Source organism: Dasypus novemcinctus, chromosome 12, assembly GCF_030445035.2.
Source record: "Dasypus novemcinctus isolate mDasNov1 chromosome 12, mDasNov1.1.hap2, whole genome shotgun sequence".
Lineage (NCBI taxonomy): Eukaryota > Metazoa > Chordata > Mammalia > Cingulata > Dasypodidae > Dasypus > Dasypus novemcinctus.
Window position 1 is genome coordinate 103,848,210 of NC_080684.1, and position 283,369 is coordinate 104,131,578.

The following is a 283,369-nucleotide window of genomic DNA, read 5'->3' on the forward strand; positions in this document are numbered from 1 at the left end:
TCATTTTGTTTAGAAGAAGAAAGAATAAAGATATGTAAGGTTTAGTTTATTCCTCCATTATTGTCAGAACAAAAATCAAACTTCTTTTATAGCATTATAATGCTTATGTTCAGACTTTACTTCTCAAGGAATCAAAAAAAAAAATTTTTTTTTTGAGGTACCACTGCCAGAGATTGAACCCCAGACCATGTATGTTGGAAGTCACTGCTCAACTACTGAGCCATGTGGGCTCCCCCTGAGGTGGTTTTCTCATTTGTTTGCTTTTTGTTTGTTTTTTTTTTGTTTTAAGGAAGTACCAGGGACTGAACCTGGGGCCTCCCATGTGGGAAGCAGGTGCTCAACCACCTGAGCCACATCTGCTCCCCCAAATTTTGAAATTATTTCTTTATAAGGTTAATAACTGTCTTTGAAATTGTTCACTGAGCAATTAAATATTTTTGTCAATACACATTCACATTTAATTGCTGCTGTAAATAAGATATTAATAATTTTTCTAGTTTCAGTCTGAACATTTAACTTGTAGTGACAAGATGTGGGTTCTAGTACCAGAACTTCTAATTAGTTGTATAGCCCTAAACAAAGTGGCAATTTTAGATTCCCACCTTCACCAAGATCAGACAGAGATAATCACAGCTTTTTAATCTACTTTACAGGTAAGCAGACATAAGATTTATATGAAAACATTTTGCTAATATCATTAAACAAATATAAGATAAAATATGTTAGGTTTTATCGTACTGTTTTCTAATATTTGGTTGACATTTTTATAATTTAACCAAAATAAAGATTGCATACTTTCAGAACTACAAAATTCAGTAGTTACACAAGGTAAATTAAGATAGTATAGCTACTTATAACAATAAATCCATTTATCCATGATTTCATTTAATTACATTAAGAAATAATCATTATAAAAATAGGTAAAATTTCATGAAAATATTCCTATATATTCCAGTTTAGTCATTCTTGCCCATATCAATGGACTGTCTGGCATCAGCCACCGCATCAGGTACTCGAACAGTCGTATTGTCCATAGACTTTGTCAAACAGACTTGGCAGCCCAACCGTGATTTGTCTGTTAGTCCATAGGCCAGATCAAGCATGTCATTCTCCTCATCAGTGATTGCTTCTAATTTCTCAAATATGTGCTCTTCAAAGATGAGGTGACAGGTAGAGCAGGCTAAGGTTCCTTCACATGCACCAAAACCATCAATATCTAGATTATTTTCAATCACAACATCTAGCAAAGAGACACCAATTTTTCCTTTGGTTGTTAATGTTTTACCATCACGGTTTATAAAGTGGACTGTTATTTTATCTTCTGAACTGCTCTGCGCCGCCGCTGACACGCTTAGTGGCCGGCTGGCCTGCACGTTCCTGCCCAGCCTCGGGGGCTCCGGCGAGGGGCAGCCACCGGCGAGTGGTGCCGCCGAGAGCTGTAGCTAAAGCCTTAAATCCAGTCAGATTGACTCTTTCTTCCTGTTATATTATTATTATTTAAAAAAAAAATTTTTTTTTTTTCTCTCCCCTTCTCCCAGTTGTCTGCTCTCTGTGTCCATTCGCTGTGTGTTCTTCTGTGACCGCTTCTATCCTTATCAGCAGTACCGGGAATCTGTGTTTCTTTTTGTTGCGTTATCTTGCTGAGTCAGTTCTCTGTGTGTGCAGCATTGTTCTTGGGCAGGCTGCACTTTCTTTCGTGCTGGGCAGCTCTCCTTATGGGGCGTACTCCCTGCACATGGGGCTCCCCTATGCGGGGGACACCCCTGCGTGGCACGGCACTCCTTGCATGCATCAGCACTGCGCATGGGCCAGCTCCACATGGGTCAAGGAGGCCCAGGGTTTGAACCGCGGACCTCCCATGTGGTAGGCAGATGCCCTAACCACTGGGCCGAGTCTGCTTCCCCCTTCCTGTTATATTATATATTACATGGATGATATATTGTGCGCTGCTCCCTCTTCCCAGACTTTAGTTTTAGCATATCAGGCCTTAGAAAAAAGCTTAACTGCAGCAGGGTTAAAACTTGCCCCTGAGAAAATTCTTATCTTGGGACTATAGTTGACAAGTTACAATTAAGCCTCAGAAGGTTCAGATTTGTAGGGAGTCTATTAGAACTTTGAACGATTTGCAAAAATTATTAGGAGATGTAAATTGGCTGAGGCCCAAAGTGGGCATTTACACATATGAGTTGTCTAATCTTTTTTCCCTATTATGAGGAGATCCTCAATTAAACAGCCCCTGGGTTTTAACAAAAGAAGCAGAATGAGAATTAAAACTCATAGAAAAGAAAATTCAGAGTGCCCAAGTTGAATGCATTAATCCAGAACAGCCACTGCAATTACTCATTTTGCCCTCCTTACACTCTCCCACTGGGGTTCTTATACAAGATCATATTGTAGAATGGATATTTTTACCTAATAGTGTTGTCAAGACATTATCTCCTTCTGTGGACCTTATGGCCCAGATTATACTTAAAGGTCGTGAATGCACTTGTGCCCTTCATGGACAAGACCCTTCTCATATCATTCTTCCACTTTTATGCAAGAAGTTGAGGCTTGCCTACAAAATCATTTACAATGGCAAATAGCTTTTGCTGGCTATATTGGACAAATAATCACTACCCTAAAAATCATATACTGCAATTCATTAAATGCACTCAATGGATTTTACCTAACGTAACTAAGTCTCAACCAATACTTCATGCCTCTACAGTTTTTTCTGATGGGTCTGGATATGGTGCAGCTGGGTATACTGGGTACAAAACTAAGAAAATTTCTACTCCTGTATTTTTAGCTCAGCAGCCTGAATTAATAGCAGCACTTATTGCTTTGCAGGACATACCAGAGTCCATAAACATCCTTTCAGATTCAGTGTATGTCGTCCAGGTTACTCAATTGATTGAAACAGCTCTTATCAAATCCAATTTAAACCAGTTTCTTTGTAAGCTTTTTCACAGGCTTCAACAGGTAATTAGGAATAGAAAAAGTCTATTTTTTTATCAGCCACATTCGCTCACATTCAAATTTACCTGGATCATTGGTGCAAGGCAATGATGCTGCTGATAAATTAGTCACTCCTGTTTTACAAGAAGCTATTCACTTTCATAACTTAACTCATTTGAATGCAGCTGGCCTCAGAGCTCATTGTCCTTTAACATGGACACAAGGTAACATGGACACATGGACATTGTTCGAACTTGTCCATCTGTCAAATTCTTAATACTTGAAAGCAATCGGAATCTGGAGTAAATCCCTATGGTTTAACTGCTGATTCACTGTGGCAAATGGATGTAACTCATATCTCCTCCTTTGGAAAGTTATGTTATATTCATGTCTCTGTAGATACTTGTTCAGGATTCATTTGGGCTACAGCTCAGACTGGAGAAGCTGCTTGACAGGTAAGACAGCATTTGTTAGCTTGCTTTGCTATAATGGGACTGCTCAGTCTCTAAAAACAGATAATGCTCCTGTTTATACCAGTGTCTCCCTTAAACAATTTCTATATACTTGGGGTATTTCTCATATTACAGGACTTCCTTATAACCCCCAAGGGCAAGCTGTAGTCGAGCGAGCAAAACAAACCCTTAAATTCATGATACAAAGACAAAAAGGGGGAGACAAGTGTAGGTGCAGTTACATAAAGAATTATTCACTCTCAATTTTCTTAACTGTGGAAATCACCCTGGAAAGGACAGCAGCTGAAAAGCATTTCCAAAATAATTCTAAAACTCAAACCCAAACTCTTTCTGAAAAACTTTTAATTTGGTGGGGTGATTCACTGACCAATGAATGGTCAACAGGGAAGCTGTTAACTTGGGGAAGAAGGTTTGCTTGTATTTCCCCAGGAGACAAAGAAAGTCCTGTGTGGATGCCAACTCATTGAATAAAACTGTATCATGAATGCCAAAAGACGACGAAAGTTCCTGTGGGACCCAGAACCTCTGGTCATGCAGATGGAGAGACTGATGCTGGAAACTACACGGCTGGGTCCCACTCCAAAGACTAGAGCATCTTCACCTCCCACCTGGGAGAAAAGAAGCCGAACAATGGTTGGAAAAGGAGGAATTGCCAGTTACTGTTCCTAACTTGCTGGTAGCTATGTTAGCCATAATAACAGCAACCATAAGCTTTGCCTGTAGCGACTGCTGAAACTAATTATACTTATTGGGCATATGTTCCCAACCCCCTTTTACTTTGTCCTGTATCTTGGTTGGAAACCCCTCCTCAGATTTATGTTAGCAATTCTTCCTGGATCCCTCGGCCAGAAGACTCCTGCTTGCCATTACATCCACAAGAGGAGGGCGCTAATTTTAATGGGACCCTAGGATTCATTGAGCTGTCCTTATGTGTTGGCCCTGCTGATAGGCGTTTAACATACCAAGCATGGTTATTGGTCACCTCTAAACATAGGAATTTTTCAAGAGCTCAATGACATCTTATATCAGGATTGAGTTTTAAATATGAACATTATAATAAAACAGACCTTAATTCTTCACACAAACCTATGTGTAGACATTATTCTTTAGGGGACCCACAAAGCAAGCACCTTCATTGGGAAAATTGTCAAGGGTCTAGTAGTGTACTGCTAATTAATGGTTCCTGTGGAATTGTAACTGACTAGTCCCCTAAGAAGTACCCAGTTCAGAATTGCAGTATGGATGAGACCTGTTCCATTCATGAAGCACTGAGATGGAGGGTGAATAAACGTAATCTTAATACTGTTATTACAACTTATGCAAGGCACCCCATTATCTGGTGTGGGATGAGGATGGGCCCACCTTTTCCAATATTATGTAATGGGCCAGCTCAAGTAACACTATGGAAAACTCTTTTCAGTTTAGGGTCCATTCGCATATGGGAAGGCTGCTATCAATATTTCTGTATTATTCTTTATCATTTTACACTTCTAACAATTTCTCTTTCCATAGTCAGTCCTGTGTTCGTAATCCATGTTTTCATGACCGGAAGCCTATACCTAAGTCAGACCAGTTGGGAAGTCCAGTGTGAAGATAATTCACTCCTCAGATGCACGCAAGCAGCCCTCTGGGGTTTGAAGCAGCAAAAAATCGCCAAATCTGCCTTCACTGCTTTGCAAAAACAAAAAGGGGGAAATGTGGGAAAATAGCTTCAATTTGAACGTGGGAACATGGCTTGAAGTTGAAACATTTCCATAATGCAGATAAAAAGTGTGAGCTTAGGAACACTGGGCCTTGACTAGACAGAACACTGGTCAGCACGAAAGTTGTCTGCATGAGGAGGCATTTGAACTCTGTATGACCTATTCCCTATTATTGTAGATGTTGCACTTGTTCCCTATTATTGTAGATATTGCAGTTCTGATAATGAACAGCTGCTTGGTAGTTTCCAATAAATACAATGTGGAAACTAGGGTCAGGGCTCTCAGTTCCAGAAGCTGTGAGTCCCCTAGTCCCAGCTTTATTTCCTTTCTTGTATCTTTCTCTCTGTCCTTTATTTCTTAAGCTCTGCATCACCTTCCCCTCGAGCCAACCTAGTGCTGAGCTGGTCTCAACATTAAGTATCCACTCTAATTTGTTCTTTGACTTATGGACTATTTACAAGTATATTTGAAAAATTTTCACATGCATGGGAATTATTTTTTATTTTTGTATCTATTTCTATATGTGGTTAGAGAATGTGACCCAGTGATACCAATTATTTGAATCTTGTTGAGGCTTACTTTATGGTATAGCACATATAAGCTGTTTTGAAAATATTCCATTTGAGTTTGTGAAGCCTGTGTATTCTCCATTAAGTGATGAATGAAGATTTCAATGTGTGTCTATTAGATGGAGGGTGATAATCATGTTTCCATTATGATGATAGATTTGTGATTTGCTCTCGGGAGCCCTCTCAATTTGTGCTTTATATACTTTGAAACTAACTCATTACAAGTTTAGAATTTTATTTCCCTGGTGAATTAAACCTTTTGTCATTATGTAATGATCCTTCCTGTCCCTTGTCATGCCTTTTGTCTTAAATTTTATTTTATATATTAATATAGTTGCTTTTTCTTTTAGCTACTGTTTTATTGGCAAATCTTTTTTTTCCATCCTTTTACTTTCACACTTTCTGGTTTTTATCATTTCAGTGTATCTCTGGAATACAGCATGCAGGATGACTTTCTTTTTGTAAGATTCTTCCATTTAGTTTAGTTTCATATGTTTTTCATACTCATTTATATATTAGATTTATTTATGTCTTGATTTTTAAATTCTCTATTTTTGTTTCCTTTTTAGTTTTTCTTTTGCATGGGGATTGCATTAATTGTGATAATTCCAATCTTTCTTGCTCTTTGAGGATCTTGTGATTCTCTATCAAAAGGGTGAGCCTATTTACCCTCCCTTGAGAATGGGTGGGCTTGGGCTCTGACTAATAGAGTATGACAGAAGTGATGCTGTGACTTCTGAGGCTGGAACATGGAAAGCGTAGTTTCTGTCTGACCTTCCTATTTCTGGAACTCCCCCTTGCAACCCAGCTGCCATGTTTTAAGGGAGCCCAGACCACATAAAGAGGCCATGTGTGAGCTTTTCGCTCCAGCTAAGTTCTCATCCAGCAGCCAGCATCAACTAACAGTGAAACAAGTGGGTGGGAAAGTCTTCAGATGATTCCAGGCCCTGGCCTTTGAGTTTTTCAGCTGAGGACCCAGACCTCAAGGAGCAGAAACAATCTATCCCACCTGTGGCCTCTCTGAATTCCTTACACAAAGAACCCATGATCATGAGTGGTGTTTTATGTCATTATATTTTGGGTTAATTTAAAAAATGTTCATAGCCATTTTATCCAGCTACCCAAAATTGGAAACAACTTATGTGCTCTTTAACTGGTGAATGAAATAGAAAATTACGGTACATCCATACAATGGAAAACTACTCAGCAATCAAAAGGAATGAACTTCTGAGGTGGATGAATTTCAAATGCATTACACTAAGTGAAAGCAGCCAGACTCCAAAGGCTACGTACTGCATACTATCATTTATGTGCCATTCTGAAAAAATCAAAACTATACTGCCAGAGAACAGCTCCTTGCTTGCTGGGGTAAAGAGGGATTGGACACAAAGGGATGGTACAAGGGGATTTTTATGGGGTAGTAAACTATTCTGTACCTTGATTGTGGTGGCAGTTACTTGACTCTATGCATTTGTAAAAACTCATATAAGTATATACTAAGAAGGTTTTATCATAAGTAAATTGAAAATGTGATAAAAACATAATTTTGAAAAGACTGTACAAGTCATGCACACTCACTATTTAAAAGCTATAAATAAGAAATCACTCATAACCTCACCTGCTGGGAAGATGCCCTGTCAGTGTTCCAGGAGGCACTGTCTCTACAGGAGGCTCTGTTCACTTTTATAAAAGGTCAAACATTTATTTTAAATGTTTCACAAAGCTGGCATCATCATATGCGTACTCTTTATCTGCTGTAGTCATTCATTTTACCATGTTTAGTTGCTGGAACAACATGGGGTCTGGGAGGGAAGAGTGCAGAGGGTGGCCTGGAGTACAGAACTTCGGGTGCTGCTGGCATCGTGCACATGCTTGTATTACCTGCTCTTTCCATTGAATGTTTTCCTATGACTGCCATCCCTCTTGACCAAGTATTACTACGAAATCATTTTTAGTGGTTGCACATCAATCTGTTGTGTGGTTACATGGTGTAGCAGTTTGATATGGTTATGAATTCCAAAAGTAGATATTGGATTATGTTTGTGATCTGATCTGTACCTGGGCATGATCGAGTTATGATTGGGGCTTTGATTGGGCCATGTCATTAGGGTGTTGAGATAAAAGTCATGGCAAAGAACAGAGTTGAGGGTTTCTGATGTTGGAGTTTTGATGCTGGAGTTTGATGCTAAAGTCTTAAGCTGGAGCCCCAGGAAGTCAGCACACAGAGGAAAGAGAAGGCAGCCCTGGGAAGAGAGGACCTGAACCAGGAGAACACAGAGGAGTAGAGACAACTCCTTGGATATGGCAAAAACTCCAGGGAGAAAGAGCCCTTTGCCTGATAGTCTACAGCTGACCTTGTGCAGAGAGGCAAAACCTAGAGAGCCTCGTAGTCTACAGCTGACCTTGTGGAGAAAAGAGAGGTGCTGAGCCCAGAGGAACCCAGGAAGCCTGAACCCTGGCAGACACTGGCAGCCATCTTGCTCCAATAGAAATAGACTTTGGTGAGGGAAGTAACTTATGCTTTATGGCCTGGTACCTGTAAGCTCCTACCCCAAATAAATACCCTTTATAAAAACCAACCAATTTCTGGTATTTTGCATCAGCACCCCTTTGGCTGACTAATACACATGGTCACTTTTTTAAAGCAGTGTTAGATAATGGAAACATTAACCTCTGAAATTTTAGCATGCCTATTTATTAGAAGAAAGTTTAAAGTTAAATATTTTCATCCTCTCAAATCATTCAAGGATCTTAGGAACACTTTAGCTCAGATTACCCTCTCTCAATTTATATGCTAATTTAGGCCAGTATTTCAGTCCTGTTATTTTATTCCTCCTGTAACTTAGACCATATTATTATTTAAATAATGTTTCTTTAGATTTATATATATGTGTATGATTTAGTTTTCCTTACCATTCCTGCTTGTATCTCAGATCATCCATCTGTGATGTATATGCTTTAAAAGTCCCTTTTGTGGAGGTGTAAAATCCTATTTTAACCACTGAATATCTTTATTTCTTCCCACCCACCCTTGAAATGGATTTTATTGACTAAATAATTACAGGTTCACTGCTATGGTCTTTTAACATGTTGAAGATACATCATTTCACTTGCTTCTGGCTTTTATGCTAAACTGTAATTCCTTAATAGATGATGTGTTCTTTCTAGCTGCCTCTTAAGTTCTTCTCTTGGACTCTCATGTTCTGTGGCTTCACCATCATTTGTCTGGGAATTAATTTTTCTTCATATTTGTTCTGTTTGGGATATACTAGCTTTTTCTATCTATGGAGTAATTCTTTGAACATTTTTGGGAAATTCTCAGTCATGATCTCTTCAAATCTTGCCTCCCATCCATTAAGCTTATTCTCCAATTCTGGGACTCCAGTTAAGGCTGTTTATCAGACTTTCTAATTTTCTCCTCCATTTCTCTTAATTGGTTTTCCTCATGACCATTTTCTCATTTCTGAGAAATTTCTCCAGATCTATCTTGTAATTCATTAATGTCCTCTCAACTGTGACTAGTTTAATCCATCTACTTTTAATAAGTTCACCTGTAGTTGCAAAAACAGCACAGAGAGGGCCTGTGTACCCTTCCCTCATACCCCCATTGACTACATCTTACATAACTATAGAAAAATGCAAAACCAGGAAACAGACATTGGTAGAATCTACTGACCATTTTCAGATTTCTCCTGTTTCCCTGCACTCGTGTGTGTGTGTGTGTGTGCAGAGTTCTAGGCAGTTTCTTCACATGGACAGATTCAATCAAGATACAGATGGGCCCAGAATGACAAAGATCCCTGAGCCATCCTGATAGTTCCCCCACCCCCCACCCCTGGCCCTTAGCAACCACCAGTCTGTTCATTTCTATAATTTTATAATTTTGAGAATGTTCTCTAAATGGGATCATACGACTATGAACCTTTTGGAGATTGTCTTTTTTCACTCAGTAGAGTTCCCTTGGGATCCATCAAGCCTGTTCTGCGTATCAAGAGAGTGCTCCTTTTTATTGCTGAGCAGTGTTCTGTGGTCTGGATGGCTTGCAGTTTAATCTTTCAACCACTGAAGGATATATTGGTTGTTTCCAATTTTGACGATACAAATGAAGTTGTTTTGAACATTTTTGTGTGGACGTAAGTCTCCATTTCTCTGGGATAAGTGCTCAGTCCCATGAATTTTTCATTTCAACAATTATATTTTTCAATTCTAGAAGTTCATTTTCATGTTTGCCTCTCCATTTTTGAATGCTCCATACTCCTTGTTCCTTTAAAAATTTATTCATTTACAGCTCATATATTGTTATTTCATAGTCATGTTACTAACTTTGTTACTTGCCATTTCTGCTCTTACAACTTGTTTGTGTTTTTTTTTTTTTTTCCTTCGAAGTACTGGGGCCAGGGGTTGAACCCAGGACCTGGTATGTAGGAAGCCAGTTCTCAACCACTGAGCTACACTGCTTTTCCAAGTTGGATTTTTTGTTTGTTGTTTTGTTTTTAGGAGGTACCAGGGATTGAACCTGGGACCTCGTAAGTGGAAAACAGGCGCTCAACCACTTGAGCCACATCTGATCCCTGCTTTTTAAAAAAGATTGATTTACTTATTTCCCTCCCCATTTGTTTGTGCTCGCTGCCTGCTTTCTGTGCCTGTTTGTTGTGTGCTGTCTGCTTGTGTACTTTTAGGAGACCCCAGGAACCAAACCTAGGACCTCCCACGTGGGAGGGAGATGCCCAATTACTTGAGTCACATCTGCTCCCTGCTTGTTGTGTCTCCTGTTGCGTCTCGTTGCATCGTTTCCTTGGGACATCACTGCGCTAGCCCTTCGTGTTAGCTGTTTTGCTCGTCTTGTTCAGGAGGCACTGGCAACTGAACCTGGGACCTCTCCTGTGGGAGGCTGGTGTTCAACTGCTGGAGCCACATCTGCTCTCCTGGCCCCTCGTGTCTTTATTAACTCATTAGGGGTGAGTTCAGGTTGCATTTAATCTGTGGCAATACAGAGGGTCTAAGTTGGGGTGGCTTTCCTCTGCAGAGAGTTTGGGTTTGCTTTTTCTACATTCTAGGTGCCTCCGTGGGAGCTTCATATGGGAAATTCAGGTTCTGCTCACCCACAGAGGGGGGTCGGTTGTTTCTCTAAGGGTCTGTGAATCAGATGGTTATTGCTCATGCCTGTTTAAAAACTGTTTTAAAATGTGAATTTACTTGTGTGGCTATATTACGTATTTAATCTCTCAATCCTAAAATGGAGAGAAAAAACAAAAGATGGCATCCACTCTTTATATGCTAAAATGCCCGAGTTTGATTCCTGAGCTCTCTTAGAGATCAGAGAGATAAAATTCCAGAAATACTGTAACGTAGACCAGGCCAGCCCAGATGCCTGGTGAAGTTTCCTCAATCTCTGTGGCACACAGAGCAAGGTCAGAACGAGCTGGAATATGGGCCTTTGGCCTCTATGTCTTCACCACTTGGATTTGGATACCCACATTCACCCCAACACTTCTCTCCTATTTTTGAGGTAGCCCAGGCTGCTTTCCAGTTCACTGTCCAGCCCAAAAAGGCCTAATCTTTTGATCTTATCTTCATGGGAGCTTTGGGTAGAAATGTCCAGTGTGTTCTGTGCTCAGGCGTCATCGCTGTTTTCTCTTTACAGGCTTAAACTGTTAGGTGATCTGGTGTCCACCCCATCACGTATCTGGAATATTAATCAATAACAGTTTATAAAACTGCGGCTCTTTTCATTGAGGGCATGAGGCCAAAGGGGCTGCCACATTGCTGAGGCGCGTCGTGGCCTTCTTTGGGTTCTAGATTTTCTGGACCATCTGATGGCAGCCACGGGGCATATTCCGAGCAGTGCAGACCTGGGCACGTGCGCACACACACGGAGGATTCGGCTTCTGATTTGAGAGGTCCCAGGTTCCCCGGAGCTTGCTGTCACCAGGAGCCCGGAACAAGCCCGGCATACAGGAGAAGGTGAGCGGGGAGGAGAGGGGGATTTGAAGGGATTCCAAACACGGGACTGTTACTTTCTGGCAGCTCATTTAAAAGCATCTGTTCCCTAAGTTTGGGGGCTCTTCTCTTTCTCCACAAGCAAATCTCAAACTCACTGCTTTGCTTTTCAGAAATTGACTGCAGCTCCTTTACTTTCAGCTCTCTACACAGTCATGGATTTTTTTTTTCTGGATTCGTTATCCCTTCCCCCCCCCCCCCCCCCGCGTGGTCTCTGATGAATAAGAGATAGGAGCAGTATTTTGGTTCATTTCTTATTTATTATTAAAGTGATTTCCAAAAATGTTTAATTACATGCATATGTGGAAACATGATGGCGCAAATAAAGCTTTGAATACTGGAGGCAGCAAAGAGAAAAGCATGCTTCTGTTGGTATTTGTCACTCTCGTGGGCAGTTACGGCCCAAGTACCTGGACAGTACACCTCTGGGCGCCTCCACCCCTGGTGCCACCTCCGCCCCACCCCGACGGCGCGCGGACAGCCGTTTCCAGAACAGCTGGGCTCTGCTCACATGAAGGTTCGGCTCTCAGTGGCGTGAGGGACCCGGGGACAGAACCCCAGGATGCCAGCCGCCGGTCAGCGTTCTCTCTCCCTTCTCCTGCTCTCAGCCCCGTCTGCCGAGGGACACTGGGCCTGCTGTGTGACACGTGGCCACGAGGCAGTCGCCATCCGTCCAGGTGTGAGGACAGGGCCTGCCTGGACGCAGCGGCCCTGCTACTCACCAGCCTGGGAGCGTCTGGCCCGGGCAGCGCAGTGAGGCCTCGGTTCCCAGGGGAGAGGCGGAGCCTGTGCTGCCTCTGAAGGCGCTTCTCGTGCTTGCTGAGGAGGGAGGGGGCATCGTGAAGTCACCCCCCGCCCCCAACCGCACATCCCTGTTCCCAGACTTCGCTGCCAGAGCTGACCTGGCTGAGTCTTGGAGTCGGTAAAACTCAGATTAATCAACATTTCACAAGAAATATTTCCTTCCTTGGAATGAGATGGGTTCGGGTCTGGCTCCCAACTCCGCGGATGCCTGGCTCTTCGCTTTGGGCTGTCACCTGGCCTCTCAGAGTCTCAGCTTCCATACCTGAGAAACGGGAGAAGCCCGTCCCTGACAGGGTGGGGGATTTTCCGTGTGCCTGGGAAGGGGTGAGCCCAGGGCCTGGCACGCCGCAGGCACTGAATGAGCGCGGGCTTCTGCTGCCTTTCATTTCTTCCTGTTGAGACAATTTCTGAGGGACCCTCCAGGGGTCAGTGTGGTCTGGGGTGGCCTCAAGGAGACCAGGCTCCTGCCCCTCTCCAAGAAGCAAGGCAGGACGGGAAAGCAAACCAGGCTGGGGCTTGGCATGCAGTAGCTCAGGTGCACTCTGGATGGATGGGCGATTTGGGGTGCTGCTGTGGCATAGACAGTCACGGAGAAGTGTGTTGGTGGGCGCCGTGACTCCATCAAGCCTCTCTGCCTTTGGCCGTGATGGTCGTTAGGCCACGCTGCCACACATGCATCTTTGGTAACCTAAGAAACGGGGCCTCCATGTAAGACGGTTTACCAGGCTGACCAGATTTCCCAAGCCTGGAGCTGGGGAGACAAAAGAGCAGGGGCCCTTGGTGGAAAGGCAGACGCTGCCCTCCTGAGCGCTGGGTCATCCAGTGGGCAATGGCGCGGGTGAGCCTCCACCCTGGGCGCGGGCTCCTAGCCGGCGGTCCTGGCTGGCGCCTCCTGCCTGCACCAGCGCCTCTCTTTGCCCACGGGGATGGCATGACCACCTGTGAGGCCTGGTGTCTGCAGCTTTTCAGGGGCATTCTTCTTGAAATGTGGATCGGAGACTCTGGCTGTGCTCTGCCCCTTTGCTGGCTGCCCCATGGGCTCTGGGGTGCCCTTGGCCTCCAGATAGGGCCCAGGACCTCTGTCTGTGGAAAAGGCCCAGGGAGAGCATAGCCGCCCTCCAGAGAAGCTGCACAGCACAGAAGGAGCGTCCAGGCAGGAAGGACGCACACCTGGGGTGGAAGGGTGGGCTTCTGGGGGCTTTCAGGTGTGGCCCGTGGCCAGTCTGGAGACTTCTGGACGATGTTCTGGCTACTTTAGTTGGGTGTCACAGGTTAACACTGGTAGTGGGGAAGGGCCTGTCATCACAAGGGGAGGAATTGGGAATGACTGTCTCACTGGGGGCCAGACTGGGAAAAAAGTGGTGACCCCACCGGCAAACCCCCTGCCTTGGGGTGAGGGGCAGAGGCTGCAGGCACGAGTTGAGCCGGGAGCTTTGGCGAAGAGAACCTGAAGCAGGAGGAGAGAGGCCAGGCCAGCGCCCGAGGCACGCTGGGAACGGGAAAAAGCAGCCAGCCCAGGGCAGAATGGACTGGCAGGAGGCAGCAGCGCGCCAGGCGGTGACGGGAACGTGGAGAGGGGCTCCCTGCCCCGGCAGACGTGCTGAGGAACCTGGGTCTCCAGGCCTCCCCGCAGAGGCCTCCCGCTTCCCCCAGCACCGCGCTCCACCCCTCGTTCAGTCCTGGCCACCTGGCGAGGCTTTGGCTTCCAGAAACTTGCGCCTTGACTCCTCTCTCAGGAGGTATGGCGTGGCTGCGAGGGAGGCGCTCCACGGGTCCGGCTCCTGGGGATCAGAGCCAGGAAGAGGGTGGCCCCGGCTGGAGTGGGGTCTGCGGCTGCCCAAGGCCAGAGCCAGGAGTGGGATGTGCCAGTTTCCAGCTCAGCTCCTCAGACGTTCTCACCCCCCGCCTCAGCTTCCTTCCTTCCTTCCTTCCTCAGACCCCGACTCTTCCAAAGGCAGCTTTGAGATGCGTCTTGTGGCAAAGCCGTGTCTTTACTCCGCCACCCTTTTCTCTTCCTGAGCCAGGTGGTCAGGCTGCGGTTGGCTCCAGCCACGTGGAAACTCGGAGAAATGTGCGTGTGGTCCCAGGAGATCTTCCCAGGGCCACCAGGCCCCAGAGGATCAGGAACTGCTTTGTGTCTCGCAGGCGTGATGTCCCCAAGGCCCTCAGCTGGGCTGATGAGATTCTGAAGGATGGACCCCACCCCGGAGGGCCGAGGGCCCGGGGCGTTTTACCGGGGAGGGCCGATGGCGCTGCTCGGGGAGCTGGCGGAGCGGGGCTGCTGGCTGGCACTCCTGAGGGTGAGCGCTGCAGGGGCTAGGAAGGGCTCGTCTCGAGCAGGTGGCAGGCCACTCATCTGCTCTGCCCTGGGGACTCCCATGGAAAGGGCTGGGCTGTAGGTTAGTGGGAAGAGGCTGCGATGGCCAGAAGCCCCCTGAGGGGATAGCAGGAAGAGCGGCAGGGAGGTGAAGAGCTCTTTCTGCTCCTCTTTCATTTTTTGAGAGGACTGAAGAAGCGAACAACAATGAACGTTAGGAAGCCGTGGGTAGTGGCCGCAGGGGCCACTGGGGAGGACGCGCCTGATTCTCGATGGCTGGGCACAGAGAAGGCGGGCCTCTCTCTGGAAGCTCAGGCTGGCCTGCCGGGCCTGGCCAGTGGAGGGACAGCTCGCCTGTGGGCAGGCGTCGACGGCTGGCACTGACCGGCCACCAAGGGCAGAGGCTCCCCCAGCTCGAGCTGGACTTTAGCAAAGGCAGCAACTGGTGCAGCGTCAGCCACGCTGGGCGCTCGGCCGTTGCTGACGGACCTAATGGCCGTGAGCCATCCTCAACTCCAAGGTTGGCTTGGGATTGTAAAATGCGCCATTGCCTGCCTTTTCACCAAGCCCTGAATCTCCAGGACCCTCTCTTGCCCACCCGCAATCTTCACCATCCTCAAGTGCCAAGGACGTTTCTCCAACTGTGGTCATCTCCCATTGGCCGGCCCGGGTCTGGGGTGAGGAGCGCGAACAACCAGAGGCAACTTGGAGCGGTGATGTGTGCTCATTTTAACTTTTCTGTGCTCCTTGGAATTTTCAGCAAGGCCGCAAAAACTGGAGACCCCCGGCTTCTGCTCATGGGGGAGGCGGACGGGGTTTCAGTGACTCCATCCGAGACACTGGGTTCCTGGCTGAGCAGGACACGAGGAAATGTGGTCAGATCCCTAGACTTCTCTTATTTGAAGGAGGAAAAGTGGCTCTGCCAGGGAGCTGGCGTCGTGCAGTAGAGAACCCCTGTCTGGGAGCCCAGCCTCCTAACGACTGGCCGTGGCTCTGCCCTGGAGACCTGCTGTGTGACCCTGGGCCAGCTGCCTGCCCTCTCTGGGCTGCCATCCTCGCCTGTACAACAAAGGGGGCCAGCTGCTCTGTAAGGCCCTGTCTTACAGCGTCGGCCCCTGTTTTGGAGGCCTGGCTTCTCAGGCCCCGGCAGGCTTGATGTGGTCCCCGAGGCGGAACACAAGCCCGTCAAGAGTTCCTCCTAGGCCCGGGCCCCTGGAAGGGCCCAAGGAGAAATGGCCGCCAGCCTGTCCCATCCGGGGATGGGGACCCGGCCACACTCCAACAGAGCACCGGTGCTCAATTCCAAAGGATCCGTACTCCAAGAGTGCCTGAGGGAAGCCGTGGGCCCACGTGCAGAGGGTGCGGGCACTTGGAGAAGCCGTTAGTCCCTCGCGGGCGCCGGCCACAGGCGTGCCTCTGCGTGGCTCGCACGAGACAGGCGGGACTGCGGTTCACACGCACAGTTACTAAAGATGGTTTCCTAAATACCCACAGATAGATGTGCATTTATATTTATATATATATAATACTTAATTAGATGCTCTATCAGGGAAAGCAAAAACCTACTTTTCCTCCCTAGCGGCTTCTCTCCGTCCATCACAGAATCCTTTAGAGCCAAACAGCGTGGCGGCGTGCCCAGTGCCTGTGGCCCGCGGGATCGATGAGGCGCCCCCAGGCAGACCCCCTTCGGCGGCCCTGGCCCCGGCCCCGTCGGTTTGGCCACGTGGACCCGGGCCTCCCAGAAGTGCCACGGGAGGGGCCCCAGCTGCGCTCCCAGGCCAGCGGCGCCCGGCGGGGACGCTGCGTGCGGTGGCTGGAGGAGCGCGTGCACGCGGCGGGCGTTGGGCAGAACACCTTCGGAAGCAGGGGTTGTCCTTAGAGGCGGTGGGCGGGGCGTGGGCCCGGGCTGGGGCCTCTGCGGGCCGGTCCCAGCCCTCCCGGAGGTCAGCCTTTCTTGAAGGGCAGAGGCCACGGCCACTGCCCCAGGCAGCGTGGAGGCCTCTGGGCCGTGGAGCCGCCGTTCAGCTTCTGCAGCGGACAGACGGACAGAAGGGAATCTCGGGTGAGGAGCCCCTCCCCGGCCCCCGGGTGCAGCCGGGGAGTTACTTGTAGGGCCGCAGGAATCGGGACACTTTGGAGCGCAGCAGCTTGATGAAGGAGCGGGGGAACATCTCCTTGGACTCCTGGGCCGTGTACTTGAAGTAGTTCTGGGGGTGCGCCAGCACGTCGAACAGGGCCTGGATCAGCTTCTTGTCCTGCGGGAGGTGCGAGGCGGGCGTGAGCCTGGGCGCCGGTCACGGGCCTTTCCAAAGCCCAGGGCGCTGCCGGCGCCTACGGGGCTGCGAGGCCTGGGGGTAGGGGGCTGCAGGGGGTTCGGAAGCCCGCGGACCCTCTGTGCCACGGAGGGTCCTATTTCACTGGCTTTCGCTGTTGGAGTTATATTTTGTTAAAAAAGGTTTCTGTGAGAACCAGGGAGGCAGCGAGCGCAGGCCGGTTTGCCAGGCTCCTGCCCGTGGGAGGGTGCTCTGCTGTTCCAGTTGTCACCAGGGCAGCGGGGGGACCAACCCTCCTCTGGGGCTCGGCTGAAGCGGAGGAGAGCCAAGAGCCTGGCACTCAGGTCTGGGGGAGGCTGGCAGGGGCTGGAGGGCGCTTGCTCCTCAGCCTGGCCGTGGTACTGGTGCACGGGTGCCCTCTCTAAGGCCCTGTGTCCCCCCCTCTAAAGTGGGGCGGCACGGGCCACTTAGAAGAGAACCCCGAGGAGCAGACGGGAGCTGGCGCGGGGGCCTCCCACACAGCCCTGCGTAGCTGGCTCCTGGGGAGCGCCCAGACCCTGGTCGGGGGTGGGGGCACTCCAAAAGGCCTGCCAGGCCTGGAAGACGAGGCTGTAAGCAGGCACCGCCCCGTAAAGTCACCCCTACTTCACAAGGAGGAAAGCAAGCTTGGGAACAGCTGAGGAACCTGCTCAAGGACAGGTCAGCAGGCCCAGGGCTGCCCCCCCCATGCTGGACACGTGTCCCACCCGGGGGCTACGCTAGATGCACTTCCTGCCCGGGGCCTACGCAGGGATGCCCCTGGCTCACCGCAGGCACCACCCCAGGGTACACGGATTCCCCTTCCATTAAAGAAACTCACTTTCAAAATTTCCTGGTGGTTCTCCGAGGCGTAGAGCCGCCCGTCGCGGACGATGTCTTCTATTAACTGCTGGTAGTCCTCTGGGAAGCCACCAGCAGGGAGGAGAGCAGGGCAAGGGCTTGAGAGCCCGCCCCCTGCCCCCTCACCTGCAGCCTCTGCCCCCCGCCCCCTGTGCAGTCCCGCCTCTGTGCCTTTGGGCCTGGGGTCCCCTCCACCCACACGCTTGCCCTGGCACCTCCTTTGGCTACAGATAAAATCCCTATTTAACCTTCAGAATCCTAAAGCCTGCGGACATCTTCGTCTGGACCACCCAGTGTCCACCCCCAAGCCTTGGCCTGCATCCACTGCCGGGGTGGCCCTTCCAGCCCCTCCCCCCGGCCCCAGGCTGGTGCTCTCTGGGGCGGGCGGCCCCCGGGTGGCTGTGAGGACAGCCCCTTACCGTCGTAGGTGACATAGGGCACTTGGAAGCCTTTGCCACTGTTGCCTTCGTTGGATCTGAACTGGATCCAGAGCTTGCGGGAGCGGGAGGTGAAGGCGATGGGGCGCTCGTAGGTCTGGCAGGTCTCGTAGGTGGTGATGGATGTGGGGGAGGCTGTGGGCAATGCCCCCGAGGGCTGAGCTACCTGCAGATATCAGCTGCTCCCTGACCCCTGGCCGCCTGCCCTCCCCCCAGGCTGCCATCCGGCCACCTGTGATGCTCAGTGTCCCCAAATGCTCCAAGCGCTCGTCTGAGCTTATTCCCTCTGCCCACAACGCCTTTTCCCACCTCAAGCCCTGGCCAGCTCCGGCTCATCCTTCTGAGACCTGTTTCTGTGCCCCCTCCTCCTCCAGAAAGCCTCCCGACTGCTTCACCTGTGCCCTACCAGGTCCCCGCTCTGCTCCGGTGAACCCCTTATCCCAGCTCCTACCAGCCCATCACCATCCCCCTCCAGCCAATTGCTCCTCAAGGACGGGGCTTGCAGGTGTCCCCAGCACAAGGGCGCAGAGCCAAGGCCAGCGCCAGGCTCAGGGCTGGGGTGAGAGATGAGCCAACAGAGCTGGGGCTGGAGGGTGGAGTTTGGGATGACCTCAGCGGCCAGTCTGCTCTCACCGTGGTGGACGGCCAGGGGGAGCCTCACTGCGGAGCTTTCCCAAGGCACGCCGCCGTTGGTGGAGTGCAGGCTTGTGGGTGGTCAGCGGAGGGGAGGGTGCTGGGGGCTGGTGGTGGGAGGTGGTCCCAGCTGGGCCGTGGCCCTGGGCAGGCCCCTGGCCCTTCCTGCCTCAGTCCTCCTGCAGGCGCCCACCCACCAGCTCCATGCGTGGGTCAGACGCACGCGGCAGCTGAGACCAAGTGCCGGAGTGGGAGCGTGGGGAAGGCTCCCTCCTCCCCGGCCCTGAGGAAACACCCATGGTCGGGGGTCCTGGGGTGTGATGAGGGGTGTGTGGTGGCCCACGCTTCCTCTCCAGCATTCTGATGGCAGCAGGGGACCAGGGGTGCCCCCCGCCGGCTTTCTCGCTGCTATGGCCACCTGGCTGCACCTCCAAGGGCTCAAGTCCCCTACACCCTGTCATCCCCTGGGCCTCACAGTGCCCTGAGGGGGGCTGACGAGCCTGAGATGGGGCTCCAGGAGGGGAAGGGACTTGCCCGTGTCCCCAAGCCTGGCAGTGGGTTGTGAGCCCTGTGGACTGGGGGCTGCTCCCGGGATCTCATTCTGGATGGTGGGACAGGAAGTGGTGGGAAGGGGGCTCTGCAGCTGTCAGGGCACACCCCTGGCCTTTAGCTTTCCACGGAGCTCTACAAGGCGCAGCTCCTGGGGAGGGCAGGGCTGGGTTTGAGCCCCGCCTCCTGGGGGCCCCTGGGCTCTGAGCAGCTGCCCTGCCTGGCAGTGCTGAGGGTGGTTGGGTGGTAGGCCTGGGGGTGACGCCATCTCTGCCCCCTGCCCGGCACGTACCGCTCTTTCTCATGACCAGGACGTCCCCGCACTCGTCCTCAATGGGCAGGAAGATCTCGGGGACCACGATGAGGATTCTGCGCTTGGGGGGCGGTGCGATGTGCCAGACGCACTCGGCGTTGGCTGGGTAGTCGCCAGGGTAGTTGGGGGACTCAATGTAGCCCGTGTAGTCGCCGAGCTCGCCACCACAGTGCTGGTCTGTGGGCACGGCAGCCCTGGCTAGGTCAGCTGGGCTGGACAGCCAGGGGCCCTGGGTGCCTGGGCCCCAGCAGCCCCCCTCGTCCTCCCACGCAGGCCTGCCGGGCTCGGGGCCCTTCTGCCCCCTGGGCCCTGCTGGGTGGCCCCTTAGGGGCTGTGTGACCCTGGACGGGCAGCCTGTCCTTTCCACAGGCCCAGCCCTGGTGGCTCCTCTGTACTTGGCACCTATGGCGTCTGTGACGCAGGCCCACCCATTTCTCTGCGGTGGGACTGTGCCCGGGCCTCCTGCGCCCCAGCCCTTTTGGCAGGCCCCCTCTGGGCTGTCAGTGCCCCAGGCCTGCCCTGCTTCACCTCCTTGAACTCGTGTCTCCAGCCTTAACTCTGAACACCCCCATCAACCCCCCTTTCCATTTCTCTCTATCCCTTCAGCTGTCGGTTCATTTACCCGACATTTACCGAGTATCTGATCTGCCAAGTGCCAGCAGGGCTCCTCCCCCCAGGAGAGGCAGGAGGGATCCGGGATGGACGGGGCAAAGACGGACAAGCACCACAGGGGACAGCAGTAAACGTTTTCATTTCTTTTTTCATAACTAAGCCTGCAGCATTGAAGAGGCCAAATGCGATGTTTTTAGGGGCTCGAAGTTCCCTGTCTGAAACTTATCAACAAAATTATTTTTGTTCTTCCAAGGGAACTGAAATGAATATGTAATTTCCCCATACACTTTCATTTTAAGATCTTTTTCCTTCTTCAAAATTTCTGGAAAATATTTCATTTCTACCTTTAGCACTCCAGAAGCTTTCCACCCTTCCGGCTTCCCTGCTTTAACTCCTCCGGTTATTTAAAAACCCTGTCTCTGCCAGGCTCTGCCATCCGCCTGCTCTTCTGTCCCAGGAACATGTGAAGGGGCAGCCCTGGGCGAAGGGCACTGCTGCCGGCTCTTGAGCCTAACCCCTTTTCATGGACCTTTAGGCTGTTCTAAACATGACTGGCAGCCCAGGAAAGGGATAATGGGCTGAAAATTAATTAGGAGAAAAGTGAAAAGCAAGAAACAAAAAACAAAAAAATACACCCCGAAGAACTCCGAAAAATCAACTAAAAATTTAAAATACGCACTAAAAACAGCATCCTCCTTGGTATGCCCAAACGACTCGCTAAGCAGGGACAGGGGATGTTATTGTCTATTTCCTAAATTGTCTAACGTTGCCCGGCTTTCCTTCGGCTAATCGAAGCCTCTTGCACACCTAAGAAGTTGATCCTACTTCCTCCCTCCCCTTGCACACGTGCACCACTTTCCGCTGCCTGGCTCCTCTGTCGGGGGGCCTGGTCTTGATGACCTCTGGATCCCCCTCAGCAGATGCACCCACAAGCCTCCTGCGCACCCCGCTGGACGGGACCCTGGCTTTCCTCTCCTGCAGACCAGATCCCCGAGCAGCCGGGCCTGGCATGAGGCCTGGGCAGGGTTGGCGAATTAACGGAAGCAGTGACCGGACAAGTGGGACCCCGTGGCTCTGCAGGGCAGGCCGGGAGGGCCCCGGGGGCACTGTGGCATCAGGCTTGGGATGGATGTGGCTTCCCCAGGGCACTAAGTGGGTGTGATAGCAGGGAGGAGCCAACAGTCCCTGGGCAGACCTGGCGTGAGGTCAGAGGGCACCCAGCCCGCAACCTGCCCCCAGGAAAGAGCGGCACCCACTTTTGCAGTGCATGACGTTGGTGGAGCCGTCGAAGTCGGTGCTGGTGTTGCCTGGACAGGCAATGCAGTGGTTCTGGCCGAACTCGGGCTGGTAGGTGCCGACGGGGCAGCGGACGCAGCGGTGGGTGCTGCTGTCGTAGTGGTGGCCAGGGGAGCAGTGCACTGCGGGGCAAGCGTGGGGTGTGGGGGGCTGGGCGGGGCCTCCAGGCCTGCCTCCTGCCCTGCCCCCTGCCCTGCCCCCTCCCCAGTCCCTGACGCAGCACCTCGTCCCCTTATCCCCCAGAACCACGAGTTTGCAACGAGCAAGGTGCTGGATGGTGCCCAGGACCCAGCGGGGAAAGGGACTGTGTCCTGTCCTTGCTGCGCTCAGCACGTGTTCAGTACATGGTGTGTTAGATGGTGATGGGTGGGAGGCCAGGCAGGGCTGGGGAGACCTGAGGGATGTGCAGCCTGGCTGGGAGGGGGTGCACTGCACCAGCCGGGGGGGTGGGTGCTGGCTGGCGTGAGGAGCACCGAGGGGGCCTGCAGGGCCGGAAGGGAGGCCTGAGGCCGCAAGGGAGATGGCAGAGGGCCACGCTGGGCCAGGACTGCTTTACCCGCTCTGAGCAAGAAACGGATCTGCCTCGGGAGTTCTCAGGACCCGTGGGCTGCGGCACTGAGTAGACTCCAGTGGGGGTGGGGGCCGGGAGTGGCCCTGGAGCTGACAGGAGGGAGAGGAGCCGGGGACTGTGGTGGGCTGGAGCTGCTGTGAAGTGGAGGGGGCAGGCTGCGGGCAGGGGGGCTTGGGGTGCCTGGAGAGGCTGCATGGCTGTCAAGTGGGCAGCGGGGTGAGTGTGGGGCTCAGGGGGCTGCACGGAGACAGTGATGGGGGCACCAGCAGAGCCGGGCGAGCTTGTCCAGACCCCAGGGAGTAAGGGGACAAGGAGGAGTCCACCAAGGAGACTGAGCAGCAGCAGCCAGGGGGGCTGCAGAACCAAGCGGAAGGGCGGTGTTCTGGAAGCCGAGGGAAGGGAATGTTCCAGTAAGATGTGGACTGAACAGTGACTTTGCCTTTAGCAACTAGGGCTCCCGAAGCGCCTTCCTGGGACCCATGTCCAGGGAGCAGTGGGGGGCCCAGGAGAGGAGGAGAAGAGGGAGTAGAGACAGGAAGAGGCTGGAGGGGAAGGGGAGGAAGGTGGGTGTGCTGCCAGCGGTGGGCAGGGTGGGTGACTGCCGTTGGGCGGCCGGGCTAGGCCTGGGGGAACTGGAAGGGCCTCTCTGGTGGCTTCTGATTTCCCAGCCAAAGGGGAAGCAGGATCCTAAGCTGAGCGTGAGCAGGGGAGGGTGGGGCTTGTGAATGAGGAGGGGGAAGGAGCAAGCGGGCAGGGGAGGGTGGCAGGGAAGCTGGAAGGGGACAGCACCTCCCTGCCCTTCTCGCCGTCCTGAGCAGTTGAAGTGTCTCCTGCCCGACAGGCAGGCCCTCCCCCAGTGCCATTCTGGCCTCTCCTGCTCAGTGCTCCCCTTCATTCCTCTCCCCTGCTGGTGCTCCCCCCAGCTCCGGCAGTGCTCAGATGCCGGTGCTGGGCCCTTCGGGGCAGTGCCCTGTGTCCTGGCCTGGGGCTCACGGCTGGTCTCTGATGTCCACCTTGGAGGCCACCACGCCGAGGGAGGAGGGGGGTCAGGGAGGCGCACGAGTGGCCAGCCCCGCCTGGCCGGGGCCAGGGCGTGCTCACCTCTGGTCTCACAGTCCTGGAAGGCAGCGGCACCCTCGTGCTTGGTGAGCAGCCCCCCTCCGCAGGGGAAGCAGCCAGTGCGCCCTGGCTCTGGCTGGTAAGTGCCCACGGGGCAGGCCTGGCAGGGCTTGAAGCCGTCGGCCGAGGAGAAGCCTGGTGGGCACTGGCCTGGAAGTCAAAGGTCCTGGCTCAGGCTGGCAGGAGGGGCAGGGCCGTGGCTGAGGCTGTGGGTGGCCCCAGGCCCGGCTCATGGCCCTGGCCTACCCCTGCAAAAGGCCCAGGAGCTGCAAGGGCCAGGGGGACTGAGGCTGGGGTGGTGGCAGGGCGTCCCCTAGTCCGATGCTGCCAGGGGCTCACTGTGGCTTGGCCCAGCAGAGCTGCCGGCTGGAGAGGGAATGGGGGAGGCCTGCTGCTGAGCTGGGGACTGCGGCCCCCGCCCGGCCTGGCAGAGGTCACAGACCTCAGGGGGGCCTTCCTCACGGCCAGGCCGCTGTGGAACCCTGGTGAACACCTGGGGCAGGGGGCTGGGCCCGAGGAGGTCTTGGGCTGACTGCTGCCTCCTCCATCCCCAGGGCAGGGAGAAGCGGCTCCGAGGCCAAGGGCACAGCTGGGACAAGGGAGGCGGCATGGGCAAGGCTGGGTGGAGAGTAAGCGGGAAAGCTCTTCATACACCGAACTGTGCTTGGTGAATGGAGAAGGGCCTTGCAAACCACGGACAGGCGAACTATCAAGTTCTTTGACTGCGGGAACTTCGGAGAGCTGGCAGGTGAACGGGCCAACTGCAGAGCACCAACACGCTCAACTCTACATGGGCGTGTAAATGCTTGTGCTTATAGACTGGAACTGTCTACAGACGGTAGTAAGCTGCGCAGTGCTCGTTTTAAAAGCACTCTGAATGCACTACAGGGCTTGCTGACTCTAGTGTCCTCGGAAAGGTGGAGGAATCTATACTGCATTGTGCAAACAGCAATGCACCGACACTGTGAACGCTTTGGAAAAGGCAAAGAGCTTTACAGAACAGCACGTCTTGCAGTCACTCGAGGCATCTGGTCCTTCACTTTGGGAACCTCGGTGGAGCTAGGGGAGGCCCTGCCCTGCGCCCCTGGGCCTCTCCCCCCAGGGTGCACCCACACTTGCCTCCACACTCGGACACGTTGCGGGCACCAGGCAGGCCAAGCCCATCACTGCTGGGACACGGTGTGCAGCTGAGCTGGCCTTCCATGTCCTGGTAGGTCCCTGGTGCGCACAGCACACACTGGCTGAGCTCGCCGCCGAAGTAGGTGCCGGGCCCACAGGTCACTGCAGAGGCAGAGGGGGGAGGTGGCCCGGGCACCCTGGCTCCTGCGTGCGAGCCTGAGGCCCAGGCTGTCCTGCCAGAGGGGCAGAGGCCTCATCCCTGAGCGCAGAGGGCCCACGTGGGCCCAGACATGTCCCAGAAGAGCCTGGTCAGGGACTGGCGGCAGCCACCCGGGAGGGTCCGGGAGCCTGGCTGGTCTCCCCGCCTTCCAGGCTGCTCCTTCTCGGGGCTCTCTGCAGACCCCTCTGCCTCAGCCCCCTTCTAAATGCCCGAGGCCTCCGGCTCTGCCTGGACCTGGACAGTTCCCCTGTCCTGGCCCCGAGCTGGCCTCTCTGGCCTGTTTACCAGACCGCCTCCTGGGTGCCTCCACCTGGACACTCACAGTCATTTCATCCAAACCGGGCCCCTCCACCCCCTCCTCTCCCTGTGTGGTGGAGTGAGCACCCGAGGATACGGGTGGTATGGAGGCACGGGCAGGGGCCCCTGGCGGTTGAGGATGTGGGCCCATAAAGGAGGGTGAAGGGGTGGGGGCTGCAGAGAGAGCCGGGTGGCTAGAGATGGGTTACAATGAGCAAATAAGTAAACTGAGTAAATAAGTAAGCCAATGTGTAGGTAAACTGACTGAGCAACAACAAGTATACTGAGGAGTGAGTATATTAAGAAAAAAGGGAACCAAGTTTCCCCTTGGCACAAACATGGAAAAGGCAATGGTTCAAGTGAACACTAAAGTATAGAGGTGGAATGGGAAATATCAGTGTGAACTCATGGTTTCATATCACATAACACACACACACAGTTATAGAAACAGTACAGATGCATGTGTAGGTGTGTATGTGTGTACATCTACACATACATTGTTTTCTTAGCTCTGTCCCCTGAGAAGGCTGAGAAGCAGAGATGTCCAGTAGCAATGAGCACCCCAAGCACCAGATTTTGGTTTCTTTTTGTCATCCTCCTCTAAGAGAAAATAGGGGTCCTTTGAGATCTGGCTGATTCCGGGGCTGGGACAGGGAAAGTGCAACTTGAACCTGAAACATCTTGTGCCAGACAGTAAAAGAATGCTCAGTGGATGACGGGGTGTGTCGGAAGGACACAGAAGCCAGCTTGATGGGGCGCCACTGTCCAGGTTGGGGACTGAAGGAATGACAGGAATGGAGAGTCACCATTTGACAGGTGGGCTTATCAGTGAGTGCTATGGCTGGTGGGTGACAGCTGGGACAAGGTGGAGAATAAGGGTATAAACTCAGAATACCTCCCCAGAAGATACTAGTCAATTAATTGCAGAGGAAAATTGTGGCATGAGATGGAGAAATGGTGGTGGGATGTGCTGACATGCCACGCCTCCTGGGGAGACACCCTGAAGGGCACAGGTCATTTCTGGGGTTTCCTGACAAGAACACGCGGCCTGCGTTGGTCACCAGGAAACATTAAATGGGCCTGGTAGAGGGTCATTCTATAGAATGTCAGGTCATGCCAAGGACATGGCAGCCAGGGAAAGACCGAGGAACCATTCAGACTGAAGGAATTGGAAGAGACCTGACAACTAAACATGACTTTTATTTTCAGATAGATGCCTGGGCCTCGAAGAGGAAAGGGGCACTGTTGGAAGAGCTGGTGAATTTACTGGAGTGTGTGGATTGGACAGCAGGATCAACATCACACGCACACACACGCAAACACGCGCAGGATGGAGCAAATGCTGTAAAGATGGTCACAAGTGGGGTATCTGGATGAAGAAAATAAGAAGTTCTTTGTTCTGCCTGGCCATGTTTCTTTTTCTTTACTTTTTTGTTTTTCAGGAGGTACCAGAGATTGAACCCAGGATCTTATACATGGGAAGCACTGAGCTACATCTGCTCCCTGGCAATGTTTCTGAAAGTTTGAAATGATTTCAAAAATGTTATTAAAAATAAAAACAGGGAGGTGGAGATGGTCAAACACACCAGGGAACCAAGAGTGCCAACAACTGCAAGCAGAGGAACTGCATCCATCATCCATGTGGAATCTGAGCCCCTCTTGATCTAGAGGCGGAGTGGACATCACCATCCCAGGGCCCACAGGATGAGGAATAAAATACGGATTAGACTGGACTTACTGATATTCTACTTTAAAACTATTGTGACTAGTAATAAAATTGTAGCATTGAGGTTGAGAAAGTAGCCACAGAAATTGCTAAGGGCAGGGAGAGGGAAGAAGAGATGTGATGTGGGGGCATTTTTGGGACTTGGAGTTGTCCTAAATGATATTGCAGCGTCAGATGCTGGACTTTATGTATCCTGCCTTAACCCACTGAATGTATTGGGGGAGAGTGTGAACTACAGGATAAACTATTATCTATGGGATGCAGCAGTGCTCCAAAATGTGTTTGCCGAGTGTGATGAGTGTGCCACAATGATGGAGGAGGTTGTTGGTGTGGGAGGAGTGGGGTGGGGGGATGGGGGGTATACGGGAACCTCTTGTATTTTTTAATATAACTTTTTTTGTGTGATGTATATATCTTCAAAAAAATACAATTTACAAAAATAATGGGGTGGAGGGTGAGGTATATGGAAACCTCTTATGTTTTTTTTTTTTGTCTTTTAATGTAACGTTCTTTGTGATCTATTAATTTTAATTTAAAAAGTATGAAAGAAAAAATAGAAAAAGAGAAAGAAAAGAATGACACCCCCAAGTCCCTCATGCCTCCCCTATGGCAGTGAACAGCAGACCCACCCACCCCATTGGCTGAGGGGGCGTGGGTTTCACCCCTGACCTTAGCCCCTCTCTGCCCCAGTGGCTTCTGAATTGATTCACCTGGCCCAGCCTACTCTTTTGGGCTCCCCCTGCCCGCCCTGGCTGGCCTCACCTTGCCTGGAGGGATGTTTCCCTCTCACCGTTGTCTTCCCTGTGTGAACGCAGACTCCCGAGAACCAGGACTCTCTCTGGTCTGTCCCCACCTCACACCTGGTGCAGTCCTCCTACCTTTACAAACCCCTAAGTCGGCCCCTGTCCACGTGGGCTGGGAAAGCCACCAGCCTCCTGGCGCGCCCTCCACCCACCGAGGACCCCAGGTCGGAGCTCCTGCTATCGGCCTGGCCTGGCCTGCTTCGAGGCAGCGCTGCGTGTCCCTCCTGGGTGGCCCACAGGCCTTCTGCACTGGGATCTGCCCCTCCTGCTCCTCCTCTGCCCTGACTCCAGCCTCTCCAGAGCCTGTCGCCCCTCGTCTCACCTCCTGGGAGCTTCTCTAAGTGACGCCTCCTCCCGGGCTGGGGGGATGCCTGCTCCGTCCTGTGACCCTCCCGCCCGGCCCTCTCCCTGTCTCCATCCACCCTCAAGCCTGGGGAGCCATGAGACGACATGCAGAGAGGCTGCTCCTTCATGAAGCCTCCGGCCCTGTGTGCCCGCGCCCCCTGCGGCCTTGCTCTCGGGTCCCTTCCATCTTCCTGACCCCACTCCCTCCCTCCCCCAGCACAGGCAGAACCTGTGGAGGAGAGGGCAGTGGGGGCCCGCGAGCCCACACGTCTGCCACGGGCAGGGACTCACCACACTTGCCGTCCTGGGGTACCTGGCCTGCACCACATGCCCCCGGCCCCTCCGAGGCCTTGGCTGGCCGCTGGGCCACCTCGTACTCAGTGCCCGAGACCTGCACGAAGAACTGCTGCCGGCTGATGGATCTGCGCAGGGTCCTGATGGCAGCCTGCAAGCTCTGCTCCGCTCGCTTCCGCACGCAGTCCGCTTCACAGCTGTCTGCAGGGAGGGAGAGGCGGGCGAGAACGACTCCCCAGCGGCGACCCCCCCCTGCTGAGCCGCCACCTGGGGCAGGCTTCCTCTGTGCCAGGCGCCACCCAGGTTCCTCACCCACTGAGCCAGGCGTCCCTGACGTGCCCATCCAACAGGCTGAGGCTGGGAGAGGCAGGGCAGGCCCGAGGCCCCGTGGCCAGGCCTCTGCTCACAGCATCACAGCCCCTACCTGGGCACAAGCCACCGAGGCTTTTCCCAGCCCCTCAAACACTCCACCCGATCAAACTGCCCCCCGCACGCTGCCCTGTGCCCTGGCCTTGAATCCAAGGCCCTTGAGATCCTGCCCCACCTGCCTTCCTAGCCTTACCCCAGCACCCCAACGCTCGCTGGGAACTCCACTTTTTAGCCCCCCACCCAAATCAGTTTCCCAGACACACCCTTCTGCCTGACCTCTGTGCCTCTGCCCATGCTATTCCCTCTGCCCAAATGCCATTCCCTGCCACCTCTGCGCCTAGTGAGCTCACCCACCTGACACGTCTTCCGTTTTCACCTCAACCTCGAACTCTGCCGTGAGGTGGGACACCTCCTTGGATGGGGACTTGCGACCTCGGCGCCTCTTCTTGGAGGAGTCACACTTGAGGGTCACCAAAGTCATGTGGCTGTTGTCTGGAGAAAGGAAGGGACAGATGGTGTCGCAAAGGCGGCACAGGGCAGGGAGCAGGGCCTACCTAGCCTAATGGTCTGTGGTGCTGATGAGGAAACCGAGGCTGGAGAAGGCCTGGCCCCAGCCCTTCTGAGCCCACCCTCCCCTGCACGGTGAGCCACAGGGCTGCCCGCAGAGGGCTTGGCCCTAGCAGACTCTGCCCCAGGTCAGGACTGCGAGTTTTGTCAGGGGTGAGGGGCAATCTCAGGGTCGTTGGGGATCCTGGTGGACAGGCCTGGGCTGCGTCCTCCTGGGCCCTTCTCACCAGCAGGCTCCCCCAGTGCTGTTCCCCCAGCTGGAACGCCCTTCGTGGGTCCCCCTCATCCAGCACGGAGCCACTGGGGGAGCCCTGTCCTTCCTCTGGGGTACAACCTGGCGACTGAGAGAGCCCCTGCTCTGGCTGGGACAGGGGCCTGTCTCCTTCCTCCAATGCTGGCCTCTTCTCGAGGCTCAGGGACCACCTACCTCCCAGGTGGCGGGACACCCCTGCGTGGGTTGGTACCAAGCAGCCCACTCACCCAGCAGCGGCTGCCGTGGGGTCTCCTTGGCTCGCTCCTGGCTGCGCGGCCGCAGGTGGCACTTGGCATCTCTGATCTTGAAGCGGGCCTTCTGCTTGAGGAGGCTGGCAAGGGCATCTGGGAAAAGCCAAAATTCCCCAGCTGGTGGCCTCTCCTGTGGGCAAGGAGGTGGTGGGGGACAGGGGCTGCCGTGGGAAGTGCCTGAGTGTGGGGGTGGGTTTGGGTCCCTCCTCTCCTCCCCTGCCTCATTTCTCTCCCAGCACGGCCTAGAAAAAGGGACAGCTTGGACAGCGGGTGGAGCCCAGGGCCAGACGCCTTCTGCGGAGGAGAGGAACACCTTCCACCTGTCAGCCGTCCCCAGGGCCAGTAACCGTGGCTTGTGCTTTTAGGAAAGGGGGCAGAATGGGAGAGAGAGCGAAGCGAGGAAAGGGAGAGGATTTGAAACAACACCGATGCCCATTCCACCGATTCCTTCAATGAGCAAATCACAGACCCTTGCGCTAAAGACTCCTACAATCACAGGTGCTCAGAATCATATCATGTATGATGAAACATCCACAGATTTGACCTATTATCCAGCCAGCACCCAGAGAAGGACAAGCTGCTGGAGACACGGCCCTGCTCCCAAGTGGTAGGAGCCTGGGCTGCGCTGAGATGTGGCAGTTGGTCAAGAGGGCCACTTGAGTGTGGCCGGGACTACGGACATTCTAGAATGAACGGGCACATCAGGTGTGACTCACTGCACTGAACGACACCTTGGCACCACTGACGGGCTGGGACTGTGGACTACCCCAGGGTCAGGCGGGCCCTTCCCTGGCTCCCTGCGCCGGGCGGGGACTCGGCCTGCAGCCTGCTCGCCTCAGGCCCTGCCCTGCTCTTGGCTCCCCAGGACCCTGGCCTGAGCTGGGCAGGGCCCAGGCCAGGAAACGACCCCCTGGGCTCTGCCTCCTCTCCCACCCCCCAGCAGGTGGCTGGAGGTGAAGTTCAGGGGTCCCCTGGGCACACACCACATGCATGAACGGGCCAAGGGTGTACCTGAGCAGCTGGGCCCGGAGCTCGCGCCGGTGCCGTTGCGTTTCTGGAGCGTCTTGCCCTGGAGCCCAGGAACGCCGCAGCTCAGGATGTAGCTGTTTTCTGAGTCTGAGGAGGGACCAGTGGGTGAGGCGGGCCTGGGGGCCTCAGAGGGGTCGCCGAGTGCCGGGTGAAGGTCCGGACTGGCCCTGACGTCAGTGCATTCCTGCTACTGACTACAAGGCAAGTGGCCAGCAGGAATGACTTTGTTGAGAACGCGGAGGCCCCAGAGGGCCCGAGAGCAACCCAGGGCCACTCAGGGAGGCGGGGGCCAGCTGGACCCCAGGGAAGGCACCCCAGCCACCACCCCACCCCAGCCAGCCTCAGCTACCTGGCACGAAGAACGTGTGGGCCGGGCAGGACAGGAAGCAGCTCTCCACGCTGCCCACCTTGCTGCAGGAGAGCTGGGCCCGGGGGGAAGCTGCGGCCCGCGTGAGGCACTTGCCGGGCTCTGAGGAGGAGACATGGGGCGGCCTTCAGGGAGGCCGGGGCAGAGGCTCTCTGGCCCCGGGGCCCCTGGGCGTGGACCACATCTCCCTCCCCTGCCGGCCCGTCTGGGTGGGAAGGGGCTTGGAGGCGGCAGGCTGGGACACTGGGCCCAGGGAGCAGGCGGGTCCCACCACCCTGCTCAGACGCCAGGCCAGGAGCTCCCAGGGCAGGTGTCCACTGTCCACGCCCATTTGGGCTTGGGATGGGCCCCTGGAACTGATACTTGAAATTGTCCAAAACCAAATTGTTCCTACTCTCCTGTGTAAAAGCTGCTCCTGTGAGAATCAAAAGAATTCTCCATGCTTCTAGGAAAAAACTGACAGTTCTATAGCCATGGTAAAAAGTAAACCCCAGAACTGATTTTGTTGACTTCGCTTATAAGTTCTAGTAGGTTCCTTGTGGATTCTTTGGGATTTTCTATATACAAGATCATGTCACCTGAGAAAACAGGGATAATTTGATTTCTTCCTTTCCAATTCGGATGTGTTCTCTCTCTCTCTCTTGCCTGATTGTTTGGCTAGCACCTCCAGCACATGCTGAGTAACAGTTCCAACTGTGGGCATCCTTATCTTGTTCCTGATTTTAAGGGGAAACTTTTCAGTCTTTTGCCATTGAGTATATTTACTGTGGATTTTCCAGAGATGCCCTTTACCATATTGAGAAAGTTCCCTTCTAGTCCTAGTTTTCTATTTTTATCATGAAAGGATGTTTAATTTTGTCAGATGCTTTCTCTATCCACTGAGATGATCATGTTTTTTCCCCCTTCATTCTATTTAGTGTAGTCTGCTACACTGACTGATCTTACGTTGAACATCCTTGGATTCCTGAAACAAACCCCCACTGGCCATGGTGTATAATCCTTTCACTACAGTTAGATTCGGTTTGCTAGCACTCTGTTGAGGATTTTGCATCTATATTCATAAGGCAGAATGGTCTGTAGTTTTCTTTTCTTGTGTTATCTTTATCAGGGTAATGCCAGCCTTACAGAACGAGTTAGGAAGTAAACTTTTCTATTTTTTGGACAAGTTTGAGAAGAATTGGTGTTAAATTGTCTTTAAATGTTTGGTAATATTCTGGAGTGAAACCATCCTGTCCTGTACTTTTCTTTGTTGGGAGGTTTTTAATTATCTTTATTGTTGAGATTGTCTATTTCTTCTTGTGTCAGATTAGGTAATTTGTATGTTTCAAGGAATTTGTCTATGTCATCCAGGTTTTTGAATCTGTAGGCATATAATTGATCACAGTACTCTCTTATAATCCTTTCCATGTCTGTAAGGTTGGTAGTAATTTTTCATTCCTGATTTTAGTTAGTTTTTGTTGATCTTCCTAAAGATTTGCCAATTTTATTGATCATTTAAAAAAAACTTTTGCTTTTGCTGATTCTTTTTTTCTATTCTCTATTTCATTTATCTCTGCTCTAATTTTTACTATTTCCTTCCTCCTCCTAACTGGGTTTAGCTTGCTTTTCTTGTTGTAGTTTCTTTAGTTGTAAAGTTAGGTTATTTATTTGTTATCTTTTTTAAAAATGTAGGCATTTAGAGCTATAAATGCCCCTCTGAGCACAACCGTTGCTGTATCCCATAATTTTGGTATGTTTTCATTTGTTCCAAGTTATTTCCTAATTTCCCTTGTGATTTCTTCTTTGACCCACTGGTTGTTTCACAGTGTGTTGCTTAATTTCCACGTTTTGTAAAATTCCCAGTTTTCCTTCTGTTATTGATTTTTAGCTTCATTCTAATATGGTCCAAGAAGATACTTTCTATGATTGCAATATTTTTATTTTTCCTAAGATTTGATTTTTGGCTTAACATATGGTCTATCCTAGAAAATGTTCCATGTGCACTTGGAGAAGAATGCATATTCTTCTATTGCTGAGTGGGTGTTCTACATATGGCCACTAGGTCTAACTGGCTAAAAGTGTTGTTCAAATCCTCTTATTTCCTTATTGATCTTCTGCTTAGATATTCTATCAATTGTTGAAAGTGATGTGCTGAAATCGCCAAGTATTATTGTAGAACTGTATTTCTCCCTTAAATTCTGTCAATTTTTCCTTTATATAATCTTAGGGCTCTGTTGTAAGATGCATAGCAATATACAATTATATCTTTTTCCTGGAATGAACCTTGTATCAATATCAAATATAGGGAAGTGGCTGTGGCTCAAGTAACTGAGTTCCCATTTACCATATGGAGGACCCGGATTCAACCCCTGGGACCTCCTGGTAAAAAAAAAGGCGTCCCAGACCTGTGCAGTGAGGCCCAGGCCCCAGCGCGGTGAAGCGACACACCAAAAAGATGACACAACCAGATAGAGAAAAAAAAACCAAATATCCTTCTTGGTCTCTTGTAATCTACTTGGTCTGACAATAACAGACAAACAAAAAAACCCATAATCAAAAGACAAACTCTCCCTCTCTATTCTAACCCCCAAGATGACTCCGTTATCTGTTTTCTCGTTGTTGGTGTTCTTTTCTGCTCATTATCTGCTCCTGGCTCTCTTTTGACTAATGTTTGCATGGAATATCTTTTTATACTTTTATTTTCAGTCTTTTTGTGTCTTTTTAGTTAAAGTGAATCTCTCACAGATAGCATACAGATGGATCACACTTTTTCATCCAGTTTGCCAACCTCCACTAACTAACAAAAGAGTTTAATCCACTGATATTTAAGGTAATAACTGAGAAGGATTTGCTTCTGGTATTTAGTTATTTGTTTTCTGCATGTCAATGTTTTTTGTTCCTCAATTACTCCATTACTGTCTTTTTTAGTATTTAGTTACTTTTTTGTAGGGTACCATTTTGATTTCCTTTTTTCCTAGGTCCTAATTTCTTTTAGTTAACTTAGTGGTTACTTTGTAATTACAATGAACATTTTAACTAAAAACAATCTAGTTCAACTAGTACTAATCTAAGGTCAGAAGTATATAAACTTTATACTCCTATATATTTTCTTTCCTCTTCCTTTGTTATTGTGTCAGATTATATCTTTATACACTGAAAGCCCATTAACAGATTTAAAATGTTATTTTACACATTTGCTTGTTAAGTCATATAGAGAGGAAAAAGGAGTTAAAAAATCAATAATAAAATAATACAGGATTTTTATATTTACCTATGTAGTTACCTTTACCAAATGTTCTTTATTTCTTATCATGGCTCTGAGTTACTCTCTTGTGTCCTTTTATTTCAGCTTAAGGACTCCCTTCAGCCAAATGCAATGAATGTCTCATGATGATGGAGGAGACTGTTGCTATGGGGGGAGGAGCAGGGGGAGAGGGATGAGGGGTATATGGGGACCTCATATTTTTTTAATGTAATATTAAAAAAATAAAGACAAAAAAATTTAATGGGGGTGAAACACACAAATTCTAAGTATGCTATTTAATGAGCTTTGACAAATGCTTGCTCTTGTGTAATGCAACCTCCTTAAAAGGTGTATGACAATACCATATCCAGAAAGTTCCCCCATTCCTCTAATCCCCTTGAGACACCATTGTTCCAATTTTCAAAACGGTAATTAGTTTTACCTACTCTAGAACATGGAATTATATGGTATCTTTTGTGTAAGTCTTCTCTCACTCAGCATAATGTTTTTCAAATTCATCCAAGTTTTTCCATGAATAAATTCATTCCTTTTTCAAAAAAAAAAAAAAAAAAAGGACTCCCTTTAGCATTTCTTTAGGGAAGGTTTTCTGGTAACGAACTCTTTCAGCTTTTGTCTATCTGTAAATGTCTTAATTTCTCCTTTTTTTTTTTTTCGTAAGAAATAGACTTTATTTAGCACAGAGGGTGACTGGTGTGCAGACGACACATAACACAGCAATGGGCTTCCTTCCAAACTGGTAGTTAGCACCCTAGGAGAAGGTGCTGCAGAGGAGAATGTCTGCTCCGTGCCCTCTCCTTTCAGGGCTGCATGTGGATGGCCCCATCAAGCCGAATGACCTCTTCATTGAGGAATGGGTCCTCAGTGATGGCCTGTACCAGATGAGCATACTCAGCAGAGTTACCCAGTCGGCTAGGGAAGGGCACCTGGATGGCCAAGAAGTTATGCACTTTGGGAGGCTGGTCAGCAGAGGGATGTCAATCAGGCCTGGAGCAATGGTCATTACCCAGATGCCTATGGGAGTCAGATCTTGAGACATGTGCAGTGTCATGCCCACTATGCCCCCGTGGGAACAGAGTATGAAGCTTGTCCAACCTGGCCCTCAAAGGCAGCCACACTGGCAGTACTGATGATGACCCCACGTTGGCCTCCCTGGTCTGGTTCATTCTGGCCCATCTTGCCAGCCACCAGGCAGATGACATTGAAGGTACTGATAAGATTCACATTGAGAACTTGCTGGGAAGTCCTCCAAGCAATGGGCCTTGCTCTTCTTTAGGTTGCATGTCCTGCGGGCCCCTGCAGTGGCTACACAGTTGACTGCCACATCCACCTGACCAAACTTTTCTTTTGTTAGAGTCAGGGCTGCTTGCATGTCCTTCTTTGAGGGTCATGTCGGTGGGGGTGAAGGTGCAGCTGTTCCCTAACTTCTTGGCCTGTGTCTCCCCATCTGAGCTGGGCAGGTCCAGAAGCACAGCAGTTGCCCCCTGGCTCACCAGTTGTTCTGCCATGGCCAGGCCTAGGCCCAAGGCTCCTCTCATCATCACCACGACCAAGACCTTCATACTCCAAAACACAGCAGCCATCTTGTGCCAAATTTCTTCACAGCTACTCATTTTTTTTAAGATTTTTTATTTTTTATCTATTTCTCCCCCCACCCCCATTTGTCTGCTCTTGTCCATTTGCTGTGTGTTCTTCTGTGTCACTTTGTATTGTCAGTGGCACCAGGAATGTGTCTCTTTTTGTTGCGTCATCTTGCTGCGTCAGCTCTCCGTGTGTGCGGTGGTACTCCTGGGCAGGCTACACTTTTTTCACACAGGGCAGCTCTCCTTGAGGGGCACATTCCTTGCATGTGGGGCTCCCCTACATGGGGGACACCCTTTTGTGGCACAGCACTCCTTCCGTGCATCAGCACTGTGCATGGGCCAGCTCACCACACATGGGTCAAGGAAGTCCTGGGTTTGAACCGAGGACCTCCCATGTGGTAGGTGGACGCTCTATCAGTTGAGCCAAATCTGCTTCCCTCCTTCATTTTTGAAAGATAATTTTGCTGGATATAGAATTCCTGGTTGACAGTCTTTTTCTTTAAGGACTTTAAATATGTCATCTGTTTTCTGGCCTCCTTGGTTTCCAAATGAGAAATCTGCTATTAATCTTATAGGGGATCCTTTGTATGTTAAAAGTTGCTTCTCTCTTGCTGCTTACAAATCCTCTATCTTTGGATTTTGACAATTTTATTCTAATATGTCTCGGTGTAGATCTCTTAAAGAGTCTCCTGCTTGGATTTTGATGTTTCCTGGATCTGTAGGTTCATGTCTTCCATCACATTTGAGAAGTTTTCTGACAATATTTCTTTAAATACTCTTCTGCCCCTTTCTCTCTCTTGCCCCTCTGGGACTCCAATGATGTACATGTGGGTATGCTTGATGGTGTCCCAAAAATTCCTCAGGCTCTATTTGTTTTTCTCCATTACTTTTTGTTTCTGCTCCTCACACTGAATAATTTCAATAGTCTCGTGTTCAAGTTCAATGATCCTTTCTTCTGCCTGTTCAATTTAGCTATTGAATCTAACAGATTTTTCTTTCAATTAATGTACTTTGCAACATCACAATTTTTTGGCTCCTTTTTATAATTTCTATTTATTTTGTTTAGACATTTTCCTAATTTCCTTAAGTTCTTTGTATATGGATTCCTTTAGCTCATTAAACACATTTAAGATGGTTGATTAAATTGACTAATAGCTCCAGTGCTGTACTTCCTCAGGGATTATTTCTGGCAAATTCTTTTTTCCTTTGAATAGGCCATATTTTCCTGTTTCTCTTTGTATTTTGTAATTTTTGTTGATAACCAGACATTGTGAGTATTGTTATTACTCTGGAAATCTAATTCTTTTTTTTTTTTTTAAAGATTTATTTATTTATTTAATTTCCCCCCCTCCCCTGGTTGTCTGTTCTTGGTGTCTATTTGCTGCGTCTTGTTTCTTTGTCCGCTTCTGTTGTCGTCAGCGGCACGGGAAGTGTGGGCGGCACCATTCCTGGGCAGGCTGCTCTTTCTTTTCACGCTGGGCGGCTTTCCTCACGGGCGCACTCCTTGCGTGTGTGGCTCCCTCACGCGGGGACACCCTTGCACGTGGCACGGCACTCCTTGCGCGCATCAGCACTGCGCACGGCCAGCTCCACACGGGTCAAGGAGGCCCGGGGTTTGAACTGCGGACCTCCCATATGGTAGACGGACGCCCTAACCACTGGGCCAAAGTCCGTTTCCCATGGAAATCTAATTCTTCCACTTCTCTTAGATTGGTGGGTTTGCTTGTTTGTTTTAGGGCTGGAACTGTAAATTTAGGATTTTCCAAACTAATTTGTTCCCAAATGGGGAATGGAGGGAGAAAAGTGGAAAACAAAAAAGGTACTGCCTTTTTAAGATTCCTCTGCCACTTTTGCCTCAGGGTGATTTCTCTTACCCTTTCTTGAAGGTGAAACACATCTTTGTGCTTGTGTACTTCCAAAGTGTTCATATCCATCAGAGATATTCATGAGATTCTAGGACCAAATCCTCACTTAATATTATTTGTAGGAAAACGAGTCTTATTTAAATGTGAAGAGATCCTAAAATTCATATGGAAATCTCAGGGACCTAGAAGAGCTAAAACAATCTTGAAAAAGAACAAACTGGAGGACTCTAACTTTCTGATTTCAAAACTTACTACAAAGACAGTAATCAAGACTGTGGTACTGGCATACAGATAGATCAATGGAATAGAAGTGAAAGTCTAGAAATGAGCACATTTGTGGTGAACTGATTTCAACAGGGTGTCAAGACAATACATTGGGGGAAATTGTCTTTCAACAAATGATGCTGGGATGACTAGATATCCACATGCAATATCATCACATCATCTGCAAAAATTAACTCAAAACTGATCAACAACCTAAATGTGACATTTAAAACTATAAAACTCTTAGAAGAAAACATAGCTGTAAATTGTCATCACCTTGAATTAGGCAATGGTTTCTCAGCTATGACATCAAAAACAAAATAAGCAACCAAAGAAAGATGAATTGGACTTCATTAGAATGAAAAAGTTTTGCATTTCAAAGGACACTACCAAAAAGGGAAAAGACAATCCATAGAATGGTGTTAAATATTTGAAAATTATATATCTGATAGGTCTTAGGTCTAGAATATATAAAGAACTCTTCTAATGCAATAATAAAGACAACCCAATTGAAAAATGGGCAAAGGATCTGTATGGATGCTTCTCCAAAGATATACAAATGGTCAATAAGCACAAGAAAATATGTTCAACTTCATTAGCCATTAAGGAAATACAAATCAAAACCACAATGAGAACATTTCATACTACTAGGATGGCTATAATAAAACAAAACAAAACAAAACCTAACAATAGCATGTTTTTGTGAGGATGTGGAGAAACTGGAAACCTCATTCACTGCTGTTGCAAATGTAAAATGGTTCTAGTCACTTTGGTAAATAGTCTGGCAGTTCCTCAAAAGGTTAAATATAGAATTATCATACAACCCAGCAATTTTACTCTTAGGTATATACACAAGGAAACTGAAAACATATTCATACACACAGGTGTGCAGCAATGCTCATAGCAGCATTTTTCATAAGAATGAAAAAGTAGAAAGAACCCTAATACCCACCAACTGAAGAAAGGATAAATGGAATGTGGTATATCTATATAATGGGATATTATTCAGCCATAAAAAGGATGAAGTTCTGATCCATGCTACAACATGGATGAACCTTGAAAACATCATGTTGAGTGAAATAAGTCATACACAAAGGACAAATATTGTAAGATCTCACTTACATGAAAGAATTAGAGTATGTAAATTTATAGAACCAGAAATTAGAATGCAGATTACCAGGGGCCAGGACAGAGTTAGGAAATGGGGACTTAATGCTTAATTGGTAGAGTTTCTATTTGGGGTGATGGAAAAGTTTTGGTAGTGGGTGGTGGTGATGGTAGCACATGTGAATGTAATTAACAATACTGATTTGTGTATCTGAGAATAGTTAAAATGGGAAATTGTAGATTGCATGTATGTTACCAGAATAAAAAAACAAACAAAACCCAAACATGTAGAACTCTACCAACACAAAGGCTGGACTCTAATGTAAACTATGGAAGATAGTTAATAATATTGATGTGGGCTATGGGTGGAAGGCTCTTCGTCTCTTCAGAGATAACCTAAACTATCTGTGACTTGTGGGTGTGGGATGATAAAAGGCTGCAGTCCTGCCCTTGGTGAGCAGGGAACAGTTTAACAATGCAAGGTCTATAAACTTTAAGTATTCAGGGGAAATGCAAACCAAATATGCTAAAAGCTTATCGAATGCCTGAGGTTCATGCTAAAAGCTTACCTAAGATGTGGAAATATATGCTAATTCAAGCCTATTGAGAACTGAAACAAAAGGACCATTTGGCCTTTCCTCTCTGTATAAAAGGGACTAAAAAATCTTGTTCGGGGCTCGGGATTGAAACAGAAAGTTCCCAAGTCCGGCCAGCCATCAATAAACCATTTTTTTTTTCCTCAAAATCGTTCCTGAGTCCTGGCCTCTCTATACTCAAATAATTGAACTTCTCTCAAATTCTACAACATTGTTGGCAACCACGAAGGGACAACAAACAAAGGCCAGAGATGGTAGCATTTTGCTGCCCCTTCCAAATCCCCAAGGAAGCCGGGAGGACTCGGGTGAACCCCAAATCTGGGTGCCCCTGGATTAAATTTAATCCAGAAAAGATGTGGGCTCCACCAGAATCTTCCCGACAAAAATCGAGGGCAATGGAAGGTCTGAGGAGAAAGATTCTGGGAACGAAAAAGAACTCCGAACATGGAAGAAGGTAAGACTCCCTGGGTGAGCACAGTCTGGAAGGCCCTAGCTTTAACTGCTAGGAAGGGGAGGCTGATCACCTCCTGAGAGAACCCTAGTAGCCCCAGAAAATTGGGGGGAAGCCGTTCTCTCTAGGCTTGGGAAAAGGAGAAAAACCGGGGAAAAGCCCTGGTGTTTTGGGTTTGTCTAACTGCATGTTAGAATCTGGTACTAGTCTTATATCCACTTAAAGGAGTGGAGGCTTGATTTTAATAAAAAGGACTGTTTATAGGTTCAAGTCCTAATGTCCTGGAAATTGGTCTAGATTAAAACAAAACAAAACAAAACAAAACAAAACAAAACAAAACTTGGTTACAGGAAAATGGATCGACTTTTCTGGTGGAGCTTGGTCTGGGTGTAAAGTTTAAACAGTGGAAAAAGTCTAGCTGAAATCTTTTGTTATGGTGCTAAATTGTGAATGAATTTGCTTCATACCAAATGTTAAGTGTTCTGAGGTTTGTGATGGCTGTGGGGGCAGCCATGGTGAAAAAATATATATAAACTTGTGAGTCGGATTAGTGACCTTTGTGCTTCTGTCTGTGTCAGCTCAATGCTAGTGTTGGAGTTGTGTCCTTATGTAAAGTAGAATTACAGCTGAGCTGGAGCCCTCCCTGCCATTGGCAAGGGGGTGAAATGATTATGGGGCAAAACTGAGGAGTCTGGATGTTTGTGGAGTCTAGATGTTTGTGCATGCTCTGCTGTCTTGTCTCTGGTCTGGCCCTTTGCCAGGGCTTGGAGGCCATCTGTGTCCGTGCCACGCACCCAAGTTTGTTGGGGATGTCCCAGTCAGGGTGGCTGGGTCCCTGGGAAAGTTGCCAAATTTGAGTAGGTTCTGTCTGCCCATTTTGGCTGAAAGCTGGAAAGGGGGGAGCAGCTTGCCCCTTTCCAGTGAGTCCACACCTTCTATTCATAAGCTGCATTCCTGTTTGATTGTTGTGCATCCGACTGCCTGGAAGCAGGGGAAGGGAAGGGGGTGAAAAGCAGAATCAGAATAAATGCAGTAAAGTTCCCTCCATAAGGTGTCAAAGCCAAAATACGTTTGCATTCTGCCCAGGTTCTTAGAAGGTATTGTAGTAACTTTAAGTAAGAGAATGTGTTCTGTGAAGGTAAAATTTGTCTTAAAGGTATAAATAATTACAAAAGTTTTACAAAGCACTGTTTAAATTAAGGTATTTAAATGGCTAATTGCAGAAAGTCATTATTAAACAAAAACTGAATTGATAATAATAATAAAAGGTAATTTTATAACAAATTTATTTGGCAGCCAGCCTCCCCTGCCAACTTGCTTCCAAAGAAACTGTTTCTGGTATTACATGCTACTAAGTATTTAAAGTGAAGAAAAGTTCATTATTTTAACAAGCTTGTTTAGTATTAATGGCAATTATATGTTGTAAGAAGTTTGCCTGGTAACTTAGTATGTGGGATATATGGAATGTGTTTTTATTGTTAAGGAAACAGAAGATGATTTTGTCCTAAGATAAAATGATTGATTATTGGAAAGAGTAGAGTGTGGGACAAAACCTGAATGAATACTGAAAGTGTAGAAGATTTGTGGAAGGAAAATTTTATGATTAAAAATTGAGTAAGATCAGTATACAAAGAAAATCTGTTTTATCAAAATAGCTTCTTGTGCTTTAACCTCATCATTTCCTCAGTGTTTGAAAAAGAAGGGGTCTTCTCTTTTAAAAAACATTATATTCCAGAGATCAAATCCTGAAAAGTAGTTTTTTATTTCAAACTAACTGCAAGAGATTTATTCTTTTACCTTAAAAGAAAAACTAAAGTAATAGTTAAGTTCATTTAATATGTTATAAGTCAAATAAAAGGTGTTTAAAGGTGTTACAAAATTAACAGTTTTTAAAAAAAATTAATAAAAACTGTAACTAAGTTAAAATCATTTATAAATGCATTTATATTATAAAACAGTGGAACTAACTGAAATTATAGCTGGGTGAATTTAGCCTGAAATTATTATTTAAGTGTAAACTCTAAACTTAAGCTTTCCTTAGTTTATGGTTACTTCAAGCCTAACCTCACCCCTTGCCTTTGCCTATGGTTATTTCATAATAGCTTCTGCCCCTACAGGCCAGAGAAGAGCTGGGACATCACTGTCTCCTGTCCTGGTATTAGTAATCCTTTCTCTCATGAATTCAAGTGTAAACTAAATAAATTGCTGCCTGATGGAATAAGGTTAAATGACCACTGGAGTTTTAGTATCTCCAAAATCAAAAAGAGGGGTGGAGGGGGAGAAGTCTCCTGCCTTGACAGTCAGTGTTCCTAAGAGTGGCAATTCATGAGAGAAACCAGTCTGTCTCCCTGAGGCTTCAAATAGCCTCAGTAAATATATATAAAATTAATCTTGTTGCTTATCCAAAATTCTGCTAAGTTCAAAGTAAAATATAAAGTTCTGAAACAAAAAAATAGTGCTAAAGCATTGAGAACATTTTGGTTACAATCCATTAAGAAAGAAAATTCTTGTGTAAAACTGCATAGTCATAGTATAAAACTGCACAGTCATAGTGCAAATTAAGAAGAGTTTCAGGAGTCTTTGAAATGTTTTGCAGTAACACTTGTTTTGTAAGAATTAGAAGTTTAAAGTAACTAAAGTTATGTTGTTGTGTCAAACTATTCATGTCTGCCTATTTGCTCAAATTGTTGAGGTTAAATATGCAGTTAAAAGTAATATATATTTCAGGACCCCAAATTAAGCTAAACAGTATATAAAATAATGCAAATTATAAATAATATCAATGAGTTTTGTTTCTGTGTCTAATTCTTTGTGTCTGCCCATTTGCTCAGTGTATGTCTTCATACATCAGGATAATAATATCAAATTAACAAATGAAAATTCTTAAAAGAGCTCTATTCAAATTGTTAATTAAATATGGAGTTATATATGTAAATAAATATTCTTAAAGCCCAAATTAAACTAAGTAGGATGAAAAAGTCATAGAAATCTGATTATAGAAACAATTGGAAAAGGGCCTCCTCTTTGCAAGAGCTTTACAGGCAAGACTAGGTGTGGCAGATTAAACCTATCTACTAGGCTAGGGAATTAAGAATCAGTTTGCCCTGTAATTTCCCAGTTTAAACCTTTTGTCAACCATAAAATATAAAAAAACAAAGATTAGGTTAATTTTCACATAAGAAAAAAATGTTGATGTAACCTGGCGGCCTGCTGCCTCAGTCTCCCAATCCCGGGTTGAACAGCAGTGGAGGACACCAATTTAGGCCAGTCCTATGGGCAGTGGAAGGATGCCCAAGAAGGAGCTAAGTCGGTGCCATTTCAGCACTAAATTCTATTCCTTATTTGACAAAGGGGAGCAGGTAAACACTAAAATGGTTGGAATGTGATAGAGGAAGCAGTTAAATCACAAACTTTTGTGTGGGAAAATTAGATCTCAGATAAGCTTTAACTTCTGAAGTATCCAATCTATGGAAAAACAGAGGAAGAGCTTGCATGCTAGGCTTAGGGGTATAAATTGTGTCATTTTTCTTTGTTCAGGGCGCCAGCCATATCTGGCTCTGCGCCCCTTCTTGCAAGATTGAGAATAAATTATTTTCTTCTCCACAATCTGGTGAGCCTTATTTTCTTCCAGAAGATTTCTTTCCAACAAAATAAAGGTAATTAGTGGCTCTATTAACAAATTTCAGTAAGGAAAGTCCATAAAAACTATGGAGAGAGCTTTCCTGGGTTATGATTTAAAAATTAAGTAACTGTGTAATGTGTTTTAAAACCTGGTAGTCAGTATGCTTTTAAATGATTAATTATCATAACTTAAACAAAGAAAAGAAGTTTTTAGCTTCCTGTAAGGGAAAAAGAGAACATTCCTTGCATAAACTATAATGGTTTCAATTTTATTTAACTTGAGTGTAATCTCCCATAGTTAATTTATAAACTAAATTAACATTATGTACAAAATCTTTAGAATAATAAAAATTGTAAGTTCGCATTGGTGAAATTCGGCTAAAGGAAAAAGATTATAGATATGCTCTCTTAAATAAATAAATTTCTTTGCTAATTTTAATTTAATAAGTTTATTTAAACATGAGGTGTCTAGTCAATGTGGTTATAGTCAATTATAAGGAGTTTGTAAACCATCTGCCAAACTGAAAATGTTTAAATAGTTCTAGTTCTAGAAGTCAATGTTAACTAAAACTTAGATTGGTATTGGTAGCAGAAATAACTTAATGATAATAAAACCTGTCTGAAGGCCACCGCAAAGTACATATTTAAGTAAATGGTAATAAAAAGTTATCTTGATTCTTCTGGAAATCTTCTGCTTTCATTTTAACAATGAAAAGTAATATTTTTCTTCTATTACTAAAGTAAAGTACCTACTGTTATCTTCATAGTAAAATTGTGTAAGTAAACAGTCATTTGATATATGTGTTGCATTAAGTTGTTTAAAATATATATAAAAACAAGGAATAAACTTTAATATTGTCAAACTCTTGTGCATTCAAACCAGGCCTTAAATACATTACAGGTGTATTACAGGTGGCCTCTCCATGTGAGTTATTGGCTAGGCTGGTCACTGACCCATCAATTAAAAATATTTGCTATATCAGCCTCTGGTTCTGCTCCTGAAGTCGATGGAAACTACGTTGCAGTTTCAAGCTCCTGCAGCAGCCAATAATGACTCGGTACAGCCAAGTGTACAATGGATATCGCCTCCAGACTGGCACTGTTCCATAGTGCCAGAGAGCACTATCCACCAGGCTAGTAGAATACTGGAAAATCTCTCTAAGATCAAGGATGCTGCAACTTGCTCACTGCGTTGAAGAACATGTTAAGTGGAGCCATGATACCAGGATACTGTAAGTGAAACTTAAACACAATTGGCATTATGGCCTGCTCTCATGGAGAGATAACATATAAAGTATTACAAACCTGAAACTCAAAACTAATAATTGCAACTCTGAATCCTTATGCATTAAGTAATACATTAGTTAATATTAAGTGCTGTACTTTTATCCTGTACTAAATATATGCCTAATAATTATAACGTTATCTTTTCTATTTTGGATCAAGTGCAGAAGTATATTAGACATGTTAAATTCCTGGTAAAATCATTTTCTAAACAGTTAAAAACATGTCTATAGAGTAAGGTGGCAGTCTCAGCCAGTCTCAGTCAACTTCTATATTCTACTGTACTCTGCTGTGTAGCAAAGGTGAGGCTTGCTTGCTGATGGTGAGTCACCTATTGAACAAGTCAAAATTGCTAGAAATTGTACAGTTAAAACCAAGGTGTAAAAAAACCTTTATTCTGTAGTTCTGATCACTCCCACAGGTGAAAACTAAGAGAATTTCCAACTTAGTGTTCTAATCGTGAGTGAAGCCACTTGCCCAAGGAATGCCAGTTCACCAGGAGCATCTGACAGAGCGAATGAGTGCCAATCATTGAAAAGCTTGGAATGTGTCTTCAGACAAAGCTAAGTGTCTGTTGCAATTTCTCTCTTAAGATGAATAACTTAAAAAGAATATATATGCTGTTCCCACCAGCTTTTAAGGAGTGCCATCTTTATAGGCACCTAACCTTGTCTACCTCTGTAATCCAATGTCCTCTTTTAAAAATAGGTATTCCAAATTTTTAATTAAGTTTGTTTCTTTCAGAGTGAACATCTTATTAACCATATGAAAACTTCACCCAACTTCGTACAGAATGCCAGGTCCATCTTCCTCCAGTTAAAATAAATTAAGAGTTTTACACCTTATTAGGCAATGACTACAGCCAATGCCAGCAGGAAGCAGTTACAGAAATCGTCTCCCTTCAGCACCCCTTTTAAATTAAAGGTGTGAACTCTTCAAGGGTAAAATAAAATTAATAGATGGATCTGGAACCTGACTGGAAATCCATGTGAGCGCCGGTGGCCACAGAATGACTGCAGGAGGCCCCGCCCCAGGATTCTGCTGTCCAGAATGAAAACTTCTAAACTTTTAAAAACAGTCCTGGATGCTACACTAAAGATTGATAAATAATCAATCAAAACAACAAACAGCTATCCACCTCATAGCTCCAACAATAATTACGCCAAAGCTTAGCAAGTTAAACTTTGGCAAAGGGGGGAAATGATGTGGGCTATGGGTGGAAGGCTCTTTGTCTCTTCAGAGATAACCTAAACTATCTGTGACTTGTGGGTGAAGGATGATAAAAGGCTGCAGTCCTGCCCTTGGTGAGCAGGGAACAGTTTAACAATGCAAGGTCTATAAACTTTAAGTATTCAGGGGAAATGCAAACCAAATATGCTAAAAGCTTATCGAATGCCTGAGGTCCATGCTAAAAGCTTACCTAAGATGTGGAAATATATGCTAATTCAAGCCTATTGAGAACTGAAACAAAAGGACCATTTGGCCTTTCCTCTCTGTATAAAAGGGACTAAAAAATCTTGTTCGGGGCTTGGGATTGAAACAGAAAGTTCCCGAGTCCGGCCGGCCGTCAATAAACCATTTTTCCTTCTCAAAATCATTCCTGAGTCCTGGCCTCTCTATACTCAAATAATTGAACTTCTCTCAAATTCTACAACAATATCACTAAAATATTTCTTCAATTGTAACAAAGGTACACTTTAATGCAAAATGTTAATAGGGAAAGCTGTGCATATGTGTGTATGGAAGCATATAAAAACTCTAATTTGTGTATGATTTTTCTGTAAACCTACAACTGCTCTAATATTAAAAAGGGATGAAATACTGATACGTTCTACCTATACTGTGAATGAATCTTGAAAACATTAAGCTAACTGGAAAAGCCAATGATAAAAGCCCTATTCTACTGCTGTGAATCTTCCAGAATAGGCACCTCCACAGAGACCACAGCAGATTAGTGCTTGCCTGTGGCTGGGCTGGTGTTGTGGTTGGAGGGGAAATGGGAGTGACTGCTCGAGCATACAGGTTTCTTTTGAGGGTAATAAAAATGTTCTAAAATTGATTGTGGTTGCATAACTGCAAATATGCTAAAAACCACTGGATTGTGCGCTTTAACTGGGTGAATTGAACGGGCATGTGAATTTTATCTCAGTAAAGCAGTTATTGAAAGAGAGAGAGAGAGAGACAAATGAGGCCAGTATGCAAGCCCTAAGGGACCCAAGCTGGCTGTCCTGGCTGAACTTGTGACCCCCTCTCCTGCAGGTTAAATTGCTCAAAGGAAAAGGGTAAATATTTACACTGATAGCTGATAAGCTGTTGTAGTAATTTACAACTTTGGAATTAAAACAAGAGGTTTGTTGCCCCTGGAAATGGAAACACAGAGGCCCCTGAGAGAAGAGGCGGAAACTGGAGGAAATGCTGTAACACTGCTCGCTCAACAAGCGGCACTGCCAACCTCCTTAGGCAGGGGCCTCCTCCCACAGAGACCAATCTGTGGAGGTCGAGGATTCCATCACAGACGCCCTATATTTGGCCTCCTGTTGTGAAAGAAAGCAATGGGGGAAACGGATATGGCTCAACCAATTGGGCTTCTGTCTACATACAGGAGATTCAGGGTTCGATGTCCACGGCATCCTGGTGAGGGCAAGCAGGCCCATGCAGCAAGCTGGCCTACCCGCAGTGCTGGCCCACACGGGAATGTCACCCCGTACAGGAGGAGAGTCACCATGTGTGGGAATGCTGCCCAGTGCAGGAAAGCCACCCCACGCAGGAGTACCGGCTGGCGCAGAGAGCTGGCGCAGCAAGGTGACGCAACAAGAGACACAGAGGAGAGAAAATTAGAAGACGTAGCTGAACAGGGAGTTGAGGTGGCGCAAGAGAGAAATTGCCTCTCCCCCACCCCGGAAGGTCCCAGGATCAGGTTCCTGGAGCCGCCTAATGAGAATATCAGCAGACACAGAAGAACACACAGCGAATGGACACAGAGAGCAGACAACAGTGGGGGGAGGGGGAAAATAAATCTTTAAAAAAAAAAAAAAAAGGAAGCAATGGCAACAACCCAGTTGTAAGAGCCGTGAGGATAGTACCCGGTGAAGCTGCAAGGGCCACCTGGTGCCACCAGCTCAAATGGACTTTTGCTAACATCTTCCCTAAGACGATTCATGCCAACAGATACACACTGGCTGTGATATCAAACAATGTTGGAGGAAACCCTTCCTAGTGTAACAGAGGAAATGGCCAGTTCCTGACTCCTGTGCTGCCAGCAGTCCTGGATAAAGATGGGACAGAGATGGGACCTGGATTCTCAGGAAGCCTTTAAGCATCTCCAAATGGATTTTATGGATCATGAATATGTACTAGTAATATATGTTTATTTTTTGGATGCATTGAAGCAGTCCCTTGTTGGGACAAACCAACCAACCCAGGAACTAAAATATAACTAGATCTCATGTTCCTTATTTGAGACATTGCAACTTACTTACTTAGTGGTATCTGGACATGTTTTACTGGGAGTTACTTGTGAACTACTCAGAATCATCCCCGTCTTTATTAGCCCCTAACTTCTGGAAGAATGGAAATGAAGTTTTCGGAACTGTGGTTACCAGCTAGAGGTCTTAACGGACGTCCTCCAGAGGACGCCTGGGGCCAGGCAGGCCACACAGGTTGACAGTTACCCACGATTCTCTGAGCAGGCAGATGACAACCTGAAGTAGGTAGCTTTTCCCAAGACTGCTGGAAGAACTCCCCTGGGTGCTGGGCACACTGGCTCCCATACTCTTTTGCATACTTCTGTCCCTTACTCTTGTGGCAGTGAGCACTAAGGCTCTGCAGTGCTGACTCAGCCTGTCCTGTTTCTTACTGTAACAACAACTCGCCCAGGTCTAGGCTTTACGAGGGACAACCGCCATCGTCATTCTAGAGTTCAGCTCTCCCAAGCGGACAGTGCAGCCAACTTGAAAAATGGCACAAAGGTATAGAACCCAATCTTTATTAATTACACTTCTTGTAGACAATATGTAAAAATGAAGGCACCTGCCCTTGCGCTGGGAGGCGGGTTCAGCTGTTGTTAGGATGTCCGTGGCTGTTGGTTACTGCCACACCCTGGGACAACACCCGTCCAGCTGCATGAGGCTGGGTTCGTCTCTGTACTCGCCAGCACTTCAGTGTCACTCTGGACCAAGGCTCAGTGTTCTGCAGAGCCCCAAGACCGTCCCCAATGTCCACCCCCATTTAGTGCCTTCTTGCAAAGAATCCGAAGGTCATCCTTCCTGGATGTAAATAGTAACTGGTGAAGACGACTGTTGGGGATTGTAATCCCATTCACGGGAATTGGGCAATTCAAGGGGGTCATCCAAAATTAGGCTGTGCCATGGGGGACACAGCAAAAAAGTCTAAAACCCTAGCCCGGTAGTAGTCATGGAGGACAGTGCCACCTTGGATTTCCTTCTGGCCGACCAGGGGGCAGTCAGTACCATGGCCAGTGTTTCATTTTGAGCCCGAATTCATACCAGAAGGAAAGTGGAACCGCCTCTATCAAGGCTGAAAGAAAAGCAACCTGGGGAAGCAGATGTGGCTCAAGTGACTGAGCTCCCGCCTACCACATGGGAGGTCCTGGATTCGGTTTCTGGTGCCTCCTAAAGAAGATGAACAAGACAGCAAGCTGATGTGACAGGCTGGCACAGCAAGCTGATGCAACGAGACACAACATGAGGAAAACATGACAGATACAACAAAGCAGGGAGTGGAGGTGGCTCACACGATTGGGCGCCTCCCTCCTACTTGGGAGGTCCCAGGTTCAGTTCCTGTGCCTCTTAAAAGGAAGAAGAGCACCCAATGAACAGACACGTGAGTGCAAACAATGAGGTGCGTGTGTGTGTGCGCGGGGGGTGAGAGATAAGTAAGTAAAATTAAAGGAAAAAAAGCAACCTGAACACTTAAGGTGGACTTGGGAGCTTGCTGCCCTGGGCAAGCCTGGGAAATCTTAGGTTGTCACTCTGAAACCTTCCAGTGCCTTCTGATAATACCTGTATTTATACTTGTTGGTCTCCATCAGTTACTATCTGTTGTCTAGAATATTAAGTGCTTTGATGCAGCCACTATCCCAGGAGAGGAGTTAAAGGTAAAAATAGGCTGACATCATGCCGCCTGACCCTTGCCCTGAGAACGGCACACCTGAAACTCAGCTTCAGGGAGACTCAGTGACAGCGGGATGACACGAACAAAGCTGATGGGCTCTGCTGCCAGCTTGACTGAGGGGTGACAGAAAAGGGGGACTGAGAATTTAAAGACAAACCCCCTCTCCATATCCCTAAAAAATGACTCTCAGTTCCGAGTGTGACCCTGCCTAGTGGATTAACGCCACCTGCTCGGGAGAACGCCCCTCGGAGGTAACCAGGCCAGGATGGCCTGGGGCTCTGGAAGGCAGCCGGGGTGGGGGTGGGGGGCCCCCAAGGCCTTGTGCTCAGTGCGGAACCAGCTCAAACCCTGCTTCCAGGCCGACGCGGCCTCGTCACCCACAGCCCGCAGGATTCCTTCCCCGGAGCCCACGAAGACAAGCAGCGCGCTGTGCTCAAGAGGGCCGGAACAGCAGGGGCTCCTCAGCTTCTGGCTCTCAGGGATGAGGAGACAGTAGCCAATCTCTGAGACCTTCATTCATGCATTCAAAAAGCATTTACCGAGTGTAGCAGTTTGATATTATTGATAAATTCCAAAAAGAAATACTGGATTATGTTTGTAAACTGATCTTTTCCTCTGGACTTAGTAGATTACATTGGATTCAGAGGTTTGCTTGATTAAGTCATCATGTAAACCTCTTGTGCCAGTCGGGCACTGAGTCCCCATCCTTTGGTGGGTGGGGACTCACAGATAAAAGGCAAGGCAGAGGACAGAGTTGGGGCGTTTGATGTTGGGGTTTGATGCTGAAGCCTTATGCTGGAGCCCCAGGAAGTAAGCAGAGGAGAGAGAAGCAAGACCCTGGAAGGGAGGAACCCAGGAAGCCCAAACCCTCGCAGACGTCAGCAGCCATCTTGCTCCAAAAAGACTTTGGTGAGGGAAGTAACTTCTGCTTTATGGCCTGGTATCTATTTAAGCTCCTACCCCACATAAACACCCTTTATAGAAACCAACCCATTTCTGGAATTTTGCATCAGCATCCCTTTGGCTAATACACCAAGGGACCGCAAATGCCAGTGCTGCTCTAGAGGCTGGGGGTCCAGGCAAGAATCACCTACTCAGCCACGGGGTGTGTCCATGAGTGGGTAAAGTGATGAGACGCGCAACTGGAGAAAAGCAAGGAGGACAGCAGAGCAGCAGCCCGGGGTCGGGGGTGGCGGGCTTGCCATCCAGGTGGGGATGCCTGCTGGAGCAGGCGAGGCACGTGTGGGCTCTGCAGGGCCACTGGGCTGGCTTCGCGCTGAGGCGGGTAAATGGGAGGCAACAACTGGCCTATAGCAGCGTCTGCTATACTAAGCATTCTGGCTTTTATTCTGTTTTTATTCATCCTGGTTTGTATTTTATTTATGCCGAGAGAGGTGAGGAGTGGCTGGAGGGGTCAGTGCAGGGGGAAGAGTAGCGACTCAGGTTTCTAGGATGATCACTTGGTTGCTCTGTGAGGCAGGGGCCTGGAGAGCCGCTCCTTCTCTGCTACCCTGAGAAGAGGGAGTCCCGGCACCCAGGGCAGGGCGCTGCCCAGCACACAGGAGGCAGTTGGCGCTTTGGGTGGCACCCACCAGCAGAACTGCGAACTCAGCCTGGGGAGCCCACAGTGCCCAGGGCTGCCAGCAGAGGGCGCACGAGCACGCACGCCATCACCCCACTGTGGGCGGGGCGCCTGGGCAGGTGGAAGGTTCCCACCACGAATGTGAGGGTGGACACGGTGCCGTGCGCTGTGCAGCTTCCCCCACCCCTCGCCCCCAGCAGGACCTCCACACACCCCCTGGAAGCTTCCAGCCCCTCCCAAGACTCGGCAGCTCAGGGTGCACAAGCCTCAGCCCCGAGGGGTCTGCCTTCACCTGCCAGCCCTCGTCTCCTGGAGCAGCCCCTGCCTGGGTGCCCCTCAGGTCCAGCCCTCCACCGCCCCGGGCACTCACCCACGCAGTCCTTCCGGTTCCAGTGCAGCCGCCTCCCCGGGGGGCAGACACACTCATAGCTGCCCTTGGTGTTGACGCAGCCCTGGCCGCAGCGCCCGTCGTTCACGCTGCACTCGTCCACATCTGGAAGCGCAGGTGGGAGTGAGGGCGGGGGGAGGCAGGGCAAGGGGCCACCAGGACAGAGGGCCAGGACCGCCCGGCCCCTGCCCGACACGGTCATCAGTGCAGTCACTGCATGCCGCCATGCACGCACAGCCACGCGGGTACCCAGCCACCTGGGCTACTTCTGCCAGGAAGCACCACCCTGCCCCGTGGGCTCGGCGGGCTTCCAAACTCAAGCAGCCACATCCAGGTTAAATTCCAATCCAGCCAGGTTTCCCAGGGCAGGGAATGGACACTGTGGGCATCTCCAATCCCCTCCACCCAGCCTCAGTTTCCCCTCCTGTACAGAGTCACCTCGAAGGGCCCTTCCTCCTCTGACAAATGAAGTCCAGAAACACCCATGGGGGACGGGGGTGAGGGCTGGCACTTCTCTTCAACCACAGTGCCAGGACTCAGAGCCCAGGCTGCCAAGCCAGAGGCTGGCACCCCGGCCCCGAGCAGCCCACCTTGGGGGCCACTCCCAGCCCCTGCTGTGCTGACCGCTCTACCGCCTGGCCCCTGCAGAGCAAGCATTTCACCTCATGTCACGGAAACAGGAGATGCCCAGAGACACTGGGGTCGCCCTCGACTCCCCTCCCCTGTCCCACTCTGCCCGTCACCACCTCCCTCCAGTGCTGGCTCCTGAGGCCCTCTCGGGTCTACCCCAACCCACCCCCTCCTGCCTCCGACTGGCAGCTCTTGTTCCAAGGCCTGGAGCCACCGGCCCACTGGGGCCTGGGTCCAGGCTGCCACCTGCGCTCCACTTTTCACATGACAGCCACGTATCTCACTGTGTGAATGTGACCATGCCACCCCCCTGCTCGAACAGGGAATAAAACTTCAAGGCACCTCTAGGGCTTGCAAAGCCCTGTGTCCTGTCCCTGTCACCTCCCAGTCTATACCTCTGACCATGCCCCTTCTTCTCTCATGGGGCTCTGACTACACCGGCTGCCTCAGTCCCTCCACCCCAGTGCCTCTGCACACGCTGCTCCCCCGGCGTGCGTCCCCACCTGGGGGTTCTCCGCATGGTCTTGACACTCCTGCTGTGGCCCCTACCCCTGGAATGAACTGCCTGTGGGGTTCTCTCTGCAGTGGTGTCCCCCCTTCCAGACAGGGGTCCCCTCTAACTACTGTTTCCAGGCTCATGCCCACAACCTGGCCATGGCCTGGCACGCAGCAGATGCTTGCTGCCTCACTCCCTGACTCGCTCTTGGCTGACCCCTCTGCCCAGCTGTCCCCAGTCTTGTACAGGCCCCCCCCTAGGTTCAGTGGATCAAGGTCGGGGGGGGGCGACGACGACGTGGGGTGCAGTGTGGGTGGCCGTGTGGCCAGGCGCGTGCCTCGGGGGGAGGTGGCCCTGGTGGGCGGGCTGCAGACCTCCGCAGTGGGTGGTCCCGTAGAGCGTGTAGCCGCGGTGACACAGGCACTGGAAGCTGCCTGGGGAGTTGATGCAGACGTGGTCGCAGGTCCGCTCGAAGGAGCACTCGTCAATGTCTGTGTGACCGCAGGAAGAGAAAGTTTGAGGAGGACTTTCAGGGCGTGGCAGGGGGCTCAGCCTGCCACCCAGTCACTCCACCAACAGTCCCCAGGCCCCGAGAGGAGTCCCTGGCCAGCCGTCAGGCCGGTACACAGCCGACCCACGAGGGACGTTGGGCTTATCGCAGGCCTCTTCTCCAGCTTTGAGGGCACATCCCCCCTTTCCTGGAGGTGGGGAGAATGGAGCAGGGTGGCTACAAGGGATTCTTATGACCACTGGGACTCTGCCAGTTTAATAAATCACATCAAGCTGTGGTTAGGCTATGTGTTTAATGCACTCCTTCAGGAACTTTATTGCATTTTTGAGAGGAGGAGATTGGGGCTCACCCGAGGGTGCTGAGAAAGCAATTGAACTGAGACATGAACTCAGGCCTCTTGGATGCTGACCACAGTGTTTTCTTATTATTCTTGAAGGTCTCTTGAGGAGATAAGGGAAATACCACAGGTAGAAGGTGGGATATGCTACTCTAATAGTGTGTGATACTTGGTCTGAGCTTCCTGGCAGCCAAGGTAAAAAGGGGAAAAGTGCTCATGTTGGCCATAAATTCTAAAGAAAGTATCTCCCTTGGCTCAGTTGAGGGAGGCCATGAGGGCAAAGCAGCACTAATCTGGCTCTCCATGGGCACAGCAGTTAGAATTCATTCTTTGCAAACACTGGCTTATGTGACTTCAGAAATACTCGTTAACACATTTGTGTTTATAACTTAAGCAAGGAATCACGCTGTGGGAACTCAGAGGAGGGTATGATCCCTCCCAGCAAAGGGATTTGGGGAGACCTCTTGGTGCCAGTGGCACCTGGGCTAGACCAATGATGGGGCTTGCAATGAGGAAGGAGGAGTGGGGAAGGGCATTTAGGCTAAAAGAACAGGACGGGCAGGGGCCTGGGGTGGGGGCTGGCGGCACAGGCCACCCAGGGCATGCTGTGGAGCTTGGTGGGGGCTCGAGAGGGTCCAGGTTCCCCCAATCGTGAGAGCCCCGAGTGCTAAGCAACTGAGCGTGGGCCCTCTCTGCTGGAGCTGGGGCGCAGAGAGGTGGGCCTGGAGGAGGTGAAGACGTTGCAGGGGGCAGAGGCTTGTCCTGGAGCCCTGAAGCGGCCATGCTGCCCCGCGCGCCCCTCGGACAGCTGCCCGTGCACAGCCAAGGACCCTCCCTCGGCTCTCTGAAGACCACGTAGGGCAGAGCAAGAAACAAAGTCCAAGTGTGGAGGGGCCTGGTGATGGGCCCCGTGACAGCCACTGTGTTCCCGGCCAGCCCTGGCAGCCCGGCCAGGACCAGGAAGGGCACAGTGAGCTTGGGGCAGGCTGGCTCTGGCCCCTCAGGGCCCAAGAGGGAACAGTTGCTGGACCACCGTGGGGCTCACGCTGCCTGGGGGCCCGTCTCTGACTGCGCTGCTGGGCGGAGCTGAGCCCCTCCCGGGGCTCGGCTGTGTGCAGTCGGCAACTGCTGGCGCCCCGGGGAACAAAGGAGAATGCCACAGAAGGAGCCACGATGAACCGAGTGCCTCCCTGACCAGGGCACCCCTTCTCCTTCCCATTGGCCTCATCCAGCCCCACAGGGCTCCTGCGGTCCCGACTCCCTGTTCCAAAGAGTACCGCCCCCGGGGTGGTTACATCCCTGACTCCTCCTGGGAAATGCCTACTTGTCCTTAAAGTCTTTCAATGTCCCCTCCCCCAGGAAGCCTGCCTTGACTGCTCCTCTCTACTCTCAATCCTCTGGGCTCGCTGTGCATCCTGGAAGTCCTGCTGGACTTGTCTTGAGCTGGGCTTCACGGCTTTTGCTCAGACCTCTCCTCCCAGACTGGATGTGTCTGATCTGGTGCATGGCAGGCCCCCAGGCCCCCAAAGTCCTGCTGGAGAGTGTTGCAACGGGCAGTGTGTGCCACCAGGGGGCAGCATCCCACCCCGAAGCTGAGCCGTCCATCCCAGCAGGGAGCCTGTGGCTCCGGTGGGTGGGGAAGGCAGAGCTGCTGAGCCGTGGGGACACGTGACCACCCTGGGGGCCCTAACAGGGTCCTAAAGCTTTCAGGACCTCAGACCTTCTAGGATGGCTGTGCCGGCCTGGGGGCAGGAGCCCACCCAGAGGACTGCAGAGCCAGCCCGCAGGCCCACCCCCGGGGGCTGGGAGGGTCCCTGACTAGAAGTGGCCGCGGCTCACCTTGGCAGGTCCGCTCATCCGTCAGCAGTTTGTAGCCCTTCCGGCAGCCGCACTCGAAGCTGCCCACGGTGTTGCGGCAGAAGTGGTCGCAGCCCCCGTTGTTGGCCAGGCACTCGTTGATGTCTGCGGAGGAGCGGGAGGGCCCGGGGAAGGCGCTTGAGCCGTCCGCCGGGGGACAGCGACGGGCACCGTCCCCCCATTCTGCCCCGGCTGGCGTCGCTTGGGTCCCGCAGCAGAACTGTCGGGATGGGGGTCTGTGGGGAGGCCGGCTGTGCCGCTGCCCGAGCCTCGGGGGCCTGGCATTCGCGGAACCAGAGACGGGAAGGAGCCAGCTCCTGCTGCGCCGGGCAGCAGAGCGGGGTGCTCGGAGACGCAGCCTGGAGGGGGAGGCTGTGCCCACAGGCTGCTTCCGGCTGCCCCCACCGCCTCTGGAAGGGGCTGGCCGTGCGCCTTCCCTCCGCGGAGCGCAGGGCAGTGACTGCACTTCCTCTGAAGGTCACCAGGAGGATGAAATGAAATAATCTCTATGGAGCGCTGGGACTCAGGTGGTGCTTGTTTTAAAACAACAGGTGCTACTGCCCCCCCTTCTACTGACGAAAAGCTTGCGTTTAGGAGGTAAAGTAACTTGCTCAGGGTGCTACAGCCAGTAAGAGGTGGAGCTGGAATGACACCTGGGCCTGACTTCAGAGCCAGAAGCGTTCTTCTCCTGGCCCCCACCCCCCTAGTTCCACACTGCTTTGCTGAAGCTGTTTCTCTGCTTGGCAGTTAATGAGCTAGGACTGTATTTTCAAGAGCATCTGGCCCAACACTTGCCATCAATGACCCCCTCCCAGCCTCCCTGCCAGTCGGCCTCGGCGTGCATGCCTCTGGTGACAGGGAGCTCTCTCCCTCCCAGCAGCACCCTGGCTGTGGCAGCATGAGCTGGCTCACCTGGGCTCTGTGTGCCGGGGTGCAGAGGCCCTGCCTGCTGTCTGGGCCCTAGGCCAGGCTGGCAGACTTGCCTTTGGGGTCCTGTCCCCGAAGTGCTTCTTCTCCAAGAGACACAATCCGGTTACTACAAAGTTCCTTGCGGGCCCCAGTCTTAGGGGCCCCCTCCTGTTCAGCTCCCTGCAGACACGACCCAGCAATTAGGAACAAAAGCCAGAGATGACCTTCCTGGTCCGGAAGGGCAAAGGGACTGCTCGCCGGCGGTCCCTGATCTCGGCAGAACGGCCAGCTGCAATGCATAGCCTGCGCTGAGCCCGCAGTGAGTGTGGGGCAGGGGCAGGTTCCCGCCCCCATGAGGAGGTGGCCGGCCCCCACTTCACAGATGGGGGAGTGGAGTCCCATAAAGGAGAGACTTCTGTCCACCATGCAGACTCCACTCTCGGCTTGACCCTCCGGCGCTCACTGCTCTACTTGTTTTAACTCCAGCCACGCAGGCTACATTCAATACAGGTGGAAGAGGCTTAAAGCAGCGCTGGCCACAACAAAACCAAAATCAGGCCTGTGGTCAAGTAAATCAGAGGTCCTGGGGTTAGAGAGGGCCGGGCTGGACCCCTGAGGTGGGCCGGGAGGGGCCAACAGGCCTGCCTTTCTGCCCAAGGTAGTGCCACCCAAGGACTCCTGTTTGCAAGTCCTGGCCTGGGAAGGTGGGGCAGGGCGGGGCGCTCAGGTGCTCCCCCAGACTTGGCTTCCGGCCTGACTCTGCCTGCGCAGCTCTGGGGCTTGGTGCAGCCCTGCCCCCCAGGGCAGCAGGTGCCTACACGCATGTCCTGGAATCATGACCACAGGACAGGATTTCTCGGCACCAGGGATTCTGCCGCACGCTTGGAATGATGCTGCCTCATGGGGAAAGCCCGTTTCCCAGAGCACAGGCCCCCTGGATGTCTGCTGGGCCCTGCCTCGTGCCGCCCCGCCGCAGGGCTCCCTAAGCCATGGCACGTGGAAACTTCTAAGGGGCTGGGAGGCCGGGGTGTCCGGCCTACAGATGAGGTCCCGGAAGCACAACCCAGGACCATCTGACTCCAAAGATGGGCCTTACCCAGCACACATCGCTGGCCCTTTAGCTGTCAGAGAAGCAGATAGAAGGTCCAGCATGGGCGGGCCCAGGCTGAGGCTCAGTCATCTCCATTCCTACACCTTTTCACACACACCCCCCACTCCAGCTGTGTGACTTTGGGTAGGGAAAGTTGCCTCTCTGAGCCTCCGGTTCCTCATCTGGGAAGTGGGGCTGCAGACAGCTGCCTCTCACAGCATCATTAGTAAGATCAAGTGAGCTTACGCCACCATGTGGGCATCACCAGGCCTCCTGGCCCTCCCCTGGAAGGCCTCGGGCCTTCTGGAGACCCAACCCCAGCCCCTTCCCCCTTGGGGCAATCAGCGAAGGGGCTGGGGTGGCCACCAGGCAGGCCCAGGGAAGCACACCTGCCTGAGGCCCGGGCCAGGGAGGCTGGCTGCTGGGGTTCGGGAGGGAAGGAGGGCCTGCTGCTCCAACCCAGGACACAGAGAGGGGTGCTGGGCTCCCCCAGCTGGGGCTCCCACCGGCCTTGCTGCTGACTTCCTAGGGCCAGTCCTGAGCCCTGCTGCTCCCAGAGCCAAGTCTCTCTCTAAAGGACTGTATGAGAATGGATGGGGAATGGAGACAGGAAACCAGCCCAGCCTGGGGCCTGGCACCCAGCAAGTGACCAGACCCAGCAGATCTGGGTAGTGTCCCCTGCCTTGGGTGGGAGCCTCCTGAGGCCTCCCTGTGACGGCAGAGGAGGGCCCGGGTGCTGTCAGGGGCCTGCGGCTCTGCAGGCAGGGCCCAGCCACCCCAGCCCACCTCTTCTCTGTGTGCTTGGCTCCTGCCTGCGTCCTCGGCCACCCCGGCTCTGGCCACACCACCCAGTGCTGCCTGCAGCCACCTTGCACCTGCTGACCCTTGGAGAAACTATCCCCAGGAAGCCTTCCCTGATGTTCCCGCTGGGGTCAGCAGCCCCCTGGTCACGGACCTGCCCTCGAGGTGACGAGAGGGCCTTCAGAGCGGAGTCAGGTGGCCTGGCACGAGCCTGCGCAGAGGAACTGCCTCCAGGTGGGGGCTGACTCAGGTGAGGGCAACTAAAACAGTGGGGAGGGCATGGGCTGAGAGGAGGGGGTCTCTGGCCATCGAGCAGAATGTTCCACGCACCACCCAGTGTCCCTGGGGGAGCGTGAGCGAGTGGTGGGGGTGGGGGAGGGGAGAAGGGTGATGGGGCGTCAACCGTTCCTGTTGCCCCCTGCCCAGCCCACCGATGGGGCATAGCCTGGCAGTGTAGGAGCCTATGGGTGAGGGCTTCTGGGTGGGCGTAGAGGGAGGTACAGGGAATGGGCTGGCTCCCTCCACGAGGCCAGCACCGCCCAGGGCAGCCTGGCAGCAGAGCAAGCTCTGGCCTGGGTGCTCCCACTCAGGTCAGAGCCCTCTCCTGTTCACGCCCCCAGGAGGCCTGCCTGGCTGGGAACGCTCCTCCAGCTATCAACAGAGCAGTGGCTGCAGAATGGCTTGATTTTCAAACAAACAGGCGGAAGAGCTGCTGTTTCCGCCAGTGATGCTGGGCTCTTCCCAGCGTGGGGGCCTACGAGTTGCCAGGGAAGACAAGTCACGAGCTGTCTGTTCACCTGCGCAGGCTTAAAGAAGCCCACCTCAGACTGCGTAAAGCCTCCCCAGCCTCTGCTTTCCCTAGTTCCTCTCCCTGGACTTCAGAAGGCGAAGCTCCCCGCACGTTCACGCCCCTGCCGCGCTTCCTGGCAGGGTGGTGAGGGGGGATCAGGCGGGCTCAACAGGGGCTGGAAGGGACGGTCTTGAGCTGAGGGGTGGGAATGTTGAGGCGCTCACCCCTTTACAGGGGGCTTTGGAATTCAGGCCCAACTCTGTTCCCTGCAGGCAAAGTGACTTTTTAGGGGTCTGTGAACACCCCAAGGCCCTTGCCTGGGTCAGTCCTGCGGGTGGCTGGCTGTCCCCACGTGGCGTGGCTGGCTCCTCTCCTTGATGTCTGTTTCCAGAGCACCAATGGCTGTTTCTAGAGCCTTCCCGACCCCCCTTGCTTTTCATTCCCTGAGGTCTCCCTGGTGCCAAGCTCCCTTGGGAAGCACTCAGCAGCTGCAGGATGGCTCCAGGAATGAGTGGGAAGAAACCTCTCCCTTCTCCTGCTTCCAGCAACCAGCACACTGGCTCATTCCCTTATTTCCTCAATTGCAGTGATTCTCAGATGGCCCATTCTTTTTTTTTCTAATTGCAAAGGTAAAGCACCCTCATCCCTTCAGCTGAGATCCCGTGGCCTCGTTCCTCCAGCTACCCTGACACGCAAGGCCCTTATTTTCCCCAAGCTGTGCTCTGGGTTCCCCTACCCCCACCCTGCTTGACGCCCTACAAACCCAGGGCTATGGTGAGGGCTGTGCTACATTCCCCCCTCCCCAGGAAGCCACAGTGGTCCCAGGACGTCCTGCAGGAATCACACAGGCTTCACTGTAACCTGGGGTGCAGCCCAATCCTGCCATCAGAGCGCTTTGTTGCTGAGACCCTAGTAAGGTCCCAGCATTCTCTGCGGCTGCCCCTCCCTCCCCATGGCCCCTCCAGCAGACACGGGAGCAGGCCGAGCTCCTCCAGCAGCTCCTGCACCGCCGGGTGGCCACACCCCTGGGCCGGGGGACAGGGCGGCCACTGTGCCTTGCAGGACAACAGTGCCTCTGCTGACCTTTGCACGTCTTCCCGTCTGGCTGCAGCGTGAATCCAACGGGGCAACTGCACCGCACACCAGTGGCCGTGTCCTTGCACGTCCGGTCACAGCCTCCGTTGTTCACTGCACATGTCTCTGGGGAGGGAGAGGGAGGGAGAGTCAGCGTCCCCGGGGACAGAGCCCTGGAGGCACAGCCTGGCTCTGGGCTCCAGGGGGGCGGCTTTGCCTCTGCATCACCCAGTGATGGGTGATTACTGTTCACGAGCTGTGAGGGGCCGGGCATACCGCTAAGGGGTCCGTCAGGATCTGGCGGGCTGCTCTGAGATCGGCCTGGCTGGTATGTAACTGCCTGGGGCCTGTTTCCTAAACCCTCGCCCTGCCTCACTGCAGACTGGCACTCCTGGGAGGCAGCTGGGCCTCGTAAACGCGTCTTTGAGTTCAGAGTGGTCGGCAGCCCTGGCCGCGGTGGAGGGAAGGGCCTGAGACCACAGCCATCCATCACCTTGATGAGGTGCTCTGCCAAACATCTGTTCTCACTGAACTTCAAGCCAAAGGCATCTGCTTTTTGTCCACTTGAAGCTCATCTAGGGCAGCTTTTTCTCCTTTCGTAAATTTAAAGGGGCTGGGAGGAACTGGGGTTCGGGGGGCGCTGGAGTAAGGTGTGTGGTGAGTGCTCTTCCCAGGCCTGGAGGAGGGGTGGGCGCCGGGGCTTGCACACGGAGGAGTGGGCTCTAACCGCTTAGCTTGTTCTGGAAAGGTCTGTCCTCTTGAGCTATCTGTATTTCTGTCAGCTGCCCTCAGTCTTCTCTGGGAGGGGTTTAGGAACAAGTATAGAAATGAAGGAAAAAATACATGCATACGCCGTCACCAGGAGTCCCTGCTACTAAGTCCCAGGGTCTCTCCTTTGAGCTCCGACTTGGGACGGGGGATAGTGCAGGGTGAGGCAGAGGCTGGGCAGTCCCTTCTGGGGAGGGTGTGTGTCAGCAGGCACCTATGTGTTTCGTGGGGGAGCTGCCTGCTGCAGAGGCACCCACCCTCCTTTCGTGGCTAATGCCTCCACTGAGACAGGGAGGCAGCTACCACCAGAGCAGGTCTCCTAGCTCCACACTCAGCGTGGCCCTGCCTCTCTGTGGCTTTCAAGTCCAAAACCTGCAGCCAGGCCCAGGCAATGCTCTGGATCCCTCACGTGCCTTCCCACCACCCGGCCTCGGTGGGGTGCTGGTCCCGCCGCTTGAAGGCCTCCTCCCTGCTGCCCTGCAAGCCCAGCTCAGAGACCACCTCCGGGGGCGCCTCCCGAGTCCCCGTCAGCACCGGCCCGGGTGCTCTTGGCTCCCTGCCGGAACGTCTGCTGGGTTAGTGGTGGTGGCCAGGCTTGGGTGTGAGTCTGGAATCAGACCCTGTCGCTTTGTCACCCAGCAGGCTGCCCCTCCTCACCAGACCTCAGCCCGCGCACTGAGAAACGAGGATGTCAGCATTCCCTCCTGCGACTGGGGCGAGGGCCAAGTACCCCCCACACCCCTGACAAACACCAGGCCTGGGTCCCGGCACGTAGGCCATGCGTGACAAATGCTCGTTTCCCCTCCTGGGTCCCAGCACTCCAAAGCCAGCATTCCCCTGGGCACCTGAGCCTTCCACGTGGGATAGGGAGGCCAAGAATGGGCTTCTTTCCCACGCGGAATCATCAAGGCTCCAGGGATGACTTGTGGGAGTGCCCCACGGAGCGGAGGTGGGGTGTGGTGGGGGCACTGAGATGGTGTCCCTGAGAAATGGACCTGGCCTCAGTTGCTGGCACCAGGGGCCTCACCACCTCCCCTTCCCTGCTGCTGCGAGCCCTGCTCTCGCTCTCTGTACTGCTGTCCTCCTGGGACAAACTCGGCCTCTCAATGGGCCTCTCCCTCCAGACCACTGGCCCCTGCTGGGTGACTGGAGGACTCGTCCTGAACCAGAAATGTGACCCTGTCCTCCCCAAGGCCTTCCCTGGGCCAGGCTCAGGCTGGAGGCGAGACTGGCCACTAGCTGGGGCCTGCGGTGGCCTCGGGCAGGTCCCTCCTCTGACTAAGGGACGGAGGTTTCTGCATTAGCTGTACTGTCCCAAGGTTAATAAATGTAAAGCACAATACAGGGACAGGGTGACAATTAACCTACCCAGGTCCTTTCAGCTCAAGTAGGGTACTGGGGACTAAAGTGCACAATTAATCACAGGACAGGCTGACCTGGACAGGGCTGACTGCCTTGTTTCTGGGAGTTTCCAAGCTGAGGCTACCGAGTGCTGCTGAGCTGGCTCCTGCCCTTGAGGGATGAGCAGCCTGGGCCACTACCCTGGGTCCCCATCTCGGAGCACATGGGAGAGCTACGATCCCTGTGCCCAGAGCCCAGAGCCCAGAGCCCAGCCCGAGCTGGTTCTAAGCTACTACTGTCTCAGACAGCTCAGCCCCTCCCTTTCGGGGAGGGGAGCCTTGACTACGGGGTCCCTCCAAACACAAGCAGCAAGTACGAAGCCGGCTTGCGGCAGCCTCTGGCCCTGTGGGGAGGTGGGGAAGGGCTCAGCCCAGCAGTGCAGGCTCTCCTCCTCCTCCTCGCCCAGTGGCCGCCTCTGGGTCTACTCCCCTGCTCCACTCCCCACCCCCAGGGGCCAAGTTCCCAGGGCTGAGCTGGAAGGGCAAACGTGGCTCTGCAGGCCTGTCAGGTGAGGCCAGAGTCTACTGGCCAGTCCGTCTGGCTAGTGGGACTGTAAAGAAGAGGGCAAGGCAAACCCCAAAGGGCTTTTGTCCTCATAGTCTGAAGAATGTATTTCCTTTCTCACCCAGTGGGCTCATCAAGCAATTTCTAGAGGCTTCCACTCTCCACCTGGAGAAGCGATGGAATGAAACCTCCCACAGGCACCACTGGCTCTTTAAAGTTGATAAAGCACCTTCCCATCCACTACCTCAGTGGGCCCCGTGGCAGCCCCAGCAGAGAGGATTGTCCACAGGCAGGGAAACTGAGGCTCAGAGATATGCAATATCTAGGCCAGGCACGGCCAGCTGCATTTTTTGCTGGGCCTAATCCAAAACAGAAATGAGGGTCCCTCATTCAGAACTGAAGGGTTTCAAGATGGTGACAGCCAAGCATCACACCAGAGTCTTCCTGAGGGTGAGGCCCTGGGCCACTAGCAAGCTGCATGCCCCAAAGCCACCTGGTGGTCCAGGTCATACAGCTATGGGGGTACAGGGAGCCAGGTGGTGAGACTCCAGGCTGGATCTGTTCCCTGTGGTACCCCGGCTTCCTCCTCCAGCAAGTCGGGAGAGCTGTCCTACCCTGCAGGGCTGGGAGGCAGAAGGGGAGGAGGCCAGGCACGGGGCTGGGTTAGCGTGTGAAGGGCGCCAGAGTGGAGCCTTGCAGTGCAGGGGGGAGCCCCAGTTGAGCTTAAGGGTCCTCCTCGGGTGGACTTCCTGCTTGGGTCAGGCCCTGCTCGAGCAGGCAGACACTCAGCTGGACCTGCCCTGGGCCTGGCACGCTGCCCACCCTCTGCAGGGACCCCACCCAGGGACCCCACCCAGCTCCCTGAAGGGCAGACTCAGCTACAGTGGAAACACGAGGGAAGGCGGCAGAACACCAGGATCCCACATGCGCTGGGGACCTTGGCCAAGGCACTTTGCTTCTTGGAATTGGAGCTTCCTGACCTGTGATGTGGGGATGACGGTAACGGCAACCATAATAATTACCACATGGCTCTCACAAAGCCAGGACAAAGTAAAGGGTGCAGGGGCGGAGCTCTGGGAACTGCCACGTTAACTGGCAACGCAAGACTGCACTCAGGACCATTTCACACACCACCGAGCTGCTGATTCACTCAACAGTCATCTCCCGGACTCCAGCTCTGCCAGGCCGCTGCGCCTCGGACACGGCCCCTGGTCTCCCGGAGGCCACAGTCTGGCAGGGAAGGAGAAGGGGCATTTCTGCTTGGGAAGAATTCCTTGTGTTGGTGGTGAGGAGAGACGACATGGCCTCGGCCCTCGAGAGCCAACAGCTCTCAGGACAAAACTGGGCTGGGGTCTTGCTTGTGGTGCCACTTCTCCCCATGGCCCCCTCCAGCCCCTCACACCCAAGAAGGGCTCCACAGGCTGTTCCGCTGGCCTGAGCTCACACACTGCTGGGGACATGGCCTAGGAGCCCCGCCTCCAGGAAGCTTCTGGAGCCCCCGCTCAGGGTGGCACTGTCCATCCACATGACCTCTCCCATCAGACCACACCCTCTTCCAGGGCAGCACCGTGTCTGAACTCTGCCCAGGGCCCAGCACAGGGCCAGCACAGAAGAGGTGCCAGATGGGTTCTGCTAAGTGACTGGGTAAATACACACTGTGGAGACCCTGGTAGGAGTAAAGTGGAACAAGTGACCGAGTCCCTGCCCCGAGATGACCTGAGGGTACAGGAGACCTAGTCTCCCCAGCCACAGGGGTGAAGGCTGAAGGGCTGCAGCACAGACCTGGCCGCTGTCCTGCACAGGCTGCGGCGGCAGCTCAGGGAGGCGGAGCGCCACCACAGCCTGCAAGGCTCCTGGCTGTGGGCCGAGGCCTGGGCTCCAGCCTGGCTGCTGACCACCGCGAGCTTGGGCAGAGCGCCCTGCCCACTCTGATCCCCAGGCCTCTGCCTGGGGTGTCACCAAGCTAGGACCCTGGCCTGCCCCCATGGTCTCACCCACACCACCTGGGTTCCTGCCTGGCATGACCTGCTCTATCTCCAGCTGGACAAACATCCACTGCTGAGGGCTGCCTGAGGGGGTCGGCTCTTAGCCACACCTGGGAGCTGGTTAGTGACACGAGGGCAGGGATACAGGGAGACCCGGGAGCACCTTCCTGCGCTGGGCCTCTGGGCGGGGCAGAGTCCGGGTGAACACGCTCGAGGCTGGTGTTCGTTGGGGGGGAACGGCAGCCCTGACAAGGCAGGGACTCCCAAGCCGGGGCCTGGGGGAGGGGGAAAGGAGGCCTGGAAGGCCCCAGAACTGCCTTCGGCCAGGCCCGAGGGCGCACACGCCTCACAGCGCTGTCAGGTTCAGTGGGGCCGGATGCCATGCTTTAGCACATCATCCAGCCAGGCCTTTTGCTGACTTCAGCACAGTTATGCAGAAATATAATAACAGGCCTGCAGGCCCACGCCACCCCGGGTGCCTCCGCTTACCTGAGAACTGCCCTCGCTCGGGAATTTTCTGTGAGGTTAATTTCTGTCAGTGGAAATGTCTTCCAGAGGCACCAGGAAGGTTCACGATTTCAGGGACTCAGGGATCCTCCCTTGAGCCTGGCTGGTTTTCACACAGGCGCTTGCAAAGCAGAGGCCACCAGGATATGAGGCGCGACCCAAGGACTGACAGAGCCAGGGGCAGAGATGCTGGCCCAGGGAAAAGCCTGGGGTGGGGGCTGCCAAGCAGGCAGACCTTTGTGGGGGGCATCCCTCATTTGCTCAGAGGACCGTAAGTTCTCCAAGCATCCTGGCTGCCCTGTCTATTCTGGAGGACCAGAGGCTTCAGGTGAGGGCAGGTGGGGGGCACAGAGCACGGGCACAGCAAGCCTTCTCCCCGCCCTGCCTCCTGCCTCCCCTCCAGCCCCTGGCTGCAGGAGTGTGCAGAGCTGCCAAACTTGCGCGTGGCATCTCCTCTGAGTCAGTTCTCAGGAGAGAGAGGACAGCGCTGTGACACCCATTCTACAAAAGGTTCAGAGGACTGGGGAAGTAGTTGAGGTAGGGACCCCCAGTCAGGCAGGACCTTCCAGAGGGGTGGGACAGGATGTTTGGGGAACAGACCCTTCTCCCCATCAGCAGCTAACACTCCCTGAGCACCCACATGCCAGGCCCTGTGCGGGCAGACAAGACCGCAGCCTCCCCTGGAGCAAGTGCAGCATGGGTAGCAGGATGAGTGGGAGGCATTCAGCTGCTCCCCCACTCTGACCTGTGTCATCTATACCCCAGCACAGTCCTGTGGCAGAGTTGCTGGGACATACAGAGCGCTTGGCATGGAGGCTGCCTGGCAGAGGGAAGCCTGGCTCTGGATCCCTCTGCACTGCCCCAGAGACTCAGTGAAAGAGTGATTCTATGGCCACCTGGGCAGAGGGGGCAGCGCCTGGCCCCTCGGCACAAACCTCTGCCCGTCCAAGTGGGGCCCTGGCACTGGTGCCCTCCCCTGGGACTTAGAGCTGTGCTCAGCCCTCTCCCCAGAGATCAGCCATGGAGCTGAGCAGGGCCGCCTGGAGGGCTCCTGCGTGCAGGCCCCTGGCCGACCCCGGAGCTGCTGCTTAGCCCTGCTGGTCCTCCAGGGCTGGTCTGCCACCAGGTAGCAGGCCCACAGCCCAGGCGCTCACCTTGCTGTCATTACCCCACCCTCAAGGTTTCAGGCCTCACTGGGGTCCCAGGCGTAAGACGGCAGCCTGGATGGCCCTCAGAACAGAACACAACTGAGCACCCAGTTGTGCCGCTCGTATGTGCTGCCTGAGACCATGACGGAGCACCCGCTAGTGCCACCGCGCAGCCCTGGGCTGCCTGAGACCACGATGGAGCACCCGCTAGTGCCACCACGCAGCCCTGGGCTGCCTGAGACCACGACGGAGCACGCGCTAGTGCCACCATGCAGCCCTGGGCTGCCTGAGACCATGACGGAGCACCCACTAGTGCTGCCCACACGGCCGCAGCTGCCTCAGAGCAGGGACCACGACTGAGCACCCACTAGTGCCACCACACAGCCTTGGGCTGCCTCAGAAATAACTGAGTACCCACTGGTGCTGCCCACACGGCTACAGGCTGCCTGAGAGCAGGGACCACGACTGAGCACCCAATAGTGCCACCCATGGCCGCAGGCTGAGAGCAGGAACCATGACTGAGCACCCACTCGTGCTGTCCACACGGCCACAGGCTGCCTGAGAGCAGAGACATGACCCCTTCTCGCACATGATAAAAACAGGCTCGGAGAACGCGAGATGGCTTTGGCAAGGGGATGCGTCAGTGACTTGGGAGCTGGAACCGAGCCCAGGTCTGCGGCCAGATAACACATTGGAGCCCAGCATCAGTGTCAGCAAAACTCCCAGGAGGCGTCCCTGCCCTAAGCACAAACATGGTTCTTGAAACAAAGGTGTAGCCTTGACACAGCAGCAGCGCCCAACTTCTGGGGCTGGAGGAGGAAATCTCCCTTGGGAAGCTGGGTGCTGCTGGCTGCTTCTTAATGGACAGGGGCTGGCGCCATGGTCTGCAGCCGCCGCTGGCAGCTTAAGTCACACCTGTGACATGGGGCCGGGAGTGGGCCTCCTGCTCTGCCTGGAACATCCCATCTGGTTCTGAGTCCAGCACCCAAGGAACGTGTGCCCCTCTCCCCGCCCCCCATCAGCCCAGCCCACGGCAGACACGCAGCCCGTATCTCTGGGCCTTGAGAATAAGGTATCATGAGCTCTGCTTTATAGAAGAGGCCCAGAGAGAACAAGTATTTGCCCAGGGTCACAGAGCCGGGGGGGGTGGGGGTGGAGAGAGCTGGCCTTGACCTCGCCACATCACAGGGCTCTACTGCTCACAGCAGTGCAGGGAATGGCTGTCTCGCACATCTGTTAGTCACTGGCGTCCCTGCCCCCCCAACAGATGATGGTGGGGGCAGGAGGCCTGGCAGAAGGTAGGCCTCTGGCAACGCTGGCTAATGGGAAGTGAGGACAAGCAATGTCAGGCTGAGGCCACAAAGGTCCCCAGGGGTCTCCAGCTTGCAAAGGGACAAGGGCTGTGTGGCCATCAGGAAGAAGGGGTGGGGCAATGGGTGACTAGGTGGCAGAGATCATCGGGGTCAGATCTGTAATGGCTTTGGGGGCCCACTTGGAACAAACCAAGGGCCCAGGCACCTGGAAAGAGGTTATTACGGGGTGGGGCATGTTCTGGTTCATGCCCAAGAAACCAGGCCTGGCTGCTCTGCCAAGAGGCTGGGAGAAAGGGGTGCCGGGCCAGGGTCCAGCGGGGGGCCTGGTGGTGAGGAGGGGCTCAGTGTCTCGATGCCAAGTGAGGTTAGGGGCCAGAAGCCTGTGGGAGTCAGGGGTGACTTGGCCCTAGTGCCCAGCCCCCACCAGCTGCTGACCCCGGGGGGCTTTCTGCCCCTGTGCCGGGCAGGGGTGCCTGGGGGCATTGCACCTGGCCCCAGGGCCTGGTGCAGGCTGCAGGGTTGGTCACAGGGGAGCTTGGCAGGGCGAGCCATGGATAATCGCTCTTTGACGCTCTCAGGCAGGTTTGACAGAGAAGCACTGGCAGGGGAGGCGCCGTCCCAGCAGGTCCTTACTTGGCCCCGGGGCAGGCTCCACTTTATGGCCTGAGAGGGAAAAGGACATACGGAGGTTGCCCAGGGGATGCGGGCAGGCCGGGGGTCCCAGTGCCTGACCCCCTCTCCGCGCGTCTCGGCCCCTAGCACCCAGGGAGTCCCCAGCTGCCTCTGGAGTGCCCTCCGCCGTGCAAAGGAGACTGCAGCGTCTATCTCAAAGGTCCTTGGGGACCCAAATGCTATGGGGTCACACTGCCCTACTCTGTCCTACGTCCCATGCCCCTCACCGCAAGGCCTGGCCGTCCCATCTCTGCCCCCCGCCTCAGCCCTCCCACCCGGCACAGAGCCACTCATGCGGGCGTCTGCTGGGGTCAGCGCTACACCCCACAGTGGGGCTTCCTGCGATGGCCCGTCTCCACCTCACAGCCCCGAGCCCCTGCTCCCTCCAGGCCCGCGCCCTGGGGAGGGTGGGCCTCACTGACCAGTCTAACTGGGGAGCAGGGTGGTGACCTGCCCAAGGTCACACATCCTGCATGGGGGACAGGGTGCCCCCGGTCTCCCACGACTCTGCTCTTGCCCTGGGCCTCACCTTGGGCCTGAGGAAGAGGCCCTGAGATTCCCGTCCTCTGAGGCTATAACTGTGGAGGTGGAGCCCCTCATTTTGCTCTGAGAGAGAAGGGCCTACGGAATGCGGGGAGCACATCGCTGAGGCCCAGAGGGGAAAACACTACCAGGCCTCAGGCTCCGAAGGAAGCCAGGGGCTCACGAGGGGCAGCTGGGGTCTTCTCAGGACGCGGGTGAGACTGCTCATTCCAGCCAGGCTGGTCTCTGGAAGCACCGGAGCCCTGCCCTGCCTTGAGTGGGCCTCACTCCCACCAAGCCTCCCTGCAGGGCTGGCCCACGCCCTTCCTGGCACCCCACTTCTGTCCCACGCCCCTCGCCAGAGCTGCATTGCCACGACCTACCTCCTTGGACCTGTCAAGTCACATGTGTGGACGCCACTGAGAACAGCAGCTCCGGCCTGGCAGAGACCAGCTTCACCTGGGGCTGGCTAGTCCAAGGCCTGGCTAGTCTTCTTCTCGAGTAAGAGCCCTGTCTCTGGAGCTCAGCCCCACGGGCAGGGGCCACGGGGAGGAAAGGGGGCCTGCCTGAGCCGAGGCCTGTCCCTGCCTCCTCTTGGGCCAGGTCTCCTCCCGACTAGGGAACTGCCCTGTGTCATACTCCCTTTGCCAGCACACACATTGGCCTGAGGCCCTCCTCACAGCCCAGGATGTCAACTCTGGGTGCAGCCCCATCTCCCTGAGCTGGGCTCCTGCTTGTGCAGAGTGCACCGAGACTCCAGGAGAAGTGAGGTAACTTGCCCAAGTAAGCGAAGCTTCCAAGAGGAACTGGAACCAGGCCTGTGGCTCCAGGGCCAAAGCTCTCTCTCTCTCCCCTGGGCCACTCCTCACTGGCTCCCAGGGCAGGGGGCTTCTCCTGGCCTGGCCCCACCTCTGGAGATGCCCATGCAATGTTTGCCACGTAGGGCCTCGCGGATGGAGAGCTGATTTATGGAGAGCTCTCTGAAGGCCAGAGCAGATGAGCAGGCTTCAGGGGCTCCAGCCCTGCGAAGCCCAAGAGGCCCGAGCGCAGGCACAGCTCAGAAGCAGTGTCCCTATTGTCTGCTCTCCATAAGCATCGCCAAGGACAGCTCCAGCCAGAGCCTGGCAGCGGAGAAGGCGGGCACAAGCAGGGCTGGGGAAGGGAGAGGAACCCCTACCTACCTTTCTGGGCCCGGCCCCACCCCTTCGAATTACTGGGACCAGGACGAGGATGCCTCGGGGTGGTTCTGCTGGATTACTGGAGCACCAACACTCAGGGTGGCCTGTTTAGTGAAGCTGAGGTCGGGGCGAGGCCCAGAGACTGCAGCTGGCTCTCCCCCCGCCTCTGCTGGCTCGGGGGCTGTGGCGTCTCTTCTTCAGGTGCCTTCAGCCTGCACACCCACGTCCTCAGGTTTAAGTCGCCCCTGGAGTGGCCCTGAGCTTGCTGGCTGCCTCTCCTCCCTTCTCAGGCCTCACGCTCTTCTGCACAGTGGGCACAGCTGCCTCAGTCCCGCCAACTGCAAATTGACGGCCATCAGTGAGGAGGAAGGGTGCACGGAGGCTCGGCAGCCGCCCATCTCAGCGCCTGTGCTGGCGGGCCGGGACCTGGGGAGAGGCCGCGAGGTGAGGGCGCTGCCTTTGCGGTACTTTTGCCTGCCAGGTCGTTCCTCTAGCCCGAGGTTTAAGACTCTGTGGTCGGCAGAACCACCCTGAGGCGTCCTCGTCTGGTCCCTAGGCCTGTGAATTTATGTGGCAAAAGGGATTTTGCAGATGGGACTTGGGGCCTTGAGATGACGCAATTCCCCTGGAGTGCCAGCGGAGTCACAGGGGCTTAACATGGCTGTGCAGGCAGAGGCAGCAGGTGGGAGAGCTGGAGAGAGAGGCAGTTAGGGAGAGGCAGCCTGCTGGCTCCAAGGACTGAGCCAAGGGACGTGGGCAGCTCCTACAAGCCAGAAAAGACAAGGACACGGCGCCACCGCGGAGCTCCAGAAAGGCGTGCAGCCCTGCCCACACCTTCCCTCTCACCAAGGAAGACTCACGTGGCACTTCTGATCTCCAGACCACAGGATGACAAATTTGGGTTGTTTTCAGCTCACTTAGATTGTGGTCATTTGTTATATCAACAACAGAAAACGAATGCACCACTTTCCCAAATAGACTTCTGGGAAAGGAACTTGATTTAAAACCTGGAGCTGGCAAGTATGACTCAACCCGTCTTGCTAGGCGCGGGATCCCGGGGGCCCGTGATAAAGTTGAATTTTGTACCCTGGCTACTCAGATGTGTCACACAAGTATGTCTGCCAGATAATTCAGAGTGACTGATCACTGTTAGCTTCCAAACCCCAAATTTTAAACAATATTAACAGAAATATAAAGCTGGCCACACATCTTCAGGCTTCTTTAGAGTAAACACAACGTAGCCGACTCTCAGCCTATGCTCATGAGCCGAACATCAATTGCTGGGCACAGCTGAGACCCAGCTCCCCAGAGGCCTTCCAACTCTGGCCTCGCTCTCAGGCTGGCCCCTGCCTCGGTGCACCCTCAGCCCTCCCGCCGGCAGCCCCTCCCCACCAGAACTGGAATCCTGGCCCCGACCCTGTGTCCTTTCACCCACCACTTCACCCTCTGAGCCAGAGAGGCCTTCCCCCACTTGCAACAGTGCTGCGCCAGGGGATGGCATCTCAGGCACGTGTGCGAGCTGCCAGGGCCCTACTGCCCACGCAGGACTGGAGCCTGTTGGTGTTCACCTTGCTTAGGCTAAACCTGTAAACTTTGGGTCCAGAGAGACCTTGGGGAAACAGAGGCAGGCTCCAAGCAGGGGCTCGAGGGGCCCAGCGTGGGTAGGGGGCCCCATTCTGTGTCCTGTGTTCTGCTCTCGCCTGGCTCTTGGCTGTGCAGGCAGGTCAGGGACGGCGAGGTCTGCAGCCCGGGCACAGCAGGTTTCTGGAATGGCTCCGAGTCCCAGAGCCAGAGAGAAGGCGTCAGATCTGAACCCTGCACGCCTTCTGGGGGAAGGGCGGCTGGAGCCCGCAGCCTGGCATGGGGACATGTGGCCCTCAGGCCACTGAGCACCTGAGCCTCTGATAACTCAATGGCCAGAATGGGGTGTGGCCTGGAGCCCCTCGGAGGACAGGAGAGCCGGGGAAAGAGGGGTCACTCTGACACGTAGGGCGAGTCTGTTCCTTCTGCTGAACACAGGGAGAACCAAGTGGGGGTGTACCATGGAGGAGGGGAGGGTGTGCCCACGGAAGGCAGCTCCTGGAACATGTGGGGAGCCCTCAGCCTGGGCTCCCCTGCACCACACTCTCCTCAGAGGGAAGGAGCCCTCTCTCCTCGTCCTTTTCTACCTGCTCCAGAAACAAATCCCATCAGCACAGAAAAGCCCCTGCAGGTCAGGGCTGGGAGGGAAGCTGAGGGGCTGCCGCTGAGGTGAGTGGGAAGCACAGGGGCCTGGCTGAGTGGCGCACAACTCACAACTTGTCACGACAGCACGGCCCCTCTCATGGGGGCACTCATCTCTCACCTTGTGGAGAGGAGGTGGTGCAGTGGTCAAGGCCAGGGACTGCACACGGCAGAGCCCAGGCCTGCCTTTGCTGTGCTGTGTACACCCACGATGCCATGCCCTCCTCTAGCCCTGGGCCACACAGAACCAGTCCATCCCCCTCTGCCCACCCCACTCCCTTGCCAGGCCTGAGACATGCCGGATCAACAGACCGTGGCGCTGGCAGGTGACAAATGGCTTGGACCCCCACCCCCCTGCTGCTCCCTCCACATGGTGCCTGGCCTCCCCCATTCTCAATCCCTTGCCTCGACTGCTCCCAGCCTAGGAGCAGCCACCCCTCACTGGGGGTTCCTCCTTAGGGGCCGAAGTCCAGTTCCACCCTTAAATCATCACCACGGGGGTTATCAGAGGAGCTGTGTCAGAAGGATGGAGCCTGTGGGAGCACCGCTCACCTGTGCTCTAGGTTTGGGGCCGCGGGACTGACCTTCCCTGGAAGCCTCTGAGGCTCCCTGGCCTGAGGTGAGAGCTGTAGTGAGATCAAAGGAGAGGGGGTCTCCTCATCAGGGGGCAGGACAGACTCCGAGAAGGGGGTGAGGGCTGCGAGAATCAGAGAGGTGGGAAGCAGGGAGGCACACCATCCCCCATCCCCAGGGGGCTCCCAGCTCTTGCCCTGCATTCTCAATGACGCCTCCTTAGGCCCTGACCTGCGCAAGACCTGGTTCTGGCCATTCTCCCCCAACCCCTATCTTGAAGAGCAAGTCCAGAGGCCTTTCTCTTTACCTCCCACCTCACCACCAGCTTGGCTCAGCCCTCCTCTGCCCCCCAGTATCTTCCCAGGCAGGGGGCAGGGCACCTGAGGCCCAGCTCCTGGTTCTGCCCTGCCCAACTCTGGCCTCGGACAATGGCCCCCTCTCCTGGAGGGCGAGGCCAAGGATCTGGGGCCCTCCTAGACCTGAGTGTGGCATAGGAACTCCACCGAATCTGAGGCTCCCCTGTCTGCTCCTAGCCACCTTTCCAGAAAGTCGACGGGTCTGGCTCACGCCTTCCTGGAGTGGAGTGGTCACACCTGCTGGCTCCTACCATCATTTCCAGTCCTTCCCAGGCCAACCCAGATGGCCCAAATCAGCAAGACAGTCCTGCCCAGAGGCCAGGCAGCAAGCTGACCACCAGCTGGAGCTGGTCCCGTCTGCCTGTGTGACCAGAGGCGAGTCCTCGGAGCTCCTTCTCATCTGAAAGACAGGCTGCCCCTGGCATACCCTTCAGGGGTCACAGAGCCCCTTCAGCCTGGCCCACTTTGCTCCTCCAGCCTCCTCCCACATGTGGCCCACCCTCCTGAGGCCCCCACGAGGCCCAGGACACTATCCTCTCAGGACCCTTTTGGCTCTGATCGCTCAGGTTCCATGATGACCATGACCTCTGGGCTGAGCTGACCCCTGCAGGCCAGAGGTGCTCTTGGGTAGGCCAGCTGTCCCCCACAGGCCTGTTTCCTCCTCTGAGAAATGGCGAACACACTACTTAACCCCAAAGACACCGGGCTGGTGTGAGCAACCAGTGACACAAGGAGGCTGGGGCACTTCCAGGTCAACTACAGCTGTGCTCAGGGAGTCCCCGGGAGCTGGCGGCACTGTGGGAACTGAGGAGGGAGCACGGGCTGGATGGATGCATGGGTGAGGGCAGCCCGGCTTCTCTGTCCAGAAGGAATCCTCTCTTCTTCCTCTTCCTCCTGGGCCCAGGGTCAGGCCCCACCAGGCTCCGCAGGTGCCCTGAGCAGCTGTGGTCACAGGGAGTCCGGACTCGGCCCCTGGAGTTTTCCGGGCCTGTCTAGCACCTGGACTGGCCCCAGAAGGTGGGACTCTGAGCGCAGCTGACATCGCATGGACCCCCAAAGCCAGCCTGATCCTGACCAGGAGGCGGTGGCTGAGGGGACAGTGACAGTGGCACCATGGAAAAGTAGGCTGAGGCCGTGAGCCCAGCAGGTGTGGGTTGGGGCCATTCACAGTGTCGGAGAGCCGGAGGGTCACCAGGCGCTGTCTTAGCTCCCTGCTGCTCCTGCTTCCACCCAGGCCTGCTAGATGACCTAACCAGCCCGTCCCCTTCCTGGGGCTGTTTTCCCAGCTATAAAATGAGCAGGTTGGACTGGACGGCTCTGAGATCCCTGCAGCCACCAATCTAGCACGTGGATTTTGTTCCCTGAGCGTGAGAGGTGCTGGGTGGTGACTTCTCTCCCAGGAGTAGGGCCTGGTAAGGCCCATGCTGCCTGCCATCCCCACTCTACCCCAGCACCCTGGGCCGCTGAGTCTCAGGTCTGCTCTGTTGACCTCTGCTGATCCTGGGGGTCCTAATTGAATGAGGTGTTTTCTGAAACTAGGAGGTTACAGCAAATGTCTCCTGACAGGCTGGGCCATTAAACACTGGCTCTGGGTTCTTCGCTACAAACAAACATACAAACAAGAAACAAATGTGTTTGATGGAAGGTAAACACTTTAAAAGGAAAAAGTGAGCTCACATTTGGAGTGTAGACCCCACACTCACATATATGGGCACACCCCAAGCCACATGGACATACCCCCACGCACTAGCACACAATCATACACCTCACGCACTAGCACACCCCATGCATTAGCACACCCCTGGTAGCACACTCACTCCCACGCTAGCACACACATACCCTGCATCAGCACACTCACACCCTATACTACTATGTGTGCCCCACGCACTAGCACATACCCTCTATGCATTGGCACACTCACATCCCCCACTAGCACACTAACCCTTATATTAGAACACACAAGCTTCATGCTGGCACACACACACCTCACACTTGCTGTATACACCCCACACCAACACACTCCCCCCCACACTACAACACACATTCCACACCCTAACACCCCATGGTCCCCCCACACTTAGGTTCCTCACACACCAGCATATACCCCTCACATACACAAACGCATGCACGCAAGAACAAAAGTGCAAGTACAACAAAGGAAGTGGAAGAAAAGTGTTACCCATGAGTAGTCGCCGTTTCACCCGCTTGTCCACATCAGCTACTGACGTGGCATTGAACTGAGAGCGCTCAATTGCAGCCTCATCCTTCTCTAAAACACAAGTAAGGGACAAACACGGAGCCGGTGGTTAATGAGAGCCCACTTCCCACAGCCCAAGACAGTCCGCCTCTTGGCGTGGCACGGACAAAGCCAACAGAGCATGCTGGGCCAGCGTGGTGTCCTCGCCAAGGGCCAACCCCAGGAAACTCCAAGGAGGATGTGTTTGGGGGCGGGAGTGGAGAGGAGTGAGGGCGAGGGGAGGGCAGGAGGCAGGGATGGCCACAAAATGAACTGGGACACAAATGGGACAGAGGGGAGATCTGCAAACCAACAGAGGAGGAGGCTGAGGCCAGAGGGACAGAATGCCACCAATGGAGGGCCACAGAAGCAGGCAGCACTGTTGTGGTATTCAGGGAAACACAAGCAGTTACAGATGCACGTGATCCAGGCTGCACAGGCAGGCACAGGGCAGGGAGGCAGGGTCGTGAGGCCAGGGATGGTGGGCCAGGGCACAGCAGACGCCCTGCCGTGGGATGTGTGAGCATAGCAAACACTCGTGCAAAATTAAGAACAGAACACACAGAGGGACAAACAAACAAAAACAACAGCAATGAGTCCAACTGCACAGACAGAGACCCCCGGGGCCCACGGGGGCAGCGCTGGTTGCCTGCTTGTCTATGGAAGGCTGGAGCAGAACATTCAAGTGCTTGGCAGCGGGCTGCGGGGAGGGCTCAGCCGTGTGGGGAGCATGCAAGAGCAATGGCCCGGAGCGGGCAAGGGAGCATTCCGGCAGCATGGCCATGAGGCTGCCCCAAGATGCTCCCTGTGGAGGAAGCGGCAGGGAAGGTTAGCTGGTTCTTGTTTCTTTGCTCAGACAGAAACATATGGAGACACTCGTTACAAAGAGGGAAAAACCGATGGGTAGTGAGCAAAGCCAGATGACAGTTCTCATCTGGGTGGGGTGGTGGCAGCAGCAGCAGCAGCTGGGTACAGAAAGTGATTTCTAAGGGGTGGGGTAGGGGGAGTGGGGGCTTGGGAAGTTAGGGAGCCGATTCAACCAGGGACCATCACATGCAGCAGACATTAAAAAATAAAACTAAAAGGATGAGTAGGGTGGACAAAGACACAATGTGTTAAGACAAAGGGCCGGGGTGGCCACAGTTGTTTGCTCTTGTCCAGTGGGCAGCAGGGAATGCTCCGCTGGAGACAGCAAACACTGAGGGGCCATGCGTGGGTGGAAACAGGAAGGAGGCCAGGCAAGGCCGGGGAGACGCTACAAGGCAGGACAGCGGAGGGAGAGGTGGGGAGGAGAGGTTCTAGATGGATCAGGCTGCAATAGAGACCCTGGTCTCTATTAATTTTTTGACTGTTTTGGTTGGTTTGGTTTGGCATTTGGCTCTGAAAATAATGAATGAACATCAGTTATCAGACAAGACAGGCAATCAGGGACCATCAGCAGAGAAGCAAGAGGAATGAGATAAAATGAAGTACACGCTGTCTCAAAGAAGAGCGCACACAGAGGAGGGGATCCGCTGCAGGCAGCACCCCCCATCCCAGGACACTCAGGGGCTCAGGGCTCCACCTGCCTTTGGGCCGTTGCTTGCTGACCAATCCCCTTTGGTTACTTGAAAGTACCTCGAGAAATACCTTCCAAGTCTGTGGTAAGAAGTGGGCTTTTTTTTTTTTTAAACAGGATAACTGACTTGTTTTGGGTTTCTAAAGCTCATCAACATTGAAGGGAGAAAAGAGGGTGAACTGCTGGGCACCAACTTTGAAATTCCTCTTACTTTACTCTTCCTGTTACTTTGGAGTGGAGGAAACCCACTAGTGATTATGGCATGGAATGATAAATACTCAAGCTTCACCTTGGAAACATACATCAGGAGGAAGGCTGTGACTGACACTAAATCAAGAGTCCATGTGACAGGACATGAGGGGAGGGGATGTCCCCAAGTACCTGAGAAAAATGGACTTTCAGTGGTGACAGGAAGTCCAGCCATGAGCTCCGTGAGCTCGGGAATGCAGAGCGGTTAAAACTACCCCAAACCCGCGCCACATTCACACCACCCACGTCCCCTGGGTTTTTAGACAATGAGGGCTTCAAATCCTTTTCTGAAAAAACCTCCTGGTTTTCCAGACTGCCGAGGACAGCTGAGGTAACTGAGGGTGGCGCTGAGGCCGTCAGCGAGGCTGCGGCTGTCTTCTGCAGGAGGGGAGGGCAGGCGGCAGCTTCGGGAACGGAAGGCGGCCTCCTCAGGGACACCCCACCTACACCCTCCAGACTGCCTGCGACTCCCCCTGGAGCCTCCCCCACATCAGGACGAGGCCGTGCAGAAGCCGCCGGGAGGGAAGCCAGGCGCTGCGGGGGCCCTGGGCTGAGCGAGCCCCAAAGCGTCTCTGGGGGTGCCGCCATCCCTGCTGCATGACCATGGCGGACTTTTTCCCACTTCCTGTGACCTTCCTTTCTGGACCCTGGTAGGGTGCCAGCAGACCTCAGGCCAACAGCGCATGCCCAGGGGCACAGGGTGGTACGTGGCAGAGGCACCAACTTACCGATGCACGTCCGACCGTCTGAGTGGAGGGCATACTTCTGGTGGCAGCCACACATGGGGCCTGTGTCCGTGTCCTCACAGCTGTGCTGGCAGCCTCCGTTTCCATAGTTACAGGTTACTAGTCAGGCCCCAAGTGTACGTCCGTCGGCATAAACAGAACGACAACAAGAAACGATTAGTTTGTTGGTGTTGGTTTCCTTTAGGGGGTGGGGGCATAAGCTCGTCAGTGAACTGTATCACTGCATCTTGCTGGACAAGGGGGATGTGAACCCTTGGATTTCAGCCTCTCCAGGGTCTTGGGTAGAACTGCTCATTCCTTAGAGGTGAACTGGGGTGGGAAACAGACTTTGGGTCTTCTGGGCTTTAAGCGGAGCTGGTATACAGCTGATGTGCTCAGAGTTGAAGAGAGGGAAAAGCCAGGTAACTTGACCCTTCCTAGGCTCAGAAATAGCCTGCCTTGATGGGCAAATGTCTGTCAGCACCAGGGCAGCCTCGGGGCGGGGAGCACTCGTTTCCTTAAGCCTTGAAGAGTCTTGGGGTGTTTGGAAGGGGACACCTATGCCCTTGAGTCCCAGCAGCAACCCCAGGCTCTATTCCCTGAGAGTCCCCACCCCCTGAGAGCTGAGCAGTGTTCAAACACACAGAACTTAAGAGGAGGTAACGTTATGGGGAGCAGGCGGGTGTGGGGGGGGCGCTTGAAAATGACCTAAAGAAAACCTGTTACACAGTCTGCAATGCCTGCAGCCTGAAGGGTTCCAGATCCTTCAGGCTGAATCTCAAAATGTTTCACAATTTCAACAGCTTGGGGCAGCGAAGAGGGGGGCTGAGCAAAAGGAGCCAGCCTCAGATAGCGAAAATGCCACATTTAAGATTATTTAAAAGAAAACTTTGTCACTTGCCAGGGTGAGGCATCTGGCCAAGGAGGGGGAGGTGACCTCAGGCCCTGGCAGCCCCTAGGGTCCTCATCCTAGGTACATGGGCCACAGGGCTCATGTGTGGCATGTCCTCTCAGACACCTCAACCATTTGTCCACAAGTCTGTGTGCACTCTTAATTTAAGGGACAAGATCCCTGCCAATCTAATCTACATTAGTACCCCCCAGACCACTTTGGCCCTAGAGGCAAAAAGTCTATCACAGGGTCTGGTCTTGTGGTGCTTTGCTATACAGGCCCGTTGGCACGGCTGCAGCTAGAGGGGAGCCTTCCAGGGGCGCCACCCCACTGAGGGACGCCACACACGGAACTGAGTTCCGCAGCTACATTTCCCAGGTCCACCACCGTTTACCAGAAGAACGCTGTGGCCTCCCAGGGCATGCTGTCCTGTGTGATGGCGGCCCCCCAGCCTGCCAGGCGCCATCTCCATGTCGGGGGGGGGGAGAAGGGGTGAACAGGGAAAGGCTCCTACTTGGCATCCCAGGCGCCATCCTCAGCTACCGGCCACAGCGGCTGCTCCCTCTTCTGCAGGGAACCCACCATCTGGAGGGCGGACCTGGCTTCTCGGGGGACTTAATTCCAAGGACCATAGAACTGCTTCAGGAAATCTGCAGGGAGCTCCCAGCACAAAGGGCTCTGGCTCCTCTGTGGTGAGGGTGTCTTCTCTGATACTCTGGGGTGGAGCCCGCCAGCCTTGGGGCACCTCTCTCACCTCTGAAACAGCTCGTCTCTGCCCGGAGAGACCCAGGGAAGCCAAGATTTGCTGAGCTCTGCAGCTTAGCGCAGACTGGGAGCACAGCTCTCAGGTGAGGGGGAGAGGGACCAGCAGAGCTGCCGCTTTGGGTGGACACCATGTACCTTTCTGGAACTGAGAAAAGCCCCATTTCAGAGAGGCAGAGGATGGCTGGGGAGAAGGTGGCAAGAATAATGCAGACAGCTCTTCCAGAGCTCAGATTCCTGGAGAAGGGATAAGCCCTGGACCCTGACTCCAATGAGATGTGGTCTTTCTGGCTATGACCTGCCTTGGGCAACACGAGGGGCATCTGTAGACATCTGTGCCCCTCCCAGACTTTCAAGGCCCAAGCCTATGAGCACCTGGAAAGCCACAGCTTATCCATGTTAATACCTGAGCTCTGAGCTCCAGGAAGACACAGCGGTCAGAGAAAGTTGGAGAAAACCCACTCCAGTCCTTGTGTGTGTCCTGGGCTCTGGATGGATGAGCAAGAATTTGTAGCAGAGCCCTGGCCCAACCTCTGTGGTCCCCAAAGCCCAGAGAATCAGGCTAAGCCAGGCCTCAATCCCCCAGTCCAACTCAAGGTCCAGCAACTTCCTAGACTTCCTAGATTCACTTGGAGTGAAGGGCTACAGGGCAAGTCTCACATGAACCCTGCTGTGTCAGTCACAGAGGAGGAACCAGAGCTGACTGGTGGGACAGCCTCCTGTTCAGTCCTGTCATGCTAGGCCCAGAGAGGCGGGCACATTGGCCCTAGAAATTGTTTAAGGCAAAGCACAGGCTTCAAACACCTGAGCAATTTCCAGCAACCTAGTGGGCAGGGTGGGCCTGCTATTCCTTAAACCAGCAAATGTTCTAAACAAGAGCGTCACTCTCCTTTGACCCATGGTCTGGTCAGGGTGACGGGGGATGATATAGGTTGGTGCAAAAGTAACTGCGGTTTTGCATTGTTGAAATTTCCCATTTGATACTGGAATATATTCTTAAATAAATGTAGTTATGTAATACATAATTTTAATGTGCATTTTTTGCTTTATTTATTTGCTAATGACTTATTACTTGCTTTTTATTTTATATTTATTTTAGACTGGAAAAGATGTTAGACAAAAAGCAAATAGAGCGATTTTCTTATTTGAGTTGAAAATAGGTTGTAAAACAGCAGAGACAGCTCGCAACATCAACAACACATTTGGCCCACAAACTGAAGTGGTTCAAGAGGTTTTGCAAAGGAGACGCAAGCCTTGAAGATGAGGAGTGTAGTGGCCAGCCATCAGAAGTTGACAACGACCAACTGAGAGCAATCATCAAAGCTGATCCTCTGAAACTACAGGAGAAGGTGCCTAAGAACTCAATGTCAACCATTCTAAGGTCATTTGGCTTTTGAAGCAAACCGGAAAGGTGAAAAAGCTCAGTAAGTGGGTGCCTTGTGAGCTCACTGAAAATAAAAAAAAAAAAAATCAAAGTCTGGAAGTGTCGTTGTCTCTTATTCTAAGCAACAACAAACAATCATTTCTTGATTGGATTGTGACATGCAACGAAAAGTGAATTTTATACAACAACCAGTGTCAATCAGCTCAGTGGCTGGACCGAGAAGCTCCAAAGCACTTCCCAAAGCCAAATGTTCACCAAAAGGACATGGTCATTCTATGGTGGTCTGCTGCCAGTCTGATCCACTAGAGCTCTCTGAATCCCAGTGAAACCATTTCATCTGAGCAGTATGCTCAGCAAAATCGATGAGATACATCAAAACTGCAATGCCTAAAGTCAGCACTGTTCAACAGATAGGGCCCAGTTCTACTCCATGACAATGCCTGGCCACATGTCGCACAACCAATGCTTCAAAAGGTGAATGAATTGGGCTATGAAGTTTTGCCTCATCTGCCATATTTACCTGACCTCCCGCCAACTGACTACAACTTCTTCAAGCATCTCAACAACTTTTTGCAGGGAAAATGCTTCCACAACCGGCAGGAGGCAGAAAATTCTTTCCAAGAGTCTGTCGAATCACGAAGCACAGATTTTTACACTACAGGAACAAACATTTCTTATTGGCAAAAGTGTGTTGATTACATGGTTCCTATTTTGATTAACAAAGATGTGTTTGAGCCTAGTTATAATGATTTAAATCAGTCTGAAACCGCAATTCCTTTTGTACCAACCTAAATTAGCTGCTCAGAGCCTGCCTCCTCTTGGACCAGATCAGGTCCCAGAGAGCTATCTAACAAACTCTTCTGTAGCACTTGTCCCAGATGTAGTGACAGAAGGATGCAGGGAGCTGTAGTCAGCCATCCCCACGCCAGGCTGCCTGCAGCTCTGCCTTCAGCACTAGCACAGTGCCTGGCCCAGAGCTGGGGGCGCGTGACGGAGACTGTTACATGAAGGAAGGCAGTTTCCTTCTGGTCAAGATGTCAGTCTGTTAACTGCATGTATTCTTTTCCTTGAGGAAACTTGGGTTGTGTAATAGGGAGGACTGGGAAAGTTGGAGCTGTTCACTTCCTGTTCTGAAAATTGCCAGGTGGCAGGAGGCTTCTCTGTCGCTAAAGGAATCTGTCTGGTGGAGAGGAGAGGAAGGGCTAGCTGGGGTCTGAGGCTGCAGTGGGCACTTCCCAGGTAAGACTGTCCTTGTTTGACCCAGCTCTTGGTGACAGCATACATGCCTCACCGTTTTCAAACCCCATGGCCGCTCTGCCGCAACCCCCTCAGACTTTGTGAGTTCATTTTTGACGCCCCACAGGAAAGAGCCAGGAGCCAAGCGGGAGCTGGCCCACGCCTCGGACCAGACCTGGGGCATAAGAAAGCATGTTCACTCTGGAGAATGGACAACTCCCAAAACTGGGGCTGGAGGTGTGAGCTCCTTGGAGACAGGGGCAGGGCCCCAAGGCCCCATGACTGAGGAGAGCGTGAGCTGGGGAAGAAGTGGAGAGATGCCCAAAGGAGAGCAGATGACAATGCGGAGAATCGAAATGCATAAGGATGCTGGCAGGATGGGGGCCTGCTGTCTTCTTCGCAGTGATGGATGGAGAGCTGGTCAGCCTCTGCCTCCCATTTCCAAGAACTAAGTGAGGGCTGCTCTCTATGAGAACAAGGGAATTGGACTCCTCTGCACCATTCTTTTCGGCAGCAGAAAGTGAGCTTGGTATGAAGAGTTTGTCTCTGGCCAGAGAGAGGACGTGCTCCCAAGAGCCTCCCTCTGCTCTTGGGAGACGCCAGGCCAAAATGACCTCAGTGTAGGTATCCTCCCTGCCCAGGCAGGAGAAGCCACATCCACCAAGGGCCATGTGGCTCTGGGAGGCAGCGCTGGTGCAGAGCTTCTGAGGACTAGCAGGGTGTCTGGCTGTTGTCCTACTTGGTTTCTTGGCTCCCACTGCTTCTGGGGAGCTGGGTGGGCACGTGGAGAGGCCAGCTGCAGACACGTACCCATCAGCCTCCAAGCAGGCCCAGACCTTGCTCTCCCCAGGTCTCTGAGAATATCGTCATTTACATGTTCAGTCACTGCAGTGAACCTTGTGGCGGTCAGGCTGCGAGTTCTGACTTTTGGTTCTGGAAATAAGGTCAGCATAGCCTGGGCCGGGACTGCCCAGAACCAGGCCCTTCCCTGTTCACACCACCCCATTGCCAGGGGCCAACCCCATAGGTGGAGAACCCAGGCATTTAGACCTTTGGGCCATGGCCCCCCATTCCAGCTAGGGAGCTTGGGCTCGGGGGCCATGAGCCACAAGCCTCATTTTCTTGGGGAGAGGCAGAAAGGAACAGGGTTAAATAAAATAAGCACTGGCAGGAGTACTACAGAGAGTCCTACAGGAGGTACTGCCCAGCTCCTGGGGCTGGTTCAGGGTATTAAGCTGGGTGGGGAAGACCCCAGGCCTGAGTCCAAGCCCTTACCCCTCGGGCCTCCCCCAGGCCCTTTGGTGGGCTCTGCCCTTTTTCCCCCCAAGGGGCTGAGGGCCCTCCCTGGCCAAAGCCCAGTGACCGAGGACCCTGTAAAAGCAATGGTGGGAGACGCGTGGGGATGGCTGGCCCCTTTGCCTCCATCTACCTACGTGTGCAGTCCTTCTGGTTTTGGGCAAGGTCAAAGCCGGGCCTGCAGTCGCAGGCCACCCCACCTTTGGGCGTCTCCCGGCAGATGTGAGCACAGCCATGGTCTTTGTTCATGCAGTTCATACCCTCTGGGAAGAGAGACAGAAGAGAGGGGTTGGGGACTGGGATAGAGAGAGGGCACTGCAGGCCATGAAGAACTCCAGAGGAAGGTACATTCAGGGGGCGTGTGCTTGCGCTGCCATCATCACACGGCACCACAGGGCACACACCCCACCACCAGACGGGGATCTCTGCCGGCAATCAAGGCTGGGACGCCTGGGCTTGGAGCCTCCCTCCATGAGCTGCCTGCAAGTGACACTGCAGGAACCCTAGGAGCAAAGTCCCTGCCCTAGGTCAGGTGATGGAATCTCATGTGAGGGGCTGCTTGTCACCAGGAATTTTGGGCAGTCTCCCCACTAGAGCAGGTGTGGGTGGCCCTGAAAGTGATAGTGCTGACAGCACCTGTAAGCTAGAAGGGAGACTTCATGCGCACCCCGTCAGGAAGTGGGCAGAGACTTGCTCCCCTCTGGGCCCAAGAGGGGCAGGGACTGGTCAGGAAGCTGGGTGGGGTGGGCTTAGGGGTGACTGCACCTGCACCCACACACCAGCCTCGCACCCAGAAACACTGCCAGCCCCACCTGACCCCCTCTCGCTGTGCTCACATGCAAGCGCTCAGAAACGGGCTCCTCCCTGCCACCCTGCCGCCATGTCCTGAGTGATGGCCACCTGGCCCAGTGGTCCTCTGTGCTGGCCCTGTCACTAGAACTGGGCCCTGCATTTATATACCTGGCACCCCCCAGCACCCCTGCCCACGAGTGCAGAGCCCTGCGCAAGACTTCGGGGTCTTTTCTGGCCTTAAATGGGTGCCGAGCTTCCCTCTGGCACCCCCAGTCCCGGTGCACCTCTGTCCCTGGGCTGGCCAGGTCCTCCCGGAGCTGGGCCCGTGCTCGCTTGCATAACGGCCTTCCTATGCTTAGCGGGGCTTTCTGTTCATTGGCAGAGGTAACTTTTAAAGCAAAAATGTTCCCAAGCTGCTGCTTTGGGAACCCTTTCCTCTGACTGCTCGTCTTAGAGGGGGAGCAGTGACTCATCCCTGGTGGCTGGGAGCATTCAGAAAGGGAGACTGCCCTGTGCCTGGGCCACACCCAAGGAGTGGCTGGCCCAGCTGCCTTCCGTGTCCAGAGCTTCACCACGTTTCCTCCTCCAGCAGCCTTTCCAGAAGCCCTGTCCCTCTCAAGCAGCCCGATGCCCTCGTCTCCTCTGCTCTTGATGTCTTTGTGGCACCTAAGCCTAGCAGCAACAATCAGGCCCTAAACTCCTATGGAGGCAGGTTACCCTGGTATCCCCTTCAGAGACAAGGGCACCCCACTGGGCACCTAGCAAGGCCCACAGAGCAGAGGGGCACGTCAGACCCGACCCACAGCAGGGCCTGCGAAGCCCTCTCTCCTCTCTCTCCAGCCCACAGGCTCGCGTGTGTGCAGAGCTGCGCAGGCCTCTCACTCCCAGGCCCCTTCTCAGAGCCCTGCTGAGATGTATCTCAAGGGTCCTGTGTGAGCAGGGAGGAGGAAGACCCCTCCTCCGTCACCTGTGCTTCCTGGGACGTGCCCACCCCACACCCCAGCAGACTTGATGACCGCCCCTTGATCGCCTGGAGTGGCTCGGACCCCCTTCAGCTGATCCCAGTTGATGTTTACCTTCCTGGTGATTTATGAGGAGTTTCTAGAATTTGTGAGGTCAGGGGTCAAGTGAGGTTGTAGGTCACAAGTCCATCAAGAGGCCAAAGGCAGATGAAAGGGGAGAGCTGCTGCCCCAACGACTGGCTCTGTGCCCTGGCTTCCAGCTCCTGCCAGCAAGGAGCCTGGTGGAGGGGGAGGCCCTTCCTGAGCCTCAGAGAGAGAAACTGACCCTGAAGACAGGCTCACACGCAAGGTGGCCCTTCGGCCCCCAGGAGCCATGCTGCCTGGTGGTCAAGACAAGGACCAGGGCCCAGTGGTTAGGGCGTCCGTCTACCACATGGGAGGTCCGCAGTTCAAACCCTGGGCCTCCTTGACCCGTGTGGAGCTGGCCCATGCGCAGTGCTGGTGCGCGCAAGGAGTGCCGTGCCACGCAGGGGTGTCCCCCGCGTAGGGGAGCCCCACGTGCAAGGAGTGAGTGCGCCCCGTAAGGAGAGCCGCCCAGTGTGAAAGAAAGTGCAGGAATGGTGCTGCACACACGGAGAGCTGACACAGCAAGATGACGCAACAAAAAGAAACACAGATTCCCGTGCCGCTGACAACAACAGAAGCGGACAAAGACGCCGCAGCAAATAGACACAGAGAACAGATAACCGGGTGGGGGGAGAAGGGGAGAGAAATAAATAAATAAATAAATCTTAAAAAAAAAAAAGACAAGGACCAGACAGACCTCAGCCCTGTCCACCGTAACATGGGTCTGCGGAAACCTAGAATTGACATGTATTTAAAAACAAAAACTGCCAGGCAGCTCTAATAAAGATCAGGTCTAAGAGTTGCGGTGGTCAGAACAGCATGGTGCTTGCATAAAGACAGAGGCATTCATCAGTGGAATGGAATTGAGAGTCCAGAAATAAACCTCACCTCTACAGCCAACTGGTTTCAGACAAACCTACCAAGTCCATGTTACCAGGACAAAATAGTCTATTCAACAAACGCTGCTGGGAGAACTGGATACCTATAATAACCAAAAGAATGAAGGAGGATCCCACAAAAATCAACCCAAGATGGATCAAAGACCTAAATATAAAAGCAAGGACCATAAAACTACTATAAGAAGATGCAGGGAAACATCTTCAAGACCTTATGGAGGGGATGGTTTCTTGAACCTCATACCCAAAGCCCCAGCAACAAAAGAAAATAACAGATAAATGGGACCCCTCAAAACTGAACACTTTTGCATCTCAAAGGACTTTGTCAAAATGGTGAGAAGGCAGCCCACTCAATGGGAGAAAATATTAAAAAATCATATACCTGGTAAAGATTTAATATCCATGATATATAGAGAGGGGATACAACTCAACAAAAAGACAAATGATCCAATTAAAAAACAGGCAGGGAAGCGGCTGTGGCTCAATCAGTTGGGCTCCCGTCTACCATACGGGAGGCCCTGGGTTTGTGTCCCGGGGCCTCCTTGTGAAGAAAGGCTCGCCTGCACACTGTGGAGAGCCGCCAACCCATGCACTGCAGAGTGTGCCGGCCCACAAGTGCCGCAGAGAGCCAACTCAGCAAGGTGACACAACAAAAAAGGGAGACAAGCAAAAACACAGAAGAGCACACAGTGAATGGACACAGACAGCAAAACAAGCTACAGGGGGGAGGGGAATAAATAAAATAAATACAGACATAGAAGAATGCATAGCGAATGGACACAGAGAGCAGACAGCAAACAAGAAGCAAGGGGGGGGGGTTTAAAAAAAAACTGGCAAAACACTTGACTAGACACTTGTTCAAAAAAGAAATACAAATGGCAAAAAAAAACCACACACACAAAAATTCAACATCACTAGCAATTAGGAAAATGCAAATCAAAACTACAATGAGATATCATTTCACACTTAAAAGAATGGCCACTATTAAAAAAAAAGAAAACTACACATATTGGAGAGGATGTGGAGAGACAGGAACACTTATCCACTGTTGGTGGGAATGCAGAATGGTACAGCCACTGTGGAGGACTGTTTGGCAGCTCTCAAAGAAGTTGAATACAGACTTGTCATGTTACCCTGCAATACCACTACTTGGTATAAACCCAGAAGAGCTGAGAGTAGTGACATGAACAGACATCTGCACACTTATGTTCATAGCAGCATTATTCACAACTGCCAAAAGATGGAAACAACCCAGGCGCCCATCAACCGAGGAATGGCTAAACAAACTGGTGTATACACATGATGGAATATTATGCATCTGTAAGAAGAAATGAAGTCGTGAAGCACATGACAACATGGATGAATATGGAGGATACTATGTTGAGTGAAGCAAGCCAAACACAAAAGGACAAATACGCTATGATTGCACTAATATGAACTAATTTACTGGGTTAATAACTAGAATATAGGTCATCAGAATGAGGTTAGAAAATGGAAAGCTAAGGGTTAACCTGTGCAGAATTGGTTAAAATGTTGTTTGTTAATCTTTGGAAATGAATAGAAAAGGTGAAAGCACACAACCCTGTTTGTAACTAGCAACACATATGGGTAGGATAGTGGTTGAAAGAGAAAGTCAAAGGTTATGTGTATTACTAGAAGGAAAGCTAAAAAATGTAACATGGACTGTATAACATAGTAAAACCTTGTGTGAAATATGAGTTTGGGTTGTATTGCACATATAAGACTATTTGTCCTTAAAACTGAAGAGTTGTATGTTAATGTTACAAGATGCTAATATCAGGCAAAAAAACCCACCAAACCACATTGTGCTAAGGTGAAAGAAACCAGACACAAAATACTTCATATTGTATGACTCCTTTTATAGAAAATGTAAATATAAATCAATTTATAAAAGTGGAATTAGATTAGTTGTTATGCAGGGCTAGGGAAGGATAGAGGGATTGAGAGGGGATTGCTTAGGGGTATGGGGTATTCTTTTTGGAGTAATTCTTCTAAAATTTTTTGTGGCGATGAATGTACATCACTGTGATTATACAAAAAGCCATTGATTGTATACTTTGGATAGACTGTATGGTATGTGAATATATCCCAGTAAAACTGCCTATAAGATACAGGTCTAAAGTTAGAAGAAAGCAACAAGAGAAGTGGAAACAAATGATGCCTCAGCAGCGCCTGGCGCCCGGCCCGGCCTCGCCTGCGGTGATGACTGCGCTTAGTCGTCTTGCTGATTTCCTCACTTTTCTGATCGGGCTGCTGGCTGGAAGCTGCGTGTAACTCACTAACCACCACCCGACGCGCAGAGTACCCCAGCCATGCTCCTCACGCCAACCCGCTCCTCCCAGTCACTTCCAAGGAAGCGTCAATTCAGGAGGCGCAGAGTGCGTGGGAGACAGTGGGGTGCTGGCGAGGGGTGGGGGTGGGGCGGGTTTGCCAGTCTCCAGGGCACCAGTACTCCCATGTGGCCAATGTCAAGCAACTGAGGGGACTGTAGTGAGGATGGCGTTGGGAGGACATATGCAGTCAGCTCTTGTGAGCCGGCATGAGCTGGTTCTAGCACATGGTCACTGTAGAGCCAGGCAGGTGAGGGTCTGGTCTGGCTCCTTACCTGGTGTGTCTTGGGGGAAATGACTTCACTTCTCTGAGCCTCATCTGTAAGATGTGAATGAGATGCTCTGCCTCACTGAGGAGGTATGCAAATTAAGTGAGGTCACAGACTGGACGTGCCAAGCATACAGCAGGCATCAACAACCAAGACGGGCACTTTCTGGGGTTATGGATGCATCCCCAGGGAAAGCGGAGACAGTGCAGCACCTTGCAGGCCTGGGGGAATCAAGTAGAGGGACTCTCAGGCCTCCGAGACATGTTCAGTCTCTGCCCAGGTCTGCTGGGAGACTCCTGCCTGGCAAGGGTCTGGCCAGGGGGCGGCAGCCACCAAGCAGCCTCCCTGACCCTTGTCAATAGCCACCATCCGTGGTGAGCTCCGAGGTTCCCTGGTGCCTGCAGAACACAAGGAACTGAGGCTCCAGCTTCTTCCCAGCCTTGCCTCCTACCACCTCCTATCACACACCAGGGAATTGGCAAGCCCTGGCCACCTGCTGCCTGTTCCCCACAGGCGCCCTACTGCATCTCCTTCCTCCTCCTCTCCTCTTCCACAAGCAAACTCCTAGGCCTGCTTCAAAGCCCACCAGTCCCACAAAGCTTCCTGACTCCTGGGCTGCACCCCCACTCTCCCCTTGCCACCACCCCACATTAACTTCCCAGGCTGGCCGAGGAGATCGACGCTGTCTACAGATGTACAGGTCCTTCCTGAGCTGGGAAGAGCCCAAGGGCCAATTTAGCTCAGGCTTGTACTTGATGAAGAAACGGAGACTGAATTTCCATTCCCAGCCCAAGAATCATTACTTCCCAGAAGCCCTGGTCATCTTCGTCAACTACAAATTTGTCCCTGGGGAGCCAATACGACCCTGAGCCTTGGCTATTGGACAGGGTATTACGCTTTAGAGTCACTCAATGTTCTCCCAAACTACGGGCTCGCCATTAGGTGATCTTTCTTTTTGAGAATCTAGACTTTGATAATGAGCCAAGATGTTATTGTTTTGCTGGGTAATTTGGGGGTAAAATCTAGCATTCTAGTTCAGAGTTGGCATGATGCTGAGTCACAGTCCCAGAGCCAAGAAAGGTGGGCCCTGTCCCCATCTGTGGTCCCTACAGCAAAGGAATAACCTCCTCTCCTCTGCCAGTCGCACCCCAGCTGACACTTGCCTGGCCCTCTGCCTCTGCGTGGAGTGAGTCAGGCAAGGGGGCGCCGCCCTCACCCGCCCAGTGGGGCCAGTGTGTTTGCAGTCAGTCTGGGCGCCTCCTTCCTGAGACGGTGTCCGTTAGCACATAACCGTCACATTTTAAAATGACCCAGTAACTGGCTCTCCAAAGTCATCTCTAACTGCCCCACCTGGGGGTGAATGTGGCTCCTCCGCCAGCTGCGGATACGGCGGTAACCACATCCATTTTACCTGCAGCAGCCCCCTGGCTTCTGTAGGTCAAGAGAAAACCAGCTTCATGGCTGGTGGAGCCACAGGTCAGGGCTGGACGGATCCCTGAAGACTACCTAGTCTATCCACTGTACAGCAGAGAAAACGAGTCCCAGAGACAGGGAGCATGATGTCCAGATCAGGTGGCAGGACTGGGGCCCATGCCCCCCACTCCCAGCCCTAGCTTTCCCACCCAGGCCCCTGGGCACACCCAGTGGGACATGGACCGCTGATTACCAGTGACATTTTCTGGTTTGGAAAGAACTAGAAACCTGTCAGCATGAGCTTACTACATGGTGCCTGTTAGTATTAACTGCTCTCCGACTTAATAACCTATCAAAAGTCAAGGCCACTCTACGCAACACCGTCTAAGAGGCTTCCAAGCAGACCCTCCACAAAGCGCACAGCCCCTTGCTTCTCCTGCCCGCCCACTGGCCGCACTGAGGAGGCCTGGAAGGCAGGCAGAGCCCCTGGGCACGCACCTCAGCACTCAGGCTGAGGGCACGCGCCTCAGCACTTCCAGATGGCTCAAGGTACCCCCAGCAGCCATGCGCCACGACTCCCCAGGACTCCAGCTCTCGCGCTCCTGGCCTCCAGGTCCCTGCTCGGGGCCTTTATAGCCGCTGCCTCTCTGGGGGGCAGGTGAGCCAGCAGAAGGGAGAGCCAGCTTGGACCCTACCTGGGGATATGAATGGGATGGCTACAGCTGAGGCCAAGGGCAAAGCAGAGACCTGAAAGTAAAGGCTGAGCCCAAGGGCATGCGAGGCACTCAGTGCAAAGCCTTTCTGTTCCACTACGTTCCTGGGCTCCCTACAGGTCTCTGCCAGAAGCAGCCTCTGGACCCACCCCAACTCCAGACTTATTCCACTAATGCCAGCCTTCTGTGGGTGCCTCAGGTGCAGGGACCTAGCCTCCCGCAGCAGACCCCAGCCCCAGAGGCCCAGGCCAGCCCAGGGCCGGGCAGGGCAGCCTTCTGGGGCCTGTGGGACCTGGGGGTCTAGACTCATACTCTGCTCTGGTGCCTGCCTGCGCTGGGAGCCCCTGGGCCAGGTGCAGCCTCTGCACTGGCCAGGCCCTTCCTGAAAGGTCAGCAGAAAGCCCTGCTTGTCCTTAGGGGTGATGTGATTTCAGCCTTGTCCCCAGGCATCCTGATCTTCACAGCCTGGTGCCAGTCAGGCCAGGCTGCCCGCCAAGTCGAATCTAATCTAATCCAATCCACTCCCAAACCTAATTACGTTTGCCTAACTCGGACTGGGTGTCTCCCTGGGGCCGCAGTTGGGGTGGGGATGGGAGAAATGAGAAAAAAGCCTTTGCTGCTCTGTCTCCAGGCTCCAAATTCAGACACTGCCCCTTGCTGTGTGAACCTGGGCAATGCTTTCCACCTGTCTGAGCCTCAGTTTCCACACATGTAAGACTTGAGAGACCCTGGCTCTTGGTGAGGGAGGCTGGCCGAGCTGGGGGCACATGAGGAAGGCTTGGGGCTTTATCTGAGGCCGTGAGGAGCCAAGGAGTGAAACAGCTGCGCCTCAAAGCGGACTCAGGGTGCTGCATGCGAGACAACCCAGAGGGGTGGGCAAACACGCAGGGAGCCTGGCGGGCCAGGGCTGTCGGGTGGAGGAGGGCTGGCTTGGGACACATAGCAGAGGCCCTGCCCCTGAGCTGAGGAAGATGTGCTGTCTGAGCTCCCCTCATCACGGGCCTGCCCAGTGGGAACGGCCATGGCCATTTTACCAACAAGAGGAGGAGGCTCAGCCACCATGGGAAGGACTGGCCTCAGTGTGCCTGCCTCTGCTGAGGCCTGAACTTCCTGGGGCCCTGACACCCTCCGTCACCACGGCCTGTGTTTCCTGAAAGCCTTCCAAAGGTAAACGACAGGTGCATCTGCCCGGCCTCAAACCAGTGTGCAAACCATCTGTGAAGCAGAGTTCACGGGTACATTTTAAAGTGGGGAGCAGGAGACCCACTCTGCTTGTACTTCGGAGCAGGGCCTCTTTCTTCGCCCCTGGCCCAGGATAACAAAGCTGGAAAGCGTGCCTCCCAGGGGTTGTTGCTATGGCAACTTCATCAATACCATCACTTTCCACATCTGCCTAAGGAGAGAGCTGGGAACGGCAGAGCAGAGCAGGGAGAAAAGGAAAAGCCCTGTTTCACCCTTCCCCCTCAACGTGGAAGGAAGGGACTTCTCTTTCCACCACCTCAAGAGTAAATTATGGCGCCAAGAAAGAGGCTGGGAGCCTTGGGGCAGCAGAACCCACGGCCTCCCCCAAGCCGGACTCTGCAAGCTGACCACCGAAGCAGGGAAGAACACACTCAGGATGCCCACGTCCTGGGAAGGAGGGCTGCAGGAAACATCTGGAAGGGCCTGGCAAGGAGTGGCCACGGAGCAGCTGAGGGGAGGCTAGTGGGAGGGGCGGCTGTGCTGCTTCCCTGGACTGCCCCGGGGCCAATGCGCTCTCTCACTCCCTCTCACGACCTCGCGGAGCCAAAAGGGGCACGTTGGGACGCCGTGGTGTCACTGAGGCACAGCAGGGCTGGGGTCGGGTGAGGGGCTGACCTGGGGGACAGGCCTGAGGCCAGACAGACCAACAGGAGCTGGGCTCAAAGGAGGCCCCGACTTGGCTGCAGGCTGCCAGCCGTCCCGGTGGCCTGTCCGTTCGCCATAAGCACTCTACAGGAACAATCTCCTCTGGGCCTCAGGGCAGGCTTTGGAGCTGCGCAGCCCAGAAAAGCATGTTCTTAAATCTAACCCATTGCTGTGGGTGGGAACCCCACTGCGAGCAGGACTTTCTGAAGAGGCTGCTTCAGTGAAGCTGTGACCCACCTCATTCAGGATGGGTCTTAATCCTCTTACTGGTGCCCTTTATTAATGGGGTCAAATTCAAACAGAGAGAGAAAATCACAGATGGAGCAGCTGGAAATGGAACTCAATGAACCAGGGAGAGAAAGGAGAGACCAGGAGAAGCCACCACGTGCCTTGCCACGTGACAAAGGACCAAGGATCGCCGGTAGCCAGCTCGAGAAGCCACAGTCTTTGGGGAGAAAGCCTCATCTTGAGGACACCTTGATTTGGACTCTCTTTTGGCCTCAAAACATGTGTAGCTTAGTGGTTGAGTGCCAGCTTCCCACGTATGAGGTACTGGCTTCAATCCGTGGCCCTGGTACCTCCAAAACACACACACACATACAAAACAAACAAAACAAAACAAAAATGCACTAATAAATTTGTGTTAAGTTGACCTATTTCATGGTATTTACTTAAGCAGCCTAAGATGCTAAAACTCCTCACAACAGCTCTCCAGAGGGGACACAATTACCCCCCATTGTAAGTGAGGAGATCAGGACAAAGAAAGGGCCGCTAATGCCCAAGGTGGCCCCACTGGTGAGCAGGGACTCGAACCCACTGTTTGACTTGAGAACCCATGCCCCAGGACTTCTAGTCCTGGAGGGCTCCGTCGTCAAGTCCTGGGGGCTACCCTGTTTCAGTCCCCAGTTTTGACTTGGAAGGTCCCTGAAGTTGGGAAAGACCAGCCCCTGCCTTCCCTGGCTACTTGCACCGTTCCAGATTGTGGCCCTCAAAGCCCATCTCTAGTGCCGAGTTCTGCAGGAAACCTGATTTGGGTTGTGGGAATGACACTTTGCCCTCAAAACCCCCTGCCTGAGCTCTCTCCGAGTCCCCTGGGCCCAGCACAGGGCCTGGCATGGAAAAAGACAAGAAGGCAGGCCTTGATACTATCATCCTGCACGCTGACCTCACAGAAGCACTTCAAGATGGAGTGATGTGCCCGGTCACTCCGCCAGCGCGATGGCTGCCCTGAGGCCTTGCCCTCCTCCAGCTGCCAAGGACGCTTTCCAGAGCATAAACCTGAGGTAGCTTCCTGTTGCTAAAAAACCTCCCAGGGAAGCAGATGTGGCTCAAGTGATTGAGCTCCCTCGCCTACCACATGGAAGGTCCCTGGTTCGATTCCCGGTGCCTCCTAAAGAAGACAGCAAGCTGATGCAACAGGCAGGCGCAGTAAGCTGATGCAACAAGAGATACAAGAAGAAAAGCATAATGAGAGACATAAAGCAGGGAGCAGAGGTTCCCAGTGCCTCCTAAAGAAACAAGGAAGATGAACAGATACAGCAAGTACAAACAAAAAGGGGATGGGGAGAAATAAATAAAATAAAAAATAAATCTTAAAAAAAAAAAAAAATTCCAGGCCTGCTTTCCCCCAACCCACTCTGTGCCCACAGTGTTGGGCAGAAAGCTGTCAGCATGGCACTCAAGGTCCTCCACAATGCCATCACTGCCCACCTCACTCACAAGCCCCAGGTCACAGTGAAAGTTTTGCCATTAGCTGGCACAACCCACCCTGCCTTTTTGGTGCCTTTGGAAATATGGTTTGGATCCCTCTGTCTGGGACACATTCTCTCCTTCCTCCTTTGAATGGCAACTTCAGACTAGTGATTTGAGATTTTGTTTGGGTACCACCTCTTCCAGGAAGCCCACCTTGTTTGTACCCTTGCCCCAAGTCCCCAGGCTGGATTAGGGGGCCCTGTCTGGGTCCCCATGGTCCAGCACCCCCTCTATCACAGTACCCTTCACAACAGCTGTCTGGGTGCGAGCTTGGCTCCCTCACTAAGTGGGGGCTCCTTGGGGGGCAGCACCTAACCCTGAGTGAAGGCACAGGACATGTCTGCTGAGCCCACATGGACCAGCTGCCTGCATCACCTCCTGCCTCGGTGCATGCTGCATTGCAGGCAGAGAAAGAGCTCGTTACACAGAGCCTCTTGGGGCCCTGGTCCCAGGCAGGGGTGACTGGGTGAGGGGCTGGCCCACCCAGCTCTGCTCCTCCTCTTCCTCCTAGTACCCTTCTGCTGCAAACAGCCAATACTGCGTCACTGCTCCCCTCACCCCCAACTATGCCCTGCACCCCGACACCTCTGCTTCCCTGAATACCCTCCTACTCTTTTATTACCCTCTGCCCCTTCTTCCAGGGCGCAGGACCCCCAGGAGATGTGGCCCTTCTGCGCGTGCATTCTTTCTGCTTTGGTCACTTGCTCCCAGGTAGTCCAGCCACAGAAGTCCAAACCCCACTATATTTGGTTCCCAGAGTTTTTTTGGGTTCATTTGCTCACTTGCTCACTCATGCCATAGGTGTTTCTGGGGCACCTATTTTTACCCGGCCCCAAGAGGGCATTCAGACACAGGCCCTTCCACTCGACAAGCACCTTCCCTCTATGCCCTCTTCCTTCTATGTGCCTTCCTCTGTGTCTTCTTCCCTCTATGCCCTCGCAGAGGCTAGACCAAAGTGAAGTACACAGTAGGTGCTCAGCAAACACTTGCAGGTTGGCTGGTTGATGAGCTCACGGGTTTCAGAGGAGGGGCATGGTTCTGAAAGCAAGCATTCTGCTCTGCGTTTACATGCACCCAGAGAGCCCGAGGAATGAGTTTCCTGGAGAGCTGGAGTGAGCTGAGAGGAGCCTGGGGAGCACCTGGAAGCTGCTGCTGTTTCCACCGGGAGAGTGAAGCCAAGGAGCCAGGGACTTGCCCAGGGCCATACGGCAGCAGGGCCCAAAACCTGCCTCACCTGCCTCCCCACGCTCAAACTTAGATTCTGTCACAACAGGAGCTCTCAGACAAAGGCTGTCCTTTGGCCTGTGACAGCACTTTGTTCATCCACTCACTCGTTCCATGAACCTTTGCTAAGCACTAACTGTAAGCAGGCCCTGGGCTGGGTGTCCCGCCCCCAAGGGTTCCTTTCCAGGTGGACTCAAAGTCCACCCCCCGCCCCTGGCAGCTGAGGGGCAGCACTGTGTCCCAGAAGCTGAGATGGTAGGGGCTTCTGGTGCGCCTGCCAGGTGAGAACGAGGGGAGAGGCTGAGCCTGCCTGCTCGGAAAGCAGGGACCCCTTCTGCACGGCCCTGGGGCCCCTGGAGAGCTGCCCCCGGGGCAGTGGGGGTAGTGATCTGTGCTGACAGCCGTGAGGCCCAAGCAGCAGTGTGCAGACAGGCGCTGCGCAGACACGGGCAGGGGTGTCCCCAGGTGGGGTGGACTTGATTTCACCAGCGCTGGTTCCTGGCCCCATCCTGACCCCCTCTAAGGGCGATGGACTCATCAGCTGCTCTGCCTCTGCCTCTGCGAAGCAGGGAGACGAAAACCCTCTTCTCCAAGACCGTTAAAGACAGTGAAAGAGGCGACTGGCTCCAGCTCAGGTTCCCTAACAGCCCTTAGGCACTCCACCTGAGGAGTCAGCGCCTCACCCAGGAGCAGACACAGCCCCTTCCCTGCCTCTCTCCCCAGGCTCCCTCCTCCCTCTTCCTCTTGTCCTCTTGAAGTTCCCCCAGCTGCCACCAGGTGGCACCCCAGTCAAGGCCGAGCCTCCCCGAGCCCCAGGACCCCTCTAACCCCCTTTCTCTGACCCTCATCGGGCCTGGAGGTTCAGACCAGGGAGGCTTGGCCCAGGTGCCAAGCTCCCCACGCTTCCACTGCCCTCAGACCCCAGAGGCTGGAGACCTTCCTCTCTCCCTAGGGATGCTAGATTTAGCAAATAAAAATGCAGGAACCAGGGAGGGGTTGAACGGGAGATGCTGCCAGAGCAGAGTGGTCTTGAGGTGGAGGGTGGCCAGGGAGCACCCCAGACAGGGGGCCGGGCCTGCACAGAGCGCGGAGGCCAAGCAGCCAGGTGGAGGCCGATGCGGTTGAGGTTTTTGTGGCTGGTTCATGGCGGGCAAGGCGAGGCGAGGCCATGGAGGTCAGAGCAGAGACCCCACGGGCAGGGCCAGGGCGCTAGGGCATTGGGATGCTGAGGGCATGGGGACCACAGGAAGGTTCTGCACAGGAATAGCACAGCCAGAGGGTAGGACAGTGGGCGAGGGCTCCCTGCACAGCCAGCCCCACTCAGCCCCTCCCTGCACTTGCTCGTTCAGTGTCTTCGATCTCTTAGGAGTCAGACCTGCATTCAAACCCTGGCTCTGCTACTTATTCACTCTGGGCAAATCTCGCCTCTTCTCAGCCTCGATTTTCTCAGCAGTAAAACGGGGACAGTAGCAGCCGCGGGACCCACAGTTACTCCATGGATTCGATTACCCTCAGGATCCAGGCACTGAGCTTGGCACCCAGTACAGCTCAGTGCAGCTGACGGTTTTGCTGACTCCCATCAGGCACTGTCCCAGAGGACAGACCTTTCATCTCATTTCAGGGCTCATAACAATTCCATAATGAAAAGCACTACTGCTCACTCCATTTTATGGGTAGGAAACTGAGGCCCAGGAGTCGTGGCTGATATGGGAGCCAGGCCCAGGAGCAGCTTCCTCTTGGCCGGCTGCCTCTCGAGCTGCGGCTTACCCTCTAGCCTGCCACGTCCGCTCCGGGAATCCAAGGGTTCTGCACGGTACACTGCTAACTTTGTGGACACACACGCCGCCTGGTGAGGCTGGCTCGAGGCCAGGAGAAGGGTGTGAGGTCGGGCTCACCAGCCAGAGGAGTTGTTTATGGGGTGGGAGGCTCATAAAAAATAATGGGCTGCTTTATTGTCCCACCTGGAGGGCCACTCTGGACCGCACAGGCCTGGGACAGGCCTGCTCTAGAGCAGTGCGACCCTCCCCCGCAACACAGGAGCCGGTGATTCTCCCACTCGGTGGGGTCTGGCCGGGAGGGGAGCCAGGCACTCTGGAGGCTGGGCCACCCCCAGGAGCAGCTAAGAGCACAGCTCTGAGGCTGGGGTGGGATTTGGTGGTGCCCACGCTGATTCTCTTGTTTGAACAGGAAAGTCCCATCCATGCTATCATACCAGCACCCAGGGAGATGGGAAGCCAAGAACATCTCTGGCCCTGCAGGGGCTGTGCTGGGACCCTCAGGTCAGGGCGTGGCTCAGATCCCACAGCAGACGGGAGCTTGACAGCTGTGTGCCCTTAAGAGGCTTCTCAGCCAACTTGTGGCGGGGAGGCCCGGGAAGGCCTATGGGTGTCTCCGCACAGCTCCCGTAGCCAAGTCTGGGTGTGGACAGCAGGAGGGAAAGGACTGGCTCTGGCATCAGTAAACCAGCGCCTGACCCAGAGCTTGTGACTCCCAGGGTGGTCGTGGAATTTCGGCTTCCCTCTTGCAGTGGGGATGGCACTGCTCACCCCAAGTGCTTCACAGGCAGAGTGAGCACAAGGTGAAGCACACGTGTGAAACCACAGGGGAGCCTGTGGATGGGCCCGTCGAGGGCCCCTGCTGCTGAGTGGGGGAGGGGTGCCTGGTCTGTCTGCTCAACCACAAGGCAAGGGAAGTGCGAGAGGCAGCCTTCAAGGACAAAGTCAAGAGGGCCCACCTGTGAGAAGGATCAAGGACCAGTCCGGAGGAGTGTGGTGGAAGGGACAAGGACAATGGCTTGGAACAGGAAAGAGGGTGCAGGCTGCCCTGAGAGGCCACCTCCAAGGGGAGACCCACCAGGCCTGCCCCAGCCCCAGGGGGTCTGCTCTCTACAAACTCTGGAGTGACCTTGGCCCCAGAGCCTCCCAGCCAGTCTGGAGGTTGGTGTGGGCTCTGAGCAGTGGGCCCCGAGGCCTCCTTCCTCTTGTCCCCATGGCAGGCCTGGTGGGTAGGACGTGCAGGGCCTCAACCCTACCACACCTGGGAGCCTGAACTCCAGCTGGAAAGAAGCGCTGTGCCTCGAAGCCCTCCACTCGGCAAGCATGCCAACTCTGCTTGCTGACTGACAGGCCTGAGCAAGGGAGGGAATGGGAGGTGGGTGGATGCGATGGAAGCACTTCTGGGCCCTCACAGCCCCTGGGCCCCTCTGCTGAGGCCCTGCACACACCTAGCATTGGTCCTCACGTCGCCTCCCTGCAGTCCGTGGGTTCCAGGATGGGCCTCCGTGTGCTGCCCACGGAGGGAATGGAAGACCCAGCAGGTGGGGAGGGGAAGAGCAGTTCTGCTTGCGTGCCTCCAGCTCCTCACCCTCCCGCAAGCCTCCGATGCCCGAGACTTTCCTCCTGCCAGTCCGGGCCCGAACTAGCCTGCTGTGCAGGGATGGTGGGCGGGTGCACAAGAGCCCTTCCTAGATGCCTGAGCCAGGCTTCTGGGTGAGAACTGAGCGGCACGCGGCATCTGCAGGCACTTCCACTGCCCCCAGCGTCTTCCTTCCTAGTAAAAGAACAAGAGCCCACCTTGTCCTGAGCCACCCACTGCAGAGCTACTCCTCAACTGCATGAGGCTGATAACAGGCCTCTCCTAAGTGTAAACCTGCAACAGACGGTAGCCTACCCTGCTCCTGGCTACCCTGGGATCCCCACTATTGTCCAGGCCACCTGCACGAGGCCCAGCCTCAAGGGCCACCACAGGGAGCCCCCCCACTCAACTTGAGGCAGGCACAACCTTCCTAATGTGCCATCGTGGCCCCTGCCCCTCATCACTGACAGGGTGCCCTGTCACTTCCACGGCAAAGTCCGAACTCCCCTACACATGGCTTCTTGTCCTTCTGCCTGCCTCCAGCTCTAGGTCTGGCTTTAGGCCCCAGGGTCCACTCTCTCCGCTACCAAGAAAGGCTGCTGGGCTGCTGCTTCTCCAGCCAGCCAGAACAGAGCCTGTCACAGAGACTCCGGGGTCCAGGCCAGCCTGAACCCTGGGAGAGCAGACAGGGAGAAGGGAGAAGGGGTGGGAGAGGCAGTGGGCTTAGAGTCTAGGCTAGGAGGGAAACAAAGGCCACACAGAGAAAGCCCCAGGCACAGGGCAGAGGCTCAAACAGGAGGCCACCTTCCCTTCCAGCAGAAGTCAGGGACACTTGGGCAGCCATGAACCTCTCCCTTGGTCAGATAGTGGCTGGAGGGTGGATGGCGCTCATCCCCATCAGCCAGTGTGCTGCAAGGAAGGCCCTCCTCTTTGTAGGACTCAATTTCCATGTCTCTATGAAGAAGGGCTAAACCACAGCATAGCTGTGGCTCCCTTAACACTGAGAGGCGGCCATGGATGGTGTCACAAGCTCCAGTCCTGGCGTCACTCCATGTGCCAGGTGGTCAGGCTCTGGCCCTCTCCTGTGATATGGAGCAAGTGCCCCCCTCAGAAGGTCAAATGGATTGCATGCATCAGTGCCAGGGTGACCAGATGTCTCCCTCTGCCTGGGACAGTCCCCCTTCCTACCTGCTGCCCTGGAAGGAGCAACAACAGTGCCCCCTCCAAAGGGTTCTGGTGTGACATTAAATTAAGCCAGAGAAATTGCACGTAATGGTGTCTAGCAAAGAAAATTGAGTGATTCTAATTATTATTAAAATCCTAATTCTCGACTGTGGTGGTGGATGCCCAAATCTGCATGTGATAAAATGGTAGGGTCACACACACACTGCATCAATGTTGATTTCCTAGTTTTGACTTTGTACCTGGCATAAGATGCTACCACTGTGGGAAACTGAGTCAAGGGAACAGGGCTCTCTCTTGACTGGGAACTCTTTTTTTCTTTTGTATTTTTATTTGTTTTAGTCCTTGTTATATTTCTGCGTGTGTATGTATGGAGGGGAAACTCTATTCTTTTGTCTCCAGTTATACTTGGACATTTACTCTTACCAACTTATTGACGAGATGAACAGATCCTGAAAACATTTCATGCATGGGTTTACTAAGTAAAGTACTGACCTTAATCTAACCAGAGGTGACCTCGCCCCTGCCACAAACCAGTCTCCTATCAACACGGCAATCTGTGACCAAGGTTCCCAGGAGGCAAAGAGCTGTTGCACAGCCCCTGTACTTCATCCATAAGCCACGCACCTTCAGCCTCTCTCTTACCGGGTCTGCATGTGTGGAAACACAGTCACTGGCCTTCACAGCAAGACCTGCTAGAAGACAGCGACATGGAAGAGCTAACAGCAGCAGTACGACAAGAGGAGTTTTGACAGTCAGCTCAGCGTTCTGGGGACATCCATCGTGGGGACAAAGATGAACAAACGTGCTCTGGGCCTATGAGGCGTGACTGTCTCAGTACCTGAGTTCATGACAAGAGCTGTGAACTGTGGGAAACGGGAGGCCAAGCCAACCCAGCTGCGCCCCTGAAGAGAGGAGGGAAGCACGCGGGATGTTTCCGGGCATCTCCAGCACAGGTGTTTTGAACGACTGGTGCTTCCAGGGGCACCCTGGGTCTGGAAAGCTCATGCTCATGGAACCGCAGATGCAGCCAGTCAAGAAGGCCACCTGCACTGACCCCCACCTCTGCTGTGGCTCCTGAGGGGGCTGCCCAAGCCTTGTCCTGAGCTCCACGCTGCTTGCTCGTTCTCTAGCGAGGGGAGGAGGCAAACAGGAGCCCAGCGCCAGGGCCAGCTGGCCATGGGTCCTGGGATGCTGCCACGGGGCTGTGTACCTTTGGGTATCTTCCCTAACTTCTCAGTGTCTTGGTTTCTTAATTGGTAAAATGGGGTCTCTGTAAGGCTTCAGTGGAGTGATGTATGGAGAGGGTGGGGTGTGCAGTAAGCATGCTAAGTGCAGCTCTCACTACCGCCATCATTGCTACTCTATGCAAAGGGACAGGCTGATTTGGGCTGGAGACAGTGTCCCTTGAGGCCAAGTGACAAGTTTGTGAAACCGGTTTCTGAGTCCCACCAGGAAGGCCTACAGTGGGAGGGCAACAGAAGCACGTTAACCTCAGGAGGCCCCTGCTGGAATGTGGCAGCACGGCTGCGTGGCACGGCCTTCCAGCAACTAAACACCAGGAAACAAGGCGGCACTGCAGGGTCTCTGTGCTGTGCAGTCCAGCATGCACCAGCCTGATTTCTCCCGGCTGGGGCCCCTAGGACCGTCGGCCCTGTTCACTCGGCTCAGGGCCCACCACAAAGCATGTGGCCCTCTAGTATGTGCTGGTGGAGAACCTGACTGGATGACCTGGCAGAGGCAGAACGCCTCAGGCCCAGGGAGCTGTGTGAGCTGAGCACAGAGATGGCGCTCCATGCCCCCAAGCATGGCTGCTTGCCACCCTTGCCGCCCAGCAAGGCCCATCGTGGGCCCTGGCATGTCCACCTTCCTTTCTCCCCTCCCCCCTTTTCCTTTCTAAAGGGCCCCAAGTTGGCACTGAGGATGCAGGGGCATCCTGAGCACAGCCCCTGCCCTCAGGGAGCTGGGGAACTGGAGTGTCACAGGCACCAGGCAGAAAACTGTTTCCTGGAGCATGTGGCTGACATCAGCGGGGTGGGAGTGGAGGCGGCCAGAGGAACACAGCAGAGGCAGAGCCCGGTGAGGACACTTCTCCTGGGCCTCGGCTCAGGGCAGGCTGCTTAGCAGATGGGATGTGCTGGTCAGGACACAGGCTCTCCATGGGGTCTGAGGGCCTCTGGGCTGGGCCCTGACATCTGACACCCCTTGCAAGCCTGTGCTGCTCCCTACCAATGTGGGAACGGTGTGGAGCCTTCTCTTGCTCTGGTGTCTTCCATCACTACCTGAGGCCGGAAGACAGTGGGCATCTGGTAAGGCTTTGAGCACGGCCCTGCAGGACAAGCTTCCTGCCCACAGGGACACAGACGGGCCCACAGCCCATCTGCGTGTGGGAGTGGGCCAGGACCACTGCCAGTGAGAGGAGCAAGCCTCCCCCCACCGAGACTGGTACCATTCACCCCAGTGTTCAGAAGCGAAAACCACAGCCCCTGAGGCCCTGCTCCTTCCATCGGCTCATTATTATGCAGTAGCTCACATGAGCCTTATTTAGCATCTGATTCCTCCTCTAGACTGAAAGCTTCACAAAAGACCATGTCTGCTTTTGCTCATGCTAGGAGCTCAGGGACTAGCACTGCACTTGGGGAATGGATGGATGAGTGGATGGACAGAGCAGTGGATGGACAGAGCAGTGGATGGACAGAGCAGTGGATGGACAGAGGGGTGCATGGATGGAGCGGATGGGCAGATGGATGGATGGATGTTGGGCAGATGGAGGAGTGAATGGACAGAGGAGTGGATAAATGTATTTGTGGCCTGCAAAACACAAAGCCAGGGAGAAATAAGCCTTTTGTAGCTCTTTCTGCTCCCTAACCAATTCTGGTCAGACTAAGAGAAAGAATTCTCTGTTGAGAGAAAAGGGAAGAGTTTATGCAGAAGAGAACACCTTCTAGAAGCATCAGTATAAGTTAAAGAGAACATGCAAGCAGGAGAGGGAGACAGCTGGAAGGCACTGGCTCATCAGGGCATATGATAGGTTTGCAGGGGAGACTGGGAGAGGGACAGGACAGGGACGGGAGAGGGACAGAGGCAGGGCAGGGATGGGAGAGGGATGGGAGAGGGGCAGGAGAGGGACAGGGCAGGGATGGGGGAGGGATGGGGCAGGACAGGATGGGGACAGGCCCTGGCTCTCCAGGGCCAAGGCAGTGGAGGGGCTATCATGGCCTGTTGGGTCAGAGGCAGAGGGAGAGGTGAGCAGAGGCTGCCAGGATGCCAGTGCCAGGCAGCCCTAAGCAGAGGGACACTGGCTGCAGAGGCCAACAGCTCTGGGTCTGTCTGCAGGCCCCATTAGCCCACGACTGTGACAGGGAAGCGCCTGGGTCCTGAAGCCCTGATGAGGCTTCTCCCCTGGGGTTTCAAAGCCCTTTCCCTGAATGACCCTCACTTGCTGGGGAGGGGAAGCCGGGCCCCACTTTACAGATGAAGAGACCAAAGAGGTAGGAGTGGCTGCGGAAGGGGACCTGAGCTGAGCCCGAGGGTCTTGTTTCTGAGCCAGGAGCCCGGCCCGGCCCTGGCCTGCCTGGCTCTTGCATCCAGCCCATCCGATCAAAGCCAGGCTGTGTGCTCCAGAGCTGGGCAGGCACCGGGAGGAGGCAGCTGACATGAGGACTGTAAGTGGCCAAACAGCTCTGGCTCCAGCAGCCCGCCCAGCAGCCTAGGGCATCAGCTCGGCCCCCATGGCACACTCAGACAGTGAGCTCTGTCAATCTCTGCTGCTGGAGCTAATGGCAGGGGCTGTCTAAGGCTTAGAGAGGTGGCAGCTTTCCCAGTCACCTGCCTGGCTGAACCTGGGGCCATGTCCACCCATGGGGACTAATAGGCATTTCTGGAGAGAAGCACCAGTGGACCTGTGCTCCTGGCCTGTCCTCTTTAGACATCCACACAGGCTCTGGGAACTCTGGAAATGCTGCTGCTTGCTTTAAGTATCCTAGAAGCTACCGGTGGTTTTTAAAGTTGACTTCACTGCCCAGATCTAAAAATCAGGAGATTCCACACAAAAATCCTAGAAGAGGAACTTCTTTAAGTAATCTGTTAGATGACACAGATTTGGGATGAGGTCCCAAATCAACACTCTGGTTAAATGTGGATTTCTAGCTTCACTTAAAAAGTCAGAGCCACTTGGGCCTTTGGATGGGCTAGGCAGGCAAGCTCCAGGACCCCCCCAACCCCACTGGTCACTGCACCGGTTGATCTGGACGTACCTGAGTTCCCCTAGCATCCTCCACTCTCCCCTCTGGCCTCATCTGCTCACCTCTACTCACAAAATCCCAACTCCTGACCACAGTGTGCCAGGCCCCACTTGGACTGGCCACTGCCAGGCTCCCCTCACCATGGGCCCCTCCCCCCTCTGCCCACCTCAGTGCCCTTCATTCTGCCTGTCACCAGGCCGAGTCCACTCCCACCTCAGGGCCTCTGCACATGCCCCTGTCTGCCAGGCGCACTCCCCAGCTCTTCCCATGGCGCTCTTGCCTGCCATCCAGGTTTCAGCCTGCATGTGGCTTCCTTGCAGTGGCCTTTGGCGCCAGCCACTGTATACCGCTTCACCCTATTTCTTCCCAAGGAGCCTCACTGCCGCCTGAGAAGCAAGCCCACAGCCAGTGTGCCTGGGTTCAAACGCTGGCCCAGCCACCGCCTTGCTGTGTGACCTTGGGCAAGTCGTGTGCCTTGACCGGGCTTGGTTTCCTTGCCTATCAACAGGATAACCCCCCTCACCTGGCTGCCGAGAGGACGAAGTGAGGCAGCCCCCTGGAAACGTGCAGGACTGTGGGGCTCAGAGCATGCGGGCCGTCGCGGCAGCAGCGGCTTCAGTGGCTGACCCTTGCATCGCTGCTCCCGGCCCCGGCCCCCTTCTTTGGCCGGCTCTGGGGTTTGTGACCTCCTTGGTAAGCAAATGTTTAATAGGTCAAAACGAGACCCTTTCTCCAACAGAAGCTGGGCGCTGTGGTGACCTGCCGAGCTCCCCATCTGCATGCCCTCCTTCCTATTGGGGCCTCCGTGTCCCCCTGCCCTGCCAGGGGAACGCTGCTCTTCCAAGGAGCACAGTGCACAGAGCCAACAAGTGTGGCAGACTGCAAAGGGCTCGGCTGACCCAGCCGCTCCCACCACAAATTCATCCTCGCTCTTCCTACACGGTGGGCATGGGGTCCTCACTCAGGTGGCTAGCCTCCTTCTGGGACAGCTCCACCCACTGCACCATGACCGGCAGGCCTTGTACGGGGCAAGTGCAGTGCCTGACTGCCCCGGGGCCACCCATGGAGGCGGTGGCAGTGCACAAAATGCCTGGAGCAGTGCCTGGGAACTGTGGTGCTAGGTCCCTGCAGCTGGGATGGTGGCTGTGTGCCCAGTAGCCCAGCCTGTCTGCGTAGAAACTGCCTAAGCAAACTCCAAGGGCGTGAGGGTGGGCTCGAAGGAGTCCAATAGAGGCTTTTGCTTTCTTACCCTGGGTTGTGTACTTGTTAAAAGTTTCCCTCTTTACTTTCTTAGAAAACTGTTTCCAAATCAACCACCTGCTCAGTCAGGGCTTCCAAGACTCTCACTTCCCAGCCTCCTATGGGCTTCACTCTGCACCAGGCACCTCGTAGACACGGTCTCATTCCATCCTCGAAAGACCCCTCAGGGTGGTGCTGGGTTCCGACTTTGCAGATGAGGAAGTTGAGGCTCAAAGCAATTGGAGGAACTGCCCCAGGGTCTCCGCCAGGGAGTGGCAGAGCTGGAGTCACACCTGGGGCAGCTCAGCTCAGTACCTGCTCCTGCCCTTCAGCGTGAGCCAATCTACTGGCCTTCTGCCAGTGCCACCCACCAGAGGCGGGGTCCTTACAAGGCCCCTCCCTGTCCCCGAGCCTCCATCACCTCCTCCTCGTCAGGGATCAGTGATGGGGGAAAGGGGCTCACTGCCAGGCCCCGGGAGCATCAGCTCTCCCTCTGCCCTCACTGCCCACTCCACCACATGCACACAGGTAGCCTCGGGACTCTGGGGCTTGCCATGATCTTTAACAAGATACACTCTATTCCTTTTGCACCTGCTGCTCCTCAGCCCGGAAGACCCTGTTCTCCGAGCCCAGGCATCCTAGCTTCTGGTCAGCTCTGCCTTCCCACAAGCCCTGCTGCCTGGGCCCCAACCCCACCAGCATCCTGCCACCTAGTTCCTTTACCTGCCTGGACTTGGCTGGAGGCTGCCCCAGGCCACCCATGCTCTTCAGCTGGCTGTGCATGTTCCTGGGCCCCATTGCACTAGCCCAGGCTGGCCTGCCAAGCCTCCGGCCCCCGGAGGGCAGCAGGTTCCCAGCCACAAGGACCAATGCTGGTGGAGACCCGGAGAACATGGGGCAGGTAGTTCTAGGTGCTGCCAGGTGTGTGGAGACTGAGCAGTCAGCACACAGCTTGATCAGGCCTCAAGTCCCCCTTGGGAAGAGCCTGATGGGGAACGGGGGCCCCACTCTCCCTCGCCCCCAACCCAGAAAGGAAAACAGCATCTCTGGTGACACCTTCTCCTCTGTCCTCCACCCTCGTTTGCACATATCAACACGAGTAACATCATCATCCCTGGGATAGTGGGTGAGAGATGGTGCCGGAGGCTCCCCAAGCAGAGCCAGCACCCAGGCACAACACTGCAGGACAAGGCAGCCGAAGGCCCTGCCTCGCCCCGAGAGCCCGGGGTTGAGACGTGGATGAGCAGGTTCTGAGGGTCCGCCTGCTCCCAGGGGGCTGGGGGGGGTTGGTTGAGCACGGGCCCTGCACTCACCGTTGGAGCGGTGGATGCAGGTGTGCTGGTTGTCACTGAGGAAGAAGCCACTGTGGCACTGGCACTCGTAGCTGCCCAAGGCATTGACGCAGATCTGCTGGCAGCCACCATTGTTGTCCTGACACTCGTCCACATCTGTGAGGGAAAAGAGAGGGAGGAGATCACACCTGGGGCTGGAACCGAGTGGGCAGGTCTGCAGGGGGGACACAGTCTGTTTCCCCAGACTCCACTGAAGATGCTGCGCAGCGCTCCACTGAGGGCTCCAGAGAAGAGCCCCACGGGAGAGGTGCTCCACACAAGTACTCCACGGAGATGCCCAACGGAGGGATGCACTGGGGAGCTCCCCAGGGGTGCTCCGTGGGGATGCTCCAAAGGGAGTACTCCTCAGAGGTGGCCCTTGGAGGTGCTCCACTCAAGCACTCTGGGGGGATCCACAGGGGTGTTCTGTGGAGGTGCCCGTGGCGGGGCTCCATGGGGTGCTCCACCCAAGCACTCTGGGCTCCACGCAGGAAGCCAGTGACAATGGGAGCATGTCACCTGACCTGTGTGCTCCCTGTATGCCAGATACTGTTCTGAGCCTCTTACCTGTACTAACTTCTTTAGTCCTCACAACAACCCTGTAAACTAGATACAGGCATAAGCCCATTTTACAGATGAGGAAACTGAGGTAATGGAGAGGCCAAGTCACTTGTCTCAGGTCCCACCTATAGCAGGTGGTGGAGGTAGCATTCGAACCCTACTCCAAAACCTGGCTCTTACCTGTGGTATGGGCCTCTCCCTCTCTGGGAGATGTGGGCCCTGCACTGTCCACCCCCCCGCGCATAAGCCAACCTAGTCCTACTGTCCCCTTTTTACCCACCACGCTCCCAGTTTACGAACAGCAGTGCCGGAGCTCAGGGCTGCCTCCTGCCCTGGAGGCACTCTGCCCCACAGGTGATCTCCACAGCCCAGAGAACTGACGGCTTTTCCAAGGCCCTGGCCTCTGGCCGCCGAGCCCGCGTGGAAGGCTGTCAGGCAGTCATTCCCGCTCCCTGGGAGAGAGAGGCCTGAAGGCCGACACTCACTTTTGGCCAGAGGCTGCTGGCACAAAGGGTGCTTTTGGCTGAGAAGAGCCTTTATGGAGCTCTGGTCTTGAACAGAACAGCATGTTTCAATTACCAAAGTCATAACCCCCTACTCCGTCAGTTTGTTTAATGAAAGAAGGGCTTCTTAAACCTTAATGTTCCATGTCTGTATTGTCATTTTAATAGGCAAATATATAAAACCACAAAGGCAGTGTGAGCTACTGGCTGTTTCTAGCCAATCTCCTCGACCCCCGACACATATCCACACATGCACGGCTTTGGGCATCAAGTTCTTTCTACAATTCTTGTTGACACAGACGTGTTTTACTACTGGGACCAAAAGGATGCTACAAATGTCAAGAGTCAGGCAGAGTGACCTGCTTGACTGTGGAGAGGACTCGGCTCTGGACTGTTTCAGCTCATGAAACAACAGACCACTTTACCACCCAAGAGACTGCGCAGCTGCCTCGTGAGGCCGATGTGGGGTGGGTCAGCTTTATCTGGCCAGCTCGGATGTCGGCTGTGGGGCAGCTGGAGGAGGGAGGCAGCCTCCGCGGTTCCAGCAGTGACGGTCAAGGCAGCTCCTGCTGAGAGGAGTGGTGTGACCCTACCACAGACGCGGGGCGGGCAGAGCCTGGCAAAGGAGCAAGAGGGACTATTTCGGATCCTTCTTCACTCCATGGAGTCTCACTGTTGGTGCCTCCCTCCACACTCAGCAGTGCACACACGCCACGGGTGATGTTTGTCCATGGGGGTCTGTCTCCCCCTAAGCCAGGCATGGGGGCTCACTTATCCTACTAATAACGCAGAGCTAGCCTTCCAGAGTATTCACGATGAGTCAGGGAATCTGCCACTTGAGCCTCAGTGCCCTGTGTGATGGGCCGTGACACCAGCTCTGTTTCACAGATGAGGATGTCAAGGCCCCGAGGGCTGAAGCAACTTGTGCAACATCACCTGCTCCGCTGTCTCGCTCCAGAGCATGCGCCCAAGGTCCACGCCAGAGAACGCCTTCTCACAGGGTTAGGAAGAGCCCGCTGCTCCTGATGGGAGCATAGGTCGGGCGCCAGCTGCCAAAGCCCTTTGGGTCACCTGCAGCCATCACCAACTTCTCTAGGGGCTGGATCAAAGGTCTGAGGCCCCACCTAGGCCCGCCTGGCACCTCGAGTACTCAGCCCTCCCAACAAGACCCACAGTGAGGTCCATGGAGGGCCACCTGTGGCAGCTGTGTCTGCTGGATGGCTCAGGACAGACTGGGGTCACCTGGAGGCCCTTGCCAGGCTGAGCATGTCCACCCAGGAAACACTCAGTAACCTGGCTCCAAGGGGGGCATGCTCAGCACACGCCATTCTTTGGTCCTGTGTATCAGGGAGGCAGAAACCCTGCGTCCTGCCCCTTCCTGTGCTGCCTATGGCCCGTGGGAAGAAGCCCAGGCTCTGTCCACGGGAACTGTCCCGTAGACTTTCAGAGGCAACAGACTGTGCCCTCCAGGCAGTGCTCCAGGATTGCTTGTGGCCCAGGCAGTCCTCTTCCTTTTCTCCCCCACGAAAACTGCATGGTTGCCCCTGTCAGAGAAGCCCACCCACCTCCCCAGTCCCCAAAGATGAGCACCAGGGTCAGTCAGGCAGAGCCGGTGCCTTCTGCTCAGAGGTAACAGGGAGGTGGCCATGGGACTTGAGCACCATCCTCCCTGGTATTTATGCTCACAAAGCCCCCGCCCCCACCAGCCCTCCTTTCCAAACCCCATGCAGAAGCCCCCTCTGCCATGAAGTCCCCCTGGCAGCCTGCAGAATCCAGGCCCCAGCCCTGGCCCCCAGCCCAGGCCAGCCCGCATTTCCTTGTTCCTCCTTCTGCCCTGTCCTCCTGAGCCTGCTCTCAGGGCAGCATAAGCCTGAGTCTCCTTTACCTGCCCAGCACCCCTCAGAGGATCAGCAAGGAGAAGGTGCTCAGGTGTTAGCAAGAGAAACGGAGTGGCACGGCCTCGGCTTTCATCTGCTGGTGACAGAGCTCATTACATACAAGTTCTTTACAACCTGACTCCACCTCTCCAGCTGCTCTCCAGCAGCCACCTTGAGTGTCTACTGTTGCTGGTCACAGGCCCTCCATCATGCTTCCTCGATGGACACTCGTGGAGCCTTCCCCTGGAACAGAGGCCCCTCCCTCTTTGTCCAGCCAGAAGTCTTTGTCCTTCTAAATCCACCAAAAGATCCCTGTTCCTTCATCTGCTCCACAAACACTGAGCAGCTACAACACGCCTCATCCCACATGAGCTGCCCGGATGCCACAGTAAATGTGATGGTGTAAGCCCTGCCTTGGTGCATCGGCCACAGCCCTGAGAGGGGAGGCTCTGAAAGAGATGGAGATGCTGAAGCTGGGCAAGAAGGGAGGTGCTGAGCCCCACAGCCAAGGCTTGTGGAGGGGAGGGCACAGAGGGGAAGGCTGGGGCCACTCTGGCAAGAGGGGAGCTGCAGGAAGTGACTAAGATAAAGGCTGGGCTAAGACACAGGAGATGCAGGCATGGGTGCAGAGGCTGCTGCCAGGCTGGACTCCAGTCGCTTGTGTCTTATACACACCACCACATGTCAAACAGTGTGTCCGTGTGACATGCCCCATGACCACTGGGCCCAGCCCACGTTCTTGCCAACTCCAGCCCTGTCTGGGGACCCCTGTCCCCCATTTCTACCAGTCCAGCTGGCAGAGGGGACAGTTGTAGGGGAAGACATCTGTGCAGCCAGACAAGTCAGAGCCATCACCAAACCACCAAGGTCTGGGCTGGAGCCCGTGTAGAGTGAGGGCCCCCGAGTCAGCTTCCAAGCCTCATCCATGAGCGGACTGGGGGTGGGGGGTACGGAGAGCACTCTGCTTCTGCATCCTGCTGGCAGCTCCTGGCCCTCTGTCTTTCTTACAGCCAGGGCTGAAGGTGCCCACAAGGCAGGGGGCTCCTCAGCACGGGCCAGGGGAGACTTAACCACAAAGCAGAGAGGCCCATGGGCTTCAGTGCAGACCATGGGGAGCTCTGCTCGGGAAACCCTTTCAGCTGGCAACAGGAGAAACGAATGATGCCCCAGGCAGAGAGGACCCCAGAGGCCTCCGGCTTGGCCTCCACCATGGCTGCCTGGACGAGCCTGAACTGGGGGAAGGTGCTGCCCCAAGAACACACAAATACACCTTCTGGTCAGGGTGGGGGAGGCAGGCAAAGGTGCTGGGAGGGGAGAGGAGGCTAAACCAGGGTGGTCCCTGCCACAGGGAGTCCTGGTGGGTGGGGTGGGAGGCACCCTCAGAAGACCATGGGAGGGGGGCCTGGGGCAGCAGCAGGGACTGTGCTCCCTGGAAGCTGGGGACGAGTCTGGGTCCTCGCTGCTCCCCAGCCCGAGGACCACACCTGCCACACAGTGAGTGCTCGTTTGTCCTGCCAGCATCATGGGAGGACGGGAGGGAGGGGTGGGCCAAGGAAGGCTAGAACACCGGGAGGGTGGAAGGGGGGCCGCGCTCCTAGTCCCCTGGGGGAGGAGCGGCTTGTCCTTGAAGTCCCCCCGCCCCCATCTAAGCATTCACCAGAGCCTGCTGACTCGTCCTCAGCGCCTGGCCCAACTGTCACCATCTGCCCCCTCCTGGCTCTCTGGGCTCCGGCCTCCCCTCTCCAATCCTTCTCCAGGGGCAGTGGCCCCAGGGATGACGCTAGTGTGATCCCAGAGGAGCGAGACCCACAGGGTGCCCTGGGGTCCCCACCTCCTCCGTGACCCTCCTGGGGCCCATGGGTCCAGGCAGGCCTCTGCTCAGGGTGCCCCTTCCCATCCCATGACAGTTGCTGAGGCTCAGGCCTGGGGTTTGGCCCATAGGCTGTGACTGCCACAGGTGTTTACAGAGCCGATGCCAACAGGCTGGAGCCTGGGCTGGTCTGAAAAGCCCCTGCAAGCAGGACTGTGGCTTGCCTATGAGAGCTGCCTTCTGGCCCAAGGTGCTGAGGTTGATTTTTATTAATAGCTGACTGTTTGTTCTCCTTTAGACTCAGAATACAGGTTTGCAGTTATTTATAATAACTAAAATTTACTTCTGGTTCCAGCTTTGGTTGCTTTGTGTTTCCCATGAATGTTTTACGACTTGAAACAGAGACTCTGTGTTCTGCTTGGACCCCACCCCTGTTTCCATGGCTGCCAGGAACCTGCTGTGTATCAGGCCCTGTGTGGGGCTCTGGTGTCACGGCCCCTGCCGAGGGCTTGGGAACTGAGGCAGAGGCACCAGCCCGTCTTGGGAATGGGACCTGACTTCCAACAGGACAGCATCCCCCTGGCCCCAACCCTCCCTGGCTCCTTTCAGAGGCAGGCTTAGGCAGAAAGCCTCTTGGCGATCGAGTGGCTCTTGCAAAAGTGCATTAGATGAGTTAAGTGTAAATAAATGAGAACCATATGGATTAGATTTCTGGTAAAATACACACGGGTCTTAAGAGCTTGGGGGCCTGGGGCCTGCCAGATCCAGAACGCTCCCTGAGCTGTCAGAGGTGCTGGCACAGGCCAGCAGAAGGTGGTACTGGCACCTCCCAGGACCTGTCTGGTTCCTGGGCTGGGCATCAGCTTGGGCCTTCCCCGGGGCTCTGATTCCCCAGCAGGCCAGCTGTGGGCAGATAAGGGGTCATCTGCCATGCCCCTGCCTGACAGCCCCACTGGCTGGGCCTGAGTCCATGCTCAGGGTTGGAAGATGAGGCACTTGGGTGGTGGGTCACATTCGGGTGGGGACACGCTTTGCAGATCAGCAAGCCCCATGTGTGCATCCAGGCAGATGCGAGGAGCCTCCCCAGGAGAGGCCAGAGCTCTGGTGAGGCTTCTTGCCCTTCGGGGTCTGGTCACCAGGTCATCTGTCACCTGAGCCCCACCTTCCAATTCTGTCTTCTGTCCTACAGTCCCCAAGTGTTTGCTGCCCAGAGTTGCCTGGACATCGCTAAGGCCAGGGAGTCTGCGCCTTACTCAGGCCACTGACCGCTCTTGCTCCCCATGGTCCACAGGGTCCCTGTGACCACCTGTGGCTCTGGTCCTTGGCCTCCTCCCCTATAGAAGAGGGACAGGAGCATCCCTGGCTCATGAGGTGCTTACGGACGGCAAAACACAAAAAGCCGCAGAAGGGAGCAGCTGCTGAATGGCGCTGCTGTAGCAGCCTCTGGTGGTCACGGACACCAACACACTGGGGATGGCGAAGCCCCTCCACCTTGGGAAAGGGACAAAAGGCCACGCTGGAAGGGAGTGTTCAAGACCCAGCTTGCCTCCTGGTCTCCAAGCAACAGCGCCGGCTCCTTCACCTGCTCCCCTCCTGACTTGGATATTCGGGACCCTAGATCCGTATGGGACAGGATTTGCAAACATTTTCTCTACTCTTTTAAGGTAGCCTCAGGCAGAACTACCTGCTGGGAGTGCAGTGCTGGTGCAGGGCCAGGTCAGTGGCGCAGCCCTGGGGCGAGTTCACCCTCCCTCAAGGCTGCCTACACCCCAGCTCTAGGCCTGCACCACCACCGCTCTCCTCACTGCCTGGCTGACCCGGTGCCTTCACATGCGGTCCAACAGGCAGGACAAAGCTGATGAGGCCCCACTGAACTCCCAGGTCCACCTCCCACAAGCACAAAGCAGAGCACAACGAGCCCTCAGTCTTCCCGCCTCAGCCAAGAGCAGCACCATCCGCAGTCAGCTCAGCCAAAACCCGTGGGGTCAGTCTCGATACCTCTTTTCTCCACACCCTCAGCTGATCTGCTCGTGGGTCGAGACCTGTCAGCTGCAACATGAAGCCCGAGGACAAGCCCATCTCCCCACCTCCACCTGGGATCGCTGGCTCCACACACTGTTGTCTCTGGCCTGGGTCACTGCAATGGCTCCCAGTCTCCACTCAAGGACTGATGAAAATGCCCACCAGCCAGTCCACGCCCCCTGTTTGAAGCCTCCAAAAGCTGCTGTGAGCCCCAAGGAGAGAACCAAGCTCCCTTCCCTGGCCGACAAGGTCTCTGGGAACTGCCCCTGCCCACTGCCCTGCCTGCTTAATCAGCTCCAGACACACTGGTATCCTCGCTGTCCCTTTTCCATGACTACCTTGCTCCAATCTCAGGGTCTCTGCATATATTTGTCTGCCTAGAATGTTCCTTCCCAGCCTTCCCGTGGCTGGTGGCTTCTCCTCATTCACACCTCAGCTCAGATGCCGCCTCCCCAGACACACGCTCCCTGACCACAACCTAGAGCAGCCCTGAGTCACTCCATCATGTTACCCTGTCCTAGTTGCTCCAAAGCAGTCTCATCTACCTTGGGTCTTCTTTTTTTTTTTTTAAGATTTATTTATTTAACTCCCCCCTTCCCTGGTTGTCTGTTCTCTGTGTCTATTTGCTGCGTCTTGTTTCTTTGTCCGCTTCTGTTGTCGTCAGCGGCACGGAAGTGTGGGTGGTGCCATTCATGGGCAGGCTGGACTTTCTTTTGTGCTGGGCGGCTCTCCTTATGGGGCACACTCCTTGCGCGTGGGGCTCCCCTACGCGGGGGACACCCCTGTGTGGCAGGGCACTCCTTGCGCGCATCAGCACTGCGCATGGGCCAGCTCCACACGGGTCAAGGAGGCCCGGGGTTTGAACCGTGGACCTCCCATGTGGTAGACGGATGCCCTAACCACTGGGCCAAGTCCGTTTCCCTGGGTCTTCTTTTTGCATGTTTCCTCTCTCTCCAGACTCTAAGGTCCTGAGAACAGGGACCACATCTATCTTGAGCACGGCTGCGGGCTGAAGAACTGGCCAAGAAGAAAGAGAATATGACTGCGGAGGGCACTGATGGCCCAGGCACCTGGGGTCCTTGTTGAGACCTGTCCTGTCAGGGCTGAGCTGCGTGGCTGGCCGTGCCGTCTCTGGCTTGCAGGGCTGCCTGGTGAGTCATGAGATTCGAGGTTGCAGTCAGAGAAGGCAGCACCCACTGAGGGATGGGGCGCGATGGCTGGAAGGGCAGAGGCTCAGGGCACCTCCAGAGCTGCAAGGGAAGGCTGGTCGAGAGAAGACCTGGGCTCAGCTGGTGGCCGCCTCACTGTGCAGGGTAAGCGACGTGCTGTGGAGGTGGGCATGGCCCGCTGGGATGCTCTAGTGAGAGAATGTGAAGGTGGGGATAGAGGAGGGCTAGAGCTTTTAGTTCTCTATCACTTGACAAACAAATGAGCCCACATAGGAGGGCCTCGGTAAGCAAGAACAACTCGAAATGTCTTCTTTCTTTGTTGGGGTCTTCACTGGCACAAGGACGAAAGTCTTATGCTAAAGAAAAGACGCACTGGGTAGTGTTTCAGGATGCAGGGCACAGAGGAGAGGCATTTGGCGGGACAGTGGTGTCTCCTCTTGAGGGACACTTTGTTGACCTTTGCCTATGCCACCTAAGGCAAGACCTGCTCTTCCTTTCCTCTCTAAAGCAGGGCAGGAGAGGGGCTGCGGTTGGCTACAGGGAGGCCAGGTGTCCCTCTCATAGTCTCATCTTACCCTGCTGCAGCCCAGGGCAGCAATGGCATACAGCAGGAGTGCAGAGGCTGCACAGCTGCCCAAGGCCCCCCGCGATGACAGACAGAGTTGCCAGGAAGGCAACTTGGGGGCACTCTCACCCCACCACTTTCACCTCCAATGGTCCAGCATCTGCAGGACCTTTGATCAGGATAAGAACGGAGGACTGGAAAGAGGGAAGGGAGGAAAACCAAACAAACGAATCATGACCCAAACCAAGGCGCTCTGAGGAGAGTAGAGAAAATGCTCTGACAGGATTCTCAGGGAACGGCCTTGAAACCAACCAGGCACAGCTGGATGTGATGGCCCCCAAGGGCTGGGGACCCGGACCGCAGGGACAGTCCTACTGCCTGGTGAGAAGACGCCACTCAAGCCAACGAGGGTGCCCCTGGTTGGTGCAGGTCCTCTGGGTGTCCATCTTGCCTGATGCTGGCCAATTAAAATGACTTGTTCCCAGCATGTATTTGTCAGCCTCAGCATTGCTTGGAATACTGAATGCACAAGCTTTAATTCTTCCCAATTAAACTTGGCATTGTCGTTCATTTTCCAAAGGTGCTGAGTATAAGATCCAAGCCTTTCCACGTGCCAGATGGCTGTGGGAGCTGAGTGGGTGTTCCGTCCCCCTCCCCTCCACTACCTGGTTCCCCTGGGGCTGAGGGGTGCTCCCTCTTGTCCTCCTCCCCCCATGCCCAGTCCCCACCGGGAGCTGAGTGGGTACTCCCTTGTCCTCCCCTCCACTGGTGCCCACCCGAGTTCTGTGTGGTGTGCACCCTGACGTGAGACTCCAAGTTGGGAGTCTTTTTCCACATGGACTGGGGCTCCTCGAGGGTGACTCGAGCACATCTAACTGATCTGGGAACCCCATGTCCACCTGGGGCCCTGGCGGATGTGGGCCCCCAGGGCATGTGCTGATGAGAACAGTCTGCCAAGCTACACATAGGTGGACAGTGCAGCAGCAGCTGCTGTTTGCATCAACCCCACATCCTGGGCTTTCATCAATTCCCACATCTTGGCTATGGGATCACAAAGCAACAGGAAAAAATGTTTCTGAGAGAACACCAGGGGAAGGCAGCACACAAACATCAGTGTGGGGATTACTACCATATAAAGTCTACAGACAAGACAATGTGGACAAGGACATCACATCATGAAAACTGTTGGTCTGTTGGAGTGGCAAGATAATGGGGAAACTTTCTTTCTGTCTTTTCTATTGATTTCCCTGAGTGTTTTTGTATAATGATATGTGTGGAAGATGGCTAAGTAAACAGACGTGCTCAGCTCTGTGGGATGAGCACTGTAATTCTGGTTGGTCTGAGCCCAAGGTGGGGAGGGCTGGGGAGGAGTGCAGCCAGGAGAAGTGGAACGTTTAGGGCAGGCAGGGGAGCAGTGTGTGCAAAGGCACAGAGGGCTGGGGGCCGGGACAGTGAGCTGAGAGCAAGAGGAGGGGGGAAAGGCTACAGTGGGTGGCACAGGCCAGGTTGCAGGGGCCAGCGGCCAGGCTGAGAAAGCCTGACCCCCTGAAAACAACAGAGGCTCTGGGAAGATCCCCATCAGAGGAGCCCTGGCCAACGGCGGGTCCCAGAGGATGCCAATGGTGTCTGATCCTGTGCCAGCCAGCAGACGGGGGGGTGGGCAGGAACACCAAGGGAACACCAGGGGTGGGGGGGACGGGACACCTGGGGAGTCATTCAAGACCCCAGACCAAGCAGCCAGTGGCTGCCACTGCTGCCCACTTCCCACATACACAAAGTGCCAGCTGGGTGCAAGGTGTTGCTGCCAGCCAGTCTATTTCCAGCTCATGTGGTTGGGATGAGGTGGGTGACAGGGAGGGGTGCTGGGGCAGGCTGATGCAGGGGCTGGCTGATGGCCACCCTAAACAGCCAGGGCCTGTCCTGACACAGCCAGGCCCAGCCAATGTCCAGGGTGACCCCAGACGCCATCCAGGGCCCAGGCAACTCCAAAATAAGCAAAACTGCTGGCAAAGGAGGGGCTGGACTGAGAGCCTGCAACACCCTCATCTGTTGATAATGCCCCTTTTAGGCACCCGGCACAGTGTCTGGTTTGGGGGCTTATGTTTTTGGTGGTAGGGTATTTTTAAAGAGCCTTCACAAGACACTTATTTTTTGTTTATTTCTCAGACTTCTGATCAAGCCCTTGGCACATGGATTGCAAACAAGACCAGATGAAGGAAAGTGCTCGCCCAGCCTGTCCTCCTCGGTGGGGTGTTTTCTTTGCTGTTTTTGGACTTGGTGTCCTCTGCCTAGGACAGAGCAGAACTTTTCCCCCAAACCACCAGATCAAGACCCATGCAGCGGTGGGGCTGGCGCTGGGGGTGAGAAAGGAGGTTGTGGATGCACATGTGTGCCTGCCACAGCCACCATGCTTCTTGGGTCTGTGGCCTCACCTTTTCCCCTGACTAACCCTTACAGGACCATCGGGCCCCCTGCCCAGGTGAGAAAGGAGAGGGCAGAAAGGAAGGAAACCAGGGGCAAGGTGGAGGCGTGAGCCCCAAGCCCACCCTCTCACTTCATTGAGAACAGAAAACAGAAACCAGGATGGAGGCGTGGGAGCTGCTGCTGGAAGCTGCGGTTTCACAGGCTGTGAAGAGACCTTCTAAGCACACCCATCCACTTTCAAGAGAGTCACCTTGACCCCGTGGAGGACACCAGGGGTTCACGCACCACATCAAGTCGCATGCCTTCTTCCTGAGAGAGTAGAACCAACTGCTCGGCCCACATCCGCCCTGCCACCCAGCCACCCAGCCCTCCAGCACACCCGCCCAGCCGACCAGCCCTCCAGCACACGAGCAAGCCTGCTTTGGGCCTGGCCCGAGGCCCTGGGGACAGAGAGCCGCAGGCCTGAGTTCAGCCCCCGAGGAAGTCCCCAGGAAGGAGGGTGCTGAGTCGGGGGGCAGCGCAGTGCTGTGGCTCCCAGGGGACAAGCACACACACCAGGCAGCCCAGGGAGGCTCTCTCGAGCCCGATGCCTGAACCAAGCCCTAAGGGACAAGGAGGTGTCAGCCCAGCAAGGGTTAATAAGAGACTGGGAAGGGCGATTTCCGCCGGAGGAACAGCAGGTGCAAGGGTACTCCGTGGAAAGCAAAAAGGGCCTGTCCAGGCAAATGAAGCTTGTTCTCCAAGCTGGAGCTGGAACGGGCACTCCTGAGAAATGAGGGAGGCAGACAGACCTGTCCTGCAGGGCTCAGGAGGAGAGAAAAGAGCTTGGCTCCTGTTCCCAAGGCCAGAACCTAGGAGTGCCATGCCAGTAGGTCAAAGGGCCGGGACTCAGCAGTGTACCAGGGTGGGTACAGGCTGCAGGGGAGGGGACGGCTCCGAGGAGGAGCAGGCCTCTGCTCATCGCCCGCCTTGCCTCCCAGTCTGACAGTTGCAAGATTCAGTTTGGGGTGGGGTGGGGGTAGGAAATTTCTGTTGCCATAAACAAAATGCCACAAAATCTGAAAACCACTAATTAAATCTTGTCCTTTCTTTCACGATGTCTGAGAACCTGAGGCGCAGAGAGGCAGGGAGCTAGCCCAGGCCTCCCAGGGAGCCCTACCCATGGCCACTGACCCCATGCCTGCCATGATCCCCTTGGCTGGAAGCTCCCTGCTCCCCACCTGACCCTGGGCTGGCTGTGGGTATGGGGCTGTGGGGGGCCCTCCAGCCCCAAACAAACCTGCATCTGCGTCAGTCCACTGCCCCGTACCCTGCTCCAGGACCTTTCCATTTTTGTAACGATTTGGAAAAAAGAAAGAAGCCTGTTTATAAAGACGCACAACAGATCAGTGTGTTTCTTTTTCTCGGGCCAAAAAATTTCCATCAGATTAACAGTTTTAAAAAATGCAGAGGAGAAGCGGGCAAGGATCCGATTTGTACTCCGCAGCACATATCTCAGATCAAGTGTGCTTCTGCTCTTCAGCTCCTGGGGGACCAGAATTTTGGTCAAGAATGGAGAAAAGGGTGATGGTGGGGTACAAATGAAGAGCACAGGAAGAAACCTCTCAAGTTTACCTTAAAAAATTATTGGTGTTTATGAAGTATACGGCTGTCTGATGCTGTTTAGTTTTACATTAAAATGTTCAGCATTTTTTCCCCAGCAAGAAACACATTTGGGCTGTTGAAGTATAAAGGCAAATAAACAGAGGCAGCTCGAGCCTTCGTCAGGGGTTCAAGGGAGCAACACATTGTCTCCAGCTGTCCTCCAGGATGAGGGAGGGGGTGGCTTCAAAAGGGCCGGGGCGGCGCAGTCCTTTCATCATGCCAGGGGCCAGCTGGCCCAGCGCAGGGAGAGCTGCAACTGCTGCGCAGACGTCAAGCACTGGAGAGGCCGCGGTGACTTCCTCCCACTGGGCAGCTGGGCCCTCTGGAAGCCTCCCGGCCACACTACTCCTCCTTCTCTGCTGCCCCTGCCTGGAAGCCTGGAGTCTCACCTGCACATCCTCCTCGTCTCTCCTAGAGGGATCACCCCCACTGTGCAGGGAACAAGAGAGGCTCTGAAAAGGGCGGCGATGAGAGCAAAGCCATAAAATCAGTCCGTGGCAGAGCTGGGATTAGAAGCCCAGGTGCAAGCCACGTGGCCCCAAGGTCAAAGGGAGAGAGCAAGGGCAAATGCGAGCATCTGCAAGGAGTGACTGGGTGGGTAGAGTCCTGGAAGACAGGGAGCGGGGAGCCGGGTAACGGGGACTGTGAAGGAGCAGTGCCCACCACAGGACTTCACACATGCAGCCCAGGCCTCAGCTCATCTCCTGAATCCTCGCCAGCCTGGAAAATACATCTGCTTTTTTGGAATTTGAAGAAGTGTTCTGACTTTGTACACTAGGAATAAATGGTAAGTAGCTAATTCACATCTGTTGAGTCCTTCCTGCATGCCAGGCATGGGATAAGGGCTTCACGAAGCTTTCCCCATTTGATCTTTGCACCCTTCCTGTACAAGCACTGTCAATGGGCCCCTGTACAGAGGAGGATACAGAGGCTCAAGGAAGCTCAGGGACTTGCTCACAGTCACACAGTTAGTAAGCGATGGGTCCAGGATCCAAAGTCAGGCAGGCCAAGTCCCTGTGCTTCTTGAGGGCAGACAGTGCGTCACACATCGCTTTACTGCTGGCTCCCAGCCCCGGGCTTGACACAGAGCAGGTGCCCATGAAATCTTTATGAAATGAATGAATGAGAATGCCGTGGCTGAGCCAACTCGGTTAACAAGGAGCCCTTCAGATCTCTGGCTGTAACTGCACCTAGAAGTTACATTTGCCCCCAGTCAGCCCACTCCACAGACCCCTGAACTTGGACATCCAGCTGCCAGCTCACCATTTCCATTTGGATGGCTGTTGAGCATCCCAAACAAAATTTTACCAACAGACTCTTGGGTCCTGCATCTCGACCTCCTCCTGAAATGCATCCTACCTCCAGTCTTCCCATCCCAGCCATAGCAACTGAGCCACATGGACACTCCAGGCAAAAACCAGCTGTCAGTCACCATTCCTCCTCTCCCCTCACCTCTTACATCTAATTCCTCAGTAAGTTTCACTGGCTCTGTTTTCAAAACACATTCGGAATTCAACCATTTCTCATCACCTCTCCCACTGCCACCCTTGGACTGGGCCACCAGTGTCTCAGGTCCAGAGCCCTGTGATAGGCTCCCAGCTGGTCCCCTCTTACTTCCTGGGACACATTCTCTTCTTAGCAGCCAGAAAGCCTGTTTTCTTGGCAATTAAAATGTCAGTCAGGTCATGCTGCTCACCAGGTAATGTGTCCCACGGCTTCCCAGCTAATTTGGAATCCAGTCAAAACTTCGTACTAAGGCTTGTAAGGCCCCGCATGGCCTGGCCTGGCCTCCCTCCCGGGAATACAGACCTCCTGGCTGTTCCCATTTCAGGGCCATTGCACCTGTCCCCCCTCTGCCTGGAAGGGCTTCACTAGTTTTTCAAGTGCTGGCCTACCCCTCTCCATGACGTCCCCTCCCCATGAATCTGGTGGACCGTGATAACTGCAGTGACCTGGAGTGTTTGGTCGAAGCCACTTCCCAGGTTTCACTGTTACTTGTCTCTGATGGTGCCCAGCCCCAAGGTTTGCCTTTTCACAGGTTACAAGTCACCTTCATAAATTCATTTATTCTACAAATATTTATTAAGCACCTATGATATCCCAGACACTCCACTAGGTTCCCAGAAGGAAGAAAGAAAGAAAGAAGACCAACTTTGCTTTCAGGGAGAAGAGAGAATTCCAACACAGAGCTACCAAGGTGTATACAATGCAAGCTAGGTCAGAGGAGACTTTGGAGCAAGGGAGAGAGTGGGCTGGGGCTGGAATGATGAGGGGCCCTCATTCCCCAGGTGCACATCGGGGGGAGGTACACAAGGCTGCCGAGTGTCAACAGTGGGGATTTGCAGGTCTGGATGGGGTGAGGCAGGCTGGGCCAGAAGGCACAGGTGGACAAAGGGGAGAGAGCGGGGTGAGGCTGGAGGGCCTGGCCTGAGGTGCCTTGTGAGCCAGTGACTGAGGAGCCAGGGGCTACGTGACAGGGTGGGCACCATAGGAGCAGGCTCTGAACAGCCAGGTGGGGTCAGGCAAGGTCCCTGGGGAAGCTCCAGGGACATGTGAGTCACCTCCGTGAGGACAGCAAGCCCTTCCCTTGGCAAAGGGAAGCAGAGCAGGCTTTGAGGAAGAGGCAGCCTTGAGGTGAACTCTCTGGAGCAAGAGGTGTTCTCTTGGCCCCTAGCCCACTCCCCTCAGGTCTGGACCCCAGATGCCGGGACTTCTAGGTGCCCTCAGCCACTTCCACAATTACGCACAGGGGAAAGGGGTATGTATCTAACACCCTACACCAGGGAGCCCCTCCCTGATCTCGGCTAGTCTCCTGGAGCTGACACAGTGCCTGGTGCGGTAGGATGGGGGTTCTGGCTCCCCAAGATCACAGGCTTAGAGCTTACTTGCCCTGGTACCTTCCACTGGTCACCTTCCTCCCAGAGCCTCAGTTTCCTCTTTTGTATGGAGGAGGTGCTAACAGTGTGTGCCCACAGAGGTCGTGAGAATGTGAGTACAATATCCCGGGCAATCTGGGTCACACACTCACCTAAGAGACACCGACTACCTAGCACGAGGCCAGGCATACAGTAGGTGTTCAATAAATGCTGACGGAAGTGGAGTCATCTGGCTAACAAAGCAGTTCCTCCTCTCAATCTCTCTACAGATGACTTTCCTTCATCAGGGAAAAAAGTGCTGAGAAGCAAGTTCACGATTCAAACTTTAAGCAATTTGAGAAACTCGGTTTTCAGTAAGAAGAGGTAAAGATTGGGGTCAAAGCAAACATCTGGATAAGTGAACTAATGACTTAAGAGGAAAAGGAGCCTGGCTTTGTAAGGATGGGGAAAAATCCACTGCTGGTTTTAATTTAAGATGAAAAAAAGTCTTATTTTATTAGGCTAAATATTGCTCTTCTGTTCAACTGCATGGCATTTGGAATAATATTTTTCAAACAGAACTACTGCTATTTCAAGCCATTACAATGCTAAAAGCAGTCACTGGGGGTGAGTAAGGATCTCATCAGGGTTTCAATTCCCCTTGGTGTCATTTTCTGTTATACTTGAGAAATTCCTCAATAAAGATGTCAAATAGAGAGTGGGTTTCACTCCCCTGGGGATGAGCTTGGCTACCTTCCAGAGCCCTGTCGGGCCAGCCATCGCCACAAGAAAATAACCTTGTTCACTCGAAAGAAAAGGAAAGGTTCAACTCAGAAAGTGCAGGCAAGAAAATAACCCTTAAGCCATCAGCCCCATTTCTCCTAATTAGCTCAGAACACCTTTCAAACTGTGTTATTTATCTCGATGGTGATGACTGTTTCACTCTAGCCGATCTCCCTAAGGAATTCAGCAGTGGTTCAGGGAGGAATGTTAAGACTGGTCACAACTCTCAGCCCAGACTTCTGGAGACAAAACAACAGGAGAGATGTAAACGGGTGAACTATGCCAAGGGGTGATGGGCTGGGGATGAGGCTCAGAGGGACTGACAAGGGACTGACCAGAGATGATGGCAGCCACAGAGACAGAAGGGCAGGCCCTGTGCTGGGAGATGTGTTGGGCATAGTGCACACACAGCTCCTGCAGAGGCAAGCAGGTAACCTCTAGCACCAAAGCCAACTGGCCATGAGCAATAGGGAGTGGTGGGGACTGTGACAAGTGGATGAGCACACACACTCTACAAAGGGGGTGGCTGTAGCACAGCTCCGGCAGTTGATGCCAGAACCACCCTGCCCTGGGCCCCACAATCTAGAAGACCCTGCTCTGCCCCTCCTGCAGCCAAATCCATGGGACCAAGGGGGTCCCTTCTAGACCACATTTTAGTTATTTGGGACTCTAAAATTCCCTGCCCAATGGCTCCAGGCCTTTTTCCAGGACTTGGGCATGCCTATCCCTCAGGCCCATCTTGGGAAGGGCAGATGACAATTAGTCCAAGCAATAGCCAAAGGGCAGTCTGCTTAAAGGGATGGATGGCCAGAGCTTGCGCTTTCAGGGGTCCAGAGGTATGTGAATGAGTTTCCTTGTAGCATGGGATAGAACCATGGGTGGGAAGAAGGGCATTGAAGGTGGGTCCCGCTCATGAAACCACTTTGTGGCACCAGACACCAAGCAGCCTTAGAATCTTAAATACAAGCCTGGCCTTCCAGACCACTATAAAGGAATATGTGTCGATGGAGGAAGATAGAACACCTAGGTAGCTTCATTAAAGACTTAAATATTTAGACATGGGATATGGGCTTCCATTTGCACTCTTGTTCAAGTCCCAAAAATGTCAGAGGTCAGGCGATTGTGGCCAAGCAGGAAAGATGCTGAAAATACCAATGTTTATGTGGGACATCATCTGATTTGTCAACATGACAAATAATTCAATGACAAAATTAAAATAAACAACACTGTCAGGATAAAGCAAATGTGTGTGGGGACCGGAAGAGGCCAGCAGCCAAGCGGTGTGTGACCTCTGAACAGTATGACGACAACACCTGGCACTTGCACAGAACTTCACTTCTGGACACATGGCTCTCCAAAACTAATTCCTTAATTAATCACATGGACCCTCTGACCCGTTTCATAGTTAGGGGAACTGAAGCTTGGAGGATTTTAATGACTGACCCCAAATCACACGACTCATCTGGTGGCACCAAAATTTGAAGGCCATCAAGTTCCAAGCTGGGAGGATTCCAACACATGACTCGGGTCAGCCACATTTACTGAGTCTCCGTGACCCCAACACTGGACGAGACACCGTCCTTCCTCCAGCATCCCTACGGATGAGGGCGCTGAGGCTCTGAGAGGTCCCACCCGAGGTCCCATGGTCAGGCTGGGCTGGAGCCCAGGAGAACCAAAGTCTGACTTCTCTAGTGCTGGAGTTTTGTCTTGAGAAGGAAAAAGCCTTAAGGGAAGGTCTGCCCTCAGCTGAAAGGAGAGGAACAATTTTCTGGGCTGCCATATGTGCAAGTTGGAGCTGTTAGAAGTTGCAATCTGTCCAGGGAGGCGGTGGGGGGGGTCTTACCCAGTTACTTTAAATCACCCAGTGCAAAAAGAATTTGTTGTGAAAACAATGTTGTTGCACCAAAGCCCGAGCCAACTCCACTGCTCGTCAGGAGACTGCTGGAGTCAGAAGCTGGAGGCACTGGGCATACCTGCCATAGCCGGAACAGGGGATTCTGCACAGGTAAGAGTGCTGAAGCTGGGTGGGGAGCCACAAGGAAGAGGAGCCACATATGTCAGACACACCCCAAGTAGTGCAGAGAGCAGGTTCTGGCCACCCTCAGTGCACCTCACCCGGAGCTGGGGATGAGACTGATGCCCAGTACATTCTGAGTGCACACGAGATGCTTTCCATCCATACTCTTATTTAATCCTCGCCAGAACCCTACAAAATGGAAGGATTACAGATCCCATTTCACAGTTGAGCAAACTGGGCCCAGAGGGGTGAGATGACTGGCCAGAGGTCACGGCTGATAACCTGCTGAGCCCAGAACCGGCTGCTCCAGGGTCTGTCTTCTTGACCACTAAGTGATACTATCCCCTTTCAGCAGGTTGTCCCATAGGGCCTGTCGGCTCATCACATCCCTCTCTTCCTTTGCTGACTCATCAATTACTGAAATGCAGTCTTTTTTATTTGGAAAGAGAACAACTGGGAGTACTAAACACTTAGGTTTTGCTAGTATGCCATGCAGCCTGGCTTCTGGTATGATAAATGCTGCGAAATCTTGGCTCTACGTCAGTAAAAGCTCTGCCTACCTCTGCAGCCCCACCTCCCGCCATCCTGCCCCCACACCTGCCCAGCCAAAGGGAGCCGTCTCAGCAAGCTGCACATGCTGCTGTGCCCCCCCCACCACCATGCAATGTTCTTTCCAGGTTCTCCACCCAGGAAACTTCTCCCCAACCTTGGAGACCCCATTCAGTTCAGTGCCACCTCCTCTTTGAAGCCCTCCTGGGGAATCAGCCCACCTCCATCCTCATCTCACACAGGGGCAGTGCTTCATGGACTCCTCCAGCTTCAGTTTCAGCACTAATTTTGGGTGCAATGACATGCTCACAGGTCTGGTCCTCATAACAAGCTCAACTGAGATCCAATATGTATTAAACAAAAACATGCAGGGAAACTGAAGGCTGATATGAACATGGAAGGAAAAGTCCCAGAGGCCCCAGGCCCTCAACTTTTTGTTGCTGCTGCCATGCACCAGCAACCAGTTGGCACAATGGAAGGTTTGTCAAGCCCTTTTAGAAAGTACTGCACTGAAGGCCATTTAAAAAAAAAATCAGAGTGATTCTTTGACCCAGGAGTTCCACTTCTGGGAAACATTCCTAAGGCAATAACTGGGAAAACAGGAAAAAGAAAAGTTTTGTACCCAGAGTCATTTCTGGATGTAATGGCTTTTTAAAAAAAGTAAAGAAAGCAAGCAAGCAAACAATCTCAGTGGCCGACCACAAAGGGGCAGCCAGATCACCTAGAGTAATAATAATACGCATTTACTAGCTAGTTAGCGCCTACTAAGCACCAGCCACCTCACCTCCACTGAGTCATTTCAACTCACAAACAACCTCGTGAAGCAGGCAGCATAATCCCCCTATTTTACAGTGGAGAAGACAGAGGCTTAGAGACCACCAAGACAGTAAGAGAAATGAGCTACTGGGAATGCCCCCACCCCCACGCTCATGCCAAGCAATGCTTCTCAGTGCTGGCTGGAGGCTATCTCAGTTATTGCTCACCACAGCCCTAGAAGGAGCTGCTCTAACCAGTATCCCTATATCAAAGAGAAACTGAGACTTGGAGAAGTTAAGTAATGGAGCCACAGCCATGCTCTTGCCAAGTCTACACTCAAACCCTGTGGGCTCCAGCCATCTTGCCCCACGTCATTCAGCAGCCAGTGGCATTAGAGGGCCCGGAAGACGGACACATCTGCTTTGAGAGACATTCTTCCTTCTACAGACTGTGAACCACCTCTGGTCCAGCCACTTACCAGACTAAGGGGCAACTATGATAATGGGGTACCAGGCCATGTAAAAATGCCCACGGAACACATGATGTTAAAGAGACCAACACATGAGACCCATCTGATCCCCACTCCAGATGGATAGAGAGAAGACTGAAAGGAAACACACCAGTCATAACTGAAATAGTCTACAATTTTTTCACTCTACTCTTCTACATTTTTCCAATTTTATCCAATAAGCTTGCATTATTCTTAGAAATTTAATACACCTGGTTTAAAATAAACATTTGAATCAAAGTCACTATGTGGAGTTACAGAAGAGGCCTCGAGGAGCCAAAGGAGGGCAAGCAGGAGCTGAGGACCAGGCTGGGTGTGCCCGGGGGTCTGGGTGGCCACGTCACTCACCCAGGCAGTTGTGTCCATCGTGGGCCAGCATGAAGCCATCAAAGCAGGTGCACCTGTAGTTCCCTGGGATGTTGATGCACTCGTGGACACAGCCCCCGTTGTAGTAGTCATTCTCACACTCGTCAATGTCTGCAAAATGAGGGTGAGAGAGAGATCAGAGAAAGAGCCTGGGGTCTCCCATACCCCCACCATCGAAGCCACCAGGACACGAGTGGTGAGGGGATATTCACAGCCGCTTCCTAAGGCCTTTGCTTCCCCTGGAGACTCGAGGATTACAAAGACGAAGATCCTGGCACACATAAAGATGAAGAGTGCTGGCCACTGCCTTACAGGGCAGGGCCATGTGCCCTCCATGTGTGATATCATCCAGCTCTCACCACAGTGAAATTGTTGAGATTCAAATCCAGATTTGCCTCCCTCTCAAGTCCCTTAATGCTTATAATAAGCATGTGGGGATCCTGGCTACAGTCCCTGAGGACTGGGGATCCAGGCTATCTGAAAGCCTCCCAGGGGGCTTACTACTTGACAAGCAGGGGCTAGCAACTAAAATGAACTTTGCACATGGACAGAAAAGGCAACCACCAAAAAATGTAACCCCTGGAATGAAAGAAAAGTCATTTCCCTTCACATCAGCGTCTAAAGCCTGACTTACTACTGCTCCAGTTTCCTTATTCTAACAAAGGCTTCTGTCTCAGAAACAATGCCCAATAGCCTTTGTAAAGGTCATCCTTTTTGCTGTTTTAACTTTTTTTCAAAGTTTCCCATCAGGGGCCAAAGGGACATCAGTTCTGGAACTCCAGAGAGAGATTTGAGAGGCTTCAGATACCAAGAGGAATGTCCCTGTTAACACTGAAGGAGCGCTTCTATGACCCAGTCCTGCTTGCAACACTTTATAATCTCTTCAGTGCCCCACTAACACAGTGAAGTAGAGGCCATCATCTTTATCTCAATTTTATAAGCACACAGTAGAAAATGGGGCACAGCGAGGCTAAAAACTTGCCAAAGATAACCCACCTAGGCCCAACTGAGAAGAGAACCGGGGCAGCCTGGCCCTGGAGCCCTAGAGCACCTACGCCCCGCCCATCGGGCCCCTCTGGGGTTGCGGCCAAGGAGCTCAGGCCGGGTAGCTCAGGCCGGGTCTTCTTGTCTTCGGTCTCCCGGCCCAGACTGCAAATTCAGGACCCCCGTCCACTCCCCAGTCTCCACCAACACCTGCCTTGACCTCCAGAAGCCCGGGGCGGGGGTGGTAGGGGGTAGGAGGTGGATTCCAACGGAACTGCCTCAGGCACACCGCAAAAAAACGGAAGTGGCCAGCTAAGCGGAACCGGAAGTGAACCGTCCAAGCGGAACTGGAAATACGTCATGAGGGGCGAAGGTGTGGGAAGCAGCAGCCAGTCACTACCAGGTCAAAGAGGGAGTGGGAAGTCAGGCTCCAGCTAGAAAAGCTGGAATGGAAGGCACGAGGGGAAGAGAGGAGACTGGAGCAATACTGGCTGTCCTTGTGAAGACCTGGGACCTGGGACTTGGTTCAGGGAAGCGCCCAGCTCTGTGCTCACCCACATTTTTTTTTTTTTTGAGGTACCACACTTTTTTTTTTTTTTTAACCCCGTACCTCCTATGTGGGAAGACAAGAGCTGTACCCTGGGGTCAAATAATATTCACTAGGAAGAATGCCTACTTCAGGGGGTAGTGAGCTCCCTGGATGTGGAGGTGACTAAGCATTGCCTGACACCTACCTGCCAGAGACCCTGCCTGGCAGAGGGCGAAACTGTAATGAAAGCAGCAGCACCAAAGGAGCCAGAGTATAGGGACTGGGCTCTGCAGGCCATCCAGAGGCCCTCAAGGAGACAGGAGGCCTCTTCCTAACATGACTGCACCAGCCATCTGCTTTAGCCATTTTCTAAGACTGGGAAGCAGATTCAATTCTGCGACCCATTTGAATTGTTTCTGAGCATATTTGATAAGCTTAGAAACTGTAAAAAACATTAAAGGAGAATGGAAGATTTTTGTTTCTCAAAAAGGCACATGGATTTATAAAGGCTTAGTGAAGTGAAGCTTCCCAATCCCTGTTTGCAGCCTGGACCTCTCCCCAGAGCTCCAAACATACCAATCCAACTGTCTCCTCCCCTGAATCTCCCAGACACTACAAAGGCAACATGGTCCAACTTCAACTCACCATCTTTCTCCAACCTGCACCTCCCTGGAGGCCCCTATTTCAGAGAGTGGAGTTATCCCTCTCCCTCCACATCTAATCAGCCATCACAACATACTTTTTCTACACCTTGACATAGATAGTCTTACCAGCGGTTGCCTCTTTCAGCTACCTGTCAATCTCAGCATCACCTCTAACCAGATCTGACCAGCAGTTCTCAAATGTTCCCTCCCTCCATTCAGGCAGGCAACTCAGTCTGGCCTGACCCTTGCCCATCCCAACCCTGGGCATGGAGCCTGATGAGTCTAATCCAAACAGGATGTGGCACTAGCAACTGCCATTGGTCCCAGGTGAGCATGTGACTTAGGTTGGAGTCAGTCAGACTGAGGGAACAGATTTTCACCCCATGTTTTGGTAAAAGAATTTCTTCTCTCAGGGTCTTTCTCTAAAGGAAGTATGTATCTGCCAGCTCTTTGAATTCCCACAACACTCTGGAGTAGGTATTTTTAATTCTATTTTATCGTTGCGCAAACTAAAGTACAGAGAGGTAATTGTTCAATATCACATAGTAAGTGTGATAAAAGTCCTTCAATCTACAATGCCCTTGTCCTTTCTAATAGACTAGAAAGCCCATGACAGGCCAGGTATTAGCAGAGTGCTTCCTATATGTTATGTCACTCATGATGCATTTACACTGTGTACTAAGAAAGTGTTCCCCAATCATCCAAACACTGTGTACCCATCCATCGTTCCACTTGTTCTCCATCCATCCATACACATACACTCGTGCATGCCTCCAAACACATGCCCACACATCTACCCAAATATTCAGACAGTACACATCTATTCATCCACCCATCCATTATCGATCCATTAGTCATCCCAGAATCTATCCATACAAATGCCCACCCATCATATCATTTATCTATTCATCTAAAAGCTATCCATCTAAATATCCTTCCATTCATCCAATCACCCATATAAATGCTCACCCATTCATCCACTTATCCAGCAAATATCTACCCATATATCCAAACATGGATGCATGCATCCACACATCTGAATATTCAGTCAGCTGCCCATCTTCCCATTTATCTAAACATTCACCCTCCAAACATCCATTCATCCACCCATCCATTTATTCTTTGACCCAAACACCCACCTATCAATCCAAATACATGCACACCCGTCCACCCATCCAAACATCTACTCATTCATCCATCTATCTAGCCAAACATTCATCTATCCATCCAAGCTTCTATTCACCCACCCATCAATTTCTTCACACATCATCCATTCAAACGGCTTACAAATACATACAATAAGATTTTTAGAAAGAAGTTAAAACAAAGAAATGAATGAGGATTGAAGAATAAGATAAAGCCATTCTGTATGCAAAAATACATTCAGGACGTGGATGTGGCTCAAGCGATTGGGCTCCCATTACCACACGGGAGGTCCCTGGTTCAGTTCCCGGTGCCTCCTAAAGAAGACAGCGAGCTGGCGCAACAGGCAGGCACAGTGAGTTGATGCAACAAGATGATGCAACAAGAGACACAAAAAGAAAAACATGAATGACACAGCAAAGCAGGGAGCGGATGTGGCTCAAGCAATAAGGAGCCTCCCTCCTACATTGGAGGTCCTGGGTTTGGTTCTCAGTGCCTCCTAGAGAAACAAGGAAGATGAACAGACACAGCAAGCACAAAACAACAAGGGGATGGGAGAAATTTAAAAAAAATAAATCTTTAAGAACAACAACAACAACAAAAACACATTCAGTAAAGTCTGGCACAAGGACAAAAGACAGGTCACAAATATGGTTCTGAGCTTCCTAGCAGTCAAAGCAAAGAAGGAAACACAATCAGTTCTAGATTCACCAAGTAAAAAAATACATTTATACCAGCTGCTTTTCTGATGGTGAGTTCTGAGAAAAATGTCTTTTCCCCGAATTGGGAAATCATGTCCCAATCTGCCTGGCATAGTTCCACTTGATGCCTGTTGTTTGGGTGTAATTATTAAAAGCAACTTTGTTACTATCCAAATGATAAACTATTTGATTACCACACCCGAAAGGCATTTAAAGAGATCACTGCCTAGTCAACAAAACAACTCCCTCCTTTTCCTTCCCCTGGATGCTCCATGGGGTAGGACGCAGCCAACTGACAGAAGAGTCAGGAATGGTCACTGCATGTGTCTCTCCCCTTAATCCATCCCCAAAGCACTTCCCCAGGTCCAAGCACCTCCTAAAACAATTGGTTCCTCTCCAATCCCCGGGCCTGAAATGTTCCCACAGGCCCCATAGGCCTTCGATGGAGGATGTCTTGCTCTCAAACCAAACTCTCCCTGGTTTTCAAATGTTCATTTTTTGAATCAATGTGAACATCCTTCTTTAATAATAAGAGACAAACAACAAAAAAAGTCTCCACCAAGCAAAAGGATTTATTATGGTAAAAATACATTTGGGAGCAGCCAACCCTGGAAGAGGCCCCACAGACCTCCCGGCTGCCCACCGTGCTGAGGCCACTGACGAAAGACTGTTAGTGCCAGAGAATGAGGGCAGTCGGGAGAAGGGAGGGAGGGGGCATAGAGAGCTCTCTGGACATTTATTCTTTTTTTTAAAATTAAATAGTTTTATTAAAATCTATTCACATACCCGACAATCCATCCAAAGTGTATAATCAATGGCTCTCAGTATAATCACAGAGTTTTGTATTCATCACCACAATTTCAGAACATATTCATTACCCCAAAAGAAAAACCCCATAGCCCCTACACCCACTACTACTGACATTTAGCATTGGAATGGTACCTTTATTTACAACTGGACATTTACTCTTAAAGGACCCACCGGCAGGAGGGGCCATGAAAAGGACTTGGCTGACTGAACACTAACCACCTCCTCCCATCGATTCCGCCCCATTTGTGGCCAGAGAGCTGGGCAAATGCTGCCCTGACCCACAGCCCCAATCAAGTCACCACAGGTGGGCTGCCACTCTCCGGCCAGGGCGCAGGCCCCAGCTTTCCTTTCTGGGGCAACCTCTGGAGCCACAGCAGCGCCTCTACCCCATCTCTACCCCAGCACACATCTCTACCCCATCCCCAGCTCTGCCTGGGGAGAGGAGGTTGGGAGGGGGGAGCTGAGGAACTAGCAGCCCTTTCCCTGAACCCAGCCCCTTCCCCACAACTCCCAGGGTTATAGGAAAGGCCAAAGGAGGAGGGTCATGGGAGAGTGGCTTGGCATCGAGTCAAGCAACAGCCCAGGACCCTTCCCAGCACACTGCCAGGGTCATTTCACCAACTCCCCCCAACGACCCTCTGAGGTGGGTCTGATTACTATCCCTGTTTTACAGATGTGGGAATTGGGGCTCAGAGCCATTAGCCAACTTGTCGGGTCCCTCAGCTATTGAATGAGAATGCCAGGATTCAAACCCAGGTTGCCTGATTCCAAAGCCCAGGCTTTTTCCTTCACACCTCATGGTCCAATACAAGAAACTGCCTAATAAGCACTGCTGTTAAATTAATACATTCAGGTTAGCGTGTATCACGTGATATTGATTCATAATCAGAATTTAAAAGCTGGGAATGCTGGGGTCAACTTGGTCAATTATCCACCTAACACCAGCAGCCCAGCTGAGGCTTGCCCAGGGATTTCCAGGGGAGACTGCCAAGGCAGGGTGGACTCCGGAGAACGACAGGAGACGGGGGACTGCCTTCTCAGCAGCCTGCCTGCCTCTCACCTCCTCCTTCCTGCCCCATGGCTTCACCCTCACTGCCAGCTCTCCTGCTGGAACCCAGCTGCACCATACCCCCTTTCTACTTCAGGCCCTCGGGGGTCCCCCATCCTCCTGTGATCAAGACCAAACCTGGACTTGGGGATGGGCCTGCGCCCACTCCCTTCTCTCCAGGCCTTCCGTGATCTCCCTCTTCTCTCTCATTCTAGTCACAATCAGCCACAGAGGAGGTCTCCAATACTCACTTACGGTGAAAAGTAAATAGGCTCAAAATCACCCCAGGAAGTTCTTTGATCAGCCCTAACATACATTTACAGGTTGGGGAGGTTGTGTTTACTGTGTCGAAAAAATGTAACTCTACATGTGAAATGGAGTCACAGATGGTAGATCCTGTAAGCAAATCCCGTAGGCAAAACATCACTTACAGTATTTTAGTGTTTCAAATTATTAGTCCTTCTATGATCATCCAGCTGAATTTGCTAAAGTTGGGTGTGCATCAGACACCCCTTGGCTGTGCGGGCAGGTTGCAACCACACGATCTAGCCCACTCCTGAAACCTGCATTCCTAAGTTACGGAATGAATTGTGCCCCCCTCCAAGACTTGTTCAGGTCCAAACCCCTATTCTGCAGACAGGAATTCATTCATCAGTAGGCTCTTTGAAGGGCCTTTAGTTAAGGGGAGACCAGACTGAATCAGGGCAAGCCTTAATCCAGTATGGCCAGAGTCCTCAAAAGCAGAGGAAATTTGGCAAAGATGTAGGGGACAGAAGAGACAGAGGGCCATGTGACAGAGGCAGCCACCACCAGAATGCTACAGATTCTGGAGAGAGCTTAATCCTGCTGTCACCTTGCTTTTGGACTTCAAGCCTCCAGGACTCCTGTTGCTTAAGCCAACGGATCTGTGGAATTCGTTACAGCAGCCCTGCAAACTAAGACAATCCTGTGCATCTATCTGGAAAACCATGACCATCAACCAGCGTCGCCTCTCGGAAGCTGGCCTGACACGTCACGGCGCACGAGACTCCCCAACCACCTCCCAACTGGCCCGAGTGCTCCCTGAGGGTCCTGCTGTGTCCCAGGCTGTCCTGCTTCCTAAGCCCCTGGCCTGGGCCTGGCACCAAGGGGGCTCTCTGCCCTGCACCTGCGCCATGTGCCATGGAGGGAGGCCTGGCTGGCGAAGCACTGATGCCAACGAGACACGGGCATGGGCACCGTCCAAGGGTGGACAAGCCATGTTCATGCCATTGCCTGGCCAGTAGGTGCCCCACAAGCTTCTCAGAACTGACCATCTCCTGACAGTGGAGGAGGAGGGGAGAAGGACCTGGTGCACCACCACCAACTCCACGCCAGGCCTGGGGATAGGGCTTCTGTCATCTTCATCTTCATAACAGCACAGCAAGCAGGTGTGGCTGCTGCTCCTGTTTTGGCAATAAGGAGACCGAGGCACTGCATGGCTGAGGACCTTGTCCCCTGGGCTCAACCAGTGGCCGTGTCAAACACAGGCTCTACTCCTGACTTCAAGGCCACGTCCGCGGAGAGCATGAGAGGAGTACTATTTTAAAGCACCTCGTGCTCCAAAGTCATTAAGGAGAAAGAGACCTTGTCTTAGTTTCTAAGGCTGCTGTAGCAAAGCACCACAAATGAGGAGGCTTCAGACAGTAACAAACTTACCCTCTTGCAGTTCTAGATGCCAGAAGTCTGAACTCCAAGAGTGGGCAGGGCTGTGTCCTCCCTGAAACTCATAGGGCAGACCTGTGTTCCCCTGAAATCTGTAGGGCAGTGTATTAGTCAGCCAGAGCGTGCTGATGCAAAGTACCAGAAATCTGTTGGCCTTTATAAAGGGTATTATTAGGGGCCCTAAAGAGTACAATTCAAGGTGGTTCCCTCACCCAAAGTCAGTTGCCACATGTTGAAGCAGGATGGCAGGAGATGTCTGTGAGGGTTCAGCCTTCCTCTTCCCTCTTAGGGCTCTGTGGACCCAGCCTCTTCAATCTCAGCTGTAGGTTGGGGTAGTGTTCAGCCACTGTTCTCTTCAGCTGCAAACCATCAGGTGAATGGCTCAGCTCTCTCTGGGGCCCAGGCATCTAGTGTTGTGGAGCTCTTTCTGTTCCTCAGCGTATCTTCTCCTGTTTATCTACTTCTGTGTGTCTCCTTGCCGGCACATCCGTTCATACAGCCCAGAATGGGGGCGGGGACTCAAACTGAGTTGCCCTAATGACATGGTCGAATCAAAACCCTAATCTTAACATAGTTTAATCAAAGCCATTTCAGCTGAATCTATACAATCGAAGGGCATCACAATCAGAGGAACAGACCAGTTTACAAACATAATTGGTATCTCTTTTTGGAATTCATAAATAATGAACGGCCACAGGGAGACTCCTCCTTTGCCTATTCTAGCTTTGGGAGGTTGCCAGTAGCCCCTGGTGCCCTTGGACTCTGGGCACGCGGCTCCTCTCTCTGCCTCTGCTGCCACGTTGCCTTCTCCTCTCCATCCGTGTCTGACTCTGTGCCCAGGTCTCCTCTTCTTACGAGGACAGCAGGCCTCATTTTAACTGTCCCCATCTTGAAAGACCCTATGTCCAACAAGGTCATGTTCAGTGGACCCTGGGCTAAGACTTGGACATGTCTCTTTTTTTTGGGGGGGGGTGGGAAATAAATGATACAATTCAATATGTAACATGTCATGTGTTTCATATTTTTAATTCCAAGGTCTGTACTTACCCTCAAGGTTGAGGGATAATGGGAGGGATGGTTCACACAGACAGAGAAAAGCTAGGACAAAAGATCTGATGCGTTTTCCAAACCCTAAGCTCTGAGGATAAGACATCAAACAGCTCATTTCTGGACATTCCTGCTCCTTCCCCGGCTCCGATTAAAAAAAAAAAAATTTGTAGAAGCTCAGTTTCCAACAGAGCATCACTCCCAACATCCAATACAGCACAGAGAAACAGAATGGGGAACTGCTCATTACGGGATTTTTAGAAGGTCACACACACAGGTCCACGTTTTCTTGATTAAATGCCAGCATGAGCACACACAATCCCATAAATGGGGTTATAGGCCAACAATTCTGGTTTAGAACCTGAGTGGGATGTTTGTTTTTCTCATTTTATTCAAAATTGATTCTCGTCCCATAAAACGTGCCTTGATTCAGTTCGTGCCTAGGTTCTAAATTATTCTATCGCAACGAGTCAGAGTTTCTTTTCATTTGATTTTCATACTATTTTAGGGCATTTTCCTAAACATCAGGACCAACTGGAAATGTTTTCAAAGTGAAGATTTTTAATGACTGCGCTCTCCACTCTTAAGATCATTACTGAGAATGTCTTCTTGTTCCCTTTGAAAATGGCATTTTCTCAGCATTCCTTGTGGACGGTGGAGACTAAATGCTCTAACAAAGCCCCTTCCCGGCTGGGCTGCTAGCTCCTCTTCTCCTTTGTCTGGGCGCTTTAGGGAAAACCAGGCACTTCTTAGATCAGGCAACCATTCTTGGAGAGATGTATGGCTTCAGAAGTTGAGTCCTTACTGATGAATAAATCTTAATCCAGTTTGTTGGCTAATTACGCTCACGGGAAGGCCGTTTCTCAGCGCGCCCAGCAGGAAGGATTAAGCCCTGCGTGGCCGGTGGCAGGGTTAAGCTCCGGGTTTGTAATGACTGAGTAATGAAACCTGCTCTCTGTGGGCCCCTGGCATCCATCGCTCAGATTTCCCCTCTGCCGAGACAATGCCAGAAGTGGGCCCAGCAGTTAATTACGGGAAAGGTCAAAGGTCACCCAAAACCAACACAGATCCACACACTTTCTCACTCCCAGTCGCACACAATGACCGTGGCTGGGCCAGAGGGTGGAAGGTGCAGTGCGCCCCTCGCCCCTCGGGATCCGAGACCACCGCGGAGCTCAAGCTGCTTGGCCGGTGCCCCCCCCCCACCTCCGCACTTCCGCTGTCCCCTGCCGGGGGCACCTTCCCCTCCACCGGCGCTGGCTCCTCCCTTCGCTTGGCCCCACCAGCGCCTCCCGCACAAAGCTTTCGCGGATCGCCCGGCAGACAAGGCTCGCTGCCCCGCTCAGACGCCACGGTCACTCTGGCTTGCAGCGATCCCAGTCCATCAAGGCGGCCGGGTAGTTGGGGCAAGGAGGAATCTGCTTCTGCCTTAGCCTCGGAGGCCGTGAAATGCGGAAGGGGTGGGCAAGCCCGGGATCATGGCCTCCACTTACTGACCTCCGGGAAATAACTGAGAGGTGGGCGGGTGCCACCCTTGCTGGTTTTCAGCGAAGGAAACTGAGGCTCAGGGTGTTACTGACCTGCGCGAAATTACACCACAAATACAAGGGGAGACAGCCTCAGCCTGGACGCCTGCCCCCGTCACGGCTGACGAGGCCTTGGTCCCAGAGGACCACCGACTGTGCAACTCCACTTACATGAGGTTCAAAAGAGGCAACTGGATGGAGGAAGAACTTGGTTTCCTAGGGCTGGAGGGGTTGGAGGACTGGGGGGTGACAGACAAAAGGTGCAGTTTCTTTTGGGGGTAATGAAAATGTTCTAAAATGGATTGTGATGATGGACATTCGACTCTGCGACTATACTGAAGACAGCTGGATTGCATACTTTAAATGGGTGAATTGTATGGTATGTGAATTATATCCTAATAAAGGTATTTTTAAAAAAAGAGTGAATGCCACCGGTGTCCTCTACTGTGCTGGCCTAGCTGGGTCCCCAGGGCTCTGCCACCAGAATGCTCACTTCGAGCTGGTCTCAAATGCCACCTGCCCAGCTGGAGTTCACAGTCAGGTATGTGGTTCCCAAGAACCAGGGGAGACTTCTCTACCAAACCCAGAGGACAAGGACCAGTTATTTATTTCCTTTTTCCCTCAAAATGCCCTAAATCCTTCACTGGTGACTACTCCTGGGCTCAGACATCAGGCCTCATTGACAAGGAAACAGTCTGGTCGAGGGAGGATGGACCCATTGGAAGTTTAAGACGGACGTGAGGTGGGGGCTGGGAGGCCTGCCAGGCTCGAATGGCAGGTGCTGAGCTGAGGCCCCTTCCACCAGCTACCAGCTCTGTCCTTCTCCAGTTCCCTTGGTGCAAGACAGGGGAGGAGCCCCAGGTCCCCAAACTACAGGCTCTGCTGGGCTGCACCCCGGGACTCACGACAGGGCACGGTTAGAAACCTGAAGTTGGGAAACCAGAGCTGCCAACTTAGAGCTGTCAAGGGGAATCTAGAGCTCCTCCAACCCACCCTCCTGGCCTTTATAAAGGGGCAAGGGAGAGGCAGCTGAGGAACCCATCTTACCAGCAAGTCAGGGGCTGGCAGTGACCTGAACCCAAGAAGCCACAGGACGGCCGAGAGAGGCCCCGGGCCTGGTGCAATTAGATTTCCTTCTTCCTCTTCCCAAGCTCGGTGGCATCTCCTTCCAACAGTAATAAAAATAACAGTAGCGGCAGCACCAGCAGCTCCACTCCAGGCACCATTTTTAACACTAGAGCCCAGGTAGGAAGGTGTTCCCTTTTCCTAGCCTCATCTCATAGATGAAGAAAGTGAGGGTCAGAGAGTTTAACAAGATCACCCAGTTAGTAAGTGGCAAAGCCAAAACTTGAACCCAGGCAGGCTGGTTCCAGAGTCCCTGCTCCTACTGCTGATGCCACAGTCCACAGAATCCCCCACAGCCTCAGTGAGGACCAAGCCGCCTCCCTGCCTTCTTTACTCTTATGCCAACTCCTTCCCTAGGCCAGGCCCCTCGCCCTCAGCCTCGACCCTGCCCAGGCCAGGAGCCGCCAGCCCGGAGGGGGAGAATGGCCCAGACAAACACAAGCTCATGTGAGGAGAGCCTCGTCTGTCAAGGCCAGGCCGGACCCGGGCCTGCCTGCAGGGCAGGGGGGGCGGGGGGGACGACTGCCGCTAACGGGGTCCCGCCAAGCCCACCAGCTGCCCCCACGGACTGAGCCAGCGCTCGATGCCACGGGACCCCTCCTGCACTCTGCGGTCAGGACACCAAGGCTCCAGGGGTCGACCGACCTGCCCCAGGCCACCAGGGGCTGGAGCCCCAGTTCCACCATCTCTCCGCAGGCCACACCCAGTGGCTCAGCCCCTGGGGGGGGCGGGGGCCAGCAGAGGGACCAGCCCGGCCACTTATCCTGGCTTGGCTTGAACGCGGCCTGCGGCTGGTTGAGCACTCTCCAACAGGGCAGAGTCTGCTGGCCTTGCCCAGGGCAGGAGGCTCTCACTCAGAGTAGAAGACCTGTAAAGGCCTTTCTTTACTACCTAGTGGTGCAAAAGAAACGGAGAAAAGTTCAAAACAGCTGCCTCTGCAGAAGGAACTGGAAAGTGCTGCTTTCCATTTTCAGCCGAATATTCATTCAAGCTTTTATTAACCATATTGCTTCCACAGATTTGTTTAAATTATTAAAATAAAATAAAAGCAGGCAGCATTCCATCTAGGGACATATCTGTCTGCTAGAAGGTTCTTCTCAGGCCAGAGGCGATCTACCTCCCTGACATGTCCTGAGCCCCAGCCCACCATCACATCTCAGGCCAGTTTTATCAAGGCAGCCCAGGCAGAAGGCATGGGGGGTCCTGGAAAGAGGGGCGTAGCTTGGAGAGCCCAGAAGGAGGGGGGAGTAAGTAGGCACCAGCCGCCACTGTCAACCGAGGCCAGAAGTCCAAGGTGGCCAGCTGGGGTTTTGAACTCTCTGCTCCCAGGGGCCACAGCCCTGGCCCATCTGGAAGAACCCTTCAGAACCTCCTCGGAGAACCCCCTGACCTAGCCTGCACACACAAGCCCCCAGCCCTTTGTCTAAAGGCCGTCGGGGAAGGCCGATGTCCATTTTCAGTAGCATTCAAAGGCTAACGGGCCCACAGTTTATTTTCTTAGAAATAATGGTTTTTTTCTGGTTAGCATTCCTCTGATGGAAAAACAAATACGGCCACTGTAATAAGAAGCGGGCCAAGAGGCGGCGAGAGGGCCCTGGAGGAGGGACAGGGACTAGGGGCAGAGCTCTGCTAAGCCTGGGAAGAGAGACAAAACCAGCCTACAGGCCCTGGGGTTGCCCTCCACACGCTCCCACAGCAGCCAGGCCCCTGGCCAGCCCCCAACCCCTCCTGCAAGACGGTGTCACAGCTCCCAGGCGATGCCTAAGGAAACCAGGGCTTGGGAAGGGTAAGCTATAAGGCGGACTTCCTGAGTCAACAAGGACCAAGGCACAGGCCTCCGAATCCTGGCCGCAAAAGCTCCCAGCCACAGGCCGGGCTGGTGGGATGTCAGAGACCTGCCTCTGCTCTGCTTTCCCAAACTGACCCGGAAGACACTTCCGCCAGGTAGCCCTCCCCAACTTCCTCTCTTCCTCAAGCAGAGACACACACTCCCCCTTCTTCACCACCCTCAGTCTTGTCTGGATTTCCACGGCTGCACTTTCTAGCTCTGTCTTTCCCACTAAGCGCCGAGCTCTTCAAGGGCAGGGAATGTGTCTCGGCCCTAATACCATGCTGGGCGCACAGTAGGCACTCAGGGAACATTTCTTCATACTGAACTGAATCCGGTCCAATGTGCACATCTTATAGACGGGTAAACTAAGGACCAGAGAAGCAAAGTCACTGCCAACAGCATGAGCTTTTTATTTTCCCTTCTGAAAACAGACATGTGCTCCGAGAGTTCTCCAAGAGGCCTAAACTCGGCAGCAGACCAGACGAGAGCAACACTGCCTAATTGCTAGCTGATAACGACCTGGAATTTTAAGGCCCGTCCAGTTTCTTCCTGTCTGCTGCTCTGCTGGACTCGAGTGCTTTCATCTTCGGCGAGGCGCACGTTTGCCTGCATAATTGCACGGTTTAAGACTGGCAGAGAATTTCCCCTTCCTTTCCCCTTGCCCACCTCCTACAGCCTTTTCTGTTCTCTCAGAAAAACAGAATTTTATCTGGAGTTTCACTAAAGAGTGCAAAAATGGTGATGAAAATGATTTAATAAGGTCGTGGACATCATTCCCCAGGAAAGGCAACTGATTTAAGACCTTTTTTCTTCTGATAGTAAACTAAATGGATCATTGCATGTGTTGCTAGGAGTTTTATTAAAACGCTTACTAACCTGCCCTGTGATCTACCTAACCTCAGTGCCTGGCAAGTAGACCCCAGGGATATAAAACTCAGGAAGTGCCTATTTACTTCATTACATACATGCTAATTTTGTCTCTGATGCTCATAAGGTTGTTATTTTTTTAACTTGTCACAAAAAAGGAATATATTAATATGTTCGATACACTGCGGCCAAAACAAAAAGTTATTTCCCCCAAGAGTTTTAATTATAGCATTTTGGAAAAGGCCTGAGTTGGAACTTGCTAGGAGAATAAACCACTTGAATAAATGGCCTAAAAAATTAAGTACATGTAGAAGGGGCACTGCGTGCCGCTGGTTTAGACTAAACAGTGATTATCAAGAGGGTCTTGGTTATTTAAACAAGCCATTTGAGGGCAGTTTGCTCTTCCTTTGGGGCCTGGTCCTGATTATAAACGAGAGCTTTTAATTAAGATTAGTAGGACCCAATTCAAGCTATAATTTGGTCCTTTTCCTTAGCGAATGTCTACGAAAACAAGGCAATTAAGGTTCAATGAGTTGAAGCATGTAAAGGGGGATGCAATGCCCTCTCCGCGGCCCCTGCCTACCCCGTCTGCAGAAAGAGCACAAACAGGCCCAGCTAATTCAGACCAGGAGCCCAGGGCTGCGCCGGCCGGGAGTCCGAGAGGTCCCCGCGCCAGAGGCCACCAAGCCGTGCACATGCAGGGTTAGCTCAGCGACAAGGGGCCGGGGACGCAGAGGGTGCAAAGGACCTGATGGAGGAAGGAACTGGCGAATTTGGGGAACTGACAAAGACAGTCTCACTGGGGTGCAGCTAGAGAGAGGAAAGGGAATGACAGTGGCTCAGTGTGGCTGCACTGAGAGCTGGGCTGAGCCCTGGCAGGGTGCCATTCCCAGGCACACAGGTGAAAGATGTGCTCCCAGCCCCAAGTTGGGCAGACCAACTGGATAAGAGGGCATTAAAGAAGAAAGGGTGCCTGCAGCCCATCGAACCCTCCTTGGCTAAGGAACCCTTCAGATGGTTTCACGCACACCGAGAGGATGGCCCAGCTGGCTGCTGGGACCCCAAGGCTGACCTGGCTGGAATCTGGGCGTGGCCACTTCTCAGCGGGGTGACCTGGCTTGAGACTGCCCTGGGCCGCTTCCCAGCCTACCTCTGCTAGCAATCTCCATTAGCTACCCTTAGACCAGTCCTTTCTCCTTTTCGGGCCTCAGCTTCCTCATCTGTAAAACCTTCAAGAAAGCTTCTGAAGCTCTGGGGGGGCCTCTCCTGGGAGCCCAGGATTGATAACGGTCACTCACCACCCACCAACACCAGCTCTGGGCTCAGCCCTGAGTGCGGATGCAAAGGTCCCGGCAACCCAGAGTGACAGGGGCTTGGAAGAGGCGGGTACCAGATGCTGTGGGAGCTCACAGGTGACGGCTTGCCTGCTGGGGCACCTGGGAGAGCTCTGTGAAGCAGGCAACTGGGGGACCCATCCGTCTACCCTTTCACCCAAGTGCCTTTCAAGCCCTGCGCCAGTCTAGTAGTGGGTTCTAGGCAAGAGAAACAGCCCTCGAGGAGCCCACAGTCCAGGAGAAGACGCAGAAAAACATAAATGCAATGGAGCGTGGGCCAAAACAGAGGTGTGTATGGTTTCTGGAGAGGGTAGCAGAGGGGCGGGCATCTGTGAAACATGGGGGCTGCTGCAAACACCCTCTAAAGTTCCTCCCAACGCTACGTATCTATGAGTTTACTTCAACTTACTTTGGATTCTGTCAAGATGTGGGCCTCATCCAGAAAATAGAGATATAGCCTCAGCTTTGCTCAGAGACTCCCAACCGGCTGAGGCACCTCCAGGCAGCCTTAGCAAGTCCCCCAGCAGCCTAAAGCTGGGCACGTGTGGCCCCACACAGCTCCCCATGCTCAGATGCAGCGCGGCTACACCCATGGGGCCGAGTCAACCCTCCACGTCCCCTGGGGCCCACGGCAAGACAGCCCTGTCGTGTGTCAGGGAATTGCCCTCACCCCTCGGTGTTTACAAGCAGCGGGAAGTCCAGGCGACATGGTCAGGGGGAATGAAGGTTTAAGAGGCTCAGCCAGCCCCACACAGGACTCCCCACCACCATTCTAGGCCCGCTTCCTGTGAAGAACTGGGGAGACGGGGAGCCATGCTCTGCGGGCATGCTTTGCTGAGAGCCTGTCCTCTGTGCTTATCACGGTAAACTGCAAAATCTATGAGATTTGTAGGCTAGGGACTCATTTCCCCCCGAGCTCCAGCCTCAGCAGAACCCTATACCAGCTTAAGACTGCAGATGCAGGAGCCCAGGAAGGGAAAAGAGATTTCCTCAAAAGCAGAAATGGCTGTCTGGGGGGCATGGTGGCTGGCCGTTGATGTCTTCTGTGGCAGAAGGGGGCAGCGTATTTACTACTGCTGAAGTAGGTTGTGTTGAACAAAGGGAAAAGCCTCTATCGTGGGTATTTGTTACTTTACATTCTTGGTAAACTGTCATCTGTGAATGGCACACGTGTCTGCATGTCTCCATGGGGACACAGAGATAGGCATATCTCTTGTCTAAAGAGTCAATGAACCAGAACATCCCATTTTCCACCCATTTTAGATGCTGGGAATTGCTGGAAAAAGATGAACTTCATCCCCTTGCACACACTGGGCGATACCATCATCAGTCAGATCCTGATTACCACCATCATCACCGCCAGTACTATTATCCACACCGTGACCATTAGCTTCTTGATCAGAACTGTCATCAGGATGATCACGATCATCAACAGCAGCAGCAGCATCAACATCACAATCGTCACCATCATCAGATCAGTTATCAGTATCATCAATGTCACCATCTTCATCACCATCATGTCACCATTATCAATGTCACCCTCAAATCACAATTACCAGCACCATTATCAATGTCACCATTTCATCAACACTACCATCATCATCGTCACCATCTGCAACATCATTATCAATATCATCATCATCATCAATGTCACCCCTTCATCATCCACAGCATCACAGTAATAGCATCTAATCCTTATAGAGTGTGTTCGACGTACCAGGCTATGTTTAAATGCACCAAATACATTACATCACACTATCTCTATGAAGTGGGTGCTATTATTATCTCCAGTTACTTAACAGAGATTAAGTAACTTGTCCAGGTTACACAGGTAGGATTTGAACCCAAGCAGCTTAACTGCAAAGCCTGTGCTCCAACCACTGTGTTAAACTGTATACGGGCCCACCAAACCTGGGCTCTGGTCCTCACTCAGTCCTCATTCAGGTAAGACTCCTGCCCTCTTGGGACTCCAGCCTGGCTTCCTCTGGAGGTGTGTGGGCTAGGTGCCAGCTCCCCACTCAGGCCTCTGGGCCCCATGCAAGGCCAGGGATGTGGACAAACCTGGGGTGATCTAGGATGATGCTGATAATGGCACGTGGCCCAAAGTAGATGCTCAAGAAACGAGATGATGAACAAATGTCAGCATCCCAGGATGACAACACGTTAGTACCTGTAAAACCTCATATAGAAAGACTAGGTACCCATCTTGTTCTTGTGTGCCACTTAACTCACATGAATCTCATGCTTTGAAAAATTAAGCTGGCAGGGCTCAGGGGGAGAAGAGAAGATGCTAGAGAGCCATGGAGTGGGAATCAGGGGTTAGCCCTCACTCTGCCATTGGGGGACCTTGGAAAGGCACTTCCTCTCTTGGAGCCTCAGTTTTCCTCATCTATAAAATAGGGACAGACAGGGAAGATTTGGGTCAGTGATTCTCATCAAAGAGGCACATCCATCACGGAGAGAGCTGGTTCCAGCCTCCGGATGTCCAGGCCCTGCTGCAGACGTGTGACGTCAGCGTTCCCACACAGACCTCATGGAGGAAGACTCCCAAAGGTTGCGTCCAACTTGGGGAGTCTGGGCTCCGAAGACCCGGGCTGCTCTTTTCTCCCTGACCTTGCCAGGGAGGCTGGTTCTAAGCCAGACTGTCAAACCAGCACCCCAGGTGCAGGGAAGGATGCTGCGGACGGCAAAAATCCATTGGTCTCTATCTGGGCCCTGGTGGTTGAGATGGGAGAGCTGAGCCAGCCTCTCCAACACTGTGGCTGGCTACTGCGCAGTCCTCTGGGGACTCTACAGGCCACACAGGCTGGCTTTTGATTTGGAGTTAGGGACCTTGGTGGGGAGCCTTTACCCATCACCCAAGTCCAGCTGGCGTCGGATGCTCAAATACATCACTCAACACTTTGTCTCAATTTCCTCAAAAAAAAAACCAAAATCTTTCAAACCCAGGTGAAAGCTGGGGACCCCACAACTCCAACTTCCACCCTCCAGGGAAGCAGCCATGTTCTTGGGAAGCCTGCAACTCCCTCCCAAGGCTGAGGTCTGGCTGTCAGCCCTCACAGCAGGGCTGGGGGCTGAGCCCCTGTCTGGCTTGGAATGGGGCAGCCAGAGCCACGGGCAGTGGGGGGCTCAGTGGGCTCACCTTCACACTGCCTCCCTTCCCCTTTGTAGCCTGGCTTGCACAGGCATTTGTAGGACTTGGGTGTGTTCTGGCAGATGGCATCAATGTGGCAGTCATCTGTGCCCTCCGAGCACTCGTCCACGTCGACTGCCCCTGTGGACAGGGGAAACAACAGGTCAGGCGTGGGCAGGGAAGCTGGTGGCCGGGGCAAGGACAGCCTTCTGCCCCACCCTCCATGCCTCTTGGGGTAATTAGCAACAACAGTAGCCACCTGGCATCACAAGGCAACTCACACCCCTGGTCTTCTGTATTTTTACGACAATCCTAGTAAGTAGGACTATAATTCCCACTAAAAAGATGAGGAAATTAAAGCTTAGGGTTGCAGCGAGGAAAAGGTGGCAACTTCTCTGTGTCTTGCTGTCTTGCTCTGCATCCCCCAAGCATCACTCCACCCTCCTCCACGGTCTTTATTCCAGAATTGAGAGCCAGAAGGGTCCTTGGAGAAATTGAAAATACTGCCCCTTTGGGTTTCAGATGGGGAAACAGAGACTAGGGCAGAGCAGTGAACTGAGGCCAAGCCAGGAGATTCCAAGCAGGTGACCTGAGCATGGAATCCCACCCACTCCCCAGGTTCTGGAAATGCAGGGTTCTTAATCTAGCTTCCATGCCCCCCCAACTGGAACACCCCAGTGGCGGGACCCCGCCCTCGGCTGGGCAGCCCGGGCTCATGGATCGTTCTGATTTCACCTATCCTCTCTCCTCCCTATCCCCGAAATCTAGATGTGGACCTGGCCTCACACCCCAATTTCCAACTTGAGTCGAGTCTAGGTTTTGAGGGCTCCTGGCATGCACCACCCCCCTGCCCAATGCACACATACATACACCTTCAGTCTGGAAGTGTGCGTACCCCAACCCAAACACACGCACACACAGTCCAGGTGGGGAGAGGCCCCTCAGGAGCACAGGGCAGCACGGGCAGGGGCGGCTTTCGCCACACCCCAGGGGAAGCCCTCGGGTTATGGGTGAGGAAACCCGAGCCCAGGGTGGTGTGCTGTGGGTCAGTCACTCATTTGGAGCAGAGCCTGGACTCAACAGAGTAACAGGTCCAGAGCTTTCTTCCATGCTGAGCTACTTCCTGCCAGCTATAAACAAATTACAGACGGACGACAGACAGACAGAGGACCCAGGAGGGCAGCCACTCCAGAAGTCCGGAAATGCCTCATCTCTCCAAGCCTCTGGCCCCACCCTAGAGTAATCTGTCCCCAAGGATGTCCACTCAGACTTATCGCCCTGGTTGGCACCCAGAGTCTAAATCTAGGGGTGGGGGCCTCTCTAAGATACCCCCCAGGGCTCCTCCTAACACACCTCATAAATATGTCTTTGGGTGTTCTTTGAAAGGTTGGGGTGGGGACAGCACAGGGGAACGCAAGGAGAGAGGGAGAGGTGCACAGGCCACTGGTCCCCCACCAGGCCTGGGCTGGGGACGCCCTCCCATCGCCGGTCTCTGCTTTCTTGTGCTAGGGCCCTGCTGCTGGGATTTCACAGTCACCGGCCTTCCTAGGGTCACACGTGGGCTGCGGGGTGGGGGGCCTAGGCAGAGAGAGAGTCAGACTCCGAGGAATGAGAGGGTGAGGGCACACACAGGGGCAGATGTGCAGGGATGGTGGACCCCAGAGCCTGGGAGAGTCCTCCAGACACACGGGGGCCGACAGGGCCCAGCTTCCCAGGGGGCAGAGTGGAAAGCAGCCCAGCTCCAACTGGGAGGCCCTTAAACAGCCTGGCACCCTCCTGCAGGGTGTGACTCCCAGGAAGCAGACCCCCCCCCCCCACACACAATGGGGACCGAGGGAGCCCAGCACAGCAGGCAAGCAGGACCCCCCTCCTCCCAGAGAAAGGGCACAAGCTGCTCTGCAACCCTGGGAGGACAGAATGTGCCCTGGGCTCCGTGGGAGAGCCCCATCCGGACAATGGGGTGTGGACAGGGAGGGGGGGTCGGGGAGGGGGCTCCCCACAGAATCCACTGGGGCAGGGCCAGGGCAGAATGTCCCGCCTCACCTCTGCCCCGGCTCTGAGGGACATCTGTCCCCTCCCTCCCCACCTCCTCCAGCTGTCGACACCCTCTCCCTGTGTCCCCACCCATCTCCTCTGTCTGTTCGTCTGTCTTCTCTTCTGCCCTTTCTTCTGTCTGCCTGTCTCCTCCCTTTCTGTCTGCCTGTCTGTCCATGAGGTCCCCTCTCTGCCACTCTCCAGGCATCTCCACCCCTTTTTCTCTCCGTTGTCTCCCTCGCTCCTTTGCTGTCTGTCTGTCCGTCAGTCTCACTTCTTCTCTTCCACAGCTGGTCGCTCACGTCTCCTTCTTTCCATCTGTCTTTCCCCCTTGCGGTCCATCTGCCCCCTCCACCCTCTCCTCTGCCCTTCCGCGTCCGTCTGCTCTGGATGTCTTCCTGCGTCCTTTTGTCTGTCTCCTCTACCTCCTTTCAGTCCGTCTACCCCTCCACCTCCGGCCCGCCCCCCTTCCCCTCGGTGTCGGCCCTTTTCCCTTCGCTGCCCTCCGCGCGGCTCCCCTCCGGCCCTCCCCCCGCCCGCGCCCCTCTCCCCCGGGGCGCGCCCCTCTGCGCCGCGGGGTCTCCGTGGCCCGCCCCCCGGGCCGGCAGTGCTGCTGCCGGGCTCCGTCGCGCGCCCGCCTCGCCCGCCCCGGGCCTCAGCCCACCCTCCCCAGGCGCTTTGGCGCCGGCACCAGAGCCCGGGGCCGCCGGGGCTGCGGGGTGGGGGGCGCCCGGCCCGGCCGCCGAAGTTACTTTGCGAAGAGGCGGGGCGCGGGGCGGCGCGGGCCGGGAGAGCAGCCGACGGCGGGGGCCGGGGGGCCGGGCCCGGGGCTGCCGCCGCCCGCGCCCCCCGCCCGCCGGCCGGCTCCGGGGCTTACCTGGGAGCCCGCTGCCTCCCGCCAGGCGCCCGGGCGCGCCGAGGGCGAGCAGCACGCACAAGTGCCAGCGCACGGCCGCCGCGCCCATGCCGCCTGCGGGCCCCCGGGCGTGCGGGCCGCGGGCACCGGACCCCACCGGCCGCTCCCGCGAGCGCTCCCCGCTCCTGGCTCGGCTCGGGCTCCCGAGCCACGGAGCCGGCGCGGCTGACGAGCTGACAGGCGCGCGCTCATTGGCCGCGGCCGGCGGGGGGCGGGGCGGCACGGGCGGCCGGCCAATGGGCGCCCGCCGCCGGGCCGCGGGGGGAGGGGCGGCGCGGGCCTCGGGGGCCGCCCCCTCCCCTCGGGGCGGGCGGCAGGTGGGGGGTGGGGGCGTGGGGCCCGCCCGCGGGGCCGCGGGGTGCCGGCGGGGGGCTCCCCGCCCCGCGCCCTGCCCCTCCTCGTGCCCCGTCGTCGAGGCGGGCCGCCCTCGGGGGACAGCGCCGCCCGGCGCGCACGCTCCCGCCGGGGAGGGCTCCGCCAGGGGCCCGCGGCGTCCGCGTGGGGGCGGGAGGCGGGAGGCGGCGCGCGGGCCGCGCCCCCGGGGGACGGCGGCTGAGCACCCTCGGTGCCGAGCGCGGGCGGCGCGGCCGGACGGGAGCACTCGGGAGGAGGGCTTTAAATTTGCGGCAAGACAAATGCGCACTTGGAACCTTCCCCGAGGACAATGGCCCTGAGTGTGCTGGTCGCGCGGACGAGACGCGGGCCGGCGCCTGGAACGGGGCGCACGGCGAGCTCCGCGCCGGACAATGGGCCACTTGGCGGCAGCGCCCGCGGCCGTCCCCCGGCTGACCCCCTTGCCGGGAAGGGGGATGCCCCGGGAGGGCGGGAAGGCGAGGCCTGGGCCCCGGGGTGACAGGCCCCGGCGGGGCGGGCGCTGGCCCGGCCTGGGTCTGCACCTGAGCCTCGCGGCCTCGGTGGGGGGTGGGGGGCCTGGCCCGGGGACCCCCGCCCAGGGCGGCCCCGTGGAAATAAATGGCCCCTCTCAGCGCCAGGCAGGACGCTTGAAGCGAAGAAAGTTCAGCAAACCCCAAGGCCCATCTCCTTGACAACCACCAATAAGAGCTCCTTTTTTCTGCTGCTCTCCAGACCCGACGCAGAGACAAGACTTTTCTCTTTTTGTCCAGTCTGCCGACACCAGTTTGCGCCCGGCGTTTTCCCTCCGCACCAGCCCCCTTCCTTGCCTCCAGCACACAGGCGCTCTCACACAGCCACACTCGCGCTCGTATACACCCTCAAACACCCCCCTTCACACTCACATCCTCACAGACACCTCCTGGCGCTCTTACACACCGACAGGCACACTCAGACCCACCCCCTCACACGTGCAGGCACGTGTTCCCCACCCCCTCCCGCTCCTGTGCACCCACATGCACACTCCCTAACGCGCCCCCGCACCCAGGCAGGCCCCCTTCTGAGGGTGAAGGTTATGGCTGTGTCCACCAGCCGGTGCCCCCATCTGACATCTCAGCACAGACAGGGGGTGGCGCTGGCCTGGTGGCTGAGGAGGGGTCCCCGTGCCCCGCTGAGGCTGTGGGGGCGCTGTTTTCTGCCACCACTGAGCACCCTTCCCCCAGCCTCCAGACATCTTCTGCTGCCTGGTTGTTTCCAACTGGCGACTTAATTGGGAAGACCCTGTTCTCAAGTTTTATTTTGCTCCCCTCTCAACTGTGTGGCTTGGGGTTTGGCGCGGGAGTCCGGGGGGTTCCCTCTGAACCACACATGATCTTAGGTTTCAGGCAACAGGGCAGAAACCGTGAGTTTGGGGGATCCTTTCAGGCGTTCTGATAGGCTAGAAATAATGTTCTTTAAAGCGCCTGTTCATCAGTGGCCTCACCCCCGCCCTATGGCAACAGGGGCCCTCTTCCAGGTGTGCCCCCCAAGTCAAGGAGAGGATGGGGGTGCAGCGATGGCCTGTCGGACTGTGCCTCCTGCCATTCTAGACCCCCGCCTGCCCCCCAGAATCGCACAGGCTGCTCTGGCTGGTGAGTCAGCCGTCCGTAAGGTGTGCAGACAGACAGACAGTGCTTCCTGCCGGAAGGTCAGTGAGGAGGAGTCGGGGAGTGGGGAAGTGGAGGGGAGGCACTGGAGGCCCCCACAAATGCTTCCCAGGGCGAGTGGGCCCTAAAGGAGGTGGCTCCAGGGCCAGTCAGGAGGCTTGAGAAGCAAAGACCGAGAGAAGAGGCCCAGGGCTGAGATGGCCGGGGCTGAGCGGGCAAGTGCTCTCCACGCACCTTGCAAACTGTAAAGCCCTTTGCGCGTGCCCTAGCGAGGGTACAGGTGGAGCCGGGCGTGCCTGGGCTGGAGGAGGGGTTGGGGGATTGAGGATCTGCCTGGTGCCTCTGGAGTGGTGAGAGCAGACAGAGCAGCAAGGATGAAGCCCCCAGACATGTTGGGAGGCTTACGCTCCCGTCACCTTCCCATCAGTGCCTGAGCTCTTGGCTGGCTGACAAGACGCCCCGTGCCCCTCCCCACCGGCCCCAGCCTCCCCAAACCCCTGGGCCTTCTCTGGGCCCCCCGAAAACCCTGCCCCCCCCATCAGAGCCCAGCTTACTCTGGGTTTCAGGTCTGTTTTGCGTCTGTATCCTCCTAGACTGGGGGGGGGCTCTCGAAATGGGCTCCCGGCTCCCAGCTGGGGCTAAGAAATGATTGTTGAATGAATGAATGAAGATGAATGAATGAAGCCACAAGACAGACTCACTTGACTGAGAATCCTTATTGCTCCAACGAGTGTCTAAGGACTGCTCGACAGCCCCACCCCAGGCTGGGTGCCCAAGCTGGCGATTTAGGGCCCTTTGGCGCCCCCTGGTGACAGGTCGAGCAGGTCTGAGGAGAGGCGGGAAGAGGAGGAAGCGAGCTTGGCTCTCCACCCCAGGCACGCCCTCCGCACCTGCCCCCTCCCACAGACAGGCTTCGCCACCCTGGACCCCCGCTGTGACCCCAGTCCTCAGCGGGCAGGAAGTTCAGCGCCCTCCTCAGTCCTCGCAGCCCGTGGCCTCCTGCAGCCTCAGCGAGTGCGGGCCTGGGGAGGTCAGGAACTGAAGGCTGGAGGGGCAGTGTTTGGGGAGGGGGTCCTGAACCCCAAGACAAGCTGAGGCACAGCATGGCACCGCGTCATGGGCACTGTGTCCGGCCGGCCTGGGCCCAAGGTGTACCTTCGTTCCTGACCAGCTAAGTCGCAACACCCTGTGGGCCTCAGTTTCCTCCTCTGTACAACCTGCCTCTTAGAGCCACTAGAAAGTGTAAAGGCAGGCAGGATGGGCATGGGACCTCTCTGAACCTCAGTTTCCTCATCAGTAAAATGAGACTGATGCTAGTGTTTCCCTCAGTGGGCTGTGGGATAGCGTCCGCAGAGTCCTTGGAACCATGCCTGGCACAAGGAGGTGGCCAGGACGAGCTGCTAATGCTACTATTATTACTATCACTGTTTCTGCTACCCCAGCTCCTGTTACTTAGCGGCGGTAGCAGCACTGACGGTAGTTATACTGGTTAAGAACACCTGACTTTTTTTGTTGTTTTATTTCCTCAGGAAGAACTGTCTTGATTAATGACAGCTGTGAAAGTTCTTTGAGAAAATACAGTTCTCTGCAAGCATGAAATAGCATCACGCGGATGTTACGCCTCAGTCTCGAGGATTTTAGAGGCTTTCGACGCCCTTTCTTGTTAAAAATGAAATTGCACCATCACACCCCCTCATGGTCTCCGAGGGGAATTCTGGTGCATCCCCTGGGGGTCCCCGGATGGGCAACTCAGGCCACAGCTCGCCTGTGAGGCGGGGGGCCCAGGATGCCTTCGGGGTCCCGACTGCCCTGAGAGGGCCCTCCTCACTGAGGAAGCCTGGGGATTGCCACCTGAGGCAGCTGCCCCCCCCCCATGGCTGTGCTCAGAGCATCTCGCCTTCCTGTGATGCGAAAGTGCCCCTTCCCATTTGATGTGTGAGGAAATGGACACTCAGGCCACTGCCCGAGCTCGCGGAGCTAGGAGGAGGCCGAGGTGGGATTCGAACCCGGGCCCGTGTGGCTCCTGAAGACACGCTTAATCATTGCACTCCCCAAACATGCTCAGACGGCTGAGGGGCCAGTGGTGCTAGGGCACTCCTCGTTGTAACGCCCTCACTTTAACATCTTGGTTCGATTATTGAGAAAACTGGTGTTTACCCAGTGGCCAGACAGATTGTAACAGCTTGCAGTGCACAGGTTGACCTTAGGTACTCCCCAGTTTTAGGTTCTTTCATCTTTCTAACAGTTAAAAAAAAATCCCCCCCCCGAATGGTGAGGTTTCACTGTGGGGTGTCGGGAGGGTCGTGTGGCAGTGGGGGGTGAACCCCCGTGGCGGCGAGGCACAGCGAGACGACGCGGCACCTAGGAGGCCTTCTCGGCGCGTCCTCGACGGAGCCTGGGAACCAGCTGGCTCCCCCTCCTCACTCCTGTTGGTGCAGGACTTTGTGCTTCTCTGAGTGTGTCCCCCTCCATCGCCCTTGTGTATAGACTTGTGGCTCAAGTTGATAGAAACAGAGGGAAAAGGCGCACATGAATTCTAGGGACAACCCGGCCCAAGCTCCTGCTTTTAAAAATGGGGAAACTGAGGCCCGCCACACAGATCCACCATCTGCTGGACATGTCCACTTAGAGCCCCTTGGCCCCTTGAACTCCTCCAAATGGCCCTCATCGCCTGCTCCCCAGTCTACCCTCGCAGGGGCCCCTGCCTCCAGCTCCTCACCCCACCGACCAAGCGCTGCCACGCTGCATCAGTGACTGCTCCTCCACCCCCACAGCTTCGTCGAGATGATGCCAACGCTTACCCAAATGACTCCACTGCAGCTCAAACTAGTCCCTGCCGAAGTAGCCAGAGTCGGGCCTCAAAAGACCGACCTGGCCAGTGCCAGGTGCCTACGAGACAAAGTCCACTCAGGACCCTCGGAGGGGTGGCCCTGCAGACCTCGCCATCCTTAGCCCTCCTCCTGATACATTCCCATGCTCCCTCCGCTCCAGGCTGCCTCTGAGCCACAGCTCACTCCATTCCCTCCTCCTGTGAGGCCCTTCCTCACCCCATGTGCCTGGCAGCCACAAACTCCCCCGCAAAGTCTTGCCTACCCCCTGCTCTGGGTCCCAGCCGGGCCCTGCATCACCCCCCGCTGTGAGCCCTGGTACATCTTTGAATGAATTGGTTAGTAGATCTGTCACTCCCCATTAGGTCAAAAATCTCGGGGTGTGCACAACACGCAGGCTAGGCACCCTGGTCACCTGGAGTCCCTTCCAGAACTCCACCCAAGGCCTCAGTGGCGAGTGGGCGACCCTGGCTGGCCACTCATTATATCCCATCCTCCCGGCCAAGGCCTCGGTCCAGGCACGGGCATGCGACCAAGGCAAGCCGATCAGATGCCCTCCTCGGGACACTCTAACCAGAGCTGGCAGGTGTGTCTTCTTTCCTCCAGGGGCGTGAAGCCGCAAGGATGCCTGTGGCCGTGGGTCCACCACTGTGTGGACAGCTGGCCTGAGAGAAGCACCCACGAGGCAGAGAGAGGCAGAGGGGAGAGACAGGAGGGAAGGAGAAGAGGGAGAGCTGGGGGGGGGGAGGCGGCACCCACAATATCGGAGGTCCTGGTTGAATCATCTTCTGTTCCTAAGCCAGTTACCTTGGTTTCTATCACTTGCAACCAAAATAGGCCTGTTTAATCAACGCGTGGGGCTGGGGGGCGTCTCCAGGAAAGGACACCATGGACAGATAGCATACCAGGCCTCGTTAGAAACCCATTCCCTACATTAACTCACGTCATCCACCACTGCCGTGGAATGAGGCATGAGGAGGGTCAGTGACTTGCCCACCGTCACCTCCTTGCTGTGTGGCCTTCGGCCAGCCCCCGCACCTCTCTGGACTCAGCACCCTCATCTGTGAAGTTGAGCAGAGGAGGCCTGCCTCACAGAGTGGGTGTGAGACCCTGGCGAGCTCACATTTGTGATGTGCCTGGCACAGGGGAGGAGGCATTGAACGTTAGGGGGCTTAGTGGTCCGTTCATTCGAAGGAGGTCGACTGAGGACCTGCTTGCCAGCAGGGACCGTTCTAGGAGTTGGGGATACAGGGTGAGTGAGCCAGACGAGACCCCTGCCCTCCCAGAGCCCACCATCCGCTGGGGTGGGGATTTGTGTGCAAATAAACCAGGAGCGCCTAAGGCAGTGATAAGCACTGTGCAGAGAAAGCAGGGGTGTGATGCAGGGAGGGGGGGCCAGCCAGGGCCCTCTAAGGAGCTGACAGGTGCACTAAGTTAAGACCTGAATGTCTACAGGAGAGAGGGGCCGGAAGTCTGTCTCAGAGAGTCAAGGAGTGAGCTTGACCTTCAGAATCCTTTTAGAATCTTTTCTTCGCTACAGTAGAGCCTGCACCAAGTCCCCTCCACCAGGTGACCTGGGCTACCGGTGGTCATTAAACAGCATTGCTTGGGGTGTCGTGTGCTTTGAAAGCAGGCACGGTGTGCGCTCACCCCCACGGCCCTTCAAATGGACATGGGGATAAGAATAAAGCAGAGGGCACTCGCCGCTTCCTTCCCTTCTCCCGTCGGTGCCCAGCACGGTGGTCCTGGCACATTAAGTGCTTAGAAGAGGCACCGCGGGGGACCCTGCCTCCGATTTCCCTGCACACCTTTTCCTCCCGGCTGATTGGAGGCAGGGGACACCTGGGTACACAGACGGGAGGTGACGAGGCTGGTCAGTGACATGCCAGGATGGGTCCCCCCGGATCCAGAAGACGTTATGGGCTCTCGGCCCGAGACCCACAGCTCTCCCATCCTCTGGGGATTCGAATGGCAAGGCCAGCCCTTCTCCCGCCCCTGACCCTGTCCAGTTAGCTCCAAGAAGGCCCCCAACGCAAAGGAGGAGGGTGCAAGTATGACCACAATCAAGGCTGCCCGCAGCCGCCCGCGCCGGGCTACAGCGCTCCTCCCCCCACTCGTTCAGGGGGAGCCAGGCTCCCCCACAATGAGCCATCCAGGACTCTGGCCTGACATCCTTACCTCCGAGCAGCGTTGGGGGAGTGAAGGACAGTGGCCAGGGAGAGCCTGCGCCAACGCCAGCTCTGCCCTCTGACAACCGGCCTCACAGGTGGACGTCAGCCGGGCAGGGCAGGGCCGGTGGGCCTCTGCAGGGCTCTACCGTCTACCGAGCGCATTCTCGTCCAGCGTCCCGTTTGCTTCTCGTGAAGGCTGAGGCCCGGAGCCCTGTGTGCTCTGTTTTTGTTAAAAATTTTTTTAATTTTTAAATTTCTCTCCCCTTCCCCTCCCTGCCTTGGTTGTCTGCTCTCTGTGTCCATTCGCTGTGTGTTCTTCCATGACGGCTTCTATCCTTATCAGCGACACTGGGAATCTGTGTTTCTTTTTGTTGCGTCATCTTGTTATGAGCTCTCCGTGTGTGCGGCGCCATTCCTGGGCAGGCTGCATTTTCTTTCGCTCTGGGCGGCTCTCCTTATGGGGTGCACTCCTTGCGCGTGGGGCTCCCCTACGCGGGGGACACCCCTGCACGGCAGGGCACTCCTTGCGCGCATCAGCACTGCACGTGGGCCAGCTCCACACGGGTCAGGGAGGCCCGGGGTCTGAACCGCTGACCTCCCATGTGGTAGGGTGACGCTCTATCCATTGGGCCGAGAGATGTTAATTACCATTCGCTCCCTCCCCCCACACTGTGCCTAGCCCACCAATGTTCCTGGAGGAAGAAAAAGGGCTATTCACCTTTTTCTTTTTTATTCTGCTGTGCCGGTGCCCAGCAGAGGTGGAGGGGGAGTCATTTCATTTAGAAAGCACTTTACTAAGCCTGCACCCGGTGCCAGGTGCTGTGCCCGGTGGATGCTAGGGCCACAGGAAGAGATCTGGCTCTGGTCCTTGAGCTGCTGGCCACTGGAGAGGGAGGTGCCAGCACAATGAACTCCCTGGAGGCAGCCGAGCTGTCAAGCCGCGGGGCCTGCCTCCCAGGTCCACCTTTGTTTCTCTTTGCTATTTTGCAAGTCTCCAGAAACAGTTGATTTCCTGCAACTGTCCACATGAATTGGTTTGGGGCCTGCGTGGACACACTAGCTGTGTGCCCTTGGGGAACTTACTTAGCCTCTCTGAATCTCGGCTTCCTCTTATGTAAAATGAGAATAACAAACTCTCACCGCTGAGGTTCAGAGGTAGAAAGATGAGAATGACACATGTAAAGTTCCTGGCAGGGTGGTTGGCATACAGCTGGTACTCAATAAGTACTGATAGAGTAGAGTGTGTGCCAAAAAAAAGCACATGAAAATGGAGCGATGTGGCTCAAGCAGCTGAGCCTACCACACGGGAGGCCCTGGGTCCCGTTCCTGGTGCCTCCTGAAAAACAAAAACCAAGCAGCAAGCAAAACAAACAATGAAACCAGCTCAGGGAAGCCGATGTGGCTCAGTGCTTGAGCGCAGGCTTCCCACACATCAGGTCCCGGGTACCTGAAAAAAAAACATGAAAAGAAAAATGGAGGGAAGGCCAGCCCGGGTGGGACGGAAGGGTGGTGTAGAGGCCACTGGTTACAAGCGACAGAATGTGGCTTTGCAGAACATAAGCAATGCCTGTTGGAAGAGGTGGGAACTCACTGGAAAATTTAGGACAATCTAAAACATGGGCCTCGGAAAGGACAGCTCAGGGATTTGGGCCATGAACGAGGCGCCGTGTTCTCCTTGGCCAGGCTGAATCTGCTCCAAGGATTCTCTGGGCTTGAGTCAAGATTCAAGTTCCCAGGAGTGAGTGTGGTGGGTCAAGCTAGGGTCAAGTGTCCCCCTTGGCCAGGGGTGGGTTAGGGGTCTTGCCTGGTGGACACACTAAGACTAAGAGGCAGGTCTCCAAAGGCCAAGCTGCAAGCACCACAGATGCTCGCTCTAGGAGAGAAGAAAGGAAACTTCTGCTGAGAACCTGCTGTGTGCCTGCAGGAGGGCTTCTTGGAGGAAGTGGCACTGGAACTGGGCCTTGAAAGGCAGGGAAAATGCCTTGCTCAGAAGGGGATGGTGGTTAGGGAAAGGGACGCTGTCCTCTGCCACCAAGACTTACCCAGGGAGAACTTGCTGAAGCATGCCTCTTACCTGCGTCTAAGGGACGGTAGCACTTTGTTCAGTGTCTTCTCTGTCAAAGCAATGACCTGGCTTTAGCTTCTTTGGGTTTCTGTCTCTGGATGATGGACTCCACAGAACTCGGTGACAGGAAAGCCAAGTTACTACCATCAAACCATTGTGCATTTGTTTGGGTGATATTCTGTTAGAGCGACATTCACTCAGCCATTCAACAAACATTCACTGAGCATCCACTATATGCTAAGCACTGTTCTGGGCACGACTTCAGCCCTCAAGGAGCTCAGAGTCTAATGGGGGATAGAAATGAGTAGACGCTCTTCTTTCGGAGAGGTGTTAGCTGTTAGCATGAGGATGCTGGGAGGTCTTGCGTTAGACACGCCCTATGTCCTTGCTTGGCCCACTTCCTCCCACAATGATTTGACTACATCCCTTGCCTTAAAAACACAATCAATAAATCAGGTTATAGAACACCTAGGAAGATTCTTTGGAACACTATTTGAGGAACAGCCTAGACCCTTTCTGGTCTCAAAACTACCGGGGACCCCAGAGTCCCTAAATCCCCAGTCCTTCATGGCCTTTTGGCAACAGGAGTCCAGTTCCAGGGGATTCACTTGGGAGCCAGAGCGAAGGCTGGGAGAAGCCGGTGGGGGTGGGGCCAGCCACCCCTTCCTTAGGTATCATTTACGAAGCTCTTAGTCTGGGCCTGAGTTCACAATCTCACTGCCTTCTCCCAATACCCTTGCCACGAAGGTGTGACCCCCCCATTTTACAGATGGGGAAACTGAGGCTCAGAGAAGGTAAGGAACCTGCCTGAGGTATTCCAGGGTAAAAATCACCTGGAAGGTGGGTACTCAGAAGCGAAAAGAGAAGGACATTGAAAGTTGTCTTCACCTAACAGGGTGAGCGGCTGCGGGTGTCAGGGCGAGGAGTGGGGAAGTAGAGTTTGCTTTTTTAGGAGGTACTGGGGATGGAACACAAGACCTTGTACCTGGGAAGTAGGTGCTCAACCACAGCCGCTCCCCCATTTTTAAGGCACAGAGCCAAAGGGCAGTGCGTGTGAACTGGCAGTTTATGGAGGAGGAATGGCCGAAGGGCAGACTATTTTTGGAAAAAAAGTCCAGTTTCACTCCCATCACAGGGGTCGGTTAGGTCAACAATAAGACGCCCGTTTCCGCCCTGGGGTTGGAATGACAGAGCAGGGGCATCCAGAGGTGGCTCCATTCTTGTACCCTGCGGGTGGGTGGGAAGCTGGAGTAACCCTTACCGCCCGCTTCTCTATCAAAATTCAAAATGCTCCCCCCTTATCTCTAGGGTGGGAAATTAGATAGGAAGGAGCCCCTGGGAGTTTCCTGGGATGTCGGCAAATTCTATACCTTGATCTAGATGGTTGCACAGATGTAAAAAGCACTGAGCCGAGTGCTTAAGACGAGTGCCCACTGCACATCTTATTCTACATCTTGTGTCGAAAGAAAAAATAAAATCAAATGCAACGCAAGAAACTTCGAGTTAGCAATTGACCTCCCAGGGATCTCTACAGAAATACTTGCCCAGGAAGAGAGAGCTGCTCACAGATGTTCAGGGCCCCACAGGACAACCTGAGAGCAACCTAAGTACCTTTCTCAGTAGGGCAACAACTGAGCAAAATCCTGCAAAAACACAATGGAGTCTTATGTAGCCCTTACAGAATGCCCGGGACGCGTGTGCTTGCTGCATTGTGGCAAAATGGCAAAAGCAAGTATAGCACCTGCTATGAGCCAGTGTCGGTAAAGATGTAAAATAACACTTATTGTGCATGTCTGTGTGTTGTGCATTTGTATAAAGGTTCCCAGAAGCTACACAGCCAAAAGTTGACAGTGGATGCCTCTCAGGAGTGGGACTAAGAGGGCAGTGGGTACTAAGTACCCATGGGTGTCACAGAAATGTTTTGCAGTCTGCACCTGCTGCTCTTTCAATTAAGACAATAGCACAAACCAATGGTAGAGGAGGCTGCCACACAGCGGGAGCTGACGAAACGTGTGCGGAAGGGAGGGAATCTCCTTCCTGGCCTTGTGTGCCTCCCCACCCCCCCAGACGGCTCTCAGGCCCCCGTGGGCTCATGCTGGGATGGCGAGGGGTTGAGGGAGGCTTGAAGCTGGCCCGTTGCCCTGGGGGCTTCTCTTGAGCCAGAGCTCTGCTTGGTTGGACGAAATTTTTATTTGTGGGGTGATTTCCAAATGTTTTTTAAATTGAAAAAATAAAAAAGGAAACCGTTCAACCTCCTTTTCACCCACTGCGGGTGAACAGTGGGGCCGCCCCGCGATCAAACAAAGGAAACAGACAGAATTCAGGGTGCCCTCCCCTCGCCCTGGAGCTGTCACTCGCCAGGCGGCCCCAGGAGACCCTCTCCCCACCCGTCCCCGCCCCCGCTCGCTTGGCCCAAGACTTTTTGAAGTTGATCAATGAAACATGTTTTATTTAAGGACCCTCTTCCCAAGCGGGGGCTCGGCGAGGCCTTCATTAGTTCCACATAATGAAAGAATGGCCTGATTCAAGGGGGCGCAGGAGAGAAAAGAGGGAAAATTAGAGTTCGGGTTACTCACTTAAAAAAAAAAATAAAAAGAAGAGGGGGTGGGGTGGAGATGGTGGATTTGCTAAATAAAGCTCCGGGCTGCATTCAGCCCCCGCTGAAGGACCCCGCAATCCGCTTAGGCCTGACAATGTCGCCGCCGAGGCCGGCGGGCCCAGGCTCGCATTCCAAGGCGGCCTTGAAGGGCAGTGGCTGTTTAAATTGCTACTTAGGTTTCCAGCTGTTTTACCAGGGATTTGCCCAGTTTAATTGCTCTTTACGGCCTTAAACAAGAAAACAGCTCTTCTCACGGCTCGGGGCAGCAGCCTCGGTTCCTTCAAGGCGCCCTCTGCCCGGCCTTAAAGCCTCCCCTCCGCCGAGTCGCCTGCCCGCGCGGGCGGGTCCCAGCCTTGGCCCTGCCGCTGGGGACCTTTCTTGCTTCCAACCTTCTGCTCTGCTGGGCTTCCGTGCAGAGTGCATGCTGCGAGCGGCTGGCCTGTCTCCCGCCCCCAGCCCCTCCCGATGGGGTTCCATTCGGTCATGATCATTATCACTGCTATTGCACCCGTCTATTGAGCGCCGGCTGTGTACTGGGCCTTGGGTTAAGGGACATTCTTAACTCATCCCATTCCATCCTCCCCCAGGTCTACAAAGTGGGTCCTGCTGTGATGGCCATTTTACAGATGGGGGAAACCGAGGCCCAGAGAGGGGAGGGGATATGCTGCGGGTCACGCAGCCGGTGCTGTGAACTAAGAAATATGCTCACATTTGAACCGCCACTTGCGGCTCATGTCCATTGCCGGCCCCCCCCTGCTTTTACACACTTAATTAAAGTATTATTAAACTTATACTTCACTGAGCAATTCCATTGCTGGGAATTTTTTCCTGCAAATATGCTCATGTATACAAAAATGTACATACAAGGATGTTTATTGCAGCACTGCTTTTCATATCTAAAATGGAAAAAAAATTCCCTAAATGTCTGTAAGTGGAGACTGGTTGAATTTTGCTATATCTACACCTGTAGTATTATATACCATTGAAAGGACTGAGGAAGAACAATTTGAATTCCCGCTAGCAGTGTTTGAGAGTGGCGATTTCGCCATCAACTTAGGTATTTTCAAACTTAAAAATCTTCGCAGTTTGATAGGTAAAAAAGGTTCATCTTTTGTTTTTACTTGCTTTTCCTAATTATGAGTGAGGCTGAACATTTTTATCATCTGATGATTGTTCCTTTTAATATCTTTTTGTGGAAGTTTCCTTTTCATATATCATTTTTGCTGATTTTTTCCTATTAGGTTTTAAGTCTTCTTATTGGCTTCTGTGAGCATTTCATAAATTAAAACAATTAATCCTATGAAATACCTTTCCCTATGTAGCTTTCGTCTTGACCTTGTTAATTTAGAAATTTTTTCCACTTCGAAATTTAAAACTTTTATATAGTCAGACTTTTTAAACTTTGACTTTTTGGTCAGAAGATCATTTTTAAATTGTTAAATCAGTTCTCCTTTCCCTTTTTTAAAATTCCTCAATCATTTTAAAAGCTCCAGAGATGTGGTCAGTATTCACTTATTGTTTTGGGCCAGTCTTTCTAGGGTTTGATTTTTTTAAAAAATAAAATAATTTATTTTTCAGTAAAATCGTCCATCTTAATATCAGAGAGGGCTTAGTCCTCATCTTTTCCCATATGTGCTTTGGATCTCTCATGCCTTTATTTCCCTAAATGAATTTTGTCAGGGCGTCTGGGTTCTGCACCCTACCTGGAAAGGTCTTTTCTTTCCAAGATTATAAATACGTTCACCTGTGTTTTCTTTTGGAATTTTTCTGGCTCTTTTTTGTTGTTGTTGTTTAAATCTTGGGTCCATCTGGAATTTATTTTGTTATAAGGGGTGAGGTAGGGATCCAACCTTCATTTTCCCCAGATGACTGACGACCCAGTTATCTCAACACCCTGCTTTGAATAACACATCTTTTCTCTCTGATACGAAATGCCTCCTTTTTATCACATGCTAAATTCCCACATCTGTTTCCATTGATTTCTGCTCTCTGGTCTCAGTTGAACTGTCTATTTCTTTTCCAGCACTAAGCCTTAAAAATTATTGTATTTTCATACTACATTTTAACATCTGGTAAAGCCAGCCAGGCCCTTCATTACTTTTGTTTTTCCTCAGAATTTCCCTGGCTGCTCTCACATGTTTATTTTTCCAGATGAAATTTGGTATCATTTTGTCAAGTTCCAAAAAATAAAAGAAAATAAAAATGCTGTTGGTTTAAGACTTTTCTTACCAGTGAGTATAGTTTCCTTACAGATTATTGATATTAGCCATTTACTATTCTTTTGGTTGTCCCTCTGGTTTCCCCCATATTTATTTAATTTTTTCTGTGGTACAGAAGATCTTTTGTTTTAATGCAGTCAAATCAGTTCTTCTCCCACCCACCCCCATCCCCCCTTTTTTTTTTAACTCAATGATTTAAAGCTTGGATGGTTCCCATTTTCCAGGGATCTGGTTAATACTCAGTCATTTGTGGCCAATATCTTTACACATAACTTATTTTTCAGTATATGTGAAGAATGCATCTAAACCAATATTTTAAAAATTCACCATAGCTCTTCCACTGTTCTTTGTCTCTTGCAGACAACTTGATCATGTATTAAATTCTTTTATGTGAGAATGTTTCTCTCTTCTCTCTTTGGCTGCATCCGTTTGCTTGCTCCGCTGTTTAATCAGTAGGCTTAACAGCTTTTCCCTTTGGGATTTCCTCAATCATTTTACAGTTTGGAAGCTGCCCATCCCTCCAGAGATATGGTCAATTTTCTTTTTGGGGGGAGGGGCAGTCTTTCTAGGATTTCTTTTTTTTCATCCCCCCTCCCCTTGTGGCTTTTTGCTGGCTGTCTGCTTTCTGTGTCCATTTGCTGTGTGTTATTCTGTGTCTGTATTTTTATTTATTTATTCCCCTCCCCCCTTGCGGTTTGCTTGCTGTCTGTTCTCTGTGTCCATTTGCTGCACGCTCTTCTGTGTTTTTGCTTGTTTCCCTTTGGGTTGCGTCACCTTGCTGAGTTGGCTCTCCACGGCGCTGGCGGGCGAGCCTGCCTTCACAAGGAGGCCCCAGGACGCGAACCCAGGGCCTCCCACATGGTAGACGGGAGCCCAGCTGACTGAGCCGCAGCTGCTTTGATTTTTTAAAAACAAAATAATTTATTTTCAGTATAATCATCTATAAGAGAGGACTGATTCTTCATGTTTCTCAAAATATTCTTCAGATTCTCATCCATTTATTTCCTCAAATACCCCAGCCTGTGATTCACTGGGCCCTCAGGAGAGTGCCATGAAATTGGCAAGAAGTATTCCACCAGCTGAGCAGCACGTGGGGCCGAGAGGAGCTAAGGGACAGGCTAGACGACAGTTCTCACAGCTGTGGGGAGAAAGTGGTCCTTTTGGATCAGAAATCCCCCAGAGGAAGGGCACTGTTTTGATTAAGTTGTTGAGTGTGACACAAAGCGGAAGACACAGGTGTGCTGGTTGTTTAGTAACACCCAAACTCGGTCTCGGACGATCTGTGACTCTTCAGGAAAAGCCACCCCCCACAAGTGTGGGTGTCAGTGTGGGGGCACTAGGGGCAGGGGGCGGCCAGTCCCAGCCAGGAGGGGTGGGGGCAACAGAGAGGAGGGCCGTGAGATGCCAGATGAGCTGTGACCTCAGGAGCTGGGACGCCCCTGAAGGTCCTGGCTTCTCATGCCCATTGCCACTAGCCTGTGTGGCCTTGACAGCCTGGCTCTTTTGAGGAGCGCGGGCTGGGTGAGGCGGACGCGAGGACCCGCAGCCCTGGAGGACTCCTCATTTGTGGTTGCTGTCACATCGATGTGCCAGTACCGGCAGCCTCCGGTGAGCAGCAAGGCTGTGCAGACGGGGTCGGCTGCCGCGGCGGGCCAATGCCCTGTTGGGATTTTTAACCCATCTGGGGCATAACTCCCAAGGGGAGAACTGGCCAGTTGATGCCCGAGCACCAGGGAGAGGTATCTACCAGGTCCCAGGCCGGCTCACGAACACAAACAGGAAGCCCCTGCCAGGAGCCTGGCTTTCAGACTCTCCAGGATCAGGGCGCCACTGTTTACTTCTTTCCTTTCCTTTTACTTGTGTTTTTGTCAAACTTATACAGGCGAAGAGTTCTACAAGACTTCTTAAGAAAAACACCAGTTCTCTGCCCTGACCCTCCAACTCCTCCTGTATACCCTTCCCAGAAATGACAATTTCACCTACTTTAATCTTTTTTTTTTTTAAGATTTATTTCTACCCCCCCCACCCACCCTGTTGTCTGCTCTCTGTGTCCATTCGCTGTGTGTTCTTTCTGTGTCTGCTTGTATCGTCATTAGGCGCCTCTGGGAACCGATCCTGGAACCTTCCGGAGTGGGAGAGAAGCGGTCTTTCTCTTGTGCCGCCTCAGCTCCCTGTTCTGCTACGTCATCTTCTTGTCTTTCCTTTGTGTCTCTTGTTGTGTCATCTTGCTGTGCCAGCTCTCCGCATCAGCTGGCACTCCTGCACGGGACAGCAATTCTGCACGGGGCGGCTACTCCCGCATGGGCTGGCGCTCTGCATGGGCCAGCTCACTGCGCAGGCCGGCTCGCCTTCACCAGGAGGCCCTGGGTATCTTGAACCCTGGACCTCCTATATGGTAGACGGGAGCCCAAGTCCTTGAGCCACATCCGTTTCCCCCTACTTTAATCTTGATTTTTACCCCCATGTCATGAAATAACCTGTCTGTTGCCGCATCTTTTCTTTGTTATTTTTGTGGTTAGTTGCCGCCCTTATTAGTTGTTGCCTCCTTAGCCTGTGCCCATATCTCCTTCCCACTTCCATGGACCTCTCTATAGAGTTTTAGAATTTTGGTTGCCCCAGTTTTCAGTGATTAAGAGCATGGAGGCCAGAGTCCTTCTGCTGCCACTCATCAGATATGTCATCCTTGATAACTCAGCCTCTTGGCTCAAAAGGGGACCCAGCCTTGCTGAGATGTAGCTTTAACTGGGTCGAGTCACGTAAAGCACTGATGGAGGAAGCACCCAACCAGCTAAAATGAAGCAAAGCTCGCCATCCCTGACAACCTCCTGCCCCCCACCCCCACCCCCCAGGTCTTGCTTCTCCTTTGCTTGGTTTTCTTATGTAATTGTCACAAATTCTGAATTCTGTCCCAAACTTTCTTGGCAGAAACTCCCATCCTCCCGGATTTCTATCACTCTCACCTGCCTGGAGAAGCCTCTTGAGCTGTCCTTGGTAAATTGGTTCCTCCCTGCCTGGGACATAACTGATCCCTGGGGCTCTCCCTTCCCTAGCAGCCTCGGGATTCTCCATGCCTTTCTCCTCTTTCCTGTATTCCATATTTTCTTGGTTTACCTCTTCATTGCGGTGAAGTAATTTTTTCTAGTAATCTCCTTAGAAGAGGTCTAAGGGAAGTCAATGTTTCAGAACCTTGCCGATCTAAAAATATCTTCATTCCATCCTCCCATTTGATTGATATTTTGGCTGGGTGAAGAAATCTAGGTTGGGAATACTTTTCCTTCAGCACTTCATGGGCGTTTCACAAACAGCTGCCAGTGTTACTGTCAAGAAGTCCAAAGCCTTTCCTGACCGTAGTGTGGGACACTTTTTCTTTCCCTGGAGCCTTTGTCATGATGATGTGCTCTGGTGTGAGTCTCTTTTTATGCATTGTCCAGGGCCCTTAAATCTATAAACGTAAGTTCTTTGGTCCTGGCAAGTCCCCAAATTGTTGCTATAGTCCTTTTGTCTATTTTCTCTTGTTTGTCTTTTTGGAACTTCTATTCATTGGATATCAGTTCTCTTTTTATTTTCCCCCTATTTTCCATCTCTGTCTTTTTGTTCTACTTTCTAGGCTATTTCCTCAAACTCATCTTCCAACCCTTCTTCTGAGGTTTTCTTTTTTTAAATCTTGCCATTTAAAAATTTCCACGAGTTTTTTTTTTTTTTTCTCAAAATGATGTTCATTTTTAAAATAGCATTCTGGTCTTGTTTCATGGATACAACATCATCTCTTCTTCCCCAAAGAATGTCAATGACAGATTTTTTTTTTAAAGATTTATTTATTTACTTATTTTCCCCCTTGCCCTCCTCCCGCCCTGCTGTTTTGGCTGTCTGTGTTGTCTTCTCTTCTCATGTTCTCTTCTCTAGGATTCACTGGGATTTGATCCTGGAGACCCCTCATGTGGAGAGAAGTTCCCTCTCAATTGTGCTGAACAGTTTCTGGTTTCTGCTGTGCTTCACCTTGACTCTCCCCTTGTCTCTCTTTGGATGCGTCATCATCTTGCTGCGTGACTCACTTGCACAGGCACTGGCTCACCACACGGGCACTGGTGGGGCACACGCTCACCACGTGGGCACTCGTGCTCACCACGTGGGCACTCGCGCAGGCACTGGCTTGCCACGCAGGCACCCTTTCTCTTCTTTTTCACCAGGAGGCCCCAGGGTCCTCCCATATGGTAGGTGGAAGCTCTATCACTTGAGCCACATCCGCTTCCCTCAATGACAGATTTTTAAAGTTTTCCTCCCTGCAAATAGTCTCTCATTCCTTCAAATTGCTTTGCTCTGATTGCTATTGGTGTGGCCTTCACCTTTCAAACACAATGCCCTCCTCCATGTCTGATGACCCTTGGCTCTCTGCTCCCAGAATTAAGGGGCGGGGGGAGAGGGCTGGCCAAGTCAGCTTCGCTGTGACTCATTTGGCTGGGATGACCTTCAGTTTGGGAGATGCTAATGTCCAGCTCTAAAGATCTTGCCCCTTGGGCAGATTCCCTGGAGAAAGCTCCTCTAATCTTTTGCCTGGAGAATAGGGTCCCAGTTTCTTGAGTTCTAGGAGACAAGTCGGGGGAAAGTTTGGGATTATCAACATACGCATATGCCCAGAGAGGTATTTCCAGACCTCCACAAGGCTTCATGCTCCCCTGCCCAGAGGCCTCGGCTTCACCCCCGCCAGAGTACAGACCTCTAGTCTTCTGCCAGGGGCAGTTATGGGCACTGGCTTGCCTGGAGTTGGGGCAACAACTCCGGGTTTTTAGCTATTCCTTGAGCAGATGATCAGTCCGTTCTCCTTGTTTTAGCCAGTCCCATTCGCTTCCATTTCCTGAGGTTCCTGGTACGTCCCACCCCACCCTTTTGGGGATCTGTGCCATACATCAGATGGGGTCTTGGCTTTTCTTACCACCTGTAGGAGATTCAGCCTCTGCACTTGCAAGGTCAGTCCCTCTGCTTTCTTGCTTCCAAAAATTGGTTGCTGTGAACTCCTCTCCCATCCTCTCCTTTCTTCTGAGTTCACGGTTTTTCAGAAGTCCCTTTTCTGTCCGTCCAGTAGGGTTTGGGGAGGGAGCCAAAGTTGATGTGAGTGTTGAATCTGCCATCTCGCTGGGAAGCCCTTACTGATTTCCTTCAGTGTCTTCTCTGCCCACTGCCTGTCAGCTTCCTTAGGACAGGGAGTGGGTCCAGTTTATTTCTGAGGGCCCTGGGCGAGCACTGGGTCTGGCCTCAGTAAATATGGGTTTGATGTTTTAGAATAGAAAAGCAGGGCTGACCATACCACAGAGAGGCAGATGTCAAGCCAGGAGCTCCGAGTTTAAATCGACTAGCTCTTCCAGGAACTTGCTGGAATTGGGCAAATCATTTTATTTCTCTCTGCCTCAGTTTCCTTATCTGCAAAATGAGTATGCACAGATTACCTCACAAAGTTGATATAAAACAGCTGCAAAAAGATATGTAGGGCACACTCAGTGGACAGTAAACCATGTCGGAGGTATCAATAGCTGATAATAATACTAAGAGTGTGATGGCAGTATCAGTAGCACGCAATGGTAGAAAGAATTCAGGAATGGGCGTCAGGATTGCTGGGCTATAATCCTGCTTCTGCCACAGCTGTTTCTTTTCTTTTTTTTTTTTTAAATTTTTTTTCACACAGGGTGGCTCTTCCTATGGGGCACACTCCCTGCGTGTGGGGTTCCCTATGCAGGGGACACCCCTGCGTGGCATGCCACTCCCTGTGTGCAACAGCACTGTGCGTGGGCCAGCTCACCACGTGGGACAGAGGGCCCAGGGTTCGAACCCTGGACCCCCCCACATGGTAGGTGGACGCTCTATCAGTTGAGCCACATCTGCTTTCCTGTTTCTTTTTTAGTGATTTTAATCATTTTGCTTTCTCACTCTTCTTCTCCTTCCCCTTTTCCTTCTTGTCCTCCTTCTATTCTTCCACTTCCTCCTTCACCATCATCAACGTCTTTTAATCTCTGATGTAACAACACAAATGAGCAACTGTCTCACAGTGAACTCTTAGCATGCACCAGGAGCTTGCTAAACGCTGTAATTATATATAATTACACATATAATGTTGATCATTACTACAAACCTCTGAGGCAGGTTTATCATCATCGTCATTCCTGTGTGACAATCAGAAAGCAGAGGCTCAGGTTAGGTGACTTGCCCAAGGTCCCACGGCCGAGAGGGGGAGGGGGAAGACCCCAACCCCAGCTTTGCTCGGCTCCCAAGCTTGCCTTTCCTCTCCGAACCTCACCCTAGCCAGGGGCCTCTGGGGCCTGCCTGGTGCCGATGCTGTAGGGTGCTTCCCCTGCTCTCAGAAGGGGCCGAGAGGCCACTGGCTTAGGGACTGAGAGGGCGTCCCACATAATAACTCCTGACAGTTTCCTTTCTGACCCTCGTTTTCACTGGTTTTCCATCACAAGTGTTTCAAGGTGTTTTTTTATAAAGTTAAAACAGATTTTCACGAGGTTGGCTGGATCAGACGTAGGCTTTTAGACACTGTTTGGCTTGGCACAGCTTCCCAATGTCTCCCAGCCACTGTTGCTTTTTATTTCTTTTTGCCAGGACCCAGATCAGAAATAACTCAGCTGTGAAAAAAATATATACGCTTGCTGCAAGCCTTGAAGAAGATGAATTGCCGGCGGGTTCTCTCTCCCCCTGGAGTCAGGAGTGGGATGGTAGGTGGGAGAAGAGCAAGTCGTGAAAGCCCCGTGCATACTCTCACGTTTAGTTGCATTTAAAGAACGACGAGGGGAGAGGCGCCCTGCCCCGTCACAGTCCCGCTTCCTCCCTGCCAGGCTCCCGACGCTGCCGGCTGGGACTTCTGGTTAGGGTTGCTGGAAGCCCACAGGGCCCAGATTTGCTTGGTGCGATTCCAGCTGGGAAGAAGTATTTTCATTTTGTGGCATGAAAACTTTTCTGAAGCTTTCTGTGCCCATATCCTGGTTGAAATGTGGTCCCCAGCAAAGACGTGAAGCCATAATTTCTAACTGGGGATGTGCAAATACCCTGCACAAATGCTTTCTCTTCTCACCACCGACCGTGAGGCAGGCCCAGGGCATCGGTTGTCCTTGCAATTCACAGATGATGCAGAAGATATAGGTTAGACGTTGTAATGAGGATTTGTTCATTACTTATTCAATTTATTGTTTCCTGTCCACGTTTGGATTGGGAATACAGATTCCCTTCCTCCTTGCCCTTGAGGAGACCTGATCTGGAGGGGAATATGACCAAAAAAACCCCACAGAGAGGTCCAATACGCTGTGGTGAGTTAAAAGAGTATAGGCTAAAGGCCAAAATCAGGCTCTGGAAAGTTACCCAAGAGAAAGGATTTCTGGCCAATCTGCCAGAATAGATATCTTGAATGATTCTCCTGATTACAATCACAAAAACCTGGATAAAATCGTTCTTGAAAATCTGTTTTACATGTTACTAAGTTTGTGGGAAAGTAAGGACTTGAGGGATTCCCCAAATGAGCTGAAGGTAGGCCCCTGGAGGCTCTGAACTGCTGCTCTCCCAGCTGCCTGAACTGCAAGAACAGGAGAGAACATCTAGGCTCTGCCCTCAGGCGATCTAACAGGAGACCCTTCAAAGCCAGAATTCATCAGCTTGGCTAGCTTATGGTGGCCAGTCGTTTGGTCAGGGAAGTACTGGCCTGGTTATTATTGGGAAGGTATTGCATGGATTTACATCCTGAGTCAGTTGATTGCATCTATGACTGATTCCATTTACAATCAACAAAGGAGCTTGCCCTCCACAATGTAGGGTGTCTCCTCATCCAATCAGTTGGAGGCCTTCAAGGGAGAACTGAGAATTTTGGCAGTCAGAAAGAAAATTTCTCTCTTGACTTCAGACGGTTTCCCCTGGGGAAATCAATGTCACCTTCCTCGAGTTTCCAACCTGCAGACTGCCATATGGAATTTGGACTTTGCCAAACCCCGCAGCTACATGAGCCAATTCCTATAATAAATCTCCTAATATTTAGGTATACATAAAATCTCCCACCATTTCAGTTTCTCTGGAGAATCCAGCCTAATACAGGCTCTGTACAGAGTGTAGGGAAGAATGAAAAGTAAATCCCATGAGGCAAAAGAGAGCAGAAAGGAAGCTTGCCTGTAGTGACCTTGACACTGTGTTGAGAGAAAAAATAACTCCTCTGAGAATTTTCAGTTTGAATTAATGCTACATGTGTGATCCTAAAAACCTGAGGAAAAGAATTTATTTTAAAGTGCCTCCTGCTTGATAGTCAATTAGTAGAAGCAAACCCTAAACCTCCTTTGGGGGATTCAACTACAATGTAAGCTCATAGAATTTCCAAATCAAATTATAAAGAAAATGAGCAGACAGTGAAAAATAATAAACTTCACAAGAAAAAAGACACCCTAAAGGAAAATCAGCAGAAACAAGAGACTATAGAAACAGACTCTCAAAACTTTCAGATTAAATTTATAATATGCAGAATATAAACCAATTTAAAATAACTATTTTTGTGTTTTTAAAGAAATAAAAGAGAACTTGAAAATATGAGCAGAGCTTGAAAGACTGCAAAGGACAACATTTGAAAAAGAATAAAATAAAACTGATGAAAATATAATACTTGGAATTTGAAACTCAATGGGCAGATTGAATAGCAGATTAGATATAGCCAAAGAGAGGATTGCTAAACTGGAGGGAGCCAAATTAATTATCCAGAATATAATCCAGAGATACGAAACAATGGAAAATGTAAAAGAAAGTTGGAAACATGAAAAACGGAGTGAGAGGTTATAATGTCCAGCTCATTAGAGTTCTAGAATGAGATAATAGAGAGAATGGGGAATAGGCAGTATATGAAGAGGTAATGACTGATGGTTTTCTGGAATTTTGTAGATACCAAACCTCAGATCTGGGAATCCCAAGGAACCCAAAGCAGGGTAAATCAAAAGAAATTCATATGTAGACACATCATAATGAAATTGTAGAATGTAAAAGAAACAGAGAGATGTGAAAAGCATTAGAGATAAAAGATTATCTCTGAAGGCTCAGTAATTGGAGGGACAGTTGACCTCACACTCTCATCAGTGGAAGCTAGGAGACAGTGGAATTATATCTTCAAAGAGCTGGGAAAAAGTAATTGTCAACTTAGGACCTTATATAATCATTCAAGAATGAGGGTGAAATAAAGATATATTCAGGCAAAAAAAAAAAAAAAAAAAAAAACCCTGAGATTTTACCACCAAATAGCCTTGCTAAAGAAAATTTTAAATGTTATATACTTCTGTTCAGGCAGAATAAAATGATTCCAGAGAAAAGAACAAACATGTAAGAAATGAAAATTGGCAAGGAAATTGGTAAATATTTGGAGGAAACTAAGCAAACATGGACTGTGTGACTCCACATTAATAATGTTTAATTTGTGGTAGGAAAAAAAAACAGGTTAGAACTAAAATACTGATTGACAATACCATATAATTTAAGAGAAGAAGGTCAAAATTAAAGTTTTCAAGTTCCTTTACTTATTTGGGAGAAGGGTAAATATATTAAATTTAGACTTTGTTAGCTAAGTGTTCAGTGTTAAAATAGCTAGGGTAATCACTAAAAATCTGTCCTATGGTGTATAACTTCTAAACAATTAGCAAGAAAAAATAGGATAAGGAAAAGTAAAGGAAAATCTCAAATGATCCAAAAGAAGGCAAGAAAGAGAGTTGGAGGACAGGAAAAGTGGAACAAACAGAAATATCTTATAATACTGCAGAAATTAATCCAAACATCATTTATCAATAATACATGGTAGAGGACTGAACTCTTCAGGTAAAAGAGGATTGTCAGACTTAATTTTTTAAAAAAATTCTAGATTATGCTATCTTTACAAGAGCTATACTTCCAGCATAAGGACACAGAATTATTCCAAGTTATAGTGCAGAAAAATAGACCAGGCAAATACTAACTAAAAGAAAGCTGAGTTGTTATATTAAAATAAGATGGACTTAAGTCTTTACAAAGAGTACAGACATGAGGGTTACTAGATAATGATGAAGGTTGAATTCACAAGATAGCTATAACATTTTTCAATTTGTATACAATTAGTAATATAGCAGGAAAAATACATAGAAAAAATTGACAGAAGAACAAGGAAAATGTATATATCCCACCTTTATAATGGGATATTTTTAGGCCATCTCACTAAAAACTAATAGATCAAGCAGGAAAAAATCAGCAAAGATACAGAATATCTGAATGAGGAACTCAATTACAGGTTTAATCTAACCTACATATGTAGCACATGGGATCCCCAAATAGGGGAAAACACACTCTTTTCAAGTATGCTTAGAACATTTATAAAACTGACTGTACGCTAGGCTTTAAAGCTAGTCCTGACAAATACCAAAGGTTAGTGTTGCAGGTTGGCTCTTCTAGAAACCTGACTCTGAGATGCAGATGAGGGGTAGGAAATTTATTAGGGGGTGCTATTGAGAGTAGGAAGCAGATTTGTAGAGAGGAGAAGTTGAGCTGCAATGAAGTACCCGCAGAAGCCTTAGCCAACCTCACATAGCGCTCTGGGGCTAGAATGGCCCTTTAGAGTTGTCCTGAGTTGGGGTGAGAGGGGTAGGACTTTATATCCCCACAAGGATCAGTTTGTGTGTGCAGCTGCCCACAGGAGGAGGCGCGGCCTTGGGCAAGGCAGCTCTTCAGCCGAAGCAATCCCCCAAGAGGGCTGACAGCTGAGGGACTTCTTCCAGCAGCTCTCCTAGCAGTGGGGGGAATATCCTCCATTCTTGGGAAAAAACCTCATATTTTTGGAAATTTAAAAACAGACATCATAACAACCCACAGGGAAAAAAAGGAATCATAACAGATGTTACAAAATACCTAGAACTAGCCAATAACAAAAATATTTTATAACAAAGTTTGTGAGATGTAACCAAAGCAGTACTTAGAGGAGAGCTTATAACTTTAAATACTTTTATTAGCAAATAGGAAAAGTTCAAAATTAGTGAGCTAAGCATCCAACTTAAAAAAATTAAACAGTAGAAAAAACTCAAATATGGTAGGAAGAATCAAATAATAAAGAGCAGAAATTAATGAAATAGAAAACATACACCAAGGGAGATGTCTAAAGTCAAAAGATGAATCTTTGAAAAAACTAAAAAATTAGACAAATTTCTTATAAGACTAGTCAAGATAAAAGAGAGGGCATGAATAAACAATACTAGGAATGAAAGAAGGGATACAGTTATAGATGTTAGATTATATAGCTAATATAAGTGTAAGTGGCTTTATGTCAATACATTTGAAATCTTAAATAAAATTGACAAATTTCTAGAAAAAGACTTCCTTTGCTAGTTATCATAATACAAAGTTATAAAAATTAAGAGTAAGGGGTTGTTACATAGACAAATAGACCAATGATGCTGAAGAGTCCAGAAATGAACCCAAAAGCTTTATGAAGATTGACTCAAGAAGAAATGGAAAACCTGAATGGTACTATAATTATTAAATAAATTAAATTAGTAGTTTAAAGCCTTCCCTTAAAGAAAACATTAGTTCTACATGGCTCTATAGGTGAATTCTCCCAAACATTTGAAGAACAGGTAATTTCAGTTTTACTCAGATTTCTACCCCAGAGTAGAGAAATATGATCAATGCTCCCAGCTTTATCAGGTTTGGCATAGGTTTGATACTAAAACCAGATAAGGAAAGGGGAATAAAGGAAAATTTCAAGTTAATCTCACTCATGAACATAGAGGCAAAAATTATCTACAAATATTAGCACAATGAATTCAGCAATAATGATCTAAAATATAATACATCATGATTAAGTTGGATTTATCTAAGGAATGCAAAGTTGGTTTATTATTAGGAAACCAATTAACATAATTCATCACATTAACAGTTTAAAGGGAAAAACTATATAATCATTTCAATAGATTAAAAGAATTATTCAATAGAATTCACCATCCATTTATTACACAAATTCTTCACAGATCAGGAATTGAAAGGAACTTCCTTAACTTGATAAAGGAATTTAATGTATTTTTCACATCATACATAATAATGAAATATTTAAAGTATTACATTTAAAATCAGAAACAAATCAGTGATACTGGCTATAGTCCATTGTGGTCAAGGTTCTAGCTAGAGCTGTAAGACAAGAAAAATAAATAAAATACATAAATATGGAAAGGAAGAAATAAAAGCAATACTATTAACAGATGTTATGATTATACAGAAAACTAAAAAGAATCTGTTAATAAATTATTAGAATTTTTAAGTCTAGAAATTTTGTTCCATATATAAAACTAAAGTTAATCACAATTTTATATACCACCAATGATCTATTAAAAATATAATTTAAAAATATTCCATTTAGTAATAACTACAAAAATACAAAGTACTTAGAAATTAATCTAACTGAAGTTGTGTTAATCCTTTATAGAGAACATGATAAAGTATATAGAAAGATGTTTAAGAAGGTCTAGATGAATGCAGAGATATACCATGTTCTTGGATTAGAAGACTCAATTTTTTTTTTAAGATTGTTTTTATTTATTTCTCTCCCTTTCCCCCACCCCCCAGTTGTCTGCTCTCTGTGTCCATTCGCTTTGTGTTCTTCTGTGACTGCTTCTATCCTTATCAGCGGCACCAGGAATCTGTGTTTCTTTTTGTTGTGTCATCTTGCTACGTCAGCTTTCCCTGTGTGCGGTGCCATTCTTGGGCAGGCTGCACTTTCTTTCACACTGGGTGGCTCTCCTTACGGGGCACTCCTTGTGCGTGGGGCTCCCCTACGTGGGGGACACCCCTGCGTGGCAGGGCACTCCTTGCGCGCATCAGCACTGTTCGTGGGCCAGCTCCACACGGGTCAAGGAGACCCAGGGTTTGAACCGCGGACCTTTCATGTGGTAGGCAAATGCCCTATCTATTGGGCCAAGTCCACTTCTTGAGACTCAATATATTAAAGAATCAATTCTCCCAACATTGTTCTACCTAATAATTCAACCCAATTTCAAGAAAAATCCCAACAGACTTTTTCATGGGTAATAAAAAAATATATGGGGAGTGGATGTGCCTCAAGTGGTTAAGCGCCTGCTTCCCACATGGGAGGTCCCAGGTTTGGTTCCTGGTACCTCCTAAAAGCAAAAAAATAACATCAAGCAAAAAAATGAAAAAACCAATTCAGGGGAGCTGATGTGGCTCAGTGGTTGAGCACTGGCTTCCCACATACAAGGTCCCAGTTTTGACCTCCAACCCCGGTACCTAAAAAAAAAAAAAGTATGTAAAGTATGTCGGAAGGAGAGGTCTAGGGATTTCCAAATCTCTTCTGAAGATAAAGATCAAGGGAGGGACTTCCTTTGCTAGTTATCATAATACAAAGTTATAAAAATTAAGAGTAAGGGGTTGTTACATAGACAAATAGACTAATGATTCTGAAGAGTCCAGAAATGAACCTATGCAATAAGTGGTAGTGGGACAAATGGAGATTTATATGGAAAAAAATGAAATTGCATCCTTACTTCATACCATACCATAATCACAATTAGCCAGCTGCTTATATAATAAAATAAAAGAGAATATCCTTATGACTTTGGGTACAGGAGTAAAAGTTGATAAATCTGACTACACTAAAATTAAGATATTTAAAAAAATTGAAACACCATAGAGAGATTGAAAAGACAAGTCACAGTGTAGAAGCAGATTCTTGCAATATATATAGCTGACAAAGGATTATTGTCCAGAATATATAAAGAATTCCTGAAAACTAATAAGAAAAAGTAAACAACTCAACAGACAAATGAACAAAAATAAACAAGCACTTAAAAAATTGTTTATTATAGCAGTTGTAAGTTTACAGAAAAATCATTCAGAAAAGACAAAGTTCCCGTATATCCCCCTTGCCACACGCACAATAAAACCAGCATTTTAAAGAAGTAGAAATTCACAAGGATTATAAACTAATGATGAGGTCAACTTCATTAGAAATTAGGGAAACACAAACTAAAGCCTAACGAGATACCACCATGCACTCACCAGTTTTACAAAGTTTTAGAAATTTGACCAAACCAAATCTTTGTTGGCAAAGATTGGAATAACGGGGACTTTCAAATACACTGGTGATGGAAGTTAATCAGTATAACCAATTTGGAGTACATTTGGGCCTTATGTGGAAAAACGAAGGATGTAAACACCCTGCGACTCAGCAATTCCGCTCATAGGCTGTTCTGGAGTGTGCATGCTCAAGAATATCATAGCAGCTTTGTTCCCAGTGCCCTGAACTGGAAACGACCCGAATGGCCGCCAGTGTGGACTATCCCCACAGTAGATTAGTATACAGCAATGACACTGGCTCGATTACAGACACATACGACAACTTGAATGAGTTTCAAAAACATATCCATTAGTGAAAGAAGCAAGTCACAAAAGGAGACAGACAATGCTCTGTCATTTTTATAAAGTTGAAAACTGGCAAAACCATCATAGGTAGTGACCCTTTAAAGAAAGGAAATGACTAATACAAAATTCGGGATAGGAATAACTTCTAGGGTAGAGCAAAGTTCCATTTCTTGCCTGGGCTGGTATGTTCATGGGTAAGCATCTTATTATTATTCTTTAGCAGCTATGTTAGAGATCCTTTTTAAAGTCTCAATTTTAAACATTAAAAAATACTGCAAATGCAGAACCAGCCTCATTTCTTTCAGGAAAAAAAAAAAAACAAAAAGGAAAGAAGGCAGAAAGGAGTCCCTATCGGGGCTAGATCTAGTGGGTGGGGGGTGAAGGGCCAAAATTAAACGCAAGTGTTAAACATGATGGGAGCCATCCAGGGATAAGAGAGACGGCACTAAAAGGCCGTGCAGCTGCAGGTGGTTCTGGAAGCTTCTTCAGCAGACAAGGTGCTGCTGCGGGTCCTGAAGCCCGGGTCCCGATGTGGGACTTCTTTCTTCTTGAGAGTTTAGATTATTCTGTGCTGGAAAGCAATAGACAACATCCACCCTCGTGAGATGCTAACTTCAAAGGCAGGACAGGGAGGCCCCAGGTCACACTGATGGACCCGAAAATGTAGGCAGGATCTGGAGGGTCTACACCTGCGCTGACCCTTCCCCGTCCCCACGGCCGGCCCTGCAGCTGTCTGCAGAGCTGGGTGGCGTGATAGCCCAGCTGGCTGCGGCTTGGGAAACGGCTCAAAGCTGCGCAGCGGGCAGGGGATGGTGGACGAGCCCAGGCAGGGACGCTGGTGGTTGGAGAAACAGACAAGATGCTGGAAAGTGGCAATGGCCATGAATTTGATGGGGGCTATTGCCTATGGGAACTCCCCCTTCTTGGGGCCTGGAGAGGAAACCCAAGTTAGCTTGACCCCACTCCCCCCAGTCCCCGCATTCTCTTCCCTTCTGCAATTGCTCTAACCCAGGGGCTGCAAAGTCCAAAGCCGCTAGTCACCATACAGTTGCCCAAAGTGTGGGCCCGGTGTACGTTTCAGTGGCATATTAAGCCTGAAAAGTCATTTTTAATTTTTTCTGCATGAAGAAAATAGTCTCTACTCATCTATCTTTTCTGCATATTTGATGGGGCAAGGAACCCTTTCTCTGCTCTAAGGAGCACGTGGGTGCAACCCAATGCTCGACAGCAGCTGGCCTGGGGCTCAGAGCCGGGAGGCAGCAAGGAGCGGTGTGGTCTGTGACAAACTGGTGAACACGAGTTCCTTTCCAAAGGGACTTGGCTCAGGCCCCTTCCTGTCATGCTAAAAGGCGGGCCCGGGGAAGTGTCACAGGGCTTGGTGACGGGGCGGGCATAGGATGGAGAGGTAAGGGGATTCGGGGGCGATGAGGATGACACCTGGGCTTCAGGCTGGAGGACTTGGGTGCAGTGGCACCACTCGCCGAGCGAGGAGCATGAGTTTGGCTTTGGCCGGGAGGAGTTTGCGACGGGCTGAGGGACATCCTGGGGTGGCTGGGTGGTGGGTCTGGCTCCAGCAAGCAGCAGACTTGGGAGATGGGTGAGTCCCACCCGGAGGGTCCCACCCGTAGGGCCTCCTAGTCTTGGCTCTGCCCCTCCCCCACAGGCGACCTCAGCTTCTTGGAGTCTGTGTCATCATCTGCGCAACGGGGGTAGCCGTACCCATAAGCCTCCGCTTCCCTAGATTTGGACCGGTCAGCCGTTCGAGGTCCCCCATGTAAGGAGAGGCCCGCGCTGTCTTGCAGGAGCCCTCGACCTTACCTGGAGCCCGGGGTCCCGCTGGGGATGCCTGTCCCAGGGCTGCACGACTCTGTGACATACTGCCAGCGACCGGAGCAGCCCCCTCCCACGGTGTCCCCGGGAGGCACAGAGCATCCTGGGGACACTCCCACTGTCCTGTGGCTTTGCTGCCCCAGAGGCCGTGTTGATCCAGCATGAGGCCCTTGGTTCTGGATGGGGAGGGGACTGGAGCAGGTGGGCCGGGGGGTGTGGACTCCTCCAGGTGTATGTTATCCCCCATCCCCGGCTCTGCCTCAGCCCCTCGAGTCTACATGGAATATATATAAAGTTACAATGTTACAGCACACTGCACCACCCTTGTGGGAAGCGGGCTGGCTTATGTCTTTATACAGGCACAAAAAGTGAGGCCAAAAAATAAAAAGGAAGAAAACAAGCGCATCTGTTGTCAGTCCTGCCTGCAGCTGGGCCTTCCCTCCCGCGGGGCCGGGCGGCTGGAGCTGGGGGGCTTCCCGCGGGCACTGGCGGGCTTCCTGGGGGCAGGCTTGCCCTGCATGAGCGGCCACGTGGGAGCTCCTGGAAGGCTGGCCTTCCAGGCCCCGCCCGCCGGGGCCACCGGCTTCTTTTCTGACTGTGTCCAGAGGGTCCGGGGGGCTTGAGGAGCTCGGCTGCGGCGGGGAGGCTGCTTTCGGAAGAGGCGCCATGGGCCTCCGCCTGGCCAGGCGCTCTGGTCCTGCCCTCCTACCCGCTCTGAGTCCCAGCAGGCGCCAGCTCTGGAGGCTGGCAAGGCGGTGGCCCACTGCGCTCTGGCCCCGGGCACCAGCCCTTTCTGGGCGCTGTGCCCTGGGCCACGTCCCTTGGCCTCTCTGAGCCTCTGTGGCCTCCCCGGCAGCCAGGTCTCCCTGTCCGAGGGCTGAGGGGACCGCCCCTGCCAGCCCTGAGCTGTGGGGCGGGGAGCCCCCCACCATCCCCCCAGTCCCCTACCCGATACCCGCTCACTGAGCCAGGACCCGGGCTGGGCCCTTGACCCCTGGTGTCCCCAGCCTGGACTCTCGGCCCTTTTTCTCCCTTTCACTAGGGCGGTGTCTGGTGGACTCAGGCAGGGGTATTGGATTTGGGGCGTTGCTGGGGGGCAGTGGCTGGAGGACTCACCTCTGTGCGGCTCCCTGGGGTGCTAGGACCCCAGGGAAGGGCCAGGGTCAAGGCAGGCCAGCTCCCATTAGGCTGCTAGTGCCCCCTGGAGCTCGGGGACACCAGGGGCTCGGGGCAGGGCATCCGTGTGGTGTCAGGTCAGGGGAGGCTGTCTCCCAGGCCTCTGGGGTGACTCTGGCCCGGGGGCTTCCCTGGCAACACTGAACTGTGGGTACACCCCGGGCCCTGCTCCTGCCCTAGGCTGACCTCTCCGCTGTCCCCTCACCCCCTTGGCTGGCCAAGAGCCTCCTGGGTGCCCCCGCCCCGTGCTGACACCCACTCATCTCAGTTTTAACCCCACTCGGCTGCACCCCCTGTGTGCACGGCTCTCCCCACCCACCCCTCCGGACTGGGGGCTCTAGGAGGGTGGAAGGGTGCTGGTCCAGTTTGGTCCCGGGGGTGGCCCAGGGGGAGCCTGGAAGTGTTTTATCGAGTGTGTGTGTGTGTGGAGGCAACCCAGGCCTCCTGCTCTTACAGACTCAGAGCAGTGGTTCTAGACGGGCACATTTGGCAGTGCCCAAAGACAGTTTTGGTTGTCATACCTTGGGGTGCAGCTGTCATCCTTCAAGGCACGGGGTGCCCGCTCGCCCGCCGTGCCGTCTGTCAGTGCGCGAGCTCCCAGTGGTGCAGTCTCAGATGCCCCCCAAAGCCCAAGGGCCACCGGACAAGCGGGGGGAGGGGGTGAGGAAGGGGACAGCGTGCCAAGGAGTCGATGCTGCCCAGCCCTTGCTCCCAGCTAGGATCAGGCACCAAGTGTTTCCAGATTTTCTGATCTTTTAAAAGAAAGCCAAGACATATTTGGGACTGAAACCCTGAATTTAAAATGCGTTCAACAAACTAAAATTTTTGAAACATGTGTAGATTGAACAAAACTGTGGCCAGTCCGTTTGATCCCCCGATTTGGACCAATGTCCACAATTACAGAGAAACTGAGGACCAGAGGGGCAGGGACTTGCCCGGATCAAAAGCAAGAGGAGCCCTGGGTGCCGGCTGGAACCTGCCCCTGGCCAGCCCTTGTCCTTCGGCATTTGCAGGGCAGTGGAGGTGGCAGGGCCGAGCCTGGGTCTGGGCTCAGGCCCGAGGAGCCCCCGCGCCCGGCGCCTTCGCAGTGGGTGCCGGCACAGCCAGGCCCGCAGCGCCCCGTGAGGCTGCGCGCCCAGTTCCACGCGGGACCGCCTCGGGCGAGGAGCCGCCGCGGGCCGCGCTGGCCGGGGCGCTGCTGCCCCCCTGTGGCCGACGTGGGGAGGTGCCGGCTGGGCTGGGGCTCAAGGGGGTCTGTGGATTCCACCAGGACGGGGACCTGGGGTCCCAGGGGTCCCCTGATGTGCGCACACTGACTTTCGCCGAAGACCACGGTTTGAGTCCAGCACGGTCCTTTACTTGCTGTGTGACGCTGGAATGTCAGTCTCCCTCTCCGAGCCCCAGTTTCCCCGATTAAAACCCTGGTACGGGAACAGGGATTTTGGGGAGGGCGTAGTGGACGCAAAAACACAAGGATTGTGCACGGGGACCGGTCGACGTTTGCGCGTCCCTGCTTCCTCCCACGTCTGGGGAGCCCGTCGCGGCGAGGCTGGGCAAAGTCGCCGTCGGGCCGACACTATTTGAGCTCTCGGCCCCGGCTCGGCCACAACCGTCCAGGAGGCCTCTCTGCCGTCACCCTCGTTTCTCAAATGACAAGACGGAGCCCCTGCTGGGTGCTAGGTAAACCTGCCCGGGACACACAGCCACGACGTGGCAGTGCTGGGACTGCCAGCTGGGTTGGGACCTGCGGCCTGTCCTCGGAGCGCCCGTCTCCCCCGCCACCCGCAAGGAGAGGTGCACGGATCAGGGGGCTTCGGGTTCCAGCTCCGGGAGGGTCGGCCGGTAGGGGGACGGGCTGAGCTCGGAGGGGGAGGGGAAGGCGAAGGCGAAGTGGGGCCGCCACGGGGGCAGGTTGCCCCTTTGTCCCAAAGGGAGGCCCGGCCGACCTGGCTGTGGCACTGTGAGCCGCACCGGTGACTCTTCCTCGTGTCCACCATCTCCAAACCGTTTGGGTTTCGGTCTCCCAAAGACAGGCTCCCTTGGGGGGTCTGAGAGCGCCACTGGGGGGCCTGTGCGCTTCTGACCTCACCACGGCAGGGAGAGGGCAGAGGATGATGACAGCTCAGCAGAAAGGGGGGCCCGGCAGGGGGTGGAGCTTCCCAGAGGCCCGCCTTCCTGCAGCCCCCTCCTCGCCCCTGCAGGAGGGAGGCTCATTCGGTGGAAAGGGGCCGGTGGGCCTGGAGGGGGTGGTGGAGGTCATCTCTGGTGGTGGTGGTCAAGCCCGTGGCCTTCTCTCTGCTCAGCCCCTCGGGTGGGAGGAGAGCACAGGTTAGACCTGGGTCTAACCTACTGAAATCCTGCCTTCGGAGACAGCCGTTCCCTGGGGCCTCTCTAGGGAAGGAGTGGGGCTATGCCAGCATCCTAGCCATAGGCCTGCAGGGGACCCGGACTCTTCACGGCCCCCTGGGTGGACCTGGGTCCCTCTCCAAGCTCCACCTCCTCTTGCTGTGTGGCATTGGGGAAGTCACTCCACCTCTCTGGGCCTCATCTGTAAAATAGCAATTGTCTCTTCCTTGCAGAACTCAGGGGGTGAGCAACTGAGACAATGTTGCCCCTCTCCTTCCCCGCAAGGTATTATGCCTGTTATTAAGGGTTCCTTGTGCAGTGAGCTGTTTAATCTCCGCCTCCTGCCCGCAGAGCCCACAGGACCATTACTATCTTGTTTGTCGCAGTGTCACCCATGCCTGGAACAGGGGCTGCCCCTTGGTACACGTTGGGGGAGTAAATGAAGATAAATGGAGTCCCTGACAAACCCCTGGCATGGGAAGAAGGGCGCAGCTGTGAAAAGCACCCGAGGCGGCCGTCGGGAGCGACTTGCTGGGGAGGGAGACCCTGCGCCAGCACTTGGCAGGAGCGCAGGGCCGCCTGCCCAGGGGTGCAGCGCCCCCAGCGCATCCTCAGTGTGGACGGCGCAGGTGCTGAGCGGGGGCGCCCGGGCGCACTTCTACCTTGTGCCCAGCAGGTGGCGCCCACCCCCGCCCGCCTGCCTGCGGGGGTCCTGCCGCTTCGCCGTGGGTTGTGGGGCGCCCCCTGCCAGCGTGTTTGGCTTGGGTTTGGCGTCTGCTCGCAGCGCTCTTGGGGTGAGCAGCAGGACTTTGCTCCACTCCGAGGTCCAGCTCAGGGCAGCTCAGCTGGACACGACCCCTCCTGGCTGTGGGACGTGGGCACCGGCCAGAGCAGGTGCTCGAAGGAGTTGCGGTCTGAATGCACGTGTGATTGGCTGGATGGACAAATGGGGGCCCCCGCTGCAGGAAGATGGGCCGGGGGTGGGGGGAGTCAGGAGGGAGGGACGTGGGGTGGGGGGAAGAAGGGAGGGCCTCTTCGTCACGTGTTCATTTGTAGAAAGGAATAAATGGGTAAAATCATGTTTTTGAGCACAAGATAGGAAGGAAGGAGGAGGGGAGGGAGGGAAGACAAAAGGCAAAAAGTGAAGACGAGGTCCCTGTGTTTTCTGCCCCCACACCCCGCCCCGCCAGAGGCCCGCAGCGTCCAGGCTCCTTGCACGTCTTTCCAGAGACACCCATCCAGATCTGTGGGGTGGGGGCGGAGGTGGGGGGACAGGGCCTGTCTGCCACGACTGTGTGGCAAGCACGTCTGATAGTGAAGACGGCCCAGAGCCAGAAGGAGTCAGGGCGGCCGTGGAAGACCTGGTGGCGTGTGGGCCGGCGAGGGTGAGAGCCCGGCCCGAGCGGGGGCCTCGGAAGAGCGGGCGCTCGCTCCCAGGGCTCCTCTGCTCCCATCCTCGCAGTTTGCAAAGCCCCCTCTTCTTGGTTTACACCCACTATTGGGCTCGATCCTCCCAACGGCTCGGGCTGGAGAGCGTTCCTGTGCCCCTGTGGCACACAGGGAAGCCAAGGTCAAGGAAGGGGGCCTCGTCGCACGGCAGGGGGTGGGGGAGCTGGAATGCCGTGGGTGTCGTGACCGCTTTCTGGCCCCTGCAGTGGTTTTACAGCTTCCAAGTGGTGAGGGAGCGGCCGGGGGCGTGGGGGCACCCGTGGGGTGGGTGGGCAGGCCGGCACCGAGCCAGCTGACTGCACCGGGGCCCTTCCAACTCAGGGGTCTCCCAGCTACTTAGAGACCAGCCTTAAAAGTCTTCTCCTCTCCTCCCTCCTCCGCCTCCCCTTGTCAGGAATCTGTAAGAAGAGTGGCGAGTGGATTATAATTGCTCCCTGAGGAACTCACCTGCCACGGAAGGGTGTTAAATAACACGCAATTTACATGTCGTCCCTGTAGGAAATTACGAATCAGAGCTTTCAAATTGGCCGTAGATTTTTCTAATTGAATCTATTTCCCGTATGGCAGGTGAAGGGAGAAACGATCAGGTATTTCAGATTGCCCTGCAAATGGACCACCAGGCAGTTGGAAAAATCAAATACTTATGAAAAGTGCGGGTACACTATGACATTTCTGGGAAACTCGTCTGTGGCCAATACTGCAGCTGCATTGGTGTCCACGCAGCCATTTCTGTGACAAGACGGCGGGTGGCTGTCCCCAAGGAAGGAAAGGGTGTGGGTGAGGACAAGGGCACTGGGATGGTGGCCCTTGGCCACCTCCCCCTTCTCCACCCAGTTGTCAGTCCAGAGCCGGGCTGCGGCAGCGGGCTCTCGTGTCAGCTATCCTGGTTCCAGTCACTGCGAGCAACGGATAAGACAAATGCCCTTGGCTGGAGCCTGGCACACAGTAGGGGCTCAGTATATGTCTTCATGCCGCCTCCTCCACCCGCCGCTAGTTCTGTCTCATGTACTCCTGATCTAACGCCGCTTGATAAATAACCACAAATCTGAGCGGCGGAAAACAGCCCGCGTTTATTCTCCCGTGGGGCCGGTGGGTCTGGGCACAGCTCGGCAGGCACTCCTGCTCCAGGGCTCTCAAGGCTGCACACAGCGAACGTGCTGGGTCGGGGTCTGCGGTCTCGTCTGGAGGACCCCCCATCCCCGGGGAAGGGTTTCTGCTCCCAAGTTCACCTTGTCAGAGGCTGCCAGGGAGAGAGGCTGCCGGCCAGACGGAAGCCAGACTCTCACGCCACCCAATCACTGAGGTGACGCCCGGTCACCTTGGCCACGCTCCCTCGTGGGCGTCAAGCCGCAGGTCCTCCCACATCCGGGAGGGAGATCACTGGGGGCCATCTCAGCAGCTGCCCACCACGGCCCGCCCTCCACAGGGTCCGGGCCGCTGGGGCTCCTGCCGGAATCGGGTGCTCGAGGCTCGCCGTGGGCTTTTCTTCCAGGGCGGATTCTGCTGCCGAGGACCTGGGCATTGACAGGGCATTTTGACTCCAAGGGGGTTTTGATGCCACCGTGTGCTCCGACCCTGTGCCTTGAGAGCTTGAAAGGTCTTTGCTGCGAAGAGTCAACCCCAGGTCTGGTATCCAGAGAGAGAAATCTTCTTGGAGAATAATCAAACCTGCCCACCCGAAACCTTATTGATTTAGGAATGGATGGAAGGATCAAATCTTTGCAACCAGATTTAGACCTTGCAACGTGTGTGCCGAGTGGACTCGGCAGATAAGAACGCCACCCCTGGAAACCCACAGTGGCACAAGCTCTGCTGGGCAACGTGTGACCCGGCTACAAAACTGCTCGGAAGATGAAATCCTCATTGAAACTGTCATGGGGAAAAATATTGATCCCAGTGAAAATAAGCGCAGTAAAATAATGAAAATAAAAATAATAATGGAAACAGTTAAACCACATTGGATAGAAGATCGGCCAAGGAACTAAATTAACATAATGCACTTGGATGCAGAAAATCCGTTCTCTGGGAAGTTGTTGGAGGCTGACAAGTTTCTGATGAGAATGTTTGTGACTCATAGCGGAGGGCGTCAGTAGGCTGGGCCGGGCCCCCTGCTCCCTCCCACCCCACGCTCTGCCTCCACCAAGCACATGCCGCCCCCCAGGTCCACGCATGCCTCCTCCCATGCCCAGGCGTCCTGCCCCAGGGACGGTCCCCCTTCCCAGGCACCTGTGGGAGCAGGTGCTTCCCTCCTTGGGATCTCTTGGGCCCGAGGACCAGGGTGGGGCAGAGCTGGGGCAATCAGTGGGGGCCAAGGCAGGGGCTCGGCCTCCTAGGGCCCCCCCAGCCCCAGCTGGCTCCGTGCGCAGGAGTCCACAGCCAGAGGGGTGGCTGGTGCCCAGGCCCCAGCCAGGGGACCATAGAGGGTGGCATCCCAGGTGACCCAGCCTGAGCCCAGGCTGGCCAGGCTCAGGAGGGGGCCCTGGCAAGCTCTGGGCTCAGCACTGGGTGGGCAGCCTGGGCGGGTGGTCGGCTGAGTCAGAAGATGGGGCGTGGGTAAGAAAAGTCCAGCAAAGAGAGAGCGTACAAGAGGACGGAGAGACCCAGAGCCAGAGGTTGGCAGAAAGCGCTGGTTATTGAGCACCTGCTGTGTGCTCACAGTCTCTGCCCAGGCCCCAGGACAAGCACGTGGCAGGGCTATTGTATCTGCCCGTTTTACAGAGGTGGACCCAAGGTCAGGGTCCCCGCCTGGGGCTGCACAGTGGGAGGGTTTCCTGCCCAGGCCCCTCTGTCACTGAAGCCCCCTCCAGGCTCATGGCCTCCTCTCCCAGGCTCCCTTGGGAACCCCTTCCCAAGGATTAACTCATGTCCCCCAGTTTCTCTAATGACAGGCGCCCCTGTCTTACGCCCCTGGCTTCTCCCCTGCAGCCCTCTGTCCCAGGCCACGGCCTCCCTGCTCTCCCCACCCCCCTGGGCCCCACCCCCCCACCCCTTCTCCCCGCCTGGGCCCCAGCTCAGGAGGCCCTTCCAGCCCCTTCCCGTCGTGACGTCACCCCCGTGTCCTCAGGGGCTGCATAGTGGGACTGGGGCTAGTCGTTCTGCACAGAGGGAGCTGCAGGGGGGGAGAAGGAGCGTGCCATTACGGGGTCCACAATGGGCCGCCAAGGGGGCTGCCGAGTGGAGCAGCCGTGCTTGGGGGGGGCGAGGAGGGGGGCCAGGCAGGTCTGACACTTGTGGCACGTTCCTTCTGTTAACATTGCCAGACCCCGCGCTCCACACCGGCCACACGGCCGGGTCCAAGCCCGAGGGGGCCCCGCGCCGAGGGGAGGCAGGCTGCACACAGGAGAATACACGCGGGGCAGGGCAGCGCGAGCCACGCTTGCCGGTGCAGGTGGACGCCATGACCGGAGCCAAACGGCAGGACATCACGGAACGCCACAGGGGTGCCTGTGCGGGGCGGGCTTCCCTGAGGAGGTGACCAGGAACAGGACTGGCCAAGCCACAGTCGCAGAACGTTCCGGGCCCGGGGACCCCAGGAAGCACAAAGGTCCTGCGGCAGGAACGGGCCGGGGGTCTGTGGGTTGAGGAGGAGGGGGGCTGCGGGCAGCGACGGGATGGAGCTGGCTCCCCTCAGCTCACGAGAACGGTCTGTGCACAGCTGTTCCCAGCTCCCTGGGCGAGTGGGTGGCTGGGGACCCCCCGGGGTGAGAGCATTCACACCATGGAAATGGGCAAGCGCTGCAAATCAGGGCTCCCCCACCTCCCTGAGAGTCATTGGTAAGGATTTCCCAGCGTGTGGCTGGCAGTGGGCTCAACGGGCCCCCAGTGTGGCCTCAGGGCCTCGGGGCCTTGGCAGTGATGTCCCCAAATGGAGAGGAGCCCACTCTCCTCCCCAGCAGTGGACAGAACTCTGTGAATGTGGGAAAGAGATAGAGGCAGGATGGCAAGTGAACAAGCAGCTTTCCTTTACAGTCTCCAGATGTGGCAGGGGGAGTCTCATGGGACTGACCTTGATTGAGCTCCTACTGTGTGCAGACGCCTCCTAGGCTCCTTACTCTTCCCAATTAATCCCCCAAAGAGGCTTGGAGCGGTCAAATGACCTGCCCGAGGTCACCCCGTCCTACACGGTGCAGTCAGAACTGGAGCCCCCATCTGCCCGACCCCCTCCCTGGCTCGGCCTGCCCTGCGAGTCCCCTGTCCTGCCACACCCACCCTCCCAGCAGGCTCTCCCGCCTTCTTCCCACACCTGGCCCTGCAGCCTGGCCTGTGTTTCCCTCCGCCGTCCAGCCCCGTTTTACACGTGAGGAAACTGAGGCCCAAGAGGGGTAGGTCAGGGTCAGGCCCTCCCCTGGGGGACGTGAGTCGGGGAAGCTGGAGGGCAGCCAAGGCCCGCAGATGGCCGGGGATCCCTCCAGGGGCTCCCTGGGGCTTGAGGCAGTCAGAGGGAGGAGGCGAGCGCCTGCAGGGACTCCTGGGCAGGGCTAGGATGGAGGAGGGGGTTCCTTGTGGCCCACCCCACGGGCTCTGAGTGAGTGGCCCAGGGAAGATGGCCTGAGAGGGGGATCAGCCCTGGAGCAGGGGTGGGATTTGCCCCAGGTCACGCTCTGGGGGCACGGGGGTGGCGGGGGTCGCAGGATCGCTCGGGTGCAGGGGCGCTGTGGGCACAGGGGCGAGAGGGCACCAGGGCGCTGAGCGGGAGCTGCCAGCCTCCTCCCATGGCCTGGACTCTGGTTTCCCTCTCTCCTCCGGGGGCAGAGCTGGGCTCCTGGGCCTCCACTTGTGGCCCCGGGAACCGGGCCCCATGACCCCAGGGGCTGTTTGTCCCCAGGCAGAGGGCTTGAAAGGAGCTTGCTGGAGCCTGGAGCTCAGATTGGGAGAGGCAGGGCTGCAGGCAGGAGGTGCCAGCAAGCGGGCGGGGCAGAGGGCGCAGCCCTCCTCCAGGTCCGGTATCTGATCCCACCCAAGTGGCTGTGACGCCTTCCACCTCCCACCCGCAGGCCCGCGGTCCTGCAGCTCCGGGGGGCAGGACCAGGGCCAGGCAGGGAGCGTGGAGGCCGCTGAGCTCCCCCCTGACGGCCGCCCTTTGCCCCGTAGATTCCTGCGCGAGGCTGTCCAGTCCCGCCCGCCCTCGGTGGGGGGCTCCCGGCCTCCTCCTGCCGCCTGGGCCCGGGGTGCTTCCAGAGGGCCATCTGTGTGGCACCCAGTCGCCAAGCCAAAACCCTTCTCCAGGAAGGGGAGGCGACCGGGACAAGGAGCCAGGACCAGAGGCCGGCAAAAGCCTCCAGACTTCTGGCACTGCCACCTCGGGACTGCCCGGAGAATACCAGGACTCGCCGCCAGGACATGCACCACTTCCCTGTTGGGCAGGAGTGTGTGACGTTCCCGTCAGCCGTGAGAGGTCATAGCAGCCAAGGCCAGCCGGACCCCTCGGACCCACGTGGGGGATGGGGACCATGGCCACAGGACGCTGGGAAGAGGGTGTGACCACTTCCCAGCACGAGCCATCCAAGGAAAGCTGTTGCCAGTGGACACTGGGGTCCCTGTTCTTGGCAGAGTGGAGGATCGCTCCCACGGGATGGCGAATTGGGGCGTCTCCCTTCTCACTCCCATCACCCACCCCCTTGGGGCCTCTCCCCAAGGCCACGTGTGACCTTCCAGGTGTTAAGGCCAAGATCTTCTCTTATGGGCCCTCCCGACCTCCCTCCTCATCTCGGCCCTGCCCACTCTCCCCCTACCTGCCTGGCGGCTGCCCCTCCCGCACCCCTACCTTGAATATCGGGTTCCTCAGCACCCAGTCCCGGTTCCCTTCTCTTCCTGGCACTTCCGGGGTGGTCTGGACCAGCGTCTTGGCCTCCTGGATAACCTTTGCCCGTGCCAGTCGCCCCTAAGTCCCCGACTGCAGCCCAGGCCTCTGTCCCTCCAGCTCTCTCCTGGGTCTCCCGGACACCTCGTGCTGGAGACCCCGGTCGCTGCGCTGGTCCCCCGCGGCCTCGCGGCCTGCCCGCGGCCCTCCACGTCACCCACAAGCGCTGCCCCGGCCAGCAGCCTGCCCTCCCTCGGCCTGCCCCCACGCCCCGTGTGCTCCTGTCTGTCCCCAGCCACTCCCTCCCTGGCTCCCGCGGTCCCCAGATGACCTGGCTTTTCCTTTACTTGCCTCCCTGGTCCCTGTATCCTCAGCCTCGGAACAGGCTTTCCACGTGGCCGGGGCTGGGGAAGGCGCTGGTAAGTGAAGGAAGAGAACGGCGCCCACCTTCTCAGCACCCTCCCTGCCGGAGCCCTCCTGCCTTCCTCCCGACCAGCTCCATGCCCGTCTCTGCACACCTGGCTCCCTCCACCACAGGGCCTTGGTCTGGGCTGGGCCAAGGGCACTGGGACCTGCTCTGTGGGGTGTTTTGTCCAGGGCCCGTCACCCTCCCCTCTGCCAACGGGAAGGCACTGGAGACCCCACCCCCTCCCTGTTGCTGCTTTGCCAGCGGCGCTTCTCCCTTCCGCGGGATTGGCCCTGTCCCCAGTCATGGCTGAGTGGTCCAGCCTGGATCCCTGACCCAGGCAGGCACCCGGCGGGATTCTCTCCTGGGCCATGGAGGAGAGGCAGGGGCTGGGGTTCCTGAGAGCTGCCCGCCCACCCAGGCGCCCGCCGGGTGTCGGAGCCCATTGTGTTTTCCCTTTCGCACGCCTGTTTCTGGACTTTTCCTTTAGTTCATCTCCCTTGCAGGCAACAGCCTGTCTTTCCTTCAGCTGCTCAGATGTGGGTCCAGTTGAAAGAGGAGGTGTCAACGCCCCGTGAGCACGTCTCCCTCGGGGCCCGGGTCAGCTGGTGGCCCACTCGGACACAACTCCCCCCACCCCGCCGGTGTCCTGTGGCCAGCCCGTGCTGGCACTGCCTGCGTCTCTCCATGCCGCCCCGAGGTGGCAGACGGCGAGGGGCCTTGCCAAGCGCTGCCGAGCCCCAGCCGGACGTCTGCTCGTCTGTCTGCCTCCGCGGGCCTCCTGCCGCTCCCTGGCTCTGAAGGGGGCGGGGGAGGGGCGGGCCTGCGCCCGTCACCGCCTTTCACCTGCCGCCAGCCTGAGCAGGTGGCCTCTTCTCCCACTTGCTCAGGGGAGGAAGCAAAGGCTCCGACTGGATGAGGTCTGGGGGGCCCCAGGGTCGTTCGTCCTCACTCGCTGCCCAGGGCGTGGCACAGTTTGCCGTGGCTGCTGGCTTCTCCGGGACGCCTGTGTCCCCACCTGCCCTCCGCTGTCTCTGGGGCTCCCAGTCGGGATGGGGACACAGAGGTCCCACCTCCAGCAGCCAAGTGTGGGGAGAAGCAGCTGCCCCGGGGATCGAGCCGCGGAGGCCGGGTGGCCTGCCTCCCGGCCCCAAGTCCCTTTGTCACCAGGTGTCCCCGGGGCGGATGCCTGCCTGGCACCTGGGTAGGTGCCATGAGCACCCAAGGGAGCTGCTCTGGGGAGCGGCCACCTGCCTGCCCTCGGCTCGGCGGGGCTGGTGGAGGGCGACGGGGTGCCCCAGCGGAGGGAACCGTCTTCCACAGGGTGGCACCTTGATGGGTTGATTTGACTAATTCAGCCAGTTGAAAGGGAGCCCTGGTGTGTCCTCAGTTGCCTGACTCGTAACGGGAGGGTTGGATCCCCGGCACTGACCGCCCCCCCTCCTTAGCGGTGGGCCCGAGGCTGGGTGGGCGAACACGTGGGGAGCGGCGGGGGCCGGCGGGTGCCAAGGCTGTTGCTGGCGCTCCCCCCGGCTCCCTCGGGGCGATGACAGGAGCTGACGGCTTGGCACCGGCTCTGGGGAGGAAGCAGCCAGGCTGGCAGTGGGGCGGTGGGAGGGGGCTTCCAGAGAGGAGAACAAAGCCTGAGGGTGCTGGGCTCCGGGGGTAGCTCCACGTGGGGGTGGGGGTGGGGGCCGGGTGCAGGGACAGGGAGGCCACAGTGTGGGAGGAGCCTGGGGGGCAAGGACTCCGAGCACCCTCCCCCAAGTAGCTGTGTGAGCCCAGGCAGGCACTCCGCTTCTCTGGGCCTCAGTTTCCGCATCTGCAGAAACAGAACCATAACACCTGTGTTGCGGTTCTCCCCTGTATCGCCTACACTTAAAACAGTGGGTGGCGCATAGTAGGTGCTCAGCAGATAATTTTGGAGTCAATGAATAAGTAAGGTCGACTGCAGATGGGATTGGCTAGCCCATGCTTGGCATAATGCCTGGCAGGTGGCAGTCTCGGCAGGTGGCACCTTTGTGGGAGGTGTGTGTCGGGGGCGCGGAGGGCTAAGCCCTGGAGGAATTAAGGCGGGTGGTCTGGAGACAGCCCTGGCGATGAGGGCAGGAGGCCTGGAGACGAGAGGGCGGGAAGGCGTGGGGCCTGGGCCTGGGACATGCAGATCTGGGGGCCACAGGTGAGGCCGGGCTTAGTCCTGAGAGCAGGGAGAGGCCCACCTGGCCAGGACGCACTGGCCAAGGCCTCGGCAAGACCTCGCGGGCACCAGGAGGCTGTGGGTGACCCTGTCCTGGCCTGCGGAGGGGTGGGGAGAGGTAGGGAGGAGGAGACGAGTGGGCGGTAGCTGGAGGTGCCGTGGGAGGGTGCTGGGGATTGAACCGTGTCCCCACAACAGGCCAGTTCGGGTCCCAAGCCGTGGTCCTGTGAGCGTGAACCCGTTTGGGAGCAGGAGCTATGAAGACGCTGAGTTGAAGTGCCCCCAAAGCAAAGGAAGCTGCCTTGGTCCACTGGGGCTGAAGTCCTGGTAAGCCACGGGAATTGGAGGTGGAAGGAGGAGCCAGAAGCTGGAAGTCCAGGGGAACCCCAAAGAGAAAGGCCCTGTGCGGAAAAGCCAAGGAACCCCGGGAATGCTGGCAGCCGAGCCCACAACGCCACCGCCTTTGGGGCCACAGCACGTCTGGCCGCGGCCTCCGTTTTAGACTTCTCCTAGCGTCCAAACCGTGAGCAGATAAACCGTTGTTAAGCCCAGTCGTGCATGGCATCTGTTTTAGCAGCCGAGAAACTAAGACAGACGGACAGAGGGCTTGTTTTTTAGGTCAGGAGCAGGGTGAGTGCTGGAGGAGGGGAGCTGGTGAGCAGGAGTGCCTGAAGATGTGGGGAAGGGGTTGCTGGCTAAGGGGGGGCCCTGAGGGGAGGCTAGAGGGGGCAGGAGGGGCGTCGGGGAGGGCTGCGACTTTGGGGTCAGGCCAGCAGGGGTCTCCGTGGCTCGGGGGGTACACGGTATAGCTGTCTTCAAGGTGGGGGTCTGTGAGGAGGGGCGGGTCTGAAGTGGCCTCTGGGGAAGGGTGGGGGCGTGGAGGGCCTGCTGGACCCCTGTGCAGCCCGGGTGGCTGCAGACCCAATGCCACGGGGACTTAACCGCCCTGGTCCCCTGCAGAGGCCCCACGGGCAGGTGGGAGCTCAGCGGGACCTTTGGGGGAGACACCAGCTTCTGTGGCAACCTTGCGATGGCCTCGAGATCTTCACCAACTTTCCACTGTGCCACTACACCCAAGGGCAAAGCCCCTGGGTGCCCCTGCCAGGCAGGTGGTGACAGGCCGAGAGGCGCAGGCTCCCCTGAATTTGGGGGAGGCTGCAAGGTGAGACTGGGGGTGTGGGCGCCAGCAGTGGGGTCCGGGGAGCAGGGACTCAGCCCTGGCCTGGCGCCCCGGCTGCTCGGACCCCTGGCCCCGTGGCTCCCCCCTTTCTCTGCCCCTGTGCCCAGCGGCCGTCACGGCCCCGCTGCTCTGGGATTCTGGGCCAGCCTTGGGTCCACGGCAGCAGAGGAGCAGAAGGCTGGGTGGGGAGCCCCAGCACCTTGGGCCCACCTGGCACCTGGCCCGGCCAGGAGCGACCACAGCCACTGTTTCTAGAGGCTGCCCCGCACGGTGGCTGCTGGGCGAGGGGATTCTGAGGCTGTGTCCTGGCTCCTAGGAAGGAGCACTGCAGGGGGGGCGGCGTCTGCTCTGAGCCCACGCTTGGGAGGCTGTGGGTGCTGTGGGTGCAGCTCTAGCCCCGTAGGGACTCCAGGTGTGGCCCCGGGCGAGCCCACTCTCTCGCCCCAGGTGACCTGTAGCCCGGGGATGCCCGCCGCCTTCCCAGGCAGTCAGGAGGCGCACGGCGTCCTGGGTGCTGGTGCCCAGCCCAGGGGGCTGCTCACGCACAGAGCTTTCCCCCTCCCAGGGAGTGGGCTGCAGAGGCCGGCAGTGTGGGGGGCGCAGGAATGGGGGTCAGGAGGCGGCCGAATGAGCCATGTCCGGTTGAGGTGGTCCCTGGGGCGCCTGCGTGCACTGCATCCTCCTTTCCCCTCAGCTGCCTGCAGGGGGCGCCAGGGACGGGAAGATCCGGGCAGCTTCAGCCAAGTCCCACGGTGGCTCCAGCCTCACTTTCCTCTTGTGTAGAATGGGTGATTATCCTGGTGAATTAGAGCAGTAAGATTTGTCATCAACCCCTGTGGCTTCCAGTGACAGGGTGGCAACAATCTGGATGGAGAAACACAAAAGCCTGTCTTCTGCCGCCACCCCTAACCTTGACCTCTTCTTCAGGAATCCTCTGGGAGCAACATATTCCCTCTTCTTTGTTTCTTCAACCTGGACCCCAGTTTCCCCATCTGTATAGTGGAGGAATAGGATGGGGTTGGAACAGAAGGGCACTGAGAGCCCTCTTGGATCTAACATTGATGATTCTGGCTCAAAACAGGCAAGGGCTGGAAACATTCAGACTAGAGTGTGAATGGCTGCCACGACAGCAGCGCCACACTACTTAGCTGGGTTCTTCCTTGCCCCATGCCTGCTCTAGCCCTGTCTGTGGGGTGAGCCTGGGGCTCGTCTGGACGAAGGGACCAACATGGCCTGGAGCTTGCGGCTGGATTACCTGAGACCCAGATGCAGGTGGGGGCTGTGGAGTGAGGTGCAGCAGGCCCGTGGGGTTCTTGCCAGGGCCGGCCTGGAGGGAGCCCAAGGTTCTGTGCAGCCCTGGGGGTGGGGCAGGGGCCAGGGGGCAGAGGCTGCAGGCTCCGCAGAAGGAAGAGCCTTCTGATGGCAGAGACCCCCAATGCTGGAACAGCCCCGGGGAGCGGGGGGCAGGCATGGCGCAGAGGCATGAAGGCTGCGCAGGAAGGTGGGGGCTTCCCTTCTGCAGGAGGGCAGTGGGGTGTGTGTGGAGGCTGGAAGGGAGCCCCACCTCTGCTGCGATTCACCCAGGCATATTGCCTTTCACCCAGGGATATGGCTCCCCTGTCGCGGATCCCAGGCCGGCAAGAGCCGGGGAGTGCATGTGTGCGTGTGCATGCGCGCTTCCTGGGACCCCCTGGGTCTGATCCACCCTGGTGCATTAAGTGTTGACCGGGTGGTAAGCCTGGAGCCGGAGGCTGGCAGTGACAGCACGGGGACCCTGAGGTCGGGGTGCTGGGGCAGAGGCCTCTGGTGTCCCGGGACCAGCACTGATGCGCTCCCTGCTGGGGGCGAGAGCCAGCAGGAAGCCACCGCGCAGCCCATGTCCCGCGCCATGGTCAGAGCCTCAGAGCAGGCGTCTTTACCCCCGTTTGACGGGGGAGGCAACAGGGCAGCGCAGGGCCTGCCGGGCCCCTCGGGGGAGCTCCTCCCTGCTGCTGCACTGCCTCCCGAGGCGTGGGGGTGCTGCAGCGAGATGGGTGGGGCTCTGGAGTGGTGCGGGAGCCGGCTCCAGGATGGCCCCCTGGGTTGCAGGAACCCCAGCAGAGCCCATGGGCCTGCCCAGCTGCCTCCTCGGCTCCTGCTTCTTTTTTTTTTTTTTTTAAAGATTTATTTATTTATTTTATTTCTCTCCCCTTCCCTGCCCCCCCAGGTTGTCTGTTCTCTGTGTCTATTTGCTGCGTCGTCTTCTTTGTCTGCTTCTGTGGTTGTCAGCGGCACGGGAATCTGTGTTTCTTTTTGTTGCATCTTCTTGTTGTGTCAGCTCTCCATGTATATGGCACCATTCCTGGGCAGGCTGAAGTTTCTTTCGCGCTGGGCGGCTCTCCTTATGGGGTGCACTCCTTGCATGTGAGGATCCCCTACGCGGGGACACCCCTGCGTGGAACGGCACGGCCCTCCTTGCGCGCATCAGCACTGCATGGGCCAGCTCCACACGGGTCAAGGAGGCCTGGGGTTTGAACCGCGGACCTCCCGTGTGGTAGATGGACGCCCTAACCACTGGGCCAAGTCCACTTCCCTCTGCTCCTGCTTCTGAACAAGGTTCAGGGGTGCATGCCTTGCCGTGGCCACGGCCCAGGCGGGGGGGGGGGGGGGTGCAGCCACGTTCCCGTGTTGGGGAGGGGCGGGTGGCCAGGTAAGTGTATCCTTAGTGGCCGAGGTGCCCCCAGCCCCCAGCAGGAAGCAGACTGAAGAGCAACAGGGAGTCAGCGAGGGTTCCCAAGCAGGGGAGAGGCACAACCCCGGGCAGAGTAGACTGACTGCGGGTGGAGAACACGGCAGACAGTGGGGGTGGGGAGCCCAGGGAAGGCCTGAGGGCCTGGAGGAGGGAAGGATTGGGGGGTACTTTCGGGAGGTGGGTGGTGCTGGATGTGGGGCCGGGGGGTGGGAGGCGAGGCCCGACGACGCTGCCCATGCCCCCCTCCATCACCTCCCGGCTCTCCCCTGCCCAGGGCATCCGTTCCAGGGTCTGCACCTGCCCTGGGGCCCTGAGGCCTGCCCGGATACCTGCGCTGGGACCCAGGTGTGTGCCCTGAGCCTCTTCTTATCCGAGACTCCCACAGCACCCCCTGGTGTGAGCGGGGAGGGGGTGGGCACGCGGGGCTGGGAGCCCGCAGGGATCTGGGGAACTCCCCCAGCCCAAACCAGGTCCTTTTCCCGGGTCTCGGGAGCGCCCCCCTCGGTCCCCCCTGCCCCCTCAGCGCCCCTGCTCTGGGGTCAGACAGCCTGCTTGAAGCCAGGGCTCCTGTGCGGCCGGCCTCTGGGGTGGGCGGATGATGCTGGCGGGGTCCACGCGAGGACGAGGGCCCGCGTGTTCTGCCGTGCTGGGGGGGGGCAGCTCCTGAAGCGGCTGGCCCAGAGAGAGGACAACGAGGGGTCCCGCAGATGCCCGGAGCCGCCCCGGGGGAGGTGTCACGAGCTCGCACGGGCCCTGGCAGATGTCAAACATATCCCCGATGGTGGAGGGCGTGTCTTGGCTTTGCCAGCCTTCGCCAGTTCCCAGGAGGCCGGTGGTACCTTCACTTGTTTCCCGGATGTGGATGCTGAGCTCAGGGACAGAAGAGGAGCCATTGGCTGGCTTGGCTGGAGGGGGACATTGGCAGCCTGTGCCCCACTGCGCCCCCAGTCCCTGCACCCTGGCCCACGCCATGCAGGTGTTGGGAGAATGAGACAGGGAGACTCGTGGGAAGTCGTGGCGCGGGGCGTGGAGGGGAGGAGGCACGCGGTGAGCGCACGCTCTAGTCACTGTATCCAGCAAGGCAGGGAGCCCTGACCATTCTGTCCCCATGGGCTCCGCCTCGCCACCCCCGTGCCCGTGCTCAGGCCTCCCCTCTCTCCCCTGCCCTTCCATGCCAGCTTCCGGCCTTCAGGCCCCACTGCACCGCCCCAGGGATCTAACCAGGGGTCCCACCCTGCCCTGGGCCTCTTGCCCTCCCTCCTCCCCTCTACACTACCCTCTACTTCTCCAGCCTGGGAGAAACCTGCCTCCCCTGCCCTTGTTCCCTGGCCCTCCCCAAGAACCGCCCCTGGGAAGCCTTCTCTGCCACCCAGGAGAGATTGGGCGTCCCAGTGTGTTCCCCCAGCCTCGTCTCTCCCCGCCCCCCTGCCCAGCGGTGTGTGGTCACTGTTTGTTCCACGCCCCATGCCCTCTGGGCCCTTAGCTCAAGGGCAGGGTGGGCCTAAACCCCTCTGGGTCTCTGGCTTTGTCCGCGCCGGGCTTGATCCAATGGAAATTTATTAAATGGGAGCCACCTCCTTGCCTGCCCCACGCTGCGCCCATTTTTCAGGAAATGAAACTGAGGCTCTGAGAATGGAAGCGCAGACTCCAAGGCCACACGGGGCAGGTCCAACGCCTCATGGTCTTCTCTGACATCCAGGGGGTGGGTGCGGGGGGAGGGGGCGGTGGAGGATGGGTCAGGAAGGTGGCTGGGGGCAGGACTGGGCCTGCTCAGGACCTTGGACAGCTCCGCAGTCTGCGCCTGGGCGGTGCAGACCTGGTGCCTGGGCTGGGTTGAGGGCCCTCCGCGGGCTGGAAGAAGGCCGGGTGCCTGGGGGTGGTGGGTGGGTGGGGAGTAGATATCTGGGAGTCTGAGGATTCGCCTTCTAGTTCCAGCTTTACTATCTATGAGCTGAATCTGTCTCAAAACCTCTTAGGGCCTCAGTTTCCTCATCTGTAAAATGGGGCTTCCAGTCTCCCTTTGTGTGGAAGGAGTCCCCTAGGCGAGGACAGGCTGTCGTGAGAAAGACACCAGCTACAAGGCACCTGGGAAAGTTCTCTAAAGACAGTAAGGGGGTCACAGGCAGCACGTGAGGGGCCGAGGCCCCTGGTGCCGGCAGCCTGACCCACCCAGCCTGGGAGAAACCTCCCCAAACTGCAGGCTGGGGATTGGTGGGCGGAGGGCTGGCAGTGGTGCTGGCTCCCCTGGCATTGGCCCCAGCCCCCCGGGGTCACTAAGCCTGGAGCAGCATTCCCAGTGTCCCCTGCCATTGCTCCTGAAGGCAGTGGAGTGTTTCCTCATTTTATTTCATCTTGGCACAAGCCCAGGAGGGAGCTGTTTCATCATCATCCTCCCGATATTGAGAAATTCAAGGCTCGGAGAAGCTGTCCCATGGTCTGAGCAAGGTAGTGGCAGAAATGGGTTAGAATCAGATCCCCAGACTTGGGATCTAGAGTCGTGAGTGTCAGCAGCCTCCGCCTGCCGAGCATGGACTAAGCAGTATGGCGTGCACTGCCTCCTTTACAGAAGAGTCTGAGGGTCAGGGTCATGCTGGGGCAGAGGCAGGATTTGAACCAGTGGTCAAGCTGTGGGTCAGGAATTGGGGCTGTCATTATAGGCTGGACTGAACCTGGCTGGAGGTGGGTAGGGCTGCGGGTCCCAGCCAACGCACGGCTTTTCCACCCAGGGCTCTGAACCTAGAGGAAGGTTCCCAGGTGACAAGCCTCTAGACTGCCTCAGGACACAGACAGGCCTGGGTGGGCAGCCCTACATGCAGTTTACACTCACACGCCTCCCTGGACGCCCCTCACTCAGGGGAGAAGTACTGAGCACAGTCATAATTTTCCTGCGACCCCCCATTTCAGCAACGGGATTTTCATGGCTCCTGGAGATTCCCTTGACATACCATAATTTTTAACACTGATCCCCTATGGTTGAGCATTTTGGTTGTTTCCAATTTGGGGAAATTATGAACAGCCTGCAGTTACTGCCTCAGGACTGCCTTGCCTCTGCAAGGTGAATTTCTCGGACAGGTTAGCGCACATCCGGCCCTTTGGAGACTCCAAGCTTTTGCATTGTTTCTTTTCTGGGCTGCCCTTCACCCATTTATCTTCATACCAAATTCTGATTGTTCTGGAGCTCGCCCACCACCTCCTCAGAAGTCTCCCCAGGCCGCATCCGCCTCACCCTTCTCCCTGCCCTACTTGGCTGTCCTCTCTGCCCCCTGGCCATGAGCATCTACCAACTTGCTGCAGAGAGCCTGTCTCTTCCGCTCTCTCTCCCCAGGCCCCCAGCACATATTAGGTGTCTGGGAAATGCCTCCCAGTGGCACACACCATCCCCTGGCTGGTTCGGCAGTGTGGGACTGTGTGGTGTTTCCATTAGTCTCCAGGAACGGGTGCCACTGTGTTATTAAATTTTTCTGAAAGCAGAATGTCGGCTGTGCTTGCCAGATGGGCTGCTCTTTTAGGGGTGGGTCTTTCCTGGCCCACCCAGCACTCCTCAATCCCTCGTCTTCCAGAGGCCATTCATTGGCACCTCCCTAGTGCCAGGCCATGTGGGATGCAGCCCTGGGGGCCCAAGGAAGCCTGGTCCCCAAGGCGCAGCTTGGACCAGGGTGGGTGTGGGGGCTACAGGAGAAAGCTGGGTGCCCGGACTGGGTGGTCACGCTGTCACGGTCCCGTTGGTTGGGGAGCTCGTGCTTTGCTCCAAAGGAAGTGCTAAGGGCCAGCAAACAGTAGGTGCTCAATCAATGTGTATGCAGGAGAGGTAAGCGATGGTGTTCTGGTTGCCAAGGCGAGGGCTGGTGGGAGGAGAGTCGGTGACGAAGCTGGCACTGGAGGATGAGTGTCGCAGGAACCTCTCTGCTCTTGCCCCAGTGACCTGCAAGGTCATGTGCGCCTCTCACCCGCTTTCCCACTTCTCCCAGACCACGTCCTCCCACGCCACGGCCAAGCGGTGGCTTTGTCTTTGGTGGGCTGCAGGGGCTGTGACAGTTTTCTGTACCATCTCCCCTGGAGGCTCTGCTCCTGGGGAGCAGGAGAGTTTGGGAGGCTCCTTGTGGTCCGCAGAGTCGGGGCCCGGCTGGAGGAGCTGGGGGGCTGTGTGTTCTGGGACCCCAGCCCTTTTGGGAGGTGCCCGAGCAGCTGGAGGTCGTCGGGAAGGCTTCCATTCGGTGGGTTCACCCTTCGTTTGCCGATTCACCCACTCCCCCACTCCCTCTCTGAACAGACACTGGCCCTGCGCTGGGACCGGGACACAGCGACACCCAGAGCACCTTGCTCAGGCATGCTCGGGGGCTGCGGTGCCTGCTGGCAGGGCCCTCATGGCCCTGCGCCGCCTGCCTTCTGGCACGTTCCAGGCCACCCGGGCCCTCACCCCTCCTCTGCCCCACCCTTCTCCTGGGTGCCTGCAGTTCCTTCTGTGGGAAACACCCCAGTTTGTCCCGCACCCACATTCTGCCTTTCACCCAGGTCCAGCCCTCCCGCCTCCAGGAAACCCTGCTCCAGCCCGCAGGGTTGGCTCCTCTTTCTTCCCCACCCTCTGACCGGTCCAGGCTGGTCCCAGGCCCCGCCCTCCCCACACCTGACAGCAGGGCTGCGTCAGGGGGGCGCCTGCACCTGCACAGGGCATCGCAGGCGCCAGTCGGCCTGCAGCCCCCTGAGTGAGACCCGGCCCTGGTCTGGCTCACCTGCTTTTTGCCTCAACTTCCTGTTGGCCTGGCCTCTTTGCTCTGCCCCCAAATCCCCCACCAGCACAGGGTGAGAGGAGTGGGGGTCAGAGGACAAGGAAGCAGGAGAAGGGTGATGGCCTGAGGCTTCCTCAGTGGGTCCCTGCTGTCCTCTGGCCTCAGGGCCCCACACAGGCCCCCAGTATCTCCTGCCGCAGTCCCAGCCTCTCCCCTTAAAGCTTCCGCCCTCCTCCTGTCTGAGCTGCCTGAGCAAGCTCTGGCCAAGTTACAACCCTGCTCCAAAAGCTTTCATGGCTCCCCACTGCCCCTGAGAAAGCCCAGCGCCTGAGCTGGGCATCCAAGGCTCTTCCTAATCTGGCTCCTGCTCCCCTCCCCTCCTCCTAGCTCGCCTTCCCTCTCCCTACACTTCCTCTTTCTCCAGCTCCAGGCACTCCAAGGCTGCCAGGGCTGCCGGCCTTCGCAGGTACTGGTCCCTCTTCTTGGAACGCCTTTCCCACTTCTCTTCTTGGCAAACATTTTCAACTGGGCTGTGCACCTTCCGGAAGCCACACCAGGTAGCTGTCCCCGCTTTCCCTCCTGCACCTGGGGGGGGGCGGTTCAGAGTCCCCGAATGCCTTCCAGCCTAAGGCAGGCAGGTGACCTCAGGAGTGGCTCCATGCTCTGAGGAACGGAGGAGTGCAAGGTTGGGGCAGGTGTGTGAGTGTAAGTATGTGTGTGTGTGGTGGGGGTGTAGAGAACGGGGGATGGACGTTTCTTGGGGTACCTTAGATGGGCTCTGTGGGGGCCATGCTCCCTTCTCACCTCCTCCTGGGCCTGGGGGTCCCAACCTGGGTGACCTGTGCCCTGGCCGCCCTGAGGTTCTGGGACACCCCTCCCCACCGGTGGCAGGAGACCCGAGGTCATCCGGGCCCTAAGACTCCCCAGGGTGGGGCCCCCACGGCCGGGCCTGCTGCCCTTGCTAAGGCAGGGCCGGCCTCAAACCGCGCCAGGGGCCCTGCGGTCGTGCCTTGCTTCCCTGCCCCACCCGGGCTAGGCCGCTGCCAGCCCCTGTGCCTGGGGATTGGGGACCTGGGACCCTAGGGACAGAGGTGGGGCGCCAGAGGGGGGCTCTGGACTTTCAGACTAGGAGCTGGGGTCCCCGTGCCTCCGGGAGGGGCCTGACCCCCAGCGGGAGGCGGCGGGACCAGGGCGCCCTCGAGGCCGCGGGAGGGGGTCCCGGCGGGGGCCCAGAGCCGCTGCGCCCTGGAAGGAGCCGCGCGCGCCCCAGCATCGGCGCCGCGGGCCTGGAGGTGAGAGCGCCCCCGCCCCGCTCCGCGCCCACCCCGCGCGTGGCCGGGCCGGGGGCTGCGGGGCGGGCGCGGGGCGCGGCGGCCGCCTCTCCTTTTCCGCAGCGCGGGCCCCGCGGCGCCCCCCTCGTCCGGGCCGGCTTCCCGCCTCCCCCGCTCCCTTCCCCTCCGCGGCGGGATGCGGTCGCCGGGCCCGGGCGGGGGCCGAGGGCCGAGGCCTGGCGGCCTGGCCGGGGCCCCGGCGGGTGGCCGCGCGGGGGGCCCGGGCCGTGGGCGGGAGCGCGCCCCTGCCGGCGCCGGGGAGGGGGGAGGCGGGGAGGGAGAGAGGGGGAGAGCGGCGGCAGGAGGGGGGAGCCGGGGAGGCTCCGCGCCTCGCGGCGGGCGGGCGAGGGAGGGGGCGCCGGGGAGCCCCCCGCCCCCCGAAGGAGGAGTCTGGCTCCCACTTGCTGCCTCGGACGCGCGGCGAGGCGGCCGCCGCCGGAGGAGCCCCCGCCCCTGCGCGCCTCCTTCCCCGGCGCCGGCCCCCTGCCTCCCTCCGTGTGCGCTGCTGCTCGGCGGCCGCCGCGGTCGCAGAAGAGGAGCCCGGGGCCAGGTAGGGCCGGGGGCAGGCCGCTGGCCGGGGCGCGGGGTGCGGGGGCGCGGGCGTCGGGTCGGGCGGGGGCGCGGCCGGGACCCTTCTCTAGTCGCAGGGTGAAGCCCGCGGCGCTGCGCGGGGCTGCCCGCAAAGTTACTTTGGCCCCTTTGCGGGATGCTGGCGCCCGGGCCGGGCTCCCCCCTCGCTGCCCGGTCAGAGCCGGTGCCTCCTGGAGGGACCTCGGCGGGCGCAGGACAGCCAGGGCCGAAGGGTCAGCGAAACTTTTCCCCTGCCCGCCTGTCGCTGCCGGGTGCCGGCCGAGCAGCTGGCGGAAGCAGCGCGCTGGTGGGGTGCAGATGTGATGATCTTGGTAACAATAGCTTTCCGGGTGTTGAGAGCCTACTATGTGCAGCGAAGCCCCTGCTGGTACTTTGGGGGCTGGCGGTGGTGGGCTAGCACGGTTGAGTGGCTACTTTTGCTAGGCATTGCTGGAAGCTTCATCCGCACCCCCACCCCCCATCCATCTGTCCTTCCATCTATCCATTCATTCAACAGATATTTACTGCCGCCGGCTCTCTGCTTGGCACAGGGACTCTGCAGCTGACCAGACAGGCAGGTCCCTTGCTCACAGGCAGGATTTCATGGACTGCCCGCGTTAAGGGGAAGTTCCAGCTCTGACGTGTTTATTCTGGGAGCTGTTGGAGGGACATAAGTCACGCAGCCTCCCTTGACCCGGGTGGAGAGAGAGGAGAGTCAGTCTGAGAGCTGGTGTGCTCGGTGGCCCGTGGCTGACCCCGGCGTGGGGTCCTGGACCCAGCCTCCCCCACCTGCTCCTGCCGCAGGCTGGGTGGCTGGCCGAGGGGTCAGGAGGCCCCTCGCTGGGACTGGCCCCCACCCCAGATGGGCTGACCTCTGCTCCCAGTAGTGGGAGGGCCCCTCTCCCAACTCCCCTCCAAGAGCTTGATTGCCTCCCCCTTCCCATGTCCAGTTTCCCTGTGGAATTGTCCCGGGGAGAGCTGGTGAAGTGACAAACAATTATGAAATCAAAGCGGGAGAACAAAAGTGGGCTGGCTGGGGAAGGGTGGAGCTGGCTGGACAAGAGTTGGGTGAGGGGGGCATGCCTTGTTAGCAGGGATGGGCTGTGCCGGGGACCATCGCACTAATGCCCTAAAATCCTGACGGGTCATGGCAAACAAAACACAACCCCCAAAATTACACCAACTTCGTGAATGCTCTCTCACAGCGGCTCAAGGTGCTTTGGGGTGGGGGGTGTTGGTGGGCCCGTCAGCTGACCGCCACGTCCAAGTTGGCAGGGCAGCCTTGGCCTGCGGGCGCCAGCCTGCTGTGGAACCTTCTGGAAGGGGGCTCATCCTCTGCGGCGTGTCGCCTGGATTTGGCTGGGTGTAGGCAGGTGTCTGGCGGTGGGGAGGACACCAGGGCCTTAGAGCCGGACGCAGTCTTCAGGGGACCGCTGTGTGGGAGCCATGCATAATAAACGGCTTCACGACGCTCGGTTCCCTGCACAGTGGTGGGAGGTACATTCAGTGGCTGATGGCTAGTCAAAAGGTGATAATCCCGTCACGGAGGTTTAGCCGTGTGTGGGGAAGTGCTTCAGCGTGGCGCGGCCTTCCTATTTAATTTCTCCGCCCTGGGAATTTTGGGAGACCTGGGTTGAAGGAGATCCCTGTGGCGTGGATGTGGGTTTGGCTCGGAGCGTCGCCTGCACGTGGGAGTCCCTCGCCGGAACCCTACCTGAGAGGTGGCCGAGTGCGTGGCCGTCGATTGTGCACATACACCCGAGCTAATGCCCCGTGGGCTGCATTTAAGGACAGCACAGGTCTAAGTTTAGGTAAGAGACCCTGGCTTTTGGCGTCTTTTGATTAGAAAAAACTATTGTGTCAGAAACGCAGAGACCAAAGTATGGAATAATCATTCAAGAAAAGCCTGCTGCTTAAGATTTCCCACTCCACCCATGAGACCATTCAATCTAAACCCGATGAGCGTGATTTCGGTTCGTTTGTTTTCCCTTGAACTTGTTCCATCCCCATGTGAGCGGTGATGAACCCTGTCAGGCTCAGCAGAACCCGTGGCCCTCCACTCGCCTGAGGAATTCAGGGTGCTCGCTGGATCTCACTGCAAAGGTAGCATTCCAGGAGAAAAAAAAAATCAGCATGTTGAGTGTCGGTCCAGACTTCTGGAAAAAAGAAAACCCTCCCCAAAGTGCAGTCCTTTTTGAATCTATCAAGATGAGTTCCTTTTTTTTTTTTTTCCAATTTCAGGACTGTGAACGGATCATGCATAGTGGGGCAGAGGAAATTAATCAGCGAGGCAAAGACTTTTAACAAGTAAATATTATGCACAGAAAAACATGCAATTAGTGGAGGTTAGTTAATGCCTTTCAAGTTGCAGCGAGCTGCATTTAAGAGTGGAATTTCTGCCTTATCCCTGAATCGTCTGTCAAAATCTTTCATGTGACAATGTGACATGTCTCTCCCGTTGCCCCTCCTTCGCTGGGAACAGATAAAGGGTCTTTTCAAGCCCCTCTCCTTTCCATTCTTCTTCTCCTTGAGCTCTCCGTTTGGCAACGGGTACCTTTGTCTGCCTGCCCCTCTGGAGGCAGGGCCCCTGGGGGAAAGGGCTCCCCAGGTGAGGGAGCCCCGGAAGGCGTCCTCAGGCTTAGTCTGTTCCTACAGGTCAGAGCTGACAGCGCCTCAGACAGAGGCAGGTTGGCTTGTGGGTCTTTCGACTGGCCTAGACGTGCCTCACCTGGGATCAGGAGCATTTTGGGGGGTAGGACTGGGTGGACATGGAGAGGTCCATGTGGCAAGAACCGTGTAGGCTGCCCTGGTGCGCTCTGGACGTGATTCGTGGGGCATGGAAGTGGCCCTGTAATGAGACCCCCGGCTGGCATCCTCTCCAGACTGCCACCGAAGTGTGTAACTTGGGTCTGAATCGGTGGCTAAAGCATAAAAAGCAAAAACAACCCCCAGGGAGAGAAACAAAGAAGCTCCTTTTTGGGAGTGTGTTGGAGGGAAGGTATAGACAGTTATTTGGTTAATTTCCTCCATTGCATTTCTCCCTGGTGACCTGGCCATTCTGCTGCCCAGACAAATGTTTTCCTTTATTTTGACTTTCAGTTTCCCCTGATGGGACAAGACTCAGGCTCTCTTCCCATTTAAAATATCTGTGGACAACGAGGGCAGTCAATCCCATCGGGGAAAAAAACCCTAAATTGAGATGATACGTGTTCGTCTGGAGCTCAGTTAAGACACAGGGCATTCTTTGGTCTTTCTGTGCCTCTCTGTGAATCAGCTTTTGGGGGCTTTCCTTGGATGTGAACCTAGCCAGCTTTTGTCAGACTGCAGCCACACATCATAAATAGAAGCAGCTACATTTTGGGGGAAAAAAGTCTCCCTTCTGGTTGTCATTGGCATCGGGTTTGGACACAGAAATTTCGAAGGTCCCTCTTTCTACTGCCCTGATGTAGCCCTGGAAGTTTTTTTCCTGTATTATAACTTGTCCATGGCACATTTATGATTCTAGCCCCTCTGTCCAAGAAGGAGTCGAGGCTCAGCATTGATGCACTTGAAAAGACTTTTGGCATCGTCCATGCTAATTTCACCACTTTAAGTAGAAAACGATGCCTGTTCCCAATTGCCCATGCACTCACTCATCGTTTCCTCCTCATTTCGTTCTTCGGCATTTTCTGATGGCGCTGCAGCCTGCAAAGCTGCAAAATATATTGCCCCGACTACCTGAAAAATGAAAGCCTTTCCCCGCACCCTGCCTTTGCTCCCTCCGGAACGAAGTGCTTTTAGCGTTCCCGCATTCATGGAAAAGGCAAACGTCCCCTTCCCCCACCCTTCGCCTCCCTGGACCGTGCGGGCAGGGGGTGGAGAATAGAGTTGGGCTTTTATAAGTTTGTCACTCAGATACATTAGTTCATTGATCATACTTTGGAGGTTTGATCCTTAATTGCAAATTCCCGCATGATTACAACAAATACACTTAAACGGATCATAAAAATGGCAGAGCCCCAATCTCAGACTTAAGCGTAGAATTACCATCGTGCCGATTTGCTTATGCTTCAGTGACATCTGCTTAATAGATTTCCACGAGAACTGTAAATCCACACTTACTTTCTCTGCAAATTGTATTTGAATATTGAGCAACCAAGACCCTCTCCTCTCCCACCCCCGTGGGCTGAGTATGACTTGACGAGTGTGTGGAAGGGGGACCCCAAATGCGGATTTGTACACATTTCTCTCTTAGTTTCCTTTTGTGGGTGGGTATGTCTGAGTACATGTTTGCAGTGGGTCTGAACGGCTTCCCATTTCAACTCCTCAGATACATGAGCCTGTAAGTGCTTTATTTCGAAAACGAGGACATAGCACTTTGCAGAAGAAAAATCAGTCCATTGGCTGTTATTTATGCGATTGCTTATCTGCTAGCTGGCTATGGAAAGCACCGGGAATTATAATAATTTGCGGAGTGGAGCACTGGTTTACAAACCTACTGCTCTGCCTGGGCTTGGTGGGTGTCCCCATGGCTTTGGCCTCCCTCCGTGCTATGGGAAGGGAGAATATTCAGAATCTGCAGACAAGGTGGGCAAATCGCCGGCATTTGTATCTAAAATCAGAGGAATAAGTGAGCAGCTATTTGTGGCAGGCAGGACATGCTCCAGTCAGCGCTCTTCATCATTCTGAAATAAAAAGTACATAATTGGGAAATGAAGCAGCAGCAACTGCTGGCAGGAGGGGGGCAGAGGAATTAGAAAGTGTAATTTAAAATCATGTAGTCATAATTCAAAATGGGCCCAGCTAAAAGGTTTTTAAGTGGTAAATGCTTTAAAGTCACTTGCTGGTTGATCCCTTTTCAAAGAACACCATCTAATTTTCACTCCACTCGTGGATTCCTGCATGTCCTCAGCTCCTCCAACTTCGCTGCCAATACCAGCTGCGGCCCTGGGTCTTCTCTGCTTGGAAGCCCACAGCTGCTGACAAGGGAGGTCTCACACTACCATGTTAGGGACGGATTTTTCCCCTCCTTTGGGCCATTTCTTCCTTTGGCTTTCCTAAGAGTTCCTCCGTTTATTTTTTTAGCCTTTGTGAGATTTTCAGCCATCGATGAATCAATGCATATTTTCAGGCACAAGCAAAACAAGGGAAGAAAATGCATTTTAAAAGTGATCTCTGAGCTCGTGCAGAAGCATGGCTCGTAAAAGAATTATGCCCGAGCAACCCCCACACCTTGGTACTTTGCCGTGAAATATTATCTCCTGCATTTTGCTGGCGAGTACTTTGGAGGTGTTAGCATCGTTTTCCCGTGACATTTGGCCACATTGCTACTAAGTTCTCAGCAAAAGCGTGGCTGAGCAGCGCCTTCTGCTGTGCTGGCTTGCTCTCAGAAGGGCTTTGACCGAAGACGGCGCGCCCAGTTCAAGGCAGAGGAGGGCAGTTGGAGCACAGATGCAGCTCACATCCTGGCCAGAGGCTGTACAGGGGCTTGTGTCTGTGGAATGCCGCGGTGGTGACAGAGGGTGGGTGCTCTTTATCCCGTGGCTTCCCTCGTCCAGTCGTTGACTGTCATCCTAGTTGAGGACAGAGGGGTATTCTCCTGACTTCACTGTTACTGCTAAAAACATGCCAGTGAGCAGCACAGAAACACGGTGCCTCTGGGGTGGTGGCTTCCTGGCCACGTGCTGGCTTTGGTTAGGGCCACCTTTCCCTTCCAAATTGCAGAATTACTTTTGAGAGCGAAGGGAGGCAGGAGCCGGAGCGTCCAGGGCCCTCGCTGACTTTGAGGCTCCAGTGCTGGATGGAGGTGGATGCTTCAAGCCACGTGGCAGGCCACATCGTTCATGGGTGTGCCCTCAGCCCCCGCCGCGGCGCCCGGTTTGGGCCACTAGGACCACCCAAGTGGCTCCTTTGCCGAAACCCACCTGCTGAGTCGCTTCCCATTCTCTCTCCCTTCTGAGCCTTTGGCATAGACTGCTGGCCCCACGGTCCTGGCCCCACGCTCCGCTGGGGGCCTCCTCTGGGGCCCCGGGGCCCCCTCCATACCTCCACATAAGGGAGTTCTGAGATCGTTCCTTTATCTGGCCGCCCCCGCTGGGCCCCGAGCCCTTGAGGGCCTGCTCACATCTGGATCATTCAGACCCTGTGACAGGGTCCCGCCCAGAGGAGGGCCAGCGGTGCTGAGCGGCTGACCAAGCCTGCTGTACCCGGCTGTGGGGGCAGAGAGGCGTTTGCCCCAAGAACTAGTCAAAGGCCAGGCTGTACTGGAGGTCCCATTGCAACACCCCAGGAGGTAAAGGAATGGGGGGGAAGGAGGGGCCAGGACCCCCCGGGCTCCAGGTAGATGAGGGGGGTGCAGCTTGGTTATCTGAAAGCCACAGGAGCCCACGGATTCCTGGCCCAGAGCCCCATGAAAATCTCTGCTGGGCCCTTGGACGTTTGCTCGGAGCTGCTGGGTTGACCGGAATTTTCTACCTGGAGTGGAAGAGATCCTTAGTGAGCGCCTCCTGTGTGCAAGGGCCCTGTGCGCGGATGGAGGCTGGAGCACCTTAGGTTTCCAGGTGAGGAACCCGAGGCCCAGGGAGGTGAGGCTGCTTTCGCTGAGGTTGTAGACGCGAAGGCCCATGTGGTTTCCCACTCATGTGCTCGCTCATCTGTTTGCTCACCTGCTCTTTTATCCTCTGGCTTCTCCTCAGCTCAGACACAACCTGACTGTGCGAGGGGAGCTTAGGCGAGGGAGGTCCTGGGGGCGGTGGGGGCCTCCTGAGCCAGCCTGGGAGGTCAGGGGGCTTGTCTCCAAGGTGGTAGCCCTGAGCTGTCCCAGGACTGAGGAGGCATAAGCTGGCGCACAGGTGGGACAGGTGGGGGTGGCGAAGGGCCTTCCAGCAGAGGGAACAGCATGTGTGGCGGCTCAGAGGCGGGGCACCCGGTGTGTCAGGGGCACCCCAAGGGGATGAGTTTGGCCTGAGTGTGTGTGGGGGGCTGGGGTCGAGGGCACCTGGGAGCTCCCGAGGAGGCTTAAGCGGGTGAAGGGAGGGGCTTGGTCAGAAGTGAGTTTTAGGACCTCCGCCCTGGAGGCTGGTGCGGCATGGCCATGGCGATGGGGGGCCCAGACCACAGCGGGGAGCCCGGGCCGGGCCTCCTCCCTGGATGTGGCTGTCCACGCCGTCGGCGCTTACTGACTCCTGGCCTCTGGTGGCTCGGCTGATGAGGCCGCCCTTCTGCAGCCCTGGCCGGACCTGACTCCTGAGGCCTGAGGCCCCACAAATGAAAGCCTTTGAGAGGAAGGCGCGGAGAGAAACGGGCTTTTCAAAGAAGACGACTTTTGAAAAGTCAGCCCTTAACATGCAGGACATTTGGAAGGAGTGCTGGGCCAGGAGGGTGTGGGACCTTCCTGTGCGGGCCGATTCTCTCAGTAGAAGAGGGACGGATGAGGAGACAGAAGCTCAGAGAGGCTAAGGGGTGTCCCAGCATCCCACCGCTAAGAAGCACCTACGATGGAATTTGAGCCCTGCTCCCTTGGACTTTAACGTCCATGCAGCAGCGCACCTGGGGCTGAAGCTCTGACAGCCATAGTAACATCAGGCCATTTACTTAGTGCTACCTCGGGGCCTTTGCACCTGCTGTTCCCTCTGATGTTGTTCTCTTTTCCCAAGGACATGATTTTTGAGGTCATGCTGCTGCTTAGACCTGTAGGTAGCACCCCACTTAAAGTAACTGCTCCCCGTCCTCACTCATGATCCCACACCCTGCTCTTTTTCCCTCCAGATACACGTTATTAGCCGAGAGTATCTTTTCTATATATTTTTGTATTTTCGAGCACCTGGACCTGTTCCTGTGTGGGGGGGCATAGTAAATATTGGTTGAATAAATAAAAGAAATGTATTAATTAATTAATCCCTCCCACCCTTCCTGCTATAGTTTCTTTTCCTTTCTTTTTTAATGCACTCGCACAGATGAGGCACCTGCGGCCTGGCCAGCTTGGGTGACTTGTTCAAGGTCACTCCCCTGGACCGAGAGCCGGGACGGAAGGCCAGAGGCGGTCCCCGCAGCAGGTCCCCGGCGCCTGCTGCAGTGCTGGGCATGCCGCGTTGTTTTGCGGACCAGGTGTAAATGCCTCCCGGCTCAAAGCTGTTTGTTTGGGAAATGCGTTCCCCCTCCATGGGCTCGGCTGCTCAGTCGGGAAGGCTCACAGGCTGCACCGGGGCTGACACGCTGCTGCGGCTCAATAAATATTAAATGGGTGTTAAAAGAAGGCGCCGCCTTCCTGGTTTCCCTGACTTCTTCGAGCAAGGCCTGTTGCGAAAGCTTCTTGATGTGAAATGCGGCGTTTTGCTGCGGTCGCCTCCTGGGATGACTTGCCGCTGGCCACCCCGGCTGGGGCCCTGGCGCAGAGCCCTTCTCCCTGCACCGTGGGCTGGGTGCAGGCATGCATCCGCCGGCACCTGCTTTTCCACCTCAGGGCAGGGCACGGTGGAGGCGCCCGGGCCCCTCTTCCCAGGAGCCTGGCCAGCCTCCCGGGGGGTTTTGGGGGCAGGTAAGGTGAATGGGGCGAAGAGTCTTCAACTTCTTGACACCTGCTCTCGACCAGGCCTAATGTGGGCACCAGGGAAAGTCTGGCAAGACACATACTTGGTCTATCCATCCATCCGTCCGTCCGTCCATTTTTCCACCCACTGTCTGTCCATCCATCCCCTCGTCCATCCATCCATCTATCCATGCAGGCTTTCACTAATTAAATATTCACGGAGTAGCTACGTTAGACCTGGGGGTGATGACACAACGATCACAGCTAACGTTTGCTGGGCCCTTCCACGCACTGACCCTGTGAGGAGCACTTCACACGCGCCAACTCATTTCATCTTCGTGCCGCTGTGAGGTCGCTGCTGTTTCCTCTCCGTCTGATAGACGAGGAGACAGCCGCTGGGAGGTTAAGCCGCAGAATCCCAGAGCTGCCAAGTGCTGGAGCTGACACGCGGGGTGAGTAAGGGAGACCCCGGCCCTGCCCCGTGCATGGGGCCCTGGAACAAGGACCCTGCTCAAGGCCCCGCCGAGGGAGCTCCGTCTCGGCTGGGAGGCGGAGGGCGGGCTGGCCCAGGCACAAGGGGCCGGAGCCCTGCTGTCCTCTGCGGGCAAGAGGCGTCCCTTCTCTGGGAGCTTAAGCGGGAGAGCGCCCCTGCTGGCTCCTAGGGGGTGCGCATTGGAGAGGAAAGCCCTTGAGCGTCCTGTGTCCCTAAGAAGGAGCACGGCGCCCACTGACTGCAGGCCTCGGGATGCAAGAGCCTGCTGGCCACAGGCCTGCTGGAGCAATTTCAGGTAGGGGTGTGGCGCAGTCAGCTTGCATTCGAGGACGTTGCAGGCTCCCCAGGGCCCTGCCAGGCAGGTACGCCCCGTCTCCTGGAGCTGTCCCCCGCTCGCACTCGACGCCCCCGTGCCATGGAGGCCCCAGTACCTGGTTCACAGTAGACCCTCGACTAGCAGGTGGCAGATCTACCTGAATGGTCATTATGATAGCGACTGCTAGCTGGCCTTCAGTCCTAGCTCAGGATTCCCACCCACTTCCTCATTTCACCTGCACAGCCACCCCAGGAGGTGGTGTTACTGTTAGCACACCCATTTTCTAAAAGAGTAAGCGGAGGCCCAGAGAGGTTAGGAAGCAGGCTGGAGGTCATCCAGCAAGTCGACTGGGGCTCGAGGCCCCGTCTGCAGTGGGGGGACCCTGGAACTTGGCCTTTGATGTTCTGAGGCCTCTCCCGGGGCTTCCTGGGTACTGGGCAACGGTGAAGGACAGCATGGGGCTTAGGCCCACTCCTAGGGAGATTTTGGGAGCCCCAAGGCCAGAACACCCTGCTCACCCACCTCAGAAGGCCACCTCCGCTGGGAAGGCTGATGCACTTAGAAACAGCAGCCCACAGAGCAGAGCAAGTGTGTCCCCGGAAAAGCAGATTTTATTGTGCGTGAGAGGGAAACGTGGCAGGGTGCCGTCTTTTTTTTCCGCTTAGGTGGGGGGAGGCTTTGCTGTTTACCTCACCTTGTAGGGGGTGGTCAAGATTTTAGAAAATTAATAATCCATTTTTCCTTTGCACGTAATTAAAATGTTCTCCGGTCTCTAATTTTTGTCATTTGCCTGATCTAATTTGTTTTCTGACTGTGTCGATTCTTCTTCTAAGCTCAAAGCGAAGGGGATTTTTCTTCGTTTAATGTGCCCGGGCGGTGCTGCCCTGGAAGAGTTTAAATTGTGTTATTTTCTCCTTGGTTCAATGCAGTGCAAATGGCATCATCGGACAGTCTTAATGAGCAAAAACTGAAAACAAAACGAAAATCTTCAAGGCGTGTCCTGTTTACCCAGTTTAAAAAATAATTGTGAAAAGGAAGGAGAAAAAGAGATGGTTTGGTAACGGGGCATCCAGCACGTGTGTAGGATGGGGCCTCTCCGGACCTGTGGGGCCGAGATTCTGCATAGCGGAGCTGGACTCGGCTGAAGGAGCATTTTAGTTGAGTAAATATAAATGCAAAATGCACTTTCCAGTGAAAGTAATTAAAAAAAATATTATAGCGTTCACAAGCTGTGGTTCTCCGTGGATTCGCGGTTTGACGGGGAAAATCAGAATTCATGAGATAAGAAAGAGGGGAGTGAGGGCTGTGGGAAGGGCTTTTTGTGTTTTTTTTTTCCCTTGTGTAAATTCCTCCCCTCACGCCCCTCCCCTCCCCTGCCACTGCCACCCCTGAGTTGAGGGTGGCAATCTGTGTCTGGGAAAATCCCTTCTCCGGTTGCTGCTAAAAGATATCTTGAGGCGAAACTGATGTCAAAGAAGGAATTTTCGCTGGTGGCGTCTCCTGCTCAGGCTTGCAGGGGACCGGTGGGTGTGGGGCCTAGTGGGTGTGTTTGGGGGTATGTGGGGAGGGGGTCGGGATGGAGATGAATCCGTCCTGCTCCCCAGTTCTGAAAAGTAAAACTTAACTTACCTGTTTACAAAATACCAGCCATTGTCTTGCTGTGTCCCTGTCACCCTGTGGGCTGCGGAGGATTCCACTGAAGGGAAAATAAAAAATGTCTCAAGTATTTGAACATGTCGAACCACGCACGCATCTTTGCCGAGCATTGTGGGGTGTTTTTTTTGCCCCCTCCCCTCCTTCCTTTTTTTTTTTTTTTTTTTTTTTACCAAAGTATATTCATCAAACTGCTGAGTTGGAAAGATTGGTAATGAGTTTTTGAGCTGTACGACTGTGTTTTCTGCTCTGCCCCCCGCCCTCTCCCTCTTTCCGAGTCTTCATCTGACATTAAATAAAGCAAATCCCGAGCAGATGAACTGTTGCTCGGTTCTGCTCCATCTCCTCGGTCTGTTTCCAGGTCTGGCGGGGGGCCGGGCGGCGGCGGCAGCGGCGGCGGCGGGAGATGTCCTCATAGCCCGCGGAGGCCCATGTGGCGCTCCAGGTGGGATGGCGGCGTCCTGAAGGCCGAGGCCCTGGCCCTCCTGCCCGGCGGCCTGGGCATGGCGTTCTCCCAGTCCCACGTGATGGCCGCGCGGCGGCACCAGCACGGCCGGCTCATCATCGAGGTGGACGAGTACAGCTCCAACCCCACGCAGGCCTTCACCTTCTACAACATCAACCAGGGCCGCTTCCAGCCGCCGCACGTGCAGATGTAAGTGGGCCGCGCGCAGCGGGACCGGCGGGCGTGGCCGCGGTGACCTCCTTGGGGTGGGCTCCAGGCCTGGGGGTCCCTCCTGGCTTCCGGCCTCCAGGGTTCCATGCTGCTTGACTGAAAGCCTTCTGGAATCCGAGCATCTCGGAGGCTTCTGGGAGGAAGCTGCAGATCGATGGCCTGTGGGCCGAATCTGCCCGCAGCCCTGTTTTATTGGACTGGGAGAATGTTTTCCAAATATTGAAAAACCAGACTCTGGATTTGCTTGAGGAACTTCAGAAGGCCTGGCAGCCCCAGGCCCACACGTCCCCACAGCAGCATCTGGGTTGCCCCTCTGGCGGTTGGGTTTGTGACCTCCGGTCGATTTTGCTTTCCTTGGTGTACAGATGGGGAGACTGAGGCCCGGAGAAGGGAAGGGACTTGCCACAAACCCCGCGGAAGGTTAGGATGCAGCCTGGGGCTGCCTGGGTCCCCCCTCCCTTACCCCCCACTTCTGTAGGGACAGTGGAGAGGCTTTGCCAAGGGGACCGGAGGCCCTGCCGCCTGCTCCGGGGGCTCTGGTGGGAGATCCGGGGGTGCCTGGGCAGCGGGACCGTGGTGAGTTCGAAGACCGGGCACCCCTCTTGGATCAGCATGACTTGTTGCCGACGCCCGTGTGGGCAGCGCGGAGTGGAGGCGGGTAGACTCTTGCCCCTACCCCGGTGACGGCTCCCCGGTGAAGAGGTCACACGTGTGGGGCCCCGAGGAGGCCCTCCTGACCTCCAGGAGCTTGTTCTGGGTCTGGGGAGGCCCTCCTGGGGCAGCTGTGTGAACGAGGGGCCCTAGCCCTGTCCCTTCGGGGACACTGAAGAAGCTGGTGCATGGACCACGTAGCAGAAGACCCGCGGGTGTCCACGCGCCCGGGCCTGGAGGCTGGCGCGAGGGGTGGGTGCTGCCTCTTGTCTCTGCCCTTCCCTCTGCACCCGCCTCTGTTGTAAAGGGCGGTGCAGAGAAGCTGTTCATTGGAGAAAGGCCTCCGGAAGGCGGGCAGACGCTGGGCAGGGGGCCGGGCTCTGGTGCTGGATGCCCCCTTCCTGGCAGCGCCTGCCCTGGCAGATCTCTTTTCCGTGGGGGCAGCGGGGCTGGCGTTGTCAGTAGGTGCCTATTTTATTTTTTTGGTAGATTTTTGTTTGGGAAACTGCTTCTGATTTCCTTTTTGATGCCGGATTGGTGGATGGGAGCAGGAGGGCCTGCTGCAGCCGGGCGGCTGCCCTGCGCCGCCTGGGGGGTGGAGGGGCCGGCACCCGAGGCCCCTGGCAGCGTTCCTGCACCCGGGAGCGTGGGCCAGCGCCTGGCCCCGGGGGAGCAGGGTTGGGGTGTGCCTGGGTGTGGCTGGCCTGCGAGCCCCTCCTGGAGGGAAGCCCGGACCTGTCGTTTACACGCCCCTGCTGGGCCAGGCAGAGGCCCCGGGAGTGGCTGTCCAGTCTGAGGACAGGACGGCCAGGGACAGGCCAAGGGGTCGCCTGGTGGCCTTGAGCGTCGGCAGAGAGGCCCCTGGAGAGGGTGCCTTCTAGTTGGGATCCAGAAGAGGAGGAGTGGGGAGCAGGAGGAGGGGATGTGGGGGGAGAGGGCCTGGCGGGGGGGTGGGCAGGTCGAGCCCAGAGTGGCCGGGAGAACTCCAGCGATGCCCGGCTAGGCCGCAGGCCCTTGCCAGACGGGCTGCGTCCCGAGGAGGCGTGGTGGATGACCGAAGGAGAGAGGCTCCTGTGCGCGTCAATTCGTTCATTCAGGAGGTTTGTGAGCAGCGGGGAAGCTCCCCGGTTGGGAACGCGGGTGCTGAGCGGGCCTGCGTGGGCTTGAACCCTTCCTGTGCTTCTTACTTGGGGGTTCATGCCTCCTGGTGCCTCAGTTTCCCCAGCTATAGCGTGCTGCTGATAATCATAAGGAGGCTAAAGTAAGGGACCCCGCCTGGAGTTGGGGGCCGTGTTCGGTCTTGTTGAGCCCCACTGGGCCTGGGCGAGGCCCTTGGGACGTGGCGGGAGCAAAGCCACATCCCTGCCCTCCGCAGTGACCGGTCTAGAGGATGACTGGCGGTCAGCAAACAGGTAGCCCAAGCGAGCCCAGCACGGGCTGCTGTTGGACCCACGTGCTGTGGGGAAAAGCTGAGGGGCCGCCCCGTGGTCCCCAAGCTGGAGAGGCAGAGCGAGGCCCCCCGGCTGGGCCACTCCCGTCCTGGACTGCTCTGGGCTGCCCCCTCCTGAGGTGGGGTGCCCAACTTCTGTTGGCACTTGGGGCTCCCGGGCAGCAGGGGGTTTGGGCAGGGCCCTGGGTGGAGTCTGGCATTTGCCAAGACCGGATTCCGGACTCCTTGTCTAGTGCTCCTTCCTCCCTGCCCAGAGCAGCTGGGCTTGGGAAAGCTGGCTGCTGGGAGCCAGGGCCGGCAAGGGACTGGGGGCCACTCCCCCCTTTTGTTTATGCTCCGAGGGAGGGGAAGCGGGTGCGTTGCTGTGGCCCCTCCGCCGCTCCGTCAGGGAGACGCGGGGAGGGTGGCTGCCACTTCCTGACGCGCCATTCGTCGGCGCCCTGGGCTTCATCTCGGGGTGAGGGAGCGAGGGGCCCTTAGTTAATGCACAATTTATCTTTGATAAGGACGGTGACTGTCCACACGTGGCCCCGGGTCGAGCCGTGGGATTTGTGCAGCTGCCCCGGAGGCCCTGCCGGTGACGAGGCCGCTGTCACCCGGGGAATGAATCTTCAGAAGGGGCCCAAAGACCCTCGCCCCTCAGGAGAGCCCCCAGGCCCCAGCCCTCTGCCCTGGCGTGCAGGTGGACGGGGGGCCTGGCGGTCAGCGAGGAGGCAGGAGCAAGCGCTGAGGAGGGCAGGGAGGTCCTGGGACCTGCGTATCGTCAGCCCCGGGGGTCACCGGGCAGCTCTGACCTGCGTCACCCCAGGAGGCAGGGACAGGGCTCCCCGCGTGCCCTGTCCCCTCTTCCTCGCTCCAGGCCAGCACGGCCATTCCCGTCCCACTGACGAAAGGGGCCGAGGCTTGGGAAGGCCCACGTGCCGAGGGGTCTTGGGGATACAGGAGGTGAGCCTGGGGAGGAGATGGTTTTGAGGTGGGCAGAGGTCCAGGGCTGGAGGAGAGGACCCCAACCTGGAAATCATCTGCATCTCAAGACACATCCTGTGTCCCTCGTCCACTGAGCTCCGGATGCAGTAGCCTGCCTCTGGGTTCTGGAATATTCCATCTGTCCTCCTGTCTCGGGTCTTCACGCATGCTGTTCCCTTTGCCCGAAGGATGCTCTTCCCACTCTCTGCCCTCTTTAGAGCTCAGCTCAGGTGCCACTTCCTCCAGGAAGCCCTCCCTGACTGCTCCCCAGGCCAGGCTCAGGGCCTCCGCCCTTGACGGGCCGTGTGTCTGTCTGTGGTTATATGGTCGTTTGTGGTATGATTTCCCGGGTGTCTCCGTCCTCCACCAGCATGAGGGCTGAGGCAGGGGCCCAGCACAGAGAATGGAAATAAGGAAAGAAGAGGGAGAAAGGGTACGGGAGGTGGCCAGGCCCAGCAAAGTGCTGAGGCCTTCTCCTTCCCGGGGGATGGTGGGGTGACGTCTGGGCATGGAGGGTGAGCCCTGCTGTGACCTAAGTGGAGCTGGTCATTCTGGGAGCAGGAACCAGCGAAAGGGCGGGAAGGGAAGGCAGGCTCGGGGGACCAGTGGGGCCTAGCAGCTGGGCGGGGGGTCTGTCCCTCTTTGCTGCCTGGGGGTCCTAGGTTCGTGGGAAGAGCACTGGGCAGGGAGTCAGGACAGTGTTGTGTGATACTGAGCAAGCCAGTCCCTGCCCCTCCCTGGGCCTCAGTTTCCCTGTTTGCAAAATGCAAGGATTGGACTAGAGGCCCTGGTGTTGGAAACTCGCTGCAGGAGTGAGTTCCCCGTCACTGCCTGGACCGCCAGAGCTCCCGCGTCCCCAGGAACGGGGATGATGGGGGATAATGGCCCCTGCTTCCAGGGAGCTGATGGTTTATGGGATGGGAGAGAGGGCCCCGAGGATGGGGCCAGGAAGTGGAAAGTGGGCTGCAGGGGGCGTGCGCTGCAGGACGTGCAGCGATGACGTTTTCAGAGTTCTCACGACAGCCCAGAGAGCGAGCGGGTTGTCCGTGTCGCATAGCGGGGCCCAGGAGCCTGGGGCCCCCGATGACGCAGCGAGGACAGGGCGGAGCTGCAGCGTGCTCTAGTCTGCACCGTCCCTGCCCCCACCCGTGGGCGGATCCAGTGTTAGGCGAGGAAAGAGCAGACCCTGGGGTGGGAGCAGGTGGTGGGGTTCAGGCATCAGAGACCTGCGGCCTGGCGCTGGGCGCCGGGGGGACCTGCCGGCGGAGGCTCCAGGGAGGTCGGGTTTTGCTCCAAGAACAAGGAACATCGTTTGGGTAGCTTCTCTCGACGGGCAGAACCTCGTAAGCAAACATGCCTTTTAATTTCCTTTTAGTTTCTTATCCCAAGAAGGTGTTGCGATTAGATGCCTAAATTCCTGCAGCAAAGACCCAGATTCAAATTCTTTAACTAACTAGTGGAAACCCTGGGTCCAGGACTAACTTGTCTCGGCTTCGTGACCCCACGGGGTGTTGTGACTCAGATTTTTGCCAATGTAAATATCAGAAACCCAACTTAAACTGTCTTAAGGATACAAGGAATTTACCGGCTCATGTAATTAGCCCGAAGTTCAGGTTTGGATTCAGCTTCAGGCACAGCTCGATCTAGAGGCCGAGCAACACCATCAGCCCTCTCATCGTGCACGCTCTTATCCATATCTCGACTTGGCGAGCTTCCTGTGGGTGGCCTTCACGAGTGGCTTGTCCACAGGGGCCTGCTTGCACTCAGGAAGCATTTGTTCGCTGATGGAATGAATGAAATGAGGGAGGGCTGGAGATGGTCCATTCTGGTGTGTGCTCTGGAACCAAAAGCCAGCTTCCAATTTCAGCTCCAGCAGCATCCGCAGCTGAGATCACAGGCCAGTCAGCCTTTCTGAGCCTCACTTTCCTCACCTGTGAAAATGGGGCACCACTGCAGCACCCCCCCACGCCATTGTTGTGAGGTGAAGGGCGCAGACGCCTGTGAAGTGCTTAGCACATGGCGCGCTCTCCCTCCGTGGAAAAACCCACCCCATCGTGGCTGTTATTTCAAGGTTGAGCATTTGTTACCATCCAAAGAGCTGGAGGACCGCGCAGGGAGAGAAATGTCTTGATTTTTTTCCTCTCGTGATGTTCGGGTTTGCATCTTCACTGTGCTCGGAAGCCTCGGGGTGTAGGGAAGTAAGAGTGGCGTTAATTAAAGAGCTCGGGCTCCGCGCAGGCCTGGCCCTGGGAGGGCGCTGCTGGCCGGGGCGGCTCGGGAGGGGGTAGGGGGGCCGGGGCCGCGGGCGGCTTTCCCTGCCCTGTCTCTTTGCCTTGGTTTCTCTCGCAACCTCAGCTCTTTGGCCACCTGGACGATTTCCTCTTGGGTCTTGGGTCAGATGAGATGGGGGAAGGGGGGAAGAGGAAGAGAGAGAGCGCAGGAGGGAGGGGGGAGGCAGGGGGGAAGAAGATTGGGAGGGAGGGAAAAAGGCAGAGGGAGGGAAGAAAGAGGGAGGGAGGAGAGAAGAGAGGAGAGGAGAAGGGGAGGGAGGGGAGCGGGCAGAGGGCGGGCCCTGGCTCCCTCATGTTTCTGGGCCAGCCCAGTAGCCACTGACTCCCTTGGTCCCATTGGCTGTGCTGGGGGTGGCAGGGTGTGCAGCCTCGAGGCCAGCTACTTGCATGGCTGTCAAATGGGGGGGGGGGAGAGGACTGTGTTGGGGGACCCAGAGATAGAGGAGGGGCAGGAAATACTGGAGGGAGATTGGAGCTTCCAGACCGGCTCCAGTATGGCCTCCTCCGGGAAGCTTCCTGGGCCCCTGGCCAGGTTATGTCCTTCTCTGGCACCTGGTCCGTCAGAGCCGGTGCCTGCGCTGCCACTGTCTGGCCAAGTTTTCCTCCGCCATCAGTGCCAGTCTCCCGGCAGGCAGGCCTGGGGCATCCCCACGAGGCTCAGTACCTGCTCTGTTGAGTGAACGAATGAATGAATGAAGAGGGAGAAGGCAGAACCCCTGGCGCCTCGCTGGTGGGTCCTCCTTGGGTTCTCTTGGGCACTCTTGTCCCCAGTCCCGCCCAGCCACGACCTGCTGGGATTCCCATGTGGCTGAACCAGCCCCAGGACGGGCCAGGGAGCTGCTGCCGGCCCACGGCCGCGGGGAGAGGCCGCGGCGGCAGACCGAGCGTGGCTGCCGCTCCCTGCACATTAGCATGCGGGTCCCACGTCTGTCTCTCGTAAGGTGTTAATTAAATTTCTTCGAAGTATATTGTCTGGAAAAAAAAAAGGATAATTAGAAAGATGTCTTTAAAAGTATTTATGTAACTGATATGGTACGGCTTTTGGTTTGCCGCATAATTAGCTGGAAGCGCAGCTCCTGGAACCGCGCATTCGCGTGGAGCGGGCTGCATGCTGAAATGGCAGGGCCTTCTTTTTAAGAGTTTTGAGCTGGGCAAGAGTGGGCGACAGGGGAGGGCGGGTGTTGGGGAGGAGCCCGGGCCCACCTGCTTGTCCCCCTCTGTCAGCCTGGAGGGCTGCCCCCGGCTGGGAAACAAGCTCTTCCGGTGGAGCAGCTCGTTTTCATTTTCTGTCCTTGTGTGGCAGGTGGATTCGCTGTGACAGGGCACCGCAGCCCGGAGGCCCTGAAGCTGCAGGAGCCCGGGGGCCAGGGAGCCAGACTCGAGGTGCGGGCAGGGCCGGGCGCTCCCCGAAACCTGTAGGGGGGCGTCCTGCCTGGCCCCTGCCTTGCTCGCGGGGGCTGCCGGTGGGCCTCGGAGGTCCTGGGGGGTCCTCGGCGTTTCGTCTCTGCCTTTCTCGTCACGGCCTGCTTCCCTCCCCATCCCTCCTCCTCCAAGGCCGCTGGTCGCGCTGGGCCATGGGCTTGTCCTCCCGCAGTGTGACATCATCTTAATGGAACGAATTCCACCTGTTTCCAGGGGTGGGGTAAGGGCACAGACATATCATTTTTGGGGGAACACAGTTCAAGCCCCGACAACGAGGTACCTCCGTTTGACAGACGAGGAAACCAAGGCCGGCGCTGTGCTTCGGGGCACCCATTTGTGGTGAGGGGCAGGGCTGGGATTTGAACCCGGCGCCGCTGGTCCCAGGACGGCTTCCTCAGGCGACTCGGGGAGGCGCTCGTTTGAGCGCGAAGCCCGCCTGCCTTGCGGTGTGGGAAGATTGCCGCCCAGCCTCAGCGTCGTGCCTACACGCGCTCACCCGCAGTCCTGCGTCCCGCGTCGCTCCCCTGCGACCTGCGCGTGCTCGGCGGTGCTGGGGCGACGGCGCTCTCCACGGGGCGGTGGGGCCGGCCGGGCGCTCTCTAACGGGTGAAAGCCGGTCCTTGGGGGGTGACCGCCTTGACGTAGAAAGCCCAGATGCGCTCCCAGCCCGTGGCCAGGGACACGGCCAGCGGGGAGGGGCAGGAGTTCTGGGGAGAGGGGCGACGGGAGGATCTAGAAGGTTGGGGACCGCTGCTTCTGGCGAGCAGAGGCGAGTCCTGCGGTCCGAGCTGTGTGCGGGCACAATGCCAGGTGCTGTGCCAAGTCTCTCTCCCTCATTATCTCATTTAATCCTCTCGACAGCCCTCTGAGGTCCCCGGGTTACAGAGAGGGAAACTGAGGCACAGGGAAAAAATGTTCCCTGGGTGGGCCCGGCCCGGAGGCGGGGTGGCTCGGTCCCTGTGGGGGGTGGGTCGCGCTGCGTTGCTGGCCGCCGGCCACCCCCGGCGTCTCCTCTCCCCGCAGGGTGGACCCGGTGCCGCACGACGCGCCCAAGCCGCCGGGCTACACGCGCTTTGTCTGCGTCTCTGACACCCACTCGAGGACCGACCCCATCCAGATGCCGTATGGGGACGTGCTGATCCACGCCGGCGACTTCACCGAGCTGGGGCTCCCGAGCGAGGTGAAGAAGTTCAACGAGTGGCTCGGTAGGTCCCACCCTGCCGCGGGGGCCCCGGGCGGGACGGGGCGGGGGGGGGGGGTGGCAGGACCTGGGGACCCTGGCCTCGGGCTGCCCTCCTTCCACCCAGCTGCCCTTGCTTGGCCCAGGCCCCCTCCTTGGCGGCTCTTCCTGGGAACCCCCCACCTGGCCACACCCTGGCGCGTGCCCCCCCCCTCGGGCCTTTCCCACCCAGCGCCTGTCCCTGCGGAAACCTTCGATTCGTTCCGGGGACGTTTCTGCAGGCAGCCCCCCCAGGCCTTCCCCCAGGCCGGCTTCCATCCTCGTGCGTGTCCAGCCCCAGGGCGTGGCGCGGGAGGGGGCTCAGGAAGTGAACGTGGGGTGCCTGGGCGGCCGCGTGTGCCAGCCCAGCCGCCCGCCTCCCGCGGCAGGTGCAGCTGTGCGTGCCCGCTCTGGAGCCTCGTCCCCCGGGATGGACGGTGGGCGGTAATTTACACCCACGCCCCCGGGGGTTTGTCGTTGGCTTTTTTGCTTGTTGCCAAACGAAGATAGAAGCAGCCTGGGGTGCACCTGGGAAAAGCGGCTTGCCTTGGAATCCAGAGAAACCTGCCAGCGGGGTGCCTGAGCCACCGCGGGGGACAGATGCACGGTCCCCCCGGGCGGCCGGGCCTCCAGGCTGCTGTCGCCGAGGTGTGGGCGGGGGTGGGCCCCGGAGGCTGCCAGACGGTCCCTCCCGCCTCGGGGGGCGCCCGCTGCGCAGTTGGCTGGTGGCTGAGCGCGGAGGGCCAGCCGCCTGACGGGCCCCGCTCTGCCAGTTGAGACAAATATTTACAAGCCGGGCCTTCCCCTCCGCTTGGCAGGCTTGGCGCTCTGAATATTGATTTTCCAAACGGGATTCTAATCGAGCCTCCTGATTGCCTGAGACGTGGGGAAGCCTGGGGCGGGAGAGGGCTCCTGCAGGGAGGTCGAGGCAGGCGAGAGGCTGGGAGCCGCTGCGGGCGTCGCACCTCCCCCTGTGCAGCCCCTGCTTCTGAGGCTGGTGGGCGGGGGGCCCAGAAAGGGGTGAGGCAGGGGGGACCGTGTTCCGAAGGTGGGAACCCAGCCAGGTGCGAGCATCTCTCTCAGTCGCCGCCCAGCAGAAGTTAAGAGCCCATGTCGTGGGGGCCGCGGCCGAGTGAGGACCCGCTCTTGTAGTTGGTTTTTATTTGCCTGAATGGAAAAGATGTTGTCATGAATGTCATGAATGGAAAAGGTGAAGTTACAGAGGCGTCTTCCGTTCACAAGGGCTCTTTCACCTCTGCCTCTCCCCGCCGCCGCCTTCAAGTGTTTACAGGTGTCAGCTCTTGAGCCTCAAGTGGGGACGGGCCTCAGACTGCAGGGAAAGGACCCCGTCCTCGAAGAAGCGGCGGCTTCTCCGTGTTTTGCCCGGGAATGAGCGTGCAAACGGAGCCGGCGTCCACTGGCAGCTGGCTTCTGGGGAAGCTGCCACTGCCCCAAGCGAGGCCCACCGCTGCGCACGGCAGTTTGGGGCCCCCAGGGAGCCGGCCCCGCTGGGTGGTCGAGGCCGAGGGGTGGGCAGTGAACGTATTTGGCCCAGCTGGACGGGCGCGTTGTTATGCATAGTCCGTGCTTCTCGAGCCTTTAGAATGGGCTGGGCACCGCTCTGTGCCCTTCGTGTCCATCGTTAAGTCACTTAAAACTCCTGAGGATGAAATGAGACTGGAGTTCTTGTTCTGCCCACTTTACAGAGCAGAAGACCGAGGCCCAGAGAAGGGCAGTGACTTGTCTAAGGTCACACAGCCCCCCGAGTCTCCTGTGTTTTGCCCCACTTGACCTTAGGGGGAAACCTCTATGATTGCGTTCAAGGGAGTAAGTGCTATAACGATATTATGTGGCCTCTCTGAGCCCCTGTGGCCACACTGCCCCGGTCCTGGTTGGGGCTTCGGTGGGATGGGGAAAGCAGCCAAGCTTTATAAACTGTGAAGTGCTGTGTCAGGGTTCCTACTACTCCTTGAACTGGAATTTCCAGATCAGGGCTCACCCTGGGGTGGGGACAGGGGTCACGGGCATGCACCGAGGGTGACCTGAGGCTTGGGAGGGGTGGGGTGGGCGGGGAAAGGAGGGAGACCAGCACGAGCATGGAGGCGCATGGGGTTTCTGAGAAATGTGGACATATGAGCTCAGCTGAGCAGGAAAGCAACCGGAAGGGAAGAGCCGTCCATCCATTCTGCCCGGCTCCCCGAGAGCCCGCCGTGGGTCGGACACGTCCCGGGTCCTGAGGGGGCGGGAGCTAATGATGGGGCCTCTGCTCACATTGCGTTGGGAGACAGTGGGTTGATAAATACGGGTTCCTGCGAGTAAGGGAGGCAGTGAGTGTGGCCCAGGGGAGGCAGTGGTGGCGAGCGGCGGTTTCCTGGGTGAGCAGGGAGGACCTCCTGGAGGAGGCGGGCCTGGGGGAGGCCTGAATGGTGAGCCTGAGGCAGCCTGGGCAGCCTGGGTTGGGGGAGCATTCCTGGCAGAGACCCTGAGGGGGGGCGAGGGAGAAGGAGGGAGCCACTGGGGCACCGAGAGCCAAGGGGGGTTCGGCAAGGGGAGTTTGGGGAGGAGGGCAGGCCCCGGTCAGCCAGGCCTTGAGGGCCAGGCCACGAGCTTGGGGTGGGCTCTCAGTGCAATGGGGCTTCTGGAAGGTTCGTGGGGCGGAGGGACCTTTAAAGAGGTTTTTAAAAAAATTTTTTAATTTTTATAGTTATTTCACTTTCTTTTTAAAGATTTATTTTTATTTATCTCTCTCCCCTCCCCCCCCAGTTGTCTGCTCTCTGTGTCCATTTGCTGTGTGTTCTTCTGTGTCTTCTTATATTCTTGTCAGTGGCATCGGGAATCTGTGTCTCTTTGTTGTGTCATCTTGCTGTGTCAGCTCTCTGTGTGTGCGGCACCACTCCTGGGCAGGCTGCAATTTTTTCACATGGGGCGGCTCTCCTTACAGGGCCCACTCCTTGTGCATAGGGCTCCCCTAAGTGGGGGACACCCCTGCGTGGCAGGGCACTCCTTGTGCGCATCAGCACTGCGCATGGGCCAGCTCCACACGGGTCAGGAGGCCCGGGGTTTGAACCCTGGACCTCCTGTGTAGTAGGTGGACGCCCTATCCGTGGGGCCAAATCTGCTTCCCTAAAGAGGTTTTCCAGGGCTGTTTTGGGCTGCAGAGTGAGAGTGGAAGCCCGGGCCAGCAGACCAAGGCTCCAGAATGTTTCAGGGCAGATGTCTGGGTGGTGGAGCCGAGGGGGATTTTTATTTTCTTCTTTATGGTTTTTTTCTCTGTCTTTTTGTTCTGATTTTCTATAGGGAGTATGTGTTGTTCTGGCAGCAGCAAATTAAAGGCAATAATCATAGTTTTTAAAGAAACGGTCTCTGCGGTATCTGCTGCAGTGTGTCCCTGGGATGGCGATGGGGGCAGGGCTGGCTCCGCAGGGCAGAGCCCCCGGCCCAGGCCCACCCACAGCACCCAGCCCTGCCCCTCCACCTCCCCATGTAGGAGCCCAGTGGAGGAGGTTGGCGGCTAGGATTTGAAATTCACAACCTGCTTCTTCCCTGTTCATTGATCTCCTGGAAACTATTTAAAATCAAATTCCAGGGGCCATCTCCAGACAGGCAGGAGATTTAAAAATTAACAAAGGCCTGCCACGTAAGACAAAATGAGGCACCTAACCGGGGGTGCGTGGCTAACCTCATACTAATCCTCATTTGCTTTCTGGGCACTGCTCTCACTTTGGGGGCGACTGCTCATTTGTGGGCCGCTCTCTGGGTCCACCTTCCCTGTCGGGGGCTGGGTTGGGGGAGATGGAGCCCCTCTGTCCAGGCCCCACTTTCCCTTTGGCCATTCATATCCCAAATATATTCACGAATGGAAACTCTAGCTTGGTTTGTTAATGTCCCAGTGAGCAGCTAAAAATTGCTAGGGACAGGCTCTCCTCTATAAAGAAAGAAAGGAAAAGGAAAGGCTGCAGAAAACGGCAAAGAGCGTGCTGGCTCCTCGGAGGCTAATGGTGTCTGAGCAATAAGCAGGCTGCATGGAGTCACCAACTGGCTGGGGCAACGAGCCGGGTGTATGCAGGGGGGTGAGACGGCAGGAGGGTTAAGAGCTCACGCCTGGAAGTCAAGCAGATCTGTCTTCAAATCCTGCTGCAGCCTCTTATTTGCTTTGTGACTGTAGCGAAGTTACTCAACCTCTCTGTGTCTCATCTGGGAAGCAGGCTCCCTAACCTACTCCAGGGGGCTGTGGGGAGGACTGAAGCACATCCCCGCATGGTGCTTAGCACAGGCGGGGCGCGGGGGAAACCCTGAGCAAGTGGCAGCTGTGACTGAGGACCTTGCCTTAGCCCCCTGCCCCCCAAAACGAAAGGACCGACAAATGGGCCCTGGCTCGTGCTGCCCCCTCAACTGAAAAGACTCATTCTTCTCCCCCCGAGTCCTCCTCACTGACACCCCGCGCCTCCTCCCTGTGTGGCCCTGCATTGCTCCCTTCAGGCCTCTCTGTGGCACCTGCCGCAGGGCAGGGATTATTTGTGTCCTCGCACCGCCCCCCACCCTGACCGTCAGCCCCCTGGGGACGGGGTCAGCCAGCTGACCCTGGGGGCCAGGACAGAAGCTGGTGGACGCGGGGTGGACGGTGGCATCTGATGCCAGCACGACTGGTTGCTGCTGGGTCGGGAGCAGTCCCGGGGGGCTTCGAGGAGGGCGGCTCCCAGAGCCCAGGCAGGACAGGGGACCTGCGACCCCTGCCCTCGCTGCCACTCCCCAGCCCCTGGCAGCCTTGCCTCTGGCCCTCAGGAGGGCCTCCCAGGACCCCCGGGGGTTGTCCCTGCCGCCCTCGCCCCCTGCCTCTGGACGCCTGCCGTGCTGGAGGGCTCCCCCAGCGTGCGCTCTGCCCCCCTTTCTCTGACTGCTCTTTCTCCCCCTCCTTTTAGTCCTCACTCCCCTCCTGCCCATTGTGTGTGGCCCCTCGCCAGAGGCTGGCTTGACCCCCAGGCCCCTCCATCCCCCTGCGGCCCAGGTGGCTCACTGGGACCCGGGGACTGCGTTGTTCGGGCCCCGTCTAGACGCCTCCTCCAGGGCGTCCACCAGTGCGTCCGGCTCGTCTTGTACCAAGCGCGGCTCCCGAACCTCCGGCCCACCCTGATTGGCTGCGCTGCCCTCCCGAGGGGCGCTCGAGACCCTCCCCTCCAGAGCTCCCTCGCCCCTCGCCTGCCCTGGGGCTGCTGTCAGACCCCGCAGGGTCCGCCCTCTCTTCTGCTCCCCCACTCCTCCCCACCACCCGCTGAGCTGCCGCAGGCACCCAGCGGTCCAGCCCTGCTGCGTGCGCCCCGTCGCCCCTCGAGGGCCGAGACCGCAGCCCGTCGGCGCGGGTCCCCAGCCCAGCTCGGCCTGGCCCTGCAGCGCCCAGTGGGTACTTGCTGGCGAGAGCCTGGAGGGTGGCACTGCCCTGGGCACGATCGGACCGGCAGGAGGATGAGGCCGGGGCGTGGCGTGCCCAGGAGTTATAATTAACTTCCTTACGGGTGCCCCAGTGTACAGTGACATAGTAGACAGTATGACAGGGGCCCAAGGATTCAGTTAACGAGAACTAGGTCTTTTGCAAGCAAACCCGTAATTAAAATCTGTGCGGGAGGACGAGAGAGAAAGGGAAATGGAGCTCATTTCCAGGCGGTGTCTTTGGCGCGCGCCTCGTTGGGGCCGCGGGGGCTCTGGCTGCAGCAATGGGCCTCGCGCGGCCGGTTTTGCCTCTTTGTCACTCAGGTCAAGGGTGCCAGGTGGAGGTTGTTGGGGGGGGGTTCAGACACGAGGGGGGGGGCCTTGCCCTCCCTGTGCAGGAGCGTGGAGCGGTTCATCGGCACAGAAATCATCTGTCGAAAAGAGTTGTTTTTCGGGGTTCAGCTGGAGGTGGACCGTTGGCTTGCTCTAGCTTCCCCTCTTCTGGGGGGAGGGCAGCCTCAGCTGCAGAGGGTGGGCAGACCATCCCCGCAGCTTATGCGAGGCTTGTTTTTGTCTTTTTCCTTTACTTAATTTCTGATTTTCATAGACTGTATTTTTTCAGAGCAGTGTTAGGTTTAGAGAAGAATTGAGCAGAAAGCGGAGTCCCCGTAGACCCCCGCCCCCCCACGGCGCCCCGTTACTAACGTCTTGCGTTGGTGTGGCTTGTTTGTTACAGCAGATGAACTGATAGCAGCCTGTTGTTATTAATGGAAGTCTGTGGCTTACGTTAGGCTCCACTTTTTGTTTTGTACAGTTCTGGGGGTTTTGACAAGTGCATCATGTCATGCATCCGTTATCATAGTGTCATACTGGAGAATTTCACTCAGAAAGCCTCGAGAGCCACCTAGTCCCTTTAATTTTTTTTTTTTAAAGATTTATTTATTTATTTTTATTTACCCCCCCCTCCCGTTGTCTGTTCTCTGTGTCTATTTGCTGCGTCTTGTTTCTTTGTCTGCTTCTGTTGTCATCAGCCGCACGGGAAGTGTGGGCAGCGCCATTCCTGGGCAGGCTGCACTTTCCTTCGCGCTGGGCGGCTCTCTTACGGGTGCACTCCTTGCGCGTGGGGCTCCCCTACGCGGGGGACACCCCTGCCTGGCAGGGCTCTCCTTGCACGCATCAGCACTGCGCGTGGGCCAGCTCCACACGGGTCAAGGAGGCCCGGGGTTTGAACCGTGGACCTCCCATGTGGTAGACGGACACCCTAACCACTGGGCCAAGTCCGTTTCCCACTTTAATTTTTTTGCTCCGTCCTTGGGCCCCGCTCCCACTCTGGCCGCCCCGTCTAAGAGGAGGTGGCCTTCTGTGCCCAGGCCACTGGGAGTCTGTATTCGTGTGCGTGGCTGATGCCACGTTGCCCCGGGCTCTTCCGTGCTTTCCTCGTTTTACTCTCTGTAAGATCGCGCCACGTGGCTGCTACTTGTGGTGACTGCGCGGTGGGCGTCCCAGGCTCCACGTAGCAGGACGAGGCCCCTCGCTGGTGTCCACAGGGCCCCTCCTTTGTCCTGGACCCCTGGCGTGGCCACATCATCGGACAGACGCTCTTGGCTCTCCCAGGCCGTGTGGTCCTTCCACCCTCCTCCCTCACGCAGGGGTGCTGGGGGGACTCGGGGGTTTCCTGGGAGTGGCCCGGTGGCCGTCGGGTCGACAGGTCTCGCGTTGCCCCGCGGTGGGGCTTGCAGGGGCCCGCGCTTGTGGAGGCAGGGCCCGCTTCTGGCTGTGCCTCTGGCCACCAGTGGCCTGGCTTCTTGCCCCGGGTATCCACAACAGTAAGAGGTGGCCATGTGGGCACTAAGACCCCATCCCGGGAGCTGACGCCCCTCCCGGCGGGCTGTGTGGTCCATGCTCTGGGGCCGGCTATGCACCCGCGTGGGCTCGCCAAGTGTCCGCCTCTCTCCGGCCTGTGCCTCCTGGAGGACGGTGAAGGGGTCTGAGCTCAACAAAGGTTTTGGGGAAGGGGATAGGGCGTTGGCAATTTGGTGAGGACCTCCTGGGCCTGCAGACAAACGGTCAGCCACACAGGAGAGGAATGGACAGGGCCGTTTGGGGTAGTTCGGACAATGAGCCAGAGTGGCGAGCGGGGCGCGGCGAGCCTGGCTGGGTGGGATGGTTCTTGACATGGGGAGCCCGGTTGGCCCCTCTGCGAGGGTCCTGAGCCGACGACACCCGAAGGATGAGTGGAAGCTTGAATCCTCTGGGGTGCCAGGGGCTGGAGGCCCCCCAGGGATCACGGGGTGGAGGCTGGGAGGGAGGCCAGGTCTGCCCAGGCCAGGTGAGGACGTGGGCTTTTTGTGTCCAGGGGCCTCTGGGGACTCAGGCAGGGGAGGCGTCAGCCAGGGGGCAGGGGGCCGAGGGGCTGAAGAGCCGTTGGGAGGTACAGGGTGCGGTTTGCAGGTGACACCAGCAGGATTTGCGCGTGGAAGGTGTGGGGCGCGGTGGATTACTGGCGAGGGAGATTACTGACCTGGCACCCGCAGAGCCCAGCTGCCAGGCACGAGGTGGGCGGCCCATAAATGTTTGAGTGAGTGGGAAAAGGGAAAGACAACTTGTGATCACTGCAGTCAAAAAACCCAACCAGCTTTTTTTTTTCTTTTTTTTTTAAAGACTTAGCAATAATCATCATTGAATGTGTGACATGGTCTTAAAATGGATTCTGGTTCACTTGCTCATTAGTCAGACAACAGGATCTGATTCAGACATTTTTCAGGAACATACTTGCGTAAAGACTCAAGATGACATTTTTTAAAAAAAGGTTTTCCCTTCTCCTGCTCCTCCTTTTTCTTCTTTTTAATTCCTGGGCTTACCTTGTTTCTGGCACTCTGGGAAGCCAGGTGGTGTGCAGCGCTTTGCGTTGCGTGTCAGCACAGTGTCCCAAGTGGTTGAAAAGTCATCCGAGACAGAAAGCAGATCGATGAGTAGTGCGGCAGAGATTTGGTGTTCACTTTTAAAAATGTTCTATATATTTTTTATTAAACATTTTTTAAAAAGATACTTAGATTACATAAATATAGGGTCATTTTCTATATTTTTGATCCCCCCAAAATTTCCTTGCAAAAGCCCAACTCTATTTTAGGGGCTTAGGGGAAAAAAGGAAATTCTAATCAAGTTGAACAATCTAGAATTCTAAGTTGTTGTCCAGTGATTTTGACCAGCCGGAATTACAGTATTTTCATGTTAATGTATAAACCCCAGGAAAGTTATCCTTAGTTGCTAATTATCTATTTACAACAGAATGGCTTTGCAAATGAAATGAGACCCTCTGGTGTGTGTGGAGATTTCAAACTGCCGCTTTGTGGTGGTGTTTTTTTTCCCCTATTTTTAAAAAAGGCCATCGTCCTAAAAATCTCTGCCTAAATTAAAAAAAAAAATTAAATGAGATAGAGATGTATATCTCTGAAAGGTCTGTACTGTGGCTGCAGGTTCTTCCTTGTTCGTTTTTCTATTTTGCTATTGGTTTGAATTTTTGGTTTGTTGATTTATAGCCCATCTTGGGTCAAAGGTGGTTGAGGTGGTTTATTAAAAAAACAAGAAAAGTAAAATGGTAAAATATTGACGCTAAATGAAGAGCCAGGATTAGAAAAATGGATCAGAGTGGCTCAGAGGGAGGGTCTAGATTATTGACACCCACACATGGGTCCTTTGAGCTAAGGCTTGGGGGATCTGAGCTTCCTGGGGGCCAACGTGAAAAGGGGAGCTATGTTTGGCCAATGGTTCTGACTGTTGGGAGGTGGAAACAGGCCAGCTGTGTTTTACCACCTCATTAGTTGGCTGTGAGTTCTGTTCCAACCCAACACCTGACGGGCATGGGTTGGGGCCACCACGAGACCAAAGAATGCGCCTGGCACTGAGTCAGATGTAAGCTTTATTTGGATTTAGAGACAGGAGAGAGTCTCTGGTGGCGGCAGTCTGGAGAAGGAAGGTAGGGCTCTGCAAAGAGGGAGGAAAAGAGGGTGATATAAGGGGTTTCAGAACAAATGCATTCCAGGGGGTATGAGAACAGAGTCCCTGCCAGGGTCCTGGGACGGCATGGTTGGGGTCTGGTGATGTTACTGCAGGAAAGAATTTTACTGCTCTGAGGAGCTCATGGTTTACGGTACCACCTGTGCACCCTTCCCTCTGGGACGGCTGCTATCCTTTAACTTAGGTCAAGGTCATGCAGGCAGCTGCGAGCTGAGGGTTTGGGAAGCCTGGGCCCTGGGAGCCCACAGTCCACCCCCCACGCAGCAGCCTTCACTGACCGTACGACAAGCCCTGCAGCCACATTCCACGGCAACAGCCTAAAAGACAGCAGAAGGGCAGGGGTCCTCCCCAAGCTGGCAGACCTAGGAAAACACGTCGCCAGGGCCAAGGGAGGAGTTAAACCAAGCAGACGGGGTCGGGAGCTACTTGATCAACGTGCTGCGTGTGCCCTATGATTTAGAACTTGTGAAAGACCGTGGGAGCGGGCAGGAATATACACACAACATAGCATTAGTGAGAGGGCAGGTCCCACCCCATGCCACGGTAAGTGTCTAAAATGAGCCCATTTTGTAGAACTGCCTTTCGTATTGGGCAGTGCATTAGTCAGCCAAAGGGGTCCTGGTGCAAAATACCACAAGCCTGTTGGTTTTTATAAAGGGTGTTTATTTGCGGTAAAAGCTTTCAGATACCAGGCCATAAAGCATAAGTTACTTCCCTCACCAAAGTCTATTTGCACGTGTTGGGGCAAGATGGCTGCCGACGTCTGCAGGGGCTCAGGCTTCCTGGCTTCCTCTCTTCCTGGGTCTTGCTTCTTTCTGGGGTCAGGGTTCCTCTTTTCCCAGGGCTGGCTTCTCTTGCCTTTGTGTGCTGACTTCCCGGGGCTCCAGCTTAAGACTTCAGCATCAAACTCCAACATCAAAACTCCCACGTTAAAAATCCTGCAGCTCTGCCCTCCGCCATGCCTTTTATCTGTGAGTCCCCGCCCACCAAGGGGTGAGAACGCAACACCCTACTGACATAGTACAGTCAAAACCTTAATCATAACTTAATCATGGCCCAGGTACAGACCAGTTTACAAACATAATCCAATATCTACTTTTGGAATTCATAGCTGTATCAAACTGCTACAGGCAGCTTCTTTGTTGAGTAAGGAAATTGCTGCTTTGGCGTCATCAAGGACTTGAGTGGTGTGATTGGCTAAAGGAGTTCTGTGTTTTTCAATGACAATTGCAGCACCATCTGGCACAAAACCAGCCAATGGGTAGAACCACCAGGGGGCGTACTTTACCCTGTAGCTATCCTCGATCGTTTCCCAATTTCTAGGAATATGGGGTAATGGGTCATATAGGGTGGCATATAGGGGACATACGGCTCTCCCCACGAGCATCGTCCGGTCCAGTTATAGGGCAAATACAGCCACCCGTTTGGCCTGAGTCCATAGCCATCCTTTAGGGGATGCCCCGGCAAATGAGTGTTGAGAGGTCTGCTGCTGGAAAAGACTATTATTTTCTGGTTTGATAGTAAAATTACACACCTCAGGGAGTAACCGCCCGGCATCACGGATTTCCTCTTGTCGTTTCGTGCCGACAGGGGCATCCACGGTGACAGACTCAGCTGTTAACCCTCCTAAACCATTGTGTACAGCATAGCCTAATAAAGGCCTGAGCTTATTCACCTGTTCCCTTACATGGGAAAAAATATAATTACGCGTCTCATTGAAAGAGGGCAGCTGAATCTCAGGCTTGAAGGAGAAGGCCTTGTTCCAAACTGGTCGGTGGGTCGTGCTCTGCCATGCCAGCAAGGTGCCACGCTGTCCAATTTGCAGGAGTGATGGTCCAAGGAAGGCCCGTAGCACCCAAGGATGGTCTGTGCAAATCCGCATGGGTTCGACTGTGGGATGGCTTACTGCTGCAGCCCGCTGGAGGAAGGCGCTGGCTAGGGCGCTACGGGTGAAAAGAAGGGGCGGATTGTGCTGGTCCAACAGTACATGAGTGACACTTCCGTGTACGTAGTCGAGCAACAGGCAGGGAAGGCCTGGGAAGAGGCTTCCAGTTTTCCCCTTCTAAATTCTCTGAGTTTTCTATGGTGACATAAAAAACCTAAGTGAGATGTAAGGAGAGTCCACATCGAAACACACTGTGCCTCAGAAGGAATGAGACCCTGCATTTTTTTTTAAGATTTTTTATTTCATTATTTATTTATTTCTCTCCCCTTTCCTTCCCTCCCCCCACCTCCCTAGTTGTCTGCTCTCTGTCCATTTGCTGTGTCTTCTTCTGTGTCTGCTTCTATTCTGGTCAGCGGCACCGGGAACCTGTGTCTCTTTTTGTTGCGTCATCTTGCTGTGTCAGCTCTCCGTGTGTGTGGCACCACTCCTGGGCAGGCTGGACTGTCTTTCATGCTGGGCGGCTCTCCTTATGGGCGCACTCCTTGCACGTGGGGCTCCCCTACGCGGGGGACACCCCTGCGTGGCAGGGCACTCCTTGGCGCGCATCAGCACTGCGCATGGGCCAGCTCCACGCGGGTCAAGGAGGCCCAGGGTTTGAACCGCGAACCTCCCATGTGGTAGGTGGACGCCCTATCCATAGGGCCAAGTCCGCTTCCCTCCTGCATTTTTAATAAGGATTTTTACTGGCATTTTTTGTAGAAATTGTGGTCTTACACCAATGTTTTGGGTGACTCCTGCTTCCCATGGGCTTAAGATTCCCAGCCAGAGGCGGCATGCCCAGTACCATGGCCAAAGGACCTCGTTTCCCAGTGTGTATAGTTGAGGCATTATTACTTCCAGCTTTGGGCTGCAGGGCACTGGCCCTTTAACTTGCATTCTCAAGGCCTGCATCTGTCTGTCCTGCATCTCTGTCCTGCTTTAGTATTTCAACTGGAGCAGGAGCCACCGCCCACGGTCCTGAATTTAAATGGGTAAAGCTGAACACAGCCTCTTAGGCCATCGTTGTGACGATCCCCTATTGCCTTTTATTTATTTCTTTAGAAGGCCATTCATTTTCTGTAAGGCCTGCCCTGGTGGGGTTATAGGGTAAATAGAAGGTCCAAGCAACATCTTGGTCCATTGCCCAAGACTGTGTGAGGTGACCAGTAAATGGAGTTCCTCGGTCACTGTCAATTTGGCCTGGCACCCCGTATAGGGCAGCTACTTTTCCTAGGCAGAGAACAGTGGCCCCCTGGCTGGCCCTTCCTGCTGGGAAGGCAACAGGAGTCCCGTGGCGGTGTCTGCGGCAGTGAAAACATACCTTCCTAGAGTGGGAGGGGACCGATGCAACCCACTTGCCTTCGTGTTACTAGAGTCTGTGCTTGGCCAGTGTGTCCCATCTAGTGAGGTAGTTGTCGTGGTCACTGGAGTGGGCACACTGGACACTCCTGGGTGATGTCCATGGGCTGCTGGGCTAAGTGCCATGCGGTCTGGTAGCCACAATGCCCGCTTTTCCCATGGAGCCACCGCTTCTGGGTCTCAGTGGTCTGGCTCTGGAACCCTCGCGAGGTCACCTGCTTCAACATTCCCGAGGGGCGTGATAGACAGTTTACCTGTCTTCCCTGGCAGGTGTTTTGTGTCCCAGATGTCCTTCTATAGATCTCTCCTTCACAGAGGGTGGCTCACGACAGTCCATTGTTCTTGTTTCCAAGTTGCCATCGGTGGTAAGGCCTTTGTATACTGCCCAACTAGCGGTACAGATTGCTAGTGTATCCCTGGCTCGCGCACCATCACCATCCACACAGCTCTTCATTCAGCCTGTGGGCTGCTTTGCAGGGTGCCCTTTCCCCACCACGGAGTGTCAGTGCTGGGCTGCACGGCCACGGCTGTCCACACGGAAGGCTGTCCACTAGCCACATTGTCCGTGTACCATGCATGCTCTAGAACTGTTCTGTGCCTTCTGTAGTGGGCACTTCAGCAGCCATCTTGGGGGTTGTAATTTGGGTTGAAGAATCTTCCGTGTAAGATAGTGGGCCGAGGATCTCGTGCATTTCAGTGCTTAATGGGCTAGAGTTGAAATCACTGCTCTACAGGCCAGTTTTCCACTTTGTTAAGGTACTTAACTGTGCACTGCCAGAGCGAGGTTTGTCCCCAGTATCTGCGATCCACCCCTGGATAGGGTTGGCAGTCTATTTATTTTTTAATTTTTCAAATTTATTTTTATTGTTTTTTTCTTTAAATACATGGATCACAAAAAAGTGTTACATTAAAAAATATCAGGTTCCCATATACTCCATACCCCACTCCATCCCTCTTCTCCCACATCAACAACCTCTTTCATCATCGTGGCACATTCATTGCATTTGGTGAATACATTTTGGAGCACTGCTACACAGCATGGATGACAGTTTACATTGTAGGTTTTTTTGATTTTGATTTTTTTATTTTTTAAATTTAAATTTAAATTTTTATAAATTTTTTAGAATTAATAGATCACAAGGAATGTTACATTAAAAAACATAAAAAAGCAAAAAACATAAGAGGTTCCCATATAACCCACTCCCCACTCCCCACCACATCATTTTTGTAAATTGTATTTTTTTGAAGATATATACATCACACAAAAGAGTTACACTAAAAAATATAGAGGTTCCTGTATATCCCCCCCTCCCACTCCAACAACCTCCCTCATCACTGCAGCACCCTCATCGCACTCAGTGAACACATTTTGGAGCACTGCTGCACCACATAGATAATAGTTTACCCTGTAGTTCATACCCTCCCTCAGTACATTCAGTGGGCTATGGCAGGATATATAATACAACTCAAAATCCCAAAAATGTCCCCACATCACATCTCTTCTACCCTCTCCCTGCCCTCAGCAATTACTGTGGCCACTTTCTTCACCTCAATGCTAGAATTTCTTCTGTTACTCGTCACAATAGTTTTATAGTAGAATATCAGTAAGTCCACTCTAGTCCCTATTTTATTCCTCCATTCTGTGGACCCTGGGATGGTGATGTCCCCTCCACTTCTAGATAAAGAAGGGGCTTAGATTCCACATGGATGATGGATGCAGTTCCTCTGCTTGCAGTTGTGGGCACTCTTGATTCCCTGGTGTGGTGGTTGACCATCTTCACCTCCCTGTTAGCTGACTTGGGTAAGACCAACAAACCAGAGAGTAGGAGTTGCCACTCTGCTGAGGTTCAGGGCCCAGTTGGCACATGGGCAGTCCAGAGATTCCAGTCTCCTGAGCATGGACCATCTCTAGCGCCAACCACAGGTTCAGTAAAAGTCACAGAAGAGGCATGTGTAGAAAAGTCACATCTGAGTCCAGCTCCATCACACTCAAGAGTACAAATTCCAAAGTAGCGCCCTCTGACATGGCACAGAGCTCCAAATCCATCTGGCATGATTATATATACCTTGTGGATCTCCGTAGCCTTCAGGAGAACCAGTACTTAGGGTTGTATCTATTTTGGCTTTTTCTGGGGTCCTGCTGAGGTGTGAGTGAGACCGACCCCTCTGATGACCTCCTGACTCTTTTTGGAAGACTCTTAGCCATACAACTCATTTGTCTATGCCATTTCCCCTTTTATTCAAGGTCACAGAGCAGTTTTTAACACTTGATCTAACATGTAGGCTGAGATATTCTGCTGGTCTGAGTGACCCTTTTATTCAAGGTCTCTTCCTAGTTGCTTCTCCAGTTAGTGAGTGGTAGTAATCCCTCGGCGCTAGGGAGGCTCATCCCCAGGAGTCATGTCCCACGTTGGGGGGAAGGTGATGCATTTACATACTGAGTTTGGCTTAGAGAGTGGCCACATTTGAGCAACTTGGAGGCTCTCAGGAGGTAACTCTTAGGCATCCTGCAGCTCTAGACCTAGTTCATTTTTCAGGCACACAGGCTCCTAAGCATAGTCATCAGTATCAAGGGCTCATTATTGGACCATCCTTCCTTGTTGATCTTTGCCGTTGTACTTGGGGGATTATTGTTCCATTGGGCAATGTGAGAGTTCCCCTGGATGGGAACTCAGCACTCCATCTGTTGATGTTTGTAACTGTAACTACTATAAAAATACCCAACATATATCCTAACATATTTATGTTCCCTATATACTTGCCGTGGAGAACTCCCCCCCACCTATGTGCCCCCCATCAATAACACCCCACACCAGAGTTCCTCCCCTGCCATAGTTGAACCTCTCTGTGATCCAAAACTTCTTCAACAATGAATCCTAAATTATTATCAAATTCAATTAACAGGAAATTGAAATACAGTGGTGGGTTTAAAGTTTAGAAATAGAATACATAGTAATTTAGAAATACTAACATAGAGTAAAAATAAATTGGTGTCTTAATAAAATGAAAAATATTATAAAGCTTTGTTTCTAATGTTTTGCCTTTCATCACTGTAAGAGGTGTTGCCCTGTATGTACAGTGGCAAGACACTTTCACTTCTTCCTCAGTGTCTACATCCTTTCTTTCTTTTTTTTCTTCTAATTTTGTCTTCAAAAAAGTTTAGATCACATTAATTCACATACACAATATAGGGGTCTCCCAGATATCCAACATCAACCCTTTTCCCCTTTCCCCAGCAATGATTCTTTACATGTTCATGTTACATTTGCTGCAGGTGATGTACAAATTTTGAAACACAGCTATCAAACATGGTTCCATTTTGGTTTACATTATTGTTTATATGTACGAATTTCTAAATTTTTAGTTTCCTTATATTTTACACTATAGTTTACATTTTAGTTTATAGACTTTTATACACTTTAGATGTAAGTTGGCATGTCCATCATTGCATGATCTTGTGGAGAACTTCCATTGCCCCCCAGTGCCCTGCTTCCATCCATGCTATACCTCTCTCCCCTTCCCCTCAGGGCACACCGTGACACTTAATCGTCACTACTTGAGGAACCAGATTCACAGATACTGCAGCAATGCTGAGGGCTTAACATACTAGCCTGCCCTAACTAATTGGGAGCCAGCAACCCTCTCGAGAGATACAATTCCCTCTCTTTGGGAATATCAGATCTCCCCAGGATGTGGGTACACCTTCACACTCACTGTATGGGTCTCCACCCAGTGATATAACACACTATGACAACATGAGCACTCACACACTCCCTAGAAGCCTGCCCCTGTACCAGATGACCCCCCCAAAGCACCTTAAACATATGATCCTTCCTTATTATACTTCGATCCTTCCTTATTATATTTCCTAAAGAGTTTCCTCACAGTATAGTTTCAACCATATACCTGACATTCTCCCATATTCATCAGTTCCCCCCAGCCCTCCCCCCAATTCCTTGGGTTATCTGACCCATCCTCCCAACCCTAGCCCCCCTCAAGCCCACAAAGCCCCACCCAAAGGTACCCCTATGCCCCCATCTTATCCCTTCCCTGTACAAATACTTACCTCCAGCCTGTCATAGACTTCACCCTTGTAGGTGTCAGCTCGCAACCTTCCTTACACTCCCAGATTCCTTTAAGCCTATCTTCCAGTCTTCAGCTCTCTGAGACAGCTCGGTTTGCTTGTTTCATATCAGAGAGGTCATGTAGTATTTGCCCTTCAATGCCTGGCTTGCTTCACTCAACATAAGGTCCTCAAGATTCGGGATGGCAGTCTTTAGAATGACCAGGCACTTGGGCTTAAACTTTCTATTTGCAAAACAAAGCGTTGTGTGCTGCACATAGCTGCTTCTCTAAGGGACTATATGGTAATTCAGCCCCTTTCCATAATTGCGACCAAAACCCAAGGAGTATTCCCTTAAAATGTTGCCTTCACCACAAACCCACCCAAAGCCAACGTTGGTGCTGGCTGTGTTCGATTCACAGGGTAAGTCAGGGTCCAACCCCCCCCCCCCCCCCCCAGTGCTCAAGCCTGTGCTATTGCCCTCTTTTATTCTTCAAAAGCAGCCTGCCGGGTCCTCCCATCCCCATGCAGGATCTTTTCTCATCAGCATATACACAAGTTACAATAGTTGTAATACATGAGCTAAATGAGAGATGCACAGTCTCTAGTACCCCAACAACCCCAGAAAGGCCATTACTTGTTTTGGAGTCAGTGGCATAGGAAAACTTTGCACTTTATTGATTACAGCGAGGGTGGAGCTTCAGCCTTTCCCGACCAAACAAGAATTTGACAGAGCAGCCAGGGCCTTGCAGCTTGTCCTGATTGACTGCCCTTCCCCGGTTTTCAAGATGAGATCCTATTGATTCCGATTCTTTTAATTCTGAAAGAGAATTACTGGCTAACATAATATCATCAATGTAATGGAAGAGGGTTACAGCCACCGGATTCTTCCCCCTGGCCAGATCCTTTGCCAGGAGGCCAGGATGGACGGTGGGGCCAGGCACACAGCCTTGGGGAAGCACCTTAAAGGGCCGTCGTTGGCTTTCCCACGTAAGGGCGAATGCAGGCTGGCTTGAACTGTCTAAGGAGAATCTTAAAAAGCATTAGCACGACCTAAATCAAAGTGATCGTGACATAACTGGGTACTGATTTCTTGCAACAGACCAGCAATGTTTGGGACCACTGCATACAGTGATAGTCTAATTCATGGTAATTCATGATAATCTACTGTCACACACCATGCCCCATCAGGCTTTTGTGCTGGCCATTCAGAACTATTGAAGGGACTATGGGGAGTTACTATTCTCCCTACCCTTTCTCATTCCTTAATTGTAGCACTCATTTCCTGGGGCCTCCCGGGAGTCCCTATTGTTTGGTCACCACAATTCTTCAGGCACAGGCCCCCTCACCGGGGACCATTTAGCTTGTCCCCTTAGCATGGCCTTTATTTTCTGCATCAGAGGTGGAATTCTCCGATGGTGTCTGTAACGGGGCAATCTGGAGAATGTCCATTCCTCAGGTACAACTGGATATAGGAGAAATATACCCTGAATATCTTTGGGGAGGTAATTGTCCAGTGTGTAAGACTAAATTTTGTTGTGTAGCATAGTTTTCTTCCCCCAGCTGTCTGTAGCCAGCACTGGCCCATGGCACTGTGCTGCATTGTCATGAATTAAAGTTCATTTGGCTCCCATGTCTACCAAGGCTAATACTGGTTGTTGATTAGTGGGGGGCCCATAAGTCATTAACCCTGCATGTGGCCTCTGACCCTTGGGCCCCTGGTTAGTGTCCTCACCCGGGGATCTTGACCCCTCCCCTCTGGTGGGGGAAGGGTGCCTACCAGGCTTCTGTGGGGGAAGCAGAAGGTTCCTGGAGTTGGGGTGACAGCTTTTTTCCTGTTTCCCCTTCTCCATCAGCATTCTGAGGGGACAGTTTTGTAAATCTCTTGTCCTTAGGGAGCTTGCTCCAAAGTCTCGCTAAAACCATGGCGGGCTGCCCGTCTGAGGTTTCTAGCTCGGTGCCTGCGGCCATAAGATCTCCCCACATTTGCTTGCCCGACGCACGATTAGGACCGTCATATACTCAGGTGCTTTCCCTGCTGCCTGGACCCCAGCCCCCTTTCTCCGCAGCCTTTCCAATTCCCCTACGTCCGCTATGGCCCGTGCAGCTCATGACTCAGGTAGCCCCACTCGGGGCTCAGGGCTGACCCTGGGGCCCATCTCGATAGTTGGGAGCAGTATGCAGCCCAGGGTCTTTCATTCCTGCAGTAAAAACCTCAGTGTCAGGCCCCACGAAATTGGCGGCATAAATAACATGTTTCATCCCTGGTCCCCAAAAAACATCCCATAACTTCCATGGATCGCCAGTTTTGAGGGCTGGCATGGGGCATATCCCCTTCATTAGGCCAGGCAGCCTTGCACACCAACCAGCCATACCAATAGCCACGCTGTTTTTGTTTTGCTAGAGGCGGGGTATAAACGCTGGGGCAGAGAAGGGTGAGTGGTGATGGATGCCAGTTTACTCACTCCCACCCCAGGCAGTGCCACTCCTTCCGCTCCAGTGTCCCATAATCGGAGAAGCCAGTTAGACGAGTTCTCTAGACCTCAACCTGTACCCCAGCCCCAGCTCACCCAGCTCAGCAGAGTGTAGTTCCTCACGGTCACGAGTAACTTCTGCTCGGGGGGTTGGGGATGTTGAGCCCCAGGGGGCTGGTCCTGTAACGCCTTCGGCTTCTGTTGTATGATAGGCGCACCCTTGGGGCCCCTCATCTTCCACCTCCCATTCCTCCTGTTCTCTTCATCTGAGGAGGAGCCCATAGGATCCCCTGGAGCCCACCCAGGAGTGGTCACTATCCTCTGGACCTGGGCTCGAGGCAGCCTGCAGCCCCTGGCTCGAGCGGGTCTGCAAGGCAGGGTTTCTAACTGGGCATCAGCTTGGCGCAGGCCATCAGCTAAGGACTCTTTCCTCTCCGCCCACGCCAGGCGCTTTTACCTTTCTAGCTTTAACTCTTCTAAGCGGAGCGTAGAGGTTTTTGCCACTTTTTCCTCAGTAGCCACCTGCAGGGCTCCTGACGGGCCAGGCTCTAGCCACCGCTCTCTGGCGATCTCCCTTTTTCTTAATTAGGAGCAGCTGCTCTGCTACCTGTTGTAGCACAGCCAGTACACCTCTGGAGTTTTTAGGGCATCCCCGTATTCTCTCGGTGGTCGCCGCTTGTCCAGGAGGGCAGCTCAGCCTTCCCCACACAGACCTTATAGGCCAGCCTGGGATTTCCCCCCAAGTTCTCCTGTCCCTGAACTCATGCCTCCCATGGTCCTGCGTCTCCTGGCTGGCGGCTCACCAGTTGTTCCAGCCCAGCTCCTGAAGGGCTCGGGTTGGGGCCTCCGCGAGACCAAAAAACACACGTGGCTCTGAGTCAGATGTAAGCTTTATTTGGACTTAGAGACAGGAGAGAGTCTCTGGTGGCGGCGGTCCAGAGAAAGAAGGTAACGCTCTGCAAACAGGCAGGAAGATGAGGGTGATATAGGATTTCAGAACAAATATGTTGCACGGGGTGTGAGAACAGAGTCCCTGCCAGGGTCCCGGGACGGCACGGTTGGGGTCTGGTGATGTTACCACAGGAAAGAATTTTACCGCTCTGAGGAGCTCATGGTTTACCTGTGCACCTTCCCTCTGGGGACGGCTGCTACCCTTTAACTTAGGTCTAGGTCACGCAGGCGGCTGCACGCTGAGGGCTTAGGGGATCCTGGGCCCCGAGAGCCCACCAGTGTCTTGAAGACCAAACCCGTGTCTTGTCATCTCTGTGGTTTGTGTAGGAGGACCTTGGTAAAGATTTTTGGATCTGAATAATAATAATGGCTATTTTTTTTTTTAAGATTTATATTTATTTATTTATTTATTTATTCCCCCCCCACCCCGCCCCGGTTGTCTGTTCTGTGTCTATTTGCTGCATCTTCTTTGTCTGCTTTTGTTGTCAGCGGTTCGGGAATCTGTGTCTCTTTCTGTGGCGTCATCTCGCTGTGTCAGCTCTCTGTGTGTGCGGTGCCACTCCTGGGCAGGCTGCACTTTCTTTCGTGCTGGGCGGCTCTCCTTACGGGGCGCACTCCTTGTGCGTGGTGCTCCCCAACACGGGGAACACCCCTGCGTGGCCCGACACTCCTTGCGTGCATCAGCACTGTGCCTGGGCCAGCTCCACACGGGTCAAGGAGGCCCGGGGTTTGAACCGTGGACCTCCCATGTGGTAGACGGATGCCCTAACCACTGGGCCAAGTCTGCTTCCCAATAATGGCTATTTGTTTAGTGTTTCCCATCATATAACACACATCCATTTCTGCCATTCATTTTGTGCTTTCTATCCCCCACCCCACCCACAGCCTTGTTTTGGATTGATTGAAGTTTCTTTTTTACCCCTCTACTGGTTTGGAAATTGTGCAGTCTTTTTTGATTTGTTAAGTGGTTACTCATATGTGTATATACATATCTGAATTAATGCGGTCTAAAATTAATCAACCTCTCCATTCTCCCCTGAAGGACCCTGGAGCATACTTACCCTCTGGCCATCATCTTTTCCATGTGGCATTTACTTCTGACTCATTCTTTTTTAAAATTTTTTTAAAAAAATTAAAGTTATAGATCACAAGGAATGTTACATTAAAAAACATAAAAAAGCAAAAAACACAATAGGTTCCCATATAACCCACTCCCTACCCCCACCACATCATTTTTGTAAATTGTGCTTTTTTGAAGATATATACATCTCACAAAAAAGTTACATTAAAAAATATAAGAGGTTCCTGTATACCTCCCACCCTCCCACATCAACAACCTCCCTCATCATTGTGGCATACTCATCACACTCGGTGAACACATTTGGGGGCACTGCTGCACTACACAGGTAATAGTTTTCCCTCTAGTTCTCACTCTCTCCCAGTACATTCAGTGGGTTATGGCAGGATATATAAAGTCCAGCATCTGACCCTGCAATATCATTAAGGACCACTCAAAATCCCAAAAATGCTCCCACATCACATCTCTTCTCCCTTCTCCCTGCCCTCAGCAACTACTGTGGCCACTTTCTCCACCTCAATGCTAAAATTTCTTCTATTACTCGTCACAATAGTTTTATAGTAGAGTATCAGTAAGTCCACTCTAGTCCCTATTTTATTCCTCCATTCTGTGGACCCTGGGATGGTGATGTCCTCTCCACCTCTAGATCAAGAGGGGGCTTAGATTCCACATGGATGATGGATGCAGTTCCTCTGCTCACAGCTGTAGGCACTCTTGATTCCCTGGTGTGGTGGTTGACCATCTTCACCTCCCTGTTAGCTGACCTGGGTAAGACCAATGAACCAGAGAGTAGGAGTCGCCACTCTGCTGAGGCTCAGAGCCCAGCTGGCACATGGGTAGTCCAGAGATTCCAGTCTCCTGAGTATGGACCATCTCTAGTGCCAACCACAGGTTTAGTAAAAGTCACAGAAGAGGCATGTGTAGACTCACATCTGAGTCCAGCTCCATCACATTCAGGAGCACAAATTCCAAAGTAGGGCCCTCTGACATGGTACAGAGCTCCAAATCCATCTGCCATGACTATATACCCTGTGGATCTCCGTAGCCTTCAGGAAAACCAGTACCTAGGGATGTATCTATTTTGGGTTTTTCTGGGGTCCTGCTGAGGTGTGTAAGCATGACCCCTCTGATGACCTCCCAATTCTTTTTTATTTTATTTTATATTTTTGTCTTTATTTTTTTAATATTACATTAAAAAAATATGAGGTCCCCATATACTCCCCACCCCCCTCATCATACTCCTCCCCCCATAGCAACAATCTCCTCCATCATCATGAGACATTCATTGCATTTGGTGAATGCATCTCTGAGCACCGCTGCACCTCATGGTCAATGGTCCACATCATAGCCCACACTCTCCCACGTTCCATCCAGTGGGCCATGGGAGGACATACAATGTCTGGTAACTGTCCCTGCAGCATCAACCAGGACAACTCCAAGTCCCGAAAATGCCTCCACATCTCATCTCTTCCTCCTCCCATTCCCCACACCCAGCAGCCACCATGGCCACTTTCTCCACACCAATGCCACATTTTCTTCGATTACTAATCACAATAGTTGATGAATAGAATATCAGTAAGTCCACTCTAATCCATATTCTATTCCTTCATCCTGTGGGCCTTGGAATGGTTGTGTCCACTCCACATCTATATCAAGAGGGGGCTTAGGTTCCACATGGATGCTGGATGCAATCCTCTTGCTTTCAGTTGTAGGCACTCTTGGCTCCACGGTGTGGTTGTTGACCTTCTTCAACTCCATGTTAGCTGAGTGGGGTAAGTCCAATAAACCAGAGTGTAGGAGCTGAAGTCTGTTGAGGCTCAGGCCTGGCTATCACATGATCAGTCCAGAGATTCAGATCTCCTGGGTATATATTAAACCCCAGCACCAACTACAGTTCTGGTAAAAGTAACAGGAAGGGGTTGTGAAAAAAGATCCCGATTCTTTTTGGAAGACTCTTAGCCATAACAACTCATTTGTCTTTGCCATTTCCCCCTTTTATTCAAGGTCAAAGAGCAGTTTTTAACACTTGATCCAGCATGTAGGCTGAGATATTCTACTGGTCTGAGTTGATCCTTTCATTTGAGATCTTTTTCTAGTTGCTTCTCCAATTAGTAATTGGTAGTAATCCCTCGGCGCCAGGGAGGCTCACCCCAGGAGAGACTTCTGACTCATTTTTAAGCCTGCCCTTTGATAGTCATTGCTGCTCTTGTTTTCTAGCCTGCTCTTGATTAGCTTGACCCATACTCACGTACTCAACTGAAGCTTATTGAGCACGTTTTATATAGCAGGCCTGCGTAGGCTTTGGAGATACAGTGTCTGCCTTCATGAGACTGATGTTGGGAGGGAGAAGACAGGCCACAGATGTAAGGGGTCAGGGAGCCAGGGGTGCAGAGCGGGCCCCTCTAACAAGGGGTTGTTTGAGCAGAGACCTGGCTGGAGGGAGCCAGTGGGGCCCAGGCCTGGGGGGTCCCTTCTGGGCAGAGGTTGGAGTTCTGAGTCTGGAGTGTTCGTGGAACACTTGGCCAGCAGGGAGGCTGAGGGCTGGAGCCGCATGCCTGGGGGAGTGACAGGAGGTCACGTCCAGTAGAGGATCAGGTGGCTTCAGGCAGGGGGTGGCACTTGGTGTGGGTCTTGGCATTGGGACCATGTTTAGACAAGTGACGGTGGGGCAGGCCTCCCAGCTTAAGAGGGGCAGGCTACTCAAGAGCCTGAGGCAAGAGATCCTACTTGCCCTTGGTTTGCAGTCATTAATTCATTCATAAACTGTTGCTGCATAACTACGATGTTCTAGACCTGTGCCAGGTGCTGCTGGGGAGATAGCAGTGTGCAAAACAACCTAGACTCCCACTCAAGAGACAGTTAAGAAAGCACTGGGGTCAAAGGGGACCATGAAGGTGGTGAATGGGAAGCCTGTGGCCAAGTCAGGGTCAAGTCTTGGCTCAGCGTGTGGCTCACCTGCCTCCCACCTGTGAGGATGAGGGCAGGTGACTTACCTGCCCTGGTCTCTGCTTCCTCACCTGCACAGTGGACGGCAAGACCTTCCTCCCAGCCTGGTGGCTGTGCCTAGGGGAGATGGTGTGTTACAAATGGCGTGTGCTCCCAGCCTTTCCCAGAGCACCTCCACTCTGCTCTCACTCGAGTCTGTGGCTGGAGCCACTGGGGAAGTTGTTGGTTGGTAGAGAAATTCTGTTTGGTCATTCAGGAGTTGGGAGAAGGAAGATTTATCTTGCTGGTGTGTTTTTTCTCTGCAAACACTGAGAGATTGTGTTTGGTTATGAAACAAGACGGTTGGTTTTTTAAAATGGCATTTTCATACTGGATTTTATTCCAGAACAAGAATAGTCAAAAAGCCAGAAAAGGCCTTGTTGGCACAGAATTAAAATAGTCTGTCCCCATGTACACACACATTTCTGAAGTCTCTGGAAAATTCCATTGTTATCCTGTCCACACCCCATCCCCACCTGCCTCCTGCACCTGGACTCGGCATAAACCTTGTCGGGAGCTCTGCGGCTGGTTTGGTTTGAGAGTGCATGAGCTCCTTGAAGGGGACAGAAACTGGCAGGTGCTGCTTGGTCATCACAGAGCTGCCGCTTGCCCCGCGCCTCTGCCTGGGCTTATTCAAGCTCCTGACTAGCACTTCTCAGGCTGCAAGTTGCTTGAGAACCACTTGGGGAGGGGTGGAATCTAGTTAAAATGCAGATTCTAATTCAGCAGATGTACTGGGGTGGATAGGGTCTCCCTCAAATTCATGTCCACCTGGACCCTCAGAGTATGTCCTTGTTTGGAAGTATAGGGTCTTCACAGGTGTGACTAGCCAGGGACCAAGGTACAATCATGCTGCATTAGGGTTGGCCCTAAACCCAGTGCCTGTGGCCCTGTAAGAAGAGGGGAGGACACGGGGAGTCAGAGAAGAGGGCCACGTGCAGAGAGGCGGAGACTGGAGAGAAATGGCCACGAGCCTGGGGATGCCCAGGCTTGGGAACTTTGGGAAACTTCTGGAAACTAGGAACAGGCAGGGAAGGCTTCCTCCCCAGAGCCACCAGAGAGCACGGCCCAGCTGATACCTTGAGTTTGTACTTCTGGCCTCCAGAGCTGTGAGAGAGTAAACCATCTGCTCTTTAAAGCGACTCAGCTTGTAGCATTTGTTTTGGCAGCCCCGTAAACTAACACAGCAGGTATGGAGAGGGCCCGAGGGCCTGCAATTCTAACAGGCTCCCGTCGATGCCCCTTTTGTTCTTTCACAGACTCTTTTGAGGACCACACTTGGAGTAGTAAGGCCCTTAGGTGAGTGCTCTCCCAAAGAACTTTCTGAGCTGATGGAATGGCTCTGTACTTGCACCATCCAGTATGGTAGCCACGAGCCACACGTGATTGTTGAGCACTTGAAATGTGGCTATTGTGGCTGCAAAGCTCTATTTTATCAAATTGCAAATAATTTGAATTAAAATAGCTACAGGGGTTAAGGCCTATTGTATTGGACAGCACAACCAGACATGCCACTATTACTGTCTCCATTTACTGAGAAAGAAACCTACTCAGAGAGGTGAAGAGCTTGCCTAAGACCACACAGCAAATAAAAGTGAAGTCAGGATTCTAACCCATCGTCTATGTTCTTAAAAAAATAAGTATATATATATATATATATATATATTTTAAGATAAGGTGGCTATTTTTTTTTTTTTTTTTTAAATGTAGGATCTTCTGTTGTGTATTCAGAAAATCCTGGCCCTTTCTATTAGCAAATTCCTTTCCAAAACTGTTTGGATATTTCTGGCCAGGAGTAATGCTTTCTGTCTTCAGGGTCAATTAAAGAAAGCCAGGGTTAGGTGCTGATGTAATCCGAGAACTTTCACAGTCCTGCATTTCACGTGCAAAAGCCACATTTGGCTACAAAGCCTCCTATCTAAGTTGGAGGGGAACTAAACAATAATGACTTCCTCTGCACAACACTTTACAGTTTACAGACCCTTTCCCATTGTTCTCCCACTTCTCCCTCACAACAAACAGCTTGTCTCCTGCGGGATGGTATCTTCACTTCAGAGGCGAGGAAACTTAGACCCAGTGCGGGGTGGTGCTTTCCTGGGGGTCTCCCTGACAGCCCTGGGTGGGTCAGCTCCCCCACCCGGATGCCCCCTGTCCCTCTCACCTGGCTTCATTGTTCCCCATAGCTGTTACTCTCTGCGACCTGGTACAGGTTTTTTCATTCCTTTCTTGCTAGGTCTCCCCACAAAGGGTGAGGAACGTGTGCGCGGCCCCGTCTCCAGCACCACGGACAGCGCCGCGCTCTTGTAACCGCTCCCAGCGGTTCAGCGAAGGCGGGCGCTTGTCCTGTTACCCACAACCCCTGGTCTGTGCATGGGCATCGGGGTCCCTTCCAGACGTGCAGCACCATGGCCCTGGACCTCCCCAGCCTGTGGCCCCGTCCCCGGCACCCCAGTTTCTCGTCATCTAACTCCTAGAGAGGGAGCTGGGGTCTTTTTGATGCAAGCAGCAGTGACTGGGGCTCAAATATGCTTCCTAGAAACAGCCCTGCTTTTCAGGAAGGGATGATGATCAAATGAAGGACAACTATTTAAGTATATATAAAATATCGAAAGTCTTTCAAATAACTTTTAGGACTGTGCTAATGGCCTAGGGGGAATGGGAAAAAGTGTGTCGTGGATCGCTGTTAAAACAATAAGTTGGCAGGAGTCATAGGGTCCCCTCTTTGGCAAAGCCACCGGCATTCAGATATGCATATCGACGGCATTCCTATGTGTCTGGAGCTGTAATCAGCTTTTGATATTAAGAAAGGCCCTGAAACGCAAACCAACCAACCAGTGTCCTTGATGTGTGACCTCGGGTAGGTGTCTTAGCCTTCCTGGACCTCAGTTTCCTCACCTGCAAGATGGGAAATAACAGGGTCGTTGTGAGCACTGGGCAAGATTGTGCAGGTCAAGTGGAAGCTCAGGGCAGGTGCAGGGTAAACTCTTTTTGGTTCCATCCCTTCCTCACGTGGTGCATTTGAGAAGCAGAAAGTGCGGGCCGCTGGGATTGCGGGTAGCTGGGACTGAGGACGAGGGCGTGAGGGAGGAGTAGGGGTGCAGGTGAGGGGGCTGCCGCGTGGGTGGGGACTGGTCAGGAAGGCGTGACCCCTGCAGGGCTCACCCCAGTATCTGTGGTTCTCAGCATGGACTCCGCAGGGTCTCTGTGGTGTTCGAGGAGCTCTTCCAGCTTCCCCCTGGCCCCGATGGAACCAGCCATGTTCTGCTTGGGTTTAAACTTTGGACTTCTGGGAAGGCCTTGTTGGAAGTGAGGTGTCTGCACTGAGACACGTCTGGAAACAGACCTCCCACCCACTCGGTGGTCCCTGCAGCAGGACCTTGGCCCTTCCATGGGGTCCCAAGGAGTCTCTACTCACAGGACTGGGCTGGGTTTCGGAGGGGGCTGTGATGTGTCCACAAGACTGCAGCCTGGTCTGCGGTCCCGGGCTGGGTTTAATTCCTGAAATGAGAGAGGGGCTGGTGGAAGGGGCGGGGCCATAGGCCCCCTCCCCAGCCTAGCTGGGCATGAACCTGCTGTGCAGTCTTGAGAAAGTCTTGCCCCTCCTGTGCCATCAAGTGGGAGTCCTCCACCTTCTTGGAGGCCATTGTGAAGGTTGGAAAAGGCACTGCTGGGGGGACCCTGTTTCAGTGCACATGTCTGGGAAACCCTGCAGGTGTGGATTCTGGCCCCCATCTTCCCAGCCACATAGCCTTGGGCATTTTGTTCCCTTCTGAGCCTCAGTTTCCTCATCTGCAAAGATGGCTGACATTGGGAGGGTTCGATGAAGCACAGGACCTGGCACAGGATAAACACATAACCAATGCAGCTGTTGGTGTGATTGTGATTGTTTTGTGAATGTGTCTAAGGTGCCTGGCCCAGACTAGAGGCTCAATTGACAGCAGCTTAAATTCCTCTGATTAGTATCCCCTAAGGATGCCTTCCTTATTTACCAGGTATTTAAAAGTTAGGATTTAGTTCTTTGAAATTTGTTTTAAAGAATAGCAGATTTTGCGTGTCTGTGCGTGTGTAATAGGTTTGTCTCTTGGATTTCTCTTAAGAAGAATTTCACACCTTTTCGAGTGCGCATGATGCAAGTGAAGCTCTGAGAGCTCGTGGAAGGCCGTTTGGAGCTAATTCTGGGCTGGTTTGACAGCCACGACACTAAAATGGGAGCATTTAGCTGACAAAGCGGGGCTTTCTTTGGTAACGTCTCAACCTCTCAAAATAGTCACTTTCCAAATGAACGTTTGTCATATTGGTGTTCAAGTAGAAGCTTCTTTGTTCATTGGTCCCGCTATGCCACCTGCCCCCTTAAAACACTTCTGTATTTCCTGGGTGAAGCCCGGACCCTTCAGCTGATCGCTGGGGCCCCTTCTGCTGTGACCCCAACTGTCCCTTCAACGCTGGCTCCCCTCCCCCACCCCCCCATCTTTCTTGGCTTCTGGGCCCGTTGCCAGATACTTCGGCTTTTCCCCACCACCTTCTATTTGGGCCGCCCCTCCCTGTCTTATCTGCCCCGGAACTGCTTTTCATCCTTGACACTATTTCTGTTATCATCCTGCCTTATCAGCCTTGCCGGAGCTCCTCCCTTACTCCCGGACAGGAAAAGACAAAATAAATGGCTGCTTTTATGTGGTTCCATGGGACTTGGAACCACCTCCATGCAGTTTCCAAACTGTTTGTGTGCTCTGTGCCCCACATGATACCACACACGAGCTGCATATTAGGACTGAGGAAAGGATTGTGGAACTGAGAGCTTCTCTAATAATTAAAAAAAAAGGATTGTGGAATGAAAGACTGAATGGAGATAGAAACGTGAGTTTTATTTTAGTGTCTTCTAACCTCCAAAATACTTCACTTTCAAACAGTTGGTTTTACAAAGAAATATTTTAAAACCCGGAACCTTTAGTTTTAATAATTTTTATATACTTATTTCAGTTGTTGCTGCAAAGAACATTGCTTTAGGTCATTCCCATCCCCCCCCTTCAGATGGATTCCTTATAGCCAGAACGCCGCTGCAAAACCTCTTGGAAAAATGTTTTATCATAAGAGTTTTATAATTCTAGCTCTTATGTTATGGTTTGTTCCATTTTGCCTGTAACATTTGTTTATAATGCGGGGCGGGGATCCAACTTCATTTTTATGCCTGTGGCAGTCCAGTTGTCCCAGCACCCTCTGTTGAAAGGACTGCTCTTTCCACATTGACATGACTTGACAACAATAAATTGACAATCCACGTAAAGGTTTACTTCTGGACTCTCAATTCTATTCAAGGCATCTGTATGTAATCATGTTCTCTTGATTACTGTGGTTTTGTAGTAAGTTTTGATATCATTCTTTTTCAAGACTATGTTGGCTCTTCTGGGTCCCTTGAGTTTCCACATGAATTTTAGGATCAGTTTGCCAATTTCTCAAAGAATCCAAATGGGATCTTGATAGATACTGTGTGGAATCCATAGACCAATTTGGAGATTATTGCCACCATGGTGATAGTAAGTCTTCTAATCCATGAGCATAGGATGTCTTGACATTTATTTAGGTCTTCTTTGATTTCCCTCAGCGAAGTTTTGTATTTCTCTTGGTAGATTTATTCCTAAATATTTCATTTGTTTTGATGCTATTATAAATGGAATTGTTTTCTTTTCCCTTTGAATTGTCTTTGCTAGGGTACATACAAATATTGAATTTTATATATTGATTTTGTATCTGACAATCTTGATGAACTCTTTATTAGTTCTAGTAGTTTTGTGTGTGTGTGTATTAGAATTTTCTATATATGAGATCATGTAATCTGCAAGTAGAGATAGTTTTATTTCTTCCTTTCCAATCTGGATGCTTTTGACATTTTTTCCTTGACTTTTTTTGCCCTGGCTAAACCTCCAGTACAGTATTAAATAGAAGTATGAGAGTGTATATCCATGTCTTGTTCCTGATCTTAGGGGGAAAACTTTCAGTTTTTCCACATTAAATATCATGTTAGCTTTGGGTTTTTCATAGATGCCCTTTATCAGGCCAAGGAATTTCCCTTCTATTCCTAGTTTGTTGAGTGTTTTTTAATGAAAGGGGTTTATTTTGTCAAATGCTTTTTTGCATCTATTCAGAAGATATGTGTTTTTTGTCCTTTATTCTTTTATTATGGTATTGTATTGATTGCCTGTCATATGTTGAACCAACCTCTCGTTCCTGGGCTATATCCCACTTGGTCATGGTGTATAATCCTTATTGCATGTTGCTGAACATGATTTGCTAGTATTTTGTTGAGGTTTTTTGGTCTGTATTCATAATGGATATTGAATTGTAGTTTTTTTTTTTCTCGTGATGTCTTGGTCTTGCTTTGGTATTAGGGCCTAGTGGAATGAGTTGAGAAGTGTTTCCTCCTCTTCAGTTTTGGAAGAGTTTTTGAGGATTGTTATTAATTCTTGAAATGGTGATAGAATTCACCAGTGAAGACATCTAATGCTGGGCTTTTGTTTGTGGAAAGTTTTTGGATTACTAATTTAATGTCTCTACTTGTTACAGGTCAACTCAGATTTTCTATTTCTTCTTGTGTCAGTTTCCATAGATTTTTATTTTTATTTTTATTATTATTATTTTTTAAAAAGATTTATTTATTTATTTAATTCCCCCCCCTCCCCTGGTTGTCTGTTCTTGGTGTCTATTTGCTGCGTCTTGTTTCTTTGTCCGCTTCTGTTGTCGTCAGCGGCATGGAAAGTGTGGGCGGCACCATTCCTGGGCAGGCTGCTCTTTCTTTTCACGCTGGGTGGCTTTCCTCACGGGCGCACTCCTTGCGCGTGGGGCTGCCCCACGCGGGGGACACCCTTGCGTGGCACGGCACTCCTTGCGCGCATCAGCACTGCACCTGGCCAGCTCCACACGGGTCAAGGAGGCCCGGGGTTTGAACCGCGGACCTCCCATATGGTAGACGGACGTCCTAACCACTGGGCCAAAGTCCGTTTTCCCCCCATAGATTTTTAAAAAAGATTTGTTTTTTATTTATTTCTCTCCCCTCCCCCCCCGCCCCAGTTGTCTGCTGTGTCCATTTGCTGTGTGTCCTTCTGTGACCACTTTTGTCCTTATCAGCGGCACTGGGAATCTGTGTTTCTTTTTGTTGCATCATCTTGTTGTGTCAGCTCTCTGTGTGTGCAGTGCCGTTCTTGCGCAGGCTGCATCTTCTTTCGCGCTGGGCGGCTCTCCTTACGGGGTGCACTTCTTGTGCGTGGGGCTCCCCATTGCAGGGGACACCCGCATGGCCCGGCACTCTTTGTGTGCATCAGCACTGCACATGGGCCAGCTCCACATGGGTCAAGGAGGCCCGGGGTTTGAACCGTGGACCTCCCATGTGGCAGGCAGACGCCCTATCCATTGGGCCAAGTCCGCTTCCCTGTTTCCATAGATTTTTGTCTTTCTGGAAATTTGTTTATTTAATTTAGGTTATCTAATATTTTTGGCATATGTTGCTCATAGTATTCCCTTGTAATCCTGTTTATTCTGGAAGGTTGATAGTAATGCTCCTCTTTCACTCTTGCTTTTAGTAATTTGAGTCTTCTCTCTTTTTTCTTATTTATTTTGTTGATCTTTTCAAAGAACCAACTTTTTCATTGACTTTATTGCTTTTCTATTCCGTAGTTCATTTATTTCTATTCTAATCTTTATTATTTCCCTCCTCTCTTGTTTTGTGTTTGCTCTTCTTTTTCCAATTTCTTAGGTGGAAGGTTAGGCTATTGATTTGAGATCTTTCTTCTTTTTTATGTAGACATTTACAGGTGTAAATTTACCCCTAAGAATTGCTTTAGCTATACTCTATTTAAGTTTTGGTGTGCTGTGTTTTTTATTCTATTCATCTTGGAGTATTATTTAATTTGTCTTGTGGTTTCTACTTTAGCCCACTGGTTATTTAGTAGTGTGTTGTTTAATTCTCATATATTTGTCAATTTCTCAAATTTCCTTCTGTTAACTGATTTTTAAATTCATTCCATGGTGGTCAGTGAACCTACTTTATATGATTTCAAACCTTACAGTAATTTTTTTTTGAGGCTTGTGTAATGTCCTAACATATCATATATCCTGGAGAATATTCCATGTGCACTTGAGAAAAATGTGTGTTCTGTTATTGGGTGGAGTGTTGTGTTGATGTCTGTTTGTCCTACTTGGTTGATAGTCTTGTGCACATATTGTATTCCCTACTGATCTTCTACCCAGTTGTTATATTCCTTATTGAAAGTGGGGTGTTCAAGTTTCCAACTATTATTTTTGAATTGTCTATTTTTCCTTTTAATTCTGTCAGTTTTTGCTTTGTATATCTTGGGGCTTTTTGTTAGGTGCGTATTTATTTGTCACTGAGATACCTTGCTGATTAACTGACTCTTTTATCATTAGAAAATGTCCTTCTTTTTCTCCAGGGACAATTTTTGTCTCAAAATCTGTTTTTTTTTTCTGAAATTGGTATGGTCGCGACAGCTGTCTTTTGTTAATATTTGTGGGTATATCTTTTCTATTCTTTCTCTTTAAACCAATTTGTGTCTCTGAATCTAAAGTGTGTCTTCTGTAGACAGCATTTAGTTGTGTCATTTAAAAAATCTATGCTTTCAGTCTCTGCTTTCTGAATGGAAAGTTTAAGCATTTTATATTTAGTGTCCTTACTTGATAAGGTAGGGTTTATGCCTGCCATTTGTTTTCTATATTTCTTGTCTTTTTTGTTCCTCTATCCCTCTATTAATGCCTTCTTTTGTATTAAATAGATTTTTCTAGTGTACCATTTTAATTTGCTTGTAGTTTCTTTTACTATATATTTTTGAATTATTTCTTAGTGGTTGCCCCAGGGATTACAATTAATGCCTTACCTTACAGCAATCTAGTTCTGATTTATACCAACTTAATTTTGTTAGGATACAAAAACTGCTGTAATATAGCTCCATTCCCTTTATCTTTATTTGGGCTATTATTGTCATGCCAATTACATTTTGTACATTATAAGCCCGTCAGCATTGTCTTTTATTTATTTATTTTACTTTGTTTTTTTTTAATCTTTCTTTTCTTTTTAAAAAATACATAGATCACACAAAATATTACATTAAAAAATAGAAGAGGTTCCTACATACCCCACTCCCCACATCCCCCACTCCTCCCACATCAACAACTTCTTTCATTAGTGTGGTACATTGATTGCATTTGATGAATACATTTTGGAGCACTGCCTCACAGCATGGATTATAGTTTACATATCCGTTCCATTCAGTGGGTTATGGCAGGATATATAAAGTCCTGCATCTGTCCCTGCAATATCATTCAGGACAACTCCAACTCACTAAAATGCCCCCGTACACACTTCTTTTTCACTCTCCCTGCCTTCAGAAACTCCCATGGGCACTTTCTCCACATCAGTGATATAATTTCTTCTATTGCTAGAGTCACAATAATTCTATAGTAGAATACCAGTAAGTCTACTCTAATCCATATTTTATTCCTCCATCCTGAGGATCCTGGGATGGCGATGCCCATTCCACTTAAATTGAGAGGGGTCTTAGATCCCACATGGCTGATGGATAGGATTCTTCTGCTTGCAGTTCTAGACTCTCTCGGTTCCTTGGTGTGGTGGTTGACTATCCTCACCTCCTTGTTAGCTGACCTGGGTAAATCCAACGAACTGGAGAGCAAGTGTTGCAACTCTGCTGAGGCTCAGGGCCCAGCTGGCACATGGACAGTCCAGAGATTCAAGTCTCTGGAGCATACACCAACCCCAGCGCCAACCACGGGTTCAGTAAAAGTGACAGAAGAGGCATGTGTAGAGAAGTCACATCTGAGTCCAACTCCATCACACTCAGAAGCACAAATTCCAAAGTGGGGCCCATTGGCAAGGCACTGAATTCCAGAGCCATCTGCCATGACCGTAGGACCTGGGTATCTCCATAGTCCTCAGGAGCACCACTACCTGGGGTTGTATCTTCTTTGGGTGTCTCTGAGATCCTGCTGAGACGTGTGTAAGTATGTGCGTAAGCATGTCTGATGACCTCCCGACTCATTTTGAAGTCTTTTAGCCATATAAACTCATTTGTCTTTACCATTTCCCCCTTTTATTCAAGGTCTTTTTCTAGTTGCATCACCAGCTGGTGCTTAGTAGTAATTCCTTGGTGCCAGGAAGGCTCATCCCCAGGAGTCATGTCCCATGTTGGGGGGAAGGTAATGCATTTACATGCTGAGTTTGGCTTAGAGAGTGGCCACATCTGAGCAACACGGAGGCTCTCAGTAGACAACTTTCAGGCACCCTGCAGCTCTAGGTCTAGTTGAAATTTCAAGCACACAGGCTCATAAGCATAGTCAGCAGTATCAAGGGCCCATCATTGAACCATCCTTCTTCACTGGTCTTTGCCTTTGCACTTGGGTGATTATTGCTATTCCATTGGGGAATGCAACAGAGCTCCCCAGGATGGTAACTCAGCACTCCCTCAGTTGTCATATAACAGTCTACCCACTATATTAATACCCAACAAACATCCGAACATATCTATATACCCTATATGCATGCCCTGGTGAACTCCCTCCCACCCATGCATCCCCCACCAATGACACCCCACACCAATGCTCCTCCCTTGCCATAAATCTGTGATCCAAAACTTCTTCAGAAATGAAACCTAATATATTGCCAAAGTCAATTAATAGGAAAATGAAATCGTAATGTTAGGCTTAAAGATTAGAAATAAAATACATAATAATTTAGAAAAACTAAAATAAAGTAAAAAATAAATTGGGGTATTAAAAAAATGAAAAAGATCATAAAAATTTTTTTTGATGTTTTGCCTTTCATCACTGTAATAGGTATTGTCCTCAGTGTCTTACATCTTCTTTTTTTTTTTTTTAATATCTTCAAAAAAGTTTTAGGTTGTAGTAAAGTCACATATAGAATATAGGGTCTCCCATATACCCAACATCCTCCCCCTTTCCCCCCTTCCCCAGCAATGATCTTTTTACATGTGGATGTTACATTTGCTACAGTTAATATACAAATATTGAAACATAGCTACTAACCATGGTTACATTATGGTTTACATTATGGTTTACATTTTAGAATGTACACTTTTTAAAAAAGATTTATTTTTTTTATTTATCCCCCCCTTGCCACTTGCTTGCTGTGTGTTCTCTGTGTCCATTCACTGTGCATTCTTCTGTGTTTCCTTGTCTCCCTTTGTTGCATCATCTTGCTGTGCCAGCTCTCCGCAGGCATGGGCTGTCAGCTCTCCATGGGCACGGGCCGTCAGCTCTCTACAGGTGCAGGCCAGCTTGCCTTCACAAGGAGGCTCTGGGAATTGAACTCAGGGCCTCCCATATGGTAGATGGGAGCCCAATTACTTGAGCCACATCCATGTCCCTAGACTGTACACTTTTATAAATTTTTGGTTACATTATAGTTTACATTTTAGATGATACACTTTTATAAATTTTTGGTGAAATTTAACATGGCCTGTCCATCTTTGCACAATCATGCAGAACACTTCCATTGCCTCCCAGTTACCCCCTTTTCCATCTATTCTATTTCTCTCTCCCCCTCCCCTTCGGGCCACCTGTGACACCCAAGCTTCACTGCTTGAAGGACAAGATTCACAGATGCTTGCAACAATGCTGAGGGCTTAACACACTAGTCTGTCCTCCTCCACTGGGAGCCACCCATGCTCTCTAGAGACACCCTCCACTCTGAGAACACCATGCCTCCCCAGGATGGGGGTACAACACCGTCCTGTTCATTATATGGGTCTCCACTCACTGATAAAACACACTATGACAAGATGAGCACTCACACACTCCCTAGCAGCCTGCCCCAGGTGCACCCTGTGCCAGATGCTCCCCATCAAACACCTTAAACCAGTAACCCTTCTTTATTATATTTTCTAAAGAGTACAAGCAAAAGTACATTTTTACTTCTTTTATATTTATTCATGCAGTTACCCTTACTAGTTCTCTTCATTTCTTCATGTGAATTCCTATTACTCTCTATTTTTCTTTCAATTCGGCATGGAAGACGCCATTTAGTATTTCTTTTTGCAACAGATTGTTTTCGTTTATCTGGGAATGCATTAATTTCTCCTTTGTTTTTAAGGATAGTTTTGCTTGATATAGAATTCCTGATATAGACTCTTTTCTCTTTCAGCCCTTTGAATATGTCATCCCATTGTCTTCTGGCCCCCATGGTTTCTGATGGGAAGTAAGTTGTTAATCTTAATGAGGAATCTTTGTAGTTGTGAGTTGATTTTCTTTTGCTGCTTTAAAGGTTTTCTCTCTTTTTGTCTTTAGAAAGTTTGACTATAATGTTTCTAAGTATGGACTCTTTGAGTTTATCAGACTTGGAGATTGTTGAGCTTCTTGGATGTGTAGATTAATATTTTTCATCAAATTTGAGAAGCTTTTTTTTTGCCATTACTCCTTCAGATATTCTCTCTACCTCTCTCTTCTCCTTCTGAGACTCCCATTATGCATATAGTAGTAGACTTGATGGTGTCTCAGAGGTGTCTGAGGCTCTGCTCATTTTAATTCATTCTTTTTATGTTCTTTCTCTTCCTCAAATTGGGTAACTTCAGTAGAAATATCTTCAAGTGTGCTGATCTTTCTTCTGCCAGCTTGAATTTGCTCTTGAGCTCCTGTAGTGAATTTTTCATTTCATTGTATTGTTCAACTCCAGAATTTCTATCTGATTCTTTTTTATACTCCTCTCTCTTATATTGATAGTCTCTATTTAGTGTGACATCGTTCATAATTTCCTTTAATGCTCTAAACACCATTTCTTTTAATTCTTTGAACATATTTATAATAACTGATTCACATGTTTTGTCTATTAAATCTAATATCTGGGCTTTCTCAGTGACAATTTTGATTGAGGGACTTTTCTTTTTCCTTTGTAAAGACTATACTATCACGTTTCTTTGTGTGTAGAAAACTGGACAGTTTAAATAATGTAATGTGCCAACCATGGACATCACATTCCCCACTGACCAGGGTCTGTTGCTGTCACTGTTTGTTTATTGACTTTCCTGAATAATTCTGTAAAGTTTATATTTTTGGTCATTTTAAGCAATCACTACTCCATTAGTTTAGTAGTTAGCTAATGACTGGACAGAAAGATTTCCTTATAAGACTTGACTCAGTAAATCTCTCAACCTTTGCTGAAGGACTCCCAACCCTTGTGCTGGGGCATGCCTTCAGCACTCTGGCAGTTTCCAGCTCTGCCTTGGCCTCTGCTTCTCGTGTGTGCAGAATCTCAAGATTAGCTGGCGGTAGGAGATTAGGGCCTTCTTGGGCGTTCCCTGGGCACATGCACAGCCCTGCTCCTGCATGTGTTCTTCTATATTCCCAGGAATATGCCAGAGCTTTTCAAATCCTCTGTGGACATCTTATTCCCAGATTCTCTTTTTAAGTTTTTGGCCAACCTCTTATTTGCCCCAGCTGCTATCACCACCTTAAGATGCTGTGATGTGGAACAGTTAGGGCTGATTGTTTTCAACAAACGCTCTGGGGTAAAGGCTTCCCTCCTTGAGTGAGCTCTGAATCAGATAAAATAAAGGCAAGCCCTAGGAGTGGGCTTTACATGTCGAATGGTGACAGTTCTTTGGGGATGGGTTCTTTTTTTAGCGAACCCTCAAATCCATTCTACCACTTCTAGTGATTGCTAGGCTTCTGGTTTTCATAGTCACCACTATGTCAAAACTGATGTTTTTTTAGGCTACTATGATGCTGGAGAGAGGTGGATGGGAATAGGGCAAGTTAAAATGCCATGAAACAGTTGTTTTTCTTAAATATACACTCCTAGGATTGTTGCAAGCCTTTGGTTAATTTCCAGAATAATGTTGATTTTGACAATTTTTGTCAGTGTTGATTTGCTTTCACAGAGGCGCATACCTTTCAGAGGTCCTTACTTTGCCATTCTGGAAGTGCTTCCTTTGTATTGTTTTAAAATTGATCTTTAAAGACTTGTTCATAGCAGCCAGGAGGTCTTTCCCAAAGTGTTATGTTGTTGAAAATAAAGTCATTGAGTGGTCACCATGTAAGGGAGATTTTGTAAGGATTCAATTATAAGGCAATACTTTTTTTAGGAATTTTTTTTAATTTTTAATTTTTAATTTTTTTCTTTTTTTAAAAAAATCTTTTTTAAAAGTTAATAGATCACACAGAATGTCACATTAAAAATATGAGATTCCCACATAACCCACTCCCCACCCCCCACCCTCATCATTTTTGCAAATTGTATTATTTTGAAGATACACACATCACAAAAATGTTACACTAAAAGATATAAGAGGTTCCCGTGTATCCCCCACCCCCCCACCCCACTCCTCCCACATCAACAACCTCCTTCATCATTGTGGCACATTCATCACATTTGGTGAACACATTTTGGAGCACTGCTGCACCACATGGATAATTGTTTACCCTGTAGTTCACTCTCTTCCCCAGTACATTCAGTGGGTTATGGCAGGATATATAATGTCCAGCATCTGTCCCTGCAGTATCATTAAGGACAATTCCAAGTTCCGAAGATGCCTCCACATCACATCTCTTCTCCCCTCTCCCTGCTTCAGTGACTCCCGTGGCCACTGTCTCCACATCAATGCTACAATTTCTTCCATTACTATTCACAATAGTTTTAGAGTGGAATATCAGTAAGTCCACTCTAATCCATATTTTATTTCTCTACCCTGTAAAAAGACCCTGGGATGTTGATGTCCACTCCACCTCTAGATCAAGAGGGGGCTTAGATTCCACACGAATGATGGATGCAATTCTTCTGCTTGGAGTTATAGGCACTCTTGGTTCCCTGCTGTGGTGGTTGACCATCTTCACCTCCTTGTTAGCTGACCTGGGTAAGTCCAACAAACCAGAGAATAGGAGTTGCAACTCTGCTGAGGCTAGGAATGTTTAATTTAAAACTCCTGGATATATAATGACTTGGTAGTTGTGACAGAAAGGGAGAAATCATGGGCTTCAGCTTTAAACAGATATGGGTTCAAATTCCCTCTCCTCTACTTACCAACTGTGCAGTTAATTTCACCTCTTTGGGACCCAATTTCTTCATCTGCTAAATGGTAATACTTATTTTGTGGGACTCTTGTGGGGCTTAGAAACAGGGCATGAGGCAACTTGTTTCCAACTTTCAGCAGGTAACACCTGTGATACACTCATTGGCTACCTGCCCTGCCCAGGTGTGGATCTGTTCAGCCAGGTTACCTGCCTTTGAACCTGGTCACCAGAGTAATCCCAGCAGAAAGACCTTCAGAATCCCAGAGGAATCAGCCAATGCTCTGTCTTTCAAGTGGTCCTAAATATGACCCAGTTTGACTTGGTTCTAGGTTTTGAGAAGCAGGCTGCTCCTGGACAGAAGTAGGAAGTGGATGAAGAGTGCCTGGTTTCCTATTGCCTTCTTTTTATTTAAAGTTTTATATTCATTAAAGTAATACATGAATAATAAGTCAAAAAGTACTACAAAACTTTTGATAGAGCAGTCCCTTGCCCCAACCCCCTCCCCAGCCCTGATTCCCACTTCAAGAACTCTTTTAATTGCTTCGTTTGCTTCTGTGTCTCTAAGAAACAAGCGTGTATTGCTATTTTTGATTAAAAAATTTTAGACATGATTTTAAAAATAAACATTAACTTTTGATTTCTCAGAAAAAAAATGTAGAGATTTAACCTTTTCCCTTTCCTCCCATCTTCTCTCCTTTCCTTTTTAATATATCACAGTTTTTGGTTAAATATTTATTGTACACTTTATTGTTTTTCCTAAAGTAGTTCATTGGTGCTTTTTTTTTTAAAATCATTTGCTTTTCTATCTACTCGTCATGGTTTATCCCCAAGTCTCAGGCAGAGCTGTAAATTGCCTCTCAGTGTGCTCAGATGTCCTAGATAATCTGTCAGCTCCTTTTTTTGTAGATGCACCCCTCCTGCACCCTCTGATTCCCTGCTCCCATCCGACCTGCCTGTTCTCCCTGCTCTCCACACATTTGTCATCTGGGATCTTCCTTCACCACCATCTCCCTTCATCTCTCTTCTGGGAGTCCCTGGTTCTTGGGATTCCAGGGATTCCAGGATTTTTTTTGTTTGTTTGTTTGTTTATGCACTCATTTTGGTGGAATACTCCCTTTAGTAGCTTTCTGAGAAAGAACGCATAAGAGGGAAAGGTCTTAAATGTCTTTATTCTGCCCTCAATCTTAATAGTTTGTCTGGGTTTAGGATTCTGGGTTGTGAATAATTTTTCCACAGGAATTGGAAGGTTCTGTTGCATTTTCCCTTAGGTCCTAGTGTCTCTATTAAGAATTCCATTGCCATACAGATTCCTTATCCTTTTTATGTGAACTGCTTTGTCTCTGGAGAACATGATTTAGGTGTGGGTCTCTTCATGTATTATTCTTGGAACTCAGGCAACTTTTTTCATTGAGAAAATTTTTGCCTTGAATTCTGTGACATATTCTCATTATGTTTCCTTCTCATTTCCTCTCCTCTGCTTTCTCTGACTTCTCTTTCTACAACCCATGGTAATATGATACTGGATCACTGCTTAGGATTCTCTGGCTTTCTTATCTTTTCTCTCATTGTCTTTTTTAGTCTTTGGGGGATTTCCTCAACTTCATCTTCCTACTTTTTTGCCAAATTCAAAAACTTCTGCTATGTTTTATTTATTTTGAATAGCATCTTGCTTGAATTTCATGGGTACAATATCTTCTCGTATCTCACCAAGGGTGTTAATTATGTATATTTTTTGAGATTTCTTTTGGTTCCCTGTTTCTTCCTATTTCCATTTTTTTTTTTAAAGTTCTTTTATTTATTTATTTATTTATTTACTCCCCCCCCCCCCAGTCGTCTGCTCTCTGTGTCCATTTGCTGTGTGTTCTTCTGTGATCGCTCCTATCCTTATCAGTGGCACCGGGAATCTGTGTTTCTTTTTGTTGCATCATCTTGTTGCATCAGCTCTCCGTGTGTGCGGCACCATTCCTGGGCAGGCTGCACTTTCTTTCACACTGGGCGGCTCTCCTTACGGGGCGCACTCCTTGTGCGTGGGGCTCCCCTATGTGGGGGACACCCCTGCGTGGCAGGCACTCCTTGCGCGCATCAGCACTGTGCGTGGGCCAGCTCCACATGGGTTATGGAGGCCCGGGGTTTGAACTGCGGACCTCCCATGTGGTAGGCAGACGCCCTATCCATTGGGCCAAGTCCGCTTCCCTCCCTTTTCTTTTGATTTGGCTTCTGACTGCTGACAGGTTGGAGATTTTCCTCAGAGGTCCGAGGATCCTATGTGCTTGTGTTGAAGGACTCGACACTTGAAATCTTTTAGGAAACAGTGTGTGTAGGTCTGTGTGGGGATAGGGGTGTGAGGACAGGGACCTGGCCATGTCTTTGGGGAACACTGATGTTGATATCTGTAGGTTAATTCTCCTGGACCTGTCCTTTTCCCCAGAGGGGTCCTCCAGAAAGGCTGGCTTCCAGAATTTGGGAGCTGAGTAGGGAATGTGGCTGGGGACTCCAGGCCCGGGGTCTCGAGGTTATGCTTTCACTGTATCCTCCTGTTGTTTAGCCTGGCCTCACTGCCCTTCCTCCCTGGAGTCAGGTGGACCCCACATGGGGTGCTGGGGAACCTTTGTATTCTGAGAGCAGGCTCCTCTCTTCTGCTGGGAATGGGGGGCGGTGGACATTGATCGCTGGCTGGAACAACGGGAGAGGGCGTCTGGGCCTCTCTGCTCCCCGTGCAGGTTCCCCGGCCACTCCGCGGCCCCTGGGACTCTGGCCCACTGCTTGGTTGGTTTCCTGTGGCTTCCACTGCCCTCCCCCTGAAGGACTTAGGTTTCTGATTTCTCTGCTCAGCTAAGCCAGTCCACTCTTCCTATTGTTCCAGCTTCCAAAGTCTGCCCTTGGAAGGTCATACCTTTTTTTATTTCTCTGCTGTCAATTTCATGGCATATCAGCAAGTGGCAGAGATAAAACCTGCGCTCAGGTTGCCTTGTCCTGTGTCAGTGCCCTCTCGGTCCCTCTGTCTGACCCTGTTAACACCCCCCTTGGACACCTCCCCCAGTACCTCGACACAGCTGCCTGGAAGCTTCTGAGAAAGCTGGAGGAGCTCTCCAAGGTCAGGACCTTTGAACCATCTCCTCTTGGTACAGATGGGGAAACTGAGGACTAAGGGGAAGGGCTGGAACCCAGGCCTCCCGACTCCCAGTCCAGGACCCTTCTGGAGCCACATGGTGCTGGCTCTTGCTCGTGGGCCTGGATGCGCAGTGGACACCTGGGGTCTGCTGAAAGGATGACAACCGCCACTGCTTGGAGGCTCACCTGCGGAGAACGCCGAGCGTTCCCATTTGCGGTGACTTCCTGGCCTTCCAGGACCTCCTACGGGGGCATGCTTGGAGAACTCTGGGTGTCATTCGGCTCGCTGACCCTCGTCGTCTGTAGCGACACTGCGTGGAGCCTGCAAGTGTGTATCGAGTAGCGCCTCGGTACCGGGCCCTGGGCTGGGGCAGGAAGGCTGAATCAGGCAGGCCCAGAGGAGCCCCCAGGCTGGTGGGGGGGCAAAGCTAGCCTGGTCAGTGCTGTGGGAGCACTGGCACCCCCCTCAAGAGAAGGTGCTGTGCAAGGTCTCCTGGGCCCATTGATAAGGGTGAGCTGAATTGGGTTGGCTCATACAGAAGGGCAGGAAGGGCCCCTCGGGTGGGTGGTGTGTGAGTAAATGTCGGGGGATTGTAAGCTGCCGAGGGGTGCAGGACGGGGGAGGTGGGGATTAGGTTCCAGCACCACAGGGCCTGGCCTGGAGGGGCGCCGTGGCGCTGAGTGCTGAATGCACACTACCTCCAGGGTTCCCACGCAAGGGCCGCGCGAGGGCCGGTGTGCTGCCAGGCTGCGGCTTCGGGGAGGTACCCTGAGGTCTTACTTTTGGAGTGGGGGTCGGGGGTGGGGAGGGACTGCAGAAACCTCTCAGCTGTCCCTGTCAGCCCAAAGTCATATGCTCTGTGCAGCAGCGACGGAAACAAGCATTTGACAATGATTAGGACTGAATGTTCCTGTTTTTAAAACATTGCCCAGGAAAAACAAATGTTTGAAAGTTAAACATTTTGGCTATTAGGATGGAACAGAAGAAGAATCACATTTGCCTTTTAAATATGGGCACCAACGTTGAGTCATGAATCCAGAGCCTTCCGTCGCAGGGCCGGCGCGGGCGGGCTTGGTGGGATGGGGCTTCTACGGGGCGTGCTCTCAGCACCGAGCCCTGGACCAGCTGCCCTGGCCCTAGCGGGCCACGGGGTGGCTCTGGGCAGGTGCCCTGAGTGTCCTCAGCTTCTCTGCTCATCCTTGGCTTCTGAACCAGCATTTATGGATGGTCTAGTAGTGACAGCAGCTGTGTAGTGGAACCATAACTGTGGCTGATGTTTTTGAGTGCCGTTCCAGGTGCTTTACAAGTCTTAACTAGCTGAATTGTCATTAGAACCCCAGGGAGGGAAGCGGATTCGGCTCAACTGATAGAGCATCTGCCTATCACATGGGAGGTCCAGGATTCAAACCCTGGGCCTCTACCCATGTGGAGCTGGCCCACGTGCAGTGCTGATGCGCGCAAGGAGGGCCCTGCCACACAAGGGTGTCCCCCGCTTAGGGGAGCCCCACGTGCAAGGAGTGTGCCCCCTAAGGAGAACCGCCCCATGTGAAAAAAACACAACCTGCCCAGGAGTGGTGCCGCACACATGGAGAGCTGATGCAGCAAGAAGATGCAATAAAAAGAGACACAGATTCCTGGTGCCACTGACAAGAATGCAAGCGGACACAGAAGAACACACAGTGAATGGACACAGAGAGCAGACAGCTGGGGGTGGGGGGGAGAAGAGGAGAGAAATTTAAAAAAAAATCTTAAAAAAAATAAAAAGAACCCCAGGGAGAGGCACATGTGTTCTTAGTTTACAGATGAGGACACTGAGGCTTGGAGAAATTGAGGTTCTCACTCCAGGCCAGACAGCTAGCAGGTGCTGGGATGCAGCCCTGCAGCTTGTACCCTAACCCTCGCTAAACCACGTCTCATCTGGGAGATGGGCGTGTGGCCCTGCTTCCGAGGGGTGTCTAGGGCGTTTAAAGGAGACTTATCCGGCACAGGGAAATGTTCAATGTGGGGCGGCCAAACCACATTCCGCAGGCACAGCCCATGCACTGCATTTCCAGAACTCAGCCTCGGCCGGAGGACCGGCTGCCGAGCCTCTGCCACCTGTCCAGGCCACACCAGAACCCCCTCCTCTTTGCGCCCCCGGCCCGTTCCTCCCTGTGTGCTGGGCTGCATGACTCTGTCGCCCCATCCTGCTGTTTTCTAGACTGTGCGTCATGTACGGAGTAAGTTCATGTGAATCTCCCAGACATCCGGCAAGTGTTTAAACACAGAACTGTCAAAGACGTACTAAAAATGCAATCGGAGAGCGTTATGCTGTCTCTTTATTCCATCCCCCTCTGCTGCGTTCAGCGAGACGGGAATGGGCGGAAGAAGCCGTAAGTGGGCATTTTGCTGATTGTCACTGCATTTAGAGAACACTAAAACTCCGCCGGGCTCAATATGCCGCTCCGGGAGCGGCGTCGATGACGGGGAAGCTTGCACATATCTTGTTGAATTTAACAGATTACGCAGTTTGGAGGCAGCACTGCTAAATGGGATGGCTAAGTGTTAGCGATAAAGAATCGTAACCTTTTGGAGGGAGATTAATCTTGAAAGCACAAATAGTAGACTTCCACCCGAGTCCCTCTTTGTTTCCCCGCGGCTCTGTGTACACTTGCTGGCACATGGAGCCCACGTGTGTACGTGCATCTATTTGTCTGTATCTGGTAAGTGAAACGCGAAAGCGCTGCGGCCATCCTCTGCTGCTCTGCTGATTAATACCCAACGGTCTTTTTACCACCAAGAAACCATGGTGAGGAAATGCCAGTATCTCAGATAATCTGGCTGAGGAGAAAGGAGGCATTTTGGGAAGAAAACTTGAACACTATTACGCAGGATAAAAATGCATAACTATTTCCACCAGTTCTAGAAAGCAAGGGGAGCCGGGGTGCTTTCGACATCCTGGGCGGTGCACTCCTGTAGAAGCTGCAGATCAGCACCCTGGCCCACCCAGCTGTGCCTCCTGTCGCCTCCAGGTGCTCAAATCCCTGCTCCGTTCTTCCTGGATAGCCTTGCCTCTTTCCAGTCCCCAGCCCTCCGTCCTGCTAGAGGCTGGGCCTGTGTCTTTGTCCAGGTACCCTCCCCTCTTCTCCAAGCCCCAGCTCTCCTCTGATTTGCTGTGTGACCTCGAGCAAGTCCTTTGTCCTCGCCGAGATTCCGTTTCCTGCTCTGCCTAATGAGTGGCTGGGATTGGAGGCTCTGCAGAGCCCGGTGGGCCCTGACTGTGTCTCGTCTGTCCTCGGGTCCCCAACTCTCTTGCCCAGGCTCTGGAAGGTGGCATGTGCTCAACCAGAGCTTGTGGAGAGCTGCCCGGGGCTGGTTTTGTTTTTCTTTTTGACAGGTTCAGCGTCAGAGTGGAAGTGTTTCCTGCCTGATGGGGGTTTGGGTGCATGTCTTAGACTTGTAGGGCTGATGTGGGATACTGGGTGAGAAAAGGCAGTTAGCCCACCTGCTCCCTCTCTGAGCTTCATCACTGTCAGCACACCTGAGCACACCTGAGCACACCTGAGCCGCTGCCCGCCATGCCCAGCCTGGGTGGGGCCTTCGGACGGGCTGCATTTCTTCCGGCATCCCTGGTGTCGTGCCCGTCCTGGCCACAGGCTGATAGCATGTACGAGTCTACGTTGATGCTGCTTAGTTTCTTTTCAGACCTGTCTGCAGGGCACCCCCTCACCCAGGGTTCAGCTGCTTCCTGGCACCTTGTCTGGGGAGATCCTTCCATCCAGGTGCTGGGGTGGCCCCCTGGGGCAGCGGGAACAACGCTCATCCCCTCTGGGGAGGACACCAGGAGGAAGAGCATGTTTTCATCTCATTTTTCCCCTCAAAGACCCAGCAAATCAATCTGTTCACTGGGTCCCCAAAACATTCCTTTCACTCGCTGCCCAAACACAGGGTGGGAAAGACGAAGCTAAGCAAAAAGGCCTGCAATGACTGGCCGTGAGGCGCTGCAGCCGGGGTCAGCCTGGTGCGAGCTGTGGGGTGACGCAAGCAAGGAAGGCTCGTCAGCCTCGGGCTAGAACAACAGGCGGGAGCCGAGAAACGGGGGGGGGCTCCCGCCCCGCTCCACCGGTCAGGCCGTACCAGCCTTCGTTCTGGCTGCCCCAGTCCCATCCCCGCCTGCAAGAGAGCAGGTCCACTTGGACAGTTGGGATTTTGGGTGAGGGTGGTGAATCTGAAAAACATGCTTGCCAGAGAAAATCAGTGTGGAGGGGGGCCCAAGGAGGTAGAGGTCAGTGGGTGTAAGGGAGAGCGTTAGAGCTAAGGAGGGGTGGGCTGACTGATAAATGCACCTGTCCACCCATCCACTCCCCCATCTATCCGTTCCTCTACCCATCCATGCACCCACCCACCTGTCTGTCTATCCATCTATCCATTCACTCACCCACCTGTCTGTCCATCCACCGCCCCACCTGTCCGCCTGTCCACTCACCCACCCTCCCACCCATCTGTCCGTCCATCTACCCATCCACTGAGAGGCAGGGGCTGATGAGGCCAAGCACAGGGTCTCTAAAATGGCCACTGCCCCCTGTGGTTGTTGACCACTTTATTTTCGATGAACATAACCATAGGCAACAAGTCTGAGCCTCAGTTTCCCCTGGTGTAAAATGGGGATAGTAATTTATGACTGTGAAGGTTATACCCAACTGGGGAGTCCCCAGCTCCGAGGGGCCCGGGTGCTGGGTGGTTTCTGTATTCACACCTGGACGGGCCCTCTGCCTCCAAGCCATCTGGCACCCATCTTGTCGGGTGAGACCAGAAAGTATTTCAGAGTGCCGCCCCAGCATGCTGTGGCTCCTGCCCCCCACCTGGCTTTCTGCTCAGGAGCCTGTCCTCCTCCGCTCGGAGGGCAGAAGACTCAGTCACCCTTCCCTGCCGAGGTGTGGGGAGAGCACAGAGCTCGCAGCCGCCTGCACCCAGGGCCCTCTCCCCAGGGACTTGGGAGCTGCAGAATAAATGCAACTGTACAGAGTAGCTGATTCGCCTAAGCGACACCCCAGCCACGTGAACACAGTGTGCCGGCTCCAGCTGGGGTGCTCGAGTAGGACGATGGGTGCTGTGAAGGGGAAACGACGGACCGGAGCTCAAGGCCGCTGGCAGGGGCCAGCCTCCCCAGCCCCCAGCCCGGGTGGGTCTTGCCACCGCCCCCTGCAGGGTATGAGCAGGGGCTCCACGAGGGGTCCCAGGCTGACTCCTGGTGGCCTTGAAGGGGTCTGAGTTGCCTACCCAGAAGGCGGGGTCCACAGCACATGGCTCCCAGAGCCGGGACCTGGGCAGGTCTCCTGGCCATGGACCCTCGCTTTCTTCAGCTGCAGAAGCTGCAAAGCAGACATAGGAAGCCCTGACCCCAAAGGTCCCTGGGTTCGAGATCCCAGCCCTTCACCCAGGGGGCTGCCTTGATGATGGGGTACAAGAAATGGCAGGTGTCACTGTTGTGTGCCACACAGCCCTTCCATGCCGACCCCCCCTCCCCGTGCCAAGCGCTCTCGGCCCCTGTGCCACTGAGGTCCTGCTCACTCTCCAGACTTCTCCTGGGACCTGCGGGTGAAGAAGACAGCCGGGGCAGAAGCAGACCTCAGCACCCCTGCGTCACACCTGGTGGGGTGACTGTGATGACAAGCAGGAGGGCAGGGGAGGTGGGAGGGGCTGGGGACACACCCTCAAGGTCTAGTTGGAAGCACGCCAGGGGTGGGGGCCAGGTCTGTTCCTTCATGTTTCCAGGGACTGTGGCAGAAGTCACAAACCCAATGTCCTCTAGGGGATAGGGGCTGGGTGTGAGACAGTAGGGGCAGGTGGAGACTAGGACAAACAGGATGTCTATGGGGCAGGGTGCAGGTACTCAGCACTTCATTAGCGGGCCAGGATTTTGCAACTTAAAAATTAATTTGTTTTTAGAAAACAAAGAACAGAGTTTTATTGGGACTCTTTCAGATTTTTAATCTTGGCAACAAATTCGAATTGAAAAGAACTTGTGCCAAACAATGTATCTGTGGGCAGGGCTGGCCTGCAGGCTATAGCTTGCCAGCTCTGGTCCAGGGAAGCTGTCATTTATTTGAACATCAAAGTTTTTTTTACTTTTCCATTTATCATCTTCTGTAATCCCAGAACAGTCTTGCTAGGTAGGCATTCCTGTTCCCACATTACAGGTGGAGAAACTGAGGCACAGGGTGGCTACATGGCACAGAGCTGGCTCTGGGACCCAGATCTGTCAAAGGCTGGAGCCCACAGCCTGTCATTTTCCCACATGGCCTCCTGGAGGTGATAATCACGAAATAAGAGGAGACACTGTTTTCTCAAACCTGCCAAGAAATCTAGGGTGGCTGAAGCAGGGGTGAGCAGATTTCTACCTGTTTTGCAGAAAAGTTCTCTCTCATTGCTGGGCTCCCTGCACCCCCTTGGCAATTAGGTGGGCGTCCACCCATCACGTGTCACAGCCATAGGGTGCGTGGCCAGGCAGAATGGGTGGGTCCCGGCAGGGAGGGAGAGAGGGAGGTCTCTAACTGGGTTCCACTCTTCCAGTTCTCCGCAATTAGGATACAGCGGTGGTTGTTACAGTACACGGAATTTTATTACATTGCACGCCATAAAACGTGCCCTGCTCTTTCCTGGAGCTTGGGCACCTGGCACCAGGAGCCAGGGCTGGGCACGAGCTGCTTCCTACAGCGCTTGTGGGTCCACACTGTCACTTCCGACCCAGTGTCGAGGCATCAGCTTCCGACATGGAAATAATCAGAATTTGAAGCAGAGGCGTTTCTGGGGTTCGGTTCACGTTGTTCCAGGGTGGAGAAGGCTCTGGTGCCCTGTGCTGCCGGCTCTCTCCCCTGGAAGGAGGAACAATTCGATGGAGCCGGGGGGCCAGAGAAGGTTCCCCAGCCGGGTGTGCGCACTCACCCATTTTGTTAGTGGGGAAACTGAGGCTCAGAGAGGTTAAGGTGCTTGCTCAGGGTCAAAGGGAAGAGGGTGGAGTGGGGCTTGAACCAGTCAGCTGACTCCAGAGCTGCGGCCCTTGGACCCGAGAGTATGACCTTGCAGAGGTCATGGTGCCTGAGAATGGGGATAAGGCATTGTGCAGGCTGCACCTCTGACCTGCGGCCCCAGGGCCGGGCGCCCCGCGGAGGATTCCACCGACAGCGCTCCAGTCACACGCGGCCATCCCCTCCCCGCCTGGCGTCTTCCCGCGTGCCGCACCCCAGCTCCCCGAGACTCAGTTTCCACATGTGCGCCATGGGAAGAAAGCCGAGCTCAGCAGCTGGCCCACGGCAGGGGCTCACGCGTGCCCCCTGCCGAGGAATCGCGGTACGGAGCTGCGGCTTTCTTGCTGCGACAGATGCCTTCACCAAGTTCAGTGTCTCAAAGGCTCCTTCACCTGCTGACGTTGGAGCTGGCCGAGGTTTTGTTAAGTGGCCACAGTTACTCATTTGTGACATGGCTGTGGAGTGCCACCACGTTTCCTGCCAGGATGCCCGTGGCCCCGAGCCCCTGGGCTGGTGCTTCCTCAGGCCCCTTGGGGCTTGCCCGGTCGGCCGTGCTCAGGCTTCCTGGGTCACCTTCAGCATTTCGTTTTCCATCTGACTCGGGCTCCCAGGGACCGTCCCAGCTTCCCAGGCCCGTTGTCTCCCAGCCGCTGAGGCTGGAGGGAGGCGGGGTTCCCGGGCCTGGGGTGGTGTCGAGCTGGCTCTTGGATGGGGCAGGAGGCAGGGCAGCTGGCGGTTTTGGGTCCCAGGGGCTGTGGGAGCCTTGGGCTTGCAGAGGGTGCCTGGTAGGCAGGGCCCTGCCGGGTGGCTGTGGAAGCCCCCAGCCTGGGGATGGTTCCAGGTGGGAGGCAGGGCACACACCTGCCAGGACACCTGCTCAGGACACCTGCCAGGGCACCTGCCAGGACACCTGCTCAGGACACCTGCCAGGACACCTGCTCAGGACACCTGCCAGGACACCTGCCAGGACACCTGCTCAGGATCCTGCCAGGACACCTGCTCAGGACACCTGCTCAGGACACCTGCCAGGACACCCGCCAGGACACCTGCTCAGGACACCTGCTCAGGACACCCGCCAGGACACCTGCTCAGGACACCTGCTCAGGACACCTGCCAGGACACCTGCTCAGGACACCTGCCAGGACACCTGCCAGGGCACCTGCTCAGGACACCTGCCAGAACACCTGCTCAGGACACCTGCTCAGGAGGACCCCAGGGAAGGAAAGGAGAAAAGGTGTCAATGAGACTATCCAGGCTTTTACCACCAGCCGAACCAGAATGACGCTATTGTCAGCTCGATACCATTTTTGTTTGGATTCCACGGAGCCTTTGTCTCGATATGGAAGGACATGCCATTGGCGTGCACATGCGGGGATTTATGGAGTGTCGGGTCGCCAAAGGTTTCAGCTGGGCCCTGCAAAGATCTCGCAGTTCCCGTGGAAACGTGGAGACTACAGAGTCTGCACGCAGGGCTTCGGGGGCCTCACGGCGAGGCTGGGGAGAGCGAGGGCTTGGGGCCTGGGGTGAGGGTCCCGGCCAGCGGAGCCCGCGGTGGGCGTGAGACGTGGACCAGGGAGGGCCTGGGACGAGGCTGCGGCTCGAGAGCCCCAGGGGAGGCCGGCCTGCGGGCGTGTGGCCCTGGCACCCCGCTCCCGCTGGTCTGCGCAGGGGACGGGCAGGCGGGGCCGTGGGGAGGTGACCGGGGGCTGTGCCCTCCAAGCCCAGCGCACGGGTGGGTGGGGTGCTCCCCCCCGCCACTCCTCCCTCGGCCGAGCCACGGCTTGGGGCAAGGCTGACAGTGGCCCTCTGTGTGTCTGTCCGTCTGTCTGGCCCGCAGGCAGCCTGCCCTACGAGTACAAGATCGTGATCGCCGGCAACCACGAGCTGACCTTTGACCAGGAGTTCATGGCCGACCTGATCAAGCAGGACTTTTACTACTTCCCGTCCGTGTCCAAGCTCAAGCCGGAGAACTACGAGAATGTGCAGTCGCTGCTGACCAACTGCCTCTACCTGCAGGACTCGGAGGCCACCGTGCGCGGCTTCCGGATCTACGGCTCGCCGTGGTGAGTGGCTCGCGGCGCTGGCGGACGCTCGCCCCCTTCCCGGCTGTGGCCCCGGGCCGGCCGCTGCGGCTCTGAGCCTCGGTTTCTCCTCTGCGTGCCACGATCTCCCCCTTCCCCCTCCACAGGTACTTCACAGGTGAGGGCTCTGAGACAGGGAGGACCTGGCTGAAGGTCACACAGCCGGGAAGGGCCGGAGCCGGCCTTCAAACCCAGGCCCCCTGGCTCCCAAACCCTGCTCGCCCCCATTTCCTAGGGTGCTGGGGAGTCTTTCCCTATGGCCTGCACCCCAACTAGAAACGAAAGGCGATTAGGCGGGGAGGGGTGGGGGTGGAGGGGGGTGGCGATGGATCAGCCCGGCTGAGAAGAGGCCGTGGAATTCTCACGGGAGGCCCCGGACTGGGATTCCTGGGTGTGAGCAGCGGCCGCTGGAAACAACGCAGGTGGAGCCGCACTCCCCGCTGGTGACACAGGAACCAGGCCCCATCCCTGAGCCCGCCTGGCCGGGGGGCGGCGAGAGGGGTCGTGGCTGCCCTGTGTGACGGGCAGCGTGCCGTGGGAGCTCCGGGAGGGGCCGTCGAGTCTGAGAAGAAGCTGTAGGGTGAGTAGCCCTGGTGGGGGGTGCTTGGGCTGGGCGGGGGCCCCCATGTGCAGAGGCACGGCCAGTCCTCGCCCGCCGGGGGCCATGGGGGGCCTGAGATGAGGGCGCCTCCACGCCTGTGCAGATGCGCTCAGCTTGGGGCTGTCAGGGTGTCCGCACCGGAGACTCCTACCCCAGGACCACAGCAGAGTCATTCGTTCATTTACCCATTCATTCATTCAAAAAGGGCCTTCATTCAGACTGCTAGCCCCCTGGACTTAGAGCTCTAGGAGGCCCGATGGTACACAGTAGATGCTCAATAAACATTGTCTTCCTCCCACCCTGCCTTTATGAATTCTGAGCTGCCTGATAACAAGGTGCCAGCAGTCCCACGAACCAGAGAGGGGTCTTTAGGTTTTGCTGTTTTTCCCTGCCTGCCCATCTCTCCACATCCCTCCCTGTCTAGCTTTCCTTCTGTCTGTCTAGCCATCTATTACCTAGCATAAAACCACATGACTGAGGCTTGCTACAGTCAAGTTTCGCATCCTGTTTGTAAAACACATTGCCCCACAAGAAGGTTCTGAGCATTGAGTATTAGCATTAAAAAAGAAGTGTCAGTTTAACAGCTGAAAACAGTGTCTTACCGTCTGCTCCCTCCCTGTGGTGTTTATTAAAATACAGCAAAGTGCACACGTCCTGAGAGCGCAGCTCCGACCGTTTTCACAACGTGAAATAAACCAGCATCCTGAACGATCTCTTCCCCTCCCAGTCACCCCCCACCCCAAGACGACCACTGGCCTGACTTCTAACAGCGTAGATTTGTTGGCCTTCCCCTAAAGGAACCACCCAGCGCGGCCGCTCTGCTGGTGGAATTCAGCCTCGTTGTTGCGCGTCGCCAGTTTGCTCATTTGCCATCGTGTGACTTACCAAAATCTGCTTGTCCGCTCTGCTGTTCCACTGCTGCCGGCAGCGTTGCTGTGAAAACTCTCCTCCACGCCTCGGCTGGCCAGTTCTGTTGGGAGATACCCCGGGTGGGGGGAGCTGCTGGCCGGAGGGGCCGTGTGTGCTCGGCTGTCGTAGCTGCTGCCCGACGACTTCGACAGCCACAGCCACGTGCCAGAGCTGGGTCTTGTTTTCATTCGAGTACCCCAATTACTGGGGGTGTCCAATATTTTTTTTTCACTTTGGGCATTTGTTTTTCTTCCACTTGTGAATTATTTGTGCTTTTGGCTCTTGTTCCTTTTTGACTTCTTTTTATAAAAACAGTAGGAGCTGTTGCTTATATATCCTCACGTAGGTCCTGTAAGTTTCTCATTTTTCCTTTCGATCTTTTTCTCCCTTCAAAATTTCTTGAATTTTGAAATCTGTCCACCTTTTTCCTTGTGCTTTTGTCTTATACTTTTACGAGAAGATGGTCTTTCCCATCTTGAGATCAGTTATACATTCCTTTTGGTTTTTTGTTGTAACTAAAAGTTTTTACTTATTAATTCTAGAGCAAGATTTGAGGTAAGAATCTAAATTAATGGCCGATTTCTCTGGCATCATTTGTAAATACTTCATTTTTTTCCACATGGCTTTTTGATGATTCCTTTCGTTTATAACACATTTTAATGCATTATTGTTTTAAATACATTATCACTTATTATCTCTCTATTCCTGTATGTCATTATTGTAGCTTTGCGTGTCAATATGTGATATAGTAAATTCACCCCATTCTTTCAAAATTTTCTAAGCTAATTATTTGCCTGTTTATTTTTCCAGAGCTTTAGATTTATTTTGTTAATTTCCCCCAAACCTCATTGGGATTTTAGTTAACATTAGGATAAAACTGAACATAAATGTTAAAAAAAATCTTCTCAATAACGCAGTTTTTCCGTTTGGGAGAATGATACAACCCCCTATTTATTCCAACTTCATTTTTGCACTTTTTCTGTGAACTTTTGCCTATCATTTAAAAAATATTTCCATGTAATTTGCTTTAAGTACTTTTAAAGCAATTTGTAATTAAATTTTATTTTTAACCTAATATGAGTCTTTGTCTTCTAATAGGAGAGCTTGTTCCATTTGTACTTATTGTCGTAACTGATATGCTGGGTCTTTTCTCTTGTTTTACATTTTTTGTACCCTTTATTTTTTCCTTTTACTCTATTGGTTATATTTATGTTATCTTTTTTTCCTGGTGATTTGGAAGGCATACAGGTCTTTTAAATTCTACTGGTCATTGTTTTTCAGTTTGTCAAAAATATCCTTCAGCTTCTATTTCTCTGATTATGAAAGTCAAAAGTTAAATAGTGTGTATTTTAAATCTTCCCCATGTAAATGAGGAATTTCATTTTCTTCTATGTCTTGACTTCTTTTTTACAAAAATCTTAGGACTTTGACCCCAGATTACTATTTAATAGCAATATAATTATTTTCATAAAATCCGCATTTTCTTTCAAAATGCAATGCACAGCTTTGTAGATTTACCTATCTTTAATCATTGTCAATTATTCCTACTTATTGTATTCTCGGACATCCTTTTTATTATATTCTTTACATTTTCCTTATTTCTTAACATCTGGGGTATTTCTTCAATTAATTAATTTTTTATTTAAAAATTATTGTGGTAACACATATGCAATACAAAATTTTCCATCTTAACCACTTTCCTATATACAGTTCACATCAATTAATTTTTTTAAACAATTGAATTTTATTGATCTATGTTAGTAAGGCATACAATCCATCCAAAGTGCATAGTCAGTGGTATATGGCATAATCACATAGCTGTGCATTCATCACTTCAATAATTATTAGGGTATTTTCATTATTTCAATAATAATAATAAAATGGACAACCAAACAGAAAATCATCACCTCTCAATCTCTCTGTGCCCTTGCTGCACCTAGGTGCTATTTCTGGCTATTCTTGCATGTTTATTTGTTTATTTTAAAGCAGTTTTATAGAGGTATATTCACATATCATACAGTCTATCCAAGGTGTATAATCTTAGTATAATCACAATTTTGTGCATTCATCACCAAAAAAGTTTTAGAACAATTTTATTACTTTGAAAAGAAAAACTCCACATGCCTTAGCAGCCACTTCTCAATCTCTCTATCCTTCCCCAACCCCACATAACCACTAATCGAATTTCATCTTTATAAATTGACTTATAGTTACATATTAAATATTAACAAATGGACTCATACAATACATAGTTCTTTGTGTCTGTTTTTTTTCTCTGATATTAACATCTTGTAACATTAATATACATTTGTTCATTTTCAAAGAAAAACATTCTTATATATGCAATATCACCCATATTTGTGTTTCACATGCGGTTTTACCATACGGTCCCATGTTACATTTTTCAGCTTTCCTTTTAATAATTTACATGACCTTCCCTCTCAACTACTGTCAAACCCATACAATAGCACTGCTTGTTACAAACATTATGATGTGCTTTCACTATTTCTGGTCATTTCCAAAGATTAACACCCATCCCTTTTACCAATTCTGTACTAGTTAACCCTCAGATTTCCATTCTCTAACTTAACTCTATAAGATTACACAATATATTTAGTTCATAGTAGTGCAGTTACTACTGTATTTGTTCTTTTGTGTTTGGCTTGTTTCACTCAACATAATGTCCTCCAGGTTCATCCATGTTGTTGTGTGTTTTATGACTTCATTTCTTCTTATAGCTGCATAATATTCCACTGTGTATATATACCACAGTTTGTTTATCCATTCATCAGTTGATGGACACATGGGTTGTTTCCATCTTTTGACAATTGTGAATAATGCTGCTCTGAACACTGTTGTGCAGGTGTCTGTTCGTGTCACTGCTCTCAATTCTTCTGGGTATATACCCAGTAGTGGTATTGCAAGGTCACATGGTAAATCTATATTCAACTTCTTTACGGATTGCCAAACAGTCCTCCACAGTGGCTGTACCATTCTGCATTCCCACCAACAGTGAATAAGTGTTCCTCTCTCTATGTATCCTCTCCAACACTTGTAGTTTTCTGTCTTCTTCATAGTGGCCATTATAATAGGTGTGAAAAGATATCTGATTGTAGTTTTAATTTGCATTTCCCTAATAGTTAATGATGTTGAACATTTTTTCATGTTTTTTTTTTGCCGTTTATATTTCTTCTTTGGACAAATGTCTATTCAAATCTTTTGCCCATTTTTTAATCAGATAGTTTGCTTTTTTATTGTTGAGTTGTAGCATCTCCTTATATATCATGGGTATTAAATCCTTATCGGATATGTGATTTCCAAATATTTTCTCCCACTGGGTCAGCTGGCTTTTCATCCTTTTGACAAAGACATTTAAGGTGCAAAAGCATTTAATTTTGAGGAGGTCCCATTTATCTATTTTTCCTTTTGTTGCTTGTGCTTTGGATATAAGGTCCAAGAAACTACCACATATCACAAGATCATGAGGATATTTCCCTACAGTTTCTTCCAGTAGTTTTATGGTTCTGGCTTTTATATTTAGGTCTTTGATCTATTTTGTTTCTTGTGTAGGAAGTTAGATAGGGGTCCTCTTTCATTCTTTTTTGTTGTAGAGATCCAGTTCTACCGGCACCATGTTTTTGTAGACAGTTTTGTCCCATTAACATGGACTTGGTAGGTTTGTCAAAAACCAGTTGGCTGTAGAGAGGAAGGTTTATTTCTGGATTTTCAATTCTGTTCCACTGATCAATGTGTCTACCTTTATGTCAAAAACATGCTGTTTTGACCCCTGTAACTTTGTAGTAGGTCAGGGAGTGAAATTCCGCCCATGTTGCTCTTCTTTTTTAGAATGTCTCTGCTATTTGGGTACACTTCCCCTTCCAAATGAATTTGGTGATTGCCTTTTCTATTACTGTAAAGTAATAGATTACTTTGAATCTATAAATCAGTTTGAGTAGGATTGATATCTTTACGATGTTCAGTCTTCCAATCCATGAACACAGAATGTCTTTCCATTTGTTTAGGTCCTCATTGATTTCTTTTTGCAGTGTTTTGTAGTTTTCTGAATGTAGATCCTGTACTTCCTTGGTTACGTTGATTCTGAGATTTTTCTTTTTGGTTGCTATTTTAAATGGAATTTTTTCCCTGATTTCTTCCTCAGATTGCTCAATGTAGTGTACAGAAACATTGATTTTTGCCTGTTGATCTTGTATCCTATCACTTTGCTGATCTCATTTATTAGTTCAAGTAGCTTTGTTGTAAACATTTCAGAAATTTCTAAATGTAAGATCATGTCGTCTGTGAAGAATAAGAATTTCACTTTCACTTTTCCTATTTGGATGCTCTTTTTTTTGGGTCTAATTACTATAGCTAGAACTTCTTGCACAATGTTGAATAATAATGATGACAGTGGGCATCCTTGTCTTATTCCTGATTTTAGAGGGAAAGCATTCAACATTTCCCCATTGAGTATGATGTTGGCTGTGGGTCTTTCATATATTATCATATTGAGGAATTTTCCTTATATTTCTGTCTTTCTAAGTATTTTATCAAGAAAGGATGCTGGATTTTGTTGAATGCATTTTCTGCACTGATCGAGATGATCATGTGTTTTTTTCCTTCAGTTTCTTAATATGGTGTATTACATTAATTGATTTTCTTACATTGAATCACCCTTGCATACCAGGAATAAATCCTCCTTGGTCGTGATGTATAAGTATTTTGATATGCTGTTGGATTCTATTTGAAAATATTTTGTTGAGAATTTTTGCATCTATGTTCATTAGAGAAACTGGTCTGTAATTTTCTTTTCTTGTGGTATCTTTACCTGGCTTTGGTATTAGCCTGATGTTGGCTTCATATAATGTGTTGGGTAATTTTCCCTCCTCTTCAGTTTTTCAGAAGATTTTAAGCAGGATTCATGTTCATTTTTCTTGAAATGCTTGTGAAGCCATCTGGACCTGAACCTTTGTTTGTTGGGAGATTTTTAATGTCGGAGTCAATCTTTTTAAATGCGATTGATTTGTTAAGTTCTTGTATTTCTTGTAGTGTCGATGTTTGTTGTTTGTGTGTTTCTAGGAATTTGTCCATTTCGTCTAGGTTGTCTAGTTAGTTGACATACAGTTTCTTATTATATCCTCTTATAATGCTTTTTATTTCTGTGGGGTCAGTTGTAACTTCCCCCCTTTCATTTCTGATTTTATTTATTTGCATCTTTTCTCTTTTCTTCTTTGTTGGTTTAGCTAAGGGTTTGTTAATTTTATTGATCTCAAAGAATCAGTTTTTTTGGTTTGTTGATTTTCTCAATTTTTTGATTCTCATTTTCACTTATTTCTGCTTTAATCTTTTTTAAATTTTCTTTCCTTGTGCTTGCTTTGGGAATGTTTGCTGTTCTTTTTTTTTTTTTTTTAAGATTTATTTCTCACCCCTTCCTCCCTCCCCCCCAGCCCCGTTGTCTGCTCTCTCTGTCCATTCGCTTTCTGTTCTTCTGTGTCCGCTTACATTCTTGTCAGCAGCACCAGGAATCTGTGTCTCTTTTTGTTGTGTCATCTTGTTGCATCAGCTCTCCGTGTGTGCAGCGCCACTCCTGGGCGGGCTACGCTTTTTTCGCATGGGGCAGCTCTTACAGGGCACACTCCTTGTGTGTGGGGCTCCCCTACGCAGGGGACACCCCTGTGTGGCACGGCACTCCTTGCGCACATCAGCACTGCACATGGGCCCGCTCACCACATGGGTCAGGAGGCCCTGGGTTTGAACCCTGGACCTCCCATGTGGTAGGTGGACGCTCTATCAGTTGAGCCAAATCTGCTTCCCTGCTGTTCTTCTAGTTTCTCCAGGTGTTCAGGTAAATCTTTGACTTTAGCTTGTTTTTTTTTTTAAAGATTTATTTTTATTTATTTCTCTCCCCTTTCCTCCCCCCCCTTTGTCTGCTCTGTGTCCATTCCCTTTGTGTTCTTCTGTGTCCATTTGCATTCTCTCAGCACCAGGAATCTGTGTGTCTTTTTGTTGCGTCATCTTGCTGCTTCAGCGCTCCGTGTGTGCGGCACCACTCCTGGGCAGGCTGTGCTATTTTCGTGTGGGGCAGCTCAATGCAGGGCGCACTTCTGCACATTGGGCTTCCCTATGTGGGGAACACCCCCGTGTGGCAGGGCACTCCTTGTGCGCAGCAGCACTGCATGTGGGCCAGCTCACCACATGGGCCAGGAGGCCTTGGGTTCGAATCCTGACCTCCCATATGGTAGGCGGACGCTCTATCAGTTGAGCCACATTCGCTTCCCCTAGCTCGTTCTTTTTCAATATAGATGTCTAGGACTATAAATTTTCCTTTCAAGACTGCCTTTGTTTTGTCCTGTAAGTTTTGATATGTTGTAGTCTCATTTTCATTCATCTCAATATATTTACTAATTTCACTTATAATTTCTTCTTTGACCCACTGATAGGAGTGTGTTTTTCAGCTTCCATGTATTTTTTAATTTACCCCTTTTCCATCTATGACTGATTTCGTTTCATTCCATTATGATCTGAGAAGGTGCCTTGTATAATTTCAGGCTTTTTATATTTACCGAGACCTGCCTTGTGACCTAACATGTGGTCTCTCTGGAGAAAGATCCGTGAGCACTTAAGGAGAATACATAACCTGCTGACCTGGGATGCAGTGCTCTGTATGTGGCTGTTAGGTCTACCTCGATTATCACATTGTTCAAGTTCTCTATCTGCTGGCTGATCTTCTGTCTAGTTGTCCTGTCTAATGATGTGAGTGGGGTGTTCAAGTCTCCAGCCTTTATTGTAGAGATGCCTATTTCTCCCTTAGTTTTGTGAGAGCTTGCCACATGTATTTTGGGGGCAACCTGATTAGGTGCATAGACATTTATGACTATTATTTCTTCCTTTGTCCCTTTTTAAAAAATATATAGTGGCCTTCTGTATCTCCTCTATCTTTTTTGAATTTAAACTCTAT

At 53.4% G+C, this 283,369-nt stretch overlaps 2 protein-coding genes and 1 pseudogene across 7 annotated transcripts in view; 1 reads left to right on the plus strand and 2 right to left on the minus strand.

The window, feature by feature from the left end:
* Positions 1-11,925: 11,925 nt before the first annotated feature.
* On the minus strand, positions 11,926-149,846 carry SCUBE1 (signal peptide, CUB domain and EGF like domain containing 1). 2 transcript variants are annotated; one of them, XM_058308904.2, is made up of 23 exons: positions 149,687-149,846; positions 146,785-146,916; positions 128,353-128,481; positions 107,944-108,078; positions 84,364-84,489; positions 78,660-78,776; positions 76,068-76,157; positions 60,748-60,864; positions 56,057-56,179; positions 53,744-53,860; positions 52,226-52,348; positions 31,111-31,230; positions 30,744-30,848; positions 29,709-29,825; positions 29,016-29,153; positions 28,290-28,493; positions 24,608-24,769; positions 23,471-23,638; positions 21,759-21,920; positions 19,870-20,067; positions 18,378-18,530; positions 17,939-18,018; positions 11,926-17,061 (listed from the first exon to the last, which is right to left on the minus strand). In XM_058308904.2, exons 1-23 carry the CDS (start codon positions 149,772-149,774, stop codon positions 16,909-16,911), a joined length of 3,057 nt encoding a protein of 1,018 aa, XP_058164887.1. In that variant the 5' UTR covers positions 149,775-149,846; the 3' UTR covers positions 11,926-16,908. The 2 variants fall into 2 exon arrangements, with proteins under 2 accessions (XP_058164887.1, XP_058164888.1); XM_058308905.2 differs by lacking the exon at positions 76,068-76,157.
* On the minus strand, positions 35,045-36,078 carry LOC139440187 (3-hydroxyacyl-CoA dehydrogenase type-2 pseudogene; annotated as a pseudogene).
* Positions 149,847-202,274: 52,428 nt separating the features above from the next.
* The window catches only part of MPPED1 (metallophosphoesterase domain containing 1), a 112,048-nt gene continuing 30,953 nt past the window's right edge, over positions 202,275-283,369 (plus strand). Inside the window, exons 1-6 of one of the 5 annotated variants that reach the window (XM_058309247.1) lie at positions 203,635-203,727; positions 212,634-212,705; positions 213,992-214,219; positions 215,077-215,370; positions 223,195-223,376; positions 274,661-274,886. In XM_058309247.1, the coding sequence (XP_058165230.1) occupies positions 215,147-215,370; positions 223,195-223,376; positions 274,661-274,886 (632 nt within the window). In that variant the 5' untranslated portion in view covers positions 203,635-203,727; positions 212,634-212,705; positions 213,992-214,219; positions 215,077-215,146. Of the gene's footprint in view, positions 202,404-203,614; positions 203,728-212,449; positions 212,706-213,991; positions 214,220-215,076; positions 215,371-223,194; positions 223,377-274,660; positions 274,887-283,369 lie in introns of those variants that run through there. The other 4 variants (XM_058309248.1, XM_058309249.1, XM_058309245.1 and 1 more) reach the window with 4 other exon arrangements.

What these genes read in the sequence shown, in the direction of transcription:
- SCUBE1 (XM_058308904.2), bottom strand. Translation starts at nt 149,774, where the DNA reads ATGGGCGCGGCGGCCGTGCGCTGGCACTTGTGCGTGCTGCTCGCCCTC. An exon ending in GGAAGGGAGGCAGTGTGAAG is followed by an intron (nt 128,482 to 146,784) that starts GTGAGCCCACTG and finishes CTCATTTTGCAG; the next exon opens with ACATTGACGAGTGTGAGAAT. An exon ending in CTGCATCCACCGCTCCAACG is followed by an intron (nt 84,490 to 107,943) that starts GTGAGTGCAGGG and finishes CTCTCTTCCCAG; the next exon opens with AGGGTATGAACTGCATGAAC.